Below are 278,094 nucleotides of genomic sequence, written 5' to 3'. Positions count from 1 at the left end.
CTTCTTTCTTTCTCTTTCTTCTCTGCTCCTTTTTTAAGGTGTCCACTCTACTAAAGCCCATATAGCATCAGTGTTTCATTAAGGGCAGTGTGAGCAGCTGAGCTGAGACAGAAAGACGGTGCTCATTGTTCCACCTCCCCGTCACCGCCCACCTCCACACCTCTAAGATTTCTATTTACTTTTCTGTCATTACAAATCTCCACCTCTAGAGGGCAGCAACCAGTGAACCACTTCCTCCTAAATGTTGATTCATAGTAGATAATGATCTGAGGTCAGTTTCTCTGTTTTTGATCTGGTGGGTAAAGGTGGTCATTAGAGAGCAGCTCAGTGATTCTGTTTCAGGCTAAAGGATGTTCTACCAGATCTTTTATCAGAGCCCCGTTTCAGTTGCATCACTGGAACTGAAGTCTGAACAACTGTATTGAATAATGAATACGTTGAATACATATCCGTCTGTAGGTCATTACAGAGTGTTAGAGCTCCCCCTACAGGCCAATATGGAATACTTCCACTGCATGTTGTAGGTCAGTGGTTTTGGTCCAAGACCAACTACACTGCACAGTTTCATCTGTGCTCTACTTCCAAACAGATTCATGAGCATTTCATGAGTACCTCAGGAGCTGGACTAATTGCACTGATTTGTGTCAGATGGCTATTATTCAACTTCTGACCAATGACACAAATCAGTCAATTAGCTGCACTGTCAGTACAATCAAAACAGTTTTAAGATGTTTCACATGCAAAATGTGTGTTCAGTATTTTTGGCACAGACAGCTAATCAAATAAAATGTTCCATTCATTTAAAATTATGACATGGTCACAAATCCTGGTTCAGACTCTAATCTCAGCAAGTCTTGTCATGTTATGTCAAGTTGTGAAATTACATGCTGTAATAGATACAATTTTTATACTCTGAACCATGTAAATGCTCCCTCTTAGTTGTGGTCACATTGTTCCTTACACTGTAATAAGGTGACTGGAAAACAGTGTTATTCAAAACTCCTTCTCTAGATGGCAGTGTAGATCTAAGGTTTATGGGATGTAGCTGTGTAAAGGTGACAGTGCTGTCCAAGGTGCTGTTAAAAGATCCTGTTTTCCATCAGTTAATCAATTTGATCAAAATGATTTGTTTCATTCAGTAATAGTTCTTAGTGTCTGTGATAACCATGTAGTAACATATTAACAATACATGTAACAATAGTGTTACCACTGGTGATATATTCACTGTTACAGACTCATGTATTTACACATGTGTATCTACTTCAGTTGTATCCTCAACTATTATGTAAATAATTAATAATAATTATGTTGTATTATTCTACCCTAAAAGCTGGTCTGGATATAAATAAATGTCCAGTGGGTCCTCATTAAAAAAGAGAACACATGGAAATCATGTAGGTGAAATTTTATGGAGGAGCTTTTTCTTTTGAATTCATCGGCAACATAAATTTACACAGTGAAAATCCCCAATTTAACCAGCAGGCAGAACAGCGCCATCTTCATGTCAGTTTACAAACTGCAGACAGAGACAATCACACCAGTGATAATCAAACCCTGCTGTCACTTAAAGTGTCAGAACAGCTCAGACAGCAGGTGAAACAGCAACATCAGTGTAGCTGAAGTTTTGAACAGTTTTTTCTGACATTTTTCCAGGTTTGAAGAAGAAAATGTGTCCCGGTTACAGTGATTATTGGGCAGGTTTTGCTGCTGAATTCAACTCTTACATTTACTCGCTCTCTCACTATCTGAGGTCTAAAAGACTTAATTTCTGCTCACATAGTAATAGATGACATTTGGGATTCCCTCAAATTTCATGGCCAAGTCAGTGAAAGCTTGTTAAAAAACATACTGAAACGGGCAGTAGATCAGTCACTCTGATGATGTTGATTCTATCAGCTGGGTAACACTGTACTGAGATCAGCACTGATAAACACACCAGTGATCATTACTGCTTCATACAGTAGCAGGAGAAGAGGAGGAGCTGGATAAAGTCCTACATCATTACATGCATAATATCAATAAACTTTAACATTAGACATGTAAAACAGAAACATAATATTTTCACTGATAGTACAGAAACATCTCAGACACTCTTTCTGCAGCAAAGAACGTCACATACATCCTACAAGAGGAAACACAGTGCAACAGTTAAATGTGTTAATCACATGGTTATCAGCTCAGTGCTGTTTCTGTTCTCACTATTCATCATTTGGACATTGGAGATGAGCCTCGTTACAGAACGGTAACATTGTTTGTTTCTTTAATTCCGAGTATTGTTAGTAGTTTATCAAACATATTGTAGCTTAAAGTACACTGTACTCTGTTAAAAATCATTTTTATTTAACTTTGCTCTCATTATACATGTACAGGGTATAGTATAACGAAACATTTGGGCCACTTCTCTGGTGCATGAAAATTATGAAAGGACAAGTTCACTTGTACTAGAGGGACAACAAACACTATATATACACAATAAGGGCAATACAGGTAGAAGAAATGCAGAATAAAGACACAGAATTTGTGAATGGAGCACAGACAGTGTGTACAACAGATGTGCAAACTGTGCAAAATATGTGGAGCATTCTTAGAAGTAGATCCAGTTTGTTAAATACACAGTAAACTAAGTAATACATGTTTGTTAAATATACAGTAAACAAAGTAATAAAGTGTTTATCGCATATATATATACATAGAAACTTGTTGAAATTGGTGACTTTGTCTCCAATATGGTCTGATATCTCATCCACAATGGTAGCAGGTAGAACAGGAAGTGTCTGTGGTGTGTGGGGTCTGAGGAGATACTGCTGGCTTTCCTCAAATTTCTTTGATTGTGAATGTCCGGTATGGGTGGGAGGACAGCTACTGTGATGGGCAGTTTTCACCACCCTTTGTAGGGCCTTCCTTTCCACAGCAGTGGAGCTGCCATACCAGACTGTGATGCAGCTCTTTAGAATGCTCTCCACTGTGGACCTGTAGAAGTTGCAGAGGAGCTGATGTGGCATGTTGACTCTCCTCAGCCTCCTGATGAAATGATGGTGTTGTTTAGCTTTTCTGATGAGGTGTGATGTGTTGAGTGACAGGGTGAGACCCTCCATGGTCCCTTCAATGCTCAGAGCTGTGTGCACTTTGCTCTACTTCCTGAAATTAACAATCATCTAGTTGGTTTTTCTTGCATGGAAGGAAGAGACTGTTGTTGTTGCACCACTCTGTGAGAAGTTTCACCTCCTCTCTCTACTCCTCCATGTTCTTATTAATGAGGTCCACTACTGTTGTATCATCAGCTGGTTGGCACTTGTTTTAGAACCCATCCTGGGATGCCATTGGGTCTGGTCGCTTTGCATGTGTGCACTCTTAACAGAGCTCTCCTCACCTCATCTGTAGACAGTGTGAGTACCTTCTCTTCTACAGAATGATCGGAGGCTTCACTGGTCAGCTAAGCTCAGTTCATTTTCAAGCAAGAAGATAGAAAAGGAGGTGGGCTCAGTTTGGAGGGAGGCATCTGTGGCTGATGAGCAGCTAAATTTGCTCTTATAGTCATTCACTGCCTGTATTTCCTGACACATGCAGAGAGTTGTTGACAAAGTCAGCTTACATATTTGTGCTATATGCATTCTTGGCAACCCTGATGGCAGCTTTCAGATTTTGTCTGGCTGCTCTCAGATCTTTCATGTTACCATATCTGAGGGCTGCATCATATGCATTTAACAAAAGAGTGGACTTCCCTGTTTATCTAGGGTTTTTGGTTTGTCAGAGTGCAAATGCTCTTTGTTTGGACTAAATCTTCCACACATTTCCTGATGAATACAAAGAAACATGTGACATACTCATTCACATCTTCCTGAGAGCCTGTGGTGGCGGATGTACTTAAAACCTGTTTCAGGCAATGCTGGTATGTTATAACACTGTGATACTTTCAATTCTCTTGGTACATAAAACAGGCAGCATCATTTAGCCCTTTTAGCAGAATTGCAGAGTCTGGCATGCTGCAGTGGAGCCAGGTTTCAAAAAACATGAAAATGTAGTTATTTTCCAGGAAGCAAACATTTGCCAGTAGTAGGCTGGGCCCTCTGGTCAGCTTGATTCGAGGAAAAACTATGACTGACTCCAGGCATTCAGCTTGAACATTGAGTAGTGCAGTGCAGTCCAGTTGTAGGTTAAGTGTTTAAACTTTGCATTAATTGCACTAACAAAGCACATTTCCTGCTGTAGCAAAGACGATCACATGCATCCTGTGAGATGAAACACCATTTTAACCAGCCTGATTTTTTTTATTAAGTGCAGCAGCTTAAATGTGTTAACCACATTAGTTTAACATCTCAGTGCTGCCTCTGTTCTCTTTATCATTTGTACAGTAACAATGAGCCTTGTTACAGAACAGTAAGATGTTTTCTTTAGTTTTGAAAATTTTAGCTCTTTATGAGAAAGAATATAGCACAGGCTAGGCATTTATGAGTTTAGTATTTGGGCATGTGTACTGAAATTTCTGAAAATTGTTTCAACCGACAATGTTTCAGAAAATCTCAACACATATTAAAGAACTACAGTTTAACTTATTTTTTCTAAATTAAGTTATATTAGTGCATGAGGAAATAAATAGGAAGCTTTAATCCTTCACTGTGAGGGGAGAATAACTCCAAATGAAGACAGTGATCCATGTTTTCCAATATAGGCTTTGTCCTGGTCTTAAATTCTCAGAGATGTCTAAGCAACACCTATTGCTAAACCAGTCATGTTAATTATATAGTAAGTTTTTGTTCTTTGCAGTCAGGTTACCATAAGACATAGTAACTGATAAACAATTATTGATTAGTTACAACACAGACATTGTTGTGTCGGCATTAAAAGCATTTCATTTCTAAAGGAAGTTGGATGAAGATCTGGAAACATTTCATCTAATAATGTCTTTAACTAAAAATACCTTCCAGGCTGCTGTGATGAGGTCATTGAGAATGGCTCCTCCTCTTCCTCTGATCTTTCTACTCATGATCGTTGGTGAGTCAGTGTTTGTTGGTTTGTGGTTTCTCTCAGAATCAGCTCAGTGTTGTAGAGAAGCTGCTGGAGTTAGAGAGGAGAGAAGTGAAGCTGTAAGCTACAGTAACTCTGACTGTCTTATGGGCTCCAGACTCTGTAATCAGCTCTTTCATGCATCATATGTTTCAGGAGCTTTTGGAGCAGAGTGGAGTGTGAAGTACAACCAACAGGAAATATGTGCTTTAAAAGGATCCACAGTTTTTATGAACGGAACTTATACTCATCCAGAGCGTCTTACAGTGACAGAGACTTTTTGGGACATAGATCTAGTTCAGGGTGTGGAGCCGACTGATTTGTCTGAAGACCCAGATTATTCAGGCAGAGTTGAGTGTTTAACTGATGAACAGAAACACTTCTCCCTCAAACTGAGTGATGTAATGAAGAAGGATGAACATCAGTACTGTTTCAGAATCATAACAAATGAAGAAAAAGAAAAATGGGCAGCTACACCTGGAGTTCAGCTCAGAGTTACAGGTGAGTTAATCATCCCATTGTCCAGCTATAAGACACAGCTCTGGTTTCAGAGTAATGTTTCTTATTCATGACTGCTCTGAATATTCATGTTGTTTTATCATCACTGATTTTATTAATCTGCTCTAATGATGTTCAGCTTCTGTTCTGATTCACTCCTACAACATTTTCTCTGTTCTTACACCTGATTCAGTTTATCTGCTTATTTTCCTTTCAACCACATCCATGTCAAATCATGGAAAGCATTAATTTGTTACATATATAAACACTCACAAAATGTTATGATCCAACTCATGTCTGGTAGAAGTGTGCAGAAATCTGGGTGTAATATTTAAAAGGCCTGATTTGGATTACTGTTTATAACATCAATACAATATATTTTTTACATATACAATGATATAAACAAATCCTTCATCTACAGTGGTGCTTGAAACTTTTTATATTTCTGCATAAATTTGAACTAAAAGTGCCTCAGACCTTCACACAAGTCCTAAAAGCAGAAAAAGAGAATCAAATTAAACAAATGAGACAAACATATTATACTTGGTCATTTACTTATTGAGGAAAATGATTCAATACTACAGATCTGTGAGAGAGAGAAGTCTGTCATCCTTTGCTTTCAGTATCTGGTGTGACACCCTTGTGCAGCAATAACTGCAGTTAAACATTTCCGGTAACTGTTGATTAGTCCTGCAAATCAGATTGGTGGAATTTTAGCCATCTGTGCAAAACAGCTTCAACTGTGTTATGTAGGTGGGTTTCCTCCCACGAACTAATTCTTCAGGTCCTCCCCCATCATTTCTATAGGATTAAGGTCAGGAATTTAACTTGGTCATTCCAAAACATTATTTTTATTCTGCTTTAAACATTCTTTGGTAGAGTTTCAGCTCACAAACAGATGTCCTGATATTTTCCTTTAGAATTTGCTGGTACAATTCAGAGTTCGTTGTTCCAGTAATGATGGAAAGCTGTCCTGGCCCAAATGCAGCAAGATAGGATAAGGTTGTTATGCTGAAATGCAGTGTTTTCCTTTCTCCAAACAATAAATGCTTCTCAATTTTAGTCTCATTCATCTACAAAACATTGTTCCAGTAGCCTTCTGACTTGTGCATATGATCTTTAGCAAACTGCAGATGGGAAGAAATGTTCTTTTTGGAGAGCAGTGACTTTCTCCTTGCAACCCTGCCATGCACACCACTGTTGCTCAGTGTTCTTTTGATGGTGGACTCATAAACATTAACATTAGCCTCTATGAGACAAGTCTTTAGCTGCTTAGAAGTCACCCTGGGTTCCTTTGTGACCTTGTAGACTATGACATGCCATGCACTCCTGGGGAGCGTAACAGTGACCTTGAACTCCCTCCATTTGTACATAATCTGTCTGACTGTGGATTGATGGAGACTCTTTAGAGATGGTTTTGAAACTTTTTCCAGACTGATGACCATCAGCAACTCTTCTTCTGAGGTCCTCAGAAATCTATTTGTGCCATGATATGCTTCCACAAATGTGTTTTGAGGATCAGACTGTGATAGATCTCTGTTCTTTAAATAAAACAGGGTGGTCACTCACATCTGATAGCCATTCCATTGATTGAAAACACCTGACTTTAATTTTACTTTCAAATTATCTGTTAATCCTAAAGATTCACACACTTTTGCCACTCACAGATCTGTAATATTAGATTTTTGTCCTCAAAAATTAAATAATCAAGTCTGATATTTTTGAAGATTTCGGTCAAACTTATGCAGAAATATAGAAAAGGGTTCACAAATTGTCAAGCACCACTATACTACAGTAGAAGCTCTTATATTACACTGTTGTCACTCAGTGTTTTATAAAACATAATCACACTCCAAAATCAAATCACTTTTCCATCTGAAAAATGGTTATATTTTGTTGATTTCACATTATATTTGTTTCAACTGTTGTGAACTTAAGACTATCAGTATATTCAATCTTTGACCAGTAGGGGGAACAGTGGACCTGAGGCTCAAACCTAAATTCAGCTATGATCCATGATCTGCTGAAGATTTTGTTTTATTGGCTCGCTATCAAAACATCTACAGAAATTTGGGCACATGTTATGAAGATTGCATATTTATGAGGCAAATTGGTGGTGTTGCCTGTTGCAAATGATATCTAAATAAGGTACTCACTTGTTTACTTGCACTGAAGCTGATTTATCAATTGCACCCAAATCACTATTTTTTTTTCATCTGCCTACAACAGTTTCCTGAATGAGAAGTACAGAGGATCATACATCATTCAGGACTAATAAATCTGCCCTTGTTTATACACTCATTTCTAACTATGAAAAATAAAGTCCACTGTCTTTACAGCTTTTCTCTTCTAATCTGATGGTCCTCTTATTGTCTTAGAGCTCCATGTAGAAACTCCTGAAGAAGTGACAGAGGGAGAAACAGCAGATCTGACATGTAAAACCACCTGCAATCTGACTGACCCAACATTCATCTGGTACAAAAATGGACGTCCTTTAACCACAAAGACCATCAAGAACAACCAGCTCCACCTGCAGACAGTCAGCAGTGAGGATGCAGGCAGTTATAGCTGTGCTGTAAGAGGACATCAACTTAACTCTACTGCTCACAACCTCAGAGTCAGATGTAAGTCATGCCATTTTTTTCCCAAAGCAAACCAAAGTAGAACTTATCAAATGTATCCGAGCTTTTTTGGGGCTTGGTTAACTGTTTGTTGTCTTATTTGATTGGAGCATTTGTAGAACCTAAGCATAATATTCAACTTTGTAAATAATGTTTCAGATTTATGCAAACCTGTATAACAAACAAATTAACTGATTATTTAATTATGTTTAGATCCCCCAAAGAATGTCTCAGTGTCCATCAGTCCCTCTGGTGAAATAGTGGAGGGCAGTTCAGTGACTCTGACCTGCAGCAGTGATGCAAACCCACCTGTGAAGAACTACACCTGGTTTAAGGGATCAACATCAGTAGAAGAAGGAAAATCCCACAACATTCCCAAAATCAGATCTGAGGACAGTGGAGAATACACATGCCAGAGTCGTAATGAACATGGAGAGAGAAACTCCAACGCTGTGCAGATTAATGTTACATGTAAGTTAATGTTTAAGCATTAACCCCTTAAAATCTTTATTACTCAGACTTATTAAAGCAATAAGCCACGAGAGGCCATGCATTTTCCTGCAATTTTATCATGGGTAAAGGTGTTCTGAGGCACAACGTGAAGTGGAGTGCCTAAAACTCCCTTCCATGGGATAAAATGTTGTAGAACGGTGACCAACATAAAGTGATAAAATACACAGTTTAGGTAGTTCCTTTAGAGTATGATATTGTTTCCAAGCAAACATAGACTGCTGAATAAGGAGAACGTCGGTCACCCATCACTGTTTATTGCAGTCATTTCATCATTTTTTATTATTATTTTTTCTTTTTTTTACTTTTTTATATAACAATGAACATATGATCACAGCACAGTTTAGTAGAAAAACGTTCACTTTGTAAGTACATTTTGGTCTTGAAATTAGCACCCCGAGTCTTATTTAGCACCAATCCAGCAGCAGCCGTCTTCTTGTGCTGGGGCTGAATCTCAAATGGCTCCCTACATAGTGCACGATGTAAGGATTTAAATACTGGATTCCTCGCCCCAGTGGTGCAAATAATTGCTAAGAAATAGTCATTTGGGACTCAGCCACATCCATACTCAATAAATGATGCACTATTTGGCTGTAGAGGCTTGAAGCACACTATTTAGGAAATACAGAGCCATTTGGGATTCAGCCTGGGTTTGACACTACTTCTGACTGAAACACAAACATTTGCAGTGTGCAATCCATTCTAGTGATATCTATGTTCATACTGCTATTTTACAGTTCATTATACAGAAAGTACTTTAATCTAAGCCTGTGATAGTAATGATGGAGATGTTTAGGGTGTTGTCTATCTTTTTTCTTTTAGCCTGTTAGCTAGCTGACCAGCCTAAATCTAGTTAGAAACTTAAGTTGTGAGCACCTCAGTTTAAACAAACAATGGATTCCTAGTTCATTAGTATATTTGCTGCTCTATGCAAGCAGCATTAGAGTCAGAGCTTAGACCATTAGCAACATTAGAGTTTTTTCCAGGCCTTAGTAATATACAATATGTATAGTGATATACAATTCATTGCTGTGAGGCAGACATAGGTGTGCGTATATCATGGGTTTTACAACGGCTCCAAATACAGCTCAGCAAATCAGATTTTAGGACCAGAGCTATCCGTTTTGTAATATACAGTAAATACACAGCCAATCTGGTTGAGCTACTCTCATGTAACAGAAGTGTGTAATAAAACTTTGGGCCTGGTGGTGGACCCTGGCCATTTAAGAGGTAAACTTGAATGTAGCTGAAACTTAGTGAACATTAAGATCTTATATCTTTTAAAATTTTAATCTGTTGTAGATCCTCCAAAGAGTGTCTCAGTGTCCATCAGTCCCTCTGGTGAAATAGTGGAGGGCAGTTCAGTGACTCTGACCTGCAGCAGTGATGCAAACCCACCTGTGAAGAACTACACCTGGTTTAAGGGATCAACATCAGTAGGCAAAGAAAAAAATTACAGCATTCCCAACATCAGATCTGAGGACAGTGGAGAATACACATGCCAGAGTCGGAATGATAATGGACAGAGGAACTCCACTGCTGTGCAGATTAATGTTACATGTAAGTCAATGTTTAAGCATTAACCCCTTAAAATCTTTATTATTCAGGCTTATTAAAGCAATAAGCCACGAGAGGCCAGGCATGTTACTGCAAGTTTATCATGGCTAAAGGTGTTCTTAGGCACAATGTGGAGTGCCTAAAACTCCCTTCCATGTGATTAAAATGTAATAGAATTGTGGCCAACATAAAGTGATAAAATACACAGTTTTTTTCAGAAAATAACTTAAGGAAAATTTAGTTCCTTTAGAGTACGATATTGTTTCCAAGCAAACATAGACTGCTGAATAAGGAGAACGTCGGTCACCCATCACTATTTTTTGCAGTCATTTCATCATGTTTTATTTTTTTTTTACTTTTTTATATAACAATGAACATAAGATAACAGCACAGTTTAGTAGAAAAACTTGCACTTTATAAGTACATTTGTCACCAAATTAGCACCCCGAGTCTTATTTAGCACCAATCCAGCGGATTAGGGATCAACATCAGTAGGAAAAGGAAAAACCTACAGCATTCCCAACATCAGATCTTAGTAAACACTAAAATATTATTTCTTTTAATTTTTTTTCTTTTGTTGAAGATCATCCAAAGAGTGTATCAGTTTCCATCAGTCCCTCCGCTGCTTTTAGATTACCTGGGGCTTTAATTCATTCTGAATAAATTTATAATTACAAATTTTGCATTAATATGTAAGATTAAAATGGATTAAATATTTAAATGTATATTCAAAGGTTCTTCATTTACAGCTAAGGGCATATTTTCTACTGATGTGTTGATAATCATCTCAATAAAACATTAAATGAAAGCTTCTTAGGCAAATCTAATGAAATTCAATGTTTACTTAAATGGTAACCTTTACTTCACAGTAAAGAGTCAGTTTATCTCACTCTTCACTTAAGGTCACAGCACAGTGTTATGAGGTGTAATACACAAAGAAAAGTGCTCTGGAAATGCTTATTTTTTATTATTTATGATTTTTAAAGAACATCCAGTTATTTAGCTAGTTATTACATTCAGAAGTTTGTTTACAGCTATTTTCTTGATAAGGTATGATAAGATCACAATAATAGAAACATAGAATGATGTGCACAAGATTTTGATGGATTATTCACTTAACAAAGGCTCATGTCAAAAAACACAAAACCATAAGCAGAGTCAAAAACAGTTCAAAGTACTAATAAAACCATGACAGATTTAACAACCTAACAGAAATACCAAAGAGAATTCACAAGGGCAAAGTGCAAGAGTTCAGATGTAAATCCAAGTCAACCATAAATCCAGTTAATGAGGGGATACAAGGCTCAGCACACAGACACACTGGCAGTACTCTGCAGAGAGCATATGATGGTGTGGGTCATGATAAAGTGAGGGAGATGAGCTGCAGGTGAATGAGATCAAGGCATTACTAGGAAACAGTTCGGAACTCAGGTGAGGCTGACCTCTAGTGTCAAGAGTGGATATTACAGCTGACATACACAAACAAAGGTTCTGTAGAAAATGTTTATTTCATGCTAGGTATTGTTTAACATCAGCAGAGCTGAACTCAGCACTGTGACCAGTTTAACAGTGTTAGAAAAAACATTTCGATTTACAATGAAATTTCAGAGGCAGAACTTTAGGCTCTGTTTTGTTTTTTAGGCTTCATTAAGTGCTTTATCTTAGACTTTTGCTTGTCTGTTGTAGATCCTCCAAAGAATGTCTCTGTGTCCATCAGTCCCTCTGGTGAAATAGTGGAGGGCAGTTCAGTGACTCTGACCTGCAGCAGTGATGCAAACCCACCTGTGAAGAACTACACCTGGTTTAAGGGATCAACATCAGTAGGCAAAGAAAAAAATTACAGCATTCCCAACATCAGATCTGAGGACAGTGGAGAATACACATGCCAGAGTCGGAATGATAATGGAGAGAGAAACTCCACTGCTGTGTATTTAAATGTTTTCTGTATGTTATTGATGATTTATTAGTCTGTGTTTTATTTTTAGGCTCCATTTAGTGCTTTCTGATAGATTTATTTTCCTTTTTGCTTGTCTGTTGTAGATCCTCCAAAGAGTGTCTCAGTCTTCATCAGTCCCTCTGGTGAAATAGTGGAGGGCAGCTCAGTGAATCTGACCTGCAGCAGTGATGCAAACCCACCTGTGAAGAACTACACCTGGTTTAAGGGATCAACATCAGTAGGCAAAGAAAAAAATTACAGCATTCCCAACATCAGATCTGAGGACAGTGGAGAATACACATGCCAGAGTCGGAATGATAATGGACAGAGAAACTCCACTGCTGTACAGATTAATGTTACATGTAAGTTAATGTTTAAGTATTAACCCCTTAAAATCTTTATTATTCAGGCTTATTAAAGCAATAAGCCACGAGAGGCCAGGCATGTTACTGCAATTTTATCATGGGTAAAGGTGTTCTTAGGCACAATGTGGAGTGCCTAAAACTCCCTTCCATGTGATTAAAATGTAATAGAATGGTGGCCAACATAACATGATCAAATACACAGTTTTTTTCAGAAAATAACTTAAGGAAAATGTAGTTCCTTTAGAGTACGATATTGTTTCCAAGCTAACATGGACCACTGAATAAGGAGAACATCGGTCACCCATCACTGTTTATTGCAGTCATTTCATCAATTTTTATTTTTTTTTTACTTTTTATATAACAATGAACATATTATCATATGATAACAGGACAGTTTAGTAGAAAAACTTGCACTTTATCGGTACTTTTTGTCACCAAATTAGCACCCCGATTCTTATTTAGCACCAATCCAGCGGATTAGGGATCAACATCAGTGGGAAAAGGAAAAACCTACAGCATTCCCAACATCAGAGCTTAGTAAACACTAAAATATTATTTCTTTTCATTGTTTTTCTTTTGTTGAAGATCCTCCAAAGAGTGTATCAGTTTCCATCACTCGCTCCACAGCCTTTAGATTACCTGGGGCTTTAATTCATTCTGAATAAATTTATAATTACAAATTTTGCATTAATTTGTAAGATTAAAATGGATTAAATATTTAAATGTATATTCAAAGGTTCTTCATTTATAGCTAAGGGCATATTTTCTACTGATGTGTTGATAATCATCTCAATAAAACATTAAATGAAAGCTTCTTAGGCAAATCTAATGAAATTCAATGTTTACTTAAATGGTAACCTTTACTTCACAATAAAGAGTCAGTTTATCTCACTCTTCACTTAAGGGCACAGCACAGTGTTATGAGGTATAATACACAAAGAAAAGTGCTCTGGAAACACTTATTTTTTATTATTTAGGATTTTTAAATGAACATCCAGTTATTTAGCTAGTTATTATATTCAGAAGTTTGTTTGCAGCTAGGTTCTTGATAAGGTATGATAAGATCACAATAATAGAAACATAGAATGATGTGCACAAGATTTTGATGGATTATTCACTTAACAAAGGCCTCCAAATGTCAAAAATCACAAAACCAAAATAAGCAGAGTCAAAAACAGTTCAAAGTACTAATAAAACCATGATAGATTTAACAACCTAACAGAAATACCAAAGAGAATTCAAAAGGGCAAAGTGCAAGAGTTCAGATGTAAATCCAAGTCAACCATAAATCCAGTTAATGAGGAGATACAAGGCTCAGCACACAGACACACTGGCAGTACTCTGCAGAGAGCATATGATGGTGTGGGCCTGATAAAGTGAGGGAGATGAGCTGTAGGTGAATGAGATCAAGGCATTACTAGGAAACAGTTCGGAACTCAGGTGAGGCTGACCTCTAGTGTCAAGAGTGGATATTACAGCTGACATACACAAACAAAGGTTCAGTAGAAAATGTTTTTTTTATGCTAGGTATTGTTTAACATCAGCAGAGCTGAACTCAGCACTGTGACCAGTTTAACAGTGTTAGAAAAAACATTTCGATTTACAATGAAATTTCAGAGGCAGAACTTTAGGCTCTGTTTTGTTTTTTAGGCTTCATTAAGTGCTTTCTCTTAGACTTTTGCTTGTCTGTTGTAGATCCTCCAAAGAATGTCTCAGTGTCCATCAGTCCCTCTGGTGAAATAGTGGAGGGCAGTTCAGTGAACCTGACCTGCAGCAGTGATGCAAACCCACCTGTGAAGAACTACACCTGGTTTAAGGGATCAACATCAGTAGGCAAAGAAAAAAATTACAGCATTCCCAACATCAGATCTGAGGACAGTGGAGAATACACATGCCAGAGTCGGAATGATCATGGAGAGAGAAGATCCACTGCTGTGCAGATTAATGTTACATGTGAGTTGATGTTAAAGTATTAACAAGCTTAGCAGAAACTTAGTAAACACTAAAATATTATTTCTTTTCATTGTTTTTCTTTTGTTGAAGATCATCCAAAGAGTGTATCAGTTTCCATCACTCGCTCCAAAGCCTTTAGATTACCTGGGGCTTTAATTAATTCTTAATAAATTCATAATTACAAATTTTGCATTAATATGTAAGATTAAAATGGATTAAATATTTAAATATGTATATTCGAAGGTTCTTCATTTACAGAAGTACCAAAGAGAATTCAAAAGGGCAAAGTGCAAGAGTTCAGATGTAAATACAAGTAAACCATAAATCCAGTTAATGAGGGGATACAAGGCTCAGCACACAGACACACTGGCAGTACTCTGCAGAGAGCATAAATATTTAAATGTATATTTGAAGGTTCTTCATTTACAGCTAAGGGCTAATTTTCTAATGATATCTTGATAATCATCTCAATAAAACACTATTGTGCTGTCAACTGGTGTCAACCAGAGGAGGATGGGTGCCCCTTTTGAGTCTGGTTCCTCTTGAGGTTTCTTCCTCCTTTTAAGGGAGTTTTTCCTTGCCACTTTCGCCAAGGCTTGCTCACTGGGGGCGTGGACCCGGATTCTCTGTAAAGCTGCTATGTGACAACATCTGTTGTAAAAGGCGCTATATAAATAAATTTGACTTGACTTGACTAAACAAATGCTTGTTAAGCAAATCTAATGAAATACAGTGTTTACTTAAACGGTAACCTTTACTTCACAATAAAGAGTCGATTTATCTCAGTGCTCTGTTAAGCGCAGAGCACAGTGTTATGAGGCATAATACACAAAGACAAGTGCTCTGGAATGCTTTTTTTTAATTAATTATTATTATTATTATTATTATTATTATTAACATCTAGTAATTTAACCAGTTATTATATTGAGAAGTTTGCTTACAGCTATTTTCTTGATAAAGTATGATAAGAGCACAATAATAGAGAGCTAGAATGATGTGCACAAAATTTTGATGGATTATTCACTTAACAATCTCCAAATGTCAAAACACACAAAACCATGAGCAGAGTCAAAACGTTCAAAGTACTAATAAAACCATGAAAGCTTTCAAAACAGAAATACCAAAGAGAATTCAAAAGGGCGAAGTCTTTCTCTTAGACTTTTTTTTTTTTTTGCTTGTCTGTTGTAGATCCTCCAAAGAACATCTCAGTGTCCATCAGTCCCTCTGGTGATATAGTGGAGGGCAGTTCAGTGACTCTGACCTGCAGCAGTGATGCAAACCCACCTGTGAAGATCTACACCTGGTTTAAGGGATCAACATCAGTAGGAGAAGGAAAAACCTACAGCATTCCCAACATCAGATCTGAGGACAGTGGAGAATACACATGCCAGGGTCGGAATGAACATGGAGAGAGAAACTCCACTGCTGTGCAGATTAATGTTGCATGTGAGTTAAAGTATTAAGAAACTTAGTATACATTAAGATCTTATATCTTTTAAATTTTTTATCTGTTGTAGATTCTCCAAAGAATGTCTCAGTGTCCATCAGTCCTTCTGGTGAAATAGTGGAGGGCAGTTCAGTGAATCTGACCTGCAGCAGTGATGCAAACCCACCTGTGAAGATCTACACCTGGTTTAAAGAAGGTGGAACCTCACCTGTAGGCTCTGGACAGAATTACAGCATCATCAACATCACTGCTGACCACACTGGACTGTACTACTGTGAAGCTCAGAATGACCTTGCAGCTCTGAATGGAACTGTGATGGTCACTGTTAAGAGTAGGTGGTGTTTTTTAGTGTCCTCTTTTAAAACAATGTCAGACTAAAGTGATGGTGAAAATGATCTTCTCTGCAGGTCAGAGTTTGTCTGTAGTTTGGATTGCAGTGGGAGGAGGAAGCTTTCTCCTTATTACTGCCTTAATCTGCATCTGCAGGTCAGTAAATAATAAAAAAAAAATCCCACAGTATGAATAAACAACTTCTTTGCATATGTAGCAATGTATTAACAGATAACAATGATTTTGCCCTTAGAGTAATTAGAACACATTCATTGTTTTGTCCTGTTTTCACAGAATGAAGAAAAGAGCAGCTGGAACTAATCACAGTGAGCCAAAACAGGTACATAAATATTCATTACATTTAGCAGACACTCTTATCCAGACTACCTTACAAAGGCATTTTTATACACTTAGAGAATGTATCCTAGCAAGTACAATAGAGTCCAAATGACTCTTGAGCTCAGACATTGCCAGTAACAATAGCCAGTGCTGATACCTAGAAAGAAAACTACAGAATTAAGACACAGCTTTAGTGTAGTACAATAAAATACAGGAAACTTAGCCACAATCCAAATGACCACAATTCATGTCCACTAGTAGGTGACAGTTTTACTTGCAGGCTGTATTTGTTTATGATTTGAGAACCACAGAAAAGAACATATTCAAAAGAGTATGTGTCAAATAGGAGACTTTTCTGTCAGATTTTCAGAACATTAGACATTTAAACTGTTCTCCATGAACTCTTCACTCTCAGGATGATGTCCTCTACACCACCATCACACACAGCACATCCAGACCTGTACAGGCTGTTGCTTCTGCTGACTCTGGAGCTGATGATGGTCTGTATGCTACAGTCAGTATTCAGAATGATGAAGTGACCAGCACTGACCAGCAGGGGGAGCCGCAATATGCCAGTGTTACATTCCACCACCACACTGCTGCCACTGGGTGAGTTTCACTGAGCAGTTATATAAAGCTGCCCAGACAAACTTTGTTTAAGAAGAGAGAAAAGGCTTAGAAACTCATTCTGTTTCTGTTATCACCTTCATTGGATTTCCAATGTTACATTAGCACCAGGCTACTACTAGTGTGCAGTGTGCATTCCATTTCCCAAACATTCACTCACTACGTTGTTCAACCCTAGAGTAGGAACACTCAGAACTGTTTGATAAAATCTATCTGAGTGTAATAAGCAACATCAGTATAACTAAAGAGGAGTTAAGAGATTGCTGGTGGAATTCATTTAGACATTCACATATTATCCATATGGTAAAATCTAGACATGCATATCGTGTGCCCACATGATAACACTAACAGACTTAGACAGCACTCATGGCTTTAGATCATCTGGGGCTTTAATTCATTGTTAATGAATTTATAATAACAAGTTTTGCATTAATATGTAAGATTAAAATGGATTCAGTATTTAAATGTATATTCTAAAATTCTTCATTTACAGCTAAGGGCTTATTTTCTACTAATGTTTTGGTAATCATCTCAATAAAACACTAAACAAATGCTTGTTTAGCAAATCTAATGAATGTTTACTTAAACGGTAACCTTCACAATAAAGGGCCAGTTTATCTCAGTGCTCAGTTAAGGGCAGAGCACAGTGTTATGAGGCATAATACACAAAGAAAAGTGCTCTGGAAATGCCTATTTTTAAAATGTATTTATTATTATTGTAATTATTTTTAATGAACACTCAGTTATTTAGCCAGTTATTCTATTCAGAAGTTTGTTTACAGCTATGTTCTTGATAAGGTATGATAAGAACACAATAATAGAGAGCTAGAATGATGTGCACAAGACTTTGAGGGATTATTCACTTAACAAAGGCTCTCCAAATGTCACAAAACACAAAACCATAAGCAGAGTCAAAAAACAGTTCAAAATGCTAATAAAACCATGAAAGCTTTCAACAGAAATACCAAAGAGACTTCAAAAGGGCAAAGTCAGATGTAAATCCAAGTCAACCATAAATCCAGTAAATGAGGGAATACATGGCTCAGCACACAGACACACTGGCAGTACTCTGCAGAGAGCATATGATGGTGTGGGTCTTATAAAGTGAGGTAGATGAGCTGTAGGTGAATGAGATCAAGGCATTACTAGGAAACAGAACTCAGGTGAGGCTGACCTCTGGTGTGAAGGGCGGATATTATACCTGACATACACAAATAAAGGTGCTGTAGAAAATGTTTATTTCATGCTAGTTATAGTTTAATATTAGCAGAGCTGAATTCAGCACTGTGACCAGTTTAACAGTGTTAGAAAAAGCATTTAGATTTTCAGTGAAATTTCAGAGGCAGATCTTTGTTTCAGGTGCAGCTGCTGTTTTGTCAGAAAAAAGGTCTCTGGACTGTTTGAATAATTCAGTTCTCATCTCAGCATCATCTGCTGGATAAACACTGTGTTTGTGTTGTTAAATAAATGTAGTGTAGTGGAGAACATGTTTATTATAGATGTGAAAGAGTGAAGTTGTGGTTTGTTCTGATAAACTAATTTTGAACTTGTTTTTTATAGGTTTTAAAATTTAAAGTAAAGTTTTAAAGTTTGTTTTTTTTTAAAGTTTAATTTTGTAGGTCACCAACTCAGAATGTCGAAGATCTCTCAGTGATTTACAGCACAGTAAGAAAAGATTAGATCTGCTGAGAACTGCTATACAGAGAGAGAGGACTCCATGAAGAGTTGAGCTGTTCTTTGTGTGCATGAAACTGAACTGTTAGTAGTGAAGAGGATTAAAGCTTTACAGTTTAACATTTAATTGTTTTCACATTTTTTTCACTTTTTTGACACATTTTTTGGATTAGATATATTGGAAACTCATATCTTTATTTGTCTCCATTTATCTTTTTGTTAGCATTTTTAAAACTTTATCTGTGTCTTTTTTTATCTGTGTCATTGCAGTAAACAAAGTTTTATTTAGTAATCTTTTTATTGTTGTTTTTTACTTTCTTGACAGAAATATATTTCTCTGGGGATTTATTATATTTTATTTTGACTATTTTAGAGATATGAGCTCAGACTTTGTGTTATTCAAAGTCCAAATTTATGGGAATTTGGTATGATTATTTGATTTCTCTGAATAAAGACTTCTTTATTAATTAAACTCTCACGTGTAGCAGTTCATAGATTTCCATTTTGTGAACACTATCATGTTAATTTCATCAGTTTACAAAGACTGAATTCATTAGTAACTCGACAGCAGTCCCTGGTGTTACACTGAGATTAATGGGATACCAAGTTGTGTAATATACATTTAAATTATCCCAACAGAGCACAGTGTGTGAGCTGCAAATGTGCTGTATGCAATGTTTTTAATAAGAGTAAAAACATATAATGTAAAATATCAGTCTAACACACTATGTACTAACCCAGACGGAAGGACTCTAGAGGCCTAAAACCATAAATCAGAGTACCAGACACTTTTCAATGAGTTCTAACTAGATTTTTCAGTTCTTTTCTTACACACCTTTTCAGCCTTTTTTTAGCTGCTGCTGGTCATCCTTCCCTCTTCTTTTCTTCTCTTTCCTCTCCCTCCTTTTAAACGGTGCCCACTCTGCCAAAGCCCAACCAGTGTCAGTGTCTTATTAATGGCAGTCTGAGCACCTGAGCTGAGAGAGAAAGATGGAGCTCACTGCTCCGCCTCCCCATCACCGCCCACTTCCCATCTTGGTCACTTCCTCATGTGGCAGAAACCCACGGCTAACCCGCTGTCTCTTTCATTTGGATTAGTGACCAGCCAAACACTTCCTCCTAAATGTTGATCCTGAGTAGAAGATGATCTGAGGTCAGTTCCTCTGTTTCTGATCTAGTGGGTAAAGGTGGTCATTAGAGAGCAGCTCAGTGATTCTGGTTCAAGCTAAACAATGTTCTACCAGATCTTTTATCAGAGCCTCATTTCAGTCAGCAGTTCTGCAAGATGCATCACTGGAACTGAAGTCTGGACAAACTTATTGAATAATGAGAGTTTAAACTGCAGGTCAGTGAACAGGGGCAGAAGGCTAAAGGTTAAATTCCCTCTCTGTGTCTGTTTCTCTCTACATATGAGTCTGTAGGTGATTACAGAGAGTTAGAGCTCCCCCTACAGGCCAAACAGTGGTACTCTTCTCTGTTCTCTGTTGGAAGATTTGCGCTGTATATTACAGATCAGTGGTTTTGGTCCAGACCTGAGGACCAGCTGCCCTGTTCATTTTCATTTGTTCTCTGTCCACAGTGCACCTGATTTAGCTCATAAAGAGCTTCATAATTACCTGAGGAGCAGGAATGACTGTGTTGATTTGTGTCAGGCTGCTACTGCTGGACTTCCAAAGAAAATATAGAAAGACTATTTTCACTTTTATGGACCTGCATATTTCTTCTTACGTATTTCTGTTTATCTTATCAGTTATGTATCTCTGCATCTACTCTTCTTTTAATTTGTACGTAGCACTGAATGTTATTGTATTGTAAAATGTAATAAAAGAGAATAAAATCAATCAATCAGTGTCTTATGTGAAGTACACTGGTGTAGATTATTAAAAATAATATAATGCAGTATTAGCAATAATAGGAGGCTGACTTGGTGCCACAGTCAGAACAATGATACAGATCAAAATACTCTACACATTTGAAATAAAAAGTATGGACACAAAAACTGACTCTGACTCTTATCTAAAATAATCTTATCGTGTAATCTTTCTTGCAACAAGTTGTGAAATGTAGATGTGTAGTTACACAGTGTAATTTCCTGCTTAAATATACATTATTTTTATTCTATGAACCACTTAAACACTCTCTGTTCATCAGTTACTTAGTTGTGGTCACATTGTTTCTTACACCATAATAAGGTCACTGTAAAATAGTGTTACTCAAAACTCTTCCCCTAGATGTCTGTATAGGTCTAAGGTTTGTGGTATGTAGTTGTGTCAAGGTGAAAGTGCTGTCCGAGTTGCTGTTCTCAGATTCTTTTACAGTCAGTAAATCTATTTGTTTCATTCAGCAAAATTTCCTTCGAGTCTCTTTAATAATCATGTAATTACACATTAACAATACATGCAATGACAGTGTACCTACTGGTGATGTATTCACTGTTGATGGATTACAGCACTACATCTTAAGTAAATACACAGGGGTATCAACTTCAGATGTATCATCATAGATGCAGCAGCAAATTCTCTCTAAAGTAATTTCACATGTGAAAAAGAGTGAGAATAATTTCATTTCCATGAACTTCTCTTTTTCTATTTGTAACAGAAGTGTGTAATTCTAAGAGGAGATGGTAAGCTTCCTAACATTTAGCTAGATGTAGTAAACTTGTGTTCTAGCTCAGCAAACTAATCAAATGTTGAACCATTCTGTATTTTGATGGTATTAACTCAGAAACAGCACAAATCTTGAAAAGTAATGATTTATAATAAATGTACATGATTCATGTAAATAATGCATAGTAATTATGCCACATTGTACTACCCCAAAAGCAATGTCTGGATGACCAATAGTGGAACCTGGTGCATGTGAAGAGAATAATAAGAATAACTTTTCAAATGTAAGCATATCTGTATGAGTAGCTGATAAACAATTTTCCTATTGGACTTATATGAAATGCTGAGATCTAAAAAACATTCTGATATGTATGTTGTGTATCAGCTCTCATACTCAGTATGTTAAGCTCAGAATGTGTCAGCTGGCAGCTTTGTGTTCTCTCACCACATTCGCATGCTGAATGGAGCTGTTTAAAGCCAAACACTCATATTTACATTTCTGTATGTTTCGCTGATAAAGGCTGTAATAATATTCAGATTTCTAATATTATTCCATAAACCAAAAAGTAACTTTCTGCAGATGTAACAGACACTATTGTTTTATCAGGATTAACTTTAGCTGACACAGGAATTAATGTGTAAGAAACATAAAATTATCAAATGAAACACCACTTGAATTAAAAATAATCATATGATGTAAAGAATAAAAACCAAGAAGTGGGTCTATCCTCATTATAAAATAGATGATATGTGGAAATGTTGTAGGTAAAATGTTACAGATTGAAAGTGTTAAAAGGTGTTTTTTGCTCAAATTCCTCAGCATCATAAATTCACACAGTGAAAATCCCCAGTTTCACCCAGCAGACAGAACAGCGCCCTCTTCAGGTCAGTTCACAAACTACAGAGACAGTCACACCAGTGATGATCAAACTCTGCTGTCACTTAAAGTGTCAGAACAGCACAGACAGCATGTGAAACAGTAACATCAGATACATGAGATTAATAAATATCAAGTGTAGCTGAAGTTTTGAACAGTTTATCTGACATTTTTCCATGTTTTAAAAGGGAAAATGTGTCAGGCTCAAGTTTTGCTGCTGATGTCAACACTCAAATTCACTCGATCCCTCACCATCTAAGGCCTCATCTGAAAGACTTCACTTCTGCTAATATAGTAATGACACATTAAGATGACATCTAGAATCCCCCATATTGCATGGCCAAATCAACCAGAACTCATCAAAAAATGTATTGAAACATGCTGCAGATCCCTCACTCTATTCTTCAGATGATCTGATGATGTTTATTCTATCAGCTGAGTAACACTGTACTGAGATCAGCACTGATAAACACACCAGTGATCATTACTGCTTCATAGAGTAGCAGGAGAAGAGAAGGATCTGGGTAAAGTCCTACATCATTACATGTGTAACATAAAATAACTTTAATGAAATTCAAACACATCCTGGTTTTTTAATAGTTCAGACTTTGCAGAAGTTTAAAATAAAGCACATCTCATACGTTAGAAAATCACATGCATCCTGTAAAAGGAAACATAATTTAACCAAACTGGACATTTCCATTATATGCAACAGTTTACAGTTAAATATGTTAACCACGTCTAGTTGAACATCTCAGTTCTGTTTCTGTACTCACCCTTTATCATTTGGACATTGGAGATGAGCCTCATTACAGAACAGTGAGATGTTTTCTTTTGTTGACAATAAGCAGCTTGTGGGAAAGAATGTAGCCTACTTTACATGTATTTACACATATAAGTTTGTAATGTGTGCAGAATGTGGTTTTGCATTGTTGAAATATGCATGGGCATCCCTGGAAAAGACAACCTCTTCAAGGCAGCATGTTCCTTTAAAATTTGTATGTACCTTTTAGCATTAATGGTGCTATCACAGAAGTGTAAGTTACCTTTCCCATGGGCAGTGACACAACCCCACACCATGACAGACCCTGACTTTTGGACTTGTTGCTGATAACAGTCTGGATGGCACTGTTTGTCTTTGGATGAGAGCACATTGTGTCCATTTCTTTGTGTGCTGGTCCATCACTGTATGCTGGTCCATCATTGTGTGCTGGTCCATCCTAGATGCCTCAGAGCCCAGAGAAGTCGGCAGCATTTCTGGATATGGTTAACATGAGGCTTCCATTTGGCACAGTAAAGTTTAATTGCTATTTGTGGATGTAACTACTTATTGTAGTGCTTTACAAATGTTTCCCAAAGCAATACTGAGCCCATGTGTGTTTGTTTTTTTGTTGTTTTTTTTGCTAATAGATGAATGACAGTTTTTGATGCAGTGGCAATTGAAGGATCAGAGAGCACAGTTATTTAGCTTAAGCTTGTACCATTCACCATGATGCACTCAAATTCCTTCAGATTCCTTGAATATTTTAATCACATTATGTTATGCATAGTAGAGTGTAAATTATCCAAATCTCTTTCTATCTTTCTTTGAAGAACATTGTTTTTAATCATGTCAATTATTTCTTCATGCATTTGTTGGTCCATATTTGCTCTTAAGGCACTATGCCTTTCCTGGATGCTGCTTTTGTGGCAAATCAAGATTGTCATCACCTGTTGGCATCACCTGTTTCAAATCACATCATTATTTACCTATTTCACATCATTACTAGCCCTAAACATGCTGCAGGTGTAAATGGAAGGATTAGCTGTATATTTACAAATGAAATGAAGTTGACCAGACAAAACATGAAATATTTTGTGCCTATATTCTCTGCAGTGAAATACAAAACAAAGTGAATTTTAGAAATCATTGCTTGCTTTTTTATTTGCATTATCTATTATTCTGTTTTGGAGTTGTAAAAAACAAATACAATGTAAATACAATGCAAATTAACGGTGTTAGGGAGTAGTGAATGACATGTAATTAAACTAGAAGTTTAAATACATTTTCCAGTAGGTTGCTGGTATTTTAATTACATTCATATTTGTATAGTGATTAAAGTAGTTAAATTATTGTTTGCCATTTTCTGTGTATTTAACTACTGAAGTAAAAATTCTTTTACTGACATACAAAGCTCTAAACAGCCTCGCCCCTTAATACCGGAGATAACTTATCTCTTATTGTGAACCATAATGCCTATGGTTTACTACATGTGCATCACATGCTGGCTTACTATTAGTCACTTGCTGGTTTACTATTAGTACCTAGAATTAATAGAGTTACATCAGGGCCTAGAGCCTTTTCATACAAAGCATGTTGGCTCTGGAATAATCTTCCTGTTAATGTTCAGGACTCAGACACAGCTTCAGTCTTTAAGTCTAGGCTAAAAACTTACTTGTTTAGTCAAGCTTTTGGTAATTAGTTTTTATTTTTCCCCACTAGATAAAAGGGTTTATGGACAAAGAGCATTATAGCAAACTGGGAGTGTTGGTGCAGTCCTCCCGTTGCTTTCACACGTTCACTCAGGTTTGTTGAAGGTGGAGCATTGTTGAGCACCTTGTTGGACAGTGGTGACACTGTTTTTCACAGACCTGTTTCTCATTATTACTCTGATAGGCTTCTATAATCAATCATCAGTTTTGTTTATTTTTTATTTATTATTATTTTTAAAAATATTTTATACTTATGTCAAAACCCTTTTCTCTGTTCATATTGCTCGTGTGTTATTGTTTTGCTATCCAATGTTGACCAGAGGAGGATGAGTTCCCCTTTCGAGTCTTGGTTCCTCTCAAGGTTTCTTCTTCTTGCTGTTAGGGAGTTTTTTACATGCCACTGTAACTTTTGGCTTGCTCATAAGGGCTTGGACCCATATTTTTCTTTGACTTGACTTGACTTGAAACTACAAACAATTTTGGATCATAAAAGGAAAGGAATGTTTGTTTTTATTTTCATTTTACCATTGCTTCACTTGAACCCCCCTTGACCAGCACCGCCTGTTTTTTCTTTTATTCTGACCGCTGTGAAGGCATGCCCAGGCAATGCGATTGTCAGGCAGCCAAAAGTGTGGGCATTACTCAGTGTTAACACAGTGTATTGTCATGGATAATCCACCTCACAGTCTGGTTCAGCCTGAAACTGAGGAAGAATCATTGTGGCCTTACATGAGCAATATAGACATATATGATGCTGACCAGCTCCAATCGGAAAAGCTAAAAATCAACACAATTTTACTACAAAGACATCCAACCCTAATCTGAGAGCACATATAAAGGTGAGTGTATTAACATTGACTTTGCTTGGCAATTTAGTGAACTTTAGATAAGTTAGTCACATTGTAATGTTACACACAAGCAAGTGATTGAATTCAGTTAAAGTTTATGCTAGTCTATTAAAATAAAGTTTTCATAAACTTCAACACCAGTGTCACAGCCAGTGCTGCGTGTGAGCTGATTTTTAACAAATGTAACCACCTGTTGGATAAGAACTTTGAGAGGCTGCTCATGTGTTGAATAAATGAGAGATGTGTAGGTCCATAGCTTAGATAGGTCTGTTGTAAAGACTGTTTCACTTGTTAAGGCACTTCCTACAAAAACTCAATTTGAGTGGCATTTATTGTTGTTTTGTGATTTTTTTGATCTTATAATATTTTGTTGTAATTTCAACAAATACATTGTCAATTTTATCTTTTTTTTTTTCCAAAGTAGCTTGAACTACTTTTTCAAAGTAGCTTGAGTTCACCAAACAAGCTTTCTCCATTGAGTATTGATAGCCTGTAAAGCCGTCCTTCCAAAGTAGCTTCCCAACACTGCAAATTAAATAATTTAATTCCTTAAGGAACAAAATGGGATGTTTTAATCCTATAAAACATGTCTTCATAATATAATATATTTTATTCTTCACTGTCAAGTTACCAAATCAAACAATTATGAAAAAATTGCAACTTGATTCAGTTAAACACATAATAATTATTGTATCAGCATTAAAATCAATTCACTTCTTAAGGAAGTTAGATGAAGGTCTGGAAACATTTTATTTAAAGTTTTCATTAACTAAAAAATGTATCCTACAGGCTGCTGTGATGAGATCACTGAGATTGGCTCATCTTCTTCCTCTGATCTTTCTGCTCATGATTGTTGGTGAGTCAGTGTTTGTTGTGGTTTGTGGTTTATCTCAGAATCAGTTCAGTGTTGTAGAGGAGCTGCTGGAGTTAGAGAGGAGAGAAGTGAAGCTGTAAGCTACAGTAAGTCTGACTGTCTTATGGGCTCCAGACTCTGTAATCAGCTCTTTCATGCATCTTATTCTGATGCTTTGCACTATTAAAAGTGACACTGCTTCAACACAAATTGTGGGGCTTTATTTTCCAGCTGTTGTCGGCCACAGCCATTCCATACATAAGTAAAGCTTTTCTCTTTCCTTATAGCTCTGTCTCTCTTCTTTCTCACTTTGCTCACAAACACATATACACACACCCTTGTGGAGATTCCTAGCTCTGCCTTTCACAATAAGGGTCCATAACAAAATTAACTAAGAAACTAACATACAAAAACATTTCTGAAACACTCTACACTACCCTCCCCCCCTTACAAAAGTATTCATCCTTGAGGAACCACAAAGTCTGTCCCTTCTCCTAGGGCATACTCTGCTAGGGGGACACTTGTACTGACTGGAGCTGAGGGCATGCATATGAAGTGGGGTTAGGAATCAAAGGGGCACTCTAGGCTCCAGGATTTGCCTGTCTTGGCAGGTTGACCCACATGGCTGCTCAGGTGGTATTGAATGGGAATGGGACTGTTCCTCTGTGCTGCCCTTCTGCGGTCTTATGCAGCCTCTATAAGGGGTCAGCCTAACATGGCAAAGTACCTCTTTGCACCTCAGCATCTCAGCCACCCTCTGTTTTCTCCACTGTCCATTACATCATTGATGCCGAAGAGGGCACTACTTATGTGTGCAAACCCAGGCTCTCGAGTATCCACCGCTACCTGCTGCAAGAAGCTTCACTTGTCCCTTCTACAAGCCCAGCATTCCCTTCCTAAGGTCGAGCACTATCCTATATAGGCATGAGGCAGAACTTGTGCACTTGACTCAGGCCCCCACAATGACTGGGAGCCACTTCTTCCCTCTCTTCCCTCTCACATCTCCTCGGCTGCTAGTGATGGGCTTGAGTTGGAACCTTGTCACTTCCTAGTTGTCGCATGTCAATGAGGGCAGCAAGCTGTTTCCCATCTATGCTTCACTTGACCCTGCAGTGGCAGCTAATCTCCCTGGCTGTGGCGTCAATGTTGAGGTTCATTCTCTTGGGCGACTCAGGTTTGCGGCATTGACGTGGATAAAGGGGCCTGTCGTGTCCCACTCACTGTGATCTCGGCATGTTTCCTGCTGACTTCACCCCACAGTGATTACGTCCAGCACCAGTGGCTCTGTTATACTGGCTGTATGGCTGTGGTTGTGGCTAACCCTTGGATAGGTTCTGTCAGCTCCTCCAACCATGCTGGCTTTATTTACACACTGTACACCTTCACAGCTCTGACTGTGGGACTGGTGACATCTGTGCCCTGTGAAGCTGCTGACCACACAATCTGTCTCTCCAGTGCCAACTCTAGAGCTTCAGGCAAGTGGGTAGGCCAGTTCTGTGTGGATGTGCAGCTCAGTTGGAGACAGTGCCATGATGAACTGGTCTTGGGCTATCTCACTCTTACAGAAGGTGGCATGTGAGCATAAGCCAGTCTAGTTAAAGTTTCAGTGTTATTGGGTAGAGCTCTCAATGGTTCACCTGCTTGTCATCAGCAATTGCACAGTTCAGACCAAAGTAGCTCAGGCTGGAAACACTGCCCAAGAAACCCCCGGAGCACCCTGACCAATGCACTGTAATGTCTGATCTCTCTCTACAATCTAGCAATAGCAGGAGAACTAATGCATCATCAATTAAATTAAGCATCAGACTGGTCACTGTTCAAGTTGCGCATGGAAATCCTCACAGTCTGCTCTACTGAGTATTTTGGAGCCTTAACGCTTGCTACTAAATGCAGCTTCTGGGCACAGCCCACCATGGTGGCTACCATCTGAGCATGAGGATGCCTTCAGCCCCGGCTCTTCCTTCACCACCATTGCTCTGTCATGGCAGTTATGGGTGGTACGACTCCCCCTCAGAGCCTGTGATATTCTTGAAGATGCATGCATTGCTGATGTACCCCTCTACTGTCTCACAGAGTGCACCATCACCTCTTAGAGTTGTTTGGCTTACTCCAGCAGCTAATAGACAACACATCAGAATATCTCCCAATGGTGGAAACCTTTATTTTTGGACACCAAATGTACCCCTAACCAATATTAAAAAAGACACAGCTTTCACAGAAGGGCTTTTTTGCTGTATCTTCCAAATGTTGTCAACCACAACCACAGGGTACCTAAGCAAAACTTTTCTCTTTTCTAACAACTCCATCTCTCCTCTTTCCCTCCCTCTGCTCACACATAAATAAACACACTCTCAGGGCAGTTCTTTGCCCCCACCCTCTACAATAAGAGTCCATAGCAAAATAAACTAAGAGAGTAAATGCTGGTGAAAACATAACCTAAAACTGATGATCACAAACATTTCTTAAACATGTTACAATATGTTTCAGGAGCTTTTGGAACAGAGTGGAGTGTGAAGTACAACCAACAGGAAATATGTGCTTTAAAAGGATCCACAGTGTTTATGAATGGAACTTATACTAGCCCAGAACATCTTACAGTGACAGAGACATTTTGGACCATAGACCCAGTTCAAAAGCCTGATCTGTCTGAAGACCCAGTTTACTCAGGCAGAGTCGACTATTTCACTGATAAACAGAAACACTTCTCCCTCAAACTGAGTGATGTAATGAAAAAGGATGAACATCAGTACTATTTCAGAATCATGACAAAGATAGAAAAAGAAAAATGGGTGGGTGCACCTGGAGTTCAGCTCAGAGTTACAGGTGAGTTAATCATCCCATTGTCCAGCTATAAGACACAGCTCTGGTTTCAGAGTAATGTTTCTTATTAATGACTGCTCTGAATATTCATGTTGTTTTTTCATCACTGATTTTATTGATCTGCTCTAATGATGTTCAGCTTCTGTTCTGATTCACTCCTACATCATTTTATCTGTTCTTACACCTGGTTCAGTATATCAGCTCATTTTTTTTATCCTATTGCTGTCAATTCATGAAAATCATTTAAGTATTAACTAATTATTCAGGAACTATTATGAATAAAACACATATCATCTTTGCTGGAACAAAACCTCATATTTTTAGAATGGTAACTTTACAGGAGAAGACAAAATCTATTGCTATTGCTCTGTTCATCATGAGCATATATTGCAAATCAAAAGCTTTAAGGTTTTAAATTATTAAAAGGAAAAAGGGGCCCTCTTTTGTCCCTCTTTTGATGGTTCTCTCATTGGCTGTTATTCATCAAATTTGCATATGTTCAAATGCACATCTGGTAGAAACATATATACATTTGAATATAATATCTTAACATCCTGATTTTTCATGAAAATAAATCAATGTTATTGTCAATAATATAAATAGTTTCTGCAATAAAAATATAGTACTAATAACTTTGCAATTGTTTCCATGCACTGAAGCAGATTTATCAGTTGCGCTCAAATCAGTACTAATTTTGTCAGTGTATAACAGTTTCCTGAATGAGAAAGAGAGTAGATCGGACATCTTTTAGGGTGGTTAAATCTGAACTTCTTTCTACACTAAATTCTAACTTAAAAATTAGGGTCATTGACTTTATGGCTTTTCTGTCCTAATCTGATGGTTGTATTATTGTCTTAGAACTCCATGTAGAAACTCCTGAAGAAGTGACAGAGGGAGAAACAGCAGATCTGACATGTAAAACCACCTGCAGTCTGACTGACCCAACATTCATCTGGTACAAAAATGGACGTCCTTTAACCACAAAGACTATCAAGAACAACCAGCTCCACCTGCAGACAGTCAGCAGTGAGGATGCAGGCAGTTATAGCTGTGCTGTAAGAGGATATCAACATCTCAACTCTACTGCTCACAACCTCAGAGTCAGATGTGAGTGTAGATCATACAGTTCACTGCTCTACATAATGTAAATACAGTGATATTAGCAGGACAAAAAGATAACATATGTCTTGGTAGCATCATGTCAAAGTAATTTGAACAAATTCATATCTGTCTCCAGATTCTCAAAGAAAGCTAATTTAATTCTTGTCTGTTGTAGATCCTCCAAAGAATGTCTCAGTGTCCATCAGTCCCTCTGGTGAAATAGTGGAGGGCAGTTCAGTGACTCTGACCTGCAGCAGTGATGCAAACCCACCTGTGAAAATCTACACCTGGTTGAAGGGATCAACATCAGTAGGAGAAGGAAAAACCTACAGCATTCCCAACATCAGATCTGAGGACAGTGGAGAATACACATGCCAGAGTCGTAATGAACATGGAGAGAGAAACTCCACTACTGTGCAGTTAAATGTTCTGTGTAAGCTTTTTGTGATTGTTTTAAACTGTGCTAGATGATACGAGGAAAATGCAGAAATCTAAGTAGTAATAAGTACTAAGTAAGTACTAAGTAGTAAGATATGAATCGGTCACTGGGGCAGTACCCCTCTTTTAACTGGGGTGGTACCCTCAAGGGTGCATCTCAGTACCTTTAATCAGGGAACATGCATGTACCAGAATCCATTGAAATCATATTTTCCAAGTTGTATTGACTCCACACACCCCATCTCATCACCAGGCTTTTTATTTTATTGCTCTGTTTTAAAACATTAGGCTATGAAAAGGTACAAATAAGTAGTTTTCACCTAGAAAAACTTATTTAAGGTGCACATTATCTTAAAACCACTGTTGTTCCTTTGAGGGTACATTTACATTTTTTTGTACTTTGAAGAACGAAAAATTTACTTCTACAGGAACTTTATTTCTAATAATATGTTTATATAGTGGCATTGGCCTTGGGATGGGCCAAGTGACACTGGCTGGGAAGCTCAGGGGAACCCCAAAGAACACATATGGATGCAAAGCTGTGCTTTTATATATAAAATAATTGAAATCAAAACCAAATATTAAACTAAAAATGCAGCCTGCAATGGCTACTCACAACTCAAGTCCAAACAGAGTGCTCTCCAGCATTCTCTTCTCAAGATCCTCTCTTTCAATTGTTTGGAGATCCTCCGTTTTTAAAGTGTCCTGGCTCCTCCCTAAATCTGTCCCAGCTGTCTGTGATCAGTAGAGGAGCCTTACACATTTGGCCTGGGGCTCTAGCAGCATAGACACAAATATATATATATATATATATATATATATATATATATGTATGTATATATATATATATATATATATATATATATATATATATATATATATAGTGTCACTATTTAATTTAGTGAATGATTAAAGTGACATTATATGACAATTGTAAAGATTTTATTTTAAAATAACAGATTCAAAAACATTTTGATGGTACACTGACTTATAGTAGGGAGGATGGCATCACTGTCATTGCCACTCTGGGCCTGGAATGCCTGCTATGGCACTATGTAATGTTGGAGGAGTGGGTACGAGCCCTCTCACGAGAACTGCTTTAACACTTTACAGCACCACCTCACACACCAACAAATATGGGTCAAGATAGCTGTAGTGATCTGTCTCATGGCTATCAGGAAAATAACAATAATCCAACAGCAGTACATCATTTGTTACAACCTCCTGCCATGGGGAGAAAATAACCCATTCTAGAGTCTAGGGTTTAAGAGATTACAGAAAGAAAAGAAAAAAAAAGCAGCACAACAAAATCAGATTAAAACTAAAAAGTTATCTTTTCTTTTTCTCTTGGCAGAAAAGTTGCATTTTATTCAAAGTTTACAGGGACATATATTAACCACAGAGTCACTAGACCAGGAGATATTGCATGAGAGAGGGTTAAGGCCAAAATGACAAACAGAAACTCTAACCCATGAAGCTTCCTTCCTTCAAACAAAACAAAAGAAAAACAAAATACAAACTACTTCACTGACTCCCTAGGTAGTAAAAACAGAAGAAAAGGAGATCAAAAGTAAATGGCATCCACTCCTACAGCACTTGTAAAAATTAGTTGATATTAATGTAAACATAAAGTTACATGCTAGATTTACAAGACAGTGGCAACATGATATATATATATATATATATATATATATATATATATATATATATATATATATATATATATATATATATGTTTTTTTATTTTCTTTTTTCATACTAGGCTTCCCTTACTGTTGTGGAGTGTAATATATATATATATATTATATATATATATATATATCATATATTTTCTTTTTTTTTGGTTGCTTTTAGATCCTCCAAAGAGTGTCTCAGTGTCTGTCAGTCCATCTGGTGAAATAGTGGAGGGAAGTTCAGTGACTCTGAACTGCAGCGGTGATGCAAACCCACCTGTGAAGATCTACACATGGTTTAAAGGATCAACATCAGTAGGAGAAGGAAAAACCTACAGCATTCCCAACATCAGATCTGAGCACAGTGGAGAATACACATGCCAGAGTCGTAATGATCATGGAAAGGGAAGATCAACTGCGGTGGGAATAACTGTTATGTGTAAGTTAATGATTATTTTTTTATGCTGCATTGGATGATTTCCTGGAACTCCATGTTTTCAAAGCTAATTTACTTTTATTCTTGTCTGTTATAGATCCTCCAAAGAGTGTCTCAGTATCCATCAGTCCCTCTGGTGAAATAGTGGAGGGCAGTTCAGTGACTCTGAACTGCAGCGGTGATGCAAACCCACCTGTGAAGATCTACACATGGTTTAAAGGATCAACATCAGTAGGAGAAGGAAAAACCTACAGCATTCCCAACATCAGATCTGAGGACAGTGGAGAATACACATGCCAGAGTCGTAATGATCATGGAAAGGGAAGATCAACTGCTGTGGGAATAACTGTTATGTGTAAGTTAATGATTATTTTTTATGCTGCATTGGATGATTTCCTGGAACTCCATGTTTTCAAAGCTAATTTACTTTTATTCTTGTCTGTTATAGATCCTCCAAAGAATGTCTCACTGTCCATCAGTCCCTCTGGTGAAATAGTGGAGGGCAGTTCAGTGACTCTGACCTGCAGCAGTGATGCAAACCCACCTGTGAAGATCTACACCTGGTTTAATGGATCAGCGTCAGTAGGAGAAGGAGAAACCTACAGCATTCCCAACATCAGATCTGAGGACAGTGGAGAATACACATGCCAGAGTCATAATAAATATGGAGAGAGAAGATCCACTGCTGTGCATTTAAATGTTTTGTGTAAGCTTCTTGTGATTGTCTGACAATAATGAGGTAAACTGGAAATTACCAAAAAAAAACAAAACAAAACAAAAAAAACCTAAATATATGTCTCTTGTAGATCCTCCAAAGAACGTCTCAGTGTCCATCAGTCCCTCTGGTGAAATAGCAGTGGGCAGTTCAGTGACTCTGACCTGCAGCAGTGATGCAAACCCACCTGTAAAGATCTACACCTGGTTTAAAGAAGGTGGAACCTCACCTGTAGGATCTGGACAAAATTACAACATCATCTATGTCTCTTCTGAAGACACTGGACTGTATTACTGTAAAGCTCAGAATGACCATGGAGCTCATAGCTCAGTTGGAGTGCATGTCTCTTTAAAAGGTGAGTGACAAAATCAGAAGATGTAGTTTGAAGTATTTTCTCTTTTCTCGATTATATTATGTTGTTTATTCATTCATTTGTTGCTTCATTCATTCATTCATTCATTCATTTATTTAGTACATGCTTCAGATTAAATTAGCCTTACAACTCAGTGCTTTGCATGTTTCCTGTGCATATATCTCTCAACAGATCACTCCATGATTCCATATGTAGCTGTTGCAATTGGACTTTTTATTATTGCAGTTCTTCTCGCTGTAGTTTTGTGGAGGAGGTAAGAATATTAATGAAAGAAAGCCTGAAGAAAAATAAGTTTAATTACTATGTGAAATGTATTTAATTGTACTTTCCAGTAACAAGCATTTGACATGCTAATGTTCTACTATTTTTCATAAAGTTTATATACCAAGGCTAAATGTTCATATTTGTATCATAAATGTTAATGTTTATTGATTCTTTTACTGACTTTTCTGAGAGCAGGAAAAAGAGGCAGGATGGAACTACGGGCCAGCAAAACTATGCGGTGAGCTCTAGATATCAGGATCCTTTAATCTTGTTTAAATCTGAAAGTGTGTGGAATGTGGTAGTTCACATCAAAATGTACAGTAAAGTTGTTTGATGTTCATCAGTTTATCTGCTCACATTCTCTAATCTTCTGTTCTGCAGAATGTGAATCAAACAGGCCGTAACACACCTCCTCCTGGTGATGACACATCCAGTGTTCCTGAGAAGGCGACTGATGCTGTAAGTTCCAGACATTAACCCTTAAACCCCTAAACTTTTATTACCCATTTCAATAACCCAAGAATAGCTCAACCAGTTTCCCTGTAATTACTGACTGATAAGCCTTTGTATGTAATAAGCCAGGGATGTGAAAGGGTTGAGGTCTTATTGTACTTTTATAATCCATTCACAATTTGTCTGGAGACACTAGATAGCAGGTAAAAACACAGGTCTCACACCGGGTCCTTACAGTAAGTGACATGTAGTTACATAGTAATTACAATGTTGCTACAATTTAATTACAGATTACTGGTAAAATACAATAATGCACACCTACATGCATGCTAATGCAAAGTGTTTACACACTAATACATCCTACATACACATTATATACAAACTCACATACAATACAACATACACACACACACACACACACACAGGTTCTTAAGTTAAAATGTCTGTAATATGCACTAACACATCTACCTGTGTGACTGTTTTCTATAGACTTTGATGAAGCAACAATGAGACTGGCACCATAAATATTGACAACACCAAAACTGCACCAATAAGCCAATGGACAACCGCAGCTGAGAGACAGAGAGACAGAGAGACAGACAAGCGAGAGAGAAATTATTATTTTTAAGCTCAAAACATTTTTTTTTTTTAAATGCACACTCTTGATCTTTTTTAATGTTTCTTTCTTATTTGTATTATTTATACTTTTTTACACATAAAGTTGCGTTTTTAATCCCCTAATGTGAACATACTTGTATGTCAAACCACTGATCACCTTTTGTTTCCACTCTAAAAAGAGGGTCTCTTTGGAACGATGCCAAAGAAGAACCAAAGCCAAAAGTGTTTCTTTCATGGTCCAACGAACCCATTCTGGCACCTCAGTTTTGAAAATGTATGATGTACATAATCCTAAAGGCTTATTTATAATATGGTACAACATCAAGTCTTATGAAGCTGTTTAAGGCCAAAGTTCTACATTTCTGTATGTTTCTATAACAAATAAATAATAAATAATAAATGCTATGAAACAATACACAGGTGTCTGTGAAGTTTATTTTTAGTCATCAAGGTCAATGAATTGACTAATAGTAGTAAGTGAAGGTGACTGGATGTGTAACTTAACCCTGAAGATGTTTCTCCTGAGAGGTGTGAATGTATTAGCGGTTATGAAACTGCCAGGAGTAAAGATGATACTATAGTATTCACCCATATATTGTGGTATTCCCAATTCCAGTCCTGGAGACCACATTCTCTGCACATGTTTGTGTTTCCCCTACTGTAACACACCTCACACAGCCAACCAGGAGGTTGTTAATTAGATAAGGAGTCAAATCAGGTGTGCTAGGTGAGAAAAATTGGTGTTAGATAACTCACAAATAGTGTCACTATTTAATTTAGTGAATGATTAAAGTGACATTATATGACAATTGTAAAGATTTTATTTTAAAATAACAGATTCAAAAACATTTTGATGGTACACTGACTTATAGTAGGGAGGATGGCATCACTGTCATTGCCACTCTGGGCCTGGAATGCCTGCTATGGCACTATGTAATGTTGGAGGAGTGGGTACGAGCCCTCTCACGAGAACTGCTTTAACACTTTACAGCACCACCTCACACACCAACAAATATGGGTCAAGATAGCTGTAGTGATCTGTCTCATGGCTATCAGGAAAATAACAATAATCCAACAGCAGTACATCATTTGTTACAACCTCCTGCCATGGGGAGAAAATAACCCATTCTAGAGTCTAGGGTTTAAGAGATTACAGAAAGAAAAGAAAAAAAAAGCAGCACAACAAAATCAGATTAAAACTAAAAAGTTATCTTTTCTTTTTCTCTTGGCAGAAAAGTTGCATTTTATTCAAAGTTTACAGGGACATATATTAACCACAGAGTCACTAGACCAGGAGATATTGCATGAGAGAGGGTTAAGGCCAAAATGACAAACAGAAACTCTAACCCATGAAGCTTCCTTCCTTCAAACAAAACAAAAGAAAAACAAAATACAAACTACTTCACTGACTCCCTAGGTAGTAAAAACAGAAGAAAAGGAGATCAAAAGTAAATGGCATCCACCCCTACAGCACTTGTAAAAATTAGTTGATATTAATGTAAACATAAAGTTACATGCTAGATTTACAAGACTGTGGCAACATGATATATATATATATATATATATATATATATATATATATATATATATATATATATTTGTTTTTTTTTTTCTTTTTTCATACTAGGCTTCCCTTACTGTTGTGGAGCGTAATATATATATATATATATATATATATATATATATATATATATATATATATATATATATACAAAGTAGCATAATGTCAGATTTGGAATATAACTGTATAGCTGCTTTAACTGTAATATCAGGATCACATTTTGCCTTTGTGCTGGCGTTAGCAATATGTAACAAAAATCATAAACTAAAATAAAACTTCAACATAAATTAAAGCACAATTTATATTGAATGTTTGTAATAACTATGTTGTTACACATTAACAACAGAAGGAACAACAATGTGACGACTGTTGATGTGATTGTTATGCAAGTTCAGTGAAATTACTGATTGATAATTCAAACTTTGCTAGAGAGATCATAAAGTATGACACATTTCCTAATCAATAGCATAAAAGCAACTTTAAAAGATATGTGCTCTTGTGTAAATGCCATCAAATTACAGGATAGTTTAAAATTTGGCTGTCATGCCACAACACAATTGTACTACTACAGCTAGATAAATGAGAGGAAAGTTGGTGTTTCCTGTGCAAATGTAGTTTAAGTGCTCTGCTATGCCTTGTGTTTTTGCCTGGTCTTGTGTGTTTTTGTATTCATCCCAGATTCCATCCTGTAACTTCACCCTTTCTGCTCCCAGACCCTGCTGTGATCCATTCCATGGTTTCATCTTCTCGCACTTGCTTAAAGAGGCCCTGATTGCTTGGTCAGGAGGAGGCTTCCTCACTGTATTGCTGTTGTCTTTTGTGTACATTTTGTAACCCTTGATTCCTTGCCTGTTTTGCTTGTTACTGACCCTGCTTGTTTTTGACTTTGATTTAGCCTGTCCCCTAATAACCCCTAAATATATATATTTGTAAATAGTCAGTGTGAACCGGCTGTAGGGAGTGGCTGCCATTTTGTTTGCGAATGGGTTTGTCTGTGTGTATGGTTAGTCAGGGAGGTAGGTTAGTGTACTGTCTTTTATTTCATTTGTTTGTATGTAGGGTAGGTAGATTATGTCAAAGTTAGTGTGGGTTTGTTTGTTATTTTGGCCTGGGCCATTCCTGACATTGTTGCCAGTGTGAGAATCCACTGTTTGTACTCATATCAGTCGCATAATACAGAACTTAATAGTTACATCTGGTGTTTCGTCTCCTCACCCACATCACATTTAATAATCACTCTGTTCATATTGTTATGGCCTGACCTTGACCAGGTTGTAACAGCTCTCATAATGTAGGTAATTATACATTTCCTGATACAGTCAAAGTCAAAAGTAATTACCCTCACCCTATAAATATGCTGTTACACCTATCAAGATACACTTGTGTATTTACAAAATCTATACTAGTGTAATCCATCTGCAATCCATCTGCAATGCTGAATACACCACTAGTAGCTACAGTCTTAAATGTGATGTTAATGTGTAACTACACATGTATTATAGACAGTAAATGTAAAGTTAGAACAAGTGATGTTTTTCTACAGAGTATATGCACAGTTAAAGTCTTATCAAGTGGACAAGTGAATAAAAGTGATGCATGCCTTTCCCAATGTGCTCAATGAGAGTAAAACAATGTTACTGTAGGGATCACCATTTCTAAATGTACACTAAGACATAAACAAACAAACATACCAACAAACAAACAAACAAACAAATAAATGAATGAACAACAAATAAATGAATGAACCACAAATAAATAAATAAATAAATAAATAAAACAGTTAACAAGCTGCAAACAGAGAAAGTCACTGGAGTGATTGAAAATAGCAAAACAGTCTTTATCCAGACTTTTGAATGGGACAACAAGTAATGTAACAACAACAACAAAAACAATAAAAACAACAACAACAACAATAATAATGATAACAATTATTATTATTATTATTATTATTATTATTATTATTATTATTATTTGTGTTTACTGTTTTTTGTTTTTTGTTTTCAATGGGAATAAATAAAGTATAACTTCATTTGCTGAATGTGAAGTGGTTTCTTCATGTTTCAGTGCTCTGTTTCTAAGGAACAGGAATACCACAGGCATGAGATCATTTACAGCCAGGCAACATCTGAAATGATCCTAACCTCATATTTCACAACAACACTGAGTGTCAGAGATCTGGTTTTAGAACTGATAAAATTACTTTCTCCCAAAACTTTAGTAGAACCTATTTTATGAATGAACATCAAAAATATTCAGTAAGAGTAATGTTTAGTAATAGAAACACTGTATGTTTGCATTATTGAGTCATCACCATTCAAATGAAACAGGGGAAGGAACGACTGCCCATGATATGCAGTAGCAAGATAAGAACTGAAACTGGGTGGTCCTGCATGCTGGAACAGATTTCCACAGAAAACCACACAACTTTAAAATCACAAAAAACTTTAATCCCTTAAAATCTCAATCTTTATACACACAGTATACTTCAGTGGACATTGGTGGAGCTGTACTGAGGTTATAGAATTAAGCTTTCTACAAGATGTTGGAGAGTGTCTGTGGGAATTTTAGCCCATTCATCCAGAAGAGCATTTGTGAGGTCAGACTGATGTTGGACGAGAGGGTCTGGCTCACAATCTCTGTTCTAGTTAGTCCCAACGGTTTTTAATGGGTTTGATATCAGGGCTCCGTGAGGGCCTGTCAAGTTCTTCCACACCAAACTCACCCAGCCATGACTTTATGGAGCTTCTTTGTGCACTGGGCTTCAGTCATGCTGGAACAGAAAAGATTCTTCCCTAAACTGTTCCCACAAATTTGGAAGCGTACAGTTGTCTAAAATGTCTTGGTTTGCTGAAGCATTAAGATTTCCCTTCACTGGAACTAAGGGTTTTAGGCCAACCCCTGAAAAACAGCCCCATATCATCATCCCACCTCCACCAACCTTTACAGTTGACATAATGCAGTCAGGCAGGCAATGTTCTATTGGCATTCACAAAACCCAGAATCATCCATCAGACTGTCAGATAGTGAAGTGTGATTCAGTGCTCCAGAGTCCAGTGTACCAAAAGTATGTTAAAAAACCTTAAAGTGTTATTAAAGAAATATTTAAATGTTCATATTTGTTGAAGAAAGCATTCTCTAGTTATATATATATATATATATATATATATATATATATATATATATATATATATATATGTATTAAAAGATTATGTAATTATTTAATAATATTATTTCAGAAGGGTTAATTAGCATATGATGGCCATAGTGCTTAAAAATCAACATACTTTTGATAATTATTGTGAAAATAATATGTTATGCATATTACGCAAATTAGCAAAAAATCTAAGTAGACATAGGTAAATGATCCAAATTGCAAATTAGTTTGTCCTAAACCAAAGACTTAGGAAACAATTATAATTTAGTCTGGTTAATTCTGGTTTAGAAGTTCCAAGGTCAAAGGGGTTTGCCTGCACAAGAGCCCCCTCCTTTAGGCTAACTGAGCTCATGTCATGCACTTGAGCAGCAGGAAGAACTACTACCTGCTGACCAAGTTTCATGTCCCCACGACTTACAGTTTGGTCGATTGTTTAAGGCTAGAATCAGAATAATAATAATAACACTTTAAACAATTCAAACAGGATTCTATGTGGTTGGACCCTGAAAAAGGCAGACATGCATTTGTTTAGTTCCCAAAGGTCATTGGGCCCTCTCTAAGGGCCTAAAAGTCCCTGAAGGCTCCCCTCCACTACAGTATTATCCTAGCCAGAACACACTACAAAATCACACCATCATACCCATCTGAAAAAAGAACACATTTTCTTCATTTCAGACTGTGTTCTTTTCAATAATTTAATATTGTTCTGTTTAATCATGTAGACATTTTAACAATATACAGATTTTTAAGCTTCAAACTGTAGAGGGAGCAGTGTAACTCCTGCTTGACCCCAAAATGCCCCTATAGCTCATGTGGCTGCTGCATAATTATTTTTGTTTAATTGGACCACTATCAAAATGCCTGCATGAGTTAGCAGGTGCTTTATAATAAATGATATGTATATGTGAGTAGTATTGGTTTTGTCATATAGGAAAAATAATGACCAAATCTGTGGTGGTTTATATGAGACTTTGAAAAATAAAATTTACTTTCTTCACAACATTTCTTGGATCTGATCGTCCTGATACTGTCTTAGAGCTCCATGTGGAAACTCCTGAAGAAGTGACAGAGGGAGAAACAGCAGATCTGACATGTAAAACCACCTGCAGTCTGACTGACCCAACATTCATCTGGTACAAAAATGGACATCCTTTAACCACAAAGACCATCAAGAACAACCAGCTCCACCTGCAGACACTCAGCAGTGAGGATGCAGGCAGTTATAGCTGTGCTGTAAGAGGATATCAGCGTCTCCACTCTACTGCTCACAACCTCAAAGTGAGTTTTTTTGTTTGTTTTTTTTGTTTGTTTGTTGAATACTTGTTAATAATTAACATATCTGTAGATCATCTACTTTAAGTGTGACAAAATTATTTTGCAGATCAATGGAGGATGCTTTTTTCACAAAGAAGGTATGCTATCCTGGAAGTATTTGTCATGGTAGTGGTATGGTGGCCCTAATAGTGTTGCTTGAATTTTACACATCAAGACCACTGCTGATTGGTGAACAGTCCAACATCTGAAAATTATTCAAAAAACTGTTCAGTTATAAGAGCTAGAGGACAGCTAACACATTGATTTCATTTTACATTAATAAGCTCTAATCTCTGACTTCATGATGGGTGATTCTGAGTGACGAATGTTTTCTGATTAAGCATCATGTTATAATGTGAGAAGGAGTTGACTTCCTCAGTCCCCAGATGCTTACAGAGTTGTAAGGGTTCAGCCGCCCCCCCCTGCTGCCAGCAGAGGGCGACGGTGGCAGGGTGTCCAGCCTGGGCCGTCTGCTGCCAGCAGAGGGCGACGGTGGCCGGGTGTCCAGCCTGCGCCGCCAGCTGCCAGCAGAGGGCGGCGGTGGCACAGGGCCATAACTTCAGGGAACTCCAATTCCCAGAAGTCCGCGGGCTGATTAGGCCCAACGCGACACACCTGCGGACTCCTCTACGTAAGGTCAAGGCAAACAGTAGTATTTGTCACACCTTTGTAGAGGTACTTAGTGTCAGAAAAGAAAAGAAAAGAAAAGAACAGAAAAGAAAAGAAGAGAAAAGAAAAGAAACTGCCCCCCCCAAAAAAAAAAAATAGAAAAGAGGGCAGAGAAAAGAAATTGTCCAAAAACTGAAAAGAAAAGAGGGCTGAGAAAAGAAACTGTCCCAAAGCTACTTAAAGGGAAAAAAAAAATAAAGATCTTGAGCTACAATCGGCTCAGAGAAAATAGAAGAGACAACTGAAACAAAGTCTGCCTTCCCTTCGTTCTTGGAGTGGAAGAGTTTTTTCTGTTATCTGTCGTTTCACCTTTCTAGTTCAGCCTTCGTTTGAGCACACTGCTCTCAGCGTCTCTTTTGTCTGCCGTTCGTCATTTTCCCGCCTTTTCTTTTTTTCCCTTCTTTAAGGTGTTTTGCCAGCAGTCAACTGTCCTCATCAGTGGTGCTTTGGCACAGTGGTAACACCACGGAGCGCTGATCAGTACATTGCCGGTTCGAACCTGGCTTTGGGTCACCTCATCCACATGTTTCAAACTCACAACCCAGTGCCCCAATAAACTCATTTATCCATTTTTCTCTCTGTTTCCATTTCTGCACTTGGGTCCGCCTCCCTGCCATCCCGTAACAAGATTGTTGTTTAAAGAAGAGATGATACAGTGGTAAACATGCCCCCATCCCAACTTTTGGAACGTGTCGTTGGCATCAAATAAAATGCAATTTCTCAGTTTCAAAATCTGATATGTTGTCTTTGTACTATTTTCCTTTAAAAATATGGTTAACATGACTTGCATATCATTGCATTCTATTTTTATTTATATTCTGCACAGTGTCCGAACTTTTTAGAAGTGGGGTTTTAATAAAGCATCAATAAAAGTTAGCAAAACCTAAAAAGTGTTGCAAATCCTTTACTGTCGTGGGCTTGGGCCAATTCACCACAGCTTCAATCTTGTGATCATCCATGAACTAATGGAAGAACTAATGAAAGAACCTAAAAAGGCCACCGACGTATTGTTCTGTAGAAGACATTTTCAGAACAGAGCAGGCATGACTAACATGAGTAACAAGGCCAGGGGAATAAATTAGAATGTCGTCAATGTATGCATGTCACACAGTACATCATTAATGAAAGCCTTAAATATGGATGGAGCATTGGAAAGGCTGTATGGCATTACTAAATATTAGTTTTTCCCCCTAGTGGTAAAAACAGTTTTCCTTTCATCACCCTTTCTGATTTGCATTAGGTTATATGCACTCCTTAAATCTAATTTTGTAAAATATTGAGCCCCTCTTAGTTGCTCAAGAGCTATACTATATTTCCAAAAGTATTTACTCACCCATCCAAATCATTGAATTCAGGTGTTTCAATCACTTCCATGGCCACAGGTGTATAAAACAAGAGATTTTGGACAATTTCATGCTCTCAACTTTGTGGGAACAGTTTGGGGATGGCCCCTTCCTGTTCCAACATGACCGCGCACCAGTGCACAAAGCAAGGTCCATAAAGACATGGATGAGCCAATGTGGTGTGGAAGAACTTGACTGGCCTGCACAGAGTCCTGACCTCAACCCGATAGCACACCTTTGGGATGAATTAGAGCGGAGACTGCAAGCCAGGCCTTCTTGTCCAACATCAGCGTCTGACCTCACAAATGTGCTTCTGGAAGGATGGTCAAAAATTCCCATAAACCTGCTCCTAACCCTTGTGAAAAGCTTTCCCAGAAGAGTTGAAGCTGTTACAGCTGCAAAGGGTGGGCTGACATCATATTAAACCCTTTGGATTGAGAATGGGATGTCACTCAAGTTCATACGCATGTGAAGGCAGACGAGCAAATACGTTTGGCAATATAGTGTACATGAGAGGAAGTGGATATGCATTTTTTTTTTTTTTTAGTGATTTGATTAAGGCTTCTGTAATCTATGCTTGGGCGAAGACCTCCATCCTTCTTCTTCACAAAAAAGAAACCAAAAGCCACAGGTGAGGTTCATGGTCTAATAAAGCCTCACTCTAACGCTTCCTGTCTGTAGGTACCCATGGCTCACTCCTCCTCCTGTGTTAGGGGATATACTCTCTAAAAGGTCTCTGTATTCTGCAGGAATGTCAAGTGGTCTCTCATTATTTGGGATTGCTATGCAAATTGATCTGAAGAGATTGAAGGGAGTGTGATACAATGCTGGTAACAATAATCTACCCAAGCCAAGAGACACCCAATGTAACAATTCTGAAAAATTTAATGACAAAAATGGAAATATACTCATGGTGAAGGGCACCAGTACTCAATGCTACAGGCTCAGTCTGTAAATGTAAAGGAATCTGTAACTCCTCCACCAGCTTGCCATGAAATAAAACTCGCTTCTGCTTTGGAGTCAATTAAGCCTGGAATGAAAGAAAACCCATGATGGCAATATACAGTAACTGGTAGAAGAAAGGACTTCAGACCAACCTCTTTATGGAAATACTGACCATGTGGCTCCTCCACACGCTTTCCAGGGGTTGGTGCCTGAGGTCTGTGCGGATGGGCGCAATAGTCATGTAGAACATGACCAGCACCACCACAATACAAGCACAGACTGCCTTGTAAATAACAAAGCCTCTCCTGTGGTGACAGGCACGATAAATCACACTGCATAGGTTCTTCTCGGTTGTTGGGAGAGCAGATCTTGTGTTTCTTTGGGGAACCATAGTCTGCAGTTTAACACTCACACAACGGGTGAGTTGGTCCAAGCGAATGGATAGAGTGATAAACTGATCAAGATTCAACTCTTCATCTCTACAGGCCAATTCAGTTAGAATGTTGGGATTGAGACCTTGGCAAATATGACTAGCAAAGTTGGCTCATTCTACTCACTACTAGCCGCCAGTATCTGAAATTCTAGTGTGTAGTCTGACACAGAACAATTACTTTGTATTTTAGTGAGAAGTTCTCCAGTAACTTTACCCCTATATGGATGACAAAAGACTATACAGAAGCAAGAGGTCACCATAATCAGGGTTAGTCACCCCTTAATTACAATATCAGTAGAAAGCCATCATTTAAAAGAAAAGACAGCATGACCTGCTGGTGACCTTTCAAAAAGCAGGTCAAGATCTCACTCTGTTCTTCAGATGATCAGCTGGGTAACACTGTACTGAAATCAATGCTGATAAACACACCAGTGATCATTACTGCTTCATAAATTAGCAAGAAAAAGAAATGGAACTGAATAAAGTCCTGCATGTTGGAACAGCTGGTGATTTCCACAAGACACATCACAAACACCTTGAATGTTACACATGAAAACAAAAGAAAATATCAGAGTTTCACTAATAGCTAACATGCAGAAGTTTCAAGTAAAGCTAATTTCTTGCTGCAGCTAAGATCACATGCATCCTGTAAGAGGAAGGAGCGTATTAATGAGCCTTTACTCTGCATGCGAGCCTACAGTTTAAGTGTTAACCACATCTTATACCACACCTAAAATTAATACTTCAGTGCTGCCTGTGTTCTTGCCATTTGTGAGAACCACTTCAATGCTGACACTAACACTGAACGGTAAGATCATTTCTTCAGGTTACATTTTTATTCATCATTTCAATCATAAACATAGTAAGAGATTTTTTTTTTTTTTTAGAAATGTGAATTAAGTAAATGGTTTTAAAATCAAAGCCCTTTCAGTCAGGCTGGTTTATTTTTAGTTACAAAGTTTCCTTTGTACATCTTGATCCATTAACAAGCCCTTATTGAGTCTGATCAAATATATCCATTCCTCTATAAAAAAACGTTCCTGTAATATAGTCTAGGCTGGCGGTGAATGTAACGGGGATTTCCTCATTTTTAGTGAGTGCATAATGTGGCACTCTTCACTGACATATGTTGTTTTTTGGCCTTTGTAACAGTGTGATTTAATATGGCGTCTGATGGCATGCTGCTCACAGCCAACAGGCTTGCCGTGTAGAAGCTGTACGCTGTCATTATTTATACCACCGATTTTAATAACTCTGTAACTCATTTTTGTGCTTAAAGGTGCAGTGTGTAAGATTTAGTACACTATATGTACAAAAGTATTGGGACATCTTCACACTTACACTTACAGGAGCTTTATGACACCCCATTCTAAATCCATAGGCATTAATATGAAGTTGGTACCCCTTTGTAGTTATAACAGCTTCCACTCTTCTGGGAAGCTTTCCATGAGATTTTGGAGAGTGTCTGTGGGAATTGTAGCCTATTCATTCAGGAGAGCACTTGTGAGGTCAGACAATGCCATACTGGACGAGAGGGCCTGGCTAACAATCTCCATTCTGGTTCATCCCAAAGGTGTTCAGTGGGGTTGAGGTCAGGGCTCTGTGTGGGCTAGTCAAGTTCTTCCACACCAAACTCACTCAGCCAGGCCTTCATGGACCTTGCTTTGTGCACTGGAGCTCAGTCATGCTGGAACAGAAAAGGGCCTCAAACCACAAAGTTAGGAGTGTATAAGTGTCTAAAATGTATTGGTCTGCTGAAGCATTAAAATTCCCTTCACTGGAACTAGTAAGTAGTAAGTAAGTAAAGTTTATTTATATAGCGCTTTTTACAACAGGTGTTGTCACAAAGCAGCTTTACAAGGAAATGAGCATTAAAAAAAAAGAAATCCGGGTCCAAGCCCCCATGAGCGTCGCCAGTGGCAACAGTGGCAAGGAAAAACTCCCTAAGAGAAACAGGAAGAAACCTTGAGAGGAACCAAGACTCAGAAGGGGAACCCATCCTCCTCTGGTTGAGACCGGATAGTAAACATTGTTATTATAAAGTATTATAGTACAAAACAGGGTAAAAGGTGGAACAAACAATTAATTTGAATAGTTTAGTTCATGCAGCAGCAGCAGCAGCAGCAGCAGTGGGGTCAGGTTGTGGGGGTGAGGTTTGCACGGCGAGCAGTGGCACCCGGTCAAGGCAGAAGAGGCAGCAGCATCAGATGCACAGGATGGGCAGCTGTTCAACTCAGCAAAGGAAAGAAAGGAAAAACACACAGTCAGTTCTGCAATGGGTGATTGATTAATTGAATTAGTTTAAATGATTGATGGGGCCCTATAAGCCAACCCCTGCAAAACAACCCCATAGCATTATCACAGTCAGGCAGCTAATGTTCTCCTGGCATTCGCCAAAACCAGACTCATTCATCACACTGCCTTTTAGAAGTCAGTTCGTGAAATGTCTTCTTTCCTAGATAGTTTATGATCAACTGTGAGTGATATCATGAAGAAAACGGTTGGAAGGGTTTAGGAAACACAGGACTCTGGAGCAGTGGAAACATATTATGTGGAGTGATGAATCACACCTCTCTATCTGGTCATCTGATGGACAAGTCTAGGTTTGGTGAATGCAAAGAGAACATTACCTGCCTGACTACAATGTGCCAACTGTAGAGTTTGGTGGAGGAGGGATAATGCTATGAAGGTTCTTTTTCAGGGGTTGGCCTAGAACCCTTAGTTCCAGTGAAGGGAAATCTTAATACTTATGCAGACCAAGACATTTTGGACAATTGTCCAGCTATTTGGAACACTCTGGGGAAGGCCCTTTTCTGTTCCAGCATGACTGAGCCCCAGGGCACAAAGCAAGGTCCATAAAGTCATGGCTGGGTGAGTTTGGTGTTTAAGAACTTGACTGGCCCACACAGAGCCCTAACCCCATCAATTACCCTTAGGATAAACTAGAACGAGGATTGTTAGCCAGGTCTTCTTGCCCAACATCAGTGTCTGACCTCATATATGCTCTTCTGAATCAATGAGCAAAATTTCCTACAGACACTCTCCAAAATCGTGTAGAAAGCTTCCCAGAAGAGTGAAAGATGTTATATGTGCAAAGAGGAGAGTCCATCATAACGCCTATGGATTTAGAATGTGATTCATAAAACCTCCTGTAGCACTAATACACTAATAACCAGCCCCACCCCCTATAACATGATAACCCCTGTTTTTTTAATTTACACTAGATGGTCATTCTTTGGTCTAGAGAATACAATGTCCAGTATGTCCATAAACATTCTGAAACATTGACTTGTCAGACTAGATGTCCACTGTGCATCAGTCCATTTTAAATGAGCTTTAGCCCAGAGAAATAAGTAGTATTTCTGGTTGCATGTGAACATATGATTTCTTTTGTGCATAGAACAGTCTTAATTCACATTTGTAGATACAGCGATAGTGTTATCAATAACAGTTTGTCAGAACGTTCCAGAGCCCAGGTGATATCTATCACAGAAACAAGCTGGTTTTTAATGCAGTGCCATCTGTGGGATAAAAGGTCATAGACCGAACATTTCTTCTGCCCCAACATTTTATAAATGGGTTTGTATTAATGAACATGTTGGAGCCTCTTGTGTTTTCATACTTTTTCCCCTCTTTATGTTAAAGTGTGGCCAATAACATATGCTTTAATTGTGAAATGTGGAAAATGAACAAGAAAGTAATACATAAGACAGCTTCCAGCATTCTACCATTTCATGTTATATGTGCTGGATAGACATAGAACAATGTTAAGGCCAAAATTAGACCACCAGCAATAATATTAAATACACCATTTAAAATATGTACATACAGGCCACTCCAATAATTACAGCTCAAAATACAACACTGAATAATAAATAATAATAAATTAAAGAAATACATAAAAATCAATCAATATTCAAAATCAGTATTCAGCTCCAAGAATTTTTAGCTCTCCATACCTATGATGGCAGTAACTTCAGGCTTCTGCAGATGGAATCGCACAAGGATGATCGGGCTGTAAATACCTGCACGGTGTGCAACAGTATTCATAGATTGAGAAGACGTGGTCCAGTGCAGTGAATGTCTCGTTTGATATGTGGAAAATGGTTTGCAAAGCAGATGTTAATGATTGGCAAAAAGAACACTATGCAGGGAACTGCATATCATAAACATATGGAGCAAAGTGGCGTGTAAGATACCTTTGCTCACTTCTGCTCAAAAACGGTACGGTGTTACAGTGGGCAAAGAGACACAAAAACTTTTCATGACTGGAAACTTGTTATTTGGTCAAATTAATCTTGTTTCTGCCTGTATGTGAATGATAGTAGGCATTGTGTTCATCGTAGAACTCAGAAAGCCTTCAATGATGACTGCATTCAAGGTGTGGTTCCAGCTGGAGGAGCACACATAAATAGATCCTTTGGTTGAGGTGACATTAAATTTGAACTACAGTACCTACATTGAGCATAATATAGCAGTCTGTGGTGGTCATGCTTGGTGGCTGAACCCACACAATGATGGACGTGGTGATGATGGAACCGCACCATCAGCTCCTGGGGCAGGTTGAACTTCCTCAGCTGATGCAGGAAGTACATGCCATGCTGGATGGAGCTGATGTTACTGTCCCACTTCAGGTCCCTGTTGATTGTTGTGCCAGGAACTTGCATGATTTTACTGCCATTACAGTTCTGTCCAGGATAGTGAGTGCTGGCAGGGTGGAGGGTTCCTCCTGAAGTCCACTGTCATCTCCGCTGTTTTCACTGTTTTCATTGTATTCAGCACAAGGTTGTTGTAGCTGCTCCAAAGGACCACCTGATCAACCACCTGTCTGTAAGCAGACTTGTCACCATCTTGAATGAGACCAATGACTGTAGTGTCATCTGCATACTTCAAGATTTTAACTGAGAGGTCCGTGGAGGTACAGTCATACATGTACAGTGAGAAGAGCAATGGTGAGAGTACACAACCCTGTGGGGCACACATATTGATGTGTTTAAGCAGAACTTTCCCAACCTCACCTGCTGCTCTCTGCCAGTGAGGAAGTTGGTGATCCACTGGCAGGTGGGGTTGGCACACTAGCTGTCCTGGGATGATTGTATTAAAGGCTGAGCTGAAGTCCAAGAACAGAATTCTTGCATAAGTTCTTGGGTGGTCAATCTGTTGGAGAATAAGTTGGAGTCCCATTTTCACTGCATCATCCACTGACCTGTTTGCCCGGTATGCAAACTGCATGGGGGGCTAGCAGAAAATCTTTGATGTTTTTCAGATGAGAGAGCGCCAGTCTCTTCAAGAATTCATTACTACAGAGGCAACAGATTTGTAGTCATTCAATCCTGTGACTGTTGCTTTTTCAGGAACTGGTATTATGGTGGAGCATTTGAAAGAGGAAGGTAGGACACACAGCTCCAGTGATTGTTGAAGAGCGCTTTAAAGACTGGTGCGAGCTGGTCAGTGCAGGCTCTCAGACAGGAGGGTGATACACCATTTGGTTCTAGTGCTTTCCTCACTTGTTTCCTGAAGAGTCGATGCATATCCTTCTTGCAGATCTTCAGGGCAGACTGAATAGGTGGCTGATTGACAGGAAGGTTTGAATCCATGCTGAATGGGAGTGTCCTTTTTGTAGCTGGTGATGTTCTGCAGGGATGTCCAGATGGTTGATGGCTTGTTTGTGGATGTCATACTAAGTAAATCATATCTTAAACACTAACAACATCACACATCTGTTGCTGCTGAGAAACTTCTCAGCATGATAAAGCTGCAATAGAAAGTCAATAAAGTCAAGTACCTCTTGGAAGAGGAAGTTGTAGCTTACAGTTAAACATGCAGAGAATATTTGGTTTAATATTTTAATCTCTGTTCTCACAATATGCCATTTGGATGCTGGTGATAATATACTATTTCTTTAGTTCTAAATAATTTTAGTGCACCATTAGACAGAATACAGTCAGTATGAAGTGTGTTCATACAGTTTTTGGAATTTGTGTTTTGAGTGCTGACAAATTTGTCAAAACAAGTTCTAGATTTATTACAAAACAGTACACTTTTGAGATATAAAAATATGACTATAATTCAAGTACTGCCACAATGACCTTTAATGATTGGATTGATATTGTAGATTTTAATGTGATGACATCACTCAGAATGGCTCTTCCTCTGATCTTCCTGCTCATTTTCATGGGTGAGTCATTATAGTTTATATTAATTGTTTATTATATTAATCTCTGTTTTATACATATAATGTGACAAAACATTAATTTGTTCATGTCTAGAACTACACCATGCTAATTATGTTGACAGTGTTTGCTAATTTCTCTTCTGTTCAAACCTCCCTCACTCTGCTGCAACACTTTCAGAGCTGTTCTCACTTTGTGGTTTCTCACAGAATCAGCTCAGTGTTGTAGAGTAGCTGCTGGAGTTAGAGAGGAGAGAAGTGAAGCTGTAAACTACAGTAAATCTGACTGTCTTATGGGCTCCAGAATCTGTAATCAGCTCTTTAATCCATTGTATGTTTCAGGAGTTTCTGGAAAAGAGTGGAGTGTGAAGTACAACCAACAGGAAATACATGCTGTAAAAGGATCCACAGTGTTTTTGAATGGAAGTTATACTCATCCAGAAGGTCTTACAGTGACTGAGACTTTCTGGACATTAGACCCATATCTGAAGCCTGATCTGAGTAAAGACCCAGATTACTTGGGGAGAATTGAGTATTTTACTGATGTACAGAAACACTTCTCCCTCAAACTGAGTGATGTAATGGAGAAAGATGAACGAGTGTACTACTTCAGAGTCATAACAAATGTAGATAAAGACAAATGGGTAGGTCAACCTGGAGTTCGTCTCAAAATTGAAGGTAAGTTAAAGACTATTTCATAAGTGAGACAGCTCTTAATCTCAATCTAGCCAGAATGTCTTCAGGGTGAAGTACTGCTGTGATATGCTTATGCTGCTTTGTTTCAAAGATTTGGTTAACTAATTTTCAAATTTTAAATTTTAACACATTTAATATAAGGATTAATCTTAGGTCCTGTGTGTGTGTGTATATATACAGTCTGACTGACCCAACATTCATCTGGTACAAAAATGGACATCCTTTAACCACAAAGACCATCAAGAACAACCAGCTCCACCTGCAGACACTCAGCAGTGAGGATGCAGGCAGTTATAGCTGTGCTGTAGAAGGACATCAGTATCTCCACTCTACTGCTCAGAACCTCAGAGTCAGATGTGAGTGTAGTTCATATTCTTCAGATATACTGTGCACACAGTACATTTTGCAGTTATATTAGGAAAAAACAATAATGAATAAAAAAGATTAATAAATACAAAACAATAAAATTAATAAACATCTAGGTAACATGTCATAATCATTTTAAAAATATCATGTCCTTAGATCTTCCAAAGAATGTCTCAGTGTCCATCAGTCCCTCTGGTGAAATAACGGAGGGCAGTTCCATGATTCTGACCTGCAGCAGTGATGGATACCCACCTGTGAAGATCTACACCTGGTTTAAGGGATCAACATCAGCAGGAGAAGGAAAAACCTACAGCATTCCCAACATCAGATCTAAGGACAGTGGAGAATACACATGCCAGAGTCGGAATGATCATGGAGAGAGAAACTCCACCGCTGTGCAGATTAATGTTCTATGTATGTTGATGATTTTTAAGGTTTCATTAAGTTATGGCCTGACACCCACTTTCCTCAAAACTGTATTTTGTTGTTTTTTGTTTTTTTTTTGCTATAGATCTTCCAAAGAATGTCTCAGTGTCCATCAGTCCCTCTGGTGAAATAGTGGAGGGCAGTTCAGTGACTCTGACCTGCAGCAGTGATGGATACCCACCTGTGAAGAACTACACCTGGTTTAAGGGATCAACATCAGTAGGAGAAGGAAAAACCTACAGCATTCCCAACATCAGATCTGATGACAGTGGAGAATACACATGCCAGAGTCGGAATGATCATGGAGAGAGAAGATCCAATGCTGTGCAGATTAATGTTCTATGTATGTTGATGGTTTTTAAGGTGCAAATAGATGATTTTTTGACACACAGTATCATCACAATTCTTTTGTGTTATCTGCTGTAGATCCTCCAAAGAATATTTCAGCATCCATCAGTCCCTCTGGTGAAATAGTGGAGGGCAGTTCAGTGATTCTGACCTGCAGCAGTGATGCAAACCCACCTGTGAAGAACTACACCTGGTTTAAAGAAGGTGGAACCTCACCTGTAGGATCTGGACAGACGTACAGCATCATCATCACTGCTGACCACACTGGACTGTACTACTGTGAAGCTCAGAATGACCATGGAGTTCAGAAATCAGCTCCAGTGCCAGTCATTTTAAATGGTGAGGTACACGACTACATGTAATTGTGTTTGAATTTGTTCAATTTTCTGTGTCTTCTGATTGATAAGTAATCATAAAGTCATTTCTCTATGTTTTACAAATTATGACAGTTTTATGCATATGTTTCTGGTTATATATGTGCTTTTTAGAGTATTATTGTTTCTTAGCAGGTTATTCAGTAACTCTCTATTCAGCTGCTGGTGTCGGACTTTGTGGGGTTGCAGTTTTTCTTGCTGTATTTTTCTGGAGAAGGTTAGAATCATTATACTGAGACAATTAAGTTAAATACAGTTATATTATATTATGTCCTCACAACATCTGGTGCACTCCAAATTGTTATCTATAAAGAACACACATTCAGAGTCTCCATACTGTTTGAATAAATGTTGATTTATTTATTGTTTGTGAGCAGGAGAAAGAGGCAGACCAGAAATATGAAAGAACGAGTGGTGAGTTCTTACTGTATTCTAAATATCAGTCAGTCAGTGGTGGGTCCTGTTGCCTTTGGCCAAAAACTGACCAATTTCTGACATGTTCTCTCACTTTCTGTTCTGAAGAACACAGGCCATAGTGCCAAGGCTCCTGATGACGACTCTGATAGTGCTGACATCTACGCAAATATAACAGTGAGTTGCAAACAGTAAACACTTATTACAGTGTTATTACACCACATTTCTACTTCATTTTAGTGAATGCTGAAAGCAAATAATGACAGATCTCACTCCTTTCAGATGAAGTGAATTATTTATCTACCCTTCATGCTTTTACTGATCACTTTACACAAAGATTAATCATCGACCTTGAGTGTTTTATTCAGATTTCACTACAGTTTCATTCTTGATATGTATTCATAGATTTCACTACTAGATTTTAATTGTTTCACAAAAGATTAACGAGGTTTTTTTCACTCTGTGAAGAAACAACATTCCAGTCAATCACTGCTGGATATAAACACTACTGAATGAAGTAACATAACAGAAAATTCAGGATGTCCACACTAAACATATTCATCAGATAAAATGTAAACAAACTATGAATGTATCAGCCAACAGCTTAAAGTGGAATTTCAGTGCAATTCAGGCTGTTTCCTTGGATAAAAATGAACAATTCCTGACCTGTTCTCTAACCCTCTGTTCTGCAGAACACAGGCCTCAAAGCCCCGCCTCCTGAAGATGACTCATCCAGTGCTGATGTCTATGAGAGTATACAAGTGAGTCCCAAACATTAAAGTCTTCTTACACTGTAATTGCACCACAATTCAACTACATTTTATAGAAGGGAGAACCTTGAAAGCAATTAATGACACAGGTCTTGGTACTTTAAGATGAAGTGAATGATTTATCTTCTCATCATTCTTTCACTGATCACTGGAAATTGTAATGATTAATGGTCAACCTTGAGTGTGTTATTGTGATTTGTATCAGTTTTATTCTTAATTAGTTTTGACAAACACAGATTAATGAACATTTATTTACACTCTGTGAAGAAAAATAGTTCTGATCTCATCTGCATATAAAGGCCACTACGTAAAATTTCGCAAGAGCAAAACATTCAAAATGAGTGTGCAGTTTAATGTCAATGTTGTCATTAAAATATGACCCATTGCTCTCTGTTCTCAGGGCACAGGCCTTGGTGCTCCATCTGCTGATGATGACTCATTTAGTGTTGATGACTATGAGAATATCCCGTAAGTCTTATTACATTGTTGTTACACTATAATCCAACTACACTTTTAGACAAACAAGTAATGACAAGGATCTAGTACTTTTTTAATGTTTTCTCTGTTCTTCATTGTTTTTCTGATCACTGGAAATGACAATTCAAATACAGATATTTCTAATAATGTTTCTGTATTAGTATGACTGTAGACTAGGCTGAGTAGATCAGCACAGCAGTCCCAAAATCTGACAATACATTTGATTAGATTAGATTAGATTTGATTAGATTAGATTAGATTCAACTTTATTATCATGGTGCATGGTGCAAGTACAGAGCCAATGAAATACAGTTAGCATCTAAACAGAAGTACATATACAGAAGTACAGTATTATTTGCATATGAAATGCAGAAGGAGGGTAGAGTGGAAAATATGTAAATATGCAAGTATAAATATAATATACGTAAATACAGAGGGAATGGAAAGAATGCACATGTAGGTTGCATGTAATGTGAGAGCAGCATATGTAAAAGATAAGTATGCAGAGTAAACTTGTACATTAACTGTCGGTGCAAATATGAATAGTGCAGTAATACTAGGATATAAAGTACAATAACAGTGCAGTGAGTGCAAAGACGCGGTTAAAATGGTGGTGTGGAGTTCAGCAAGGTCACAGCCTCAGGGAAGAAGCTGGTGTGAGAGCAGAGGCTTCTGTAATGCCTGCCAGATGGGAGGAGGGTAAAAAGTCCATGGCTAGGAAGAGAAACATCCTTAAAGATGTTACTTGCCCTGCCCAGGCAGAGCTTATAGTAAATGTTCTCAGTGGAGGGTAACTGGGTACCTGTGATGTGCTGGGCATTTTTCAGCACCCACTGGAGCTCTTTGCAGTCAGATACAGAGCAGTTGCCGAAACACACTGAGATGCAGTTTGTGAGTTTGCTCTCAATGGTACAGCGGTAAAAGTTCATCAGTATCCTGGGACACAGGTGAGCTTTCTTGAGGCTCTGTAGGAAGTAAAGTCACTGTGCCTTTTTGACCATGATGGAGGAGTTTAGGAACGAGGTGAGATCATCAGAGATGTGGATACCAAGGAACCTGAAGCCTGTGTGTCTGGCTCCCACCCCTCTTAAAGTCCACTATGATCTCCTTGGTTTTCTGGGTGTTGAGCGCCAGGTTGTTATCATCACACCATGCCATCAGGTGCTGCACCTCGTCCCTGTATCCCATGTCATTGTCACTTCTGATCAGACCTATCACTGTGGTGTTATCCGTGAACTTGATTATGGAGTTGAAGCCATAAACAGAAACAAAGTCATGGGTGAACAGGGAGGGAGAACAGACGAGGGCTGAGCACACAGCCTTGTGGCATGCCAGTGTTCAGGGTGATGGGGAGGAGAAGAGAGAGTCTAACTTAACAGACTGCGGTCTGTTGGTCAGCATGTCCAGAATCCAATTGCACAGAGATGTACTGATACCAAGCTGGCTAAGCTTTAAGATCAGTTTGCAGGGGATCACTGTGTAAAATGCTGAACGGATATCAATAAACAGCATTCTGACACAGTCCAGGTGGGTCAGTACAGTGTGGAACGCTGTAGAAATGGTGTTCTCCATTGACCTGTTGTGACAGTAGGCAAACTGGTGTGGGTCCATTGTAACAGGCAGACAGAACTTGAAAAAAGAATGTCTTTCAAAGCATTTGGAGATGATGGAGGTGTTTGCGACAGGGTGGACATCATTCAGAGCTGAAGCAGTCGATGCTTTGGCACAATGATGGTGGTCTTGAAGCTAGTTGTGAGAACTGCCTGGGCCAGGGACACACTGTAAATGTCAGTGAAGACCCCAGTTAGCTGTTTAGCACAGGCTCTTAGCACACAGCCAGGTACTCCATCGGGTCCAGCTGCCTTTCGTGCATTCACCTTGCTCAGAGTGTGACAGACATCTGCGGTGGAGAGTGTAAGTGGCTGGTCAATCTGTTTTGGAGAAGGCCACCTTATTTCCCCTGTCAAAGCAAGCATAGAAGTGAGCTAATCTGTCTCAAGTTTATTACTGTGATTACACAAATTACAGCTTAATTTTTATTGTTAGATTTTAAGACAACTGTGCCACAAAAATAGATTAAAAACAATGTTTATTTACACTTTGCCAAGAAACATGTGGCTGATATAGAACCGCTGTATATTAATAATACTAAGTGAAGTATTGCCTTGTAAAAACATGATGGTGTGTATACTGGAAATGTCAAGTCTGCTCATCAAGACAAACTAGAAATTACAAACTTGTTATCTAAAAGCTTGAGAGAACTTGTGACTTATTTAACATGTGTTTTAATACATTTTAAAGCAGTATCTGTAGTTTCTCCCATCAGGCTAGCAATATCTTTATATACATTGAAGGAAAGTTCATACAGCTCACTATTCTCAACCTCATGGATTAGAACACCAGCATTACGCAATGAAATGTGACGAGATGTCAAGAGCAGAAATGGTGTGTCGGTCAAAATGTGTAATTAATAAATTTGTAAAAAGATTGTAATAAACTTTTAATAATGCAATAAAATTTGTAATAAAATTGGAGCTGTTAACACACTTTTTAAAGGTTGGTCATCATTAAGAGCTGCATTACAAGTGAATTACAGGTGGATACCTTAATCAGATTATTGAAATATGTTGGCGCTCATATAATGCTTCACATTGTGAGATTGCAAGTTGTGAGATAATAATTGTGTAATAATGTAATGTTGATACAGCATTGTGTGTATTTGTTATAAATGAACATGTTTCTGTGCTCTGCTCCAACAAATTGTATTCTCTATCACCTGCAGCATCACTGAGACCATCACCATCAATATCAACCACAACTCTACCAACAATCCAATGGATGACCACATCTGAGAGATTACTTATTGAATAATGCCTTTTTTCCTATGAAATTTTAATATAAATCTTTTGTTACAGTCCTCATAGTGTGCTTCATGGCCTTCATTACATTTCAGTAAATATTTATAAATAAGGAAACTTTTCCTGATTTGTGTTAAACTTACTGGACTTGAGGTTTAATCTTGAATAAGCCTCTCTAGTTTTGAGACAAAACTTGCTCAGCAACATCACTCATTAAATGTCATCAGACGATTTGCAGTCCTTCTAAATTGATTTTCTGTATATTTTAAAGCTTTTCTCTTGTAATTGTTCTTTTTATTCACAGTTATAAGCCTTCATTTTGTTTTGTTCTTACATTTTATTTGTACTCTTTGATTATGTCTATTTTATCTATTTTACAATTGTAATGTGATCATGGATCATAAATAAACTTATGTCAAAATATTGTCCTTCTTCTTCTTCTTCTTTTTATTATTATTATTATTATTATTATTATTATTATTATTATTATCATTAGCATTGCTAGTATGACTACATGTGAATGTATGTGTTGATTCCCAGTTTCTCAGAGCAGAGAAACAGCGCCCTCTGCCTTTCCATTCACAAACTGTCGCACTAGTGATGTCAAACCTCACAGCCACTTAAAGTGACAGTGCAAACACTAATCCTACCTTTGTGTAGGACTAATAGAAAATATCACCTAAATAAATATCAATAATTGATTTAATTTGTAATAATTGATTCATATATTATAATTTGTCTCTTAATTTCTTTATCAATAAATGTATATTTTTAGCTATTGAACTTTAATTAGTAGCAAAATCCAAAGATCAGCATCTGTTGTGTTTTTAGCTACAGAAGAAATACTATAATTTACAGCAAGTCAAAATTTAAATCCAAAATACGTCCATATTCCAAAATGGGAATCTAAGTTTGCTTACTTCCTGACCTGCTTTTAGAACTTAGATCATTTTGAATGTCTTTTGGGGGTGGAAAAAAGCATTCAGTGTAGCAAATCTTTGTTATCAGACATCAGAATTTGGTTCTTTGTTTAACTACTTGCTCCCAGGAATAGAACTAAAACTCCTGAGATGGTGGCTTATTAGATCTTGGAGGCTCTTGTAAGAGATCAGAGCTTGTTGAAGTGTTACATGTGATATATACATATGGCCATAAATACAAAAAGAAAAAGCTTAGCAGAAAATCATCAAATCATTGGCTGTATGATATTCACTATGTGGTCAAAAGTATGTGGACATCCCCCCAATTATAAAGGTGTTTCAGACACCCATTGCTAATATCTATATAAACATTGCTTTAATGTGTGCTAATAAGACAACCATGCAGTCAGTATAGACACACACTGGCACTAGAATGCGTCGTAATGAAACACTCAGTGACTTTAAACATGGCACTGTCATTGGATGCTCCCTTGGCCACAAATCGGTTTCTGAAATTTCTACTCAGCTACATCTGCTCTACCAACTGCTTGTGCTATTATTGTGAAGCAGGAAGCGTCTACAGCAGCTTAGCCATGAAGCATAGACCATGCAAACTCAGAGAACGGGGCCAACGAGTGTTGAAGTGCATCGTCTGTAAAAATGGCCCATCACCTGTCACATCCAGTGGTGGACAGTAACTAAGTAAATGTAATTCGTTACTGTACTTAAGTAGTTTTTTCGTATATCTGTACTTTACTGAAGTGTTCACTCCACTACATTTCAAAGTGAAATATCTTTTTTTAACTTTTTACTCCACTACATTAAGTGAAATCTGTCATTCCTTTTGGTTAATGTGTGAATTAAAAAAAAATAACGTCAAAACGAAAGAAGTGTAAAGCAAGAACACCAATCAGGGCACAGTGCACACTTTGTGTTGAGCGTGTTTTCACCTGTTGGTCATACTGAACCAGTGCAAGCACACGATTCAATGGCAGTGCAGCAGCATAAGTGCCTACACCAACATAAATGATGGAACTAACCTAACTTTGTGTAAATAGACCACAATATAGAAATATGTACACATATACAGTTGTGACTGTGTGCCCTTTTTTCTGAATTTATACAAACACTTTCATTTTATAGTAAAATTCATAGTGTTAAAATCACAATGTAAACATCTTTTGACTCCCTGAGAGTTACCTTAACAATCATCAGTGTTACAATGTCCTTAGAGTTGGAATTATTTGTCAGAGTTAACAAACCAAGAGCAGTTTCAACTCCTTGCAATGTATTCTGTCTCACAAGCTCCGCCTCCAACTTTTGCACTCCTTAGAGTTCGTAAGGCGCTATATTTTTTGCCATTCATCGATTTCAACAGGTGTGCCTATTTTGCTCCTACTCTTGAATTTGAAAGGTACTAACATAAACACATTTTAATACACATTTTTTCTTTTGTTTATTTCTAAACTTATTTCAACTACACAGTAAAAATAAGTGTTACTTAACACCTACAGAGTTTAATTTAACTCCATTTCAGATAACATTTGGTCCCACTCGAAAACAGTGTTAAAGTAATTCTATGGACAGTGTCAAACTTTTAGAGTAAATTCTACTAAAAATGGTGTTGAAATTAACACGTGAAAAAATATTTAACACTGTGGTTTACTCACACTTTTCAGAGTTAATTTAACTCAAAAAAAAAATGTCACTCTTATGTGTAATTGTATTTAACCCTGATGCAGTTGCATTTAATGATATTTTTTGTTCCCACAATGTTATTTTTAAATCTCAATTGCATCATACAGTGTTACTGAATTATTGTAATGTAATTACTGTCAAAAGCAAACAAATACAATAACACAAGATGACAGTACCTGTATTTATTGTAAAGGTAATAACACTGAACAAACAAGAACAAAAATCCTCCTGCCCATACTCATCTTGCCTATAATGGTGAGATCAATACATCAATGTCAAATGATAAATCATGTGCTTACCAGAGAAAGCAATACGGGACAACAAATAAAGCTGTGTCATTCGTTCCATAGGACATTTGTATGTCAAAAGGCCTATGATAATGCAGGTTGTCAACATGAAAGAAAACAACCATGTTTTGACCTGGTCACTTCATATGCATGGAAATGCTCTTGAAAAGCTACAGTAACTAAAGCATAGTGAGCAGCAACAGTTTTCCATGTATTATCAAAACAGAATCAATCTGTAAAATAGGCATTCAGATTCAACTTTGCCACAGATGACCAGATGTTGGCGGTAAATAAACCCATGATATTTAGCCCAACACACCTTCATAACTAGGTGCTACTGGGCACCTGCATTGCTATAGCAATTCCAGAACCTCCTTTAACCATGTTCAAAGACACCATGTTCCCTGGACCAATGTCTAAGCAACTAAAAGTTGCTGAAGATCGCCAATTGTATGCCATATGATTCTGATTTTGTCAATGTTTTGGTAATATTTTTTAATTATTTTAGTTGTTTTAAATTGTTTGCCTTCATACCACACCAACTAGTGAAGTACAGGTCCAATTTTCTGGATGCAGCGGGGAAACAACTGCTTGAACAGTTTATGGTGTTCCACAATCAAGTGCTTTAAATAAACACACAGACCTTGGGATAACATGGGAGAGAATATAATATTATATAGATAACTATCTGAAGTAATAAAAGAAGTAGGTCCCAGTGTTGGTCAGTAGAAGTTACCAAATGTCCAAAGATAAAAGGAACATTCCTCAGTAGGCACCATGACTGAATTGCATTCAGTCCCAGATTATTAGATCCTTCACTTAAACTCACAGCCACAGGTCTATTGTTTCTCACCATGAATCCATAATCAAAATTTTGTATTCTTAAATGGAATTCTCCTAATGTCACACGTGTTTCCTTTAAATACTTAAATATTAACTTCAATTCGTACTGGGCCACCCTTTCTAACACATGCATCACATCAACTGAAGTTCTCAGTTGTGTGAAAAATACTGCAATGAGTTTAATAAACATGAACGAAGAGATGGATTCCTAATCATTTCTTGACAGTGAGCTATGTGCAACACTGTCTTGGAACAATCTTCAGAGAATTCTGTCTGAAAGTCATCTTTTTCTGCTAAACAAAACCTACAGCAGTACCTTGCGCTGAAAGACTCTACCAGACTAAACAAACTATGTAAAGCCAGATTATCACCAGTAACCTGTACTACACTGCCACGTACACGACCACCATATAAAGGAATCTCAACACCATCACTCTCCAACACTTTAATATCTCAAACAACAGGAGCAAGAGTTTAACTAAAACCATACCGTTTAAGATCTTGAACATGAAATAAGGCACACAGGTGTATATTAGCCAAACAAGAATTCCATTTTGGAGAGAAGTTCCTTAAAGTAAAATATATAGCACCCAATTTATGAATACTTTGCTTGGAACCCAGAGGGTTTGCAACCTCAATCATCATAGAACATCTGGATCTGCATAGTGTGCCTTTCTGTTGAGAACAGAGGGTGACTCTTAATAAAATATCCATCACAAATATCTCTGAGTCTTGAATTGCTGGTACCTGTGCTTTGCAACATTTCTGCAACATTGACTTTTAAATATTGACTGCAATGAAGAAAGAATTGGAACATACATTAATTTGTCTTGAACTACTACCTGATCATAAGTTCCAGTCTTTTTGTTTCGTCTTGTGTCAAATATTGAGCCAATTACACATTCAAATGGTTCTACCGTTTCACACTTGTCTGTTAAAAATTTTGATTGCTTGTATTAAGAATTTAAAACAGTGAAAGGATTTTCCAACTCCTCAAAACATTCTTCAACCTTCCTGCACATTTTGGTTTGTCTTTCATCACAAAACACATGCTTAATGACAGTTTCTTTAGCATGCTGATGAATATCTTGGACAATATCCTCCATGGACATCACAACATAATTCACTACACTTTGACCTACACCTGCTGCCTTTAGATCAGCAATTACAGACGCACAAATATTTACAATGTCTGGCAAAGACAGCTCTGACTCAGATGCATTTTCAGCTGATACTTCGACATGTGTGACATTACAAGTATTGAGGGTACTCTGAGGATTTGAAAAATCACCATCTTCTACAGAATCCAGGGAACTGCTTACATGGTACTTGTTAAGATGCTTTCTTAAACCAGAAAAGCTACGAAAAGAACGTGAACACCCCACTTGACCACATTTAAGATGAAGTGTCCTCCCTGTACAGAGTCCATGAATTACCTTAAGTTGCTTGATATTTACTCACAGACATAAGCCTTTCATGGCCTAACAATAGAAGTTTAGCTTGGAAAAACATTGCTTCTCTGCAGCATTGTACTCAAAGGCTGAACTACGGCAACTCTAAAGGTACAAACTTAAGGCAAACTGCTATAAAAAAATAACCACTAGAGGTCACTGTTGGGTAACAGACAGCACACTCCCTGCCTGGTATTACGAATTATACCACTATGTCCTTTTTAGGAGCAGCACAACTTCAGATATGGGCCTGGAATACACTTTGGGTGTGCCTTGACTGACGACTTTTATGTCCACCTTGCGAACCCTTTTGTCTTGGCTGGGAATAGCGTTCACCACCACTCCGGTGGGCCATTCATTTCTCTTGACTTGATTATCTTTGAGAAGAACAATGTCTCCTACTTGCAAGTTAGGCCGATCCACCTGCCACTTTCTTCTCGGCTGGAGCGTCTCCAAGTACTCTTGCTTCCATCGTTTCCAGAATGAGTCTGCAAGGATCTGCACTTGTTTCCACTGAGGTCAAACTCTCCTGGAGGTGCAGAGACTGGCTCTAGCTTTCGAGTTAGAAGCATAGCTGGAGTGAGAACTGCTGGCATGTCTGGATCTGTGGAGATGGGTGTCAGAGGTCTTGAATTCATTATTGCCATGACTTCTGACATAAGAGTGACAAGGACCTCATGTGACAGGTGAAGGGAACCTTCTTTGAGCAGCATGGCGTCCAGGATCCGTCGAGCAACTCCTTTCATTCTCTCCCACACTCCACCCATGTGCAATGAGTGAGGTGGGTTAAAAATCCAAGTGAAGCCTTGGTCTTTGAGGTAAGCTGTGAACTCAGGATCCTTTGAATTCATCTTAAGCTCTTTGCTCGCACCAATGAAGTTGGTCCCACGATCGGAAGGAAAGAGCCTGATAGGTCCTCGGATAGAAGTGAACCTCCTTAATGCGTTTATGAAGCTTGAAGTGGACAATGACTCGATAACTTCAATATGCACTGCTCTCGTTCCCAAACAGGTGAATAGGATAGCCCAGCGTTTACTCTCTACTAGGCCTCCTCTAGTTTGTCAGGAGCTGACGGTCCACGGTCTAAACACAGCCATGCCGACATTTGTGAATGGAGGATCTGGGGTAATTCTGTCTGGAGGTAAGTCAAACATTCTTTGCTCCTGCTATTTTCCTCTTAACCTTATGCAGACAACACACTTGTGTATGATGCTTGACACAAGCCTTTTACTTCCAGTAATCCAAAGCCCTGCGGATCTGACAGCTCCTTCAGTGAAATGTCTGCCCTGGTGAGAAACTTGTTCGTGATAGTGTCTGACAAGTAGAGTAGCGACGTGGTGATTTTTGGGAATGATTAGTGGATGTTTATCTTCCCAGGACATTTCAGCAAAAGAAGACCATCCTCCAATTCTCAACAGACTGTCGTCATCCAGGATGGGGTTCAGCTTTCTTAAACTGCTGTGCTTTGATACTGCTTCCCTTTTGGAAAGACACTTTATCTCTTCTTCGAAGTATTCTTGCTGTATGCTTCTGATTATCATTGTCTTTGCTTGTGTTAGCTCATCTGTAGTACTTGCCTTGGTGTTAGGGCTTTTTGAGTAGGATCTGGCTCTATCAGCAAGCTTGGCTACAGCTTGTTCATGTATGAGGCCCTTCCAGCTTGAGAAATGATCAAATCTGTGTGAGCCGAGCTGACCTTCTGATGTTTTGGTCATGAAAGTGGTAACCTCTTGACGTACCTCAGCATCTGTGTCTGGCTCAACAAGATCGAAGGTCTCTGGCTGCAGGGTGTCATCTATGCCATCTTTACACAGGAATGCTAGACAGGAAATCCAGGTGGAATGCTTAAAGAGAGCGGCAGGTATAGGGCGTGTGCCAATGTCAGCAGGATTTTGTTCTGTGCTGATGTAGTGCCACTGTTCTGGATTAGTATTCTTCCTGATTTGGGCGACTCTGTTTGCCACATACACATAGAATCATCTAGATGTGTTGCGTATATAGCCCAAGACAATTCTGCTGTCAGCGTAAAATTTCACTCTCTGAATCTCAATGCCTAATTCGTCTGTAATCAAGCCTGCCCTCTGAACTGCTAAGACTGCAGCACAAAGCTCGAGGCGAGGGACAGTGTGGGCCGGGTATGGAGCCAGCTTGGATTTTCCCATGACAAACCCAACATGACTGTGTCCCTCCATGTTGACTGCCCTGAGGTAAGCCATGGCCGAAATGGCCATAGTGGATGCGTCTGAGAAAACACAGAGTTCTCTGTGTTGTGCAGATAGCAGTGAAATTGAGACACAGGACCTTGGGACCTGCAAATGTTCAAGCTCCAAGAGTGAGTCTGTCCATGTCGTCCAAAGTGTCTCCTTTTCAGGTGGTAAAGGAGAATCCCAGTCTTGTTTTTTGCTGGATAATTCTCTTACTAGAGCCTTCCCTTGTATGGTTATAGGCGCTACAAACCCCAAAGGATCATACAGGCCATTTACTGTAGACAGAATATTCCTTCTAGTGAATGCCTTCTCTTTTTGATTCATAGAGAAGGTAAAGCTGTCTGTCTGCAGGTTCCAAATGAGCCCTAGGCTACGCTGTGGACGTAAGGGGTCTACTCCTAATTCTAGGTCTTCCATCACAACATGACTGTTGGAGATCTTATGCAGTCAAATATTTGACTCTGCTAACATTTCTCTTGTGTTTTTCAGCACAGCGATTGCTTCATCCACAGAAGGAAATGAGGCAAGTCCATCATCCACATAGAAATTCCTCATGATGAATTGCTTAGCCTTTGTCCCATATTCTTTCTCTCCCTGTAGAGCAGCTCTCCTTAAGCCATATATGGATACGACAGGAGAGGGGCTGTTCCCGAACACATGAACCTTCATGCGCTATTCTGTGACTTTCTTTTCAGGATCATTGTTCATATCTGGTCCGCTGAGAAGGACGTCATTAAGGGAGATACCATCATGCTTCGCACTAGAGTCGAACACCACCTGTATCTGTCCCAGCTTGTGGGGGTGATAGACACTGAAAAAAGGTATGATTTTTGTAATTTTTATATGAGATAATGTTCATCTAATTTGATTTATAAGCTGCTTGTCACTAGTGGTTCTCACTTTGGTTTTGTCCTCAGGGTTGGATGGTCCAACCCAACATGCAATGCTTAGGGATAGAGCAGAAATGTGAACCATGTGGGTATGTTTAAGGACTAGTATGAGAACCACTACCATAGATGATTTTTATTCCCTGGTCTAGCACACTTAAATTCTTGAAAGCTGTGAAAATTAGCAGAAGTGTTCAATCAGGTGTGCTAGAGGGGCAACCTGAGATCGTATATAATTGGGTGGCTTTTTGGCAAGAGTCATTAAAAAGCTTGAGTCTGCTTTTTAAGACATTCTCTCTGTCAACAGAGATCGCTCCTCAGCTGATCTGTCATCATGTGACTCAGATGACACAGTCATCCGGCCACCTAATAAATGACAGAGAGTAGATTGTGAAGCTGCACGTGTAAGTAGCTCTGTCAGGATTAAAAATCTGTTTTTGATGCACTGATTGTTAGTGACTTTAATATGCAGTGTTTCTCCATAGTTATTTTTAGGATGGTTTCAGAACTTTTATTCATGTACACAGAAATGATGACCAGTTTTTGATGTAAACACGTGTGCATTAGGGAGAACTGCATGTTTTATCCTCTTTCAAGCTGAGTCAAAGTATGCATCATTAGCAAGTCTTTGGCTACGTAAGAGTTTGTCTTACACTATGGCAAATGTGAAGTCTACATAAATTTGATTCAGGATACTTCAGGGGAGAACCATGGCTACATATTGTTTTCCACCCATACTTTCTACCCCATTGACCATTTTATCAGGTATACCTTCCTTTTTACATCTACTTTACAGTTAAACCATCACAGACTGTTGCCTCTCTGTTGCTGCACAATATATTAGCCCTTCTCTATCCTGTTTGTGAACAGAAAGGGACAACCATAGGACCACTGCTGACCAGATATTGGATGGTTTGGGTGATTTGCTTAGTGGACTTTTCTCAGCACAGCCCAGTAACATACAGAAGTCCCATTATTATGTCATTGTCACTTCTCTGCTGAGAATGGAACTGGTGATGTTGTAAATTGTACAAAAACAGGTGGACTACAGTAAATAATTGTAAACCTATAAACACGTATTGCAGTTGTATCTGATAATGGTCAGTGAATCCAGGTAGAGGGAAGGTAAAATGGATACAGTGGCAGATCAGTGTATTTTGCAATGCAATGCAATGCACAAATGTCTGGCTTCTGTATGATTTTTAGATTTATTGACTATGCTAAATAATTGCATTTCTAAGTATGATTAATGTTGACATTTTGACTGGCAAAATTTATTTTCTTTGTAGCTGATTGAAAACATACTGTTGAAGAAACCTGGAGGGGATAGGGTAATTAAAGAATACACATGGACCAAGACTTTGACTGACACAACCAGAAGACAAATGGTCAATATATTAACTGCAGAAATAATGGAGACTCATGGGTAGGTTGTTCCTATGAATTTTTATTTGGTAATATAATTGATAATTGGATTAAACTGGAAACTTAAAATTTGTTTCTGATTAAACGTTTCTAACTTGGGACCTTTTATAAGTTGTTATAAGATGTTTAGTTGGTTCACCTAGTTTTCACTGGACTGTTTCAAGGACATCACCACCAAGACATGTGAGAGAGCTGTATGCCAAAGGAATTGTTTCTCTCTTTCCATACTTGAAGGACCCTTATTCCAAAAATGGATATGTAAGTATGAATGGAGTTGAATTTTGTAACTGTGTAATTCCAGTAGCACAAATACAAGTTGAACTTTCATTTTCTTCAATGAACTTTTGGGCTGTAGAGTTTACTTTCTCTGTATTCCACTGTAAAAGGAGCATTACTATGACCCGGAAAGTGGATCTGGTTACCTGGCTTGGTGTCTCAAGACGATCCAAAGAAAAGCATCCACTGAGAGCCCAAAACCAGCAAGCAGTTCATGTGGTGGAGGTCCAGATTCACAACGATCACTTTCATCCAGTTATGAGCCTGCTCTGAGTGAAGATCAGATCAGAGAGGCAATATCTCTGATGAAGTATTCCTCTGATGAAGCTGTAGTCAATCAGAAGATGAAACTCATGTTCAGCTACCACCAGAAGATGGTCCATGACCCTCAGAAATCCTCTGATGTGCTCTCTGTGTTTCCTCGCTTTACAGATGTAAAGGGCCTGGTAGGAATTGTTCACATATTGGTTGGTAGCATAGCTTTCATAAGACTACAATGTCTGGCCTTTTAAGTAATGGTTCTTTTTGCAGATTGAGCAAGACTTTGTGTTGCTGTTTGGAGAGAGTACTGCTGCAAAGTTTCTGGAAAGATGGCCAACTTCATTCAAAGACAAAGTCATCCAGCAGAGCAAGGGTCTCTCTCATTTGAGTGAAGTGCAAGAGTTGATTGAAGCTGCAGAGATGACTCTGGGAGAAAACCAGGATGAAATGGATCTGTTCGGCATGCTTCACATGTATGTATCTTCATAAAACTAGTTTGTAGTCAGTGGTGAGAAGTGTGTTCAGGCCATGCAAAATGTTTTGCTACTAGCGTATCTAATTTTGATATATTATACTGTTTTCACAGTAATTAGTATTATTTGTTTTTTGCTTGTATCTTCCTCAGTTCTGCCATACTTTCTCACTACTGGATTGTGTATGTTGCTTAAGGATGGGACAGTGACCTTGCTTCACTCATACTGCTGCTTCATTTACTTCCACCTTCTGCACAAGGCTGAAAAAAGCCAGGCAAGATGTCAGCTACCCAAGCCACAGCGTATTGTGTTTAGAAAGGTTTGTATTACTTTTTTGGTTTGTTTGTTTTTTTCTTTCAGTAATTTTATCTCGTGGGGCACTTGCAGCATTGCTGAAGTTTATTTATTTGCATATTTATCTATTGCTTTAACCAATTTGTTTCAAGGAAAGGTACCTTGAGCAGTTAATAAGGTCCTGGGTGATGGTATTTATTTATTTATATTTATATATATTTATTTATTATTTATTTATTTATTTTACTTATTTATTTATTTTAGACAGGAACCAGCATCCAAGAACATCTTGACTCCATCAGTGAAAGCTGCCAGCCCTACCTTCTTGCAGTTGGTACAACAAGAAGTCACATTCATGCGTTCTACATCATAGTGGACAAGATTGCAATTCAATGTAAGGCAGCTGGTTCTTTTTATGCTTTTGATGAATTGTTTAAAGCACATTTCCTTTTTGGTACTGCCTACAGTGAGAACCTGCATAGCATGTACACATTTATTCAGACAACAATTTATAACATAGACATTGGGAAAGTCAAGGAAAGCTCAAGAGTGGCTGAGTTGAGGGCTAGATTTGTACATTAAATGCAGATTTTGTAAGGGCATGCTGAGACGATTTGTTTCATATGTCAGTCAAATCACCATTAAAATGCCAATTTGCTTGTTAGACACTTCAAGGTAATTCATGGACTATGCCTTGGTAAAACACTTAGATTGAAATGTGGGGAAGTAGGATGTTTCCGTGTGTCAGGTACATTTTCTGTTTTTAGAAAACATGTAAAAAGAGCACATGAAGATGAAAATGCAAGTGTGTTTAATGAGGAAATGGCTACTGAAGGGGGACAAGGTGGTATTGATATTGTGCAGGAGTATTTTGATGACTTGACTCCAAACACCCTTTCTGTTCCAGAAGTGTCTAACAAGAATGTTCTGGATATGTGTGCCTCAGCTGTTGCGCAGGTCCAGGCTGCAGGAGTTGGACAGGGCATAGTAAATAGTTTGGTTTGTTCTCTGGAAGAAGTTGTGCATGAAATACAAAATCAAGGTAAAGAGACAGCTCTCAAACACTTGCCTTCAGAAGATACAGAATGTGTCAGTCAAGTCAAGAAGTCTTTAAGTGAAATTGAAAATCCTTTCACACAATTAAATTCTGAGGCAAAGCGAAGCAATTATTTTTCTGAGAAATGGAGCATTGTTAGTCCTGTGGAGAAAGTACTTGGTGTCAGATTTGATAAAAGGAGAAACAAAACCACAGGAACGTATGACCAGGTTATTGTAAATGACAAGTTTCTTGGAAACAATGCAGTCTATATTTAAACATCCAAATGTCAGTGATATGTTAAGGCCAACATATTTACCTAGTGATTCCGTATATAGTGATTTAAAGGATGCATTGTACTGGAAGAGCCATCCTCTTTTTTGTAAAGAAAGACATGTTTTGCAGATTCAATTTTATGATTATTTTGAAACTGCAAAATTATTTTGAAAAGGCATCCATAAATTAGGGGCTATATATTTTACTTTAAGCAACTTTTCCCCAAAGTACAATTCTTGTTTGGTCAACATACATTTGTGTGCGCTTTTCCATTCTCAGGATGTTAAGACATATGGGTTTAGTTCAATTTTGGAACCCCTTGTGAGAGATCTTAAATTGCTTGAAAGTGAAGGTATTGATGTCCCAGTTTTGGGTGGGCATGTACATGGAACTTGTGTTCAAGTAACAGGTGATAATCTAGGTCTCCACAGCTTATTTGGCTTCGTTCAGTCATTTAGTGGAAAACACTGTTGTCACTTTTGCCTCACAGACAGGGATAATTTTCAGACTGTATTTTCTGAAGACGAAAGAGTATTTTTGAGAACTACAGGGCTGCACTCTTAACACTGTTGGTCCATAAAGTGCGATCCTGACCAGTCAAATGTGTATGGTGTAAAAAGTGACTGTTTACTAAATTCTCTTCAGTACTTCCACACCATTGATAATGTTTCAGTGGATGTTATGCATGATATACTGGAAGGGGTTGCATAGTTTGAGGTAAAGCTTGTGTTGAAGTATATTGCTGAAAACTTTCTTTCTTATGAAGAGATTAATTGGTAGAATACAGTCTTTCAACTATGGATATGTGGAAAGGAGAAACCAGCCCCTTGCAATGAAATTAGATGATGGGAGCAATGATTTGCTTAAGTTTTTTTTTAAGAGACAACAGAAAAGCTTCAAAAATATAAGATTGAGCTTGGCAAGGAAACACCAGCATCACATGTTGTAGAACTGCAAATATTTTAGCCAGAAGAAGTTGATGTTTTGTCCAGGAAAATAAACGTTATGGTCTAATTTCACTGCAGGCAGAGCTCTATCTCTCAAATTGAATGTGTCGCTCAACACCAGTGTGCTATCAGTCAAATGGGTAAAGTACCATGGTGATGAATATCGTCCTGACTTAGTTGTTTGTACTGATGTTGTTCAAGAAATTCCGGTTTTCCCGAAAATAGACTGTACTGTAGTGCGAGATCAGCAAATATTTGTAGTTGCTACAACGCTTGAGACCTTATGTTTTAAGGAGCATTTTCATGCATTTCAGGTTGCTTTCCCCAAAAAAGAGTTCTGTGTTATTGATGTCAAGGAGCTTGTGTACAAGTTTGATGTACAAATGGCTGATAAAATGGATGATTACAGCTGGTTTGTTGTACCATACTGCCATTTTCTATGATTTACGTATTTGAATCAGTGGCATCTGGCTCAGTCACAGACAGCAATTTGTTTTACATGTTCATTTTTGTATATATATATATATATATATATATATATATATATATATATATATATATTGTTTTGTTTTGTTTTTTTTGTTTTTGTTTTTTGTTTTTTTTTGTTTTAATTATTTTCTTACAATTTGTTCATGTTATTTACAATTGTTTTTTTAACATATTGCCGTTAATTGTGGCCTTTGACGGTGCAGTTCAGCAAAATGTCTGGCAATTTGGATGAAAGAAAAGTTAAAATAAAGCTTTTGTGATGAACTTTAATACCTGCTGCATGTTTCTTCTGTGTTCCTCAGATACGGGCTTATAGTTTTGGGAAAAGTAACAGTGTGTTAGATAACAGTGAATCAGAAAAATACAAGAGTAAATTAAAATTAACACTGGGTACTAAATGTAATATAACACTGTCTAGAGTTGTAAAAATAAAGTATTATTTTGAATTAAAACTTTGAGAGTTATCCTACCGGTAGAGTAAAAATTAGTTATCACTGACGAGTGTTACACAGAGTTAATATACGACTCCTGAAGATGTTGAATTTAATCTCAAATTTTAACTCTTGCGGTAGAGTTATTTTTACACTGTAGCGAGTGGGACCATATGTTATCTGAGACAGTGTTAAATTCAACTCTATAAGCGTTAATTTAACACTTCAATTTTACTGTGTTGTAAAGGAAAACTCATTTGTGAACCTGTGTTTAAATTATTGTGTTCAAATTTAATTAATGACATTCTATTAAATGACTGGTGTACCAAGAGTGACACTGGAGTATTTTCACCTAAAATGAGTTAATGAAGCAAGACTCTTGTTACAAAAGTGATAATAGGACAATAGTCATAATTAATCTTTTAGTACTTTTACTTTTGATACTTAAGTACATTTGAAGGCGAATACTTTTGTACTTTTACTCAAGTGGAGGTCTAAAGGGAGGAACTTCTACTTTTACTGGAGTATTATTTTAGCTTGGGTATCTACTTTAATGCAAGTACATGATTTGTGTACGTCCACCACTGCTTTTAAAATAGTAACAGATTAAAGTGCTAAACGATCTTTTCATCAGGTCAGATTTTTTCTGCAGGTTGGATTGCAGCAGGAGGAGGAAGCTTTGCCCCCATTGACATCCTAATATGCATCCACGGGTCAGTACAATGTAGCAAAAAACTTCACTGTGACAAAATGACTTATTTAGGTTAGTAACATTTGGAAAAACAGATCAAACATGGTTTTGACTAAAAGAGCCGCTGGAAGTGATCACAGTGACACAAAATAGGTAAGTTGGCTACAACCAAAATGACTACAAAAAGCAATTCTGTCCACTAGCAGCTAGCAGTTTCCATTGTTTCTTATTTAAGAATCACAGAAAAGAGCATTCAAACTCTTTTTAAGTGTTTGTTTGTTAGGAGTCTTTTCTGCCTCATTTTCAGAACATTAGACATTTTTCCATGAATGCTTCACAGCAGATCTAGACCTGTACAGGATGCTGCTTCTACTGACACTGGAGCTGCTGATGTTCTGTATGATACAGTCAGAATTCAGAATGACCAGCACTGACCAGCAGGGGGAGCCCCAATGTTACATTCCACCACTGCACTGCTGCCACTGGTTGAGTTTCACTGAGCTTTTATATAAAGCTTCCCAGACAAACTCTGTTTAATAATCAGAAATTGAAGGCTTAGACACACATGCTGGTCAGTTGTGTAAGCACCTTCATGGGATTCAATGTCATATCAGCACTCCTTTAAGGCTGTTTAAATCTTACAGCAGGTCCATTCAGCACTACTTGAGAAAAGCATATTGTGCTCCCTGGGCCTTAAATTAAAGTCTGATCAGGAAAAATATGTCACAATTTATTTTGGTAGTCCACTGTACATGATTTATGGATGCTTAGTGTGTCTTTAAGTAACATCAGACTAAATATTTCTTAAATATAACTGAATTTGAAGTGTGATAGATTCCATTAAATCAGCCATAACATTAAACCTAACCCCCACCTAACTAAAACCCTAAACATACACCTACTCCTCAACCTAACCATAATGTTGTTGATAATCATTTGGGTATCACCAGAATACTTGTTAATAATTAAAATATCTGTAGATCATCTACTTAAAGTGTGACAAAATTATTTTGCAGATCAATGGAGGATGTTTTTTTTTACAAAGAAGGTATGCTATCCTGGAAGTCTTTGTCACAGAAGTTGACAGGAATTTATACACTTATTATACATCACTTACTTACACAGGGTAAGTGTTTGTAAGAAAGCTCTGTCATTATTGTTCAGTTTCTGGGACTGCTTTTGACCTGACAGTAATTGATCAGTACAGTAAAGACACTAACATGTTAGTGGTATGGTGGCCCTAATAATGTTGCTTGAATTTTACACATCAAGACCACTGCTGGTTGGAGATCAGTCCAAAGATCCATCCAAAAATTATTCAAAAAACTGTTCAGTTATAAGAGCTAGAGGACAGCTAACACATTAATTTTATTTTACATTAATAGGCTCTAACCTCTGACTTCATGATGGGTGATTGTAAGTGATGAATGTGTTCTGATTAAGCATCATGTTATAATGTGAGAAGGAGTTGACTTCCTCAGTCCCCAGTTGGTTACAGAGTGTTGCTAAAAGAAGAGGCAAATGTGCATATATTTAAAAAAAAAAACAAAAAAAAAACAAAAATTTCTCAGTTTCAAAATTTGATATGTTGTCTTTGTACTATTTTCCTTTAAAGATATGGTTTACATGACTTGCAGATCATTGCATTCTATTTTTATTTACATTCTGCACAGTGTCCAAACTTTTTGGGAATGGGGTTGTAATAAAGCATCAATAAAAGTTAGCAAAACCTAAAAAGTGTTGCAAATCCTTTATTGTCGTGGGCTTGGGCCAATTCACCACAGCTTCAATCTTGTGATCATCCACCAGAAAAACATTAGAACTAATGACTTAAAAAAAAGGCCACCCACTGTAAGTAATATTCACACTTTTTAACTCTTGTCATACATATTGTTCTGTAGAAGACATTTTCAGGACAGAGCAGACATGACTAACATGAGTAACAAGGCCAGGGGAGTAAATTAGAATACTGTCAATGTATGCATGTCACACAGTACATCATTAATGAAAGCCTTAAATATGGATGGAGCATTGGAAAGGCTGAATGGCATTACTAAATATTCGTAGTGCCCCCTAGTGGCAACAAAAGTTTTCCTTTCGTCATTCTTTCTGATTTGCATTAGGTTATATGCACTCCTTAAATCAAATTTTGTAAAATATTGATCACCTCTTAGTTGCTCAAGAGCTACATGAGAGGAAGTGGATATGTGTGTTTTTTCTCTTTTTTTATGCTTGTGTGAAGACCTCCATCCTTTTTTTCACAAAAAAGAAACCAAAAGCCACAGGTGAGGTTCATGGTCTAATAAAGCCTCACTGTAACGCTTCCTGTCTGTAGGTACCCATGGCTCACTCCTCCTCGTGTGTTAGGGGATATACTCTCTATAAGGTCTCTGTATTCTGCAAGAATGTCAAGTGGTCTCTCATTATTTGGGCTTCCTATGCAAGTTGATCTAAGAGAGATTGAAGGGAGTGTGATACAATGCTGGTAACAATAATCTGCCAAGTGGCAGTAATTCATGATTGGATAAAATACATGAATTTGTGTTTTTCAAGCCAAGAGACACCCAAGCTAACAGAGAATTCTGAAGAATTAATGACAAAATGGAAATATGCTCATGGTGGAGGGCACCAGCACTCAATGGTGCAGGTTCATGTTTTGTTATGAAGTCAGCTCCTACTGGCTCCCCATCCAATGAGATGATGTGTAAAGGGGTCTTCAGGGGCTCCACAGGAATCTACCCCACCAGCTTGGCATGAATAAAACTTGCTTCTGCTTTGCAGTTAAGTCAAGTCAAATTTATTTGTATAGCGCTTTTTACAACTGATGTTGTCACAAAGCAGCTTCACAGAAATCCATTTAGGACAAAGTTTTAACATGAAATGTAAATCCTCCAGGGGCAACAGTGGCAAGGAAAAACTCCCTCAGAGCTGGGGAAGAAACCTTGGCAGGAACCAAGGCTCACAAGGGGGGACCCATCCTCCTCTGGTCAAACTACCTACAAAATTATTATACTACTAATATTAATAGTAGTAGTAGTAGTAATAGTTAGGAGTCCACTTCAGTGTAGGGTGGGCAGCCAGTCCAAGGCAGGTTGCGGTAGCTGGGCAAGTGGCGTTGACTGGGGTGTGGGCAACTGGTCTGAAGCGGGTAGCCAGAGAGCTCGACAGACAAACATCCATCAGTGTCCGGCCGGACAGGTGGGCAGTCGTTTTCTCGGAAAAAAGGTAGGGAGATGGAGTTAGTTTTGTTCTGTAGTTAGTTTTGTTCTGTTGGAGTCAATTAAGCCTGGAATGAAAGAAAACCTGTGATGGCAATATACAGCAACTGGTAGAAGAAAGGACTTCAGACCAACCCCTTGTGGCTCCTCCACATTCTTTCCAGGGGTTGGTGCCTGAGGTCTGTGCAGATGGGGCCAATAGTCTTGTAGAACATGACCAGCACCGCCACAATACAAGCACAGACCACCTTGTAAATAACAAAACCTCTCCTGTGGTGACAGGCACGATAAATCACACTGCATAGGTTCTTCTTAGTTGTTGGGAGAGCAGGTCTTGTGTTTTCTTTGGGGAACTGTAGTCTGCAGTTTGTCACTCACTCGACAGGTCTGGCAGTCATGGGTGAGTTGGTCCAAGCGAATGGATAGAGTGATAAACTGATCAAGATTCAACTCTTCATCTCTACAGGCCAATTCAGTTAGAATGTTAGGATTGAGACCTTGGCAAATATGACTAGCAAAGTTGGCTAATTTAAACCACTACTAGCCGCCAGTATGTGAAATTCTAGTGTGTAGTCTGACACAGATCAATTACTTTGATGTATTGTAGTGAGACGTTCTCCAGTAACTTTACCCCTATATGGATCACAAAAGACTATACAGAAGCAAGAGGTCACCATAATCAGGGTTAGTCACCCCTTAATTACAATATCAGTAGAAAGTCATCTTCATTCTAAAGAAAAGACAGCATGACCTGCTGATGACCTTTCAAAAAGCAGGTCAAGATCTCACTTTGTTCTTCAGATGATCTGCTGGGTAACACTGTACTGAGATCAGCACTGATAAACCCACCAGTGATCATTACTGCTTCATAAAGTAGCAGAAGAAGAAGTGGAACTTAATAAAGTCCTGCATGTTGGAACAGCTGGTGATTTCCACAAGACACGTCACAAACACCTTGAATGTTACACATGAAAACAAAAGAAAATATCAGAGTTTTACTAATAGCTAACATGCAGAAGTTTCAAGTAAAGCTAATTTCTTGCTGCAGCTAAGATCACATGCATCCTGAAAGAGGAAGGAGCATATTAATGAGCCTTTACTATGCATGCGAGCCTGCAGTTTAAGTGTTAACCACATCTTATACCACACCTAAAAATTAATACCTCAGTGCTGCCTGTGTTCTTGCCATTTGTGAGAACCACTTCAATGCTGATGATGAGCCTTAACACTGAACAGTAAGATCATTTCTTCAGATTACATTTTTATTTACCATTAGAATCACAAACATAGTAATATATATTTTTTTAGAAATGTGAATTCAGTACTAGTAAAAGGTTTTAGATTCAAAGCCATTTCAGGCAGGCCAGATTTTTCTTAGTTACAAAGATTCCTTTGTCTGTCTTGATCCATTAACAAGCCCTTATTGAGTCTGATCAAATATTTCCATTCCCCTATATAAAACATTTATGTAATATAGTCTAGACTGACACTGAATGTAACAGGGATTCCCTCATTTTTAGTGAGTGCATAATGTAGCACTCTGTTCCAACATATATTTTGTTTTTTTTTGCCCTTTGTAACAGTGTGATTAATATGGCGTCTGATGGTATGCTGCTCACAGCCAATGACTGCAAAGAGGCTTGCCGTGTAGAAGCTGTACGCTGTCACTATTTATACCAATTTTAATAACTCTGTAACTCATTTTTGTGCTTAAAGGTGCAGTGTGTAATATTTAGTACAATATATGGACAAAAGTTTTGGGACATCTTCACACTTACACTTACAGGAGCTTTATGACACCCCATTCTAAATCCATAGGCATTAATATGGAGTTGGTACGCCTTTGCAGTTATAACAACTTCCACTCTTCTGGGAAGCTTTCTATGAGATTTTGGTGAGTGTCTGTGGGATTTGTATCCTATTCATTCAGGAGAGCACTTGTGAGGTCAGACACTGATGCTTGACGAGAGAGCCTGGCTCACAATCTCCATTCTGGTTCATCCCAAAGGTGTCCAGTGGGGTTGAGGTCAGGGCTGTGTGTGGGCTAGTCAAGTTCTTCCACACCAAACTCACCCAGCCAGGCCTTTACGGACCTTGCTTTGTGCACTGGGTCTCAGTCATGCTGGTGTAGCGAACACTGGCTGAAACTCTACCTCCGGCAGAGTGTTTACCCAAAAGTTAAGGGCCTTTTGGCTCCAGCAAGTCTGGGAGTGAGGCGTAAAGCTGTCGGCTTAATACCCCAACCCCAGACTCAGTCAGATTTACGGCTGAATCAAGAGGCTGCACCCCTCTCCTTTGACCTGGAGAAAAACAGGACACCTTCCTCTGGAATGTGGCACATGGCTCTCCAAAGTACTGTGGACCACTTTTTATCTTAAGTAACAGAAAGTATATTTCTAAGGTGTTTGTCCATTCCAAACTACAACCATTCGTTAGAACTCTTTTTAACTAAACTAGACATACCAAAACGGAATTTGTACGACTTTGGACGGCAAAATTCCAACTTTCTAAATTCCCTAGGGATCTCAAGCATGGACCACAAGGGATCTCAAGCATGGACCACAAGCATGAAACCACAAATTACCACATCACCACCATAAGGACTTGTGCTTATAAAAAAGCAAGAAAACTTTGTGCTTTGTCTGCTTGATTCTGCTTGATGATTCGTGCTTTGTCTTCTTGGTTATCAAATTTTCCATGATCTGTAAGTAATACTACTTGTGATATTAATCTTGTTGTTGGGTAGTACCTAAATATTACCTGTATATCGTTAAGAAATACGTAGAGTATAACTTTGATCACAGTCAGACCCAACCATTTAATTGCTATGAGTTTAGACCATTGACCAAGATGTATCCTGAATGTGGTTTTCTTTTCTTTCTTCCTTTGTTCCTTTCCTTTTATTGTTGACTTTATTTTTTTCATGCATTGGGTCATGTTCAGAGATGATAGGCAAATAGTACTATATGTATTGTGTATCAGGTAACAAGGGTTAAACTCTCTCTTAGAAACATGCCTGAATATCTAAATTGTTCATTCCTTGATTTTGAAAGTTAAACCAATTGGATGATATAAAAATGTTCTTTTTCTTTGTTTAAACTAGCTGAAACAAAGGAGGCAGTGATTTTGGGGAAGGCATTCCTCAAACTATGCACAACCAATCAGAGAACCTTATATGAAGAGAACCTATCAGCACTCTGGCACCACCTCCGAAGGGTAGGGCCTCCAGACGAGCAAAACCAGAGTGCACCGCAAAACTTAGGGAGTTCCTGCGTTCGCAACAATTTTCTAAGTTTGTGCTGGCCTAGGTCAGAAAGACAGGTCAGAAGTATTAGGACGCTAAATTTTCAGATCTGAAACCTTTGTTTGTTTGTAACTTGCCTTTTCGTCTACACACCTTAAGTTTGAACCACCCTCAGAGAAGGAAGGTGGATATTTCTTGTTGGGCCAGGGAGGATATATCCTTAACTTTCGATTCTGCTAAAGAGAGGTAGTTAGTTAAATTGGTACCACCAGCCTCAGAACCCTGATTGCAACCTGAACCTCGCCAGCGGAGTGGGAGCAGTTTGGATGCCACGGAGACCCAGCATCGCACCCAGAGCCACGCACTGATCTGTGAACAGATCGACCCTCGAAAGGCCGCCCAAGCTCCACCGTCAGATGGCCACAAGACGCCTCCGCCCAATCACTGACGGAAAGGTGCGTGCCCGCACGGAGATGCAGCATCCACGGCCAGCTAGGAGAGGAACCACCGTGTGAGCTCCAGCCTTCGATCGAGTCTGTCCTGAGATGACCCCTCCTGAAATCAGCCCCGACTCCCACGTAAGCTGGAACCATCAATTTGCAGTCAGGGCCCTGACGCCAATTTATTTAATAAGAGAACTTTTATAGGTACATCCAGCCATATAGTTCTTCCCGTCCAGGTTTAGGTTAATTCTCTAGAGGCTCTCCCAAGCAACTCCCCAGACCACACTGCCTCATACCATTTAGCCGTGAATCACTCTAACTTACTCGAGCTATTTTGTCTTTCATTACTATCACTTTGTTTTGTTTTGTTTTCTTGTTTTATTTTCTATTGTTTATCATTGAATGTAGTCCAAAAGTAGTTTGATATTTAGCCAATAAATTCCCTTTTCTGAAGCATCCTTGGTGCGAGCGTCTCTCTCTCTTGCTCTGGTCTGTAGACTTCAAATAAATCTGGGTTACCTCACACCCTCACATAAGGTTCTAGCAATAATAATATTAAAATTGCAAAACCCGTTACACTGGAACAGAAAAGGGCCTTCCTCAAACCACAAAGTTAAAAGTACACAACTGTCCAAAAAGTCTTGCTCTGCTGAAGCATTAAGATTTCCCTTCACTGGAACTAAGGGCCCTATAGGCCAACCCCTGCAAAACAACCCCATAGCATTATTGCAGTCAGGCAGGTAATGTTCTCCTGGCATTCGCCAAAACCAGACTTGTACATCATACTGCCTTTGCAACAAGTCAGTTCATGAAATGTCTTCTTTCCTAGATATTTCATGATCAACTGTGAGTGATATTATTAAAACATGGAGGGGTTTGGGAACCACAGGACTCTGGAGCAGTGGAATCATTCTGTGGAGTGATGAATTCACGTCATCTGATGGATGTGTCTGGGTTTGGTGAAGGCAAGGAGATTGTTACCTGCCTGACTGCAATGTGCCAACTGTAAAGTTTGGTGGGGGAGGGATAATGCTATGGTGTTGTTTTTCAGGGTTTCATCTAGTTCCAGTGAAGGGAAATCCTAATGCTTAAGCAGACTAAAACATTTGGACAATTGTCCAGCTTTTTTGGAAGAGTTTGAGGAAGGCCATTTTCTTTTCCAGCATGACTGAGCCCCAGGGCACAAAACAAGGTCCATAAAGTCATGGCTGGGCGAGTTTGGTGTGGAATAACTTAACTGGCCCACACAGAGCCCTGACCTCAACCCCATCAAACACCGTTTAGGATGAACTATTTTGAGCCAGGCCCTCTTGTTCAAAATCAGTGTCTGAACTCATATATGCTCTTCTGGATCAATGACCAAATTTCAGACGCACAGACCCACTCCAAAATCTTCTAGAAAGCTTCCCAGAAGAGTGAAAGCTGTTATATGCGCAAAGAGGAGAGTCCATCATAATGCCTATGGATTTAGAATGTGATTCATAAAACCTCCTGTAGAATGTTGTCCATATAGTGCATGTTTTTACAAAATGTGTTGTGTTAATGAAGCCTTTACAGACGTGCAAGTTACCCACTAATACAGTAATAACCCTACACCCCACCCCCCATACCATGATAACCCCTGGTTTTTGAAATTTATGCTAGATGATCATTCTTTGGTCTATGGAACACAATGTCTAGTATTTCCATAAACAGTCTGAAACATTGACTTGTCAGACTAGATTTCCACTGTGCATCATTCCATTTTAGATGAGCTTTAGCCCAGAGAAGTCAGCAGCATTTCTGGATACATGTGGATATATGACTGCTGTGCATAGAACAGTCTTAATTTGCATTTGTAGATACAGCAATGAACAGTGTTTATTGATATCAGTTTGTCAGAATGTTCCACAGCCCAGGTGATATCTATTACAGAAATATGCTGGTTAATTCAGTGCCATCTGTGGGATAAAAGGTCATAGACATTCATTTTGTTTTCTGACCTTTTGCTCTGTGTGCAGAGACTTCTCTGGATTCCCTGAACCTGCTGATGATATTATGCACTTTATAGGATGAAACATTCCTTGCCATCTTTGGCTGGGGAACATTATTTTTATACTGTTGGAAGTTTTGCTGATCTATTTTTGGCAAAGTGGCGAGCCTTGACCCATCCTTGCTCATAAAGAAATTTCCTGGATGCTACTCAGACTATTGCCAGCTTGATTAGAATATGTTTCAGAATGAGTGCATATTTACAAAAAACAATGAAGGTGGAAACACTACATATGTTGTGTTAGTACTGGTTTTGTTTAAATACCATTGATTTGTAAATCACAACTTTCAGTTTTTTATTTGCATTTTCTCTTCTGCCCCAACATTTTTGCAAATGGGTTTGTATTAATGAACATGTTGGAGCCTCTTGTGTTTTCATACTTTTTTCCCTCTCTTTGTTATGATTCAGTAGCCAGTCTAAGGTAAAGTGGGACAAATGACATATGGTTTAATTGTGAAATGCGGAAAATGAACAAGAAAGTACCATACAAGACAGCTTCCAGCATTCTACTATTATATGTTATATGTGCTGGATAGACATACAACAATATTAAGGCCAAAATTAGACCACCAGCATTAAGATTATGTACACCATTTACAATAGTATATAAAGGTAATAAGAATTGCTGAACACTTGGAGTCCACTCCAATAATTACAGCTCAAAATATGACACTGAATAATAATTAATAATAAATAAAAAAATAATGCATAAAAATAATAAAATTCAGTATTCAGCTCCAAGTATTCTAAGCTCTCCAAACAAAAATCAGTCACCTTGCGTATTTAATTGGTATTAACTTCAGTCTCCTGCTGATGGCATTGCATGAGGATATTTGAGCTATAAATACCTGCAGGGTGTGCAATGTGATTCATAGATTGAGACGAGGTGGTACAGTGTAGTGAATATCTTGTTTGATGTGTGGAAAATGGTTTGCAAAGCAGATGTTAATGATTGGCAAAAAGAACACTCCACAGGGAACTGCACACCATAAACATATGGAGCAAAGTGGCACATAAGAGGCCTTTGCTCACTTCTGCTGAAAAAAACAGTTACAGTCTGATGGTGGGCAAAGAGACACAAAAAGTGGACTCTTAATGACTGGAAACGTGTTATCTGGTCAGATGAATCTACTTTCTGCCTGTATGTGAATGATGCTGGATGTTGTGTTTATCGTAGATCTCGGGAAGCCTTCAATAAGGACTGCATCCAGGTGTGGTTCCATCTGGAGAAGCTCTGTGATGTTCTGGGGTGTTTTAATTATACAGAAAAGGGTCCTCTGGTTGAGGTGACGGTAAATTTGAATCACAGTGCTGACACTGAGCTGCTGGTCAACCAGGTTTTGCCTTTTGCTCATCATCTTCCCAAGGAACATAAAATTCTCACGTTCGCAGGGCTGCCAATGTGACTTATTGGCATGATTAACATTCAGGAGCGTTAACACATCTGGATTGGCCCACAAAATTCCTAGATTTGAATGCTCTTGAAAACCTGTGGACAATGAGGAAGATGCCAGGGAACGCATCCACAAAATCTGGCTGAACAATGCAATTCTTTAACGCAAGAGTGGCAGAACACTGATATCACCTAGATTCATAAGCTTGTCCAGTCCATGGCAAATCAAATCACAGCTGTTATTTGTACTTGTGGATGTATTACATGTTATTAGGTACGTTTCAGTCACAGGTAAAATTTATTTATTTATTTATTTATTTATGTATTTTTCTGGTGAGCTTACATAGGTTTCCAGGACAATCTGGGGAAAAAAAAGGTAAATATCCTGCACAATTTGCAAAGTGTGTCATATTTAAAAGAATGAGGATGGATAAACACTCACAACATCACACATCTGCTGCTGCTGAGAAACTTTCAGAAAGCAAGTCCAGACCTCAAAATGATAAAGTTGCAATAGAAGGTCAAGAAGGTCAAGCACGAGGAGGTTAGCATTTATAAGAGCCTGGGACTTTTTACTGGGTAGCTTACAGTTAAACATGCTGAGAATATTCGGTTAGTACTTCAATCTCTGTTCTCACAATATGCCATTTGGATGCTGGTGATAATGTACTATTTCTTTAGTTCTGAAGAATTTTAATGCACCATTAGACAGAATACAGACAGTATAAAGTGTGTTCATACAGTTTTTGGAATTTGTGTTTTGAGTGCTGGTAAATGTTTGTCAAAGCAATTTCTAGATTTATTACAAAACAGTATAATTTTGAGATATAAATATACGACTATAATTTAAGTACTGCCACAATGACCTTTATGATTGGATTGATATTGTAGGTACTAATGTGATGACATCACTCAGAATGGCTCTTCCTCTGATCTTCCTGCTCATAATTGGGGGTGAGTCAATAGATTCTACTGTAACATCTGCACTACAACAGCGTATTGTTTATGATATACATGAATCTTTATTTTATATAATGTGACAGAACTTGAATATGTTCATGTCTAGTACTGCACCATGCTAAATACATTGACAGTGTCTGCAAATTTCTGCTTCTGTCCAACACACTGTATTCTCATCACCTGCAGCATCACTGAGACCATCACCATCAATATTAACCACAATTCTACCAACAATCCAATGGATGACCACATCTGAGAGATTACTTATTGAATAATGCCTTTTTTCCCATGAAATTTTGATATAAATCTTTTGTTACAGTCCTCATAGTGTGCTTCATGGGCTTCTTTACATTTCAATAAATATGTATAAAAAAGGAAAATACTTTCTCCTTTTTTTTCCTGATTTGTCCAGTTTAATCTTGAATAAGCCTCTCTAGTTTTAAGACAAAACTTGCTCAGCAACATTAAATGTCATCAGACGATTTGCAGTCCTTCTAAATGAAAAACAATATTAGTATTTTTAATTTTCCCTATATTTTAAATCTTTTATCTTGTAATTTTACTTCTATTCAGAGTTTTAAGCCTTCTTTTTGTTTTGTTCTTACATTGTACTCTTTGATGTTGTCTATTTTTGATAAATTTTACAATTGTAATGTGATCTTGGGTCATAAATAAACTTGTGTCAAAATATTGTCTTCTTTTTCTTCTTCTTCTGCTTCTTCTTCTTGTTGTTGTTATTATTATTATTATTATTATTATTATTATTATTATTATTAGCATTGCTATTATGACTACATGTGAATGTATCTGTTGACTTCCACAATAAAGATTCCCAGTTTCCCAGAGCAGAGAAACAGCGCCCTCCTCCTCTCAATTCACAAACTGCAGACAAATTCATTGTAGCAAATCTTTGTTATCAGACATCAGAATTTGGTTCTCTTTTTAACTACTTGCTCCCAGAAACTTAGACTGAAATGGAGCTAAAAATCGTAAGATGGTGGCTTGGTAAACCTTGCAGGCTCTCGTAAGAGATCAGAGCTATTACATGAAGTATTACATGTGAAACAGGTTAGCTGCAAAAATCATTGGCTGTATGATATACACTATGTGGCCAATAGTATTTGGACATAATCCTCCTAATTGTTAAGGTGTTTCAGCCACACACATTTGTAACAGCTGTATAAACATTGCTTTAGTATGTGTCAAGAAGACAACCATGCAGTCTGCATAGACAAACACTGGCAGTAGAAAGCATCATAATGAAGAGCTCAGTGACCTTAAACATGGCACTGTTATTGGATGCTCCCTTGGCCACAAATCAGTTTCTGAAATTTCTGCTCAGCCACATCCACTCTGACCATCTGCATGTGCTATTATTGTGAAGCAGGAAGCATCTAGGAGCAACAGCAGCTCATCCACAAAACAGTAGACCACACAAACTCACAGAGCAGGGCTGACAAGTGTTGAAGTGCATAGTGCATAAAAAATGGCCTCTCCTCTGTCACATCACTCACTGAGTTCCAAACTGCTTTTGGAAGCGACCTCAGTACACAAACTTCTTCTTATTATTATCGTTGTTATTATTGCTTCAACACACTGGAGATATGGTGAAGTTCTGTAGAAGCACATTGTTTCATTGAAGGTTTGGTTAATGTCTACACTATGTTTGGTGTTGAGAGTTTCTCATTTGAGCATATTTCCATTCTTTCTCTCTGCTTCAAGGCTTTCAAAGCTCTTCATACTTTGTGGTTTCTCTCAGATTTAGCTCAGTGTTGTAGAGTAGCTGCTGGAGTTGGAGAGGAGAGAAGTGAAGCTGTAAGCTACAGTAACTCTGACTGTCTTATGGGCTCCAGACTCTTTAATCAGCTTCAGGAACAGAGTGGAGTGTGAAGTACAACCAACAGGAAATATGTGCTTCAAAAGGATCCACAGTGTTTATGAATGGTACTTACTCACAAAAAAAGTCTTACAGTGAATAAGACATTTGGTTCATAGACCCAGTTAAAGGCGTGGAGCCGGCTGGTCTGTATACAGATCCAGATTATTCAGGCAGAGTCAAGTATTTAACTGGTGAACAGAATCACTTCTCCCTCAAACTGAGTGAGGTATTGAAGGAGGGTGTACATGAGTACTGCTGCAGAATTGGCTGGGTTAAGTTTTCATTAATATTTTTTAATAACTGCTCTGTGATGTCCTGCTGTGCTAAAACATGGAAAACATCCAAATCTGCAGGACTGATTTCCCCCAATGATATAACTCAAAATAATACCACAGTGAAACAAAGAGGATACAAGTAGACATAAAACAAGCACAGGATGTCATGTATTACTCATCAGCATGAGGGGTACTTACTGGCATTCCTTGTGTATGCAGTATTGTGAACATGCAGCATGTTAACTTCTGCTTTTCTCTAGCATTCCAACCACAATCACATCTCAGCTTTTTCTCTGTGGTTTCAGCTAAAACTGATGATGAGTGTTAGAAATGAAAAGTGTTGAAAGCAAACATGCTGCAAGTGGGAAATCAGCCAGTATTTCACAGAATCTTAACCTCTATATGTGTGTATAATTGTGTAATATTTTAAGCACTGAAAAACCAAATACTCAGCAAGTTTTAAATTGAATGGTAAACAAGAATACAAAAAGGTAATGAGCTTGTATAAGGCATCACACAGCTGGCACAGGGAGTCACACTGACCATATGTGGCTCATTAAAGTAGCAAGCTAGTAAATATAGTGGGCTACAAAATATTCTAGATTATTAATAACAGGTATACGTCATTTTACAAGCAGTCATTTTATTGAGAGCAATACATTTTCAAAGTCAAAATAAATTATTTTCCTGCTGATATTTTACAGACAATGAAGAGCTGACAAAATGTAGCTTCGTAAGTAATGAAGCTTTCTCTGAAACTTCAAAACAAAACATCCGAAAATGTGTTCTGTGAAGCTTAATGTAGTAGCTAATGAGAAAACTGTGAAAAACAGGATTTTTCCTTCTATCACCCACTTGTTTTGGTCTGAGATGTGAAACCTCACATGTGTTAACAATGTAAATGAGACAAAACTTTCTCCTCATATGTTGGGGATCAAATTCTGGTACACTGAATTTTATTACTTATTTTGGGATTCAGACTCTGGTAAACGGAATCTGATTGGTGGGTGTTGGGATTTACACGCTGGTAGACTGAATCTGATTTGTTGGTGTTAGTGTTAGGCTCTGGTAGACTGAATCTGATTGGTTGGTGTTGGGATTCATGCTTTGGTAGACTGAATCTGATTGACTGGTGTTGGGATTCATGCTTTGGTAGATTGAATCTGATTGGCTGGTTTTGGGATTTGTGCACTTGTAGACTGAATCTGCTTGGCTGGTGTTGGGATTCATGCTCTGGTAGACTGAATCAGACTGGCTGGTGTTGTGATCTAGTCTTTGCTGGACTGAATCTGATTGGCTGGTTTTGGGGTTCATGATCTGGTAGACTGAATCTGTCTGGTCGGTATCTCTGTTTAGATTCTGATAGACTGAGTCTGGTTGGCTGGTGTTGGGATGTACATTCAGCTTGGCTAATTTTGACTTTTTTGTGTTTGGGTTTACACTCTGGTAGACTGGATCTGATTGGTTGCTGCTGGGTGTTACACTCTTTAAAAGTATATCAGATTGTTGGATATTGGTGTTAACACTCTGATAAACTGAATCTGATAGGCTGGTGTTGGGATTCCCACTCTGGTAGAGCGGATTGATTATTATGGAGTAGTCATTTTCAGGTGGATGGTTTTCATTGTTGGTTCTCTCCTATACAGAGAAAAACAATATAAATTCCAGAGCAGTGATGACAGAATCTTCAAAATAAAAGAATCATGTGTCATTCACTACCTCTAGTCTTCTGGAATCCCTCTGTGGTATTATCGAGCTAGGGGCATCTGAAGAGGTAATAGGAAACAAAAACACTGTATTTTAGTTTGTTTTTATTGGTTATGTTTAATTATCTTGGTGTGTGTGTGTGTGTGTGTGTGCGTGTGTGTGTGTGTGTGTGTGTGTGTGTGTGTGTGTAAATGTATGCGTATGACCTGATAATGTATTTAAATTCTTCCATCGTGTGCAGAACAGCACTAGAACAATGAGAGAGATTCCAGAGACCAGCAGTGAAACATACACATACAGAGTGATGAAACCTGGAATCAAAGATTCAATTCAATTAAACATTAACCACCTCTGCAGGGCACTTTAAAAGAATAAAAGCAAATAAGACACCAAGGATATAAAATATTTAAAAAAAAAGAAAACATTTAAAGTAGTTCAGTATCTGTGCTGTCAGGGAACAAAAATAAAATAAAATAAAATATATAATAATAAACAAAATTTTAAAGAATAAAAAAAACTCAATTTTTGTTTTTTTCATATTCTTGCATAATTTGAAAAGTCCAATTATCCTTTGCCTTGTGTTAAAATTTCATAATAAACAGACCAACAGAAGTGGTCCAAAACAATGGGAAAAATTGTGTCACATTAGCTGCGTAACATGTTAAGAATTTTAAAATTATTATTAATAATTAATTAATTAATATATTTTTTTTCCAATTTTTCAACAAAATGTTTGGGATATACAGTGATAATAGGTTAATAAAATAGAAAAACAAAAGGAAAGAGGGAAAGAACTGGAATTAGCTTGTAAGATATCTTTTCTGCTGCAGTGCTGAAACATCATTTTACAGGAAGCAGTGACCCTCTTTGTTGAGGTTAGTCAAGGTTTAATACCAACATTTATAATCATAAACGTGTAACACTGAGAAAAAAAATATATATTGAGGGTGGGGGAAAAATCGTTTTTTAAATTGTAATTTATAACGGAATGTTGACGGAATGCAAAAGGTGCTTGGAACTTGGAACTTGGAAGTGCAGCGCCCGGACAGTCTGTGGCGGTCAGGAGTCGACAACTCAAATGATAAGAAGAGCCATTTTGTTCTTTCAACAAAAAATCAAACCACCTTGGGAGCCACAACATTTTATGTCCAGTATGTGTAAGTGTGTGATGATGTCTTATTATAGGTTAAAAAATATAAACGTATAAAATGTAGACTTACTTTGCTCTGCTTTAAGCTTTAGCTGTAGCTGCTTTCCTCCCATCTCTGCCAGAAAACTTTTCCTCAAAAGTAGATCAGTTTCTTGTAAAATGTCTCTCAACATTCAACTGTTTTATGAGGCTGAAGTCGCTTCTCATTTGCCAGCTTCTTGAATTTTCCCGTTCCACCTTAAATTCTGACTGAGGCGCCAAATGTAAATGTGGCAGCATTTAAGGTGGAACGAGAAAATTAGAAAGAGAAGCGACTTCATCTTCGCAACTTTTTAGTGTTTGACAGTCTCTCTTTGCAGATTTAATGTACCAGGAAACCAACTGTGCTGCTTATAAATGCAAATAAGTCCATTCATCTCGATGTTCATCTTAAATCTCCTCTTTTGCCTTTTTGTTAGCTACTAGCTAGACGAGACTGCATTGCTATGTGACCTACAGTCTGCACGCTGGTTCTGAGAACCAAGTCTTTCCTGCTATGTTGCACACGTCCCGTCTCGAAAATGCTTTATTATTTTATCGTACATGAGTGGCAGTCTGCGTCTCGTGCTCCAAACAAGAGCAGTGAATGAGAGCCTCCTAGTTCACTTACCACATCACTTCCATTTGTTTTATTAATAAAAGATATTGGAAGTAACTTCATTACAGATACTTTGCTTTAAAAGTATCAAGTCCTCACACAGTGAGAAAATAGAAATCCTGTATAGAAAAAAAGATGCATCAAGATGCATCTTCAAGAAGCATATATTAATTACATGAACCTGTCAAAAACTGTCATGTATCACATTTCTGTTTGTAAATGTTTCTCTATTGTTTACATCTCATGTTGATAGTCTTCAGAAGCAAAGATATAAAAAAGATATAAAAGATATAAATATAAAAAAAATACTTAAGATGAGATAGAGAGGAAAGAAATACTGTTTATATTATCTGAACTTTTTTGTACCTGAAGAAGGAGGCAGTTGTGTGGAATCCACTGAGGTACTAACAGAAATTGTTGGAGTAGGATGGGAGACATTGCTGTCATCAGATGTTTCTGAAAGATGAAAAAAAACAAAAACAGAACTTTAATTAATTTATACTTTCTAGCCTAAATAAAAAATAACCTCGTTATGTAAATAAATCTTTTTTTTTATTCTGAGTAAGATTCTCATAGGTTTCCTAGATGGCAGACCTTTCTGAAGCTTATCTTTCAAAGCTACCAGAGCTTATGTGCATACACAGTGTCATCAAACACATGCTAGTAGTATCAACAAGCAAAATAATTTCTAAAAAATACAGTGCATAAAATATACATGTGAAAACATCAGTACGGGCCCAGCATGTGCTGCTGGCTGCCAGCAGAGGGTGATGGTGGCGAGGTGCCACAAGTTCTGGGAACTCCAATTCCCAGAAGCCATCAGGCTGATTGGGCCCAACCTGGCACGCCTGTGGACTGTTCTACTTAAGGCTGTGGCAAACAGCAGCCCTTTGTCACTCTTTTGTAGAGGAGTGACTGGTATGGTACTTAGCCCAGGTGAGTATTTAAACAAAAAAAAAGAGAAAAGAGGGCTGAAAAAAACAAGAGAGAAATTACTCCAGAAATACTTAAAAGACAGAAAGAAGGCTTGAACAAGAAATGGTTACAAGCCATACAAAAGCATTTGCTCCACAAAGAGCAAACAGACAAAACATAAAGCTGACCTTCCTCTCATAATCACAGAGGAAGTGTCTTTTTTCTGATTATCTTTTATTTCACTTTTTCTATCTCAGCCCTTGAGCATGCTGCTTTCAGCATGTTTTTCCCATTTTTGCCTGGGCTTCCACAGCAATAACTCCTCAGACTGCCAGTCCGTTCATCTGCGGTCCAAGCCTGGCTCTGAGCTGCCTCAACCCCAACATGCACAATCACTCAATTTACACTCCATCACCTCATTTAATTCTTTTAAGACCCTTTCTCATGGGCTTTCCTCTCTGCACTTCGGTCCACCTCCCTGCTGAACTAGCCCAAGTTCACTGAGGTCCAGTCCTCTAGTTGCAGTTTCGGGATGGTTTTATGGTATTCAATGTGGAAACAGTCAGGAAACTACCAAACCAGAAAGGCTGATTTTCAGCTGACCTCAGATCAGATGTGGCTTGGCCATAAGACTTACCTGACCACTATGTTTATCTCCGTAGAAAGCTACAAGTTCTGTATTTGGATATGATAGACAGTAGATGAGAACTAGCATATTGATCGCAAAGTATCATGTAATGCAAGTAAGAAATAATCGGGAACATTATTATGATGGCTGTATTCATAATGAACTCTTAACTGTCTAAGTAGCCTGTCTTCCCGCTTTGGTAAAGATGAATTTTGTAATGTATAATGTGATTTTTAATGTATGCTTTTTCAGTAATTACTGAGGACAGTCAGTTTCATATCAGCATGATTAGATGATTCCTGAAGAGTGTTTGCCAAATTCCCAATGCTTTTATTCACAATGATAGCCATGCAGTCAGCTTTCACTTGCTTTAAAAAAAAAAATAAATAAAATTAAAAAAAAAAAATTGCATACTAAATGTTAATTTTGTGGCAGTTGCCACTTGGGCCCAACAGCCTTACGAGCACAGAAGCTTGTCAATACAGATTTCCATTAGAAGAATGTCATTGGTTGTGTGTGCACCCCTGTAAAAGGGACAACTCATGTTTGTGTTTGTTTTTAGTTTGACTTGTACACCTCAATCAAAACTCACTTTTGTTGAAGTCACATTGACATCCTACTTCTTCAGCAGTTTATATAGGCTGAAGACTGCTCTGATATATAACAGTGACTTCTAAAATATGAACTCATTTGCATACAATTAATGAGGCCTTCTGTGTTACCTTAAACTCTACTGAAGTACCAAATAGTATGAAGTGACACAAACGGAATAACATGTATATCACTAATTAGAGCATCACTTTTTTCTTGTTCCTTAAAATGTAAGTCTGTTGTACACAATTTCATAGGTTTAGCCTTCAGAGGCTTGGCCTACAGACAGGGTGCTGGCACAGCATTATTGGCAAATGACTGGACTAGAAGGTCATTTGTGTCCCTTTCCACTTCTTTTTTTCCCATGCCCTTTACACTTGAGCAATTTCTGTTCACTTTGCACTTCCTTCATCTCAGAGGGTTCATTCAAGAATGCATACATTATTGATGAGCATTGTTTATCTGAAATTTAATCAACTGGTTTGGCTACATTCTAGCACTGTTATTCAAGAATGTATTAATATCAGAGATTTATTTATTATACTTCCAGTGCCTGTGTCTACTTCAGCTTTACACACAATGTCTCTTGACTTATGCATATACATTCTTCATCAGAAACCAACATCAACATGTTTAAAAGTATTCAACACAAATTAATAACATGAATTAATAACATTTGTTTCAAAGCTGTTGGCAGTTACAGCTTTGAGAACTTTATAGTGAGAAGTAATTGACTTTTTACAGTATTGTGGTTCAGTTTTGGTCTATTCCTCTTGGTAAACCATCTTCAATTCCCCAAAGTTACAAAGTTCTCTCAGTTAGACTTGCAATTACAAAAACTCAATCTTTAGCTTGCAGATTAGCTATATAGGATCGGTGAGTCATGAGATTCCCTGTCAGTTTTGTTTTTTAAACCCATCTTTGTAGTACAAAGTCAAGACACATTTAAATTTGAAGTGGATGAATGTTCTTGAAGTACAATAAACAACAAAAGGTGTTCTGATATTTCCTCTCACTGTATATAAATAAACCTGCAATGCTTTTCTTATAGTTAAGAAAATTCTCATTAATGTTCTATTTGTTCCATTGTTAAATGAATAAGTGTGTATACTGAAACAGTTCTGATCTGTGAAATCAGCAACTTGACTACATTATATGTGTCTTTGTTTTAGCAATGAAGCACATTAATACATTGTGTGCATTTACAGACCGAGATAAAGAACACATACCTGTAGTTGAGAGAGGAGGCAGGTATGTGGTTTGTGTCTCCACTGTTGATGGAGGAGATTATGTGAGAGACAACAGAAGAGTTTGAGGAGAACAGAGGAAAATGGAATTGATGTGGTGTAAAATTAAATTTGAATATTATTTTCTTCTTACTGGAGACACAATAAAACAATCTTAAATGCAGCATAATTTATTTTGTGCTTTGATAGTCTGCTTTGAGAGTGTAGAGGTGCTGAAATCAGTCTTGACTTACCCAGTTTAACCAATAATAGAATCTCTGTGTAAAGATCAGGAAGTGCTTTGGTCCTCTGTATCCCACACCAGTATGTTCCTCCATCCTCTGTTCTCAGATCAGTGATGGTGATGGTGAAGACTCTGTCTGCTGTGTCATCATCCAGAGAGAATCTCTGATCTTCAGCAGATCCAGACTGAACAGGAATGTCTTTAGTTCCTCATATAGCAGAACATTCTCCTCTGCAGAGATACTTTATGTTGGTCTCATATCCAGAATCATAGGGGCATTTAATCTGGACTGACTGTCCTCTGTGTCCAGTTACAGTAGTTACAGCACTGATTCCAGCTGTAAAAAAAAGACTTGTTGTATTAGAGATTAATGAATGCCTGAGGACTAAGACCTTACTCAGCTGGTAAAGAGATACAAGATGAAAAGTAACCCTGTAAAGTCTTTGTAAAAGATTTTGGTTTAACAAGCCTGAGATTATGAATAACTACAAAAACTACAGAAACATCTTACTGAGATAATAACAGCAGTAATGATGAAAACAAGAGGAGAAAATGTTCAGTTGCTTCTTTGGCACTGAACTAAACCACTGTTGTATGTTATTGAGTTTGTAATATCTAATCTCAATTTAACAAAATTTAACAGAAAAACTGAAAGCTAAAACTCACCAGATGTGAAGACGATCAAGATGATGATTGAGATAGTCATGTTTAAATTGAAATTAAACTCTCATACAGGTCAGTTTACACATGACAAACTTCCTTATAAATGAAAGTAAAGTATGAGTTTATCACGAGAGCTTTCAGCACTTCCTCATTTCACAGAAACTTAAAGGGAAATTCCATCAATTTGTAAATTTTCTGCATAATTAAACGGTTAAGATTGAAAAAGTTATTCAGAGTGTTGGTTCTAGAAAAACCTACCAAGTCAGAATGTCAAAGGCATAATTTTGCCATCATTAACATTGTACAGACATTGTAGGATCGATGGAATTTCCCTTTAAAGACCTAGCCCTGACCTGTCTCTCTCTCTCTCTCTCTGTCTCTCTCTCTCTCTCCGTCTCTCTCTCTCTCTCTCTTTCTCTGGTCAGATGTACTCGTACATTAGCATGTGCATATTTCACCAACAATCAGTTTCATCTTTGGAGTATCTGTACGATCAAACTCAAATCTGGTAAAAGTACATATAAATTTGAGTAAACTGGATAAAAATGCTTTATTTGTGGTTAACTAGCCAAAACTATTATCAAGATCATGTAATATATTTGTGATGTTTTTGGTTTTGTACTACTGACACTGGCCAAAAATAAACAAAATGATACACATCTAGTGCAGAAACCTCATACACTGTAATACTTTTGTGTTTGTATATTTCCCTAATATATTATATTTAATCACATCACTGTGCCATCTAAAAAAAAGAACTTAAAGAATTTATTTGTACACTATTTTTTTTTCCCCAGTGGTGATAACTTTAACACTAAGTTTGGTCAGTATGGGAGCTGACCCCTTAAACTTAAACTCCGCCTTTGAGTGTAGCCATTGGCTCACAAGCTGCTAAATGCTCTGGCTCCCAAATTAAAGTGCATGCTGAAATTAATGGTTATATTCTCATATTTACAGAGTAAAAAAAGTAAAATATTCTTAATTTCTAGTCTTAAGCTCCCCAACTTCCTGCTTAAACTAATTAAATTACTGCTTTTAAGAGTGATGAATTGGAAACAAAGCTGTATCTTACTTTTTATTTCACAAAATCCTGGATAAGTGCAACTACTCCAAAATGAGTGATATACAAAAACAGTGGGTTCTGGCAGATCCCCTTGGACAAAGTACTAAATCCACAGCCATTATAACCCCATTGATCGGTACTTTTTTCATCACCTTCTATTCTTGGCACCACTAGTGCACCTGAGGCTGTCCCGTGAGACATGAATAACTTCCTGAAAGACCTTGAAGGTATAGCAGCTTACATGGATGACGTAAATGTATGTGAAAGACACCTGGGGACCATGAAATGTGCCTTTAAAGAGTACTGAACACAATTCAGAATACAGGGTTAAAGCTCAATGTAGAGAAATATCTTTTAAGACAAACATGGCTCCAATTCCTAGATCACATCATTGATGAACAGGGCATCAGAACAGACAAGAGAAACATAAGAGATGCCATAAGAAATATCCTGGTGCCACAGAACTGAAACCAGCCTTGGACATGGTGCATGGTGCTTAAGTTGCTTCTTACCCAGTCTGGCAGATGTGACATGCCCACCTGACCTATTGATGGCAGATACAATATGTGGGGTCCAGTACAAGAGCAGGCTTTTGCAAATGTCAAGTAAATAATATCTGAAGCACTTGACATGTGCAAAGACCAGAAATGCACAAATTGAAGGAGTGCTGGGCAGTGGTCTGGACATGTGTAAAGGTTGCAAAATATCTGTACAGCTTGGATGGTTTTACAGTCCAAACTGACCATGAGCCATTGGCTCCAGTCATCATCTTCAAGGACATTGATGCAGTGCCACTTATGTCAGCGGCTACTAGTGGGCTTGAAGGGATTCAGTGCAAAGACCAAGTATGTTCCAGGTAGGCTCATTGTAGTTGACACACTTCCAAGGCATCCTTCTATGGCCTTGCAATTGTAGCCCTAAAAAAATTCACGAATACCTTGGCACTTTTTAGGTTCTTTTCTTCATGAAGTTAAAAAGCACACAAAGAATGACCCTGAGATATGCACTGTAAAACAAGTACTTACAGAAGGTATGGCTGAAATATGTACCACAGGTGCCTGAAAGCTTCAACGCATATTATGTTTTAAAGCAGTCACTTTCAACCTCCCATGACCTGTTAATTTTTGGGAACCAAATAGTAATTCCCAGAAACTTAAGCTCAGAAGTCATTTAGTGACTTCACAAAGGTCACATGGGGATTGTCAAGTGTCGTGAATGTGCCAAGCAGAGAGTTTGGTGGTCAGGCACTGGCAAAGACATCCTGCAGTGCATTCAGAACTGTGCATATTGTCAGACAACTACACCTGCACAAAAGAAACAACCATTCATGATGACTACCTTATCAAACAGACCCTGGAAGAGAGTCAAGTACTTAATTCATAGTGGTTGAATCCCATTCCTTCTCTTCTAGCTTACAAAACTACTTCCATCCAAAACACAGGTTAAAGTCTAGTACAATTAATGCTTGGATGCCAGCTGAGGACATCTATTCCTACCCTAGAGGAGAAGCAGATTCCAAGGTGGCTAAATTTCACCCATATCAAAGCAACAGATAACAGAGCAAAGGCCAACTATAAATGCTACTATGATGCTCACGATTGCAGTAGCTCACTGTCTATGATAAAGCCTGGAGACTCTATTGCAGTGAAACTTGATAGCAAGAAAGGGTGGAACTCTTATGCCACATTTTTGGAGAAGTACATCACCCCAGATCATATCTTGTGCGCACAGAGAGGGGTGTTTTTCACAGGAACTGGAGGCATCTGCATTTTTGGATCCTTTGAATCCGCAGCCTGTGCCAGTGGAGAGGGAAGAAATGGACATGGGAGAACACCTCTAAACACCTAGTATCCTCTAAAAGCCCTTGCAACAGACAGCACCAAGTACTTGCTGAACCTGCTGCAGTTGTCACCACATCAAAAGGCAGAGTCATCAAGCAACCGTCTTACCTGAGAGACTTTGTAGTCAGTGCATGGACAGCCACATGAGGCAGAACAACCCTCGGCATCTATGCGGGGAAATGGTAGTCTACCTGGGTACCCTAGATTTAGGTTGGTGTTAATGTTCTATGTTCTTGAGTAAAGCAACTTCTTCTTTTAAAAGAAAATCAGCAAATGTCAGTTGTTTTTGTTATAGAATGGGCTTAAGAAAGTAGAGAACAAATAGCTTGTTATTTATGTTGTCTTTTGTAGAAGTCCCTGTGCTTGAACTTGTAACTCAAAATACAGTGAGATGCAATGTAAAGAGTTACTTTGAAGCACTAGTCAATATTACAGAGCATGCTCCAACCCAGTATGCTACTTCAGTTCTCTCATCAAAACTATTATAAAAGGAATACTGGCCATTCCGACTACTCAGTGACAGTACACTGTTCACACACTTGTGGTCCCGTAGTACTGAACTTTGCATGCACCCATTTCTCAATTTTGCATTTAAATGACAGGCTCACAAATGTCCCAGTGCCTTTGAAATTGATGGTCAATCTACTGCCGCTTACCCTCTTACCCTTTCACACAGAGACAGCCTCATAAATTAAGACGTCAAACCTTGAAGTCTTTTACGGCAGCAGTACAGGTATCAACCTGACTCCCCAGTGGCATAATGTATCAGATAGAAGAGATTAATAACAATCAGGATTTGATAAACTAATTGACATACTTAAAATGTACATATCTATCATTATAATAGTAAATTTGTGTCTGCATGTCCCTGTGGTCTGTTTTGTAGTGACAAGCGTAGCTGCTGTGGTTTATCTCATAGCTACAGAGGAAATGACATCGTCTTCAGCTACTACTTTTAGAATTGAGATCATGATGATAGCAGTCTGATGACTTTCTTTGTCTGGCTCTGTTACTTTGACAAACACATTTGCTTATAGTTACTGACTATCAAATGAGGCCTTGTCTTTTGAACACAGTGTGAATGGCTGTGGTTTGCTGAAAAATTGCAGAATTGTTACAAATGCTAAGAAATTTTTTATTTAAATAAATACATAAATAAATATTCATTCATTCATTCATTCATTCTTTTCACAGTATAAGGTTAGGGTATAAGATTAGTCACTCTTTTTTGAGAGTATCTGTAGAAAAACATCATTTCAGATCTCATACAGATGATCAGATGATATTTATTCTATCAGCTGGGTAAAACCTCACTAAGATCAGCACCGATGGTGGAATTGGAAAAAGTCCTGCATGCTGGAACAGACAGTGATCTCCATGAAATACATCACAACAAACTTACACATGGAAAAAATATCTAATATTGAAAAACATCATGCATTTACATGTACATAGCGTTGGATAGTTTCAAGCGAAGTTTATCTCTTGTTGCAGCTAAGAAGGTCACATGCATCCTGTAGCAGGAAGGAGCGTGGTTTGGCCTGGGTATTTTTATTGCACATAAGAACTTAGTCAAGTGGTGGCCACGTCTAATTCATGCTTCAGTGCTGCCTGTGTTCTTAGCATTTGTCATTTGGATGCTGATGATAAGCTTCAACACTGGATGGTAAGATAATTTCTTTAAAAATGTATTCAATTACAGATTAGTGATCACCTGCTGTGCAGCCGACACTGAGCCTCACGCAGATGGTCATTCATCACTCCATTTAGGAAACAGGCCAAATATAAGTGAATCAATTCATGGAAACATTTCAAACATTAAAGCCTTATTGAAGTTGCTTTAGTATCAGCAGAGAAGGCCCAGTAATATAAGTGCAGGTTTTGATGGGCCAATTCGTTAAGAAGATAGGATTTCTGTAATTTCCTCAAATTACCCCAAATAGCTCGGATCAAATCTTCATCACATGGACGTTTACATCAGCATGTTATGTAATTTGTAGATGCTCCTTCAGGTCTTTACAGCTTTTTTGAGTTTGATTTATATTTAGACCAACTGTAGAAAATAAGACTTTAAAAAGTTTACTTTAAGTTTGGTGCTGCAGGATCTGGCGATACGTAAAATGCTGCAGATCTTAGCTTTGACAATCAAAATAAAAGACTGTGAACTGTTGTTGGGTAGGGCGATTCTTCAGAAACGTCTCCTGGCAGTAAGAGCCCCTTACTTCTTCTTAAAAATGAAAACATAAAAAATGTACACAATTCATGTGAATCAAAACATGAATATAATCTTATAACTGTAATCTGACTACTGTAATTTTTTCTGTAAATGTTGAAGCATACAGTGACTTTGTAGCCATTGTATGTATTCTGTTCTACCCAGCTCTGTTGTTAGGCTTGGGCATTCAGGCCTTCTTTTGGTGTATGACACACATACACTCGCCCATTTGTGGAGAATGTGGTGAAGGATGACTCAGCTCACTTTTTTTTTTTTTTCTTCTGTTATTGAAGAGTCAAACTGATCTTTGCCTTATTAAAGCATATTACAGTATATGGACAAAAGTATTGGGACACCAACACATTACATTTACAGGGGCTTTTTTGACATCTTATTCTAAATCCATTATTATAAAGGCATTATTATGGGGTTGGTCCCCCTTTGCAGCTATAACAGCTTCCACTCTTCTGGGAAGCTTTCTGCAAGATTTTGGAGAGTGTCGGAAGTTTTGTCCATTCATCCAGAAGAGCATTTGTGAGGTCAGACACTGATGTTGGTGTGAGGTTTATCCCATTCTTGTTCATCCAAAAGATGTTGGATGGGGGTGAGTTCAGGGCTCTGTGTGGGTCAGTCAAGTTCTTCCACACCAAACTCACCAAACCATGCCTTTATTGACCTTGCTTTGTTCACTGGGGCACTTGCAGGACCAGAAAAAGGCCTTCCCCAAACTGTCCACACATAGGTGGAGGCATACAACTGTCCAAAATATTTTGGCCTGCTGAAGTATTAAGATTTCCCTTCACTGGAACTAAGGGATCTAGGCCAACCCCTGAAAAACAATCCCATGGCATCATTCCTTCTCCACCAAACTGTACAGATCGTGAAATATCTAGGGAGGACGAAATCTCATGAACTGACTTGTTGCAATAGTGACATCCTATTATAGTACCAGCCTCACGCTCTTTAGAATGACCCATTCTTTCACAGTAGTGTGGAAAGGTGACTGCATGGTTACATGCTTGATTTTATACATCTGTGGCAATTCGACTGAAATGCCTGATTTCAGTGATTAAGAGGGTTATCCCAGTACTTATTGTCCAAATAGTGTATGTCCATTTAATACAAGTAAACCACTTTCTTTTCTTTTCTTGTTTGTTTTATTTTGTTTCATGTGTTGCTGATTAACTGAATCTGACAGGATGTGTAACTGACAGGATGTGTGATGTGTGCCCTCCACAAAAAAACTGACACTTATGTTAAACATAAATGAACATCATCAAACTGGCTTAAAAAGAGATAAAAAAAGGTAATCCTTTTGAAATTTAATCAAAATATCAAAACTTTAATCTTTGTTCTCACCATTTGGACGATGAGCCTGGAAGTGTTTTTTTTGCTTCAGAATTTTAAGTTTCAATGCAGCATTCAATAGAATAGTGTGTGTGTGTGTGTGTGTGTGTGTGTGTGTGTGTGTGTGTGTGTGTACTGTTTATGGAACTGTGTGTTGAGCACTGGTGTTTGCCAAAGCAATTTTGAGCTTCATTTACAATATAGTACTAATGTGATTACATGCTTATCTTTTAAATACTGCCAAGAATGAAGTTCTGTTCACATCATATTATAGGCATTAATGTCATCAATCAGAATGTGTCTTCTGATCTTTCTGCTCATGATTGCAGGTGAGTCATTAGATACTAATATAATAATTTCTAAAACAGCATATTGCTTTTTACATCAGTCTCTGTCTTATAAGTATAAGGTGAATAAACATTAATCACTTCATCGCAAGAACTACACAAGATTCATTACATTGATAATTATTGGTTCTCTCCAGAATCTGTATTCAGCTCTTTCATGCATCATATGTTTCAGGAGCTTTTGGAACAGAGTGGAGTGTGAAGTACAACCAACAGGAAATATGTGCTTTAAAAGGATCCACAGTCTTTATGAATGGAACTTATACTCACCCAGACAATCTGACAGTGACAAAGACTTTCTGGACTATAGATCCATGTATGATTCTTGATCTGAGTAAAGACTCAGTTTACTCAGGCAGAGTCGAGTATTTCACTGATATACACAAACACTTCTCCCTCAGACTGAGTGACGTAAAGAAGAAGGATGAACATCAGTTCTGCTTCAGAATCGACACAAATGAAGGACAAAATGCTAAGACCAAATATGTTCACCTCAATATTAAAATATATATATATATATATATAGTCTTTTTGAGAGCAGAAGGAAGAGGCAGACCAGAAATATGAATGAACCAGACTACATGGTGAGCTCCTACTGTATTCTGTATATCAGTCAGTCAGTGAGGAGTCCTTTAAGCCTCCTGTTGCCCTTTACCAAAATAATAAAAAAAAAAAAAAGATGTTTTGACCTGTTCTTCAAAGCAAGGTTTAGAAACAGTTAAATGAACACACTGACATACATAAAAAAAATCTATACATATTTATTCCAGTACTAATGTTTTGCTGAGCAAATAAGTGCTTCTTGACCAGATGAATAGCATCCTGCAGCAATGTTTTATGCTTTTTAGAAAGGTTTTAGGGACAGTAGCATTTTTAGTGTTCATAAAACACAAACTTTAGAATAGATACAAATAGCATTAATATATTAAGTAGGATTTTATATGTCATGTTGGACAAACAGACTCTAAAGCCCAACCAATCAGATTCAGTCTACCAGAGTCTAAACCCCAACACCAAACAATCAGACTCTCCTTTTTATTGTTTTTTAAACTAATTTAATGTTCTTATGTAGAATATATTTGCATGATACATGTCAAATTGGCAGCACTGCTAATTACTTTTACGAAACCTTTCAGTTATCATTCTTGTCTCTTTCTGTTCATGTTTGTAGATTTTGTCAGTTTTGAAATTAGAAAATCAATGGGAAGCTTAGCAGTTTCTTTAGAGTTTGTTTTGTTTTGTCTTCTGTTTTTTTGAAGCAACTTTCATGTTATGGTGATCTTAAAAGTTTTCTTTCTTTTATTCTGAATGTTAAAATTAAGCACAATTAAGCACTTCCTGTTTTTTTTTGTTTTTTTTTGTATACATGAAGAATAACACAATCGTTTGAACCCTGTTGAAGGTGCAAAGGCTGAAATGCGTGTGGAACTCTCCAGTCATCACATCTTGCAGGTTTCACTCTTTTCTGCAGTTTCTTGCTTTAACCAATTATGCACCTTGTTGGACAGTAAAGTTGTGCCAGATCTTTCCAAGATATGATTTAGGCACAGGTGTGCATGACTCCAGTTGTGGAGGGCTGGTGTCCAGTGGTGTTTGGTGATTTAGCTGCTCCAACACACTTGATTACATTATCTGTTAATTTCCAGGTTAAGTTGGTGTGTAAGGAAACCTCTAAACTGTGCTGGAAACCTGCCCTCCAGGACCAGTTTCTTACACCCCTGATTTAGCAGTTTAATGTTCACATGCTTTGCTAAGTAAAGATTTCAGACAAAATGTGCCCCCTTTTGCGACTGTTACTAGAACAACACAAAAGAAAGAAATACACAGTTAACAACATGCCGTCATAGAAATTGAGTGTCTGGAATCACTGGCTGCAGGTTGTTACAGGATAGGGTTAGATTTCTTTACATTTGATATTTTACTCTGGCATCATCTTTTGAGCCAAATGCTGATACAAATCAGTACTAATGCAGTATTTACTAAAAACAAAACACAGATTCATACTTCATACTCCATTTCTAGAGGGCAGAACGAAATATTCAATTTCCTTCTGCCCCCTAGAGGTGGTGATTTGTGAAGGCAAAAAAGTATAGATCAAATCCATAGAAATCTTAAAGCTTTATTACTTCACACATTTACCATCCAGGCTGTGTTGGATGTAAAGCTGTACATTTTCTAATTAGTGAAGCTCATTGTTGATTGTCTCATTGCTCAAAAGTCACTGTGTGTTCAGAACATTGATCACTCAGGTAATGAACTCTTTACTCTCTCTAATGTTAATACAGCAGCCACCACCTTTGCCCAGAGGACTGTAGAAACTGCAGAGTTCAGTTCCACTGTACAACACCTGATACAGTCTTCTGTAGAGCTTCAATGTGCTTCACCTTTATTTTTTGACATTTTGGGCACTGTGAACTTGATTATTTTTACTCACAGTATAAAACAGTGCAGTGTTGGATATAACTTATAATTTGATGGTGAAGGGTTTGTTTGTTAAAATAATTTATGGACAATTTATGGAACATAATTATACATTACTATTTAATGCTTTGTTCTATAATAAAGAGCAGAATTCAGTAGTTTTACTTAGAAGTTGTGTTTATAAGAATATACATAATTTATTTAAATAAAATGAAGACAATCAAATTTAGTTAAAATTACACTTCAAGGAATTTTTACAAAATATACTTAAGAAGATAGCTTATACGTAATGAGCAAGTTATGGGTCAAATAGCATAATATTATCTTTACTTCTGGCAGTTTCATACCAACTAAACATTTACACTACTCAGGAGAAACATCTTCAAAGTGGCAATGCAATATTGAATATGTATAAATGTATAATTAGAGTGACAGTGCATAGTAATATAAGTGAAGAGATGTAATGTCCAGTTGGTGCCCAATGAGCCTGTTGTACAGTGCAATCACTGTTGGTGCAAACGATCTCCTGTACTGTTCCTTGCTACAGCAGAACTGAATGAGTCTGTTGCTGATGGTGCACCGCTGACTGACCAGTAGGTCATGGAGGGGTGTGATGTACTGTTCAGGAGAGCAGTGAGTTTATTAAGAGACATCCTTTCAACCACCACCTCAAAATCGTCCAGTGAGCAGCTCAAGACAGAGCCTTCTTGATAAATTTGTTGAGCTTATTTGCATCTCTACCTCTGATGCCTCTGTTGCAAAGAAGACAGCACCCACAACAACAGACTGGTAGGAGAAAATCAACATACTGGTGCACACATTAAAGGACCTGAGCCTTCTCAGAAAGTAGAGACTGCTCATCCCCTTCCTGTACACAGCCTCTGTGTTGGCCCTCCAGTCCAGTTTGTTGTCAAGCAGGACACCCAGGTATTTGTAGGTGTCTATCAACTCGACATTCTGACCCACAATGGTAATGGGACTGTTTGTGGTCCTCTTCCTCCTGAAGTCCACCACTATCTCCTTGGTCTTGATGTTTCCTTGTACACCACTCAACAAACCTTTCCACAAGGTTTCTGTATTCTCCTTTCTGCCAATCCCTAATGGACCCAAGTCATTAGACAATCTCTGAAGGTGGCAGAAGTCCGAGCTGTATTGGAAGTCCATCATGTACAGGGTGAAGAGGAAGGGGGAGAGTGCAGTTCCCTGAGGTGCTGCAATGCTGCTGACCAGATGATCTGACAAACAGATTCCCAACCACACATACTTCCAGACAGGTAGTCCAAGACTCATGCAGTCATGGACTTGTCCACCTGCATTTTCTCATCTGCATCTTCTCCCCCAGCACGGGAAGTTGGATGGTATTAGGTGTATGGGATGGTATGGGAATGTGACTTCTGCAGTAGATAGATAACATCATCGTCCATGCCAACCTGCTGTTGGTAAGTAAACTGCAGCGGTCCAGGAAAGAGCTGACCTGAGGTCTGAGATGTGACAACACTGGTCTCTCCAAGACTATTATGTTGTTGGATGTAGGGGCCCCTGGTCTGTAGTAAATGAAAGAGGACATAGATGACTTCTTTGGAACAGGAACCAGACAGGATGTTTTCCGCAGAACTGGCACATGCCCTGGTTGAAGGTTCTGGTTGAAGAGATGCTGAAGAATCCTACAAAGCTTAGAGGAACAAACCTTCAGGACTCTTGGGCTGATCTCATCTGGTCCAGCTGTCTTCAGACAATGGCTTTGAAGTGGAAGGGTGTGAATAGGGGTGTGAAAGAGGTGTAGGTGGAGGGAGAGTGTGTGGAGGGGTACTGCTGCTGATGGAGGGAGATGTGCTGAAACTGTTGAAGAATATTATCAGCTCTTTTGCTAGGTCCAAACTGCCTCCAACAATTTGTTGCTTTGTCTTAAAGCCAGTGATCTTCTTCATACCAGCCCACACTTCCGTTGCATTGTTTTGCAGAAGTCTTCCCTCCAGCTTCCTTTTGTAGGCCTCCTTGCACTCCCTCAGTTTCACCTTCAGCTCTTTGTACACTCCTTAGTAATTCCTTATTTCTTAAACCTAAAAGCCTGCTTCTTCAACAATTCCCTTAGGTCCTTGGTGATCCATGTTTTTTTAACAGTGCACCCATCTGGCTGGAACAATAGTGTCTGCAATAGTGCAGAATTTGATGTAATCAGTAATGCAGTCTGTCATCCAGTCTGTGGTCTTAAAGGAGACCTGCAGAGCTTCCTCAGCTTCTGGTGACCACCTCTTGATTGACCTCTTTGTCACCAGTTGTCTTAAGACCACATGCTGGTATGTGGGAGTTGTTCATATCTCCATTGTTCAGATCATAAAAGAATTACGAATCACTGAGCTGCTCTCTAACAACCAACTTTATCCATTAGATCAGAAACAGAGAAACTGACCTCAAATCATCTTCTGCTCAGGATGAACATTTAAGAGGAAGTGGTTGACTGATTTCTAATCTAAAAGAAAGAGAGAAAAGGTTTCTGTCACCTGATAAAGTGACAAAGACTAATGGTGAGAGTTAACAACATGAATCACAGAATGTGAGTGTGTGGAAACTCTGGCTAGATTAGCTACATGATTTGAGCATTTATTTCTTTATTTTTTAATCTGATATTAAATCCAGTATCTTCTCCTGATTTCGGGGTATCGATGCTGATACTCCATGTCTACTAAAGTGTTTGCAATGTTTAATTCAATTTCCATGTTTTCAGTGTGATTCTGCCCTCTAGAGGTGGAGATTTGTAATGACAGAAAAGTAAAGATCACATCCATAGAAATCTTAGAGGTGTGGAGGTGGGCAGTGACGGGGAGGTGGAGCAGTGAACTCCCTCTTTCTCTCTCAGCTCAGGTGCTCATGCTGCCCTTAATGAGACACTGACACTGTTTGGGCTTTGGCAGAGTGGGCACCTTTATAAGGAGGGGGAGGAAACAGAAGAAAAGAAGGGGGGCAACAAGCAGCAGCTTTAGTTTTGTGTTCTGAGTGAAAATTAAAGGAAAATCCTTGCTGTAACTGACCTGCCGCCCTTTAGCGTCCCTCTTCCTCCTGGGTTAGTACATGGTGTGTTACACTGATATTTTACATTGAAATGTTACAACACTTAACACTTAAATTAATTCAGACATTGTAAACTGATGAAATTAACCTGATAGTGTTTACAAAATGGAAATCAATGAACTGCTACAAATGTCAGTTTAATTAATTAAGAACACTTTATTCACATATATCAAAAAATTCAACATTCAAATCTTGTCAAAGTAAGACTTCAAATAACACAAAATAGTGAAAGTAAAAATAAATAAATCCCCAGAGAAACATATTTCTGTGAAAAAAAAAAATTCCTATTAAAGAACAACAATAAAAAATACTGAATACATAACTGCATTAGTTTAAGATATAAAAATGAAGTTATAAAAATAATAAAGATAATTGGAGAGAAAGATTTGTTTCAAATACATGTAATCCAAATGAAAATATGACATTTACTAAAAGTGAAAAAATAAAAAATAATAAACTGTAAAGCTTTACTATAGACATAAACAAAGAACAGTTCAACACTTCAAGAGTCCATTCATACTAATACTCTCTCTCTCTCTTTCTCTCTCGCTCTCTCTCTGTATAGCAGTTCTCAGCAGATCTAATCTTTTCTTATTGTGCTGTAAATCACTGAGGGATCTTCCTCATTCTGAGTTGGTGACCTACAAAACAAAAGTTAAAACTTTAAATTTGAACACATAAAAGCAGAAGTTCAAAATATCTTTTTAAGAGAAAACCACAACTTCACACTTTCCCATCTTTAATAAACATGTTCCCCACTACACTACATTTATTTAACAACACAATCACAGTGTTTATCCAGCAGATGATGCTGAGATGAGAACTGAATTATTCAAACAGTCCAGAGACCTTTTTCTGACAAAACAGCAGCTGCACCTAAAACAAAGTTCTGCCTCTGAAATCTCACTGTAAATCTTAATGCTTCTTCTAACGCTGTTAAACTGGTCACAGTGCTGAGTTCAGCTCTGCTGATATTAAACAACAACTAGCATGAAATAAACATTTTCTACAGCACCTTTATTTGTGTGTAACTCATCATAATCGTGTGCATCATTCTAGGTTTCTATTATTATGGTCTTATCAAACTTCATCAAGAAAAGAGCTGTAGAAAAATTAACAAGCTAAGAACTGGCTACTAAAGTGAGTTAAACATTTCCAGAGCACTTTTCTTTGTGTACCATGCATCATAATATTGTGCTCAACCCTTAACTAAGCACTGTGATAAACTGACACCTTACTGTAAAGTGAAGGGTAAGTTTCAATTTTTAGCTTAATTTAATGAAATCTGATGAACAAAATTATTTTAGTGTTTTCTTATGATTATCAGTACTTCAATAGAAAATTGCCAATTTGTTGTAAATCAAGACCCTTTAAACATACGTTTCAATATTTTATCAATTATAAGCTAAACAGATTATTCTAAAACAATCTTCAGAACAATGTAAATACAAACTTGTGATTGGCAAATGAAAGCTCCAAGCAACCTAAAGGCATGAGCACTGCCTAATTTGGTTAATGTTATCATGTGGGCACACAATATGCAAGTCTAAAGTTTGCCATACGAATTATATGTGAATGCCCACCTTCATTTCACCAGCTTTTTCTGTTAAATTTTCTATAGTTTTACTAATGTTACTCATCACACTCAGAGAGATTTTATCAAATAGTCCTGAACGGTTCTACTTTAAGGTAGAAATGCAATGCACACTGCACACTGTAACATTGAAAATCCCATAAAGGTGCTTACAGAAAATAGCATTTGTTTCAAAGTCTTAAATTCCTCTTTTCTTAAGCAAAGTTTCTCAGAGCACCTTTAAATTAAAGCTCAGTGAAACTCACCCAGTGGCAGCAGTGTGGTGGTGGAATGTAACACTGGCATATTGGGGCTCCCCCTGCTGGTCAGTGCTGGTCACTTCATCATTCTGAACCCCGACTGTAGCATATAGAACATCATCAGCTCCAGAGTCAGCAGAGTCAGCAGCCTGTACAGGTCTGGATGTGCTGCGTGTAACAGTGGTGTAGAGGATGTCATCCTGAGAGGGAAGCATTCACGGAGAACAGTTTAAATGTCTAATGTACTGAAAATGTGGCAGAAAAGACTATTATTTTAAAAACACTTTTATGGCATCAAATTCAATTAAATATTAGCAAGCTGTTCTCGCACACGAAAAAGCAGTACCTGCGGAAGAAAATGTGCTTGTGTATGAGGAATATTAGCCTGACCCTCAGATGTTTTCTCTGCTCACTAATGAGCTTCAGCACACGCAAGAGTTTAATTAATTTTTGACAGTGGTGGGCGGGTCACGACATACGATTTGGCACTACTGATTTTGGGACTGTGTTGTGATTGGCTGGCTGTCAGTAGCCATGTTTACATGCAGCCTAATAATCTGTTAATAATATGACTAATAGCTCAATAGAATATGAGTGTCTGCTAAATGTCATGAATATAAATGTACCTGTTTTGGCTCACTGTGATCAGTTCCAGCTGCTCTTTTCTTCATTCTGTGAAAACAGGACAAAACAATGAATATGGTCAAAATATTTTTTTTATCTGTAAATGCATTGCTACAAACTGTAGGAAATGTTTGATACTATTTACTGACCTGTAGATGCAGATTAAGGCAGTAATAAGGATAAAACTTCCTCCTCCCACTGCAATCCAGACTGCAGACAAACTCTGACCTGCAGAAAAAATCATTTTCACCATCACTTTAATATGTCATTCCTATTAAAATGGAAACTGAAACACAGTATTTGTCTTATTATTCACCACCTACTCTTAACAGTGACCATCACAGATCCATTCAGAGCTCCATGTTCATTCTGAGCTACACAGTAGTACAGTCCAGTGTGGTCAGCAGTGATGCTGATGATGCTGTAATTCTGTCCAGATCCTACAGGTGAGGTTCCACCTTTTTTAAACCATGTGTAGATCTTCACAGGTGGGTTTGCATCACTGCTACAGTTGAGAGTCACAGAACTGCCCTCCAGTATGTCTCCAGAGGGACTGATGGACACTGAGACACTCTTTGGAGGATCTACAACAGATGAAAATTTCAAAAGAAATAATATTTTAGTGTTTACTGAGTTTCAGTTGCCTTTAATTTAATACCTCAACATTAACTCACATGTAACATTAATCTGCACAGCAGTGGATCTTCTCTCTCCATGATCATTCCGACTCTGGCATGTGTATTCTCCACTGTCCTCAGATCTGATGTTGGGAATGCTGTAGGTTTTTTCTTTTCCTACTGATGTTGATCCCTTAAACCAGGTGTAGATCTTCACAGGTGGGTTTGCATCACTGTTGCAGGTCAGAGTCACTGAACTGCCCTCCACTATTTCACGAGAGGCACTGATGGACACCGAGACATTCTTTGGAGGATCTACAGCGGATGAACAATTGAAAAGAAATAAAATCCTTATATTTGCTAAGATTCAGTTGAATTTAAGTTAACCTCTTAAATGTCCTTGGCCCATCACTTCTGTTACATGAGAAGTCCCAGTAGTTACTGAATAATACTGATGGACACTGAGACATTCTTTGGAGGATCTACACAAAATGTAATTATTAGTAAATTTCTATGTATATTGGTTTTCATATTTCTAAATCTGAAACATTTATTACATAGTTGAATATGTTGCATAAGTTATGCAAATGCTGCAATTAAATAAAATGTCAAACAGTTAATCAATCCCTGAAAGCCAGGATAATTTTGAGTCTTATTTTGATTTATTTTGAGAAAAAATGATACAACTCACATCTGACTCTGAGGTTGTGAGCCGTAGAGTTATGTTGATATCCTCTTACAGCACAGCTATAACTGCCTGCATCCTCACTGCTGACTGTCTGCAGGTGGAGCTGGTTGTTCTTGATGGTCTTTGTGGTTAAAGGACGTCCATTTTTGTACCAGACGAATGTTGGGTCAATCAGACTGCAGGTGGTTTTACATGACAGATCTGCTGTTTCTCCCTCTGTCACTTCTTCAGGAGTTTCCATGTGGAGCTCTAAGACAATGAGATGAACATCAGATTTGGAGAAAAAATGTCTGAACCTTTGTCATCAAAGTTAGAGTTTATATCTGAGTGCAGATATAAATAAACTGAATGATATTTGATCTTCTCTGCTTCTGATTCAGGGAAATTTTGTACAACATAACAGGGAGTGATTTGCATGCAATTGATAAATCAGCTTCAGTGCATGGAAACAAGTGAGTACCTTATTTACATACCATTTCCAACAAGTATCACCACAACTAGCCCTCATAAATATATGACTTAAATGAAGTGTGTCCTGCATGTGTAATGATAGTGAGTCAATATAACATTTAGCAGCTCATGAGCCATAAGTGAGTCTCTCACGAGTCTTTGATCGAGTAGCAAAGCCATATATATATATATATATATATATATATATATATATATATATATATATATGTAGTCTCAAAATTACAACGATTGTGTAACGTGATATAAAACACTGGCTGTTTAATTTAGGTGATATGTGTGATGCAGTGTATGAGTTTCTACTGTACTATATTGGCAGTGTTTCATATTTTATGGAGGAAATTAAGTTTTAGTATTAAAAACAAAAAGGCTTTAAATAGTATGTATGTATGTAGAATGTATAGATAAACAATTTGTTTACATCAGTGTACATTTAAAAAAATAATAATTGTTCTATGTTAAGGACTGCTGTGTGGGATTATTATTTATTTATTTATTTGCTTTTTGTTTTTCTGTTATTTTGTTATTGCTGAAATGATTGATGTAAGTGTCAATAATTTTGATTATTTAATCAAACCAGGCCAGTAACCCATATTACACTCAAATTTTCATTCAGTTCTACTTGATGAAAGTCTGGTTGTACATATACAGAAAAGATAACTGATGAATAACACAACTGTTGGTGAAAATTGATTGCACTCATTATCAGATGTGATGTTACACAACTTTGATGAATAAAGGCAAGAAAAACGAGAAAAGCATCAAAACAAACAAATAAGTAAAATGTTTATAATATAGTAATCTAGTCTGGAACATACTGATGCATTTTATTTACATTTTTTGTTTTCAATTACTTTAATAATTTAAAAGTACCATTTGTATTGTGTGATATTTTCATGATGGACAAAGAAACAGAAGTAGATTTTAAATGAACTAAATCAAAGTTAAGAATGTTTATCTCTTCTATAAAGTTATTCATTTGGAGACACAAGGTTTTGTTTCAACAGCAACAATTTGTGTGTTTTTTTCTAACATTTGCTGAATAATTGCTGAATAATTGTTCTTTAAATCAGTAATCAAATAGTAATGTGGTAATTTCAAAAGATTGATATGCTCTATGATATGACATGGATAAGATCTGGTGACATTCTATTTTGAGTGGTCTTTTTTAGATTAAACAACACTCAACAAACTCTCAGTAAAAAGTCAAAAATATATGAGGGTTAGAATTAGATTTTGAGTTGAAGTTAAGGTTAGGGCTAGGATTAGGGCCAGGGTGAGGGTTAGGTTTTGGGTAAGGTTGGTGAGGTTAGGTTTGTGTAATGGAAGCAACATATTAACAATACATCTACTTAATGTAAGTAATGTATCAACATAACAACTACAAGATATTTACTTTAGTGTATTCAGATGCTTTACTACTTCTATTTCACTGATATGCTGTTAATGTGTTTATTAATCATATACAAAGGACCACTCCAAACAAAGTGCTACCAAAGGTCTAAAAGAAAATGAGCAGATAACCTGAATCAGGTGTAAGAACAGATAAAATGATGAAGGAGTGAATCAGAACAGAAGCTGAACATCATTAGAGCAGATTAATAAAATCATTGATGAAAAAACAACATGAATATTCAGAGCAGTCATGAATAAGAAACATTACTCTGAAACCAGAGCTGTGTCTTATAGCTGGACAATGGGATGATTAACTCGCCTGTAACTCTGAGCTGAACTCCAGGTATAGCTGCCCATTTTTCTTTTTCTATCTTTGTTATGATTCTGAAGCAGAACTGATGTTCATCCTTCTTCATTACATCACTCAGTTTGAGGGAGAAGTGTTTCTGTTCATCAGTTAAACACTCAACTCTGCCTGAATAATCTGGGTCTTTACTCAGATCAGTCAGCTCCAAACCCTGAACTGGGTCTATGAACCAAAAAGTCTCTGTCACTGTAAGACCTTCTGGGTGAGTATAAGTTCCATTCATAAACACTGTGGATCCGTTTAAAGCACATATTTCCTGTTGGTTGTACTTCACACTCCACTCTGTTCCAAAAGCTCCTGAAACATATGATGCATGAAAGAGCTGATTACAGAGTCTGGAGCCCATAAGACAGTCAGAGTTACTGTAGCTTACAGCTTCACTTCTCTCCTCTCGAACTCCAGCAGCTCCTCTACAACACTGAGCTGATTCTGAGAGAAACCACAATCCACAACAAACACTGACTCACCAACAATCATGAGCAGAAAGATCAGAGGAAGAGGAGGAGCCATTCTCAATGACCTCATCACAGCAGCCTGGAGGACATTTTTAGTTAATGACAGTTTAATGTTTCCAGATCTTCATCTAAAGTCCTGAAGAAGTCTAAAACATTTAAAGGCTAACACTGTAATGAAGTCTGTGTTTAATTTAATCAGTTCTTCATAACTGTATGTTATAATAGCCTCATTATGAAAACAAAAACTTACTTACATTTTGAAAACAGCTATTAAAATGACATTTCTGAGTAATTATGACCAGCAAGTTCACAAGGGAAGGTCTATACTGAGCATCATGGGTCACCTTCATTCTGAGCTATTCTCCCCCACAGTGTAGATTTAAGGCATCTCATTTTGTTTCTCAGGCAATAACAAGACTTGATAAGAATTTTATTTACAATATATTTGTTTTTATGTTATTTCTTAAGCATCATGTGATCATATATGTTATCCAGGCTTTTCCCCAAAACAATCGCACATGAGACAATAAAATTTAACTGAACTTCCTCGGAACTGAAATGGTAGAAACATCAATCTAAACATAAATAACAAAATAGGTACTGTAGACCATGTTTCTACTAATCTATAACCAACATTCTGAACTAAAGAAAAACATCTTACCGTTCTGTAACGAGACTCATTTCCATCGTCCAAATGATAAATGTTGAGAACAGAGACAGAACTGAGATGTAAAACTTGGTGTGGTTAACACATTTAACTGTAAACTACTGCGCTTCTTCCTCTCTTAGATTGCACGTGACCATCTCAGCTGCAGCAAGAGATCTTGTCTTAAACTTCTGCAAAGTCTAAATTACCTCTTAGTGACACTGTGACCTCTTTCTGTTTTAGATGTCTATTAAAGTTTGTGAATATTAGACATGTAATGCTGTAGGACTTTATCCAGCTCCTCCTCTTCTCCTGCTACTGTATGAAGCAGTAATTGTCACTGGTGTGTTTATCAGTGCTGATCTCAGTACAGTGTTACCCAGCTGATAGAATAAACATCATCAGATCATCTGAAGAACAGAGTGACTGATCTGCTGAACTCTAGTATCTTTGTGAACATGCCCTCTTAACTTGGTCATGGACTGTACGCTGTGGCAGAATCTCAGAAGTCGTCTTAAAGGCCATGTAATTACTACATCATCACAAGTGATTTTTTTTTTAAATGACAGATGAGGGATCAAGTGAACACGACTGTTTACTTCAGTAAATGTTGGCCAAATATCACTGTAACCTGAGGTATTTCACTCTTCACCCCCATAAATACTAACAAAGCTGGTCATGAATAACAAAAATCAAACAGAACTAAATGAAAAAAATAATTTTATTTCTTCAGCCACTAACAGTTTCTCCATTCAGGAGTCTGTTTAGTGTCTGTACTGTCACGTTAAGACACAATAGGGTTTGACATGGTCTCTGGACTGTCTGTCTGCAGTTGTGAGTTAACAGGAAGAGGGCGCTGTTTTGTCTGCTGTGTGAAAGAAGTAAAATTGTAATGAATGTAGATTAAAAAAATAAAAGAAATAAAAACACATGGAAATTCATGGGACATTTCAAGTGTTTCTTCTCTCTCTCTCTCTCTCTCTCTCTATATATATATATATATATATATATATATATATATATATATATATATATACACATACATTTTTATTTTTTTAAGTGGGTTCCAATTCAATACAAAAATACAAATGCAACAGCTAAAGGGATCCTCATAAATAGCCCAAATATAAATAGAATCATTTTGCAAGGTTGTTCCAAAAGTGAAACATATGATGCATGAAAGAGCTGATTACAGAGTCTGGAGCCCCTAAGACAGTCAGAGTTACTGTAGCTTACAGCTTCACTTCTCTCCTCTCTAACTCCAGCAGCTCCTCTACAACACTGAGCTGATTCTGAGAGAAACCACAAAGCCACAACAAACACTGACTCACCGACAATCATGAGCAGAAAGATCAGAGGAAGAGGAGGAGCCATTCTGAGTGACATCACAGTGAAATACAGCAGAGTTTCAGTGAACTTTCAAAATAAGATATGAATTTACAGCTTAAAGTCACTGAGAGAGCAGAAAGATGGGGAGAGACAAAGAGAGACACATAAACAGGCACTTAAAAGACGTTTTTGTCAAATGGCATTTTTTAAACCACTAACATGATTTTTATTATCATGGATGTATCTAATTAACCATTTACTGAGGAATATTTTCCACATATTATTTTACACAGCAGAAGATATTCAATAAACATGTGCATATTAAAAAAATAACTCCTCCTTTCCTCTCTGTACTGAGTGTTATCTACACCGTGAGAACAGGAAGTGAAGACTGAAGAAACGTCTCTGAGGTTTTAAGCAGTTTGAGTAAATGTAGTTTATTTTAGATTTTCTTCTTCTGCTTTTGCTCCCTTGTTCTCTTCTTGTGCAACAGCTGGTCAGTCTAAAACTAACTGTCTTTCAGCTCAGTCAGTACATTTGGGACTTTATGTCCTAATCAGCTTGCTGCAGGCTGTGCAGTGAAGCCAAATACTCTAGTATTGGTAATTAATAATAATGCAGTTGCTAGTAGCCGGTTTATAGTGTATAAACTAGCTTATTCAGTTATATAACCAGTTTGCTTATTACTTAATTGATGAACTTACTTACATTTTGAAAACAGCTATTAAACTGACATTTCTGAATAATTATGACCAGCAAGTTCACAAGAGAAGGTCTTTATTGAGCATCATGGATCACCACCTTCATTCAGAGCTATTCTCCCCCACAGTGTAGATTTAAGGTGTCTCATTTTGTTTCTCAGGCAATAACAAGACCTGATAATGAATTTTATTTACAATATATTAGTTTTGTCTTATTTGTTAAGCATCATGTGAACATATACAGTATGTTGACCAGACCTACCGCAAAACAATCCCACATGAGACAATAAAATTTAACTGAACTTCTTCAAAAATGTGTACTGTAGACAATGTTTCTACTAAACTATAACCAACATTCTGAACTAAAGAAAAACATCTAAATGTTATCTACACTCTGAGAACAGCAAGTGAAGACAAAAGAACCATCTCTGAGGTTTTAAGCTGTTTGAGTAAATGTGTTTATTTTACATTTTGTTCTTCTGCTTTTTTGCTTCCTGGTTCTCTTCTTGTGCAACAGCTGGTCAGTCTAAAACTAACTGTCTTTCAGCTCAGTCAGTACAGACTTTATGTCCTAATCAGCTTGCTGTAGGCTGTGCAGTGAAGCCATATAATCTAGTATTGGTAATTAATAATAATGCAGTCATTGGTTTACAAACTAGCTTATTCATTTTTTATAACCAGTTTGCTTATTACTTGTCTAACACAGTAATTACTGTTACAGTAAATACTGCAAGGCAATATAAAACATTGTAATCCTTCCTACTGCATGTGTGTCAATCTCCATTTATTCTGGTGAGGAAATCATAGTGAGGTGAATTAAGATGCTCTGCTGAATTGTTGAAATGTTTACAATTTCTATAATATCCTAATGATGGACTTTTTATTAATCACTTATGCAGACAAACTCTCTCAATATTTTTACCTTTATCTACAAAATCTAGTTTCAAATGATAAAATAATGGTTCTGCAGTGGTAAAGTGTTGGTGTAGGCAGGGGTAGAGCTACACCTCCAAAAGTGTTGGTGCAAAAGAAAAAATAAGACAGTTGTCTGAGTGACAAAAATGTGAGGTTTTATGATATTGCAACTTTTTTTTATTTGCTTCAGTTAGTTTTCACTTCAACAGCTTAAGGGACCAAATGCTGTGGTTTTATGAGTTTTTTGGAGGTGGTTATGATTTACTTTCCTGTTCAGAGAATGTGATATTACATTGAAATTTGGTGTGAATATGTACGTATCATCTTTTTACTCCAAATATTTTTGTAATATTAATGCTCAAAATGAATGTAAACTGAAACACATTAACACATTAGCTAAATATTATTGGAACACAGCCTTTTGTCACCTTTTTCATGTTTTCTGCCCCTCCCCCACTCTCTCAGCTCAGAAGTATGCGTGGACCTCATGGTGAGCTTTTCGCCTCATTTTTCTAAGTGTGACTGCATTTTGAGTCAATTTTTAGAGAATTTAGCTGTAAATTTCTGATTATCACCACTAAACTCAGAGTCTGAGTCAGTGAGGACTGTTTGAGACACAAGGAGAAGTGGGGCACCACCTCAGTGACAGTTTAGGGCCTCTTTCCCTGACAGTGTACCTGGGGCTGTATTACAGAAACTTCCTTGTTGTCTTAAGCTCCGACAGGTAAAGATAAGATTTTTCAGAAATTCATACTACAGAAGCAAATCTTATCAAATCTTATCTTGATTTAGGAATCTTATCTTACAGCATCTTATCTTGTCTCAGGTTAAGAAATCATGACTTATTCGATCGACACTATAATGAACTGTCATGTCTCTCTTAACAACAGACCACATGTGCACAGCTGAAACGTAGACTCATAATCAAAGTAATCAAGCTAGTTAACCAGGCAGCCAACTACTGATACTGAAAATAAATAAAAAATAAAACTAAAGCACAATAAACTGAAAGTTAAGAATATTGTGACAGTGCTTTGCGTTGTTTATCAGAGTCGCCGCTCCACAGTTTCAGTTTCATTTCCCAAACACTTTCGCCGAGCGTGCTAACATTATTCCTCCTAATAAACAGACACACATTCAGCTCTGTCTCCTCACTATTCACCACCATCACTGTGATATATTATCATCAACATTAACATACGTAAGTAATTAGAGGGGTGTGGTGGAGATCGAGTCTGCAGTGTCTGGGGTTTTTAAAATGCTGTTAGAAAAGGTAAAATCACAGTTTTCAGTTTAGATAAATGGAAAACATAAAAAGCAGATGGTTGAAGCAGAAGGTAAGACGCTCTGGGGTTGTCCCCCAGTTTAGCCACTCTGTTTTTGTGCAGGGTTCACCATATTGAGGGCTATTCCAAAATAATTAGAAAGGTTTAAAATGGATTATAAACCCCTTTGACAGTGAGAAAACACACACACTTTCTAAGCCGCTCATTTATCTGGGTCGCAGGGGGAGCTGCAGCCTATCCCAGCAGTCATTGGGCAGAAGGCAGTAAACACCTTGGACAGGTCACCTGTCCATTGCAGGTCAACAGAAATGAAACATGTTAGTCATGGAGGACACAGGTTACACTTATCAGTTCAAATACTATTTTTGCTTATACACAAGTTTTGGTTGTGTGCAGTAAATAATACAGTCCATTTTATTTTTAAATTTATGTGTGTATGAATGAAAGATATTTACCATTTTTCAAAAAAAAAAAACTTTATTACACACTTTCTGTGATTTTGTCAAAAGACTTTGTGAGTAAAAATGCCTTGTGCACAAATGTGCTGTGCTTCCATAGTGTGTTACACTTTGGTGACGTCAGCAATAGGCAGACATGTAGGGTGAGAGACCTTGAGGTCAGTAGGTTTAAAAACATGTTTTTGGGACAGAATTGTGTGATGTACAAGTAAACATGCACTATAACTGATAAAGTTGCTATAGATCATATCAGTATTTTAACTCACACCCAAATATCTTCTTCTCCACCATATTATACATTAAAAAAAAAAAAAAAAGCTGATAAAATCTAAAGCAATTATCTAACAATTTGGCATAATAAGCAAAAGGATACCAAAATGAAATCCCCTGTACAGTTTTAGATTGTCTGCAGTGAGTTATAAGTAAATACAGAGAAGCCACCTCTGCAGTTTTTGTCTTAGCAGGAATTTATTGAGGGTCATTGTGTCTCGAACATTAAATCGTGACCGGCTGGGACGACTAAATCAGATACATGTGTATTTACCTAAGTTACATTAGTTACAGTGAATGCATCACCAGTAGGTATGTTGATGATGTTTTGTTAATGGGCAACTACATGGTTATTAAAGACACTGTAAGAACCTTTGATGAATGAACAAATCAGATTAATTCTATTGATTTACTAACAAACAGAATCATAGAACAGCACCTTGGACAGCACTGTCACCTTTACACAGCTACATCCCACAAACCTTAGACCTACACTGCCATCTAGAGGAAGAGTATAGAGTAACACTGTTTTACAGTGACCTTATTACAGTCTAATGAACAATCTGACTACAACTAAGATACTGATGAATGGAGAGTGTTTAAATGGTTCAGAGAACAACTACACATCTAAATTTTACAATTTCACATGGTATGAAAAGACTGGCTGAGATTAGAGTCTGAGCCTGGATTTGTGTCCATGTTTTTATTTTAAATGTAAATGTTTGGACATTTTTATTATTACCTACGTGAGCTAAACCCTGAACATTGTATATTTTATAGGTGACGCTATAGTTTTACCCCAGTGACCACAGTTTTATTTGTACTGACAATTTTAGACAAATACTTCTGTCTATCGATCAGGCTCACTTAGTTTCTTTACTCATCTTGCATTACTAACTGGACTTATTCCTGACATCAGTGTGACTGTGGCAACAGGAAGAACTGGTATTATTGCCAATACTGTGCTGTATTATTTATATCGCAGTGCTCCTTTGTACTTTGTGAGCCATAAACTTGATTGATTGATTGATTGATTGTTTGATCTTTAACTTAATTGTACAATACAAAAAGATTCAGTATGCAGTCTGGACTGAACTGAAACCACTGACCTTGAACACACAGCACAACTATTTCAAAAGAGAACAAACAGAGAAGATCATCACTGTTTGACCTTTAGGGGGAGTTCTAACACTCTGTAATGACCTACAGATTGATTTGTAGGGAGAAGCAGAGAGAAACAGACACAGAGAGGGAATTTAGCCTTTAACCTTCTGCCCCTGTTCACTGACCTGCAGTTTAAACTCTCATTATTCTATAAGGTTGTCCAGACTTCAGTTCCAGTGATGCATCTTAGTGCAGAAGTGCTGACTGAAATGAGTCAGTTAAACACTCGACTCAGCTGAAGCATCAGGATCTTTGGTCCAGTTCATATGTGGGTATCTGAACCAAAAAGCCCTTTTCACTGTAAGACATTCTGGTTGAGTATAAGTTCCATTCATAAACACTGTGGATCCTTTTAAAGCACATATTTCCTGTTGTTTGTACTTCACACTCCACTCTGCTCCAGTATTATAAAGTAGGTTGCTTAGAGATCTTTGAGTATTCATTACCAAAATGGACCAACAGGGAGCACCATCTTCATTTGGGTCTTTTCTCCCACAGTGTGTATATTTAAGGCACCACATTTGTTCCTCAGGCAGTGAAATGACTTGCTTTGCATTGAATTTACACTATGTGTTTTATGTCATCTGTTATGCATTGTGTGTTAAATATGGTAAGAGTTTTCAATATGAGACAACAAGTTGAAAAGCTTTTATTTTTCTCATGTTGTGCTGAAATAATAATATCTCTATCCATTTCCAATCTAAACACATATACACACTCTAATCTTTATGAAAGTACATTTTATAGGTACAGTAACCTACATTCTATCTGATTTCAAACGTCCAAATGATAAATGTAGAGAACACAGACAGAACTGAGATGATAAACATGTGGTTAACACGTTTAACTATGAGCTGCTGCTCTTAACAGAAATGTCCAGCCTAATTTAAATGATGTTTCCTCTTACAGGATGTATGTGACCTTCTTAACTGCAGCAAGAGATGAGCTTTAACTTAAACTTCTGCAATTATCTTTTAATAAAACCACCATTTCTTTCATCCCATGTCTAATATTAAAGTTTATTGATATTAGACATGTTATGATGCATGACTTTATCCACAGTGAGTGATCTGAACACATAGTATTAATGTTAAACACAGCCATGCGATGTCCTCCATGGAGGAATCCTCACTGCCACCTTAAAGGCTGTTCCATCACTATATTAGCACAAGTGAAGTTATTTCGATGAGACCTCAAATGGAAATATTGATTTCAGCAGCAAAAATTGTCCAGAAATTGTTGTATTGATGCATTTCCTTTGGAAACTAGCAAAAAAATGGAAGATAAAGCTGTTTATAATCCACACCAATGAAAGAGTTTAAAATCACAACTTTCAATCTGCTGATATGATTGCATGACTCTGCTGGCTTTATCATTAGCAGGCTAAATGATACAGAGCGAGTGATAAAAAAAAAAATAAAACACTACAACGCTATAGTATAACAAATGAGACAGTTCATATAAATTTACCCTTTAAGTGGGATCTAGATAGATTCACTGTAAATGCAAAGGTTAAATAAGATCATCATTAAACTTTTTTTTTCCCTTTGTAAATTGATCCCGAATATAAATGCAACCATTATACAAGGTCCTTTAGTTTAAAATGTTTTAATATAGAGAAATGTTCAATCATAAGCATACAGAGATGCAGAGCTGAGCTCCACCCAGCATGTCAATGTGGTGAGAGAACACAATGCAGATCACTAACAGCCTCACACTGAGCTTAACATACTGAGTATAAGAGCTGATACACAACATTTATATCAGAATGATTTCAGCTCTTAGCATTTCATACTCTTCATAGAGAAAAGACGCTCTGCACTAAATCAGACAGATATGATTATATTTACAAAGAAAGAAAAACTTTTCACATTTTAGCAGATATTTGGATTTATAAAAATTAAGTAAAATAGCAGGCTTTATTATAACAATTTGGCATTATAAGTAAAAAAAAAAAATATTATATGAAAATAAAATGAAATTTTCTGTAGAGTTTTAGAGTCTCTATATGGAGCTACGCAGAGGAAAAAAAAAAGAACTTCATTAGTTTTACATCTTAGGAACATTTTCTAAATAAAGAAATGACAGAGAAATTCCAATTAATCTCCAAATAATCAGAGCTCCAGAAACACTGAGCTCACAGATATCATAGAGAAACATGAGCATCAAAGAAACAGACAACCTCAGAACAAACATCCACAAACACAGTTCAATACAACATCCTTAATCTTAGTCCTGATCCACCATGTTCACTCACACTGGATCATGATGAAGGGATCTAAAGTAAATCCACTGTATATGGAGTTGATCACCTTCTCTGTTACTGAGTATCACAGTTTAATGTGTAGAACTCACTGCTGGAGTGTCGTACTCAGAACTGGACTGAGGGTCCAGAGCTGTGTACGGGTCATCAGGAGAACTGGACTGAACAGCCTGTGTGAGGGAAAGAGAGAATGAAGCAGAGGAGGAGAAATGAAGAACTCCATTTAGTTTTCTGAGTTAGGAATTCTTTACAGATCTAGAGGGAGGATTTGTGAAGAGACACTTACTGCAAGTGTGTGGTACACATCATCAGAGGACCTGGCTGTGGGCTGAAGAGCTGTGTATGAGTCATCCTTAGCATTAGGGTCAGCGTTCTGGACAGAGGATGGTGAGAGAAGGTGTAGAGAGACTGAAGGAGTTTAGGAGTCATTAAATAAGTTTACTGTAAGAACTTTTACTAAAGTAGAGAAAATAACTTCATCATGATTTACTAATTAAGAACAGAAGCTCTGTATCTTTAAACAGCTCTATCACCTCCACACAGCTGCATCACACAAACCTCAGTCTTATTGACTCAGTCTTATTGAGCCATCTAGTGTAAATGTTTTGTAATTACAGACAAACTTTACTAGATCAAAGGTTTGATGGCAGCACTTTACTGTTCAGGTAATGATGTGATTATAAAATGATAACAAGTTACACTAAACTAAAAATGACATGGTGATTTTGAAATTGTTAAAAATGAAGGAATTGATCTAATAACTAATTGATATTAAGAAATATTTATCAAAAATTAAAAAGAGAATATCATTTTTAGGTTTATTTAGCTTAATACTTAAATATTGCCATATTTTTGCCATATTATTAAAAACTCATGAACAATTTATAAATTATTACTAAGGTGTTCATGAATGCCTGGAGATTTACTGAAGCTCACCTCATTATCTCGCTCTTCCAGGTTTCTGTTTTGTCTTTTGCCCCTAAAGAGAAGAAAATCTGTTTCAATATGTTCACTGACTTTACTCATGCAAATAGAAAATGTATAAACTTAGTTATTTGTAGAGACTGTCTTTCAGAAAATATATATTTGGATAGTAAAACGAATAACAAAACTTCATGGCTGTGTGTGATAAAAAGAACAGTATTAGTAAGGAAACTGAATAAAGAATAATGGAAATAATAAGTAACTAATGTGAATCTCACCTCCTCCAGAAAACTACAGTGAGAAGAGCTGCATTTATACAGAGACTGACTCCAACAACTACATACAGAAACACTGAATACAGGAACACTGAACCACCTGCAGTGACACACACACACACACACACAAACACTGCAATGACAAAATGTAACTAAGGCAACAAATATGAAAAAAAAATGTAATAACTGCATTTGAAGAATATAAGCAATAATAAAACCCTAAAGAAAAATTAGGGATATATTTCTCTTATTATTCACCACCTACTCTTAACAGTGACCATCACAGTTCCATTCTGAGCTCCATGGTCATTTTGAGCTTCACAGTAGTACAGTCCAGTGTGGTCAGCACTGATGCTGATGATGCTGTAACTGTTTCCATATCCTACAGGTGAGGTTCCACCTTCTTTAAACCAGGTGTAGATCTTCACAGGTGGGTATCCATCACTGCTGCAGGTCAGAGTCACTGAACTGCCCTCCGTTATTTCACCAGAGGGACTGATGGACACAGAGACGCTCTTTGGAGGATCTACAGATTAATATAAACTGATTTTTAATGTCAGATTTTTTTTTGTTGTTGTTTTTTCTTTATAATCACAGTTATTACAATAGTGTTTTTTCTTTCACTTGAGGTTCACCAAGAAAGATTTATCACATTATTCCATGTCTGCATCATTTTGAATTGCTTTTAAGGGAAAAGAAACTGTTAAACTCAGATCTGACTCTGAGGTTGTGAGCAGTAGAGTTGAGATGTTGATATCCTCTTACAGCACAGTTATAACTGCCTGCATCCTCACTGCTGACTGTCTGCAGGTGGAGCTGGTTGTTCTTGATGGTCTTTGTGGTTAAAGGACGTCCATTTTTGTACCAGATGAATGTTGGGTCAGTCAGACTGCAGGTGGTTTTACATGCCAGATCTGCTGTTTCTCCCTCTGTCACTTCATAAAGAGTTTCTACATGGAGCTCTAAGACAGTAAGAGGACAATCAGATTAAGAGAGAAAAGCTGTAAAGTCAGTTTTCCTCATATATCAAAGTTGCATATAATGAAGCACATATTTTACTGCCAATTTTCCCACATGATAAAACTCATACTAACTAATTTACATGAAACATGCACTACCATATACAAATGTTTTGATAATGAGTCAATTAATAAGAAAATTATGTAGCAGTTACATGAGCCATAGAGGGAATTTGGGATCTGGCAGGAGTTGCACTGCTCCCCCTACAGGCAAACCTTGAATATCTGTATAGTTTTAAAAACAACATGAAAAGCAATTTCCTAAATATTTGAAAATAATATTATGTGAAGTGAATGAAATGTAGCCATTTTTCAGATGGTAGTGATGGGATGATTTGTGTATTGTGTTCTGCCTGGATACCATTGCAGTGGAGAGGCCCGTCAGTTCCTTTTAGGGCTTCATGGAAGAAATAATGTTTTCTGGCAACTAATACAATCCATTTTATTGCATTTTACCATTTTTTTTTAATAGTATTAACTTCCTGTCTTATTGCTACATATTAGAAATGTTATAGTACTACTCCTGTTTCATCGTGAAGTTCAGTATGTAAACAAAGGAGTACAATTTTTTCAAATGCTGAACTGAAAGTAAGAGGCTCTCAGCTTCTTCTGATAGTAAGATAGTAATATTTTTAGTAAATATATATTAAATATTATTTGCACTAATATCAATATTATGTCCCCGCAAATCATTACAAATAGTTTAATCCTAACAGCAGGAATTAGCATCATAGCTGAAATGTTTTTTCACAATGATTTGATGGAGTTTTGACAATTACGACCAGAGCTGAAAGCCGACCTCTAAGAGTCACAGTTTGACACCTGATCTGCAGTGTATGATGTGGATGCTACTGTTTTAGGTAAACTGTGTTTTGTGTTTTAGAGATGGAGTTATTTAATATATCAGACTGAACTGTTACATTTTCATATTGATCAGTGGATACATAATGAATACATAAATAAATAATAAATAAATACATAAATGGTCTAAAATTGTATGGAAAAAGTTGGTACCTTAAATTCTACCAAAAAAAATTTCTTAGAATCTATAGTGTAGTAGTAACCCTGTCAGTTGATTTGACATGGAGAGGGTCAAACAGGAAACGAGCAGATAAACTGAATCAGGTGTAAGAACAGATAAAATGATTCAGTGAATCAGAACAGAAGCTAAACATCATTAGAGCAGATTAATAAAATCAAAAAGCAGATGATTTAACTCACCTGTAACTCTGAGCTGAACTCCAGGTGTACCCAGCCATCTTTCTTTTTCATTTGTTATGATTCTGAAGCCGAACATATGTTCATCCTTCTTCATTACATCACTCAGTTTGAGGGAGAAGTGTTTCTGTTCATCAGTTAAACACTCAACTCTGCCTGAATAATCTGGGTCTTTACTCAGATCAGTCAGATCCACCTGTGGAACTGGATCTATGCCCCAAAAGGTCTCTGTCACTGTAAGACGTTCTGGGTGAGTATAAGTTCCATTCATAAACACTGTGGATCCTTTTAAAGCACATATTTCCTGTTGGTTGTACTTCACACTCCACTCTGTTCCAAAAGCTCCTAAAACATATGATGCATGAAAGAGCTGATTACAGATTCTGGAGCCCCTAAGACAGTCAGAGTTACTGTAGCTTACAGCTTCACTTCTCTCCTCTCTAACTCCAGCAGCTACTCTACAACACTGAGCTGATTCTGAGAGAAACCATAAAGCCCAACAAACACTTACTCACCAACAGTCATGAGCAGAAAGATCAGAGGAAGAGGAGGAGCCATTCTCAATGACCTCATCACAGCAGCCTGGAGTCCAAAACTTTAAATGCTGACACTGTAATGAAGTCTGTGTTTCATTTAAACAGTTCTTTATTTTTTCATAATTGTATGTTACAGTAACACGACTTGGAGGAACAAACATTTAGTACATTTTGAAAACAGCCGTTAAAGTGACGTTTTAGTATTTATGACCAGCAGTTTCATCACAAGTGAAGGTCTATACTGAGCGACATGTATCACCTTCTTCATTCAGAGCTATTCTTCCACCCAAAATAATTCCACATGAGTTTAATGGATATTATTTGAGATTAAAAGGGTAGAAACATCAATCTAAACATAGATATCCAAATATGTACTGTAGACAATGTTTCTCATAAACTATTAAAATGTTCTGAAATAAAGGAAACTTCTTACCGTTCTGTAACGAGGCTCATCTCCAGAGTCCAAATGATAAATGGTGAGCACAGAGACAGGACTGAGATGATCAACTAGATATGGTTCACACGTTTACGTGTAAACTACTGCGCTCAGTTGAAATATGCAGACTTAATAAAATGCATCTTCCTGTGATAGGATGCATGTGACCTTCTTATCTGCAGTAAGAGATCTTTATCTTAAACGTCTGCAAAGTCTAGATTATCTCTCAGTGACATTGTGACATGTTTTCTTTTCACATGTCTATTGAAGTTCTTTAAAATTACACATATAATGATGTAGGACTTTATCCAGCTCCTCCTTTTCTCTTGCTACTGTATGAAGCAGTAATGATCACAGTATCATTGTGAACACACCCTCTTCACTTAGTCATGCACTGTACACTGGGGCAGAATCCAGAAGCCGTCTTAAAGGCCATGGAATTACTACATTATAACAAATGAAGGTTTTTTTAAATGAGTTAACACTTGAGGAATCAAACACGAGTGTTTATTTCAGCAGGAAACTGTTGCCGAAATATCACTGTAACCTGATTTATTTCCCTTTTCACCCCCATAAACACTAAGAAAGCTGTTTATGAACCACAGCTATAAAACAGAAAGCTTAATACTTCAACACCACAACTTTCACTGTGTTCACACTGAGATCCATGTATAAAACTACTCCATCTCCTAGAACTCACTGATGATACAGCTTCATTACTTCATTCTGCTAGCTTGATAGTTAGTAAACTAAAGGTTAAACAGCCAGTGAGAACAAAAAGATAATTACATTACACCTCAGCTCTAAAGCAAAGATTATAACCAGAAAATAAATACTTTGCGTAATATATGTTACATGTATGCTTTTTTTGCTTCAGCCAATATTCTCTCAAACATCTTTGTTTATTCTAGCCAGTTTCTGTTGAGTCTGTTTAGTGTCTGTACTGTCACTTTAAGAGATGGTAGGGTTTGAAGTTATCACTGGTTCCTGACTGTCTGTCTGCTGTTTGTGAAATAACAGGAAGAGGGCACTGTTTTATCTGCTGTGTGAATTTAGAGACTTAAACTTTATTAATGTCCACAAGCAGTTACACATTTTAATTAGAGTTTAGATATCATAGAACTGTAAAACACTGATGAATTTGACCACAGGAAGAAGAGTTAATGCAAAGACAAATGATAAGGGATCCTGATAAAACAACAAATCATGTATATAATAAAATGAGCCGAACATATAAAGAACTATTTTACAAGGCTGCATATTTTTATATCTTTTATTATAGAGAAATGTTCAATCATAAACATACAGGGATGCAGAGATATGTCAGTGAAAGACTACATATTAATGAGAGAAAAGCAGAATAAAATACAAGTAAAGATTGAGATAAATATACATTGTACAACAATAAACATGTGCAGTTTCCTAAAAGAGCAAATACTTTTGTCTGCATTGGTATCAGAAGTTCAATAATAGCCATCTGACACAGTGCAGTCAGTCCAGCTCCTGAGGTGCTTATGAAGCTGTTCATGAACGTATTTAAGTTTGTTGGAGATTAAAGCACACATTAAACTGCGTAGGGCTGTTGGTCAACAGGTTTGGACCAAAACCACTGACCTACAGCATGCAGCAGAAATATTATATATTGACCTATAGGGGGAGCTCTAACACTCTGTAATGACCCTACAGACTCATATGTAGAGAGAAGCAGAGAGAAACAGACACAGAGAGGGAATTTAACCTTCAATCTTCTGCCCCTGTTCACTGACCTGCAGTTTAAACTCTCATTATTCAATAAGGTCGTCCAGACTTCAGTTCCAGCGATGCATCTTAGTGCAGAACTGCTGACTGAAATGAGGCTCTGATAAAAGATCTGGTAGAACATTTTTTAGCCTGAACCAGATTCACTGAGCTGCTCTCTAATGACCACCTTTACCCACCAGATCAGAAACAGAGAAACTGACCTCTGACCTCATCTTCTACTCAGAATCAACATTTAGGAGGAAGTGGTTGACTGGTCACTAATCTAAAAGAAAAAGACAACAGGTTAGACAGTAAATTGGAAAGCAGTTTACTTGTAACATATTAATATAATAAGATGGCCAGTAAAGTGATGTAATCTGATGTTGATTACATATTCCTGAGTATTTATGAACGTCAGATTTGTGCAAAACAAATTCTGTTAGCATAAGCAAACTGCCTGGGGTCAATCATGGTCTTTCTTTGGATCAAGCTGACCAGAAGGCTCAGCCTACTACTAGCAAAGGTTTGCTCCCTGTAAAATAAACTGAGTTTTCATGTTTTTGGAAACCTATCTCTACTGCAGCGGGCCAGACTCTGCAATTCTGCTACAAGGGCTAACAGCAATCCAAGCAGACTGAACAGCTAAATTCCTAAAAACAAACGGAGGCAGCTTTTGAGAACAATGCCTGATGCAGCAGTGCAGGGACTACTGAATAATTCTGCTCACCCAACCTGAAGGTAAGATGCTACCTGTTTTATGTACTGAGGGAATTGATAGTGTCTCAGTGATACAACATAACAACAGCTCCTGAAAACTAAAGGAGGTATTCTTACAAAGAACATTCACAATCTTCCAAACCAAAAACCCTGAATGAACAGTGAAGTCCAACCTTTGCTTATGCATAAGATGCAGCCTTTAGATCTGGTAACAGGGAAGATCTGAGAGCAGCCAGACCCAGTCTGAAAGCTGCCAACAGGGTTGCCAAGAATGCATGTGGCATGCAAATTTAAACTCACTTCATCAAAAAACTTCATGTCTCAGGAAATCCAGGTAGTGACTCACTACAAGAGCAAATCCAACAGCTCTTCGGCCACAGATGCCTCCATGCAACTGAACTCCCATAATGAAGTGCTTTGAGTGATTGTTTTTGACTCATGTTAAAAAAAAACTGCCTCCCCAGAACCCTGGATGCTCAAAAAGTCAAATGCCATGAGAAAAGATCTACCAAAAACATGATCTCCCTGGCAATTGTACACTGCAATGAACCAACTGGAGGGCAGGAACACTTATGTATGAATGCTATTCACTGATTTGAGCTCAGCATTTGGCAGTTATCACTTCTAGTTATCCCTGGTCTCCAAACTCAAGACCCTTAGAAACAGTTACACTGTCTGCAGCTGGACTCTGTATTTCCTCACCAGCAGAACTCAGTCTGTTATGATGGGTGACCACACTTCTCCCACTCTCACTCTCAGAATTAAAACATCAAATGCTATACGCCCTGTACACCAACCGGCATCGCCAAGCACAACTCCAATGCCATCATTAAATTTGCTGATGATACAACAGTAATGGACCTCATTAATAATAACATGGAGGATTAGAGAGAGCAGGTGAAACTTCCCACAGAGTGGTACACCAACAACAGTCTTTCCTCCAACTTAAGCCAAACCAAAAAGACGTTTGCTGATTTCATGAAGAGGAGCAAAGTGCACACACCTCTGAGCACTGAAGGGACTTGCCACTTCAGCTACTCTGCAACTTCTACAGATCCACCGTGAAGAGCATTCTGAAGAGCTGCATCACAGTCTGGTATAGCAGCTTGACTGTTGCAGAACGGACGGCCCTGCAAAGCGTGGTGGAAATTGCCTATCACTGCAGCTGTCCTCCCACCCCTACAGGGCATTCACATTTACAGCCACTTCCTGTTCCACCTGCTGCCATTGTGGATGAGATATCAGACCATTTGAGACAAAGCCACCAATTTCAACAACAGTTTCTACCCTCAAGCTGTTAAACTGGTCACACTCACAGCACCCAAAAGATCATGAATACAAACACTACTTAACCGCTGTGCACACATCACTGTAATTCTAAACTCTCTCCATGTTACTGCTGACTGCTTCCCTATATATGTGGAATAAACACTTGAACAAACATCTATAACATTGATTACTGAACACTAAAGAATAATTTTCATTATGGATCATTCTCAGCACTGCAGCAACACTGATGTGGTGGTGGTGTGCTAGTGTGTGTTGCGCTGGTCTGAGTGGATCAGAAACAGTAGTGTTGCTGGAGTTTTTAAACACCTCAGTGTCACTGTTGGACTGAGAATAGTCCACCAACCAAAAATATCCAGCCAACAGTGTCATGTGGGCAGCGTCCTGTGACCACTGATGAAGGACTAGATGATGACCAACAAACTGTGCAGCAGAAGATGAGCTAGGAGATGGACTGACAAGGTAGGAGTGTCTAATAGAGTGGACAGTGAGTGGACACAGTGTTTATAAACACTGTGTTTGTTAAATGTAAGCTCATGTCATTTTTGAATATTTATGTACCAGAGACGTAGCTCAAATATCTTTCGTTATACTGTACCCTGTAAATGTGCAATGAGAGTAAAGTTAATGGTAAAACATTTTTACAGTATACTGTAAGCTACAATATTTCTGATAAACTACTAAAGAACTAAAGAAACTGTCTTACTATTCTTTAACAAGTCGCTTCTCTAACAAATAATGAAGAGAAGAGAGACATCACTGAGATGATAGAAATGTGGTTAACGTGTTTTACTGTTGCACTTCCTCTTCTAGCATGCATGTGATATTCCTGATTAATTTAGGTAAAATACTTTCTTAAAATGGAACACTTACAAAAATCATTTGAATCTCATATATAAACTGTGTCATCTGCTTATACAAAAGATAATTTTTAAGTTAACTCTATGGGGAAGAGCTGATGTAAATGCAGAAGCTAATGAGGGTCCTGATAAAACAATAAATCAGTTCTATCTGCAGAAATTAAGCTTTATATATATGGAAGAATTTTAGAAGGCAGCATATTTTTATATTTTTTAATAATAGAGAAATGTACAATCATAAGCATACAGAGATGCAGAGAGCTGACTCCACCCAGCATGTGAATATGGTGAGAGAACGCAATGCAGATCACTAACAGACTCACACTGAGCTTAACATGCTGAGTATAAGAGCTGATACACAACATTAATATCAGAATGATTTCAGCTCTTAGCATTTCATACTCTTCATAGAGAAAAGACGCTCAGCACTAAATCACACAGATATGATTATATTTATAAAAGAAAGGAAAACTTTTCACATTTTAGCAGATATCTGGATTAATGAAAATTTTAAAAAAAGCATGTTAAAGAATGATATAACTCTTTGCCAGTATAAGGGGAAAAAAATCTGTATTTTTATATTTTAGCAGGAACTCAAATAAAGATATTATTGTTCCTTGTACATGAAGAACTGATACTGTCTCAGACATTCAAGTTTGTCTCCAAATAATCAGAGCTCTAGAAACACTGAGCTCACAGATACAGAAACATGAACAACAAAGAAACAGACAACCTCAGAACAAACATCCACAAACACAGTTCAGTACAACATCCTTAATCTTAGTCCTAATCCACCATGTTCACTCACGCTGGATCATGATGAAGGGATCTAAAGTGAATCCACTGTATATGGAGTTGATCACCTTCTCTGTTACTGAGTATCACAGTTTAATGTGTAGAACTCACTGCTAGAGTGTCGTACTCAGGAGAAACTGGACTGAGGGTCCAGAGCTGTGTATGGGTCATCAGGAGAACTGGACTGAACAGCCTGTGTGAGGGAAAGAGAGAATGAAGCAGAGGAGGAGAAATGAAGAACTCCATTTAGTTTTCTGAGTTAGGAATTCTTTACAGATCAAGAGGGAGGATTTGTGAAGAGACACTTACTGCAAGTGTGTGGTACACATCTTTAGAGGACCTGGCTGTGGGCTGAAGAGCTGTGTACGTGTCATCCTTAGCATTAGGGTCAGCGTTCTGTACAGGGAATAGTTAGAGAAGGTGTAGAGAGACTGAAGGAGTTTAGGAATCACTAGTTTAATAATTTACTGTTTGAAACAAATCATCTCGATCATGATTTACTGACTGAAACCAAAAGGTAAGTAGCTCAGAACAGCACCTTGGACAGCACTCACCTTTTCACAGCTCCAGCCTAAAACACTTAGTCCTACACTGCCATCTAGAGGAAGAGTTTAGGTAACACTTTATTTTGCAGTGACCTTTTCTACATGAAAAAAGGAAACTACATTAAACTGTAAACACACTAGAAACACACTTGAGCTCACTGCACTTTTAACAGTCTTACTGTTTCAGTCAGTCCATCAGGGTGGAGCTGCAGAGCTCTTAGCAGAAAAGAGACTATCAGAGAATTTGTAGTGAGGCGAACCGACACTTCATAAAGTCAGATGCTAGAAGGCTCCTGATAAAGTCCAGAATCAATGGAGCTCTATGGGGCTTTTGTGCACAGTTGTAAGTTCTAGATCAGAGGTGCACAACTCCGGTCATGGAGGGTCTAGTGTCCAGCAGAGTTTGGAGGTTTCCCTTCTCAAACATACCCATTTAACCTGGCAATTAGCAGATAAGTGTAATCAGGTGTGTTGGAGCAGGCAAATCACCAAACTGTGCTGGACACCGGCCCTCCAGGACTGGAGTTGTGGGACTTTCTAAAAGTGCCTTATTTACACTCATGACATCAGTGAGTGCAAATCACTTTACTCAGTCATTGAGCTGAGAGAATTCACCATGTTTTTGACTAAATATTCATAAGAATGACACAGCAAATGTACTACAATTATGAAATGTGACCACAAGTTTCCTCCTCCCACTGCAATCCAAACTACAGACAAACTCTGACCTGCAGAAAATAGAATAATTTTCATCACTTTAGAGGCCTTTTTTTGCATAATTTCAGCTCAAGCTACTCTTTGAATTGTTACATTTTCATAATGAACAGAGCATTATAGAAATGTTATAAAATTACATGAAGAAAGTTGTTAATTAATTTAAACCCCAAAACTACAGTGATATATGTGATTTATTTGTGATATTTACTTAATAATTGCTCTTAATGTTCATAAATAAAGTTATCAGAATATATGGTGAAGTAATAACCCAGTCAGATTAAAATTTCCATGGAGAGGTTCAGAAAGAAAATAAGCAGATGGATCAGTCTAAAAACAGATAAAATGATGTAGCAGTGAATCAGAACAGAAGCTGAACATCATTAGAGTAGATCAATAAAATCAGTGATGAAAAAACAACATGAATATTCAGAGCAGTCATGAATAAGAAACATTACTCTGAAACCAGAGCTGTGTCTTATAGCTGGACAATGGGGTGATTAACTCACCTGTAACTCTGAGCTGAACTCCAGGAAAACTCACCCATTTTTCATTATCTATATTGTTATGATTCTGAAGCAGAACTGATGTTCATCCTTCTTCATTACATCACTCAGTTTGAGGGAGAAGAATTTATGTTCATCAGTTAAATACTCAACTCTGCCTGAGTAATCAGGGTCTTTACTCAGATCAGTCAGCTCCACACCCTGAACTGGGTCTATGATCCAAAAAGTCTCTGTCACTGTAAGATGTTCTGGGTGAGTATACGTTCCATTCATAAACACTGTTTCCATGTGAAAAAAATAAAGTTAAACTGAAGTTCTTTAATATTGTCACACATTAACCGTGAACTAATATGCTAGTTAAGGTGCTAACAATGTGCTGATTCCTGAACTAAGTGTAGCCTGGAGTAGTTGTAGTTGTAAATCTTGCAATAAAAATAAAATTACTTAATGAACATTATACAATTCCTTACATGTTACAAGCTTGTACAGAGTTTTATCAAGAGCACAAAGTTTTATCCTGAAAATATTTTTTAAAAATGCATGAAACAAATAATCTCAAGTTCTACACTTAAAAATTATGAAGAAAATGTGTACATTTAACATTTATCATACAGCTTTTGCATTTTAAAGTTATTACTTTATGAAGACAGTGCTAGAGTCAAAATGACATGACAACATTTTAGGTATGAAAAATACAGTGGGGCAAAAAAAGTATTTAGTCAGCCACTGATTGTGAAGTTGTCCTACTTAGAAAGATGAGAGAGGTCTGTAAATTTCATCATAGGTACACTTCAACTATGAGAGACAAAATGAGAAAAAAATAATCACTTTGTAAATCACTTTGTAGGATTTTTAAAGAATTTATTTGTAAATTATGGTGGAATTTCTACGGTTAGCATGAAATGATGTTCCTTGCCCTGCCCAGGCAGCGCTTATAGTAAATGTTCTCAATGGAGGGTAACTGGGTATCTGTGATGTGCTGGGCAGTTTTCACCACCTACTGGTGCTCCTTGCAGTCAGATGTGGAGCAGTTGCCGAACCACACTGAGATGCAGTTTGTGAGTTTGCAATCAATGGTACAGCGGTAAAAGTTCACCAGTATCCCGGGACACAGGTGAGCTTTCTTAACGCTCCGCAGGAAGTAAAGTCACTGTTGTGCCTTTTTGACCATAATAGAGGAGTTTGGGGACCAGGTGAGATCATCAGAGATGTGGATACCAAGGAACTTGAAGCCTGTGTGTCTGGCTCCCACCCCTCCTAAAGTCCACTATGATCTCCTTGGTTTTCTGGGTGTTCAGCGCCAGGTTGTTATCATCACACCATGCTGCCAGGCGCTGCACCTCATCCCTGTAGGCTGTATCATCGTCACGTGTAATCAGACCTATCACCGTGGTGTCATCCGTGAGCTCAATTATAGAGTTAGAGCCTTAAACAATAACACAGTCATGGGTGAACAGGGAGAATAGAAAAGGGCCCAGCACACAGCCTTGTGGCACGCCAGTGTTCAGGGTGATGGGGAGGAGAAAGGTTTGTCTAACTTAACAGACTGAGGTCTGTCAGTCAGGAAGTCCCAAATCCAACTGCACAGATATGAGCTGATACCAAGCCGGCTAAGCTTTAAGATCAGCTTGGAGGGGATCACTGTGTTAAATGTTGAACTGAAGTCAATGAACAGCATTCTGACACAGTCCAGGTGGGTCAGTACAGTGTGGAGTGCAGTAGAAATGGCGTCCTCCGTTGACCTGTTGCAGAGGTAGGCAAACTGGTGTGGGTCCATTGTAACAGGCAGACAGGAGTCTGACAGGGCGGATGTCATTCAGAGCTGAAGCAGTTGAATGCTTTGTCACTGGCACAATGGTGAACATATTGACTTTGACTTTGACACATTGAAAATGTCAAATAAGACCCCAGTTAGCTGATTAGCATGGCCCTCTAAGCACACGGCCAGGTACTCCATCGGGGCCAGCTGCCTTTCGTGCATTCACCATGCTCAGAGTGTGACAGACATCCACGGTGGAGAGTGTAAGTGGCTGGTCATCAGGTGGTCAATCTGTTTTGGAGAAGACTCACTTATTTCCCCTGTCAAAGTGAGCATAGAAGTGTTTGAGCTAATCTGTCTCAAGTTTATTATTGTGATTACAGCACAGATTATACCTTCTTTGTTTTTTTAATTAGATTTTGAGACAACTGTGCCACAAAAACAGATTAAAAACAATGTTTATTTACACTTTGCCAAGAAGGTGTGACATAATAATAATTGTATAATAATGTAATGTTGCTAAGATACAGCACTCTGTGCATTTGTTAGAAATGAACTAAATATGTGTGGGTTCTGCTCCAACACACTGTATTCTCTATCACCTGCAGCATCACTGAAACCATCACCATCAATATCAACCACAACTCTACCAACATTTAAATGGATGACCACACCTGAGAGATTATTTAGAAAAGAGTCCTTCTAAATTAACCACAATATTTGTACTTTTAATTTTCCCTATATTTTAAAGCTTTTATCTTGTAATTTTACTTTTATTCACAGTTATAAGCCTTATTTTTGTTTTGTTCTTACATTGCATTTGTACTCTTTGATATGTCTATTTTTGATCAGTTTTGTAATTGTAATGTGATCTTGGTTCATAAATAAACTTATGCCAAAATACTATCTACTTCTTCTTCTTCTATTATTATTATTATTATTATTATTATTAGCATTAGCATTACGATTATCATTAGGATTATTATTAAGACTACATGTGAATGTATGTGTTGATTTCCACAATAAAGATTCCCAGTTTCTCAGAGGAGAGAAATAGCGCCTCCTCCTGACAATTCACAAACTGCAGACAGAGACAGTCACACTAGTGATGATGTCAAACCTCACAGCCACTTAAAGTGACAGTGCAAATGCTATCTATATCTCTGCACAGGACTATTAGAAAATATCACCTAAATAAATATCAGAATTATATCATATTATATCATAATTGATTAATTTCTTTATCAATAAATGTATGTTTTGGTTAAATCATATTTATTGAACTGTAATCGGTATCTGCAAAATCCAAAGATCAGCTTCTGTTATGTTTTAGCTACAGAAGAAATAACATAATTTACAGAAAGTCAAAATGCAAAATAAGGCCGATTCCATAATAGGAATCTAACTTTGCTTACCTGCTGACCTGCTTTTAGAACCTAGATCATGTTGAATGTCTTCTGGGGTGGAAAAAAACATTCATTGTAGCAAATCTTTGTTATCAGACATCAGAATTTGGTTCTCTGTTTAATTACTTGCTCCCAGAAACTTATTAGGAAATGTCTGAAATGGAGCTAAAACTCTTGAGATGGTGGCTTGGTAGATCTGGGAGGATCTTGTAAGAGACCAGAGCTTGTTGAATTGTTACATGTGATACATACATGTAGCCATAAATATGAAAAGAAAAAGGTTAGCTGCAAAATCAGTGGCTGTATGATATTCACTATGTGGACAAAAGTATGTGGACACTCCTCCTAATTATCAACATGCTTCAGCCACACCCATTAATAACAGCTGTATAAAAATTGCTTTAATGTGTGTCAAGAAGACAACTGTATATAGCCAAACACTGGCAGTAGAATGAGTCATAATGAAGCGGTCAGTGATGTTAAACATGGCACTGTCACAGGATGCTCCATTGGCCACAAATCGGTTTAATTTCTACATTCTGTTTGCTGTTGAGAGTTTTTCATTTGTGCATATTTCCAGCTCATTCTTTCTCTCTGCTTTAAGGCTTGCAAAACTCTTCTCGCTTTGTGGTTTCTCTCAGAATCAGCTCAGTGTTTTAGAGTAGCTGCTGGGGTTAGAGAGGAGAGAAGTGAAGCTGTAAGCTACAGTAACTCTGACTGTCTTATGGGCTCCAGACTCTGTAATCAGCTCTTTCATGCATCATATGTTGGAAAACATTCAAATGTGCAGGACTGATATCCCCCAGTGATATAACGCAAAATAATACCACAGTGAAACAAACAGGATACAAGTAGACATAAAACAAGCACAGGATATCATGTATTACTCAGCATGAGGGTTACTTACTGGCATTCCTCGTGTTCACAGTATTGTGAACATGCAACACTTCTGCTTTTCTCTAGCATTCCAACCACCATCACATATCAGCTTTTTCTCTGTGGTTTCAGCTCAAATTGATGCTGAGTGTTAGAAATGTTGAAAGCAAACATGCTGCAAGTGGAATATCAGCCAGTATTTTGCAGAGTCTTAACCCCTAAATGTATGTGTGTGAAAATGTACTTTTAATTTTGTAATGTTTTAAGCACTGAAAAACCAAATACTCAGCAATTTTTAAATTGAATAGTGAATAAGAATACAACAAAGTAATGAGCTGGTCTAAGGCATCACACAGCAGGGCGTCACACTGACCATATGTGAATATATGTGCATTTGATCTCAGTCTACAGTGAGTTAGTGAAGACTGAGGATGCCTTGTTATTACCAAAAAAAAAGCAAGAAACAGAAGAGAAAGATTAAAAATCTTTTTCTACGCCCTACATTTTCTGGTTTAGTACAGTGAAATAAGAAGGGGCTCATTTGATTTGTTTATTGAATATCTTCTGCTGGTAACAACTGCATAACAGAGGGATGCAATCACACTAGTGCCTAAAATCTTTATTGATCCCCGCTTATAGATGCTGATACAATTTTACATCAGTGATCCAGTCCAATTATGCAGCTCAATAAAGTAGCAAACTAGCAAATATAGTGGATTACAAACTATTCTAGATTAGAAAGAACATTTTTACGTCTTTTTACAAGCAGTCATTTTAGTGAGGGCAATACATTATCAAAGTTAAAATTATTATATTCCTACTGATATTTATAGACAATGAAGAACTGATTAAATTCAGCTTCATAAGTAATGAAGCTTTCTCTAAAATTTAAAACAAACATCTAAAAAATGCGCTATATTATGTTTGCTGCAGTAGCTAACAAGTAAACAGTGAGAAACAGAAGAGCAAACCCACATCTGAGATGTGAAACCTCACATGTGATAAGAATATAAATGAGCAGACTTTCCACATACCTAAAAAAAAAGACTTTCAAGGAATTGCATGAGCATGATGATATTTGATCAAAAATTGAACTGAATATAACAGTTAAACAAGTCATTAGAATGATGTTCTGTGTGTGCATTTCAAAGAAAATCAGTGATTTATGCAACAAGGTAGAACAGGTGACAACTGAGAATTTTGATAGTGAGAAGTTCATTAGTGCTGGGATTTAGATGCTGGTAAACTGAATCTGATTGGTTGGTGTTGGGGTTTATACTCTGGTAGACTGAATCTGATTGGTTGGTGTTGAAGTGCAGAATCTGGTAGACTAAATCTGATTGGTTAGTGTTGGGGTTAGACTCTGGTAGACTGAATCTGATTGGTTGGTGTTAGGGTTAGGCTCTGGTAGACTAAATCTAATTGACAAGTGTTGGGATTCATACTTTGGTAGACTGAATCTGATTGGCTGGTTTTGGGATTTGTGCTCTGGTAGACTGAATCGGATTGGCTGGTGTTGGGATTCATGCTCTGATAGACTGAATCGGACTGGTTGGTGCTGCAATCTAGTCTTTGCTGGACTGAATCTGATTGGTTGGTTTTGGATTTCATGAACAGGTAGACTGAATCTGATTGGTCAGTATCTCGGTTTAGATTCTGATAGACTGAGTCTGGTTGGCTGGTGTTGGGATGTACATTCAGCTTGGCTAATTTTGACTTTTTTGCATTTGGGTTTACACTCTGGTAGACTGGATCTGATTGATTGCTGCTAGGTGTTACACTCTTATAGCATACATCAGATTGTTTTATACTGGTGTTAACACTCTGACAAGCTGAGTCTGATTGGCTGGTGTTGGGTTTTCCACTCTGGTAGACCGGATTGATTATTATGGAGTAGTCATTTTCAGGTGAATGGTTCTCATTGTTGGTTCTGTCCTATACAGAGAAAAACAATATACATTCCAGAGCAGTGATGACAGTATCCTCAATCAAAATAAAGGAGTCATGAACAGTCTTGTGTCATTCACTTACCTCTAGTCTTCTGGAATCCCTCTGTGGTATTATCGAGCTAAGAGAACCTGTAAGGAAAATAGGAAAAGCACAGTATTTTTGTTTGTTTGTTTGCTTATTGTCATTGGTTATGTTTAATGATCTTCCTGTTCGTGTGTGTGTGTGTGTGTGTGTGTGTGTGTGTGTGTATGAGAGAGAGAGAGTATATATGTATTTATGTGACCTGGTAAGGTATTTAAATTCTTCCATCTTGTGCAGAACAGCACTAGAACAATGAGAGCGATTCCAGAGACCAGGAGTGAAACACACACATACAGAGTGATGAAACCTGAAATCAAAGATTCAATTAATTAATCATTATATTAATCACATAAATCACCTATTCAGGGCACTTTAAAGGCTAGAATAAAATCACAGACACCAAGCACATAAAATATTTGGAAAATAAGAAAACATTTAAGGTAGTCCAGTATCCAGTTTAAAAAAAAAAAAAAATCTTAATTTTTAATTTTTATCATATTTTTTCATAGTTTGAAAAGTCCAATTATCTTTTGCCTTGTGTTACAATTTCACGATGAATAGACCTACAGAAGTGGTCCAAAATAATTAGGAAAAAAAAACATTGAAGTTATATTAGCTGCCTAAAAAGTTAAGAATTTTGTTCATTTATGTATTTATTTACATAAACATTTTAGACGTACAGTGACATTAGGTGAATAAAATTTAAAAAAAAAAGAGAGAGAGAGAGAAAGAACTAGAATTTAGCCTGTCAGATATCTCTTCTGCTCCAGTGTTGAAACACCATTCCACAGGAAGCAGTGACTCTTTCTTGAGGTTAGTCAAGGTTTAATACCAACATTTAAACATGTAACACTGTAACCTAGCAATGCTTCTGAATGTCATAGAAATTCGTAATGTAATTTATGTTGTTTGAATGTAATTTCTAGAATGTAGTCTTATAGAAACATATATTATTTACATGAAACCGGTCAAAAGCCATCATGTATCTCATCATCATCTCATCTCAGAGGCTAAAGAAACACAAATGTGCACTTATTAAAATATTTTTCAACATATTTTTGTAAATGTTTCTGTATTGTTTATATGTTATGTTGGTATTCCTCGGGATCAAAGATGTAAATTCAGAGTACTTGAGATGAGACAGAAAGGACAGAAATACTGTTTATATTATCTGAACTTTCTTGTACCTGGGGAAGGAGGTAGCTGTGTGGAATCCACTGAGGTATTAATGGAGAGTGTTGGAGAAGACTGGGAGAGATTTCTGTCATCAGATGTTTCTGAAGGATGGAAAAAACAGAACTTTAATTAATTTATACCTTATTGACTAAATAAAAAATAACCTAGTTAGTAAATAAATCTGTTTTTTATTCTGAGTAAAGTTCTCATAGTTTTCCTTTTTTTTCCTTTTTTTTTCAGGCCAGGTGGTAGACCTTTCACAGCTACCAGAGCTGATGTATATAGTGAGTGGCCCCACTCTGTGGGGCAGCACTAACTTAGGAGAGTCTAAATATACAGTGAAGAACAAACAATGGAGTATTCTCCTACCGAGTCCCGGGTTGGGTGAAGCACTCACACGGAGCGAGGTGTGTTGGCAGCTAATTTGACTTGCTGGTAGGATTAAAGTTTTTAATCTTACTTTTAAATAGTAAGCTAAAGTAAGAGCAATGTTTTACCTTTTAGGTGCTCAAAGAGGCACGGCATAATGGACAGCCTAAGGTAGTTTGTTTGTCTGTTTATTTGGCTAGCAGACCATTGAAGTTTGGATTATTAACATATGTCATGTTATAGGATTTGTGTATGAGAGCAAGTATCAGGCATGAAGTGGGGAAGTGTTTTTAATGGAGGTATGTTTTATGATGGGGCATTTATGTATGTTTGCAATTGTATAGCCTTATATATAGTGATACTGCTATAATAATGGCTCAATATTGCAATTAAGTTGATGAATTGTATATACTCATGATGATATATACACTCATTTGTGTAAACCTGTAAAGCAGATTCAGCCAAGGGCTGCTGACCCGCAACCAGGCATTAGCTGTGAAGTCAACCAGCCACTGTTATTTTTTACCATTTTATTGGGGTTTATACTTCTAAAGGTAGTAATGTCCTTTTTAAACTTTATTAAAGCCACTTCCAAGATAAGGTGTGCAGCTCAACTTGTGTATACACCTTAAGTAAGAGACAGTTAGATGTGTGAGTTTTAGTTACAGGTAGTAAGTCACTGGTGTGGAGTGAATTTGAGTATTGGCCTTGTAGTGTACTAGATTCAGAGATTTGTGGTGTACCCAAGTATTTTTTTATTGCTGTGAATGAACAGCAGTAATCGCTGTGGAGTTGCCACCTTACTCAGATTAACATAAGTGGAGATTATTTCTTTCTTTTTTTACTTGTTGCTGTTTGACTGTTTTAATAAAACCTTTTGATACTAAAATATTGTTGTTATTGATGTAACCTAGCTGGGCTCCCTGTTCTCGGAGTTCTCCTTAACTCTAGGTGTAAACCAAGGGGTGTCATAGTCTCACAGGCCCTATAGAGGGGAGGGTGTTACATGTGCATACAACAAATGCTGGTCCAAAGTAGTATCGTCAAGCAAAATAATTGATAAAACATAGAGTGAATACAATGTACATGTGAAAACAACAACTCTTCTCTGTATATTTATTTAGGTGAGATTGTGATCATGGTTGAAACTAGCCTGAGTTCACTGAGGTATAGTCCTCTGTAGTTGCAGTTCCGGGATGGTTTTATGAGATTCAATGTGGAAACAGTCAGGAAACTACCAAACCAGAGAGGCTGATTCTCACCTGACCTCAGATCAGATGTGGGTTGGCCATAAGACTTACTTGACCACTATGTTTATCTCTGTAGAAAGCTATAAGCTCTGTATTTGAACAGGTGAACAGACACATTATTATTATTATTATTATTATTATTATTATTATATTAATCATTAATATTATTATGGCTGTATTATATCTCATTAACTGTATAGAGAGTAGGCTGTCTTCCCATTAGCTGTAGTTTGACAAAAATGTATTATGATGTATTATTGATGTATGCTTTTACAGTAATAACTGAGGACCATTAGTTTCATATTAGCACAATGAGATGCCTCCTAAAGACTGATTGCCAAATTCACACTGCTCTTATTCACAAAGTCATGCAGTCAGCTGTCTCCTGCTTTTTCTAAAAACAATGTGGATAATTAATGTTAATTTTGTGGCAGCTGCCATTTGGGTCCTCTGCCTCATTAGCATGGAAGCTTGTTTATGCAGTTTTCCATTTGAAGAGGCTCATTGGGTGTGACAATTCATGATGTTTGTCGTTTTGGTTCTTAGTTTGATTTGGGTAAAATCTTTACAATTTAATCACGTTTTTAGAGCATTACTTTTTATTGGTCCCTAAAATGTAAGTCTGTGGTGCACAGTTTCAGAGGTTTGGACTTCAGAGGTTTCAGCCTTCAGATAGTTGCTGGCACAGCATTATTGCCAAACAGTCATTCATCTCCCTTTCCACTTCTTTTTTTCCCATGCCCTTTGGACTTCTGTTTACTTTGCACTTCCTTCACCTCTGAGGGTTCATTCAAGAGTGCACACATTACTGATAAGATTCATTATTTATCTGAAATTTAAGTAACTGGTTTGGCTAAATTCTATCACTGTTATTCAAGAACTGATATCAAAGATTTATTTTTGTATTTATTTATTTATTTAATATACACTTCCAGTGCATGTGTCCACTTCACCTTTACACACATATGTATGCATATGGCTCTTGACTTACGCCTTCTTCAGCAGAAATAAACATCAACAGTGTCTCACAAATTAACATGAATAATTTGTTTCAAAGATGCCATAGCAGTTACAGTGTTGAGAACTTTATGGTGAGAAATAGTTGTGGTTCAATTTTGGTCTCTTCCTCTCAAACCATCTTCAATTCCCCAAGGTTACAAAGGTCCCCTGTTAGACTCGCAATACAAAAAAACTCTAAATTGAAGTCAGCAGATTAGCTATACAGGATTGGCAAATCATGGGATTGGAGTGGAAGATTGAGTAGAGGAGCACCATCAGTGCCTGAGACTAGCATACCAGCAAGCACATCAACAGTTTGAAGTTCAAGCTGAGTGATGTAACCAGACATGCTCATGCCTTTGGCCCAGATCTAACAGAGGAACCAATTTTGTACCTGAGTAAGTGCAGTGTTCAGGACAGGAACAAAATTCAGGATGATTGGGACTCAACTGTTTATCAGATTAAACAGGCCCCAAAAGACAGGGGAGTAGTGTATTCCATCACTCCTGCCCAACAAGAAGGTCCCATCAAGCATGTCCATAGGTTAGAGCCTCATCCTGCAGTGAGTGCTGTACATCAGAGAGGCTCTGAACAAGTTGAACTACAGAATCCTCTGGATCAAGGAAAAGAAATGGACTAATCTAATGAGGTGAAGAGGAATTGGTTCTACTAGTGGTTAAGGCAGGAAGTGCAAACTCACAGTGAGAGTCACTAGACCCCATAGCATTTATTAAACAAGAAAGTGAATTGGAGATAAATCCATTAGTTGAAGAAAGGGAAAGTTCTTTGGCAGAAGAGAGTGAGCCAGAGTTAAAACGCACCACTCAGCAGATTAGCTATGCAGGATTGGCAAATCATGAGATTCCCTGTCAGTTTTGTTCTTTAAACCCATCTTTCTTTAGGGTTATTGATATATATATATATATTATATATATATATATATATATATATATATATATATATATATATATATATATATTTTAATACAAAGCCAGGAGACGTGTTTAAATTGAAGTGGATGTATGTATTTGAGGTGCATTAAATAACAAAAACAGTAGGTGTGCATTTACAGACTGAGATAAAGAACACATACCTGTAGTTGAGAGAGGAGGCAGGTATGTGGTTTGTGTCTCCACTGATGATGGAAGAGAATATGTGGGAGAGACAACAGAAGAATTTAAGGAGAACAGAGAAAAATGAAAATGGTACAGTGTAAAATTAGTCTGAATATGATTATTTTCTTCTGACTGGAGACACAATAAGAAAACAATACATTTAAACTCAACACCATTTACTAATTAATGTTAATTTTGTGGTGGCTCCCACTTGAACCCACGGCCTCATGAAGATAGAAGCTCATTTATGCAGATTTCCTTTCAACGGGGCTCATGGGGGGTGTGTGCCCCTGTAAAAGGGACAGTTCATGATGTTTGTTGTTGTTCTTCTTAGGTTGAGTTGTGTATAAATAACAACACTAAATAAACAGATTTAAACAAACTATTTATGCTTCTAAGAAAATTTGACCTTCAGATACAGCATTGTAAAAAAGTATTTGACCCTTCCCAATTTCTTTTATTTTCGGCATATTTGTCACACTTGAATATTTTAGATCATCAAACTGCTTTTAATATTAGACAAAGATACCCAAGTAAACACCAAATGCTGTTTTTAAATGACGATTTCATTTAGGTAAGGAAAAATGCTGTTCAGCCCTACCTGGCCCTGTGTGAAAAAGTAATTGCCCCCTTAGCTACTACCAACCAGTTAACAAAATTCAATTGACAATTGGGTTCAATTTCATTCACCACCTCCAGGCATGATTATTGTTGGACCAGATGAATCTAAACATCACTTAAGTAGAACCTGTCTGGCAGTGTGAAACAGGCTAGAAGGAACAGTGGTTAACCTTTCCAGGAGTAGCCAGCCTACCAAAATTTCACCAAAAGCACATCAGATCACAAGAGATCATCCATGGTGGTGGTAGTGTAATGGTCTGGGGCTGATTTGCTTCTTCAGAATCTGCAAGACTTGTTATGACGGATGGAACAATAATTTTGCTCTCTATCAGAGAATCCTGAAGGAGGATGTCCGCCCATCAGTTTGTGACCTAAATCTCAAGCACAGTTGAGTTATGCAGCAGGACAATGATCCAAAGCACACAAGCAAGTCCACCTCTGACTGGAGGAAAATTGGAGGAAATGCTGAGGCAAGACCTTGAGCTGGCAGTTTACAATTGTACCAAGAAGACTGGGACAAAATTCCTCCAGTTTCCTCCCACAGTCCAAAGACATGCAGTCAGGCCAACTGGACATGGTTAATTGTCCCTAGGTGTGAGTGTGTATGTCTGTCTGTCTGCCCTGTGATGGATTGGCGACCTGTCCAGGGTGTATCCTGCCTTCCGCCCAATGACAGCTGGGATAGGCTCTAGCACCCCACCGCGAGCCAGAAGGATAAGCGGTTTAGATGATGTATGTATGTAGAACAAGTCGGGTGGGGGGCTATTACTTTTTCACAGTACTGTAGGTGTAGTTGCAGCATGATTACCAAAAGAAAACACAAAATCATTTTGTTGAAGTCACATTAACATCCTACTTCTTCAGCGGGCTGTATAGGCTAAAGACTGCTCTGTTACATAACAGTGACTTTTGAGATATGAACTAATTTGCATACAATTAATGAAGACTTCTGTGTTACCTTAACCTCTACTGATGTACTGAATAATGTGAAATAACACAACACTAAATAAACAGAGTAACATTAATCTAAATATCACTTACAAGTTGATCATTTTTACAGCATTACTTTTTTTCCCTAAAATCTATGTCTTTGGTGGACAATTGCAGAAGTTTGGCCTTCAGACTGGGTGCTGGCACAGCATTATTGCCAAAGAACCTGACTAGAGGGTCATTTGTCTCCCTTTCCACTTCTTTATTTCCCATGCCCTTTACACTTGAGCAATTTCTGTTTGCAGCTCCTTCTTCTCAGATGGTTCATCCAAGAGTGCATACATTATTGAGAAAAGCATTGTTTATCCTAAATTTAATCAATTGGCTTGTCTAAATACTAGCACTGTAATTCAAGAATTGATTAATGTCAGGAATTTATTTATTTATTTATTTATTTATTTACTTACTCACTCAGATGCTTATTTACAGTGTGTATGTCTACTTAAACTTTACACACATAATGTCTTTTGACTTCAGCAGAAACAAACATCAATGGGGTAAAAAATTTTCACCACAAATGAATAACATGAGTACTTTGTTGCAAAGTTGTTGGCAGTTACAGCTTTTTTTTTACAGCATTGTGGTTCAGTTTTGGTCTATTCCTCTTAGCAAAACATCTTCAATTCCCCAAAGTTACAAAGGTCCCTCTGTTAGACTCTTAATTACAAAAAACATGATAAGTTTCAGTCAGCAGATTAGCTATGTAGGATTGATGAGTCACGAAATTGCCTGTTGGTTTTGCTTTTAATACCTTTACTCATTGAGATTTTTACAGAGTACAAAGTACAAAGAAGTACAAAGTCGAGGCGTGTTTAAATTCAAAGTGAATGTATGCACTGGAACTACATTAAACAACAAAAACAAAAATGTCTGAATGTTTACTTTCACTGTATATTATAAATTCTTATAGTTAAGAAAATACACATTAACATCCTATTTGTTCCACTGTTAAATGAGTAAGAATATATACTAACACAATCGTGGCACTTTTTTGTTTAATTCTGTGCAATCAGTAACTGGACTAAAATATATCCCCCTTTGTTTGTTTGTCAATGAAGCTCAACAAGAATTCTTAATCTATTGTGTGCATTTGCAGACTGAGATAAAGAACACATACCTGTAGTTGGGAAAGGAGGCAGGTATGTGGTTTGTGTCTCCACTGATGACAGAGAGACAACAGAAAAGTTTGAGGAGCAAAGGGGACAATGAAATTGATACAGTGTAAAATTAGTTTGCATATTATTATTTTTTCTCCCTTAAGACTGCCTAAAACTCAACACCATTTGTTTTGTTATCAGCATTTCTGCTTAGAGAGTGTAGAAGTGTTGAAATCAGTCTTAACTCACCAGTTTTAACAAGTAATAGAATTTCTGTGTAAACATCAGGACGTAGAGTCCTCTGTATCCCACACCAGTATGTTCCTCCATCTTCTGCTCTCAGATCAGTGATGGTGATGGTGAAGACTCTGTCTGCTGTGTCGTCATCCAGAGAGAATCTCTGATCTTTAGCAGATCCAGACTGAGCACAGATATCTTTAGTTCCCCATACAGAAGAACACTGTCCTCTGCAGAACTACTTTATGTAGGTTTCATATCCGGAATCATAGGGGCATTTAATCTGAACTGAATGTCCTCTGTGTCCAGTTACAGTAGTTACAGCACTGATTCCAGCTGTAAAAGAAGAGATGTTGTGTTAGAGATTAATGAACATCTGAGGTCTGAGATGTTACCATCCAGTAGAGAGATATGAGATGAAAAGTAAGTGGAGATTCTCACTGAAAACCCCGTAAAATCTTTGTAAAAGCTGTTGGTCTAATAAGCCTGAGATTATGAATGACTACAAAAGTGACAAAGAAACATCTTACTGAGATAATATCAGCAGTGATTAAGACAAAGGAGAGAAGGATAAAATGTCCAGTTGCTTCTTTGGCACTGAACTAAACCACTGTTGTATGTTACTGAGTTTATAATATACAGTCTCAATTTAACAAAATTTAACAAAAAACTGAAAAATAAAACTCACCAGATGTGAAGATAATCAAGATGATGATGATCGAGATGAAGGTCATGTTTAAACTGAAATTAAACTCTCGTAGAGGTCAGTTTACACATGACAAACTGTCCTTACAAATGAAACTAAAGTATGAGTACAGTACGAGAGATTTCAGCAGTTCCTCATTTCAGAGAGATGTAAGAAGGGAAATTCCATCAATTTGTTAAAATTTTCTGCATAATTAAATGGTTAAGTGTGAAATAAAGTCATTCACAGTGGTGGTTCTAGAGAAACCTGCAGAGTCAGAATGTCCATGATGTCAAGGGCATCATTTCACCATCACTATCATTGTACAGACATTGTAGGATTTCCCTTTAAAGACCTAGCCCTGACATCTCTCTCTCTCTCTCTCTCTCTCTATCTCTCTCTCTCTCTCTCTCTCTCTCTCTCTCTCTCTCTGTCTCTCTCTCTCTCTGGTCAGATGTACTTGTTCATTAGCATGTGCATATTTCACCAACAGTTTTGTTATTAACCAGTTTCATCTTACGAGTATCTATATGATCAAACTCACATCTGGTAGAAAGTTTCACATCTGGTCAGAAAGTTTCACAACTGGATAAAAATGCTTTATTTGTGGTCAACTAGCCAAAACTATTATCACGATTATCTAGAATACTTTTTGTGCTGTTTTTGTTTTACGCAATCACATCATTCTAAAAAAAGAACATTTATTTTTACATTTTATTTGGTCAGTATGGGAGCAGTTCACTTACCTCTCAACCTCAAACTCTACCTACAAGTGTAGCCATTGGCTCACAAGCCACTAAATGCTGTTGTTCTGGCTCCTAACTGAAAGTGCATTTGATAAAGTGCATCAAATTAAAGTGAGGAGTCAAGCCGAGTTAGAAAGGTCAAACCTGTCAGGTCAGACTTGTCTGTTTGCACAGTTTATCCTGCACAAAAAACATGTTTGTATCAAGTATGATACAGTCCTAGAAATGTTTTTCTGTTCAAACTGGATATATAATTTCTTTTGCATTATATTATAGGTAGAGAAAGATGTGTGGTAAAGGTACAGAAGAATGCAAAATCTATCAGCATAGATAACGAAGCAAAAGCCATTCAGTTTAAATCTTCAGTTAAAACACAGATGGCAAAGATAATGTATATGTCTGTCTGTCTGCCCTGAAATGGACTGGTGACCTTTCCTGGGTGTATCCTGCCTTCCACCCAATGACTGCTGGTATAGGCTCCAGCTCCCCCCGCGAGCCAGAAGGATAAGCAGCTTAGAAGAATAAGAAGAAGACACATGGCACAGATCTCCATAGAGAGTGTCTCTGCCATGTGTCCGAAATGTAAAGTAGAGACAGATAGTCTATTCATTGTTTGTAATCATGTCATAGAATTAAACAATTCTAGGCTAAGATGTCACAGGAACTGTACAAGATTTTCAGAACTGCTGTAAGGGTGGACCCCTTGTGTTTATTGCTTGGGTTATAAAATGATCATATTGCTGACAAGCCTAGAAAACTCTGCAATGTTTTAAAATTGTTTTCAGAAAATGTGTTTTATTACATTGGATAACAGATAAATTACTCTAGCAAGTTGGCACAGATTTGTTTTTGAACATGTAAAACTAGACTACTTGACCTGTCTACTATGTACTTCCATAGTATTTGGGAAAATGTTCTGGTTTATATTGGGTCAGATCTCTCAAGTATTTTAATGAAAGTATTTGGATAATTCACTGTACCACTTTTCTAATATGGTAAAGCTCCAATCAGTATAGAAATCTGAATGTAACCTCCCCTTTTTATGTTGTGCATGTATGATGAATTTTTTAACATTTTCTGCATAATTAAATGGTTAAGATTGAAATAATAAATAATGTGTGTGTGTGGGGGGTGTATATGTGTGTGTGTGTGTGTGTGTGTGTGTTAATTTTAATTAATTAATTTTGAAAAATTAAGTTTTTAAACAGCAGAACCCAACTCCTGACATTAGAGGCGCCAGTGGGAACTTTGGAATCTTTGCCTTACGTTATTTCCCTCAGCAGAACTGTCACAGCATTAAAATGTGCCAACCTTTTATTTTATTTATTTATTTTTTGCTTTATAATTCTTAATTTGAGCTGTGAATACATGCTGTGACAGTTGTTATAAGCAATTTTACTGTTCATCAATATATATTATATGCAAAAATGTCATTTTGTTGCTTCTCATCTTTTGAGGGGTATTTTTTCATCACCTTCCCTTCTTGGCACCACTAGTGCACCTGAGGCTGTCCGGTGAGACATGACTAACTTCCTGAAAGACCTTGATGGCACAGCAGCTTGCATGGATAACATAATTGTATACTTCAGAATACTTTTGAAGTTCAATGAAGAGAAATATCTTTTAAGACAAACACAGCTCCAATTCCTGGTGCCACAGAACACCCTGAATTGAAACCAGTCTTGGACATGGTGCATGGTGCTTAAATTGCTTGTTACCCAGTCTGGCAGATGTGACACACCCACTTGACCTACTGATGGCAGATACATATGTGGGGCCCAGCACAAGAGCAGGCTTTTGCAAATGTCAAGGAAATGATATCTGAAGCACTTGACAGGTGCAAAGACCAGATATGCACAAATTGAAGGAGTGCTGGGCAGTGGTCTGGACATGTGTAAAGGTTGCAAAATATCTGTACAGCTTGGATGGTTTTACAGTCCAAATTGTATGAATGTAGCTTTCTCTGAAATTTCAAAACAAAACATCTGAAAATGTGTTCTATTAAGCTTACTGCAGTAGCTAGTAAGTAAACAGTGAAAAACAGGATTTTTCCTTCTATCACCCACTTGTTTTGATCTGATATGTGAAACCTCACGTGTTAACGATGTAAATGAGGAGACTTTCTCCTCATTTGTTGGGGTTTAGACTCTGGTAAACTGAATCTGATTGGTTGGTGTTGAGGTTTAGGCTCTGGTAGACTGAATCTGATTGACTGGTGTTGGGATTCATGCTTTGGTAGACTGAATCTGGTTGGCTGATTTGGGGATTCATGCACTGGTAGACTGAATCTGATTGGCTGGTTTTGGGATTTGTGCACTGGTAGACTGAATCTAATTGGATGCTGATGGGGTTCATGCTCTGGTAGACTGAATCAGACTGGCTGGTGCTGCGATCTAGTCTTTGCTGGACTGAATCTGGTTGGTTGGTTTTGGGGTTCATGATCTGGTAGACTGAATCTGTCTGGTCAGTATCTCGGTTTAGATTCCGATAGACTGAGTCTGATTGGCCAGTATTGGGATGTACATTCAGCTTGGCTAATTTTGACTTTTTTGTGTTTGGGTTTACACTCTGGTAGACTGGATCTGATTGGTTGCTGCTGCGTGTTACACTCTTAAAGAGTACATCAGATTGTTGGATGCTGGTATTAACACTCTGACAAACTGAGGCTGACTGGCTGGTGTTGGGGTTCCCACTCTGGTAGAGCGGATTGATTATTATGGAGTAGTCATTTTCAAGTGGATGGTTTTCATTGTTGGTTCTATCCTATATAAAGAAACACAATATAAATTCCAGAGCAGCGATGATAGTATCTTCAAAATAAAAGAGTCATGTGTCATTCACGACCTCTAGTCTTCTGGAATCCCTCTGTGGTATTATCGAGCTAGGAGCATCTGAAAAGGTAATAGGAAAAGCATTGGATTTTTTTTGTTTGTTTTTATTGGTTATGTTTAATGATATTTGTGTGTGTGTGTGTGTGTGTCTTTATGATCTGGTAATGTACTTATATTGTTCCATCGTGTGCAGAACAGCACTAGAACAATGAGACCGATTCCAGAGACCAGCAGTGAAACACACACATACAGAGTGATGAAACCTGGAAGCCAAGATTCAATTCAGTTAAACATTAATCACCTCTGCAGGGCACTTTGAAGGAATAAAAGCAAAAAAGACACCAAGGATATAAAATATTTGGAAAATAAAACATTTAATGTGGTTCAGTATCCTTTCTTTCAAGGAACAAAATAAAATAAAATAATATAACAATAAATAAAATGTAAAGAATAAAAAATCTCCATTTTTGTTGTTTTTTTTTTTATATTCTTGCATAATTATCATTTGCCTTGTGTTAAAATTCCATAGTAAACAAACCAACAGAAGTGGTCCAAAACAATGGGAAAAAATGGTGTTACATTAGCTGCCTAACATGTTAAGAATTTTGAAATTATTTTTTTTTCATTTTTTACAAAACATTTTGGATATACAGTCATAATGGGAGAATAAAATAGAAGAACAAAAAGAAAGAGAGAAAGAACTAGATTTAGATTGATTGTAGTAAGTATATACATATATATATACATATATATATATATATATATGTATATATATATATATATATATATATATATATATATATGTATAATGTAGTCTGCAAGAAACATATGTTAATTACATGCAAACAACATTAATTACATTACGTTCCAAATATCTATGAAATCCTAAAGCATTGCATAATTTTTTTCACTAGTCACTGCATCCTGTAAAATGGTGTTTCAGCACCAGAGCAGAAGAGATATCTGACACTCTAATTGTAGTTCTTTCTCTCTTTCTATATACAGTATAGACTATACATATATAGTCTTGAAGAAGCATATATTAATTACATGAACCTGTCAAAAACTGTCATGTATCACATTTCTGTTTGTAAATGTTTCTCTATTGTTTACATCTCATGTTGATACTCTTCAGAAGCAAAGATATAAAAAAGAAATAAAAGATATAAATATAAAATATACTTAAGATGAGATAGAGAGGAAAGAAATACTGTTTATATTATCTGAACTTTTTTGTACCTGAAGAAGGAGGCAGTTGTGTGGAATCCACTGAGGTACTAACAGAAATTGTTGGAGTAGGATGGGAGACATTACTGTCATCAGATGTTTCTGAAAGATGGAAAAAAAAACAGAAGTGTAATTAATTTATACTTTCTAGCCTAAATAAAAAATAACCTAGTTATGTAAATAAATCTGTTTTTTATTCTGAGTAAGATTCTCATAGTTTTCCTAGATTTTTTTATTTATCTGGTAGACTTTTCTGATACCTTTCAAAGCTACCAGAGCTGATGTGCATACACAGTGTCATCAAACACATGCTAGTAGTATCAACAAGCAAAATAATTTATTAAAATTACAATGAATACTATATACATGTGAAAACAACAGCTTGTAAGGGCCCAGTCTGTGCTGCCGGCTGCCAGCAGAGGGCGATGTTAGCGAGGTGCCACAGGAAACTTCAATTCCCAGAAGCCATCGGGCTAATTAGGCCCAACCTGGCACACCTGTGGACTCTTCAACTTAAGGCTGTGGCAAACAGCAGCTCTTTGTCACTCTTTTGTAGAGGAGTGACTGGTATGGTATTTAGCCCAGGTAGGTATTTAAATGAAGAAGAAAAAAAAAAACAAAAAAAAAGAAAACCAAAAAGAAAAGAGAAATTGCTCACAAAATATTTAAAAGCCAAAAAGAAGGCTTAAACAAGAAATGGTTCCAAGTCATACAAGTGTTTGCTCCACAAAGAGCAAACAGGCAAAATACAAAGCTGACCTTCCTCTCATAATCACAGAGGGAGTGTCTTTTGTTTTCTGATAGTTATTTCACTTTTTCTATCTCAGCCTTTGTTTGAGCACGCTGCTTTCAGCTTTTCAGCGTGTCTTTCCCATTTTTGCTTGTGCTTCCACAGGGGTAACTCCTCAGACTGCCAATCAGTACATCGGCAGTTCAAGCCTGGCTCTGAGCCACCTCAACCCCAACATGCAAAATCACTCGATTCACACTCCATCACCTCACTTAATTCTTTTAAGACCCTTTCTCATGGGCTTTTCTCTCTGCACTTGGGTCCACCTCTCTGCTGTCCTGTAACACAGCTCTTACTCTCTCTGTATATTTATTTAAGTGAGATTGTGAGTGTGGTTGAAACTAGCCCAAGTTCACTGAGGTATAGTCCTCTGTAGTTGCAGTTCCAGGATGGTTTTATGAGATTCAATGTGGAAACAGTCAGGAAACTAACAAACCAGAGAGGCTGATTTTCAGCTGACCTCAGATCAGATGTGGCTTGGCCATTAGACTTACTTGACCACTACGTTTTGCTCTGTAGAAAGCTACAAGTTCTGTATTTGGATATGACAGACAATAGATATGAACTAGCATATTGATCGCAAAGTGTCATATAATGGAAGTAAGAAATAATAATTAGGAAAGCCAAATTCCCACCGCTTTTATTCACAACTATAGCCATCCAGTTGGGTGCCACTTGCTTGCGACCCTCAGAATCTTCATTTTGTTGAAGTCACATTAACATCCTACTTCTTCAGCAGGCTGTGTAGGCTGAAGACTGCTCTCATTGATTGATTGATTGATTGATTGATTGATTGATTCATTCATTCATTTATTTATTAATTCATTTACTAATTAATTAATTAAATAATTTATCAATTATACTTCTACTGCCTATGTCTACTTCAGTTTTACACACAATGTCTCTTGACTTATGCCTATGCCTTCTTCATCAGAAACCAACATCAACAAGTTTAATTAATAACATGAATACTTTGTTTCAAAGCTGTTGTTGGCAGTTACAGCTTTTGAGAACTTTTATAGTGAGAAGTAATTAGCTTTTCAAAGTATCGTGGTTCAATTTTGGTCTATTCCTCTTGGTAAACCATCTTCAATTCCCCAAAGTTACAAAGGTCTCTCAGTTAGACTCGCAATTACAAAAACTCAAACTTTAGCCAGCAGATTAGCTATATAGGATCAGTGAGTCATGAGATTCCCTGTCAGTTTTGTTTTTAAACCCATCTTTGTAGTACGAAGTCAAGACACATTTAAATTTGAAGTGGATGAATGTTCTTGAAGTACAATAAAGAGCAAATGGTGTTCTGATATTTCCTCTAACTGTACATAAATAAACCTGCAATGCTTTTCTTCTAGTTAAGAACATTTTAATGTGAATTTTCTATTTGTTCCATTGTTAAATTAGTATACATTACTCATTTAACAATGCAACAAATAGAACATTTCTGGGGGGAAAAAAAAATCTGTGAAATCAGCAACACTAAATTATATCTACCTTTTGTTTCATTTATCAATGAAGCACAACTGGAAACCTTAATACATTGTGCACATTTACATACTGAGATAAAGAACACATACCTGTAGTTGAGAGAGGAGGCAGGCATGTGGTTTGTGTCTCCACTGTTGAAGGAGGAGAATATGTGAAGGACAACAGAAGAGTTTGAGGAGAACAGAGCACAATGAAAATGAGTGTAAAATTAGTTTGAATATGATAATTTTCTTTTTACTGGAGACACAATAAGAACACATTTAAACTCAACACCATTTATTAGTGTTCATTTTGTGGCAGCTGCCACTTGATAGAAGCTCGTTTATGCAGATTTCCATTCAAAAAAGTTAATGTTCAGTTCATGATGTTCTTAGTTTGAGTTGTGCATAAATTACTTTTAGCATTGCATATTTTGAAATGACACCTAAATAAACAGATTTAAACAAACTTATCATTAACCGCCTAATCCAGATAGGGTCACGGAGGCAGCTGGGAGAGCAGAGAATCCCAGATGACCCTGTCCACTGCAACTTCCTCCTGCTCATTTCAGGGGACCCCAAGCCACTCCCAGCCCAAATTGGAAATATAATCCCTTCAGCAGTTTCTAGGACAACCCTGGGGTCTCATCCCAGTAGGCCGTGCCTGGTACACCCCCACCGGGAGGCATTCAGGGGTCATCTGGATCAAGTGGCCGAACCACCTGTCTCCAGACTGGCTCCTCTCAATGCAGAGAAGTAGAGGCTATACTCCAAGCTCTTCCCAGATGACCAAGCTCCTCACCCTATCAAGTATAGTGTAGCCTACCACTCTGTGAAGACAACTCATTTCTGCCGCTTGTATTTGCGATCTCTTTCTTTTGGTCATCACCCACAGCTCATGACCATAGGTGAGAGTTGGGATGTAGACCGGTAAACAGAGAGCTTTGCCTTATGGCTCAGCTCCCTCTTCACCACTACAGTCCGGTAGTACTGCATTAGTGCTGCCGCCTGTCCCAGCCTGCGGCCGATCTCACGATCCCTCTTCCCATCACTCGTGAACACGATCCCAAAATACTCAAACTCCTCGACCTGAGGCAGGTCCTTTTACCCTTACCTGGAGTGGGCATGCCATCCATTTCTGGGCTAGGACCATGGATTCAGACTTGGAGGTGCTGATTCGCATACCAATCGCTTCACACTCAGCTGCAAACCACTCCAGTGAGCACTAGAGGCATCTATGTGATCCAGCCAAAAGAACATCATCTGCAAATAGCAGAGACGCCACCTTCCAGCCTCAACACATAATGCCCTCCTGACCTTGGCTATGCCGTCACACCCTGTCCATGAATATCATGAACAGGAGTTGAAGACAAGGCACAACCTTGACCGAGTCCAACGCTAACACTGAAAAAACCTGATTTAATGCATGAGTATACAAACACTCTCTCACTCTGAGAGTACAGAGGTTGAATGTCCCAGAGTATTAGCCCTGGCACCCCATACTACTGGAGGACCTTCCTCAGGATATCTGGAGGAACACGGTCATAAGCCTTCTCCAAGTTCACAAAACATATGTACACTGGGTTGGAAAACTCCCATGCCCCCTCACAGATTGTTGTGAAAAGATGGTCCATTGCTCCACGGCTAGGACAGAATCTGCATTGTTCATCCTCAATCTTAGGTTCATTATCGGTCTCCTTTCCAGCACTTTGGCATATACTTTCCCAGGAAGGCTGAACAGTGTGATACCCTGGTAGTTTGCCAACACGCTCTGGGCCCCTTTCTTAGAAATAGGGACCACCACCCCGGTCTGTCAGTCCAAGGGTACAGTTCCCCAGGTTCATGTAGTATTGCAGAGGTGTGTCAGCCATGACAGCCCCACAATATCCAGAGCCTTAAGCATTTCCAGACAATCTCATCCACCCCTGGTTCCTTGCCACTGAGGAGCTTGCTAACCACCACAGTGACCTCCACCAGGGAAATGGACATGCCAGAAGCCTCCACAATGGAGGTTTTGAACAGTGTCCATTCAGACTTCTTGTCCCTTACCTCCTCCGGAACATGAGAAAGCTCTTCTCTTCTGTAGGTGAGAGTTAAAATCATTCCAAATGGGGGCCTCTGACAGTCATATCCAGCACATCCTCACTATTCACTTGAACCTACTGGTTCTGACCATCAGTCTGCTCTGCTACGTGATCCAACTGACCACCATATGGTGATCGGTTGACAGTTCAGCACCTCTCTTCACTCGAGTGTGAAGAAACATATGGTTCCATAGCTCTGAAGATCCCTAGACCACAAAAGCCCTTCTGCCACGGCAAGGCCCTGATCCAGGAAGGGTTAAACAAACTAATTATGCTTCAAAGAAGATTTCATCATCTTCAGTTAGTTCTGTGAAAATATTGGTGGTGGTGGTGGTTTGCTTCTGCAGGACCTGGACGACTTATCATAATTAAGGGAACCGTGAATTCTGCTCTCTATCAAAAATCCTAAAGGAGAATATCCGCCTATCAGTTTGTGACCTAAAGCTCAAGTGCAGATGGGTTATGCAGCTGGATAATGATCTGAAGCACACAAGCAAGTCCACCTCTCAATGGCTCAAAACAAACAATATTGAGGTTTTGGAGTAGCCAAGTCAAAGTCCTGACTTGAGTCCCATTGAGATGCCGTGGCAAGACCTTAAACTCGTAGCTCATGCTCAAAAATCCTCTAATATACCTGAATTAGAACAACTCTGCAAAGAGGAGTGGGCAAAACCTCCATCACAGTGATGGTCTCATCACAAGTTATTGCAAACGTTTGATTGCAGTTGTTACTGTGAAGGATGGCACAACCGGTTATTAGGTTTAGGGGACAATTACTTTTTCACACAGGTGATGTATACATGTTTTGAATATATTTTATCTTCAATAAATGGATTGATAATTTTAAAAATGCATTCTGCTTTTAAGCGTGTTTTTATCTTATAAAATTAGTTTGATGATCTGAAACATTTAAATATGACAAATTAGCAACAATAGAAGTCGTCGGGTGAGGGGCAAATACTTTTTCACAGTACTGTAGGTGCAGTTGCAGGACTAAATAGAGTAACACGGTATTGAATATCACTGACAAGTTGATCATGTTTAGAACATTACTTTTTCTTGTTCCTTAAAATGTAAGTCCAATATAATAAAATATTGTGCACAGTTTCAGAGGTTTGGCCTTCAGACAGGGTGCTGGCACAGCATTATTGTGAAATAACTGGACTAGAAGATCCTTTTCCACTTCTTTTTTTCCCATGCCCTTTACATGAGAGCAATTTCTGTTTGCACTTCCTTCATCTCAGAGGGTTCATCCAAGAATGCATACATTATTGAGAAAAGCACTGTTTATCCTAAATTTAATGAACTGCTTTTGCTAAATTTTAGCACTGTGCTTCAAGAACTGATTAATATCAGAGATGACGAGTTATGCGATTCCCTGTTGATTTGTTTTTAAACCTTATTTTATTCTAATTAATGTCTTGAATTTGTACTTAAAAATGTTTAAAAATGATCTACATTACAAAACAAAAACAAGTGTCTGAATATTTACTCACTGTATTTAAATAAATTTGCCATGCCTTGCTTTTAGTTAAGAGGAATCATGTTAATTGTCTTTTTTGTTCCATTGTTCAATGGATAAAAATGTTTCCGTAAACAATTCTGACATGTATAAAAACGACTAAATTGTCTTGGTTTATCAATGAAGCACAACTGGAATTCTTAATCTATTGTGTGCATTTACAGACTGAGATAAAGAACACATACCTGTAGTTGAAGAGGAGGCGGATGTGTGGTTTGTGTCTCCACTGATAAAGGAGGATAATATGTGGAAGAGACAACAGAAGAGTTTGAGGAGAACAGAGGAAAATGGAAATGACGCAGTGTAAAATTAGTTTGAATATTGTTTTCTTCTTACTGGACAATTTTAAATGCATAATTGATTTTATCAGCATTTCTGCTTTGAGGGTGTAGAAGTGCTGAAATCAGTCTCACCGTGTTCAACAAGTAATAGAATCTCTGTGTAAACATCAGGAATTAGAAGAGACCTCTGTATCCCACACCAGTATGTTCCTGCATCCTCTTCTCTCAGATCAGTGATGGTGATGGTGAAGACTCTGGCTGCTGTGTCATCATCCAGAGAGAATCTCTGATCTTTAGCAGATCCAGACTGAACAGGAATGTCTTTAGTTCCCCAAGTAGAACATTCTCCTCTGCAGAGATACTTTATGTAGGTCTCATATCCAGAATCATAGGGGCATTTAATCTGAACTGACTGTCCTCTGTGTCCAGTTACAGTAGTTACAGCACTGATTCCAGCTGTAAAAAAAGGAGTTGTATTAGAGATTAATGAACGCCTGAGGTCTAACTTACGCAGCTGGTAAAGAGATACGAGATGAAAAGTAAGTGGAGATTCTCACTGAAAACCCTGTAAAATCTTTGTAAAAGCTTTTGGTTTAACAAGCCTGAGATTATGAATGACTGACTACAAAAACTACACAAACATCTTACTGAGATAATATCAGCAGTGATGAAGAAAACGAGAGGAGAAAATGTCCAGTTGCTTCTTTGGCACTGAACTAAACCACTGTTGTATGTTACTGAGTTTGTAACACATAATCTCAATTTAACAAAATTTAACACACAAACTGAAAAATAAAACTCACCAGATGAGAAGACGATCATGATGATTATGATAGTCATGTTTAAACTGAAATTAAACTCTCATACAGATTAGTTTACACATGACAAAGTGTCCTTACAAATGAAACAAAACTGAGTTTATCACAAGAGCTTTCAGGACTTCCTCATTTCACAGAAACCTAAAAAGGGAAATTCCATGAATTTTGTTAATTTTCTGCATAATTAAACACTTAAGATTGGAAAAGTCATTCAGAGTGGTGGTTCTAGAAAAAAACCTACCAAGTCAGAATGTTCATGATGTCAAAGGCATCATTTTGCCATCATTAACATTGTACAGACATTGTAGGATCGAGGGAATTTCCCTTTAAAGACCTAGACCTGACATATCTCTCTCTCTCTCTCTCTCTCTCTCTCTCTCTCTCTCTCTCTCTCTCTCTCTCTCTCTCTCTCTCTCTGGTCAGATGTACTCACAAATTAGTGTGTGCATATTTCACCAACAGTTTTCTTATCAGTTTCATCTTTGGAGTATCTGTACGATCAAACTCAAATCTGGTAGAAGTCCATGTAGATTTGATTATAAAATGCTGTTTGTGGTTAACTAGCCAAAACTATCAAGATCATGTAATATTTGTGTGTGTGTGTGTGTGTGTGTGTGTGTGTGTGTGTGTGTGTGTGTGTGTGTGTTTTTTAACTATTGACACTGGCCAAAAATAAACAAAATGATACACATCTAGTGCACAAACCTCTCATACACTGTAATAACATTGTTTGTATATTACCTTAATATCATATTTAATCATCACTCTCCCTAAAAGAACTTTGACATTTTTTCTAGTGGTGATAATTTTAACACTAAGTTTGTTCAGTATGGGAACTGACCTCACAAACTGAAACTCCGCCTTTGAGTGTAGCCATTGGCTCACAAGCCACTAAATGCTGTTGCTCTGTCTCCCAAACTAGTGCATCAAATAAAAGTGTGGAGTCAAGCTGAGTTAGAAAGGTTAATGTTATATTCTCTGTGTTGGAAATTAAGAAAAATCATATTTACAGAGTAAAAAAAAACCTGGTCAGGCCTTTACCAAGCTGGCTCAGATTTTCTTAAATCTGGCATAAGATCTTAGATTGTGAGAACTGCAACTATTTCAAATTAAGTGTAGTACAAAAAAAGCTCACTTTTTCGTCTTCCGTCCAGCTCCTATCCAGCTACTTGTCTTCCATCCAGCTCCAATTTTTTTGTTGGACCTGAACCAAGCAGTAAAGAGTGGAAAGTACATTTCTGCCCAGTGTGGATGACATTTTGCCCTAGGTGGCAGGCTCAAGGTTCCTTGCACTGCTGAATGCTGCCAGTAGGTTCTGGCAGATCCCCTTGGACAAAATATACTAAGCCCACAAACATTTTAATCCCATTAAGAGGTACTTTTTTTACTCACCTTCCATTCTTGGCACCACGTGTGCACCTGAGATTTTCTGGTGAGACATTGAATAACTTCCTGAAAGACCTTGAAGATGGATGACATGAATGTATGTGGCGAGACACCTGAGGAGCATGGAAAAGTGCCTTTAGAGAGTACTGAAGACACTTCAGAATGCTGGGTTAAAACTCAATGAAGAGAAATCCCTTTAAAGACAAACACACCTCCAATTCTTGAGGTGAAGGAGTGCTGGGCAGTGGTCTGGACATGTGTAAAGGCTGCAAAATATCTGTACAGCTTGGATGGTTTTTCAGTCCAAACTGACCACAAGTCATTGGTTCCAGTCGTCATCATCTTCAAGGACATTGATGCAGTGCCACTTGAAGAGATTCAGTGCAATCGCCAAGTATGTTCTAGGTAAGTAGCTCATTGCAGTTGAAAGACTTTCAAGGCATTCTTCTATGGCCTAGCACCTGACAGCTGAAATGACTGATGAAACTGCAGCCTTAGAAAACGCCACACATGTAGCTTGGCACACCTTTGGCTCTTGTCTTGATGAAGTCAAAGAGCACATAAAGAATGACCCTGAGATATGCACTGTAAAATCATATGTACACAAGAGCTGGCTGAAGTATGTATCACAGGTGCCTGAAAGCCTCAACACACATGTGCTAAAGCAGTCACTTTCAACCTCTCATGACCTGTTAGCTTAAAGGAGCTGAATAGTCATTCCCAGGAAACTTAAGGGCAGAGGTCATTTAGCGACTTCACAAAGGTCACATGGGGATCGTCAAGTGTTATAAATGTGCCAAGCAGAGAGTTCGGTGGCCAGACACTTGCAAAGACATCCTGCAGTGCATTCAGAACAGTGCAAATTGTCAGACAACTACACCTGCACAAAAGCAACCATTCGTGATGACTCCCTAATGAAATAGACCCTGGGAGAGAGTCACTGCTGCTATCTGTGAGGTCAACAAAAGTAATTAATGTTGTTAGCGGTTGACTGTTTTTCCAGGTAAATTGACATTGCCCATCTACCAAATATGTCAGGCCATGCAGTGTGGTCCGATCTCAGCAACGATTGCGAGGTGTGATTGCCCTGACTGATAATCGTCCATAATTCTCAGGACAGCAATTTCAAGATTATGAAGCTGATGATTTCCCGCATGTTACACAGACAGGTGGAGCATTGAGCAATGCAGCAAGCTACTTCAGTTCTCTCATTGAAGCTATTATAAAAGGAATACTGACCATTATGTCCACTCAGTGCCATTACACTGTTTGCACACTTGTGGTCCTGTGGTACTGAACTTTGTATGGATCATGAAAGCCATTTCTAATTTTTGCATTTAAATGACGGGCTCACAAATGTTCCAGTGCCTTTGACATTGATGCTGAATCTACTGCCACTTACCGTCTTACCCTTTCACACAGAGACAGCCTCATAAATTAAGACGTCAAACCTTGAAATCTTTTACAGCAGCAGTACAGGTATCAACCTGACTCCCCAGTGGCATAATGTATCAGATAAAAGAGATTAATAGCAATCAGGATTTGATAAACTAATAGATATGTACATTTTAAGTAATCATTATGAAAGTAAATTTGTGTCTGCATGTCCCTGTGGTCTGCTTTGTAGTGAAAAGTGTAGCTGCTGTGGTTTATCTCGTAGCTACACAGGAAATGGCATCGTCTTCAGACACTAATTTTAGTGTTGATCATGGTGATAGCAGTCTGATGACTTTCTTTTGTCTGGCTCTGTTACCTTGGCAAACACATTTGCTTATAGTTACTGACTATCAAATGAGGCCTTGTCTTTTGAACACAGTGTGTGTTGCTGTGGTTTGCTGAAAAATTGCAGAATTGGTATAAATGCTAAGAATCTTTTTTTTTTTTTTATTTATTTATTTATTTATCTATCTTTTTACAGTATAAGGTTAGGGTATAAGAATAGTCACTCCTTAGTGAGAGTATCTGTAGAAAAACATCATTTCAGATCTCATACAGATGATCAAATGATCATATTTATTCTATCAGCTGGGTAACACTGTACTGAGATCAGCACTGATGGTGGAATTGGAAAATGTCCTGCATGCTGGAACAGACAGTGATCTCCAGGAAATACATCAACAAACTTTAATATTACACATGGAAAAATATCTATTATTGAAAAAAATCATATTTACTTGTACATAGTGTTGGATAGTTTCGAGTGAATCTCTTGTTGCAGCTAAGAAGGTCACATGCATCCTGTAGGAGGAAGGAGCATGGTTTGGCCTGGGTATGTTTATTGTGCATAAGCACTTAGTTAGGTAGTGGCCACACCTAATTAATCCTTCAGTGCTGCCTGTGTTCTCAGCATTTGGATGCTGATGATGAGCCTCAACACTGGACCGTAAGATCATTTCTTTCGATTAGAGCCATTATCATTTACCATTTAGATTTATAAAATATATTTATAAATTTTTAGAAATGTGTGGTCTGTACTAATAACTGGTTTTAGATTAAAAGTTAAAAGCAGATGATGCTGAGATGAGAACTGAATTATTCAAACAGTCCAGAGACCTTTTTTCTGACAAAACAGCAGCTGCACCTAAAACAAGGTTCTGCCTGCTTGTTCCTAAGCAGCAAATAAACTGAGAAGCATTTTGGAGCACTTTTCTTTGTGTATTTTGCATCACAATATTGTGCTCATCCCTACCTTATTGTGAAGTGAAGGTTACCATTTAAGTAAACATGAAATTTCATCAGATTTAACAAATCATGTGTGGTGTGGTGTTTTTTTTTGTTTTTTTTTTCCATTATTATTGAAGAGATCAATAGAAAATCAGTCCTTAACTTTGAAGAAAGACTTTTCAAATATACAATTAAAAAAAGTAGTCCTTTATAAACCAGCATATTATTGTAAACCAAACCTCAAAACAATGTAAAACCAAAACTGTTAGGGGTGAATTAAAGCCTCAGGCAACCTACAGCCATGAGTGGAAATGGAAGGCACACTTCACATGACTGCTAGATTGGTGGTAACGTAACATTGAGAATCCCATAAAGGTGCTTACAGAAAATGACATTTTGTCATTTTGTTAAGGAAATTCCTCTTTCCTTAAATTTGTCGGGCCATCTTTATATAAAAGCTCAGTGAAACTCACCCAGTGGCAGCAGTGTGGAGGTGGACTGTAACATTGGCATATTGGGGCTCCTTTTGCTGGTCAGTGCTGGTCACTTCATCTTGAATCCTGACTGTAGCATACTGAACATCAGCAGCGCCAGAGTCAGCAGAAGCAGCAGCCTGTACAGGTCTGGATCTGCTGTGTGTAACGGTGGTGTAGAGCACATCATCCTGAGAGTGAAGCATCCATGGAGAACAGATTAAATGTCTAATGTTCTGAAAAATCGCTCTGGATAAGAGTGTCTACTAAATGCTATATTGTGATGCACCGTGTGGTCTGAAGAACAACTTTTACATTAATAACATTTAAACTAATGAATATGTACGTTTTTGTGAATTTGTGTCTGCAGGTTCCTGTGGCCTGTTTGTAGTATCAAGCTTGGCTACTGCTGCTGGGGCTCTCATAGCATGTCTGAGGTTACTGAGAGTGCACATTCATGTATGTCATGACTTTAGCCTGGCCAGGTCTAGGTGTGAATGATGTCATTTTCTCTGAAAGCAGGAGATGAACCTCAGCAGCAGTAGCACATATTCTACTTCTAGAACAGAACTCATGATAATTGGAGTCTGATAGGCTGATTAACTTAATGAATCATTGCTGTCTATAGTTACTGACTTTCAAAGGGGATCTTTGTTTTCAGGACATAGTTTATGCTGATAAGTAGGAGCCCAACCCTGTTCCTGTAAATCTACCACCAGTTTAGTTTAATTTCAGTGCACCTGGCTCTGACACCAAGATGCTCCCGGAGGACTGAAACAGGAGCCCTGTGTGGAGCAGGCTCTGGAACCCTGCATGGAGCCAGAGTCAAGCACTGGAGTGGCCCAGGAAGCGTGAACTGAAGCAACTCAAGAAGGAGAAATGGGAGCCTGGGACCCGGAAGTGGTTCCATCCAGAGAGCAGAAACTGGAGCTGTCCAGGGAGGTAAACATGAGATTCAGCTCTGGTAGTAGTTACCTTTCCAGAGGAGGCACGTAGAGGTGCCACCACAAGACAGGAGGACCTGAGAGCCACTACAGGCAAGGTAAGTTGGAGTGGCAGGATAAGGTCAGGTGTCTATTGGCCATTGCTTGTACCCTTGATGGTACCGCCCCAGAGACAAGAGGGCCTCCACACCAGTGACATTTCAATGCCTTTTTTTTTCTTCTGAGAGTGTATAGTATCAGGAGAAAATCATCATTCAAAAGAAAATACAACGTGTCCTGCTGATGACCGTTTAGAAAGCAGGTCCAGATCTCACTCTGTTCTTCAGATCTGATCAAGTTTATTGTCATCAACTTGTTAATACTGTACTGAGATCAGTACTGAAAAACCCACCCGTGATAAATACTAAACACTTCATGCAGTGACAAGAGAAAAGATGGAACTGGATAAATTATGCTGGAACATGCTCTGCACAGAAGACCTTACAAACAGCCTTAATATTAGACATGAAAAACAAAAAAGTCATAGTTTTACTAGTACATAACTTTGCAGGAGTTTTAAGAGAAACTCATCTTTTGCTGCAGCTGAGAAGGTCACATGCTTCCTGTAGGAGGAAGTAGCATGTTATTGAGCCTGGGTATTTTTATTGAACATGAGAACTTATTCTTGAGAAGTGTTAACCACAGGTAACTTAAAATACATCAGTGCTGCCTGTGTTCTCACCATTTCCCATCAAGACGCTGGTGATGAGCCTCGTTAAAGGACGGTAAGATCATTTCTTTATATTACTAAGTTTTAATTTACTATTAGAATCATAAACATAGTTTTATATTTTTAGGAATGTTTATTCAGTGCTAGGAAATGCATTTAGATTCAAAGCCATTTCAGTGAGAGTGGCTTTTTTTTTGGGATACAAATTTTAGCCTTGGTCCATTAGAGGTCTTCATCAAGCCAATATTCAATACATTAATTTTCCTACATAAAACATTTAAGTAAGATATTCTAGGATGACAGTTAATTCCACAGGCAAATCACTTCATTTTAGTGTGGGCATAATATCACTGAACATGTAGTTTGGAGAACTGCTACTCAGTGACATCTTCTGGGTTTGTCCAGTTCTACTGCGTGTTCCTGAGAGAGTCTAAATGAACGGCTTCCTGTTGTGGTTCTGTGCAAAATTATAGTTTGTGGATGTCTAATCATTTTTTTCCAGAAAATGCATTTAACACATTATTGAATATTATATGTAATTTCAGTGCAACATTTTTGAGTGCTCTAACAGAGTCTTATGTGTGTTCTTGACGTCAGTGAGAATGAACTGCTTTAGTCAGCCAATATGATGATCACCTTGCCAGCCGATCAGCACTCAGTAGCAGGAAAGCCAATCAATCAGCACTCAGTAGGAATAATGCCAACCAAACAGGATTAATTGTGTATCTTCAGTCACCCCTCTTCAATGAGGACTCTCAATGAGGATTTTGTCATGTTTTTGATATGATGAGAGTAATAGGAAGTGGCCAGGCTCTCCTTACTCTGATGATGAGGCACTCTGTGCTGATATTTTAATTACATGTTAAAGTGTGATCAGTATTGCTTTTGTTTTTTATTGCTGAAGAAGAATTTCATCACTGTAGTGAATCTTTTGATGAGAATGAACTTCATTCCTTTTTTATTAACTCTATGTCTTCAAGACTGAACTCTCTGCCTCTCTTCCTCTTGAGCTTGTTGGCCCCTTTTAAATCCTGTGCCTCATCAGTAAGTAGGCAGGGCTGCACACAGTTTGCATGACAAGCTGCTGTTTGCACTGCTCAATGGAATGTACCTTTTTGTGACTGCAATATGCATCCACAATATGCCTGAATTTAACATTTCACTTACTAAAAGCATAAGCAAGTAATCCAGCTTGAAAAATGACCAAAACCAACTTTTTTCCCTGATGTTTTATCTGTGTCTTTAGAAGGGTCTTTGGGGTCTTAACATGATCAGTGGTGTGTTTGTTGGGTTTCAGAGAGCAGGAAGGGAGTTTGGCAGTAGTGATGTATTTCAGGTCACGTCATTACAATCACTTCACCCAATAACATCCTCATTCTGAAAGTCCAGTTTACCCACAGAATGCCCACTTTTTATTTATTTGTAAATTAATTTATTTTATTTTACAGGACAGTTTCTGACTAGTATTTCATAGGTAAATATGTACCACTTACAAGCGATTTTCTGGTACACTGTCATGCTTCCTGGTTCTCAGTCAGACACTCATTCCATCAAGGACTCCATTTTCCAGAATCCCTCTGTCAGTCATGAGACTTCTTCAACCAATCACAAACCACTTAGCAGTACACAGTCATCTGAATTCTAATCACCACCACCACCTGTTGAACTCTGTTTGTACACTAGTCTGTTTGGTTCATGACTTTTGCAAAGTATTGCCATCGTTTAGTCAGTGCATACCAAACCTTGCTCATCTCCCTTTGAATAAATCTTCTGGGTTAATTTTTATCCACGAGTGTCTGATTCACAAACCCAATGTTACATTGTCGCATTTTCAAGAAATATGTTTCGTGTTAATTCCAGGTTTTGTGTTCTGCAGTAATTATGTATGGGTTTATTCTGCTAAGGACTTTTATTCTGAAGGGCGTGACTAGCCTGCTGACTCTGTTTATGCGTTAGAACAGGATGAACTGGGAGTCAGAGCTAGTGTGCAGACCTAGATGTCATGATCTTGTTCTGGCCTGCCCTTCTGCTGTTTTAAGACAATACAGTAAGCATAATTTCTCAAGATATTGTACTATTTTGTTTGCATTTTCTGTTAACTTATGTCTAAAATAAAATGGATATAAAGTAGTTATTGCATTAAGTTCAAAATCCAAAGGTTGTGCATGATTAATGAAACCTTGCTGCACCACACACAGTGCCCACTTTTCTGTTCTTGGCTGACAGAATTGAAAACTGATATATGGTTTTCTGCTGCTCTAGAGTCTGAGATGCTTTTCTGCTCACCACAACTGTACAAAGTGTTTATCTGAGTTACTCAAGCCTTCCTGTCAGCTTAACCTGACAGGCCATTCTCTGCTGACCTCTCTCACCAACAAGGTGTGTCTGCAAAACGTTCCCTCATTTTTTATTTTTTATTTATTTATTTTTTTCTTTATTGCACCATTCTGAATAAACTCTAGAGCAGAGGTGCACAACTCCAGACCTGAAGGGCAGGTGTTCAGCAAAGTTTAGTGATTTACCCACTCAAACACACTTGATTACACTTGTCTGTTTGAGTAGGGAAACCTCCAAACCATGCTGGACACTGCCCCACCCAAGACCAGAGATGTGCACCCCTGCTCTAGAGACTGTTGTGTATGAAAATCCCAGGAGATCAGCAGTTATAGAAATACTCAAACCAGCCTGTCTGGCACCATCAATCACGCTATGCTCAAAATCACTTAGATGACATTTTCCCATTCTGGTGGTTGATGTAAGCAGTACCTGAAGCTGCTGACCTGTATCTGCATAGTTTTATACACTGTTGCCACAATTCAGCATTTGGGTGTTGGTGATGAGTCTAAGTACTGAACAGATATCGTTGCTTTAGTTCTGAAGAGTTTTAGTCTGTTTTAGTTAGACAGAGTACAGTGTATTTATTTACACAGTGTTTGGAAAAAACAGTGTTTTCAGGGCTGATAGATGTTTGTTACAGTGATTTCTAGCTTGATAACAATACAGTACATGAAAATATTTCAAGTGCTGCATTGAATTAAAATTGTACAATTCAAATTACAGGCATTAATGTGATGACATCACCCAGAATGGCTCTTCTTCTGATCTTTCTGCTCATGATTACAGGTGAGTTATCAGATACTAATATAATAATCTCTACAACAGCAAATTGTTTTTTGCATCAATCTTTGACTTATAGGTATAAGGTGACTAAACATGAATTAGTCCATGGCAAGAACTACACAAGATTCATTACATTGATAATTAGTGCTTCTCTTTAGTCCCCTCCCTCTCTCTCCTGCAACACCTTCAGAGCTCTTCTCACTTTTTGGTTTCTCTCAGAATCAGCTCAGTGTTGTAGAGGAGCTGCTGGAGTTAGAGAGGAGAGAAGTGAAGCTGTAAGCTACAGTAACTCTGACTGTCTTATGGGCTCCAGACTCTGTAATCAGCTCTTTCATGCATCATATGTTTCAGGAGCTTTTGGAACAGAGTGGAGTGTGAAGTACAACCAACAGGAAATATGTGCTTTAAAAGGATCCACAGTGTTTATGAATGGAACTTATACTCACCCAGAAGGTCTTACAGTTACAGAGACTTTTTGGTTCATAGATCTAGTTCCAGGGGTGGGTCTGACTGATCTGAGTAAAAACCCAGATTATTCAGGCAGAGTTGAGTATTTAGCTGATGAACAGAAACCTTTCTCCCTCAAACTGAGTGATGTAATGAAGAAGGATGAACATCAGTTCTGCTTCAGAATCATAACAAATGTAAATAAAGAAAAATGGCAGGGTAAACCTGGAGTTCAGCTCAGAGTTACAGGTGAGTTAAATCATCAGGTTTTTTATTATTATTATTATTATTATTATTATTATTATTACTACACACACACTTAATTTACATTTTTAGTCCTGATTTAGTCCTGGACTCTTTACTCTGCATTTTCTTTTTTTTTTATGTACATACTTATTTTCTTTTGGCCTCTATCATACATTTTAAGGTCAGTTGATTGGGTATTATTATGGGATTGAAGAGCTGAAAGACAATGAAGACCAATGGCAACCACTTCATATATTTTAATCCCTTTATTTCTCAGTGACAGTATGAAAGAACTTGAAAATCTAAGCTTTTGTGATGACTGACTGACTGACTGAGTTTTTTTGTATGCTTTCTTTCCTGATTGAATGTTTCTCCATTTAGACCTCTCTGTGGAATCATCTGCAGAAGCACGGAAATAGTTGAGAGCACAAGTGTACCTGACTAACTGCAGCTTTTTGTTCCTGACCTGATGTTTTTCTCGTTGTCTTAGAGCTCCATGTGGAAACTCCTGAAGAAGTGACAGAGGGAGAAACAGCAGATCTGACATGTAAAACCACCTGCAGTCTGACTGACCCAACATTCATCTGGTACAAAAATGGACGTCCTTTAACCACAAAGACCATCAAGAACAACCAGCTCCACCTGCAGACAGTCAGCAGTGAGGATGCAGGCAGTTATAGCTGTGCTGTAAGAGGATATCAACATCTCCAATCTACTGCTCACAACCTCAGAGTCAGATGTGAGTTTAGTTCATATTCTTCAATTTATGCCACAGATGTTCAGAGATGTATGAATCAAGATGCTTCATGTGAGTCGAGTCTTGAGCCTTTAGTAAAGAATTTCAGTCTTGTTATCAGCTGCACTTTTCAGGTTTGATCCAGCTTTAAATATTGAGTCTTTCATTACAGGAAAACCCTTCAGTCTAAAGAGCAGACATGAAGCATTGCACACAATAAATAGGGTGCTTAAAATAAAGATTATAAAACAACGTAACGTGGTTGATTATGCTGTATATTATAAGTGTGCTTGCTGTCTAGCTTAATAGCTAATCCAGCTAAAAAAAAGAGTAAATGTTAAAAGAATTTGATCTGAAACTTACTGAAATTTTGCTAGACTATTTGCTGACTGATTGTTTTGTTATAATGAAAGATAAATTTGAAACTGTGCTGAACCTGATGTTGCCGTGAGCTGCAAACTAATTGTTTTTATTTTTTCAGATTTTTGTCTCTGGGCCTGTAGTCACAACCACTTAAGATCACTTATCAACATATAAACAAATAATAATAAAAACAAGTGCCAATATGAAGAAAATAAAAATAGCTTTTGACATCATGACAGTGACTACTGTTACCAAGGTACTAATATAAATTCACTACAGTACCCATAATGCAATACCTTCAAACCTCAACTGTAGCTGTGCCAAATTGAAACAAAATCACGCATGTAAGGTTGGAACCAAACAATTTTGTTTATTTGCTTAAAGATCAGTGTTCCTAGTTCAATTAGTTTTGTTCACGCTTTATCTATTTAGCTGTAATTTGGCAAGTTTTAAGTTTGAAGTCTAAGTCGAGTCACCAGTCAGTTACACTGGTGAATTTTCTATATTTCTGCATAAATGTGATCTAAAACATCAGAATTTCAAGTCCTAGAATTAGATGAAGAGAACCAAATGAAACAAATAAGAAATATATCAGACTTGGTCATTTTATTTTTTGAGGAAATACCTGTGAGTGGCAAAAGTATGTGAACCTTTGCTTTCAGTATCTGGTGTGACCCCCTTTTGCAGCAATAACTGCAGTTAACATTACCGGTAACTGTTGATCAATCCTGCGCATCAGATTGGTGGAATTTTAGCCCTCTGTACAAAACAGCTTCAATTCTGTTATGTTGGTGGGTTTCCTCACATGAACCTCTGCTTCAGCTCCTTCCACAACATTTCTATAGGATTAAGGTCAGGACTTTGACTTGGCCATTCCAAAACATTAACTTTTACTCTTCTTTAACCATTCTTTGGTACCAAGATTTGTGTGCTTAGGGTCGTTGTCTTGCTGCATGACCCACATCCTCTTGAGTTTCATCTCATGGACAGATGTCTGGACATTTTCCTTTAGAATTTGCGGGTATAATTCAGAGTTCATTTTTCCATCAATGATGGCAAGCTGTCCTGGCCCAGATGCAGCAAAACTGGCCCAAACCATGATACTAACACCACCGTGTTTCACAGATGGGATAAGGTTTTTTGTGCTGGAATGCAGTGTTTTCCTTTCTCCAAACATTTAAACCAAAAGGATCTATTTTGGTCTCATCCATCCACAAAACATTCCATTAGCATTCTGGCTTGTCCATGTGATCTTTAGCAAACTGCAGATGGGAAGCAATGTTCTTTTTGGAGAGCATCAGCTTCTCCTTTCAACCCTGCCATGCACACCATTGTTCCATTTTCCTGATGGTGAACTCCTGAACTCCTGGCCTTTAGTTGCTTAGAAGTTACCTTGGGTTCCTTTGTGATCTTGCAGACTATTACACGTCTTGCTCTTGGTGTGTTCTCTGTTGGTCATCCACTCCCGGGAAGCATAACAGTGGTCTTGAATTTCCTCCAATTGAACACAATCTGTCTGAATAATCTCCTTTGTTTGAGCCATGATACACTTCCACACACGTGTTGTGAAGATCAGACCATAATAGATCCTTGTTCTTTAAATAAAACAGGGTGGTCATTCACACTTGATTGCCATCCCATTGATCGAAAACATCTGACTCTAATTTCAGCTTCAAATTATTTTCTAATCCTAAAGATTCACATACTTTTCACACTCACAGATATGAAATATTGAATAGTTTTCTCAATATATAAATGACCAAGTCTACTATTTTTGTCTTGTTTGTTTAATTTGGTTCTCTTTATCTACTACTGAGACTTGTGTGAAAATCTGATGCAGTTTTAAGTCAAATTTAGGCAGAAATACAGAAAACTCTACAGGGTTCAAGCATCACTGTAAGTGTGTTTTTTGAGATGTTGGTCAGTTGCGCACATGTCCAGTTCATGAGTCAGTCAAGTGCACATTTGAGTAGAAACACAAGTGAGTTAATTCCGAATGGGAGTCAGTTAAGTTTACACCTGTTTACGTTCAAGTTGTGAGTCTGTTAAGGACAAGCCTGATTTGAGAGTCAATTATGTACTTGTTTGAGTGAAGTCGAGAGTCAACAAGTGTACGTGTGATGTTGAGTCACAAGTGAGTCAAGGACCATCTCTGCTTTATGGTGTAAAAAGTAAACAAGATAATGAATGTCTGAATAACATACAGTCACTGTAATTTTTTTTTTAAATGTGTCTTCCAAATCCTCCAAAGAGCGTCTCGGTGTCCATCAGTCCCTCTGGTGAAATAGTGGAGGGCAGTTCAGTGACTCTGACCTGCAGCAGTGATGGAAACCCACCTGTGAAGAACTACACCTGGTTTAAGGAATTAACATCAGTAGGAAATAGAAAAACCTACAGCATTCCTAACATCAGATCTGAGGACAGTGGAGAATACATATGCCAGAGTCAGAATGATCATGGAGAGAGAAGATCCACTGCTGTACAGATTAATGTTCTGTGTATGTTGATGATGATTTCTAAGGTTCCATTAAGTGATTTCCAGACACTCACTTTCCTCAAAGATCTTTTTTCTTGTCTGCTGTAGATCCTCCAAAGAATGTCTCAGTGTCCATCAGCTCCTCTGGAGATGTGCTGGTGGGTTTTTCAGTGAATCTTACCTGCAGCAGTGATGCAAACCCACCTGTGGAGAACCACATGTGGTTTAAAGAAGGTGGGACCTCACCTGTAGGATCTGGACACAGTTACAGTCCTCTACAGAGTGGATCTTACTACTGCAAGGCTCAGAATCAACATGGAGCTCAGAGATCAGATCTGGTGCTAGTCGATTTAAATGGTGATGCACGCAACTCCATGAATTTGTATTTGAATATGTTTCAGTTTCTGTATCACATGATTAACAATTAATTATTCAAGTCATTTTTGTGCAGTTTCTGATTATGTATGAGTTCTTTAGAGTATGCCATTTTCAACAGGACACTCAGTGATTCTGTATTCACCTGCTGGAGTCGGACTTTGTGAGGTTGCAGTTTTTCTGACTGTTTTTTTCTGGATGAGGTGAGAAAATTATGCAGAGATAATTAAGTTAAATACTGTTGATATTATTATATAACTAATTTTTTGGTTGAAAAAATCATCCCATTATATAAATTATTAATATGAAAACACTAATCTTCATTATTTTATGAAGCCTCTGGAAGAACTTTTTTTTTTTTATCGGTAAAAATCTGGTGCACACATCCTTTCAGAAAGTGTGTTATACATATATATAATTTTTTGCTTGTTTTTATTTATTTATTTATTTATTTATTTATTTATTTTTTGGTGAGCAGGAGGAAGAGGCAGAGCAGAAATATGGATGACCCAGACTATGTGGTGAGTTCATTTTTTAATTCTACATATCAGTCAGTCAGCAGTTTGCCATTTAACCCTCCTGGTTCCCTTGGCTAAACAGACCCATTTATGACCCGGTTCTCTAACTCTCTGTTCTGCAGAACACAGGACTCAGAGTCAAGCCTCCTGATGACGACTCTTGCAGTGTTAATGTCTATGAGAACATGACAGTGAGTCAATAACATTTTTTATAAAATGATTACATTGTTATTACACTACACACCAACTATATTTTATAGGATGAAGAAAATAAAGATTTCAGTCCTTTTTTTTGGTTGATCTAATCACCATTTTATTACTGGTCACTAGAAATATAGATAATTTTAATATATATTATACACATTACTGTACATACTATACAGTATTATAACTATTAAGACAATACTAGCTATAATTATGTGAGAGGGAGTGCTGTACTGTGAGATATTGGTTATATGATGAATCTTTGAGCATTTTATTGAGGTTATACTAGTTTCATGTTTGATTTTTATTAATAGTTTTTTATTAATAGATTTTTAAAAGTTTATCACGAAACATTAATTTACACTGCATGAATAAAATAGCCCTGATCTAGTGCTGCTGAGCATAAAGACTACTGGAAGCATATTCATCAGACAAAATGTAAACAAACCATAAACCTGTCAGTGAACAGCTTCAGAGAACCAGTTACATATTTTACATGTGTAACACATTTTAAAGCAATATGATAAACTCAAACATGGTACCACTGACTAAACCTTCCAGCAGGCTAACAATGGCCTTATAAACATTAGAGGAAAGATCAAACAGCTCACTGTTCTCCACCTCATGGTTCAGTTTATCCTCATTAGTTCTTTGGCAAGTTTATCTGTGTTTTGATCAAAGACAACATACTTTACTGCAGCATTTAAGGTGGAACATCACTGTAATGTAAGTTGTTGCCCTTGGCCAAAAAAAATTATTTGTATCTGACCCGTTCTCTGATTCTCTGTTCTGCAGAAAGAAGTTTTTAGAGGTCCGGCTCCTGATGACGACTCATCCAGTGCTCAAGACTACGAGAATATAACAGTGAGTTCCAGATATTTAGTTGTAATTACAAAACAATCCAACTACATTTTAGAGAATGAAGTGATGACACAGATCTCACTCCTTTAAGAAGTGAATTGTTTATATACTCTTCATTCTTTCACTGGTCCATAAACATGATGAGGATTTTTCGTCCACCTTCAGTGTTTCATTGAGATTTAAAAACAGTTTCATTCTTGATATTTATAAATAGACTATTACACAAAAAAATGGATTAATAAGAAAGTTTATTTTTATTCTGTGAAGAAACAAAACTCTGATCCAGCACTGCTGCATATAAACACTACTGAATGAAGTATCATAACACAAAGTGTTCAGGATGTTTACACTGGAAACATGTTCATCAGACAAAACATAAACTATGAACGTATCAGCCAACAGCTTAAGTAAATACATTTTATATTTAATAAGTGATTTACACATTTTAAATCAATATCAGGAACTGACAGCAGATTATGTTATGTTATCACTGCCTAAAACTTCCAGCAGGCTAACAATGTCCTTATGAACCTTGGAGTCATACAGCTCACTGTTCTCCACCTCATGGATTAATTTCTCCTCATACGTTTTTGGCCAGTTTATCTGTATTTTGATTAAAGGTAGCAGGCTTAACTGCAGTATTTAAGGTGGAATATCAGCGCAGTGCAGTCCTGGTGTCCTTAGCTGAAATATGACCCATATCTGACCTGTTTTTAACTCTCTTTTCTCAGAACACAGGTCTCAATGCTCCTCCTCCTGATGATGACTCATCCAGTACTGATGACTATGTGAATATAACAGACGACTATGAGAATGTAACAGTGAGTCCCAAACAATAGCATCTTATTACACTGTAATTACACCACAATCCATCTACACTGTTAGAGAAAGGAGAAACAAGTAATGATACAGATTTTAGTACTTTAAGATGAAGTTGATGATTTATCTACTCACCATTCTTTTATTGATCACTGATAAGAATTAAAAGAGGCATATTTATGACACTAGTTCTACATTAGTATAGAACCTGGATGACGGCAGCCAACACTCCCAAACACAGTACCTTCCCAAACTGCTTTCACATAACCTGAAACATTAACATCACAGACTTGAAAAGGCAACTGAAAACCTTTAATTAGTGTTTTAGGAACTAAATCAACCTGGTTAAGCTTGTGCAAAGCATCATGGGAACAGAAGCATGCTCTAACACTACAATATTGCCATAAAAATTTGCATGAAAAGAGACTTTGAAATTTTTTAACATGAAGTTCAGAAATTTTAAATATGTGTTCCAGTTTGTCCACCTGTTTCTTTAAAGCCAGTGAGCACTCGAGCTGGTAATGATCTCCATAAATTTGTGAAAAAGCCTCTGATAAGCAGATCAAATCCACCTAAAAGTGGTCCAAACATGAACTTTAATGAAGAGATAAGACCTAAAAACTCATTTTGTACGAAGGCAGTAACATGATCAATGTCATAAATCTTTCTTAAGTTTGAATATTGACCTAAAAATGGTAAATAAAGTGCAGAATCTTCAATATTTTTTACTTGTCTTCATTTTTCTTTCTTTTAATTTTTTCAAACTTCTAAATCTTCCTGTTTATTTCCAGGCTTAAAATGAAAATCATCCAAGATTTTCCATGTGGTCTTTTGGACCACAAAAGCACAAGATTCTCTTCCTGTAAGATGAAACTTACCAATCATTAAAATATCATCATACTGTATTCATTCCTTCAGCTTGAGGTCACTTATTTCACTGTTATCCACAGTTTTATTCACAGTTCCTCTAGTTTTGTTCATATATTGTGATTTTACTTTGTGACATTTTGCTTTATTTTGTCATTTTACAGTTGTAATTTTGGGTCATAAATGAATAAAATTTATATTGAATGTTTTTATTAAATGTATATTTTCCTCTTATTATTGTTATTTTATTATTATTTCTATGACTGATATGCGACTGTACGTGTCGATTTGCACAATAAATATCCAGTTTCTCAGAGGAGAGCACCCTCCTCCTGTCAGTTCACAAACTGCAGACAGACACCAGTGATGACGTCAAAACTCACTGACTCTTAAAGTGGCAGTAAAGACACTTATTATACCTCTGAATAGAAAATATTAAAGAAATATTTGGTAACATTTGAAAAAAGGGTAACACTTTATATTAAGGGTCGCAAATCAATCATTAATTATATAATGATCAACTATTACTTTCCCATTGTTTAGTTATTAGTTAACTCTTCATTAAGCATTAGCTATTACTTAGTAATTGATTAAGCACTTATCAATTAGTAATTAAGTACACTTAGGTCATAAGTTAGTTTGTCGTTAGTTTATGGCTTACTTACTCATTATCTGTGTACTAACTGCTGCTTATTACACTGTTAATTAACTAATAAGTATTTTTCTTCATATAAAGAAGTAACGTGATAACTTGCACTTATGTGTTAATCCCGCTAATTATCTGTTAATTAACTTTCCATCACCTCCATATATTCAGTTGCTTCACTTTTCTCACTTTGGTTCTTGTTCATTAAAGATGCTTATGGTCACATCTGACCATAAGATGAGCGCACACAAATTCATGGACGGTTTTGTTATTCATCACGTTCATCTTGGCATATCTGTACTCATATCTGGTAGGAGTGCATGTAAATTTGGGCATAAATGCTGGATATGTGGCTAATTAACCAAAACTATTATCAACATAATCTGTAATTGCAAAAATAAGAACAACAATAGAAAATATCAATAATACTAATTTGTGTGCAGGACAGTCCAGTACAGAAGTGGATGTACTTATTTTACATGCACATTGATATAAACAAGTGCTGCAACTATTTCATGTTCCATTTAAAGACACATTACACTGTGCTTTTGTTTCATACTGCTGACTCACAAACACAGCTTCGTCATGCACTGCAGTAATACAGCGTTTATTTTAGGGAATTAACTACACTAAACAATCACTCTACTATGTTAACAACACTCAGCATTTTGTTTTATTTCACGTTTTATTTTTTCCAGTTGTTTTCATTTTAATACTATTAAGTTTGGTCAGCAGGGGAGGAGTGCACTCACTGCTGGACATCAAACTCCACCCATGAGCACGGCCATTAGCTTTCATGCCAAACACTGCCGTTTTATTGGCTGGCTACTGAAACATCTGCATGAATTAGTGTGTGCTTCATGTAAATGATATGTAAATGAGGTGCTGGTAGGCTGGTTTCATGCACTGAAGCTGATTTATCATTTATGCTCAAATCTCCACTTGTTTCCACATCATGCAAAATTGTTATGAATCAGACGCAGAGCAGTTCATACCTTATAAAAGGCAAAAAAAAACGTGTTCTTTTTTTACGTAACTTTGATGATTGATGATATTAATTACTTCTTAAATTCCACTTAATCAACCATTCATTGCGTCTTAAATTCCTCTTACTTAACCATTAATTACTGCTTTTGTGTCCCTCCAAGTAAAGTGACAACACAAAAGCAGTAATTAATGGTTAAGTAAGAGGAATTTAAGAAGTAATTAATGGTCAAAATATAAAGATCTAATGGCCATGGGCCCTTTTCACAAAGAGTTGCGATTCTGTCCGGATTAAGCATTAGCAGTGAACTATAATGCTCAAACACTGAGCTACAACAGACATATGTTAGTTTTCGTGCACTATCATGACAAAAGGAAGTGAATGGAAGCACTGATTTAACTGTAAACACAGCTAAGATGCTGCGTGTGGTGTAGCCCTGCTTACTGCTCCTGCAGCTGCTCACATCAAGCAGTGTCTCTGTAGTTGTACAACATGCCAGCGATTTCTGTAATATTTCTGTTTTCAAAAGAAATTAAAGTTCTTCTGTGTCGTATGAATTTGGCAGACGTTGTTTAACTGTAGCTAGGTTAGCTAGCAACGCTAGAAGCCATTTCTAACTGTAGCTGTGTTCCCAAAATAAGGAAGCTAGTTAGATTTCATTCTGACATCACGTCTGCAGTAGCTATATGGAGAGGAAGTGAGTTTTACCCTGCTAATGCTTAAACCGGAAGTAATCACGAATCTTGTGAAAAGGGCCCATTAATCATCAAAGTTACGTAAAAAAAATAACACCCTTTTTTTGTCTTTTATAAGGTATGAACTGCTCTGCGTCTGATTCATAACAATTTTTGTACGATGTGGAAACAAGTGGAGATTTGAGCATAAATGATAAATCAGCTTCAGTGCATGAAACCAGCCTACCAGCACCTCATTTACAATCATTTACATGAAGCACACACTAATTCATGCAGATGTTTCAGTAGCCAGCCAATAAAACGGCAGTGTTTGGCATGAAAACTAATGGCCGTGCTCATGGGTGGAGTTTGATGTCCAGCAGTGAGTGCACTCCTCCCCTGTTGAACAAACTTACTAGTATTAAAATGAAAACAACTGGAAAAAATAAAATGTGAAATAAAACAAAATACTCAGTGTTGTTAACATAGTAGAGTGATTGTTTAGTGTAGTTAATTCCCTAAAATAAACGCTGTATTATTGCAGTGTATGACCGAAGCTGTGTTTGTGAGTCAGCAGTATGAAACAAAAGCACAGTGTAATGTGTCTTTAAATGGAACATGAAATAGTTGCAGCACTTGTTTATATCAATGTGCATGTAAAATAAGTACATCCACTTTTGTACTGGACTGTCATGCACACAAATTAGTATTATTGAAATTTTCTATTGTTCTTATTTTTGCAATTACAGATTATGCTGATAATAGTTTTGGTTAATTAGCCACATATCCAGCATTTATGCCCAAATTTGCATGCACTCCTACCAGATATGAGTACAGATATGCCAAGATGAACGTGATGAATAACAAAACCGTCCATGAATTTGTGTGCGCTCATCTTACGGTCAGATGTGACCATAAGCATCTTTAATGAACAAGAACCAAAGTGAGAAAAGTGAAGCAACTGAATATATGGAGGTGATGGAAAGTTAATTAACAGATAATTAGCAGGATTAACACATAAGTGCTAGTAAGTTATCACGTTACTTCTTTATATGAAGAAAAATACTTATTAGTTAATTAACAATGTCATAACCAGCAGTTAGTACACAGATAATGAGTAAGTAAGCCATAAACTAACGACAAACTAACTTATGACCTAACAGTGTACTTAATTACTAATTAATAAGTGCTTAATCAATTACTAAGTAATAGCTAATGCTTAATGAAGAGTTAACTAATAACTAAATAATGGGAAACTAATAGTAAATTAGTAATGTAAAGTGTTACCGAAAAATGTAAATAAATTTACATTTTGCTAATAAAAACAGAAAGCAATGATGTGAAAATCATTCAAACAATTAAATATCTTTAATTCAAATAGGACAAAGAAAGCATATCAAATGTTGAAACTGAGAAATTGTTTTGTTCTATAATATACATACCCATGTTGAAGTTGATACCAGCAGCACATTTCAAAAAAGCTGTGATGGGGACGTGTTTAATGCAGTGCTGCCAGAGGGCCTGAAGTTCATGACCAGCCAGTATTGGTTTTCGGCCTTGTCCTTTACAAACAGAGATTTCTCTGGATTCTCTAAGTCTTGTGTTCTGTACATGATCTTTGCTCTTTTATGTTGAGAAACATTTTTCTTGAATTGTTGCATTATTTATGTGTGCAGTCTTTCACACAGTGGTGAACTCCTCCCCATTTTTGCTTCTGAAAGACTCCGCCTCTCTGAGATGCTCTTTTATACCCAATCATGTTACTGACCTGTTGTCAATTAACCACCAGGTGTTTTTCAGCGTTACACAACTTTACCAGGCCTTTGTTACTGTCTTTACTTTTTTTATATATATATATATATATATATATATATATATATATATATATATACATTTTAACTTATTATTTTTGAGTTGATAATAAATCATTAAAACATTATTTTATTTACATTAATAGGGAAATGATATCCAGTTCTCAGAGCATAACATCTGCTTAATCAACATATCAGCTTAATCAACATATCAGACTAATTATTTTAAATCATTATAGGATGTTATATTTTGGTTATTACTCCAAAATAATGAAGTAGTTCCACTAAGGTTACATGGTCTTGGCGGTTATGTTGTTATTGAAATCAATAAAGACGTTGGAGGAGAAAAAAAAAATGCTTTTCTTCTTTGTTTCTTACCCATAATGTGTTTAAATGGTCAGGTGCAGTATGAAGTTCAGACACAGTTACAGGCTGTAATTACAGTGAAACTAAATGTTTTTGCAGCTGTCAAATCCGAACTCACTTTTCTCCATTTTGTTTCTCAGTTACTGTATCTAATATCAGGTGAAAAAACCAGTTCATCAGAATAATCAAATGTATTTATCTTAACTTTCGGTTTATTAACATGTAGAAAAATTGTGCAAATTTTGAAGATTGTATTAATAACTTATCTTACTATTTCATAACAACCTAAAAATGTGCATTTTTTGTAAAGTACAAACCCTTACTATAAAATGACCATGTTATTACCCAATTATTACTGATCTGTAAAGTAATTTTTCTGCTTTCTAGGTAAAAGTTTTCAGGATTGATAATATACTAAACTTGTTTATTTAGCTACTAATCAGACTTGATGGAAACATTCAATCACTATTTGACATGTAGGAGGAGCTCTAACACTCTCTAATCAACCTATAGTCTCATGTAGAGAGAGACAGAGAGAGATTCATGCCCAGCTTCATGCCCCCCCCCCTTCTCTCTCAGTCCAACAACACTGAAAAGAAGATAATTAATTTGGACCTCAAATTGGCGAGTCTTGCATGTGAACATTCAAATGGAGGAGGAGGATATGCTGAGGAAGTAGAGGCCAGAATGAGAGTTGAGGATGGAGAAGCTAATGTTGTTTATTATTATTATTATTATTATTATTATTATTATTAACTGCCCTCCAGATTAAATTCCCACCATATATAGATTAAATTTCTATCACATGCACTTTGATGTTTGATCTGTGTTGGTACATCAGTGAGTTCACAAGCGTTTTCTTTTCCAGCAGCAGGTTTGTGAATGTCTGTGTTATCAGTCAGGCTTTGCTGCCAAAAAGATGATTTATCCTGATTCAGAATCAGTTTTGTACACATTCATAATGACTCTAACTGTTAGATTAGAAACAGTTAAACTGATCTCAGATCATTTTCTACCCACAGTGACGACTGCATTAAGGAGGAAGTGGCTGACTGGTTACTAAGATGGTGTTAAATTCTGTGGTTTCCAAGATGGGTCAGAGAGGGGGGTGGACTGCAAATGAGAGAAAATGAGAACGAGAAAAAGAGAGAGAGAGAGAGAGACAGAGAGAGAGAGACAGAGAGAGGGGGGGGTTGGGTCTCTGTCACTTGAGGAAGTCTTGAAAGCTCTCATGATAACTTTAAGCATCATGTACATTGTTTGCTTTGTCAGGTGTAAACTGATCTGTTAGATATTTGAATCATGACCATCATCTGGATCATCATCTTCATTCTGACGCCTGGTGAGTTTTTCCTCTCACATCTGTGTTGAGTTTAAGATGATCTTTACAAACTCAGAGACACACAGTGTGTCAGATCAGTGATTGATAAAGAACAGAATATTTCCTCTTTCTCTCACTCATATTTATCACTGTTACTGTCTTAGTGAGACGTTTCTGTGTAGAGTTTTAGTCACTCGTCTCAGTCTCAGAGTTTGTTTATTACTCCTTTATACAACACGTCTTCTTTTACAGCTGGAATCAGTGCTGTAATTACTGTAGCTGGACACAGAGGACATTCAGTATGAGACCTATATAAAGTATCTCTGCAGAGGAGAATGTTCTACTCTGCATTGGGGAACCAAAGACATTCCTGCTCAGTCTGGATCTGCTGAAGATCAGAGATTCTCTCTGGATGACCACACAGCAGACAGAGTCTTCACCATCACCATCACTGATCTGAGAACAGAGGATGAAGGAACATACTGGTGTGGGATACAGAGAACTAAAGCGCTTACTGATCTTTACACAGAGATTCTATTACTGGTTAAACCTGGTGAGTGACAGTCAGTTCAGACTGATATCAGTGTTTAATAAACAGAGAAACAAATATGATACATTGTCCTGTGTGTTCAGTGAGATATTAGTGCCAAAGGGAGAATTAATTTTATGTTGTCTCTATTTCTTTTCTTCAGGTGACATAACTGCTGTCTCTCACTCCACATATTCTCCTCCATCAGTGCAGACACAATCCACACCTCTCTCCAGTTTTCCATCCCCAGGTACGAGCTCTTTCTCTCAGTCTGTTTCTATATTTGCATATCCATCATGTCATTCATCAAACCATTACCTGTTGATCTATTATAACATCTGCACTACAACAACTGAAGCTTTATTCATCCTCAAAAATAGTGTTTGTGTTAAATCTCTCTAAATTGTTTCAGTATAATAATCTTTTTAAAAAGGGTGATTTGAATCAAGGCACCTGGTCTGAGCTTACAGTTCTGCTCTCTCAGATTTTTAAAGAAAAGAAAAACAAAACAACTATTCAGTTTTTACATATGTACAAAATTAAATAAGTATGAATTTTAAACTGCAAACCGTGCCATGTTTAACATTAGGCACATTAATTAACTAGCACAGTCTATGCAGTTATATTCACATTCTTCATTAGAGGTTAAATTAGTATCATATATCGTGTATCGTATCATGTAAATGACTACATCATGGATGTGAAATGATTCATTATAGAGAAACTTACATACTCAGATTTTAAAACCTAACCCTGGCCTTAGTCCTAACCCTAACCTTTACCTCAGCCCAAAATCTAGTCCTAACCCTCACGCTGGCCCTGTTCCTAACACTCACCCTGGCCCTAAATCTCACTCTAAACTTTACCTCAACCCAAAACCTTATCCTAAATCACACCCTGGCCCTAGTCCTAACCCTGACTTTAGCCAAACCCTAATCCAGTGAAGCTCCAGGTACAGGATGGCATCAGTGTGTCTAACAGCTTGTTGAGGATGTTGAGACAGTCTGTATTAAACCTGTTACCTGTTCAGTTCCTCTCAGGTTAACCATCTACAAATATAAACTTGGACTCCAAACAAAGTGAAAAACAGCTGAATTATGAAATAAGTTGTTGATGCTACTGAGATTCTGCTGAGTTCTAATTTTATCTAAAAAGGACCACTCAACATAAAGTGTCACCGTAAATCTGAACATTTTCAACATTTATTATGTGCATTCTGTTTTATTTATGTTTTTTATGTTAAATCAGTCAAAAATTGTGTGCTAAAATGTGTGTAGAGGATGTTTTAACTTATTTTCACTTAGGAAATCAACACATTATTTGATCAAAGCACCAAAACTTTTGCATATGACTGTACCTCTCTGCTATTAATGGATTTTAAAATATATATAACGATTATATGTAATATATTTCTGCAAGAGACCTTTTAGAGGCTTTAAACTCTTTAGACATCTGGTTCCTATCACCACCACTGTGAACAGCTCTGATTCTGTCAGTTATTCTTAAACAGAACATTTCACACCAAATCACTTTGTCCTTGTTCCACAGAAAGTTCTGCTGACAGTGTTCCACTCTTCCACTCCACTCCACCCCTCACCATCGGTACATCTGTATCTCCGGCTACAAGTAGGTTCAGATCCCATAAAACTCTACTAATATCATCTTTTTTTTCTACCCATACTTTGAGATATGCTACTGAAAAAATACAGTGATGTAATTTAAAGTTGTAGCTTGTATCATTTTTTCAGATTTCTGTAAAGACATTGATGTGAAAGTTTTCCTTTCTTTTATTTTGAATGTGGGAGTTAGTTAAGAGCTGAAAGTTGTTCATTACAGATAAGTAACCTGCCTATTGGTTGACTCTGTAACTTCCTTTGCCCTGATTGGAAGATGGGTGTTTCAGCCATGTTATGTTTAAATTGAACTATTACATGGCATCACAGAAATTGAGTTGTCATTGGCCTGGACAGGGTTTGGTCTGCCATTGGTTTCAGACTTTGTTATGGCAGACTTTATAGTGATTGAGATTGGGCAGTGTTGTGACTTTGGGGTTGTAGCACTGCTTTGTCCCTCAGATGTGCTAGTCTCTGGCTGGTGAAACACAGGTATGGGTTATAACCTCTTTTCCAGTGGCTGCTTTTAGAGGACTTTGGGAGTTTTGCGTCATATATTAACTCCAGCTGTATATTTTCCATTCAGCTTTCGACTAGTTCACCATCACTGTCAATAGAGTCATAGCCCCACATTGTGTGGTGAGAGTTAGTCTCCAATCACAACAGCATGCTCCTTTCTGCATTTGGATGGTAGGTCGGGCCATACAAAAAGGGGCTGGCAGGTGGTTTGTACAGGGAGGTGATGGAAAGCATGCAGAACATGATGGTCTCCACGTTTGTGTCTGAGCTGTGGGTATGAATGTCACTGACATCCAGCTGGGGCTTCGCGAATACGAATGATCCATATATTGGATGACGGATTTCAGTTACCAGTTTCATGCCTGGTAATTTTGGCCATTTGCTCATTGGGCCCAAACGGGTATCCTGCATACAGACGATGTCTGATCCATTGCAGTGGCTAGCTAGCACATCGGCCTTTGTTATGGTGTATCCTTCAATGTTAACTGAGGGCACACAATATGCACATTTAAAGTCTGGCATATGAACAACATGTTACTGTCTGCATTAATTTCACCAGAACTTCTCTTAATGTCTCTTTACTTTCAGTCCTGAATGGTTAATGTCTCTTTACTTTCAGTCCTGAATGGTTCTACTTTAAGGTCTGAACAACCTAGTGAGTGAATGTTGGGAAATTGAATGCACGCTGCACACGACTGCTAGACTGGTGCTAATGTCACATTGGAAATCCCATAAAGGTGCTTACAGAAAATAGCATTTGTTTCAAAACCTTGAATTCCTCTTTGCTTAAGCAAGCGGCAGCTTTACATAAAATCTCCATGATACTCACCCAGTGGCAGCAATGTTGTGGTGGAATGTAACACTAACATAGCTCTGCTGGTCAGTACTGGTCACTACATCATTCGAATACCTGACTGTAGCATGGTAAACATCAGCAGCTCCAGACTTTGATTTTACCTATTAATAAAACCCTTATTTCTTTTCAATTTATGTCTAATATTAAAGTATTCTACTTGTATGTAGACCTTATTAATATAAAGAAAATGGCCAGTTAAGCGGTGCATGTTGATTACACATTTCTGAGTATTTATTAGCTGCAGGTTTTTTGCAAAGCAAGGCTGTTGAATTAAGCAAACTACACTCTGTCTATGAAAGACAAACTTTAAAGGATATTGTAACTAGTGCATAGTTTTGCACTTAATCTACACCTGGACTCCGTTGTGATACCAACTGTTCAAGCTGGAGGTCTGGAGTCACTCATGGTCTTTCCTTGGATCAAGCTGACCAGAAGGCCCAGCCTACTACTGGCAAATGTTTTTTTTTCCCTGGAAAATAAACAGATTTTTCATGTTTTTGGAAACCTGGCTCCACTGCAGCATGCCAGACTCTGCAATTCTGCTAGAAGGACTAACACAATTCCAAGCAGACTGAACAGCTAAATTCCTAAAAACAATGTCTGGTGCAGCAGTGCAGAGACTTGTGAATAATTCTGCTCACCTGACCTGAAGTTCCTGATGGTAAGATGCTGCCCGTTTTTATGTACTGAGGGAATTGACCGTGTCTTAGCGATACAACATAATGGCAGCTCCTGAAATGGTTTAACCCCTTAACAATCAAGGTTTATTTCATACAATGGCTTATTATCCAGTAACTACAGGGACTTTAATGCAAACTAAAGGAGGTATTCTTAGGTTATAGAAGTGTGAAATAGGCATGTCTATGGCTTCTAAAGGAGTTAAAAGTACATCAGCAATCACAGGCTTTCAGGTAGATGGCAAATTTATTTAACAGTCTTCTCTGGATTTGTCAAGAAATGTGTCAATGATACGATGAAACAATGATTCTTTGTCCAAACAAAGAACATTCACACAAAACACTGGATGAAGTCCACTCTTTGCTTAATGCATATGATGCAGCCTTCATGTCTGGTAAAATGGAAGATCTGAGAGCAGCCAGACACAAACTGAAAGCTGCCATCAGGGTTGCCAAGTATGTATATAGCGTTCAAATTAAGCCTACATTGTATACCCGCTTTAAGATCAACTGAACTCAGCTGACCAGTGGAGCCTCCGATCCTTCTGCTGAAGAGATGGTACTAACAGTGTCTACAGATGAGGTGAGGAGTGCTGTAAGCTGTTTAAAGTGCACTCATGCCTAGCCGTCAAACCCGATGGAATCCCTGGATGGGACCTAAAAGCTTGTTATCAACCAGCTGGCTGTCACTATCACAGACATTTTCAGTCTCTCTCAGGCACAATAAGTACTGATCCCACCTGCTTCAAAACCACAATCATCATACCTTTTCCAAAGAAAACTAATATCACATTATATTATCACTGCATTCAGCACAGTTATCCTTCCTAGACTGGTCTCCAAGCTCAAGACCCTTAGAAACAGACCCTTAGAAAGCCTACTGATGAATTCTGGACCACAGTCTTTTAGAATGCACTTCTCTCACTCTTACTCTCAGCATTAAAACATTAAGGCTGTGTCTTATCAGACATGGTCTACACCCTGTTCACCAACTTGCATCTTCAAGCACAACTCCAACACAATTATGAAGTTTGCTGATGATACAACAGTAGTGGACCTCATTAAAAAGAACATGGAGGAGTAGAGAGAGGAGGTGAAACTTCTAACAGAGTGGTGCACCAACAACAGTCTCTCGAAAGTAATCAAAACCAAATAGATAATTTTTGAAAAAAGTGACATTAAACTTTACTTTCATATATATATATATATATATATATATATATATATATATATATAATCTTTTTTTTATGAGAGTAAATTTGAATGTCACTGTTTTTTTACAGTGCACAGTATACTGTAAGCTATATTAATATTGATAAACTACTAACAATTTTCTGAAATAAAGAACATTTCTTACCGTTCTGTAATGAGTATTTATCCAAAGGATGCATAGGGAGAACAGAGACAGCACTGAGATGATAGACATGTGATTAATGTGTTTTACTGTTGCACTGCACTTCCTCTCATAGGATAAATGTGATGTTCTTAGCTGCAGAAAGAGTGTCTGAGATGTGTCTGTAATATCAGTGAAAATATGTCTTTCTGTTTTACATAATATTATACATGTAATGACATTAGACTTTATCCAGTTCCTCCTCTTCTCCTGCTACTGTATGAAGCAGTAATGATCACTGTTGTGTTTATCAGTGCTGATCTCAGTACAGTGTTACCCAGCTGATAGAATAAACATCAGATCATCTGAAAAACAGAGTGAGTGAATCTGCTGCACATTTCTATACCATCTTTAAAAATTTTATCAATACCAATTTAACAATGCTTACTATTTCAAAACCACAACTTTCAGTTTACTATGTTCACATTTGAGACTAATGTATAAAACTACTCCATCTGTTATAACTGACTGATGACACAGCTTCATTACTTTACTCTGCTAGCTTCATAATAAGTAAACTAAAGGCTACACAGATCGAGAGAACAAAATAATTTACAAATTACTACACAGTTCAAAGAATAATCTTATTAGCAAACAAAAAAATATTTACAATTTATTTATCCACATTTTTACTACACTTTTCTATAAGATCTGATCATTCGCTATTCCTCTTTTACAGTTTCTCCATTCAGGAGTCTGTTTAGTATCTGTACTGTTGCTTTACAAGACAGTTGGGTCATCACTGGTCTCTGGACTGTCTGTCTGCAGTTTGTGAGTTAACAGGAAGAGGACACTGTTTTTTGTCTGCTGTGTGAAATTAGGGACTTGAATTGTTTTGATGTTCACATACAGCTACACATTTTTATTAGAGTTAAGAAAACATAGACATAAAAAACTGAAGAAGTTAAGTAAAACACTTTAAAAACACTTTCAGAAAACATCTAACACTCATATATAAACTGTGGCATCTGCTTATAAACAAAGTTCATGTTTTTTTAATGGGCTCTGTGGGGAATAACTCGCGTAAATGCAAAAACTAATGAGGATCCTGATGGAACAATAAATCAGTTCTATCTGCAGAAAATGAGCGTAATATATATATATATATATATATATATATATATATATATATATATGAAACCATTTTACAAGGCTGCATATTATTATGTATATATATTATATTAAACAGAAATTACAATCAGGAACATACAGAGATGCAGAGCTGAGCTCCACCCAGCATGTGAATGTGGTGAGAGAACACAATGCAGATCACTAACAGCCTCACACTGAGCTTAACATACCAACATTTATATCAGAATGATTTCAGCTCTTAGCATTTTATACTCTTCATAGAGAAAAGACGCTCTGCACTAAATACACAGATATGATTATATTTACAAAGAAAGGAAAACTTTTCACATTGTAGCTGATATTTGGATTTACAGAAGTTATGAAAAAGCTGGTAAAATAGCAGGTTTTATTATAACAGTTTGGCATTAAAAGAAAAAAAAATATTGTATGAAAATAAAATTAAATTCTTTGTAGAGTTTTAGAGTCTCTACATGGAGCTATGAGTAAATACAGAGGAAAAAAGAAGAACTTCATTAATTTTACATCTTAGGAAGTCTGAGATTAAAAGATAAAATAAAAAAAAAATCATTTTCTAAATAAAGTAATTCAAATTAAATAAAGAAATTCAAATTAATCTCCAAATAATCAGAGCTCCAGAAACACTGAGCTCACAGATATCATAGAGAAACATGAACAACAAAGAAACAGACAACGTCAAAACAAACATCCACAAACACAGTTCAATACAACATCCTTAATCTTAGTCCTAATCCACCATGTTCACTCACACTGGATCATGATGAAGGGATCTAAAGTGAATCCACTGTATATGGAGTTGATCACCTTCTCTGTTACTGAGTACTGGACTGAGGGTCCAGAGCTGTGTACGGGTCATCAGGAGAACTGGACTGAACAGCCTGTGTGAGGGAAAGAGAGAATGAAGCAGAGGAGGAGAAATGAAGAACTCCATTTAGTTTTCTGAGTTAGGAATTCTTTACAGATCTAGAGGGAGGATTTGTGAAGAGACACTCACTGCAAGTGTGTGGTACATATCAGAGGACCTGGCTGTGGGCTGAAGAGCTGTGTATGAGTCATCCTCAGCATTAGGGTCAGCGTTCTGGACAGAGGATGGTTAGAAAAGGTGTAGAGAGACTGAAGGAGTTTAGTGATCATTAAGTAAATTTACTGTAAAATGCATCCTACAAACCTCAATATTATTGAGTCAGTCTTATTGAGCCATCTAGCATAAATGTTTTGTAATTACAGACATAATTTACTAGATCAAAGGTTTGATGGTAGCAGTTGATGGTGCAGTCGTAAGTGGGTAATGATATGAAAATGAAATGGTTACACTAAACTAAATGTGACATGTTAATTTTCAAATTGCTAATAAATAATAAATAAATAATTGATGTGGTAACTAATTGGTTAAAAAGTTTTTTTTTTTTCTAGGATTTTAGGTTTTAGGGTGTTTGTGTGTGTGTGTGTGTGGTGTGTGTGTGTGTGTGTGTGTGTGTGTGTTTGGAAATTGCTCAATATTATACAAATTAAATAAAGAACAATGGAAAGAATAAGTAACTAATATGAATCTCACCTCCTCCAGAGAACTACAGTGAGCAGAGCTTCAACAACTACATACAGAATCACTGAATACAGAAACACTGAACCACCTGCAGTGAGACACACACACACACACACACATAAACACAATCTGCAGTGTCATAATATAATTGAGATATTGAAAAAAACAATGATTTTAATAACTACATTTGAAGAATATAAACTATTGCAAAACACTAAAGAATTAGGAATATATTTCTCTTATTATTCACCACCGACTCTTAACAGTGACCATCACAGGTCCATTCTGAACTCCATTCTGAGCTTCACAATAGTACAGTCCAGTGTGGTCTGTATGATGCTGTAACTCTGTCCAGATCCTACAGGTGAGGTTCCACCTTCTTTAAACGAGGTGTAGATCTTCATAGGTGGGTTTGCATCGCTGCTGCAGGTCAGAGTCACTGAACTGCCCTCCACTATTTCACCAGAAGGACTGATGGACACTGAGATGCTCTTTGGAGGATCTATACACACAAATGATTTGATTTCTTTATTCAAACAATCATCACAATATCACAATCTTCTATTTCGGTGAATAGTGCTATGTAATTCATTTCATTTTGAATTGCTTTTAAGGAAAATAAATAAATACACAGGTAAACTCACATCTGACTCTGAGGTTGTGAGCAGTCGAGTGGAGGTGTTGATATCCTCTTACAGCACAACTATAACTGCCTGCATCCTCACTGCTGACTGTCTGCAGGTGGAGCTGGTTGTTCTTGATGCTCTTTGTGGTTAAAGGATGTCCATTTTTGTACCAGATGAATGTTGGGTCAGTCAGACTGCAGGTGGTTTTACATGTCATATCTGCTGTTTCTCCCTCTGTCACTTCTTCAGGAGTTTCTACATGGAGCTCTAAGACAATAAGAGGACCATCAGATTAAGAGAGAAAAGCTGTAAAGACAGTGAACCTCATTCATCAAAGTTACAAACAAGTGCAGAAATGATTGCAGATTAAACTAAACTGAATGATTTTTTACCTTCTCTTCTTCTGATTCAGGAAACTATTGTACAACAAAGTAGTGATTTGGACGCAACTGATGAATCAATTTCAGTGCAGTGAAACAAGTGAGCATCTTATTTACATATCATTTGCAACAGGTAACGCCCTAATGTGCCCTCAAAAATATAGAATTGACATAAAGTTCACACTAATTGATGCAGATATTTTGAGAGTGAACTAAAAAATCACAAATTATTCAGCAGATCATGAACCACAGGGGGACTTTGGAGTTGAGTATCAGGTCCACCGCTCACCTTTGTACATCTTTATAGTGTTAAAATTACAACAGTTTATAATACTAAAGTGTGAAATTAACTAAATGTAGCTCTTTTTAGGATAATTGTGTAATGTGATTAACTTTATAAAAACTGGCTACTTCAGTGACAATATTCCAGTCTTAAACAAGAGTTTATACTGCACAACATTAGCTATGTTTTGTATTTTATGGTGTAGATTTTATGGTTATTTGCTATATTAGCATTATAAAGCACACGTTTTTAAATGAAATGTAAATACACATTTCTTTACATCAGTGTACACTTAAAAAGGTACATTCACTGTAGTACAAGGACTTATGTGTGAAAAAATATTAGTATTATAGTTATTGTGTTCTTGTTGCTGTCATATATATATATATATATATATATATATACAGGGTAACTAAAAAATTGATTCTGAAAAACGATAAGTACTTTAATTAATACTTAAGGTTTTATCTTTTCCTATAAATTTACTGTTTTGGATATACTTTTTTTAACCAACCAACAACAAAATATGTTTGTTATTTATACAACTTGCTCAATCAATTTGTTCTTAATATCAATAACTAAGTGATAAGCCTGTAGTTTTAAAGGATTCATGTTTTTCCTGAAATGAGCAGATAAACTGATTTAGGTGTAAGAACAGATAAAATGATGTAGGAGTGAATCAGAACAGAAGCTGAACATCATTAGAGCAGATTAATAAAATCAGTGATGATAAAACAACATGAATATTCAGAGCAGTCATGAATAAGATACATGACTCTGAAACCAGAGCTGTGACTTATAACTGGACAATGGGAGGATTAACTCACCTGTAACTCTGAGCTGAACTCCAGGACAACCTGTCCATTTTTCTTTTTCTTCATTTTTTCTGATTCTGAAGCAGAACTGATGTTCATCCTTCTTCATTACATCACTCAGTTTGAGGGAGAAGTGTTTCTGTTCATCAGTGAAATACTCGACTCTGCCTGAATAATCTGGGTCTTTACTCAGATCATGAACATTATCTGGGTCTATAGTCCAAAAAGTCTTTGTCACTGTGAGACCTTCTGGGTGAGTATAAGTTCCATTCATAAACACTGTGGATCCTTTTAAAGCACATATTTCCTGTTGGTTGTACTTCACACTCCACTCTGTTCCAAAAACTCCTGAAACATATGATGCATGAAAGAGCTGATTACAGAGTCTGGAGCCCATAAGACAGTCAGAGTTACTGTAGCTTACAGCTTCACTTCTCTCCTCTCTAACTCCAGCAGCTCCTCTACAACACTGAGCTGATTCTGAGAGAAACCACAAAGCCCAACAAACACTGACTCACCGACAGTCATGAGCAGAAAGATCAGAGGAAGAGGAGGCGCCATTATCAATGACCTCATCACAGCAGCCTGGAGGACATTTTTAAAGTAATGACAGTTAAATGAAATGTTTCCAGATCTTCATCTAAAGTCCTGAAGAAGTCTAAAACATTTAAAGGCTGACACTGTAATGAAGTCTGTGTTTAATTTAATCAGTTCTTCATAACTGTATGTTATAATAGCCTCATTATGAAAACAAAAACTTACTTACATTTTGAAAACAGCTATTAAACTGACCATGTTTCTACTAATCTATAACCAACATTCTGAACTAAAGAAAAACATCTTACCGTTCTGTAAAGAGACTCATCGCCATCGTCCAAATGATAAATGTTGAGAACAGAGACAGAACTGAGATGTAAAACTTGGTGTGGTTAACACGTTTAACTGTAAGCTACTGTGCTTCTTCCTCTCTTAGATTGCACGTGACCATCTCAGCTGCAGCAAGAGATCTTTGTCTTAAACTTCTGCAAAGTCTAAATTATCTCTTAGTGACACTGTGACCTCTTTCTGTTTTAGATGTCTATTAAAGTTTTATAATATTAGACATGTAATGCTGTAGGACTTTATCCAGCTCCTCCTCTTCTCCTGCTACTGTATGAAGCAGTAATTGTCACTGGTGTGTTTATCAGTGCTGATCTCAGTACAGTGTTACCCAGCTGTTAGAATAAACATCATCAGATCATCTGAAGAACAGAGTGAATGATCTGCTACACTCTAGTATCTAGTATAGTAAATGCCATGTAATTACTACATTACCACAAGTGATTTATTTATTTATTTATTTATTTATTTATTTACTTACTTATTTATTTATTTTATGAGATGACAGATGAGGGATCAAGTGAACACGAGTGTTTACTTCAGCAGTAAATGTTGGCCAAATATCATTGTAACCTGATGTATTTCCCTCTTCACCCCCATAAATACTAACAAAGCTGGTCATGAATAACAAAAATCAAACAGAACTAAATGAAAAAATAATTTTATTTTTTCAGCCACTCACAGTTTCTCCATTCAGGAGTCTGTTTAGTGTCTGTACTGTCACTTTAAGACACAGTAGGGTTTGACATCATCACTGGTCTCTGGACTGTCTGTCTGCAGTTGTGAGTTAACAGGAAGAGGGCTTATATTTGTACATTTAGGACTTTATGTCCTAATCAGCTTGCTGCAGGCTGTGCAGTGAAGCCAAATACTCTAGTATTGGTAATTAATAATAATGCAGTTGTTAGTAGCGGGTTTTTAGTTTATAAACTAGCTTATTCAGTTATATAACCAGTTTGCTTATTACTTAATTGATGAACTTACTTACATTTTGAAAACAGCTATTAAACTGACATTTCTGAATCATTATGACCAGCAAGTTCACAAGAGAAGGTCTTTATTAAGCATCATGGATCACCACCTTCATTGAGAGCTATTCTCTCCACAGTGTAGATTTTAGGCGTCTCATTTTGTTCCTCAGGCAATAAGAAGACTTGATATGAATTTTATTTACAATATATTAGTTTTGTCTTATTTGTTAAGCATCATGTGAACATATACCGTATGTTCACCAGACTTACCCCAAAACAATCCCACATGAGACAATAAAATTTAACTGAACTTCTTCAAAAATGTGTACTGTAGGCAATGTTTCTACTAAACTATAACCAACATTCTGAACTAAAGAAAAACATCTAAATGTTATCTACACTCTGAGAACAGCAAGTGAAGACAAAAGAACCATCTCTGAGGTTTTAAGCTGTTTGAAAAAAAGTGTTTCTTTTACATTTTGTTCTTCTGCTTTTTTGCTCCCTTGTTCTCTTCTTGTGCAACAGCTGGTCAGTCTAAAACCAACTGTCTTTCAGCTCAGTCAGTACAGACATTATGTCCTAATCAGCTTGCTGTAGGCTGTGCAGTGAAGCCATATAATCTAGTATGGTAATTAATAATAATGCAGTCATTGGTTTACAAACTAGCTTATTCATTTTTTATAACCAGTTTGCTTATTACTTGTCTAACACAGTAATTACTGTTACAGTAAATACTGCAAGGCAATATAAAACATTCACACATGCAGTAGGAAGAATTACAATCTCCATTTATTCTGGTGAGGAAATCATAGTGAGGTGAATTAAGATGCTCTGCTGGATTGTTTAAATGTTTACAATTTCCGTAATATCCTAATGATGGACTTTATATTAATCACTTATGCAGACAAACTCTCTTAATATTTTTACCTTTATCTACAAAATCTAGAGGTGTAGAGCTATACCTCCAAAAGTGTTGGTGCAAAAAAACAAAACAAAAAGAAAACAAACAAAAAAAATAAAAATAAGACAGTTGTCTGAGTGACAAAAATGTGAGGTTTTATGATATTGCAACTTTTTTTATTTGCTTCAGTTAGTTTTCACTTCAACAGCTTAAGGGACCAAAATTTGGTGTGAATATGTAGGTACATACGAATATGTACCTTTTGTCACTTTTTTTCATGTTTTCTGCCCCTCCCCCACTCTCTCAGCTAAGAAGCATGCGTGGACCTCATGGTGAACTTTTCGCCTCATTTTTCTAAGTGTGACTGCATTTTGATTCAATCTTAAGTGAATTTAGCTGTAAATTTCTGATTATCATCACTAAACTGAGAGTCTGAGTCAGTGAGGACTGTTTGAGACACAAGGAGAAGTGGGGCACCACCTCAGTGACAGTTTAGGGCCTCTTATCCTGACAGTGTACCTGGGGCCATATTACAGAAACTTCCTTGTTGTCTTAAGCTCCGACAGGTAAAGATAAGATTTTTCAGAAATTCATACTACAGAAGCAAATCTTATCAAATCTTATCTTAATTTAGGAATCTTATCTTACAGCATCTCATCTTATCTCAGGTTAAGAAATCATGACTTATTCGATCGAACACTACAATGAACTGTCATGTCTCTCTTAACAACAGACCACATGTGCACAGCTGAAACGTAAACTCATAATCAAAGTAATCAAGCTAGTTAACCAGGCAGCCAACTACTGACACTGAAAATAAATAAAAAATTAAATTAAAGCACAATAAACTGAAAGTTAAGAATATTGTGACAGTGCTTTGTGCTGTTTATCAGAGTCGCCGGTCCACAGTTTCAGTTTCATTTCCCAAACGCTTTCGCCGAGTGCGCTAACATTATTCCTCCTAATAAACAGACACACGTTCAGCTCTGTCTCCTCACTATTCACCACCATCACTGTGATATATTATCATCACCATTAACATACAAAAGTAATTAGAGGGTGTGGTGGAGATCGAGTCTGCAGTGTCTGGGGTTTTCAAAATGATGTTAGAAAAGGTAAAAGCACAGTTTTCAGTTTAGATAAATGAAAAAAAAACAAAAAAAAACAGATGGTTGAAGCAGAAGGTAAGACACTCTGGGGTTGTCCCCCAGTTTAGCCACTCTGTTTTTGTGGAGGGTTCACCATATTGAGGGCTATTCCAAAATAATTAGAAAGGTTTAAAATGGATTATACAACCCTTTGACAGTGAGGAAACACACACACTTTCTAAGCTCCACCATATTATACATAAAAAAAGAAAAAAGCTGATAAAATCTAAAGCAATTATCTAACAATTTGGCATTATAAGCAAAAGGATACCAAAATGAAATCCCCTGTACAGTTTTAGATTGTCTACAGTTTTTGTCTTAGCAGGAATTTATTGAAGGTCATTGTGTCTCGAACATTAAATCGTGACCGGCTGGGATGACTAAATCAGATACATGTGTATTTACCTAAGTTACATTAGTTAATCTTTTACAGTGAATGCATCACCAGTAGGTATGTTGATGATGATTTGTTAATGGGAAACTACATGGTTATTAAAGACACTGTAAGAACCTTTGATGAATGAACAAATTAGATTAATTCTATCGATTTACTAACAAACAGAATCATAGAACAGCACCTTGGACAGCACTTTCACCTTTACACAGCTACATCCAAACCTTAGACCTACACTGCCATCTAGAGGAAGAGTATAGAGTAACACTGTTTTACAGTGACCTTATTACAGTCTAATGAACAATCTGACTACAACTAAGATACTGATGAATGGAGAGTGTTTAAATGGTTCAGAGAACAACTACACATCTAAATTTGACAATTTCACATGGTATGAAAAGACTGGCTGAGATTAGAGTCTGAGCCTGGATTTGTGTCCATGTTTTTATTTTAAATGTAAATGTTTGGACATTTTTATTATTACCTATGTGAGCTAAACCCTGAACATTGTATATTTTATAGGTGACACTATAGTTTTACCCCAGTGACCACAGTTTTATTTGTACTGACAATTTTAGACAAATACTTCTGCCTAACGATCAGGCTCCCTTAGTTTCTCTACTCATCTTGCATTACTAACTGGACTTATTCCTGACATCAGTGTGACTGTGGCAACAGGAAGGACTGGTATTATTGCCAATACTGTGCTGTATTATTTATATCGCAGTGCTCCTTTGTACTTTGTGAGCCATAAACTTGATTGATTGATTGATTGATTGATTGATTGATTGACCTTTAACTTAATTGTACAATACAAAAAGATTCAGTATGCAGTCTGGACTCAACTGAAACCACTGACCTTGAACACACAGCACAACTATTTCAAAAGAGAACAAACCGAGAAGATCATCACTGTTTGACCTTTAGGGGGAGCTCTAACACTCTGTAATGACCTACAGATTGATTTGTAGGGAGAAGTAGAGAGAAACAGACACAGAGAGGGAATTTAGCCTTTAACCTTCTACCCCTGTTCACTGACCTGCAGTTTAAACTCTCATTATTCTATAAGGTCGTCCAGACTTCAGTTCCAGTGATGCATCTTAGTGCAGAAGTGCTGACTGAAATGAGTCAGTTAAACACTCGACTCAGCTGAAGCATCAGGATCTTTGGTCTAGTTCATATGTGGGTATCTGAACCAAAAAGGCCTTTTCACTGTAAGACATTCTGGTTGAGTATAAGTTCCATTCATAAACACTGTGGATCCTTTTAAAGCACATATTTCCTGTTGTTTGTACTTCACACTCCACTCTGCTCCAGTATTATAAAGTAGGTTGCTTAGAGATCTTTGAGTATTCATTACCAAAATGGACCAACAGGGAGCACCGTCTTCATTTGGGTCTTTTCTCCCACACTGTGTATATTTAAGGCACCACATTTGTTCCTCAGGCAGTGAAATGACTTGCTTTGCATTGAATTTACACTATGTGTTTTATGTTCTCCAGGCTTCCCTGGTAAGAGTTTTTAATATGAGACAAAAAAGTTGAAAAGCTTTTATTTTTCTCATGTTGTGCTGAAATTATAATATCTCTATCCATTTCCAATCTAAACAAATATACACACTCTAATCTTTATGAAAGTACATTTTATAGGTACAGTAACCTACATTCTATCTGATTTCAAACGTCCAAATGATAAATGTAGAGAACACAGACAGAACTGAGATGATAAACATGTGGTTAACACGTTTAACTATGAGCTGCTGCTCTTACCAGAAATGTCCAGCCTAATTTAAATGATGTTTCCTCTTACAGGATGTATGTGACCTTCTTAACTGCAGCAAGAGATGAGCTTTAACTTAAACTTCTGCAACTATCTTTTAATAAAACCACCATTTCTTTTATCCCATGTCTAATATTAAAGTTTATTGATATTAGACATGTTATGATGCGTGACTTTATCCAGAGTGAGTGATCTGAACACATAGTATTAATGTTAAACACAGCCATGCGATGTCCTCCATGGAGGAATCCTCACTGCCACCTTAAAGGCTGTTCCATCACTAAATTAGCACAAATTAAGTTATTTCGATGAGACCTCAGATGGAAATATCGATTTCAGCAGCAAAAATTGTCCAGAAATTGTTGTATTGATGCATTTCCTTTGTATTGATGCATTTCCTTTGCATTTCCTAGCCAAAAAATGGAAGATAAAGCTATTTATAATCCACACCAATGAAAGAGTTTAAAATCACAACTTTCAATCTGCTGATATGATTGCATGACTCTGCTGGCTTTATCATTAGCAGGCTAAATGATACACAGCGAGTGATAAAAAAAAAAATAAAACACTACAACGCTATAGTATAACAAATGAGACAGTTCATATAAATTTACACTTGCAATGCAAAGGTTAAATGAGATCATCATAAAACTTGTTTTCCCTTTGTAAATTGATCCCAAATATAAATGCAACCATTATACAAGGTCCTTTAGTTTAAAATCTTTTATTATAGAGAAATGTTCAATCATAAGCATACAGAGATGCAGAGCTGAGCTCCACCCAGCATGTGAATGTGGTGAGAGAACACAATGCAGATCACTAACAGCCTCACACTGAACTTAACATACTGAGTATAAGAGCTGATACACAACATTTATATCAGAATGATATCAGCTCTTAGCATTTCATACTCTTCATAGAGAAAAGACGCTCAGCACTAAATCATACAGATATGATTACATTTACAAAGAAAGAAAAACTTTTCACATTTTAGCAGATATTTGGATTTACAAAAATTAAATAAAATAGCAAGCTTTATTATAACAATTTGGCATTATAAGCAAAAAAAAATATATATTATATGAAAATAAAATGAAATTCTCTGTAGAGTTTTAGAGTCTCTATATGGAGCTACGCAGAGGAAAAAAAGAACTTCATTAGTTTTACATCTTAGGAACATTTTCTAAATAAAGAAATGACAGAGAAATTCCAATTAATCTCCAAATAATCAGAGCTCCAGAAACACTGAGCTCACAGATATCATAGAGAAACATGAACAACAAAGAAACAGACAACCTCAGAACAAACACCCACAAACACAGTTCAATACAACATCCTTAATCTTAGTCCTAATCCACCATGTTCACTCACACTGGATCATGATGAAGGGATCTAAAGTGAATCCACTGTATATGGAGTTGATAACCTTCTCTGTTACTGAGTATCACAGTTTAATGTGTAGAACTCACTGCTGGAGTGTCGTACTCAGAACTGGACTGAGGGTCCAGAGCTGTGTACGGGTCATCAGGAGAACTGGACTGAACAGCCTGTGTGAGGGAAAGAGAGAATGAGGCAGAGGAGGAGAAATGAAGAACTCCATTTAGTTTTCTGAGTTAGGAATTCTTTACAGATCTAGAGGGAGGATTTGTGAAGAGACACTTACTGCAAGTGTGTGGTACACACCATCAGAGGACCTGGCTGTGGGCTGAAGAGCTGTGTATGAGTCGTCCTTAGCATTAGGGTCAGCGTTCTGGACAGAGGATGGTTAGAGAAGGTGTAGAGAGACTGAAGGAGTTTAGGAGTCATTAAATAAGTTTACTGTAAGAACTTTTACTAAAGTAGAAAAAATAACTTCATCATGATTTACTAATTAAGAACAGAAGCTCTGTAGCTTTAAACAGCACCATTACCTCCTCACAGCTGCATCACACAAACCTCAGTCTTATTGACTCAGTCTTATTGAGCCATCTAGTGTAAATGTTTTGTAATTACAGACAAACTTTACTAGATCAAAGGTTTGATGGCAGCACTTTACTGTTCAGGTAATGATGTGATTATAAAATGATAACAAGTTACACTAAACTAAAAATGACATGGTAATTTTGAAATTGTTAAAAATGAAGAAATTGATCTAATAACTAATCGATATTAAGAAATATTTATCAAAAAATAAAAAGAGAATATAATTTCTAGGTTTATTTAGCTTAGTACTTAAATATTACCATATTTTTGCCATATTATTAAAAACTCATGAACAATTTATAAATTATTACTAAGGTGTTCATGAATGCCTGGTGATTTACTGAAGCTCACCTCATTATTTTGCTCTTCCAGGTTTCTGTTTTGTCTTTTGCCCCTAAAGAGAAGAAAATCTGTTTCAATATGTTCACTGACTTTACTCATGCAAATAGAAAATGTATAAACTTAGTTATTTTTAAAGACTGTATTTCAGAAAATATATATTTGGATAGTAAAATGAATAACAAAACTTCATGGCTGTGTGTGATAAAAAGAACAGTATTAGTAAGTAAACTGAATAAAGAATAATGTAAATAATAAGTTACTAATGTGAATCTCACCTCATCCAGAAAACTACAGTGAGCAGAGCTGCATTTCCACAGAGACTGACTCCAACAACTACATACAGAAACACTGAATACAGAAACACTGAACCACCTGCAGTGACACACACACACACACACACACACACACACACACACACACAGACACACAAACACTGCAATGACAAAATGTAACTAAGGCAACAAATATGAAAAAAAAATTGTAATAGCTGCATTTGAAGAATATAAGCAATAATAAAACCCTAAAGAAAAATTAGGGATATACTTTTATTATTCACCACCTACTCTTAACAGTGACCATCACAGTTCCATTCTGAGCTCCATGGTCATTCTGAGCTTCACAGTAGTACAGTCCAGTGTGGTCAGCACTGATGCTGATGATGCTGTAACTGTGTCCAGATCCTACAGGTGAGGTTCCACCTTCTTTAAACCAGGTGTAGATCTTCACAGGTGGGTATCCATCACTGCTGCAGGTCAGAGTCACTGAACTGCCCTCCGTTATTTCACCAGAGGGACTGATGGACACAGAGACGCTCTTTGGAGGATCTACAGATTAATATAAACTGATTTTTAATGTCAGATTTTATTTTTTTTTGTTGTTATTTTTTTATAATCACAGTTATTACAATAGTGTTTTTTCTTTCACTTGAGGTTCACCAAGAAAGATTTATCACATTATTCCATTTCTGCATCATTTTGAATTGCTTTTTTAAAAAGAAACTGTTAAACTCACATCTGACTCTGAGGTTGTGAGCAGTAGAGTTGAGATGTTGATATCCTCTTACAGCACAGCTATAACTGCCTGTATCCTCACTGCTGACTGTCTGCAGGTGGAGCTGGTTGTTCTTGATGGTCTTTGTGGTTAAAGGACGTCCATTTTTGTACCAGATGAATGTTGGGTCAGGCAGACTGCAGGTGGTTTTACATGCGAGATCTGCTGTTTCTCCCTCTGTCACTTCATAAAGAGTTTCTACATGGAGCTCTAAGACAGTAAGAGGACAATCAGATTAAGAGAGAAAAGCTGTAAAGTCAGTTTTCCTCATATATCAAAGTTGCATATAATGAAGCACATATTTTACTGCCAATTTTCCCACATGATAAAACTCACACTAACTAATTTACATGAAACATGCACTACCATATACAAATGTTTTGATAATGAGTCAATTAATAAGAAAATTATGTAGCAGTTACATGAGCCATAGAGGGAATTTGGGATCTGGCAGGAGTTGCACTGCTCCCCCTACAGGCAAACCTTGAATATCTGTATAGTTTTAAAAACAACATGAAAAGCAATTTCCTAAATATTTGAAAATAATATTATGTGAAGTGAATGAAATGTAACCTTTTTTCAGACGGTAGTGATGGGATGATTTGTGTACTGTGTTCTGCCTGGATACCATTGCAGTGGAGAGGCCCGCCAGTTCCTTTTAGGGCTTCATAGAAGAACTAATGTTTTCTGGCAACTAATACAATCCATTTTATTGCATTTTACCAATTTTTTTAATAGTATTAACTTCCTGTCTTATTGCTACATATTAGAAATGTTATAGTACTACTCCTGTTTCATCGTGAAGTTCAGGATGTAAACAAAGGAGTACAATTTTTTCAAATGCTAAACTGAAAAGAAAGAGGCTCTCAGCTTCTGCTGATAGTAAGATAGTAAATATATTTTTTAGTAAATATATATATTAAATATTATTTGCACTAATATCAATATTATGTCCCCGCAAATCACTACAAAAAGTTTAATGCTAACAGCAGGAGTTAGCATCATAGCTGACGTGTTTTTTCACAATGATTTGATGGAGTTTTGACAATTACGACCAGAGCTGAAGGCCGACCTCTAAGAGTCACAGTCTGACACCTGAACTGCAGTGTATGATGTGGATGCTACTGTTTTAGGTAAGCTGTTTTTTGTGTTTTAGAGATGGAGTTATTTAATATATCAGACTGAACTGTTACGTTTTCATATTGATCAGTGGATACATAATGAATACATGAATAAATAATAAATAAATATATAAATGGTCTAAAATTGTATGGAAAAAGTTGATACATTAAATTCTACCAAAACAAAAAAAACAAAAAAAAACAAAAAAAAATGAATGAAATTCTTAGAATCTATAGTGTAGTAATAACCCTGTCAGTTGAAGAAGTTCATATTATCCATAATTTGACATGGTGAGGGTCAAACAGGAAATGAGCAGATAAACTGAATCAGGTGTAAGAACCGATAAAATGATGTAAGAGTGAATCAGAACAGGAGCTGAACATCATTAGAGCAGATCAATAAAATCAAAAAAGCAGATGATTTAACTCACCTGTAACTCTGAGCTGAACTCCAGGTTTACCCAGCCATCTTTCTTTTTGTACATTTGTTATGATTCTGAAGCAGAACTGATGTTCATCCTTCTTCATTACATCATTCAGTTTGAGGGAGAAGTGTTTCTGTTCATCAGTGAAATATTCAACTCTGCCTGAATAATCTGGGTTTTTACTCAGATCAGTTGGATTGACCCATGGAACTGGTTCTATGAACCAGAAAGTCTCTGTCACTGTAAGACCTTCTGGGTGAGTATAAGTTCCATTCATAAACACTGTGGATCCTTTTAAAGCACATATTTCCCGTTGGTTGAACTTCACACTCCACTTTGTTCCAAAAGCTCCTGAAACATATGATGCATGAAAGAGCTGATTACAGAGTCTGGAGCCCATAGGACAGTCAGAGTTACTGTAGCTTACAGCTTCACTTCTCTCCTCTCCAACTCCAGCAGCTACTCTACAACACTGAGCTGATTCTGAGAGAAACCACAAAGCCCAACAAACACTGACTCACCGACAATCATGAGCAGAAAGATCAGAGGAAGAGGAGGAGCCATTCTGAGTGATCTCATCACAGCAACCTGGAGGATATTTTTAGTTAATGGCAGTTAAATTAAATGTTTCCAGATCTTCATCTAAAGTCCTGAAGAAGTCCAAAACTTTAAATGCTGACACTGTAATGAAGTCTGTGTTTCATTTAAACAGTTCTTCATTTTTTTTCATAATTGTATGTTACAGTAACCCAACTTGGAGGAACAAACATTTAGTACATTTTGAAAACAGCCATTAAAGTGACGTTTTAGTATTTATGACCAGCAGTTTCTTCACAAGTGAAGGTCTATACTGAGGGACATGTATCACCTTCTTTATTCAGAGCTATTCTTCCTCCCAAAATAATTCCACATGAGTTTAATCGATATTATTTGAGATTAAAAGGGTAGAAACATCAATCTAAACATAGATATCCAAATATGTCCTGTAGATAATGTTTCTCATAAACTATTAAAATGTTCTGAACTAAAGAAAACATCTTACCGTTCTGTAATGAGACTCATCTCCATCGTCCAAATGATAAATGGTGAGCACAGAGACAGAACTGAGATGATCAACTAGATGTGGTTCACACATTTACGTGTAAACTACTGCGCTCAGTTGAAATATGCAGACTTAATAAAATGGATCTTCCTGTGATAGGATGCATGTGACCTTCTTATCTGCAGTAAGAGATCTTTATCTTAAACGTCTGCAAAGTCTAGATTATCTCTTAGTGACACTGTGACGTTTTCTTTTCACATGTCTATTGAAGTTCTTTAAAAGTACACATATAATGATGTAGGACTTTATCCAGCTCCTTCTCTTCTCCTGCTACTGTATGAAGCAGTAATGATCACAGTATCATTGTGAACACACCCTCTTAACTTAGTCATGCACTGTACACTGGGGCAGAATCTCAGAAGCCATCTTAAAGGCCATGGAATTACTACATTATAACAAATGAAGGTTTTTTAAATTGAGTTGACACTTGAGGAATCAAACACGAGTGTTTATTTCAGCAGTAAACTGTTGCCAAAATATCACTGTAACCTGATTTATTTCCCTTTTCACCCCCATAAACACTAATAAAGCTGTATGTAAACCACAGCTATAAAACAGAAAGCTTAATATTTCAACACCACAACTTTCACTTTGTTCAAACTGAGATCCATGTATAAAACTACTCCATCTCCTAGAACTCACTGATGATACAGCTTCATTACTTCATTCTGCTAGCTTGATAGTTAGTAAACTAAAGGTTAAACAGCCAGTGAGAACAAAAAGATAATTACATTACACCTCTGCTCTGAAGCAAAGATTTTTACCAGTTTCTCCATTCAGGAGTCTGTTTAGTGTCTGTACTGTCACTTTAAGAGATGGTAGGGTTTGATGTCATCACTAGTCTCTGGATTGTCTGTTTGTGAGATAACAGGAAGAGGGTGCTGTTTTATCTGCTATGTGAAATTAGAGACTTAAACTGTATTGATGTCCACAAGCAGTTACACATTTTCATTCAGCTGTAAAACACTGATGAATTTGACCACAGGAAGAAGAGTTAATGCAAAGACAAATGCTAAGGGATCCTGATAAAACAACAAATCATGTATATAATAAAATGAGCCAAACATATAAAGAACTATTTTACAAGGCTGCATATTTTTATATCTTTTATTAAAGAAAAATGTCATAAACATGCAGAGGTGCAGAGATATGCAAGCTAAAGACTACATATTAATGAGAGAAAAGCAGATTAAAATACAAGCAAAGATTGAGATAAATATACATTGTACAACAATAAACATGTGCAGTTTCCTAAGAGAGCAAATAGTTTTGTCTGCATTGGTATCAGAAGCTCAATAATAGCCTTCTGACACAAATCAGTGCAGTGAGTCCAGCTCCTGAGGTGCTTATGAAGCTGTTCATGAACATGTTTACGTGTGTTGGAGATTAAAGCACACATGAAACTGTGCAGAGTTGGTCAACAGGTTTGGACCCCAACCACTGACCTACAACATGAAGCAGAAATATTTCATATTGACCTGTAGGGGGTGCTCTAACACTCTGTAATGACCCTACAGAGAAGCAGAGAGAAACAGACACAGAGAGGAAATTTACTCCTTTAACCTTCTGCCCCTGGTCAATGACCTGCAGTTTAAACTCTCATTATTCAATAAGTTTGTCCAGACTTCAGTTCCAGTGATGCATCTTAGTGTAGAACTGCTGACTGAAATGAGGCTCTGATTAAAGATCTGGTAGGACATTGTTTAGCCCGAAACAGAATCACTGAGCTGCTCTCTAATGACCACCTTTACCCACCAGATCAGAAACAGAGAAACAGACCTCAGATCATCTTCTACTCAGGATCAACATCAGGAGGACGTGGTTCACTGTTTGCTGCCCTCTAGAGGTGGAGATTTGTAATGACAGAAAAGAAAAGATCACATCCATAGAAATCTTAGAGGTGTGGAAGTGGGCAGTGATCGGGAGGCGGAGCAGTGAGCTCCCTCTTTCTCTCTCAGCTCAGGCTCTCATACTGACCTTAATGGGACACTGACGCTGGTTGGGCTTTGACAGAGTGGGCACCTTTTAAATGGTGGAAGAGGAAAGAGAAGAATAGCAGAGGGAGGGACGACCAGCAGTAGCCGAAAGAAGGACTGGAAAGTTGTTGTGTGAGAGAGTACAAGGAAAATGCTTACTGTAATTGTCAGAGTCCTTCATCTTCTAGGTTTAGCACATAGTGAGTTACACTGATATTTTACATTGTATGTTTTTACTCAAATAAATAAATAAGTAAATAAATAAATAAAACATTACTTAAAGCACCTTTGCAGGTCACACTCAGTTGTCTGTTGGTATCATTTGGTGTACATTACACAACTTGATATCTCATTGGTCTCAGTGTAACACCATGAACTGCTGTCAACAGTTACTAATGAATTCAGACATTGTAAACTTATTAAATTAATCTGAGAGTGTGTACAAAATGGAAATCAATAAACTGCTACAAATGAGTTTAATTGTTAAAGAAGCCTTTATTCACAGAAATCAAACAATAAAGAACAACAATAAAAAGATTGGTAAATAAAACACTGCTTAGTGCATGAGTAAAACATACAGATGGAGTTTTTAAAAATGATAAAGGTAATTGGAGTCACATGAAGATTTGGGTTTCAAATATATCTAAACCAAATAATGATATATATTACTACTAAATAATGAAATAATTCTAATCTCTAAACCATTAAACCTCTATACTACTGACAGTTTAGTTTTATGCATAGTAACAACAAAGAACAGCTCAACACTTCAGGAGTCCATCTATACCAATGGTCTCTCTCTCTCTCTCTCTCTCTCTCTCTCTCTCTCTCTCTCTCTCTCTGTCTCTCTCTCTCTCTCTCTGTATAGCATTTCTCAGCAGATCTAATCTTTTCTTACTGTGCTGTAAATCACTGAGGGATGTTCCACATTCTGAATTGGTGACCAACAAAACAAAGAAGGTGAAACTTTAACTTTTAGCACCTAAAAAAAACAGAAGTTCAAAATAAGTGAAATAAATCCCCCGGCAACCGAAAGGCATGACGACATGCACATCTAATGTTTACCTTTTAAATACCATGTGATATACCTGTACTTCACGAGCATTTCTCTTAACTTCTCTTTACTTTAACTGATGTTGATTATCACAGATTTTATCATGCAGTCTTAACAGTGACCATCACAGTTCCAAACTCAATACCCTTAGAAACAGTAACAAAAAAGTCTACAGCTGGAATCTGCATTTCCTCAACAGCAAACCACAGTCTTTTAGAATGGGTGACCACATTTCTCCCACTCTCACTATCAGCATTAAAACATCAAGGCTGTGTCTGATCACACCTGCTGTGCACCCTGTACACCAACCTGCATCGCCAAGCACAACTCCAGCACCATGATCACGTTTGCTAACAATACAACAGTAGTGGACCTCATTAATAAGAACATGGAGGAGTAGAGAGAGGAGGTGAAACTTCTCACAGAGTGGTGCAGTGATTTACCCTCATAAATTACAGTGTGAGGGTAAATCACTCTTATTTCTGGAGGGAATAAATATTCTCTTTAAATCTGAAGCACAGCCAGAATCAGGACCCAAACCTGGATGATGGTGGCCAACACTCCCAAACACAGTACCTTCCCAAACTGCTTTCACATAACCTGAAACATTAATATCACAAACTTGAAAAGGCAACTGAAAACCTTTACTCAGTGTTTTAGGAACTAAATACAACCTGGTTAAGCTTGTGCAAAGCATCATGGGAACAAAAGCATGCTCTAACACTACAATATTGGCATAAAAATGTGCATAAAAAGAGACTCTGAAATTCTAACATGAAGTTCAGAAACTGTTAATATGTGGTCCAGTTTGTCCACCTGTTTCTTTAAAGCCAGTGAGCACTCGAGCTGGTAATGAACTCCATAAATTTGTGAAAAAGCCTCTGATAAGCAGATCAAATCCACCTAAAAGTGGTCCAAACATGAACTTTAATGAAGAGATAAGACCTAAAAACTTGTTTTGTACGAAGGCCGTAACATGGTCAATGTCATAAATCTTTCTTTAGTTTGAATATTGACCTAAAAATAGTGCAGAATCTTCACTATTTTTTTACTTGTCTTCACTTTTCTTTCTTTTAATTTTTTCAAACTTCTAAATCTTCCCGTTTATTTTCAGGCTTAAAATGAAAATCATCCCAGATTTTCCATGTGGTCTTTTCTCAACAAGATTCTCTTCTTTTAAGATGGAACTTACATCATATGCTTCGCTCAGTAATGTCACTCATTAAAATGTCATCAAACTGTATCCATTCCTTCTATGTATTCTATATTTTAAACTTGTGATCTCTTATTTAACTGTTATCCACAGTTTTATTCACAGTTCCTCTAGTTTTGTTCTTACATTGTGATTTTTACTTTCTGACATTTTGTCTTATTTTATCATTTTACAGTTGTAATTTTGGGTCATAAATGAATAAAAGTTATATATTAAATGTTTTTATTAAATGTATATTTTCTTATTATTATTTTTATTTTATTATTATTCCTATGACTACATGTGACTGTATGTGTCAATTTGTACAATAAATATCCAGTTTCTCAGAGGAGAGAAACGGCGCCCTCCTCCTTTCAATTCACAAACTGCAGACAGAGACACCAGTGATGACGTCAAACCTCACAGACTCCTAAAGTGGTAGTAAAAACACTTATTATACCTCTGAATAGAAAATATTAAAGAAATATCTGGTAACATTTGAAAAATGTAAATAAATTTAAAATTTGCAAATAAAAACAGAAAGCAATGATGTGAAAATCATTTAAACTTTTAAATTTAAACAATTAAATATTTTTAATTAAAATAGCACAAAGAAAGCATATCAAATGTTGAAACTGAGAAATTGTTTTGTTTTATAATATACATACCCATATTGAATTTGATACCAGCAGCACATTTCAAAAAAGCTGTGATGGGGACGTGTTTAATGCAGTGCTGCCAGAGGGCCTGAAGTTCATGACCAGCCAGTATTGGTTTTCGGTCTTGTCCTTTACAAACAGAGATTTCTCTGGATTCTCTAAGTCTTGTGTTCTGTACATGATCTTTGCTCTTTTATGTTGAGAAACATTATCCTTGAATTGTTGCCCTATTTATCTGTGCAGTCTTTCACAGAGTGGTGAACTCCTCCCCATTTTTACTTCTAAAAGACTCAGCCTCTCTGAGATGCTCTTTTATACCCAATCATGTTACTGACCTGTTGCCAATTAACCACCAGGTGTTTTTCAGCATTACACAACTTTACCAGGCTTTTGTTACTCTGTCTCTACTTTTTTTAATTTTATTTTTTATATACATTTTAACTTATTATTTTTGAGTTGATAATAAATCATTAAAACATTAATTTATTTACATTAATAGGAATTATATCCAGCTCTTAGAGCATAACATCTGCTTATTCAACATATCAGCTTAATCAACATATCACTCCAATTCTTTTAAATCATTATAGGATGTTATGATATTTGGGTTATTACTCCAAAATAATGAAGTTCCACTAAGGTTACATGGTCTTAGCAGTTATTTTGTTATTGAAATCAATAAAGACGTTGGGGGAAAACTTCCTTCTTTGTTTCTTACGCATAATGTGTTTAAATGGTCAGGTGCAGTGTGATGTTCAGACACAGTTACAGGCTGCAATTACAGTGAAACTAAATGTTTTTGCAGCTGTCAAATCCAAACTTACTTTTCTCCATCTTGTTTCTCAGTTACTGTATCTCACATCAGGTGAAAATACCAGTTCATCAGAATAATCTGGATTGCTGCACTGAAATGATGACTAAATTACTGCATTATATTCACTTATAATTGTTCTATTATATTTACATGCATGCCCACCTACAGACAGTGTAGTTATACAGGAACAGATGAGATAAATATACTGAGATACACACAATCAACACAATCAGTTAATCACACACTGTTACTCTTATAGAAACCACAGACCTGACACAAACATCATAGGACATTCGTATTTATCTTACCATTTGGTTTATTAACATGTAGAAAATTAGCACATTATTTTATGACATTTTTTTTACTAACTAGTTACAATTATCTTATTATTTTGTAACAACCTAAAAATTAGCATTTTTTGTAAAGTACAGCCCCTTACTATAATATCACCATGTTATTACCCAATTATTACTGATCTGTAAAGTAATGCTGCGTTTCTGCTTTGTAGGTAAAAGTTTTCAGCATTTCAGCATACAGCAATACACTAAACTGGTTAATTTAGCTGCTAATCAGACTTGATGGAAACATTCAATCAGACTGATGCAGAGTAAACTGTGCAAACAGAAGATCATCACTGTTTGACATGTGTGTGGGGTTCTAACACTCTCTAATCAACCTACAGAGTCTCATGTAGAGAGAGACAGAGAGAGATTCATGCCCAGCTCCCTGGCCCTCTTCTCTCTCAGTCTACCCACTATGTTTATGTGGAGGGTTCATCTTATTGAGGGCTGTTCCAGAATAATAAGAAAGGAGTGGAATTGAATTATAAAATCATCTGATAGGAAGAAAATACTCATGTAGATTTACTACAACATTCAACAGAAGTGCAAAATGTTTAACATGATGAAACAGCATCAAACACACATCAGCTCCACTCACTGTTTAGTCAAATATGACTTCTGTTTATGTGCAAAAGGTTTGGGGCATTTTTCTCACAAGGCCGTTTCACAAATTCACAGAATATGTGAAATAATGAAAGATGAAAGATATCTACCATTTTGGTGAGAAAAAAGCTCCAAGCCTTGTAAACATATCCAAAAACAATGTTTGAATAGATATAGTGAGGTGGAACGAACCTTTGCATGCTGTTTTATCCACCTTTCTAATCATGTTGTGCTTCCACAGTGTGTTACACTTTGGTGAGGTCAGCCAAATGCAGACATGTAGGGTGAGAGACCTCGAGGTCAGCAGGTTTAAAAGCTTTTGAGACAGATTTGTGTGACATACAGACTGTGCATGTACTGTAACTGGTGAAATATCTAGAGATCATATCTGTATTGTAACTCACATCTGAATATCTTCTTCTCCACCATGTTGACCTGAGAGCTGTAAACAAACCCATCCACTCTGACTGGTCCTAGACTTCATCTCAAGGAATTGTGGGAATGCAGGTGAGGAACAATCAGACTGGATGGGTTTGTTTACAGCTGCCAGACAAATGTGGTGGAGATAAGAATCACATGAGGACTGTATATCACAGGTGTGCTAGTTGAGACAGAGCTAATATTGATGTTTATTGTTTTATTGTGTAGTCTGGTAGCACTTTACTAGAACCCTGCTACATAACACTGACATAACCATCCATAAACATGTCATTGAAGATGCTGTCATTATTTGTCATATTTGTCATACAGATTCTGTTCAGTATAACATTTTATGACATTGTTATGTTAATTCTGGTAATTGTCATGACAGATACCATAATGTTTGATGTTATGACAGTTTATGTCACATGCTGATTTTAGCTAAGTGTACTCTAGACAGCCTTTATGACATCTGAACATAATCTACCCTGATAGTCGGTCTCAGAGCAGCTCTCCCAGTTCAGGAAACAAACATGCATGAACACACACTCAAAACAAACAAACCAAGAACTAAACTACAGCCTAACATCACAGAGTGTTCACATCCAACAACACTGAAAAGATGATAAATAATTTAGACCTCAAATTGACGAGTCTTGCACGTGAACATTCAAATGGAGGAGGAGGAGGATTGGCTGAGGAAGTAGAGGCCAGAATGAGAGTTGAGGACGGACAAGCTAATGTTATTTTTTTATTTTTTTTCTTGTTATTCACGGCCCTTCAGATTAAATTCCAACCATATATAGATTTAATTTCTACCACGTGCACTTTGATGTTTGATCTGTGTCGGTGCATCAGTTAGTTCACAAGTGTTTTCTTTTCCAGCAGCAGGTTTGTGAATGTCTGTGTTATCAGTCAGGCTTTGCTGCAAAAAGATGATTTATTCTGATTCAGAATCAGTTTTGTACACATTCATAACGACTTTAACTGTTAGATTAGAAACAGTAAAACTGATCTCAGATCATTTTCTACCCACAAGGACAAATGCATTAAGGAGGAAGTGGCTGACTGGTTACTAAGATGGTGTTAAATTCTGTGGTTTCCAAGACGGGCCAGAGAGGAGGGTGGACTACAAATGAAAGAAAATGAGAGCAAGAGTGAGAGTGAGAGAGAGAGAGAGAGAGAGGGAGAGAGGGAGGGAGGGAGGGGAGGGAGGGAGGGAGGGAGATGGTTGGGCCTCTGTCACTTCAGGAAGTCTTAAAGCTCTCATGATAAAGATAAGCATCATGTACATTGTTTGCTTTGTCATTTTTAAACTGACCTGTTAGATATTTGAATCATGACCATCATCTGGATCATCATCTTCATTCTGACACCTGGTGAGTTTTTCCTCTCACATCTGTGAGTGACAGTCAGTTCAGACTGATATCAGTGGTTCATAAACAGAGAAACAAATACAATACATTTTCCTGTGTGGCCAGTGAGATATTGATACTAAGAGGTGAATTAAATTTGTTATCTCTAAATATTTTCTTTAGATGTCCCTACTACTGTCGCTCAATCCACATATTCTCCTCCATCAGTGCAGACACAATCTACACATCTCTCCAGTTTTCCATCCACAGGTATGAGCTCTTTGTCTCAGTCTGTTTTCTCACTTGTATATTCATCAGATCATCCATCCAACCAAACTATTATTCCCTGTTGATATATTATAACTTTTGTACAATGAACTAAGATTAATTCATCCCCACAGATTAACGGAAGGTCTCATTACATTTACATTTATGGCATTTGGCAGACGCTCTTATCCAGAGTGACTTACAGTGTGATCATTTTACACAGGTAGGCGAAGGTAGTGTTAGGAGTCTTGCCCAAGGACTCTTATTGGTATAGTGTAGGGTGCTTGCCTAGGTGGGGACTGAACCCCAGTCTACAGCGTAGAAGGCAGAGGTTTTACCCACTACACCACACCAATCATTTAAAAAAAAACACACACATTTTGTATCTCACTGAATTGTTTTAGTGTAATAACAATAAAACATGATAATTGAATCAAGACACATTTTCTGCTCTCACACATTTCTACCTACTTAAACCTATTCAATTATTAGGTATTACATGCAAAAGTGACAGACTGACACTGTCACTTTTTTTTATGTTTTTTCTTCACTACAGGTTAAAGTAATACAGAAGAGTTTATTTACTCTATATAAATGACTTCATTACATGTTACAAAACACAGACCACTGCACAAGGTCACTGCTGGTGCTCATGTATAGCTGAGGTTTTATCTTTTCAAATCAACTGTGAAATTATACCATTTTTTTCTACATTTCTGTATAATTCAATCAAGAAGAAAGTCAGAGTGGTTTGGTGTGAAATGGTTTATTATACAGAAACTTACAGACTGATTCCTTCAGAGTGGTGATGAGAGAAACCAGGGATTGCAAGGTGTACAAATATAGACATTTTAATAACTATACAAAAACATTTGTGTCTCCTTCTGTTGTGCTGATGACATTTCTGTAAGGTGGCTTTTACAGGCCTTAAACTCTACAGGCGTCTGGTTCCTAAAATCAGTCTGACTTTGTTTGATCTTAATGATGAGAGCCTGATTAATGAATGAAATAACTAAAGTTTAGAGTGTCTCTGTTTTCTATTCCACAGGAAGTTCTGCTGACAGTGTTTTCTTCCACTCCACTCCATCACTCTCGATCAATACATATGTGGATTCCAGGCTCACTCAACTGCCTCCTTCTCCTGATACAAGTAGGTTTATAAAACTCTACTGATCTCATCTGGGTCTTTTTTCTACCCACCCTGTGAGATTTATTTCTACCCCTTTATTCTTGGCTTCTGCAGAACACAATCATGTTAGAGACTTGCCAACACAAGAATCTTTACTGGCAGCATTTTTATGAATGTTCATAGTTTATGAACAAATAAAATTAGTCAAATGGTTCTTTAATCAGAGGAATACTGAGAATATTTAACTCAGCCAGCCTGTCCATGTGGGGCTGATGTAGGTTTTAACTGGGTTGTGTGTGTTTTACCTGAGCCTGAGCTTGTAGAGGGTTATGAACATGAGCTAACAGTTAGGCTACAGTCATGGACCTCATTGGGGTCACAGTGGTTGGCCCAGTTAAGCTTCCCATTCTTATCCATGTGAGGGTCTCACATGGGCCCTATTTGCAATAATTGATTGATTCATTGTTGTTTCTGGTAGATGATAATGTCCTGTATGTTTTTTTTTCATAAAATTATGAATATAACACAAATATGGCAGAACTTAAACCTGATTATAATGTATAGTCTACTAATGTCTCTGCTTTTCCAGCCTGATTCCAACTGGCTGAGTTTTCCTGCAGTTAGTTGTCTAACATTGTTTTTCTTAGCTGTAAGTAAGTATATGTTTTAATAATTTATATTTTGTTGATGCAAGGAGCTCAATTAAATTACATTTAATTAAAATCAGGTTCATTTGGAGTTTTAATACAAATATATAAAGAATATGCTGTGCAATATGCAATTTGTCAGATAGCCAGAGAGTTATTTGCTTAATAATTCACTGAAAATTGCAACATACAAAAAAAGTTATTTGGATGCATTTTATCAGCTTTGACAGCTCATTTTAAAGCTAGGATTGTCCAAAGTAGCTTTAAGCTCAGTGTGGATAAGTGACTGTAAACCCATTGTTGGAAAATACCATTTTTTTGCAGCAAAGGCTGCATATAAAGTGTTATCTGTATTTATCAAGTCATATTATTTGTATGTGCCACAATTATATATTTATGAAACAAAAAGGTGAAATTAATCAAAATACTGGCTCTGAGATATTTAATCAACTTTAAAAAAATCTAAAAATATTGCTACTTGCAGATACCTTACTGAATGTTGTAACTTATCACAATAATCACACTTTAAAGTTGACAGTTTTTTTTTCTGTTTTTCCTTTTTTTATAAAATCTGAAACAGAAGAGTTGTAGTTTACTACACTGTTATTAAGATGGAAATATCACAAGATTACTTCTGTATTTTTAGTGAAGTGCACTAATGAAACTACACTGACTTGACATTCTGTGTTTGATTATGCTGTGATTGAAAAGTGATGCCTGTTGACAAATACACATTGTGGAAGGGTTGGTGCCATTTAAAGATAATCTAAAGATCAGAAATTTGCATGTTGGCCAATGTAATTCATGTGATCACATATCTGGGGCCCAGGTTTATGGCCCATTTTGCCCATAAGAGCTCCACTTGCAGCCAATTTTGGCTCCATTAGTGGCCCACATGGGTTAATATGCACAAGGTTTCATATGAATTAATCATTGTGGGGCCCAACTGGGTTGCCTAAAGGGGTCCTAACTGCCAGCCTACTGTTAACCCCTGAGGGAGACCCAGATGGACATGTTGGCTGGGAATGCTTTAGGAGGGTCAGCTAAATATCTATAATCTTGGCACTTGAACTCTGTTTAATCTCTGATTCCAGGTTTCATGATTCTGTATATCTGTGTTTCACTGCTGGTCTCAGGAATCGCACTTGGTGTTTTGGTCTTATTCTGTAAATGCAGAAAGCCTCAAGGTACATTAGCCAGTTTCTCATCTGCCACATTTGAGTACAATGTTCCCTATTTTACATGCTCTGCTATTATGCTCTCTTTGTCATGAAACATGTAGGCAATGTTATTTCAGTATTGATGATTTCCATGATATACTCAGAAAATAATATTGTGATGTATTTTAGCCCTTTCCTATACAAAAAATAAGCAAACAACAACAACGACAATGTCAACAACAAAACTATTATTTATTGATTTTTCATTTAGAGGTTCAAAGCTCAATTACAACTCAAAGAGATGCCGAAAGAAACGCGGTAAGTCAAAAGTGAATATTTGAAATACATATAATATGTGATCATTATACTGGTAATGATATTTGGTAAATTTTATAGGATGTAATTGATTATGAAAATGACGCACCTGGAAATCAACAATCCATGACAACGAACCCAGTCTACCAGAGCCTAAACTCCAACACCAATCTATCAGATTCAGTCTATCAGAGCCCCAACCCCAACACCAACCTATCAGATTCAGTTTATCAGAGCCTAAACTCCAATGCCAACCTATCAGATTCAGTCTATCAGAGTCTAAACCCCAACACCAACCAATCAGATTCAGTTTAGCAGAGCCTAAACCCCAACACCAACCAATCAGATTCAGTCTAGAAGAGCCTAAACTCCAACACCAACCTATCAGATTCAGCCTATCACAGCCTAAACCCAACACCAACCAATCAGATTCAGTCTACCAGAGTCTAAACCCCAACACCAACCAATCAGATTCAGCCTGCCAAAGCCTGAACCCCAACACCAACCAATTCAATCCAGTCTTTCAGAGCCTAAAACCCAACAGCAACCAATCAGCTTCAGTCTACCAGAGACTAAACACCAACACCAACCGATCAGATTCAGTCTAGCAGAGTCTAACCCACCCAAAAAATATCAAGCCTTAATCTCAAGCCTGGTTTAATCTGGATGTGATAAATCCAAGTTAAAGCTTGTATCATTTTATCATTTTTTTGTGAGGACATGAGTACATCACTGCCATTCTCAGGCCGGAAATTAAGCTATGTCTTTCTTGTTTTTCCCACCAAGTTTAACATGTTTGAGGTTCCTATTTCTAAAATACTTGTGTCCTAAATGTCAGTTTGGCAGTGTGGCATAATTTGTATAATATTACTTTCACTGAACATGCCTGTTATCTTTTATTTCTATGTTTATTCATTTTGTACATTTTGTCTGCTTTTGAAGTACGAAATCACAGTAAATTTCTCAGCAGTCTAATGTTCACTGTGGTGAGTAAAGATTTCCAATAAAACATGCAGCATTCTTAATTTTGAAGAAATACACAGTTAACAACATGACATTACAGAAAGTGAGTGTGGATAGATTTTATCAGACTCGTTTGCTCTTTTTATCCAGTATGAACATCAGCATAATCTTCTTATATTAGGTCCAGTGCTGATATTAATACTGATACTCCATCTCTACTAAAATCACAACATAGATTCATACTTTTTTGCAGCCTTTCATTCATATTCCAAATTATTCTTATTCCAGGTTGTGTTGGATGTAAAGCTGTACATGTTCTAATTAATGAAACTCATTGTTGATTTTCTCATTGTTCAGAGGCTGCTGTGTGTTCAGAACACTGATCACTCGGATTAATGAACTCTAACTCTCCACTCTCTCTAATGCTAATGCAGCAGTCACCACCTTCACCCAGAGCACTGCAGAACCTGCAAAGCTCAGTTCCACTGTACAACATCTGGTAGAGTCTTCTGTAGAGAATCAATGACCTTTAGCATTATTTTTACATCCTCTGACATTTTCAATTTGATTATTTTTACTCACATAAAAAAAAAAAACAAACATGAGGCACATTTGCATGTCTCTTTGCTCTGTTGGGATTTTGGTGTACATTCAATTTGATAATGTTTACAAAATGGAAGTAAATTAACTGCTACATTATTTTAAGCAAAATTATCTGTATTCACAGAAATCTTTGGACAGGACAATGTCTTCAGAGTTCATATCTCAAAAGTCAAATTAGGATTTAATACTTATGCAGAAAAAAAGTTACCAATAAGCCACAGTGACAAGAAACGTTACTAAAAAAAGACACCGCATACTGCATAATTTAAGAAAAGATAAAACAGATAAATGGAGATGAATGGAGATTTGGGTTTCAAATACATCTAATCCAACTAATGATTTGATATTTATTAAAAGTGAAAAAAAAGAAACAATATTAAACTGTAAAGCTTTAATCCTCTTTACTACTGACAATTTCATGCACAGTGACAACAAAGAATAGCTCAACGCTTCAAGAGTTCATCCATACCAATTCTCTCTCTCTCTCTCTCTCTCTCTCTCTCTCTCTCTGTATAGCAGTTCTCAGCAGATCCAATCTTTTCTTACTGTGTTGTAAATCACTGAGGAATCTTCCACATTCTGAGTTGGTGACCTACAAAACAAAGAAATTGGAACTTTAACATTTAACCTCTAAGTAACAGAAGATCAAAATACGTTTATAAGAACAAACCACAGCTTCACACTTTCCCATCTTTAATAAACATGTTCTCCACTACACTACATTTATTTAACAACACAAACACATTTTTTGTCCAGCAGATGATGCTGAGATGAGACCTGAATTATTCAAACAGTTCAGAGACCTTTTGCTGACAAAACAGCAGCTGCACCTGAAACAAAGTTCTGCCTCTGAAATTTCACTGTAAATCTAAATGCTTTTTCTAACACTGTTAAACTGGTCACAGTGCTGAGTTCAGCTGATATTAAACCATAGCTAGCAAGAAATAAACACAATACCTTTGTACATATTTTATCATAATATTATGCTACATCATTTTAGTTTAGAATTATCATCCCTTTATCATGTCTTCTCAAGAAAATAGCTGTAAACAAGTGTATCAAGCTAATAACTGGATAATCTAACTGGTAACTAAAGTTAAACATTTCTAATATAAGATTTCATTAACCAAGCAAGGGAAAATTTGGGAACTGGAATGCACACTGCACACTACTGCAAGATTGGTGCTAATGCAACACGGGAAACCTCATAAATGTGCATAAGAGAAATATTTTGTTTCTAAGCCTTAATTTTTTTTTCTTTTCCAAAAAAAGTTTCTCTGGGCAGCTTTATATAAAAGCTCAGTAGAACTCACCCAGTGGCAGCAGTTCGGTGGAGGAATGTAAGACTGGCATATTGGGGCTCCTCCTGCTGGTCAGTGCTGGTCACATCATCATTCTGAATCCCGACTGTTGCATTAAGAACATCAGCAGCTCCAGAGTCAGCAGAAGCAGCAGCCTCTACAGGACTGTGTGTAACAGTGCTGTAGAGGACATCATCCTGAGAGTGAAGCATTCATGGAGAACAGTTTAAATGTCTAATGTTCTAAAAATGTGGCAGAAAAGTCTCTTATCTCACAAACACTTTCTTGAAGTGTTCAATTTTTTATTTTTATTTTTTTCCTATGGTTCTCAAATGTTAAATTAATACAGACTGCAAGTGAAACTGTCACCTACTAGTGACCTTATATTATATAAGGTCATTCGGATTGTGGCCAACTTACCTGAATTGTATTATATAGTACTAATATTATTTTATGAGTTCAGTCCATGCCTTCACCATGGTGGTAGTATGAGGGAAGACTAATTGAGGGAGAGAGGGCGAGAATTCTGAGAACCTGGGCTGGAGTTCTAGGAAGCTTCTACCTGTATTTAGAAGGCCAGCCACCAAACCCCCCCCACCCCCCAATATCTGTAGTGGGACTGATGTAGGATTGAGGAACATGGAGGAAATGGGGTGGTGGTGGGGATTGCGAACATTTGTCACAGGAACCAAAGATGAGGATGTGAATTTATAAGTTATAACAAAACTACATTTTGGGAGTTCAGACTATGCCTTTAACATGTGGTGGATGACTGGATTTCTGGGCAGCTTCTGCCTGTAGCTAGAAGACTAGACCCCAAAAACTCCAGGATGAACTCAGAAATTGTTGAGGTCTAGGACTGAATGATCTCCATGTGATGAGAAGGACAGATGTTTTTCAAGAGCTGATCTGAAATGACAAAAACTGTAGCAAATTGGGTAGAAAAAGGAAAGATTTGAGGCATAGTAAGATTACACAGGTCTACTTTGATTTACTTTGGGAATAATAAAAATGATATGACTTACATCTGACTCTGAGGTTGTGAGCAGTAGAGTGGAGATGTTGATATCCTCTTACAGCACAGCTATAACTGCCTGCATCCTCACTGCTGACTGGCTGCAGGTGGAGCTGGTTGTTCTTGATGGTCTTTGTGGTTAAAGGATGTCCGTTTTTGTACCAGATGAATGTTGGGTCAGTCAGACTGCAGGTGGTTTTACATGTCAGATCTGCTGTTTCTCCCTCTGTCACTTCTTCAGGAGTTTCTACATGGATCTCTAAGACAATAAGAGGACCATCAGATCAGGAGAGAAAAGCTGTAAAGACAGTTAACCTTATTCATCGAAGTTAGAAACGAGTGTAGAAACGAGTGCAGGTTTAACTAAACTGAATGAAGTTTGATGTTCTCTGCTTCTGATTCAGGAAACTGCTGTACACACACAAAACAAGCAGTGATTTGTGCACAATTGATAATCATCTTCAGTGCAGTGAAACAAGAGAGTCCTTTATTCATAAATAATTTGCAACAGGCCATGCCCCATTAGGCTCTCAGAAACAAATAACTTACATGAAAGGTAAAAATTCCTGCAGATTTTTTTGAAAGTGAGCTAATAAAAAAATAATATTCAGCAGCTCATGAGCCATTGGTAGTGTTTAGGATTAAGTATCAGGACAATTGCTCCCCCTACTGGCCAAAGACTAAATATCTTTATATTTGTTATGATTAAAAGAAGTGAAAAAGTGAGCTTTTTTTTCAGATAGTAAAGTGATGTGATTAGTTAGTGTGATAAATTTGATAAAACACTGGCTGCTTGAGTGATATTGCAGTAAAAGAGCTTCTACTGTACTAAACTAGTAGTACTATATATATATATATATATATATATATATATATATATATATATATATAGTATGCTTTACTACATTAGCCATGTTTTGTATTTTGTGAAAGACATTATTTTGTACATTAATAGTATAAAGCTAAATACAGTGGTGTGAAAAAACGTTAGCCCCCTTCCTGATTACTTTTTCACACAGGGCCCTGTAGGTTCGGATTTATTTTTCCCTTAATAATAAAGACCATCATTTATAAACTGCATTTTGTGTTTTGTTTGTGTTATCTTTGTCTAATATTTAAATTTGTTTGGTGATTTGAAACATTTAAGTGTGATAAACATGCAAAAGAATAAGAAATCAGGAAGGGGCAAACACTTTTTCACACCACTGTATCTTAAATGGAATGTATATATAAAGCATTTTTTAAATAAGTGCACACAAAATTATTAATGTTATTGAAAATAATTGCTCTTAATGTTCAAAACTGAATGATTGTTCTTAAAATCAGTGACTAAAGAATAAGCCTATAATCTTAAAAGATTAATAATTATTCTTTGATTTGACAGTGATAGTATCAAAAAGAAATTGAGCAGACAAACTGAATCAGGTGAAAGAACAGATAAAATGATCTAGGAGTGAATCAGAATAGAAGCTGAACATCATTAGAGCAGATTAATAAAATCAGTGATGAAAAAATAACATGGATATTCAGAGCAGTCATGAATAAGAAACATTAGTCTGAAACCAGAACTGTGTCTTATAGCTGGACAATGGGATGATTAACTCACCTGTAACTCTGAGCTGAACTCCAGGTAAACCCACCCATTTTTCATATTCTACATTTGTTTTGATTCTGAAGTAGTACTGATGCTCATCCTTCTTCATTACATCACTCAGTTTGAGGGAGAAGTGTTTCTGTTCATCAGTTAAATTATCGACTCTGCCTGAATAATCTGGGTCTTTACTCAGATCAGGCTTCTTATCTAGGTCTACAGTCCAGAAAGTCTCTTTCACTGTAAGATGTTCTGGGTGAGTATAAGTTCCATTCATAAACACTGTGGATCCTTTTAAAGCACATATTTCCTGTTGGTTGTACTTCACACTCCACTCTGTTCCAAAAGCTCCTGAAACATATGATGCATGAAAGAGCTGATTACAGAGTCTGGAGCCCATACGACAGTCAGAGTTACTGTAGCTTACAGCTTCACTTCTCTCCTCTCTAACTCCAGCAGCTACTCTACAACACTGAGCTGATTCTGAGAGAAACCACAAACCACAACAAACACTGACTCACCAACAGTCATGAGCAGAAACATGAAATGAAGAGGAGGAGCCATTCTCAATGATCTCATGACAGCAGCCTGGAGGATATTTTACATAATGACATTTATGAACAAAATGTTTCCAGATCTTCATCCAAATTCCTTAAGAAGTGCAAAACTTTAAATGCTGACACTTTAATGAAGTCTGTGTCTTATTGAATCAGTTATATTTTTCTTCATAACTTTAAGTTATGGTAACTTGACTCTGAAGAACAAAAACTTACTACGTTTTAAAAACAGCCTTTAAAGCGAGTATTTATTCCCAGCAGGTTCTTCACAGTTGTAGGTCTATACTGAGCATCTTCTGCTATTCTGCCCGCACAGTGTAGATATAAGGCACCACATTTTGTTCTTCAGGTGATAACAGGACATGAAATGCATTTTGTTTGTCGAATATTTGTTTTTTTTTTATTATTATTTCTTAAGCATCATATGAACACACATGATGCTTATGAAATTCCCCAAAATGTTTTCCCCAAAACAATTCTTCATGAAACAATAAAGTTAAATGAAACTTCCTTGAAACTGGAACAATAGAAACATCAATCTACACACAGATACCCAAATATGTACTATAGACAATGTTTCTCATACACTATGAAAATATGCTGAAGTAAAGAAAACATCTTACAGTTCTTTAACAAGGCTCATCTTCAACGTCCAAATGATAAATGGTGAGAACAGAAACAGAACTGAGATGTAAAACTAGGTGTGTTTAACATGTTTAACTGTAAGCTACTGCGCTCAGTTGAAATATACAGACTTAATTTGCATCTTTCTGTCATAGGATGCATGTGACATTCTTAGCTGCAGTAAGAGATCTTTATCTTAACCTTCTATAAGGTATAAATTATCTTTCAGTGACACTGTGACCTCTTTTTGTTTTACATGTCTATTAAAGTTCTTTAAAATTACATAAAATGATATAGGACTTTATCCAGTTCCTCCTCTTCTCCTGCTACTGTATGAAGCAGTAATGATCACTGGTCTGTTTATCAGGGCTGATCTCAGTACAGTGTTACCCACTTGAAAGAATAAACATCATCAGATCATCTGAAGAACAGAGTGAGTTAATCTGCTGCACGTTCCAGTATCATTGTGAACACACTATCTTAAGTTGGTCATGCACTGTAGGCTGGATGAATCTCAAAAGGCCATGTTATTACTACATTATCAGAAATTATTATTATTTTTTAAATGAGATGACAGATGAGGAATCAAGTGAACATGAGTGTTTACTTCAGCAGTAAACTGTTGCCTAAATGTCACTGTAACCTAATGTATTTCCCTTTTTACCACATAAATACTAACAAAACTGTTTATAAGCCACAGCAATAAAAGAGAATTCTTAATATTGAACACCACAACTTTCACTTTGCTGTAGTTACACTGAGATTTATGTATAAAACTACTCCATCTGTAATAATTGCCTGATGATGCCCACAGAGGGCGTTGGCGCGAGGTGCCATACGTTCTAGGAACTCCAATTCCCAGAATCCTTTGGGCTGATTAGGCCCAACCTGACACACCTGTGGACTCCTCTACTTAAGGCTGTGACAAACAGCAGCCCTTTGTCACACTTTTGTTGAGGGGTGACCGGTATGGTATGCAGCCCAGGTGGGCATTTAAACAAAAAGAAAAGGAAAGAAGGCTGGAAAAAATAAAAAAAGAGAGAAATTAACCCAAAACTACGTAAAAACCAAAAGAAGGCTTAAACAAGAAACAGTTCTAAGCTGTACAGAAGTTTTCCAAAGGGGTTTGATCCTCAAAGAGCAAACAGGTGAAGCATAGTCTGAAGTTTGCCTTCCTCTCATAACGTGAATAAAGTCTGGAGTAGCTCAGTTACTGCTGTGGACACTGATCATAACAAGCTATTTGACTTAGGTTAATGTCTTACCTGACAGTCTCACAAGCACCCGACGTGTCCGCTTCACTGGAGCTTCATAACCGAGCCATTTCTCTGGGAAAGGATGTTCTGGTGTTGGTTTCTCCTCCACAAAATGGTAAGAGCAGACATGTGGAGGTTTTAAACGTAGCGACTTTGGCCACAGACGCAGGTCCTCTTCTTTGGAAGGTGGTGGAGGTGAGTTATATGGTACCCCATAACACTCTGACTGTTTGTTGTTGTGTTCGTAACACTGCTGTTCAAGCAAAATATGCCTCTTCTTCCAGTTATTGTGACGCCCTCTAACTGAGCATATTACACTACTCATAATCTCTTATCTCTGTGGTCTAATGATAATCAATGGAACAGCAGTCGCAGGGGAAGTTCTAACACAAAGTAAACAAAGATGGCCCCACCTCTGTTGTCATGGAAAATAGGGTGAATAAGAGAGTAATTGTGAGAGGTTTCCATTGTGACATCATTTGTATCAATTCGAATTTTCAGAACGTTCTGCCACTCATTCCTTTGGGGGGAAAAAAGCCTTTTAATGACTGCTGTGCAGAAACTGTAATAAAACATCAAGGCTGTGTCTGATCACACATGCTGTATACCCTGTACACCAACCTGCATCTCCAAGCACAACTCCAACTCCATCATGAAGTTTGCTGATGATACAACAGTAGTGGACCTCATGAATAATAACATGGAGGAGTAGAGAGAGGAGGTGAAACTTCTCACAGAGTGGTGCACCAACAACAGTCTCTCCTTCAATTTAAGCAAAACCAAATAGATGATTGTTGATTTCAGGAAGGGGAGCAGAGTCTGAACGTTTTGGATTTATTGCTTATTTATTGTTTTTGTACTCATTGTGTGTGTGAGTGTGTGTGTGTGTGTGTGTGTGTGTGTGTGTGTGTGTGTGTGTGTTTATCCCAATAGTATCCCAACTCGTGTCCTTGGCTTAATGTTTATTTACCATAGAAGTAGCCCAAGCATGTTGTTATACTGTACCCTGTATACTGTATAATGAGAGTAAAATTGAATGTAACTGATTTTTACAGGGTACAGTGTACTGTAAGCTATGATGTTATTGATAAAGTACTGATGAACAATATTCTGAAATAAAGAAAATATCTCACTGTTCTGTAATGAGTCTCCAATGTCCAAACGATGAATAGTGAGAACAGAGACAGCAGAGATGATAAACATGTGGTTAACGCATTTTATTGTTGCACTTTGCTTCCTCTTATAGGATACATGTGACGTTCTTAGCAGCAGAAAGAGTGTCTGAGATGTTTCTGTACTATCAGTGAAAATTTAAAAAAAAATAATAATAATAAAAGTAATGATCACTGGTGTGTTTATCAGTGCTGATCTCAGTACAGTGTTACCCAGCTGATAGAATAAACACCATCAGTTCATCTGAACAACAGAGTTAATGATCTGCTGCACATCGTAATACCGTTATTTACAAGTTCTCACTGAAGTGACTATGCAGTGTCTTTTTGATTGAGGGATCAAACCAATATAAGTGTCAACATTAACAGCAACTTGATGCATTTCCATTTTCAACTCCTCCAAAAATGCAAAGAAACTGTTTATAAGCCAAACCAATAACATGGAATGTTTTATATATCAACACCCCAACTTTCAGTTTATGTTCACACTGAGATTCATATATGAAACTACTCCATATGTTATAACTGACTGATGATACAGCTCCAGTACTTTTACTCTGCTAGCCTGATTGTTAATAAACTGACGGTTACACAACTTGAGAAAACAAAAAATACACACAATACTCCACAGATCTAAAGAAAAGCTTTTTAGTAATGAAAGCAATTATTCACAAAATGTGTGAAAATAGGAGCTTAATCTGTTTCAATGTTCAGGTTCAGGCACACACAATTTTATTATAGTTAAGAGAAAATAGAGATTTGAAATGCTGATGAATTCAAATAAAACACTTTTTTTAAAAGAACATTTGCTAAAAATACTTAACTTGTATGTAAACTTTGTCTTCTGCTTATATAAGAGATCATTTTCAATTGTTTCTATGGGAGAAGCTTAAGCACATGCAAAAGCTAATAAGGATGCTGGTAAATCAATAAATCAGTTACATCTGCAAAAATGAGTAATTAATACAGAACCCTTTTACAAGGCTTCATATTTTAATATATCATCATAAACATACAGAGATGCAGAGCTGAGCTCCACCCAGCATGTGAATGTGGTGAGAGAACACAATGCAGATCACTAACAGCCTCACACTGAGCTTAACATACTGAGTATAAGAGCTGAAACACAACATTTATATCAGGATGATTTTCAGCTCTTAGCATTTCATACTCGTCAGAAAGAAAAGACGCTCTGCACTGAATCATACAGATATGTTCATATTTACAAAGAAAGAATCAATCATTTTACAGATATTTTAACAGATATTTTGATATAAAAATTAAAGATATTCAAATATGCATCTTTAACAGTTTGGCATTATAAAGCAAAGAAAAAAGTACTAAAATGAAATTCTCTGTAGAGTTTAGTCTCTCAATGGAGTTAAAGTAAGTACAAAGAAGCAAAAGAACTTCTGTATTTTTACACCTTAGCAGGAACTCTGAGTTTAAAAGCTAAAATAAAGGGATCATCATATCTTCTTGAAGTGACAGACTCAGACAATCAAGTTTATCTCCAAATAAACACAAAGCTCCAGAAACACTGAGCTCACAGATATCATAGAGAAACATGAACAACAAAGAGACAGACAACCTTAGAACAAACATCCACAAACACAGTTCAATACACCTTCCTTAATCTTAATCAACATCTTAATCTTATGTTCACTCAGACTGGATCATGATGAAGGGATTAACACTAGTTTAATAACTTTATTGGAAGAACTTTAACTGAACAAAACAAATCATCTCGATCATGATTTACTGATAGAAAACAAAAGGTAAGTAGCTCAGAACAGCACCTTGGACAGCACTCTCACCTTTTCACAGCTGCATCATAAAACACTCAGTTCTATTCTGCCATCTAGAGGAAGAGTCTTAGGTAACACTTTATTTTGCAGTACCTTTTTTACATGAATAATGCAACTAAAATTTAGTATCTGTTGAACAGAGAGCAGTTAAGTGGTTCACAATATATCCATCTTAAAATGTACTAATAACTGCTTTCAAACATAAATCCAGAATCTCAGTTTCTAAAATGCATTGGTCTCCATAGTTTTATGCCAAAAATCTACCAATCTACAGATTAAAAAAAGCAAACAGCTCTTCAGCATTGCTCCAAACATGTTTGGATGCCATAATGCAGCAATACTGCTTACATAGTTCTGGTACTGAAAGCTATTTTTTTTTTTTTTCCACAGACTGATAAATCTTAAAAAAAAAATCTGGGTAAAAGTATACATATACCAAGAAATCTGATTACTGGACTGAAATCGTTTCTCTCTTTATTGGATTAGTTAATCAGATTTCTAGACATTATGCCAATTTAAGAAACTGAAGTATGCTGTTTACAACACCATTTGAATAATCAAATAACTGCACAAATCCCTTTCTGATCAAATTATTGTGTTCATGTAAACACATTGATTTTCCAATAAAAGTTCACTTCAACAACATTTCCTTTTCTTTAAAACCCAACACTGCATGAAGAGCTATTAATGCCACATGGGAAAAAAAACAGTCACATCTGTAAATAACAGAAATGCAATGCAAACATGACAAAATTCCATAGTGATAGAATACCTGCTTAAAAAAGAAACACAACATGTACTATTGTTTTTCACAAAGCTTGACCTCATTACTGAGAAGTATAAACATTTGCTTTTTAAAACAATGCTAAATTTGTCACAGTGGAATACAATCCACCTTAAAATGTACTGGCGGCACATCACTGCTTTCCACACTGCAATATTTCAAATGGACTTTCCTCACTGAAAAACATTTCACTTTTCCATAACTCACATGCAAAATCAGTGCCAAAATAAAAAACAAAAACTAAAAACCTTACACTAATTTGACATTGTTTGAATTACTGCAAGATATTGAAAGCAATAGCACTGCCTTAATTACATTTCAGGATAGACATGAATATAATCCAAAATAAATCCAGAACCTCAGTTTCTGAAATCCAAATTTTCGTACACTATTTTTAGTAAAGATATGAACTGACAACACAATATACTGGACATTGTGTTCATGTTGACACAATGTGAATATCACCACGGAAAAACTGTCATGTCTCCACTGCATTTCACATTTTCACTGTAGTGAATGCTCATCATTTCAGCAGGAACTGCTCTCCATGGTTTAATGCCTAAAATCTACAAATCTGCAGATTTAAAAGACCAAATGCCAAGATGACATCAAATGCACTCTGCAGACTTGTTTTCTAAATCTAATTCAAGAAAGGCTTCAACTTCAATAGCCTTAGCTTCAGACTGAAGGAGTACACTAGGAGAAACTACAGAACCAGGCAAAAGGCTTGGGGTGCAGGCTCCTATTATACTGTTGTGCTGTGTTGTTTCAGGGTATGTAGAACCAGAGGAACATACAGGAATAGGACAACATTGGCCAGGTGTAGATACTCCTGTGATATTTTTTTTTCTCCAACTGACACAATGCAACCAGAACTCGAGGATTCAAGAGGAACTTTAGAACCCTGCATAGATGTAGAAGCTTCCATCATAGCATCTTCTTGAAATGTATCAGCAGAAGAACGATTGAGATCAATGATTAAATCCTCACTGTCAATGATCAGCTCATGTACAGATTCTTCCAGTAACAGCTCTTCAAGCATGTCTCTATTAGAGAGTGCGCTTGCTTTCTTCATTTGATGCAGACATGACACCACAGCTTTGTGCAAAATCTTAAAATCAACTTGAGTAATGCTCTGCTTTACTTTACCAATTCCACTTGCTGTTTTTTTCATATTCAGAGTTGTTTTCGACTGCAGTTACTGCATCTGTGAAACATACCCTTTATGTTTATTCAAACATAAAGGGTAAGCCATTCAAATGGCTTTGCTTGCATATTCTACATCTCCACTTTAGATGAATGCCTGCTGCAGTTATTTTGACCTTTAACTGCTGTTGTTGCAGGCAAGAGGCTGACTCGCTCGTAATTAGACATAAGTTCCAAATCCTGCATTTTGGTAATTGTGCTCAATCGTGTTGTTGTAAGTAGCACTTCTCCACTGACAAGCCTTGTTGACACGTCTGTTATCACATATGACCCCCCATCTTCTACTTCATTTAGCTGATTGTTCCATACTTGTAACTTCAACCCACCACTGTTATCATTGATTGCTACCAACAGCGTCTTGTTGTCTTCCTCACAGACATTTACAACCTGCCTGCTGTTGCTACATCTGTCACTTTGACATGGATACTGCGGATCTAAAATAAAACAAACAAAACTTCAGTTTATTCTTAATTTAAAAATACAAATAACATTTTATAAAGGACATTTAAGCCTCATACGTAAAACACAAAAATCAACTCTAACAATACTTACTATGTTATGTGCAGGCATAGCTTTTACTTGAGCCAGTGTAATGTTTCCGTGCACAGAAGTTCACAGCAATCACTTGTACATATGTGCCACTGTGACAAACGGCATCGAAATCGGATGACTGTCTAAAACCTGCCAAATGTACAGGAACATATAAATTAGCTCCTACACTTACTTAAAAAAAAATCATTCTATACTGGAAAAAAATAAATCAAAAACCTAAACACCGCTAGAACCAAAAAGGATTTTTCCACCCTTTTTAATTGGTTCTACATGTACCCAACTACAACATATTCTCCAATCTGAAAAACCCTTTCATGGAGCAAAAAACCCATTAAACATGTAAGGCATTTCTGAATGTTCAAACATCTATATAGAACTTTTTTTTTCCTCCTTTAAGAACCATAATTTTTAACTATGCAAATAAAAATGTAAAACAAGACCACATAGCTAAAACATCAACCATGAAACTTAAAACAATATAACAGCCTCTTTCACACATGTGAAAAATGTTTACATGTTAACAGCTCTGCTCACCACAGAACAAACTCAGCTCCTAGTAAACCACCAGTAGACATTTACATGACACCAATAGAAATCAAAACCCCTGGTCAAGCCAGTCTTCAAAAAACCAGAATACTTCAATCAAACTTCTTCCTTGTAATCCAGATAATGTCTTGTATGTTTCAACTTAACCAAATATGCTACAAAATCCAAATTGTACAACTCTCATGTTTCTCTTTTGCTTCCTCTTATTTTCCCCCTCTATCAGCCACCAACATGTTAACACCCACACTACCTAACATTAATCCTTAAATATAAATGGCATATAATGTATTTTATTTCTTAAAATACAGAATACAAATTTAACGCACCATCAGATTTTTACATGACAACAAAATGTATAAAAAACACCATCACCTTTAGATACGCCAACTCACAAATCAACACAGACTTCTTAAATGTTTCTTTCACAGCTCTCATTCAATCTTACACAAAAGGATTTGCCATGCTCATAAAACTGAAAATCCTTCCATAAAACACACAACTAGAAAAAAATTCAATGGCAATCCATCAAGATAGAAATACAAAATAAAACCTAGATACAACCAGGATTCATGTACCTTCTGTTCATTTGATTCACTTCAAAATCCAGTACTGAAAAACGAAAAAATGGGTCGATTCACATTTTTGGCTCTGTTACTGTCAGTGGAAGAAAATGAACAAATTAGTCTGTAAAACTGTAAAATTAAGTTATTTCTTGCTTTTCAACAAATAATCAAAAAACAGCACTGACCCACATTCGTTTTTCAAGACTAGATTTTAAACTGAAAATCAAATGAACAGAAAGTACACAGTCCGTGTATTTCAAAATAAAAATCAAATAACTGTCTACCATGAACCAGAGAGAGCGGAGGTCACCTTCATTGCTAACGAGCTGCCCTGTATGAGCCTTTTCTGCTGATGAAAATAAAGAACACTTCTCTAGCAGAATGACTGTCTCTCCTGAGTCGCTACAATCTCACCAAAAGACCACAATACTGGTATACACTATGACTGAAAGCACAATGTAATCTAGTATCTATATGCCCGTGTGAGTTCGGCAGAACACCGACATAATACTTATTGAACTTCAACGTATCAGCAGCTGATCTGTGGAGCTCGAAGCCCCCGTCAAATAGTGATAGTTCTGTTTCTACCCTATATCGTTTCTCTCTTATATAATTTGTACAGGTCAAATATAAAAACACTTATACAAAAGTAGTATAGCCGACCAGATACACCAGAACCACAGGCTTGATTTCTGTAATTTCTGAGCTTCCACACCTGCACTCTGCACATTTATTTCCACTTATGATGAGAAATTCTAAATTTGTATAATTAGACTACAATCCCTTTATTTCATTGCTGGTTGTTGTATTTTACGATTAGTTTGTGAAACTGTAAAATGAAGCTATTTCTTGATAATTCCACTGACAATATCAGAACCACAAATGAAAATTGACCCATTTGCCATTAGCCAAACAAGAAATAGAAACAACCAGTACAAATAATAAAATATGATTTTCAAATTCAGTCATATAAGCTTTATCTTCGCATAACTAAAAAGAACTACCATCATGCAACACAAGTTAATGACCACTACATATCAAAGATACGAACTTTGTACATCACTAAATATAACAAGAAACTCAATACCAAAATTAAACAAATACTCTTTCAAATCATACGTTATCCCTTTACATACAGATGTAAAGCATTTCTGAAACTTGAGAAAGCAATTGTAATGCTCACAAATGGCACGCAGCCACATGGCAATGCCACAAAAGCCCACCTTGCACACATACACATTGAGGTTTTACAAAAACCTTATATAGGTTATACCACATGCAAGCATTTACGAAAATGACTGTTTAATTTACTCACTTTGACCTTTCCTCATTTAACAAGCTTCACCGGAGTTTTTGCCTCAGCTGCACGTTGAAAGTTGGGCCTAATAGTAGACATCTTGTAACACATGACGTTGTGAATCTCCTCATTGGAAGTTTGAATTACTGCTTTGAAAAGCGTTCTCCCGTTTTTTGTGACTTGTGGTGAAGAAATTCTGGACAAATATCCAGAAATGTCTGCGGTTTCTACCGATTTCGTTGGTGTCAAATCCAATTTTACATGTTTTTCTGGTTCAAATCACTTCTCCTACCTACAGCACACTATTTGCATCTTGAGCAAAGGATTGTTGGAAAACACAATATATACACACTGTCAATCCCCGGATGATGCTTGAGCATTGAAAAGCTTTAAACCTTTTTAAACAATTCATTAGTTATATAAGATAAGCTCATAAAATCAAAACCCCTGAACTCTCATCACCTCTCAGAGCATAACACACATGCATCTATAATTTTGGACTGCACTAAATTGCATTTAAATAAAATGTCACACCAATAAAATAAATAAATTCTGAAAATTTAGGTAACTTTTTCATTAAAATGCTCTCAATTTAAACCACTGTACTATTCTTAAATTAAAAATAGATAAATATTCTAAATTAGTTTACACACATTTACACCAAACAAAATCTAGACCTTCAAAAACCACATCCTTCACACTACACACCCAAAAAGTGAAAGCTTCATATCAACAGGTGCTAAACAAAAACTTGAGAGCTAAAAAACGTAAGTCCTAGAGACATGAACTTGGTCAGTAGGTGGTAGTCCCTCTCATTACTCAGGCGCGCGACATGAGCCCAATCGGCCTAAAGGGGGCGCTTTTGTGCAACACAATGCTTTGACCCTATAACTCCTTTCACAGATTTTTGACACACAAGACACACATTTTTTCCTGGTTTCTTGGATCCAACAAAACAACTTTGCAATTTGGACCATTTAGCTCCACCTACTTAGATTTTGAGCTAATTTGCATAATATGTGAAACCTACTTTTGCGAACTAGTCCTACAGTTTTCACCCAATCCTTTTTTTTTTCGTGTCAAAAAGTTAAGAGCCTGCACCTCAATAATTATGCAGCGCATTTTTAATTTTGTAAACAATATGGCTGCCATATGCAAATTAATCATTAATAATTAATTAATAATTAAAATTATTATTTATTTAATTGAAAAATCTATAATTCAAGAATCCTTAAGCCAAAAAAATTGAAAATTGACAGGTTTAATCCTAAGGAGATTCTGAGGAAGCCTATCAATTGTTGTGTGCATAGGTCATTAGGGCGCTGTAAATGCTATATAGCTGTTTCTCAGCATCTGTACATCCGATCAAGTTGAAACTTTGCACATAGCATCTTTTCCAAAGACTATTAGTGAATCTTTAAGGACAGGTCACCATAAAAACACTTTGGAAACACAACAAAGACAGAAATTTTGCCATTACTCATGTATTTTTGACATATGTTGATGATCTTTTGCATGTTCTACAAACCTTTTTGTAGATCAGTAAAGTGAAATGTAAACATATATTAGGTTTAAAGCCCACTTCTCATTGTTCATGACAAATCAAGCCTGTTGATAAACTCTGACTTCTTTTCAGCCTCTCTGCCTAGAAGGCCCAAACTGCTTTAGGCCTTATTAGGCCTAGTTGGCTCAAAGTGCATGAGAGCTTCTTGTGCTTATGCATGCTTGGACCCCCTCATTGCTGCTTGTGGCTGTATTTGTTTTTTGTACTCATTGTGTATATAGAGGATTTGTTATCCCAACAGTATGAAATCGTATCCTTAGCTTAATGTTTATGCACCATTGAAGTAGCCCAAGCATGTTGTATTACACTGTACCCTGTATATGTACAATGAGAGTAAAATTGACTAACTGATTTTACAGGGTACGGTGTGCGGTAAGCTATGATGTCAAACTACTAACAACATTCTGAAATAAAGAAAATATCTCACTGTTCTGTAACAAGTCTCATCTCCAATTTCCAAACGATGAATAGTGAGAACAGAGACAGCACTGAGATGATAAACATGTGGTTAATGCATTTTACTGTTGCACTGTACTTCCTCTCATAGGATACATGTGACATTCTTAGCTGCAAAAAGAGTGTCTGAGATTTGTCTGTACTATCTGAAAATATGATGTTTCTGTTTTACATGTCTAATATTAAAGCTTATTGATATCAGACATGTAATGATGTAGGACTTTATTCTGTTCCTCCTCTTCTCCTGTTACTGTATGAAGCAGTAATGATCACTGGAGTGTTTATCAGTGCTGATCTCAGTACAGTGTTACCCAGCTGATAGAATAAACATCATCAGATCATGTAAAGAACAGAGTGAGTTAATCTGCTGCACATCGTAATACCTTTTTTTTATCTTTTTTTTTTCTCCTTGAAATGACCATGCAGTGTCCTTTTGGTTGAGGGATCAAGTCAAAAAGTGTCAACATAAACAGGAAAAATTATTCAGAAATCATAGCAAATTGATGCATTTCCCGTTTCAAACCCTCCAAAAATGCAAAGAAATTGTTTATAAGCCAAAGCATAACATAGAATGCTTAACATATCAACAGCACACCTTTCAGTTCATTATGTTCACACAGAGATTCATGTAGAAAACTACTCCATCTGTTATAACTGTCTGATGATGCAGCTTCACTACTGTACTCTGCTAGCTTAATAGTTAATAAACTGAAGGTTACACAACTTGACAAAACAAAAATACACACAATACTCCTCAGATCTAAAGAAAAGCTTTTTAGCAACCAAAGCAATTATTCACAAAAAATGTGTTTCATGTACATTTTTTCGCTTTTCGTCTCTCACACATCTGATATTTCTCTATTTCCATTTTACCAGCTTCTCCATTCAGGAGTCTGTTTAGTGTCTATAGTGTCACTTCAAGAGATAGTAGTGTTTGACATCATCACTGGTCTCTGGACTGTCTGTTTGCAGTTTGTGAGTTAACAGGAAGAGGGCGCTGTTTTGTCTGCTGTGTGAAAATAGGAGCTTAATCTGTTTCAATGTTCACATTCAGGCACACACAATTGTATTATAGTTAAGAGAAAACACAGAGATGTGAAATGCTGATGAATTTAAGTAAAACATTATTCTATCAAATAAAACAATTTTCAGTTGTTTCTATGGGGAGAAGCTTATTGCAATTGGATCCTGATGAATCAATAAATCAGTTACATCTGTGGAAAATGATTCTAATAAGTATAGAACTCTTTTACAAGGCTTCATATTTTAATATTTATTATAGAGAAATGTACACAAACATACAGAGATGCAGAGCTGAGTTCCACCCAGCATATGAATGTAGTGAGAGAACACAATGCAGAAAAAAGAGACTCTGCACTAAAAATCATAGATATATGTTTATATTTACAGAGTAAGAGAAGCTTTTTACATTTTTAACATTTAATGAAATTAAGAAATTCTGTACCAAATGGAAGTTCATATGAACCAGTTTGGTAGGATAATGACTTTTAAAGCTAAAATAAAAAATCTTGTACATGAAGAAATGACACAGACTTGAATATTTAAGTGTATCTCCAAATAAAGACTGAGCTCCAGAATAACTGAGCTCATAGATATCATAGAGGAACATGAACAACAAAGAAACAGACAACCTCAGAACAAACATCCACAAACACAGTTCAGTACAACATCCTTAATCTTAGTCCTAATCCACCATGTTCACTCACACTGGATCATGATGAAGGGATCTAAAGTGAATCCACTGTATATGGAGTTGATCACCTTCTCTGTTACTGAGTATCACAGTTTAATGTGTAGAACTCACTGCTGGAGTGTCGGACTCAGGACAACTGGACTGAGGGTCCAGAACTGTGTACGGGTCATCAGGAGAACTGGACTGAGGGTCCAGAGCTGTGTACAGGTCATCAGGAGAACTGGACTGAACAGCCTGTGTGAGGGAAAGAAAGAATGAAGCAGAGGAGGAGAAATGAAGAACTCCATTTAATGCATTGAATGTAATTCTATGTTGAAACCTGCACCAAAAGAATTTCCTTGGACTGAATACAGATTTTGATTCTGAAAAGCAGCAAAACTTCCCTAATAAAATCTGACACATTGTCTTTTTTAAACCTGGAAAAATGTCAGATAAATATGTTCAAAATTTCAGCTACACTTGATATTTATTAATCACATGTATCTGATGTTACTGTTTCACCTGAGCTGTCTGAGGTGTTCTGACCCTTTCAGTGACAGCAGGGTTTGATCATCACTGGTGTGACTGTCTCTGTCTGCAGTTTGTGAACTGATATGAAGAGGGCGCTGTTCTGTCTGCTGGTTTAATTAGGGATTTTCACTGTGTGAATTTATGATGCTGATTGATTTAAGTGAAAAAGCTCTTTTGACAGATTCAATCTGTAAAATTTCACTTACAGGATTTCCATGTGTTCTCTTTTATAATGAGGACCCACTTATACATTTATTTATATCCAGACAGGCTTCTGGAGTAAAATAATACAAAATAATTATTATTCATTATTTATATAATAGTTGAAGACACAACTAAAGTAGATACCCATGTAATGTGTAACCACATGGTTATTACAGACACTCTAAGAACTTTTACTAAATGAAACTAATCATCTTAATTCTACTGACTTACTGACTGAAACAGAATCTTAGAAGAGCACCTTGGACAGCACTGTCACCTTTACACAGCTACATCCCACAAACCTTAGACCCACACTGCCATCTAGAGGAAGAGTATAGAGTAACACTTTTACAGTGACCTTATTACAATGTAAGAAACAGTGTGACTACAACTAAGATACTGATGAACAGTAGCATGAAGCTACATTGTGTAACTGCACATCTAAATTTCTTAACATGACACAGCTGGTTGAGATGAAAGTCTAGACCAGGATTTGTGGCCATATTTTTATTTTATGGATTTTTTTTTTCTTTTCATTTTATTAGCTGTCTGTGCCAAAACCTTCAACAGTTTTTATTGTACTGACAGTGCAGCTCCATGGACTGATTTGTGTCATTGTTCTGACTGTGGCACCAAGTCAGGCTGCTATTATTGCTAATACTGCATTATATTATTTGTTTCCCAGTGCTCCTTCATAGTTTATGTGAGTTAGGGACTACAAATAAATGAAAAAAAGAGGCAGATACAGATACAAATAAAGGTTGAGATAAATATACATTTTATAACAATGAACATGTGCAGGTTCCTAAAAGTGCAAATAGTTTTGTCTGCATTGGTATCAGAAGTTCAATAATAGCCTTCTGACACAAATCAGTGCAGTAAGTCCAGCTCCTGAGGTGCTTATGAAGTTGTTTATAGATGTGTTTAAGTGTGCTGGGAAGTAGAGCACACATGAAACTGTGCAGGGCAGTTGGTCAACATCTTTAGACCAAAACCACTGACCTACAACATGCAGCAGAAATATTCCATATTGGCCTGTAGGGGGAGCTCTAACACTCTGTAATGACCCTACAGACTCATATGTAGAGAGAAACAGACACAGAGAGGGAATTTAACCTTTAACCTTCTGCCCCTGTAAGATCTAGTACAACATTTCATTAGCTTTGTGCTAAGTACCCAACCCACAGCACCAGTGACAGCCAGCTCTTGTGGTTGTCATCCTCTTCCCACCATCTTTTGCAGCCTTTGTTGGCATGCAGGATAAATGCACTGCTGCTCCTCTTTGATCCGTATCTGTAGGTTGGACACCTGGAACAAGCTTGAAACAGAGTCACTATCCTTCACTGTAATAACCAAATTTACCCATTAAATGAGAAACAGAACTCAGATCATCAAATAAAAAATGAACTCAGATCATCTTCTACTCAGGATGGAACATTTAGGAGGAAGTGGTTGACTGGTTTGTGGCATAATTGAAAGCGGCTACATGTTGGGGTGGGGTGAGGGGTCTCTGAGACTCAAGATAGTGATTGACTCTTACTTGGCCATCATCTATAAGGACACTGTTTTGTGTAAACTGACCCATCAGCTGTTTAAACATGACCATCATCTTGATCCTCATCAAACTGGTGAGTTTAAACTCTCACATCTGCGTTTAGTTTAAGGTGATTAATCACAAAAAACAGCAACCTGAAACAGTGGGTTAGATCACGGCCAGATGAAGAACAGAATATGTTCTCTTATTCTCATACATATTCATTACTCAGCATTAAGTACTATCTCAGTATAATGTTTCTATGTGGCCTTTCAGTCATTCATAATCTACAGTAAAGAATATTATTTTTAAGATTAACCTCTTAACCTCTGAAAAAGCATTGTTACAGTATTTTATATGAGAATAACCATTGTGTCCTCCTTAGCTGACTTATCCAGTATCTCTTTGCTGGTTAAGTAAGGAGATACAGGATTGTGTATTTCTTTTCCTGGAATCAGTGCTGTAACATTAAATGGACACAGAGGGAAGTCAGTTCAGATGTAATGCCCCTGCAGGTCTGAACATGGAAAATATACATATATCTGCTGAAGTGAAAAGTTCTCTTCGTTGAATAAAGGCATTCCTGTTCAGTCTGGATCTGATACTGAAGATCAGAGATTCCCTCTGGATGATGATGCAGCAGACAGAATCTTCTCCATCACCATCACTGATCTGAGACCAGAGGATGGAGGAACATACTGGTGTGGAATACAGAGGACTAAACCGCTTTCTGATGTTAGGGACTCATTTTTTAATGTTTTGATCAGTGAGATGTAAATGCAGAAAAGTGTTTTTTTTGTTATGCGGTCTTTAATTATTTTGATCTGATTCCTCAAGCTTTACTGCTGCCTCCACACATGTTCACCTTCAGTGCAGTCATACAGGTATGTACTCTCTGTGTCAGTCTGTATTCTTACTCACTTAAATAAGATTATCCTTCAATCAATGCTTGTTGAGACGATTGGCTGTATTTTATTTTTTTTGTTTGTTTGTTTGTTTTACAGGATTTATCATATAATCAGTGGTATGTACTTCTTAGTTACCTCAATATATTCTTGATTTTTTGTTATCAAAAGTATTTATTAATTTATTGATTTATTTTTGACATATCAACATCGAAACAAGAACAAGCATTAAGAAACAAGAAACAGTCAAGCCAAAATAAATGGGGTGGGGTGGAATTACAAAAAGTGATGGCAATCAGAAGTACATTCATCAGGCCAGAAGAAGAGATTGCTGACATTTCAGCTTCTATGCTGATTCATATTGCAAAATGACTGGCAGGCTTCAACATTTGTAGGTCATGCTTGGTTGAGTTATGTTGTTGTTCAGGCAAGGTTCACAATTTTATGTAAATTTAACATCCACAATGACTGCTTATGAATCCTGGGTGTCGTCCAAGTCTATAAAACTGTTCTATTAACAGAAGTAAAGTAAGGCAAATAAAGTCATGCTGTTGTAACACATGCAGAAAGTCATGCTGAAATAAACATGAACATCTCTGAAAAAGACGTCATCTAGAAGGCAGCATATGCTGCTCCAAAATGTGTCCAGTGGTAATGATGCCTTCATAGATGTGCAGGTTACCCACTAATACACCCCCATACCATGATAGACCCTGGCTTTTGAACTTCATAACAATCTTTTCATGATCCTTGCTAAAGAATGTTGTTCTTAAACTCATTTGACCCATTCTTGCTCATAAAGGACTAGAGATTTCCTGGACGTTCTTTTTATACCCAAGCATGATTGTATCACTTGTTTATTATTATCACTTGTTAAATTATTATTTTTATTTTATTTTTATTTTTTTTTATTGAATGATCATTAGTAAAATGTCTGCTAAAGCAACTGCATGCACTTATATTAATATTTATGCTGTTTCAAAGCTTTGGCTGAAAAAATGTTAATGTCTTGTATTTTAATCAAATTCTATGCCAAAAATCATGAAATGTGACTCCAATATTTACTGTTTCAGGTGCTGCACCAAACACTAAAAACACCAGCAAAATGTCTTTGGTGCCAAGGTAGCAGGTCACTTATGATGCTGATTAAGTGATCTACTTGTGCTGCTTCACACTGCCATATATCACTGATAAATCCTCTGCTGTTCCCTCTTCCAACCTGAAAGAAAAGCCAAAGAAAAGCCAAACAAAATGCAAAAGTACAAAATTCAGCTCTATACAATAAAACATACTCATAGAGAAAGCATGAAGCACAATAGATCAGGATCTGACAACTCCAGCTCTGGATGGTAGAGGAGTAGATTAATGCTTGTCCTGCTTCAGTAAATGAAGACTTTTATAATGAGATAAATGGTCAGAGTGTCAAAGAAGAAAAGGTAATAATAAGAAGACAGTAAAATGTGCAGCGAATCACACAGGACAGGCTTAGATTCCAAAACAATATTAAATGTATTACACTGAATTTTACTCAAACTTGATTTGGCAGCACTCACAATTTTTTGAGCCACATGAATGACTTCATCACTTAATTAGGAGAGTCAATCTAGCACATATTATAGCAGTACACAAAATTGTATGAAAACCCCCACTGATCACAATAAAAATATATATTTTCTGTTCTCTTATAATGGCAGATATTGGCAAATTAATCAAAGCTGTGAAACTTCAGTGTAAAGTTCCCAAGAACTTATTTCATCAGAAGACAAAATTGATGAAAATGGCATTTAACGGTTTCGTATTGTCTTATCCATTATATTTGTAATGCTTTGGATTTAAGAAAAGTGTATTATAAATGAAATTTTAATTATTTTATTGTTATTAATATCAATAAGGTATGAGATTAAGTCAAAACTCACTGGGAGCAGACAGCAGAGTGATGGAACTGAACACTGGCATAAATGATGTCATCGCATGATTTTTTTGTGCCAACAGTGTTATGATGAAACTTGACGCTGGCACATTCCACATGATCACCAGTGTGGGAGACAGAAGTCTGGGCATTTAAAGGCACTTGAGGTGAGACACTGCTACACAGGATGTCGTCTTGATTTACTGGATCAAGTGAAACATCAACTGCAGTGGCTCTAGATGGGTCATGGCTGTTTATGTCCTGTCAAAAAATCACAGTCTTCACTGGTCTCAATTTATGGCAGTCCCTTTTTTATGCTTTTAGATTGTAGGTAGTTTGTTTTGTACTTTAAGCTCCACTTTTTTTCCAAGAAAGAACAAATATTTAGTCATTTCTCAAAGTGTTCATTGAGTTAAATAGGCTTACAGGCCTGTCCATATGATACGATTACACGAGTCAGTCAAACAGTCTTCAATGCATGTGCAAGGAATGTATTGCCATCTATGGGTAAAAAGCAAATAAGACATTTTAAATCTGTTTACCTTGTTACAGCCATCTTTTTGCTTGCATCTGAAACTGGGGCAAAGAAAATCAAAACATTTTGTTAACCAAAAGTAGTAATCTGGTATGTGTTAAAATTTCGTCATCTTTTTGCCAATTTTTTGCACTTTAGATATTACCACAAATTTCCTCCACATACCATATCCATAAAAGGACAAAGAGAAAAAGTCCCCCACAAGCTGTCAACCCAATAATAGCATATTTTATATTGATAAGATGTCCTGAAATGAAAAAAGAAAAAAAAAATCAACATGATTTTCCCACTCAAGCTAAAAACACATGACTGTTAATATGCCATTAAGCTAAATCAATGAAAACTACGACAAAGACAAAAGGTTTTGTTTGTTATGGCCTTTAGGGTGCATTAGTATGCATGTTTCTTGTCTGTTTCTCTTAGAGGACCTGACTGGCTGCAGCAGGGAGCTCTCCAGCTATATAACTGTGAGAACAGCGTGGAGTTGGTCGCCTTTTTAAAATTTAAGATCTTTTTGATTTTATTCTTAGACTTCTGAGGTCATCAATTACATGTTGTGTTTTTATACATACCCGGCTCCAAAATTGAAACTACAGGAGACTTCTGAGACCCAACTGAATTCTGAGCTTCACAGTAAAATCCTCCTTTTCCATCTATGGTGATGTTGATGATGCTGTAATTCTGTCCAGATCCTACAGGTGAGGTTTCACCTTCTTTAAACCAGGTGTAGATCTTCACTGGTGGGTTTGCATCACTGCTGCAGGTCAGAGTCACTGAACTGCCCTCCACTATTTCACCAGATGGACTGATGGACACTGAGACACTCCGTGGGGCATCTAGTATCAAAATTATGAGTTATATATTTTAAGCCTGCACAATATATTAAACACCTGAAATCTGTGTTTATATGTAAACAAACACAAGCATATCAATTGTCTGGACAGCATTTCCAGTTAGTGGATTTGGATATTTATTACACATCAGTACACATACAGCCGTATAATCTCTATAAACATATACAGTCGAGTGAGTGTAATGAATTTCAACAACACACCAGTACATTTCAGACAAGTTATTTTATTCATTTTCTGACCTACATTTGTGTGAGCAACCTAAGGGCTATTTCGACACATGTCTACAAGCTTTATAAGGTTTAATGCTGCAGGCCACATAAACTCTCAGAATGGGTCTGCAGACTGTTGAAATGTGTACCTGAGTCACTGTAAGAATCTTTTGGCTCTGGATAATATATTCACTTCAGAATTCCAAATGATCTCTAGAAACAGCTTCCAAGCATCGACTACAGTGGCGTAAAGCTCACTGCCCTTGGGTTCTAAAGCACTGGAAAGACTCTGGAGCAAGAGTGCACATCTCTGGTCCTGTATAGCTGATGTCCAGTTTAGTAACTTCCATGCTTAAATTCACCTGATTCAACTCATCTGTTAACTGCCAGATTTAGTAGTTGTGTTTGAGTAGGGGAACTTTGTTGGACACTGGCCCTCCAGGACCTCCAGAGAACAAGTCAATGGCATTCTGAACAGTTCTGTCATTCTAGTGGGCCCTTTCTATTACAGTGAAGTACAAAGTGGAAGAACCTCACTGACTTGCCAAAAACCCTGACCTCAACCCCACCAAATACCTTCAGGATGTTGATTGAAGTGCTGTTTGTGAACTAAACCAAACTGCCCACCATTGCTGCCTGACCTCATATGTATGTGTGTGTTTCATAGATCATTGGGTTCATACTCACAGAAAACATTTAGTAGCACCATGTCAGACTCAGAACCTCCTGGAAGAGGTAAACATCTGTACCCCCCACTGTGACCAGGGTTGACGTCCCTGATTTCATATGTTTGTCCTGTTCCATGTCCGATGATTTTCATTTTGTGTCGTTTTCTGAGTCCCTCATAATGTCCATCTGTCTTATACCAAATGTAGTTCTCCACAGGTGAGCTGGCATCACTGCTGCAGGTTAGAGTTACTGAACTGCCCTCTACAATTTCACCAGAAGGACTGATGGACACTGAGGTTTTTCCAGCGTGCTGCTGTAATGATGCTGCCATAGGATTTGTTGATTCAATCACAATCATGAGCAAAAAGGTCACAGGAAGAGGAACCATTCTAGTTGACATCTTTGTAGTTGCCTGCAAGATTAGTAGAGTAGCTGCTTAGGGATCATTTTGAAAAATAAATGTTACAGTTTCACAGTTGTTTGCATCTATTAATTAAAAACCAACACCACCCCTACTCCAGAATTCCCAGTGTTCGGCTGCATGGAGGGACAGATTTTACAGTGGCTTCTAACCTGGCTTAGCAAATCAGACTTTTGTTGTTAGATGTTCTGTTGATTCTATTACTTATAAAACCCTTTTTCTCCTTAATTGTTATGGAGGAACAATGAAGTCAGTTGTATTTATTTAGTAACTAGAACAAAGTTACCTATTTATATTTAAGCGATTGCTCTGTGAGTAGTTGGACACATGTTCATGAATGTGCTTAAAAGTGGAAAAATGTTTTAAATATGTGTTCATGATGAGTAGTCCTGAGGAGATGGTACCACAAACACATTTTTTGACCAAAATGTGTTTTAAAAGACACTCTCTCTTGTGAAACTCCACCCACGTTGTGACTCACTGACCCTTCTGCACTCTTAAAAATGATTGGGTTTTAACTTAAAGTAAGTAACCTGCATTAAAATTCTGAGTTCACTCAACTTAAATAATAACAGCATGTAAAACACATATTATTGTTCTGTTAACTTGCTATTAGAAGTTCAGTTCACTCAAGATTTTAAGGTAACCAAGTTAAAACAGTCAATAGTAAGCAGTCTGACCACGGAAATTAAAAATGGTCATATATGATCCTACATCCAACCAAATTAGCAATATGCTGATGTTGTAACATAAAACAGTGCCTGCACTGGGATGAAAATAGAGCCCTATATGTGCAGAGTTTGGTGCCTTTTCAAGGGACTGAGCCATCAAATCTATTCACATGTGTCTGATGTTGTGGCAAGAGCTGGAGCTGCGCTTGGTTTAGCTATTGGCCCCTGTGGCCTCAGCGATCTTAGGGTGTTGGCAGAAGAGTCGCCATTTGCCAGCGTAAAATGGCTAAAGAAATGGCTTGAAATAGCTTGGTAATACAAACAGGACATACAATATATGTAATGTGCTTTGTCATGGGCCTGTATGTGAGATAGCACCTAAAAGTGTCTCAGTAAAAAACATAAATTATAAATTATTACATAAAAATAAATTGTTAAATGTGCTTTTCATGAGTTATTTTTGCACATAACAGGACAGACTGTCTGTTTATGAAACAGAGTTGAAAACAGGCCTGGACTGCAAGGTGATTTCCTGGTGGTCTAGCCTGTTAGTTGGTCTAGATTGTGAGGCCAAATGCAACGATGAGCTATACCAGAGCGCAGTGCAGCCACAACTATTCAAATGTCAAAACTCCCCGCCCCTCCACTGTATCTCTTTATATAGTCTGTTGTATGATTGGTCTAAAACTACTCTTTAATCCCTTAAATGGCCTAAAACTACTCTTTAACCCCTTGGGCCACCAGTGAGCCCAAAGTATTATTACACACTTCTTTAACATACATAGACAGAAGTACTGAGTGTGTTCAAAATAACTAATTCAGCAAGGGAGCAATGAGGATACAAAGAAAAAATAAATAAAATCAGACACCAGTATTCACACAACTATGTAGAGTTAGCTAAGTACTCCAACAGACTCTGAGCTGTACTGTTTCAGATTCTTTATAGATAAAAGATTTCATTATTGTTTGTAGGTTTGGCATTTATTTACAATAATTACTCCTTCTAATTATCGAGTTCAGGTGATGTAGCCCCACCAACTGCTAACAGGTCTATAAAATCAAGCACACAGCCATCCACCTCCATAAACACTGGCAGTAGAATGGGTCGTACTGAAGAGCTCAGTCACTGTAAACGTGGCACTGTGATGGGATGCCACCTTTGCCACAAGTCAGTTTGTGCTTCCTCTTAACTGCATGCATTACCATATATACGTTAGACACACACACACACACACACACACACACATAAAGAAACAAACTAATAAAACTATAATAACATTGTCAGAGTTGGCTTCAAAATCAGAATCAAAAATTCACAAAATTCACAATCAGTGTGACACAAACCACACCTTGAACCCTACACTGTAAAAACGGCAAATTAAACGAAGCAAATACTTCATGTTGTGACTTTGTACAATTGAACGGGTTTTATTCAACTCAAATAAATATGCTGAAGGAACTGTCAGCCAATGGATGTATTTATTTCCCTTGGAGAAAAAAAAAACAAAAAAACAAAAAAAAAAACAGGTAATTTGCTTTTCTACCACATTAAGTAATTTTCTACACATGCACACATATTCAGAGGATATTTAAAATATGCACATTAAACAGAATCATTCTTACTGAGCTGAACTGAGTCAACAGTGTGGTGACAGAATACAGCAGCTCTGAAGTGCTTTGAAAATAACTGCACTCACATTTAAAGACTGTCTGACCTGCATGTTTATTCCTGTTTATAATCAGCTTATTCACTCTTAGAACTTTCTTTTGTTATAAAAAGACTGACTTGGTTTTGCATTTGCAGTGTGATTCTTTATAACCCTCTGTAGTGGAACATGTTTCTGTTGATCAGTTATAGAAGCGCTCGTTTGCAGCTTTGTGGTTTAAACCACCGAGTGAGAAGAGCTATGTTTGGCCAGTGAGTGGGCAGAGAGCTGATAGAAGGTAGAACAGTTTCCAACACTGCAATTGTTAAGACGTGTGATACTGACTTTGTTGAATTAGTGCTACATGTGGACAAAATATGCAATGTAAAATAAATTATTGGATGTTGCAATGATGATATACAACATGGTGAAAAAACTGGTTTGAGAACCATGGATTTACATGAATGATTGAGCTGTGGTTCAAATATATGTTTGAGCACAATTGAAAATTTCATTGTAATCTCAGTCAACACCCCCCAACCCAACATATTTTTGTGTGTGTGTGTGTGTGTGTGTGTGTGTGTGTGTGTGTGTGTTTGGCCACAAAATTGCTTATGTTATCTGGAACTTTTCATGTTTAATTGCAATGGAGATGAAAACAATGATTAATCATGCAGCTCTAATCTGATGGAGAATTCAAGTGGGACATTTAAATATCATCTATCATCACGACACTCAGTGCAGCTATAAAAAGGTTTCTCATAAGAACAAAAGGAGAAAAATCAGACAATCAACACTCTAAATGAGACACAGCCTGGTTCATAATAATAACTTATTTAAAAGATGAGGGGGGTGTGGCTATATTGTCACTGTAAAAAGGTATTTATATTCTTTTGTTTTGAGGGTTTTGGGGCCTATAAGTCTGCCTAATTATTGATTTTATTTCCTGTCCAATATTTGGCAAGAAAACACAGTTTTGAACAGTTGTACACACATAAAATCATAACATTTATTAAAACAATAAATGTTTATGTGCTTCAGGAAAGTGAGTAATACATTTAATAATACATTTAAATATTTCTATAGAAATTATTTATATCTAAATTTCATGTTAGGCACACACATATACACACACACACACACACACACACACACACATAAAGAAATGCATTGTAATATAAATTATGAGATATGGCTTTAAATAAATCAGAATTTGCCTACACTTGAGCTTACAACTTAAAAATGACAACTTAAAAAGAAAATTTACTTCATGTTGTGACCAGCAATTGAACTGGTTTTATTCATCTCAAATAAATATTCGGAAGAAACTGGTGGTCAATGAAAGCGTTTATTTTCCCTTTATTTCATTTATTCACCAGCTAATTTGCTTTTTACCACATTAATTTATTTTCCACAAATGCACACATATTCAGCAGATATTTAAAAGATGTACATTAAAGAGAGCCCTTCTCACTGAGCTAAGAGTCGATAACGTGGTGACAGAACACAGCAGATCTGAAATGCTCTCTGACTGTCCTCAGACGTTTGTTGTAGAAAGTACTTTGAAAGTAACTGCACTCACTCTTAAAGACTGTCTGACCCGCATGTTTATTCCTGGGTATAATCTGTTTATTAATTGTTAGGACTTTTGTTATAAAAAGACTGACTTGTTTTCCATTTGCAGTGTGATTCTTTATAACCCTCTGTAGTGGAACATGTTTCTGTTGATCAGTTATAGAAGCGCTCGTTTGCAGCTTTGTGGCTCAAACCACTGAGTGAGAAGAGCTATGTTTGGCCAGTGAGTGGGCAGAGAGCTGATAGAAGCTAGAACATTGCATGTTTACAACACTGCATAAATTAAGATGTGTGATATTCAGTTTGTCTGAATTAGTGTTACATATGGACCAAATAAGCAAAGTGCAATGAACATATATAATGAGACACAGCCTGGTTCATAATAATAAATAAGAAGATGAAGGGTGTGGCTATATTGTCACTGTAAAAAAGTGTTTGAATTATTTTGTTTTAATTGACGGTTTATTGGCCTATAAGTGTTCATAATTATTATTGTTTTTATTCCTTGTCCAGCATATGACTAGAAAACACAGTTTTGAACAGTTGTACACATATAAAATGATATTTTTATTAAAACAATAAATGTTTGTATTTCATTAGTGGCTTGAAAGGGTGCAGCTGCATTTGTAAAACATTTTGGATTTACATTTAATCATAATTTAATTTAAGCATGTAATTTAAAATAATTGAAACTAAAATTCATAATACATTTAAACATTTCTATGTAAACTTATTTATATATAAACTTCATTTGAAGTATTAAGTAAATCATTTTGACAAGTTTAAATTTAAAGATTAGAGTTTGGGACACATTCATTACCCAATAATTGATTTTACCATCATCCTATTTTATTTATTTATTTTTTTTTCACTACTCTTTCCAGCTACAGTTTGAACTAGTTCAGCCTACATGCAGTAGTGAAATGGTGCCGGGAACGGTGGGTGCACCGTGCCTTTTTACGGACTGCAACCCCAACATGTGTGCATCCATCCACCCGCTGTGAACCCACACAGAGTATTATTATTATATTAGTGCTATTATTGACTGTACAGAACTACACAGAAATTTGGACACTCTTAGTCGAGTATGAAGGTGGTCATGATCAAATCAAAGTTGAGTCCAAAATACACACATGTTTCTCTGGTCTTGTTTCAGTGTGTATTTGGAAAACCAGTCTCCTTAGATGAGGGTTCACTCTGTACACCTGCCCATACACACCACTAACTACACTACTGTCTACAAACACACACACACACATTTGTTCAAAGGAAGCAAATAAAGCTTTATGATGTGACTGACCACTGAGCAATACAAACAGACACACAAACAAACAAATAAACACAAGCATGAGAGGAGCTAATCTTACTTACTTATTTATTTATTTATTTTGTCTCAAACAGTGTCCAAATTCAACTGTTAGGTAAAAAGTGTATGTGTCTGAGAAAAGAGCAACACATACTGAGCCAGTAGGAATTCACTAAGGACTGTTTACCACCAAAACAGATGAAAATCATGAACATGACATGAAAAAATATATATCAAAAGAGTCTTTCTTACCTGGATGTGTCTCATCAACACAGTGGTAACAGCAATGAAGTCAGAAGGAACAGCTTAGAGGTTGAAGTGTGTGGTCAATCACACTCTGATCTTCTACCCAGCTTGATGTAGGTTGGGCTGAGAAACCAACTGAACTTATACTTAAAAGATTACTGACCTGCTGCTTTTATCAGGCTTATTACATGTTTAGTTGTATAGCTTGTTTTTTGTTGTAAATAAATAAACAAACAGATAGAAAGAAAAGGAACATTTTACACTTATTTATTTATTTTTTTTTAACATATCTAATAAAATATTTTTGATCAGTTACACTGTCACTCATTTGCAGGTCTGCAGCTTAAACCACATAGAGATAAGTGCTGTGTGAGTTCAGTCAGTGAGTGAAGTTATCATGCTGCATGTTGACAACACTACATATATGAAGAGCTCCAGTGACTGTTATGGTGAGGATTTATACAGTAAGAGACAGAAATGGATCTGAATGAATAAATCAGTTCACACTGTGGATATTAATATTCTTATAACAGCTACACACACAAACACTGTTAGACATGCTGGAGTATTGCTGATGTATTCTAGCTTGGGGTGTGTTGACTTTATTTCATTTGGATGGGGAAATTCTATGAATTAATATTTTAACATGGTCAGCATTAAATGGAAGCTAGCTATGAATTTAAGTTAATGATTTAAATGAAATTGCTAATTTTCAGAAAGGCATATGTCTAAACTTGCAGGCCCAAATTGCAACGGGTGGGGTGTGTGTGTGTGTGTGTGTGTGTGTGTGTTTGTAAATGGGCACCTTTGAAGGCTACCTTGGTAAGAAAATGTATAATACTGTCTTCATATATAATAATGTAATTCAGTCTTAAAATTGTCTTCCCTCTTTATTTTTGCTTAAGCAAACAATATAGTTCAGGCCTAATATAACACAAAGTCTGCATGTCACTGGGCCCAACTGTACAAAGCTGTCTTTTTATTTCTGTTAAGGCCACTCGTAATCTAAAACACATCAACTAAAATCAAGTTGCCGCTCACTTAAAGAAGTATCCACAACTTTTTTTTAATGATTACCTGACATGAAACAACAGTGAGTGGATGGAATGACTCGAGTCGAAGAAGGAGCTTACAGCGGTCCCTCTTGATGCCTCTCCAAAAGGCCCATTTCACTAGAAGAGCTTCGATTTAACAGAAGCCACAAGCGTTGCTGCTGCACCGAACAGGCATTTGCTGCTCTGCTTGCAAACCACAAACACCATTTTGCTCATGCAGTACTTCACAATCTGACAGTCGACTCGGACGAGTGTGAGTGTCCCAAACTCAGAAAGAGCTGCACAGCTGCCTGACTTTGATAAACTGACCACAGATGAAGACACTGAAGTCAATTCATTCTGCTTAGCTTTGCAAATTGTTCAGCCAGACTACTGCACTGTTTTCTTTCTAGTGTGGGGGAAATGAAGAATTTGCTGCGATGTCTGTTACAGTTTCACTTTTGAGTCAAAAATAAAAATAGACTAAACACAGGTCATTTTTAGCTTCTCTGAACAGCGCATTCTGAAAAGGCTGCAATGACTCATGCTTCCTCTTGTTAAGTACAGTACCTCAGTTTGTGTTTAATTAAGCAATATAGCATTTAATTAACACATACTACAAAGTCCAGAGGGCATTATGGTGGAAGGTACATGGGCCTAGAAATGAATATTAAAATATCTGAGCCAAAATGAGCTTCAATTGCAACAATTGTGCCTTAGACCTCAGTAAAACCAGGTCTTTCGCAGGTCTAAGATATACCTTAATTAAACCTGAGATACAGCACTACCTTGTGGCAAATATGCAAATTTTGAATGTGCTTTAATTTAAGCTGAAAGTGTGTTTTAAACTGCAGCTTCCAAAGACACAGCAACAGAGTTAACCCATGTGACTCATTCAGGTTTAAACTTTGGTTAAAACTCAAGGTTGAAGGTGCTGAAAGACTGCAGCATGTTTTTATTTCTCAACTTAATTACTGTAATTCTCTACCAACCAACACATGACCCTTAAGTACACTATATGGACAAACAGGTATGTGGACACCTGATCATCACACACAATTAGCATTCACAATAAAGTAATCAGTAATTAGAACCATTTTAACAACTTAAGAAAAGTAAAACATTTTATTCTGCAAAACAGTTAAAAACAGAACTGATCATTATATATATATATATATATATATATATATATATATATATATATATATATATATTATATATATATATATATATATAAACCTGTGGTGTGGACACTTAAGCACACAGCATCTTCACTGTCTCAGTAAAAACGGTGCTGAATGTTGTTTCATTTCCAAATGTCTCAAATCATTTGTCTCACACATGTTCTGTACATCTCTGAGTGTCAGACTGAGATTAATAAATATTACCATCATTCACTCTGTCAGAAACAGCTATTTTCAGTGGATTTCTCAGCTTGGTTGAAGGTTGTCTGATGCAGCTGGCAAGAACACTGCAGGCAGGGCTAATAGGCTGCTGTGCTAAAGAACAGAATTAGGCTAAAGACTGACATTAACTCAGACTGTAACAGACTACACAGCAGGAGATTGGTGATTAACAGAAGCCTGGCTCAGCCATTCAGCTAAAAAGGAAACAGTTAGTGTGCTTTTGACTTCTTGTATATTGTGTTATCTGGCTTATCCGTGGTAAACTAGAGAAACAAATACTTCAGAAATAATTCCAACTGGTATTTCACCCAACATCATTCCTTCCCATAAAATACAAATTTTGTCCTGAGCATTTTTACTACATTTCCACTACTTGGCAACTCACACCACTGATGATTTACTCACTTTATTGATGTTCCATAGTGTACATGAATGTCATAAATTGTGTAAACATACTGGTATTCCCTATTGCCAAGATGATACTGTGTATGATTTCCAGTTTCAGCACTGATACAGATATGGCATCATTATAGGTGCAAGCTTAGTTAATTAGCTATAATTGTAGCTTCACTTTAATTTATGCTTAGTCATTTTTGTATTAGTTATTAATTGTATAGAAGCCCTGAAGGGTAAGATGGAAAAAAAAAAAATAAAGTGCATTCCAGAGTCCAGCATTTCTACAATTCATTTATCAGAAATACAAAGAATGTTACACCAGTTTTGATCAACAGGGCAGTCAAATATAAGGGCACAGCATAAAAATGAAAAAAAAAAAAATATCTGCCCTGATTTTGACCAGTCATTACAAAGTGTATGGCCTACTTTCTGATAAATGAAACTGTAGAATTGCTGGACTCCGGAATGCACTTTCTTATTTTTTCCATCTTAGCAATTCCCAGAACCCATTGCTGCCTCATGTGACTGAGGATTCCATCAAACCAACCTAACAGCGATCATCTTCTCCGGACTTCTAAATATACTCACACCTGTTCCTCATTACATGCCTTGTTAGTTTAGTATATAAGCCCAGGCTTTAGTTTAGCTTATTGTGAAGCATCTCACTATGATCATACTGAACGTTCTCTCCTTGCCTTTGTTGATGACATGTATGACCTGTTTATCCGTATTGACCTTGATTTTTGCCTTGCCCTTTTGTCTTGGTGTGGATCTCTGGTTTTTCGACTGTGTTTTTGGATCATCCTTTTGTTATTAAAGATCTTAATTGCAGCCTCGTCTGCGAGGGTCTGTTTCCGTCTGCCACCGTTACACAATGATAAACTTTAAGGTCTTTAAACAATGAAGTTCTTTAGATTGCTGCTTAAATATGTAGCAAAACGATATTTGTTTCAGAGAAAAATATTTTATTGTAAAGCACAGAGGTAGAAACTCTGAAGTCTGCGTTTGTTTTTCTCTCACTGGTGTCACTCTGCATATTTATGCTTTAGCTGCTCCACTTCAACTCAGTAAGGGGTTGTTCATGATAACTTCCGGGTTATCACACTTTATTTGTGTTCTTTTTTTACATCAGTAATGGTAGGTAACTGTCTGGCTAACTAATTTGATTATTTTGATTGCATGTCTACGCTTCAGCTTTGCACGTGGTTGCTAGGTAATAGACATGTTGGTTGTTGACTTCAATTGGGTAAGTTAATATTTCCTAACAGGAGATGAGATAAGATGCTGTAAGATAAGATACGATTCCTAAATTAGGATAAGATTCGCTTTTGTAATACTCATTTGTGAAAAATCCCATCTTGACCTGTCAGATCTTAACTTAACTCTTTGACAAAAATTTCTGTAATGCAGCTCCTGGTCCTAAGTGAGCTTTCTGAAAGGAATAAGAGCAGAGGACAGTGTTGAGTAATCTTCTGTTAAGATGAAGACGTTTCTCTCACAGAAAGCAGAAGCTATGAACTAAAAAAAAACACCACGATTCTTTCAACTAACGCAAAAGAGAGAAGAGAACAGGAAATCTGTGACAGATTCATGCAGTACCAGCATGACGTTAGAGCTGCTGGACAAAACAGCTCCAGCTTTTAACATTTACACTCACACTTCATCACTGCTCTGTGTTCTAATATGATACCTTTACCCTGAACAGTTAGAGCCTCTGCACTGACAGCAGGTCTGATTGGAAGGAGAGACAATCCACATTCAGAAAGAGGAAGACAAACTCTGTGTTTGTGTAAAAGCGACATCTTCAGAGATTACAGACTGATCATCTGTTCTTTGGGTTTTACTGTATCATGGTAAGTTACTCTTATACACAGTGCTTGTTGATATCTTGCATGTATGTACTGATGTAATCATCTGCTACTGGTGCTTATGAAGTCATTTCTCATGATGGAGACCACAGTTAGTCAATTAAGAATTTTTCACATCAAGAATGGACACATTTTAATGGAGTTGAACCTTGACTCACGGTATTTTTGTATGTCATTGTTGGAATTCAGATGCTGCTTCTGCTCAGAGCTCCTCTCATTATGAACAAACTAACAAATTACAAGGAGCCCACTGACCTCAACCAGGGTTCTGAAGGTGATTTGGCATGACAACTTGGTCAGTCTAGTTTTGGTCCATCTGTACAACACAGGAAATTAACGCTGATCTGATTACATTAAAATTGAAACACCACAGTCTGTTGTGAAAGACAGCATTGATATGTGTATTTACTCTCGCAGCTTCACTATAAAAATGTTTTATTTTAAAGATGTGTAGGTGTCTGCAGGCGCAATACGGCTTCCTCTTTACATCTGTGTCATTTGTATGTACTGTTTGTATTGTTTGTGGCATGTTTTGATGTTCCTCTCTGGCCGAGTTTCACACTGTATCGAATGAGACTTCTGCCATGGCTCAGATGCTTCCCAGGCTGGCTGTCAGAGTTATGTTATGCTGCAGCTACAAGGGTTCCCAGGTCGGCAGTCTGAGTGACTCTACACCACAGCTATAAGTCTTCCTGGACCAGAGAAATGGGGAGAATTTTTAACACGGTTTAACAATGTCTGAAGAACTAAACAACTTTGTAAAGTCGATGTATGAGTCTTCTTTTTGTGGCAGTATAATTCTTACATAGTTAAGTGTTTATCATGGAGTACATTTTAAATAAAAGCAACTAAAAAAGGATTTATTTCTATTTTTTACAGATGTTATTCATGTTCACTCTCCAGTTGTTGCTTTTTTTTCAACTGAGAGTTCTAGGTGAGAAATTGCTGTTTCATTCTTTTATCCTTATAATAATAATAATAATAATAATAATAATAATAAAACATCCACTCTCTGCAATATTTTGCATTAAAATGTTCTTCATGTTCCTGTAATGAATTCTTATACTCATCATATCTTTCAGGGGCTTTTGGTCAAGACTGGATTGTGAAATACAGCCAACCTCAAATATGTGCTTTAAAAGGATCCACAGTGTTTATGTACAGTGAATTCAAATATCCATCTCATCTTAAAGTGGTAAAGAAGTTTTGGACAATAAATCCAGGCAAAAATGCTGAACCAACTGACCTGACTAAAGATCCAGAATATTCAGGCAGGACTGATTATTATGACAATGAAAAACAAATTTCATCTCTCAGACTGGAATGTGACAGAGAGGGACGAGCACATGTACTGCCTTAGAATCACAACAAACATAAAAGAACAAAGATTTGTATTTTATCCTGGAGTGACCCTCAACGTCACAGGTCAGTTATATCACAACATTGAAGTTCAAATAATGATACAAATAAATAATGTCTGTAAATTTAAATGGTCAGTAATCTGATAATTGTCCTGGACAATTCATGATAGTTGTTTGTTTCCCATTTGTTGCTTATTTTTTTTTTGTAAACCATATCAGAAATTACAATTATTTGACCACAGTGTTTTTTATGCTTGTATTTTTGTCTTCTCTTTCTTTCTTGCAGATTGTTCTTCTGTTTCATTGTAATGTTTCTCTCATGATGTTCTTTTTCCTCCATCCTCTCAGGCCTCAGAGTGGAGAGTCCTGAACGTGTTTCAGAGGGAAATACGACACGTCTAACCTGTAAGACCACCTGCACTCTGACAGACAGACCAACATACATCTGGTATAAAAACGGACACCGTGTTGGAACAAATGATGAAGAAAACAACACCCTCACCCTGCAGCCGACTAGAATAGAGGACACAGGCAGTTACAGCTGTGCTGTGAGAGGATATGAACATCTTCCTTCTCCTGCTGTCTCACTCAGTGTCAGATGTGAGTACATGCTGTCAGCTTGTCAGGTTTACAGCATATAAGTACAGTAGCTTTGGTTTATGGGCTGATTTTTATTTGTCTCAACATTTTTTCACAACACTGTCAATCTTCTGTTTTGAAATTCTACTGCCTTATTGAATAATATATGGCATTATTATTATTTTTTATTTATTTTGTTTACAGAACGTGTATACTAACGATATACTAAAATATTAATTTCAGACACTGTTAATTACCGATAATAGTAATAATAATAATGATAATAATAAGAAGAATTAAATTTTTTAGATCCTCCAAATAGTGTCTCAGTGTCCATCAGTCCCTCTGGTGAAATAATGGAGGGCAGTTCAGTGACTCTGACCTGCAGCAGTGATGGATACCCACCTGTGGACGAGTACAGCTGGTTTAAGAAGAAACAGTTTCTTGGAACGGGCAAAGATTACATCATCTCTAAGATCAGCTCTGAGGATGGTGGAGAGTACAAGTGCAAGTCCAGCAATGCAGAGGGTCAGCAGTACTCTGCTGGTATAACTCTGAATGTTGTAGGTAAGGTGAAGTGAAATGAAAGTTAAATCACTGATTTTCAGATGCTGTCAAAATGCATTAAAATATTTTAATGCTGGTGTTTATGAAGAAGATTCACTTTAAAAACAGACCTTTTTATAAATATACTTCATTACTGTAATAAACTCTATTTCAGCTGTCCCCTCTGTGGTTCCAAATGTAGCTGTTGCAGCTGTTCTTTGTGGGCTTGCAGCTCTTCTCACTGTGCTTATCTGGTAAGAGTCTGAGTCCATCTCAAAAGCTTTGAAAATAATACGGAGCTTTTTCTCTGGATAAATACTTACTGTTTTGTGAAAACAGGTGCAGGAGACAGAAGAATAGAACAGATGAACATGACTATCAGGTGAGAAGATACCAAACTCCAGATATCAGTCTGTCTGTAGCCAATAGTAATCCAGGAGGAACGTTTATGTCAATACTACTTCCTGCCTCTAGATGGCAGTGCAGGATTAGGGCATATGAAATTTAACTGCACCCCTTACAGGTAAACAGTTAGAGCACTGTCCGAGGTGCTGGTTCTGATTTGCACATTAAAACATGTCCTACAACAGAGACTGTATTTATCGTTACATTCAAATGTTTATGATTTAATATGTTTGACAGTAAGGAATCACATTTCAATCTGTCCGTGTTTTTTACTCCTCTGCACAGAATGTTGACTCCAATGCACAGAACGACACATACACAGCTCTTCAGCCCACAGCCAGGTCCTCTGATGATGTGTACCACACACTTGCAGTAAGTTTCTTCAAACCAAAGGTCCACTTGTGTGCTGGTCATTTTTCAAGTGGTATTTTTAGGCCGTGGTCAGGATAAAGTTCTTACAGTAAAGTTATTAAACTAGTGATGATTCTTGAACTCATTCAATCTACTCTCTACACCTTCTCTCACCATGCCCTGTCCAGAACGCTGATCCTAATGCTGAGGACGACACGTACACAGCTCTTCAGCCCACAGCCAGGTCCTCTGATGATGTGTACCACACACTTGCAGTAAGTTTCTTCAAACCAAAGGTCCAATTGTGTGCTGGTCATTTTTCAAGTGGTATTTTTAGGCCGTGGTCAGGATAAAGTTCTTACAGTAAAGTTATTAAACTAGTGATGATTCTTAAACTCCTTCAGTCTCTCTACACCTTCTCCAACCATCCTCTGTCCAGAACACTGACCCTAATGCTAAGGACGACACGTACACAGCTCTTCAGCCCACAGCCAGGTCCTCTGATGATGTGTACCACACACTTGCAGTAAGTGTCTCTTCACAAATCCTCCCTCTAGATCTGTAAAGAATTCCTAACTCAGAAAACTAAATGGAGTTCTTCATTTCTCCTCCTCTGCTTCATTCTCTCTTTCCCTCACACAGGCTGTTCAGTCCAGTTCTCCTGATGACCCATACACAGCTCTGGACCCTCAGTCCAGTTCTCCTGGGTACGACACTCTAGCAGTGAGTTCTACAGGTTAAAGCCATTTAAACACTGCTAGAGACAGAAGAAAAAGCTTATACAGTTTACGAGTGATGATCTTCATTCAAAGAGAATCTTATACAAGCTTCTCTTTTCAATTTGTACATTGTAGACTACTGTAGCTCATTATATTACACACTTCTTACTGAATTGAGAAATCCATATATTAATTTAGACAAAGTTACTGAAACCCTGATTTAAAGGAGAAATAATTGTACAAAACACAGTTTTTTACTACATTGTTATTTAAGATGTGTATTACATCTAAATTAAAATGTGTTAATATTACAATGAGTAATTAATATTAATTAAACCTATACATTAGCTAAAGGTAGCCATTAAGTACATACATTTGTGAAAAAGCTAGTGTAATATTAGATTATCTTGATGTCTTGTTTAATATATATATTTTTTTAAGATATAAAGTGATATAGTGATATATTTTTGTCATTTGATGATACTTAACTTGTCAAAATGTTATTATTATTATTATTTTTTTTTGATAGTTCACATCAATGAAACTTCATTACACAAACCCAATTCCAAAACAGTTGGCTTATTAGGTGAAATGAAATAAAACCAGAAAGCAGTGAATTATAAATGTACCTTGACTTCGTACTTTGTACAAATGTGTTTTGAATATGTTGTAACTATATGTTAATTCTGAAATGGAGGCCTGTGAACACATTTCAAAAGGTTTGATTTTTAAGACTAGGAACATTTTGAAAGGCCAAAAAAAGATCTTAAATAGGTTTTGCAATCATGCTTGGATATAAGCATCCGGGAAACACTGAGTCCTTTGTGAGTGATGATGGGCTGAGGCTTGCCACTTTGCCATAAAATGCATCAGCAAAAAGTAGAGTTCATAAAAAACATAGAGTTCATAGAGTTCAAAAGCCATCATTTGTCAGAGCATGGGGGGGTATTAGTGGGTAACTTGTACAACTGTGAAAGCACTGCAATATTAATGCTGAGCACATTTTGGGAAACCATATGATGCCTTTTAGATGTCGTCTTTTTCTTTTTGGCGTCAATGAATATTTCAAAATGACGATGCAAAGAAACATTCTGCAGATGTTACAACTGCATAGCTGTGTAATCATAGATTGTGGGTGCTACCCTGACCTGACTGCAGTCCAGAACTATGCCCTACAAAATATATGTGTCTTATTAGACTCAAAATACAACAAGAAAGGATCTGTATGTTTGTACAGCTGAAGACCTTATACAACAGAATATGACACTTTCAAAACTGAATTAGGACAACTGAAACAATTATTGTTTTTGAAAGGAAAGGTGATGTAGTAATAATAATAATGATGATTAATAATAATAATAAAAGGTTCACAAAGGAAAGCATCAAATATTGCATTTGTTTTCAGTTGAATACAGATCAAACTTATTATAAAATAATAATAATTGTGAGTCCAAAGATTTTAGCTGTCATATGCTAAATATACTGAAACAAATGTGTGTAAAAATTCATTGGACATGTACTGTAATTTAGCAGAATTTTCCATTAAATGACAGATTTTTATGTTAATATTACTGTTTTTTTGTTTGTTTGTTTTTACAGTGTATGGCAAAACATACTTTTATGTGATTTGTACTACATTACACTGCAAAATTGTCTGTTTTTATTGCTCTGAACAAAAACAAAAAAACAACAATGTTCTAATGGATTATAATGAACTGAGCATATGATAAGGGTTGCAGTACACAAGCTCAAGCCAGTAACTGTATTAAGTGTGATTTAATGTTAAAATTTGACATAAAAATCTGTAAACATTTCACTACTATAAATCAGTTTGTTTTGTTTGTTTTAATAGACTAAAAAGTTATTGTTAAAAAGTTACATCATTATAGTTCATGATGGTGGTTAAATATGCACTATTTCCAGCAGAGGGCACCATCAGTCACACATGGAGCGGACTGTTTAACTACGTTTACTAAAAGGGAAAATGTGCTCTCTTCCAGACAGTTGTTAGTAATACTGAATCCCTAGTTCTGCTGAGTTGTCTGATCTTCGGGGAACAAAGGCATGAGAAGGAGATCCTAATGCATGGCTACCACTTAGTAAGGCATGGGAATAAGATGATTAAGCCTTGTCCACAGCTTAATAAGGCATGATCTTGTTCCCATACCTTACTAAGTCAAGGCCATGCATTAAACAACTCTCAGTTTTGTTTTTTTTTTTCCTTCATTTCTTCATTTTCACTCCACCCTGCATGAGTTTAATCTTTGTTTGATTAAAATATATAAATGATAATGAGTCAGACGTTTATTGGTTCAAGTGTCCTTTTTGATCCCCTCAAACTGCTCAGAGTGCTGCCTCTAGGATTCTCTGCAGTGTGGCTTATAAAAAAAAGAAAGAAACATTTAAAGAAAGAGGAACGTTTGAGGTTTACAGGATATTTCTTTTATGAACAGTATTTCTTCTTTGCATAAAACTCAAGCATGATCCCATTCATATTTATTTTGTGTCCACCAGAGTGTTCAGGAACTCTTAATTGGTCATCCATGACTTTAGACATCCAAGATCATTGACTAGAACTGGGTTCTGTGGTCAGATGGATCTTAGTTTCCTGTCCTATGGATTAATGTCAAATAAACCTTTAAATATTTACACTTTGATTTCAGTTCAGTATAATTTTTTAAACATTTACACTTTGTAACTAATTGCTGTTATGTACAAAGTACTAAATGCAGGGGTGCCAATACTTGTAGTTTTGTTAAAGAAAATAATTTACTGATAAACATTTTTGTTTCCGTAAACTACATTTACTTCAATTAAAGATTAGATTATGCTCATGATTTCAATTGTAAATGCACTTATTGCAAACAACAAATCAATATCACAAAGTTATTAGTCACCTTTTGTTTCATACTAACTGATGCACAACAGAATCTACTCTTTTTATATCAGGTTTGGTCAGGCAGCTCCTGTCATAGGTTTCTGAGATGGTCTGAGTTTGGGGTTTTTATGTGGGTGTTGAGGTTTACTTGATGAATGAAGACCTTGATATAACTCTCTGGAAGAGAACTTGAGCTCACACTTAAGTTGAGTTCACATTACTTTACACACTGCAGCGTTCACTTCCTCAACCAAACCACATGGCGAGTTTCTGACGTTTAACCTAGTGATGCTAATCTTTAAGTGCCTTTACTTCACCACCACCTCAAACTGCTGAACTTCACTGTAGCTGTGAGGTGTGTTGAGCTTCCAGAGAGAAAGTCTAAATATTACTGGCAGCAATGAAGATTCTTCAGTTTTTTATTTGTGTCGTTCTCTTGGGTAAGTTACACTTTTTTACAAGAATCTCACTGCATTTTATGCAAAACAGTAGAAAAATATGACAGATGGAGATGAATATTGATTTTGTGCATTGACACCCATTTGACAGCAATGAGATACAAAACATCTGGGCTTAAAATTCACGGATATGAAAGGGGCTCAGTCTCAATTACATGCTCTCATAATTGGGCTGGCAGTAACAAGAAGTACTTCTGCAAAGACCCGTGTAAAACAGATGAGGATATTCTAATTGACTCCATCAAGAAATCTTCGGGTAGATATCAGCTAAAGGATTCTGGGACGGGAAACTTCACTGTGCAAATTGCTCGACTGAGTAAGGAAGATGCTGGGAAATACTGGTGTGGAGTGGACAGAGTTTTTGGTGATACTTATAAGGAAGTGATCCTTACAGTCCTTGAAGGTAAGATTTTAACATCACAGAGATAATCTGGATAAAAACAACAAAGCTACAATTTTGGTTACCACGGCCATTAATGAACACAATTCTTCTTTCCTGTTCTCTCTCTCTCTCTCTCTCTCTCTCTCACACATTCTCACACAGCACTGCAGATATACTCTCTCCACCACATACCCTCCACCACCGAGCTCGAGCACTCACATTCCAACTACAGTTACTTCTCTAGGAAACATTTTAGCATCTAATGCCACGTTTGCTGCAGGTACTCGCACAAAAACCTCCACTTTATCTTCTGTCTCCATGGTTACAGAGTACAGAGTGATAAGTGTGGTTGACTGACACTCTCGACTGACTCAGTGGCAGCTCTACTGCGGTTTTACGTCAGGAAGCTGTGGCTCAGCTAGCTGAAAGTTAGAGGGGGGTTGGGCATCAGGCTTGTAGAGGAGATATTTACTGTACCTGTTGCTCTAAATTACAGATGAACCAAAAATAAAATAATTTTAATACATTCATACAGTGAACCATGTCTGTGTTGATTTTGAGGTATGTTTTGGATCATTGTCCTGCTGAAAGATCCAGACTATGGGCCAGTTTAATCTTCCCAGCTGAGGGAGTCAGGTTTTGATTTTATTTCTGCTGGTACTTGATGGCGTCTGTGATATCACAATAAAAACAGTCTCACAATATCACAGATCCACCACCATACATCACAGTAGGAATGAGATACATTTCTTTTTTTTCTTTTCTTATTTCTTCATTTTAACTTGAAGGGAGTTACACTGAAAGGGAGTGTTTGATTGTAGTTTGGGAGATGTTGTGACCCCAAAACCTCACTAATGACTGTAATTTCCCCATCGGTCATCTTTTCAGATTCTTTTTCCACTCAAACCATTGTCCACACTGTTGTGTTGGGTAAGTATAGACATATGTCTCCTTCCCAGTAGATTCTTAATGTCTCCAGTCATTTTAAACTTCTTAATTTTGTCCTTTTGTCCTACATCATTGCTGTTTTCTCTGTTTTTTTCTCCCAGTGATGGATGACTGAGAGAATTTGGCCAGTGAGGTAATCATGTCTATTCCCTAGTCAAACCAGAAGTTGTAACTGACTAGGAACATATTTAAGTTAGATTTCACTTTTAAAAATTTATTGTGCCAATAATTGTAGTACCGATAGATTTAGGGAAGGAAAAAAAAAACACTCCTCACATTTCTGCAAATATTTTATTATATCTCTTCATGGGACAACACTATAGAAATAAAACGTGGATATAACTTAAAGTAGTCAGTGTACAGCTTGTATAGCAGTGTAGATTTAACTCAACACACAGCCATTAATTTCTAAATAGCTGGCAACACAAGAGAGTACACCTCACAGGGAACATGTCCAAATTGTGCCCAATTGTGTCGTTGTCCCTCCCTGGTGTCATGTGACTCATTAGAGTTACAAGATTCCAGGTGTGAATGGGGAGCAGGGCTGTTAAATTTGGTGTTTTGGGTACAATTCGTTCATACTGGCCACTGGATATTGAACATGGCACCTCATGGCAAAGAACTCTCTGAGGATGTGAGAAATAGAATTGTTGCTCTCCACAAAGATGGCCTAGGCTGTAAGAAGATTACTATCACCCTGAAACTGAGCTATAGCACTGTGGCCAAGGTCATACAACAGTTTTCCAGAACAGGTTCCACTCCGAACAGGCCTCGCCAGAGTCAACCAAAGAAGTTGAGTCCACGTCTTCAGCGTCATATCCAGAGGTTGGCTTCAAAAAATAAACAGATGAGTGCTGCCAGCATTGCTGCAGAGGTTGAAGAAGAGGGAGGTCAGCCTGTCAGTGCTTAGACAATACGCCGCACAATGCATCAACTCGGTCTGCATGGCCATCGTCCCAGAAGGAAGCCTCTCCTGAAGCTGATGCACAAGAAAGCCTGAAGGCAAGCAGTCCAAGAACATGGATTACTGGAACGATGTCCTGTGGTCTGACGAGACCAAGATACACTTGTTTGGTTCAGATGGTGTCCAGCATGTGTGGCAGCGCCCTGGTCTCTTGCCTACAGTCAAGCATGGTGGTGGTAGCATCATGGTCTGGGGCTGCATGAGTGATGCTGGCACTGGGGAGCTGCGGTTAATTGAGGGAAACATGAATTAGAACATGTACTGTGACATTCTTGAAGCAGAGCATGATCCCCTCCCTTCAGAAACTGCGCTGTGTGGCAGTTTTCCAACACAATAACGAGCCCAAACACACCTCCAAGATGACAACTGCCTTGCTGAAGGTAAAGGTGATGGACTGGCCAGGTATGTCTCCAGACCTAAACCCAATTGAGCACCTGTGGGGCATCCTCGAGCGGAAGGAGGAGGAGCACAAGGTGTCTAACATCCACCAGCTCCGTGATTTCATCATGGAGGAGTGGAAGAGGATTTCAGTAGCAACCTGTGCAGCTCTGGTGAATTCCAAGCCAAAGAGGGTTAAAGCAGTGCTTTTTTTTTCTAGACAAGATTATTTTTATTATATCTTAAACAAAAGTTTGATTTTTGCTAATATTTTGAAATAAAGATCAAAAGTCATTCTTAGAGTTCACTGTAGAATGAATAGAGGTGTTATGAATAGTGGATTCATAGGATGTTACCAGACTTTTAATTACTATGATTACTAATGACTACTGACATTAAAGAAACCCCATCATATCTACCTGTAGATCCTCCAAAGAGTGTCTCAGTGTCCATCAGTCCCTCTGGTGAGAGAGTGGAGGGCAGCAGTGATACAAACCCACCTGTGAAGATCTACACCTGGTTTAAAGAAGGTGGAACCTCACCTGTAGGATCTGGACAAAGTTACAGCATCAGCATCACTGCTGACCACACTGGACTGTACTACCGTGAAGCTCAGAATGAACACAGAGCTCAGAGTGGAACTGTGATGATCACTGTTAAGAGTAGGTGGTGAATGATAACAGACATGCTGTTTTTCTGTGTCCACATTTAAAATAATGACAGATGAAATTGATATAAATGATCTTTTCTGCTGCAGGTCAGAGTTTGTCTGCTGTTTGGATTGCAGTGGGAGGAGGAAGCTTTCTTCTTATTACTGTCTTAATCTGCACATACAGGTCAGTAAATCATAGCAAAGATCCCCCAGTGTGAGAAAATGACTTGTTTGGGTCTATAAAAAAGCTAAAAGATAAAAGATAAAAAAGGGATTTTGAACTTAAAATGTATTCCTTGTTTTTTGCTGTTTTTACAGAATGAAGAAAAGAGACACTGGAACTGATCACAGTGAGACAAACCAGGTAGGCTGGCCACAAACAAAATGACCATGTAATTTATTTTGTCCACTAGTAGGTGGAACTTTTTATTGAAGGCTATATTTGTTTCTTATTTGGGAATCACAGGAAATAGCTTTAATACTCAGAACACTACAAGAAAGTGTTTAGCTGTTTAAGTATTTTCTACCACAGAGACATTTAAACTGTTCTCCATGAATGCTTCACTCTCAGGATGATGTCCTCTACACCACTGTTACACACAGCAGATCCAGACCTGCACAGGCTGCTGCTTCTGCTGACTCTGGAGCTGCTGATGTTCAGTATGATACAGTCAGGATTCAGAATGATGAAGTGACCAGCACTGTCCAGCAGGGGGAGCCCTAATATGACAGCGTTACATTCCACCACCACACTGCTGCCACTGGGTGAGTTTAACTGAGTGTTCATATGAAGCCGCCCAGAGAAACTTTGCTTAAGAAAAGAGGAATTTAAGGCTTAGAAGTTAACAGAGTTAGAAGAGTTAACAGAGCTCTTGTTTAAAGCTGCCTAGAAAACTTTCTTTAACAAAGACAAATTTACACACACATGCTTATTTCTGTAAACACCTTTATGGGATTTCCAATGCTAACATCACTTTTTCAAAGCTAACAATGCTGTGCCATTTTCACAAAATTTAATTCACCTGGCTGTTTAGACCTGTTTGGTAAAAGTTATCTAAGAGTGATAAGCAGCATCAGTTTATGCAAGATTTACCTAAGATTACAAGGTTAAAATTCTAGTGAAGGACATGTAGACCCTCACATTTTATTTATAGACCCTCTTTTATACTTGCGACTTCTGAGTGCTTGCAGACGTGCATTAACCTAATTACACAGCAATCATGGTTTTAGGTTCTCTGGGGCTTTAGTTCAGTCCTGATGATGTTGGACCTCAAAGTTTTGGAGAAGTATTTATAATAAGCTGTTAGACTGTGATGGTTTGGAATCAAAGTGTTAGGGCTAAATATAAATGAATAAATAAATGGTAACACATTATTTGGAGTAGTCTTTGTAGATGATTAATAAACTCTTAACAGATTATCAGTAACACATCAATAACATATCAGTGAAGTAGCAGTAGTGAAGCATCTGAACACAATGAAGTAAATATCTTATAGATGTTCTGTTGATACATTACTTACATTAAGTAGATGTTTTGTTAATATGTTACTTCCATCATGCAAAACCTAACCTTACCCAACCTAACCTAAAACCTAATCCTAACCCTGGCCCTAATCCTAGTCCTAAACCTAACCTTAACCTCAACCCAAAACCTAATCATAACCCTCGTATGTTTTTGACATGTTACTGTTGAGAGTCAGTTGAGTGTTTGTTTCATCTAAAATGACCACTCCAGTGTCACCATAATTAATTAATTAATTAATGGTGATAATGCTGTGCATGCTTTATTTCACTTGCTGTGTATACATCTCTAGATTCTAAATACTATACACAAAGCCTATATAAAGCTTTAACAAACCAGTAACTCTAAATAACTGGCTGTTCATTATTAATGTACTAATCAATACCCAGAGTGAGTTAACCCCTTCTTAGATTTAAATTTTAAATATAAATCTAAAGTTTTCACTTTAGAACAGAGTTCAGTTTGTGTTTATTTACAACAACTTTTTGATATTTTTATTCATAATAATAACCTTTAGAATAAGGATTTAATTTTTCTCAATGTTCATTTCAGAGTTGAAATTCTTAACTCACTCTAGCTTACTATGAATGATGCTCACAACATGTTGATGTATGATACACATATAAAGTTTAGAAAACATTCATTTCACTGCAGCTAATGTTTAATATCAGCAAAGCTTAAATCAGCAAAAAAGTATCGCCAATAACATTTGTGTTTATTTTGTAATTTGAGTGGGAAAACCTTTTTAGCACTGAGCTGCTGTTTTGCTTGAATAGAGTTTCTGACCTGTTTAAATAATTTTAAGTTCAAAACTGTGTTTCTTTTAAAGATGTATATGTGTGAAATAGAGTTCTAATAAACTTTGTGATTGTTTTGCTCTTCTGATTTTTAGATATTAAAGTTTCACTTTCTTTGTTTTGTAGGTGACCAACTGAGAAAGTAGAGGAGCCCACTGTGCAGTCAGTGTATGTATGGAGTGGATTCTTCAAGAGACTTTTACTTTGGCGATGATGTTATTGGCTTCGTGTCACAGTTCAGGAAGTATATTAGCAGAAAATGAGGGGAGAGCCTCATGGTGTTCCATGTATCATAATCCTTGTTCATCTGTTATATTTCATGCTTTGCAGATGCACTGCCGGTATGTTAGTTTGTCAACATAAATCTTAATTCATATTTTGTTTGTATTAGTAACATTAGACGGTATTTCATGGAGTGTTAATGGCATGTTCCAGCTCTTAGTGTATCAAGATGTATGCAGTAATCCATTGTCTCCAGTTAAAATTCATGTTTATTTAAACAACGGAAGGCATAAAATAGCATGGCAGTGGATTAGTGTCTTAAATATCATTGTATAGCAATTTGTGTTCTCACGTTAGTACTCATACCCTGGTGATGTATTTTCTTGTAGTTTTACCCTACTTCCAGTCAACCATTAAAAGAGACGAACTGGGCTTCCTCTTCAGCGTGGTGATTGGGGGAGGAGTTGTCTATCTGCTCACTTATGCAGCGCGTATAAGGGTGGCCGAATAGTAAAAACGGCAACATTTTAACCAGCTGATATATAACAGAGGAGGTTAGTGTCCTCACTACAGTACAGTGCGGAGGAGATACATGCAAAATAACCAGGCTTCTATGACATTATGGAAAAACAGAAGCCGGGATCCCAGAGGAGTCTCATCACGCGGTCTTGTTGGTCAGCAACTTCAGAATGCTCTCGTGGCTCCCCTGCCAGTTCCGCTGCTGCCATGGCTTTTGCAGAGGCAGAAGAGGCCAAAGCTAAAGTACAATATGCAGAAAAAGAAATGCAGATTAAGATGCAAAAAGCCTGCTTGGATGCAGAGAGAATATGCTTAGATGCGCAACTTGATGTCCTAAACGCCGAACAAACAGCAGCAGCTGCTGTTGCAAAGGCCGAAGCATTGGCGACGGCTCGTGCATGGCAAAGAATCAAGCTATGAGCTAAAAAGTGATGCAGCACTCGGTTCTTATGATTCTGTTCAGTGAACTAAGGATTACATTCTAAAGCAGACCCGACTACGTGCTGGCGCACAGGCAGATCCAGTTACGATATCAGGAGAGCAACTGCCAGCTCAGCATCTGTATTATATGAAAATACCAAGGCCAACCCTGATGTTGACACACATTTCCCCCATGCACACACAGTCACTGCAGAGGAACGAGTTACCTACTTTAATGCTAATGCTGTCAAGTCATTAAAAATCACAGAACGTTTAGGCTTCAATGAACAAAGTCACAATGCTTATTCAGGCCATGGCAGGCCACCCAAGAATCATAACCCCTCATCTGCAAATACTCACCGCCATGATGTAGTGCCGCCAGCAGGTCCAGCACCATTGCCTCAAACTTATCCACACGTCAGCTCATGCCCACCTTCGCCTATAAAACATTCTCAGGTCCTTGACAACATCCTGCAGGCTCACTATAGGGGCAATCAGAATATTTCAGATCTTGTTAGGTTAATGGCACGCAGAGAAGTAATAGCTACAGGCCTATTGCAGTTTGACGATCGGCCAAAATATTATATAGCTTGGAAAGCATCATTTCTAAACACCACTGCAGGTCTCAACCTTTCTGCTAAAGAAGAGATAGATCTCTTAGTTAAGTGGTTGGGTGTGGAGTCAAGAGGACAAGCGAAGCGAATGAGAACTGTACATGTCTACGGCCCGAAAAGGGACGGATGATATGGCAGTGGCTGGACAAATGCTTTGGAGCTCCAGAAGTCACTGAGAGCGCGCTACTCAAAAGAGTTGATAGTTTCCCAAAGATTTCGAACAAAGACTGGAAGAAACTGAGAGAACTGGGAGACCTGCTGACAGAACTTCAAGCAGCAAAATCAGAGGGAACGCTTCCTGGCCTTGCCTGCTTAGATACAGTATGGGGTGTATCCAGCGTAGTACAAAAACTGCCCTTTAATCTGCAAGAGAGATGGATGATGCTGGGCTACATGTTTAAACAACAGCATGGAGTCTCCCTTCCTCCATTTTCTGTTCTCGTCAGTTTCATATCGGATCAAGCCAAGATGAGTAATGACCCTAGTTTCCTTCTACTTCCATGTTCAGACTCCACAAAATCAGAATACCCCAGAATCGCAAACAGAACATCTGTTTCAGTCCACAAGATGGACATCTCTCTGGATAAAAAAGCAAATGAAGGTGCGCAGAAGGCTAACATTGATCAAGCAAAACTTTGTCCTATTCATAAGAACCCACACCCCTTACATAAATGTTGTGCATTTAGAGAGAAGTCTTTGGAAGACAGGAAAGCTTTCCTGAAACAGAATGCCTTGTGAAGTGCAATGAGTTTGGTAGTGAATGGCATCACTCGGCCCTACACCCTGGACCTACTCCTGCGTCTGTGAAGGCTCTCACCCCTACTGGAGATCAAGGCGGGGAGATAAGTGATTCTTCTAAAGAAGAAGCATCAACCAACTGCACTGAAGTCTGCGGGGATAATCTGAATGGTAAATTATGTTCAAAGATTTCCCTAGTGAAAATATTCCCAACCGTTCACCAAGAAGAATCAATCAAAGTGTACGCTGTCATTGATGACCAGAGTAATTGTTCTTTGGTAAGATCAGAGTTCTTTGATGTTTTCAAGTTAGACAATCAGAGTTCTCCTTACCTTCTGAAAACTTGTGCAGGTGTAACAGAGATGAGTGGGAGACATGCTTATGGCTTTCAAGTGAGTTCCATAGACGGTAATGTCACTCTCTCACTTCCAACTTTGATAGACTGTAACGACATCCCTAACAACCGATCGGAGATCCCCACACCACAAGCTGCATTACATTACTCACACTTACGGCCTATAGCAAGCTGTTGTTGGGTGAACTCAGTGGCGCAACTGAATCACTATTAAAATGGTGCTACATAATGGAGAAAATAAAAACTACACATCAGCTACAGAGTCGGCTCGAGCTTGGCTGCTATGCAGGGGACACAGCAATGAGTCGGCACTGGCACATCGGAATCGGCCCGGGCACGGATACTGGCGAGGCTCTGTAATTAACGTGTCGGCGAAAAAATACGGGATTTTCCACCTGTAATCAGGAGATCAGATTACACCCGTATTGAGGAGAGCAGATTCCACCTGAATTCAGGAGAGCAGATGACACCCGTATTGAGCTCCAAGCCATCACCAACGTTTCACCGCGGATTCAAAACATGTTTGGTGAGTAAATTATTGGTTTATTTGACAGAGCAGTTGTTTTTCAATCGGATATTTATTCAAACCTAATCCTAGAATTTGTAAATGCTGAACTTTCTATATGTCAAAACGAAAATAAGGACCACTTGCTAAAGTTAAGTTAGCTAGCTAACGTTAGCTAGGTTAGCTAGCCACCATGTAAAATTTTGGTAGGCTGGCGAGTCTCCTCTTTTAGATGACTGTTTGCTCTCTCACTAATCCGGGAAAGGCACGTTTAAGTGGGACAGTGTCGAATGTCTGGTGTAATAAACTGTTGTGTAAACTTGTTAGAGTTGCTAACCTAGCTAGGTTAGCTAAGTGGCCTAGCATAGCAACGTACGCGCGAGCTTAGGCTACATTAGTATCTCTGCTGGACGACCGGTTCATTCCGGCTAACCTGCGCTGACCCATGATGAATACGAGTTCAAATATGAACGGGAGATGTCGAGTGACTGGTGTTGGACTGACAGAAAATCAGACGTGAGCTTGCTAACTACGCTCTGTGATGAGTGGGGCTGTTAGTTTGGTCGCCAGCAGGCTAAAGGGCTCACACACAACAGAGCAGATTTGATGCTTCTCTCACACGAGTTGAGAGAATAAAAACGGCAATCGGAGGGAGAGACGTCGAGTGACTGCTATAGTTAAAACAGTCACGTTAGGTTAATAAGGTCAACTGAGCTGCGATTTGGTAACTAGCTCTCAAGTGATTTTACATGCGAGCTAACCTAGGTTATATCAGGCTAAAGTTAGTAAAATCTGTTCTTTCTTCTCTTTATGTCACTATTTTAAGGCTTAATCATATCTTATCTGACTTACACATTTCGTACATCTACCACTAACATTTCTCAGGTATGGAAGCAATTTTTATTTACTTATTTATCTTTCTCTGGCATGTTGCTGGTTTGTTTACACTAACGTATTATTCACAGTTGTAATCGTCTAAAATGAAAATGTGTGTCTTTTAAGTGTTGTAAACTTACTATTTACTAGCATGTCTGTGTTTCTCATGACTGACTATTGATTGACTGTAATAACCTTTGTGAAAGAACAGTTTGTGACATTTTTAATGTTTTCTCTTGGGGGCATATATCTGCTTCCATTCTATACAAACAAACTTAAAGTCCTATTTCAGGGTGTCTTTTTCTGCTACTTATAGGCCCCCTACTCCCTCCTCACATCGGCAGCTTCAGGAGCCTTTTCACCAGGGATGAACAAAGTACAAAATTTCTGAACTTGAGTAAAAGTAGAAATTTTCTTTATGAGTGTAAAAATAAAAGTATTCTATTTGTCTTTGCTTACAGAGGTTCTTGCTTTTAAAGTCATGCATCAAAACAATACTATTGGTTATTTTTCAATTTTATTTATTTACAAAAGTCATTATACCTCAAGATTATGGTAAAATAAGAATTCTTTCTCATATACACACAAAGGAATTGTGGACATGAGCAATATTAACTAGCAAAGTGAAAAATATAAACATGAACTAAAAAAGTTCCACTTTGATTTCAGGTTGACTTTAAATGTACACTGTATTTCCAAAAGTATTCACTTACCCATCCAAATCATTGAATTCAGGTGTTCCAATCACTTCCATGGCACAGGTGTATAAAACCAAGCACCTAGGCATGCAGATGGTTTCTACAAACATTTATGAAAGAATGGGTCGCTCTAAGGAGCTCAGTGAATTCCAGTGTGGTACCATGATAGGACGCCACCTGTGCAACAAAGTCCAGTTGTGAAATTTCCTCACTACTAAATATTGCACAGTCAACTGTCAGTGGTATTATAACAAAATGGAAGCGATTGGGAACGACAGCAACTCAGCCACGAAGTGATAGGCCACGTAAAATGACAGAGTGAGGTCAGCGGATGCTGAGGCGCATAGTGTGCAGAGGTCGCCAACTTTCTGCAGAGTCAATCGCTACAGACCTCCAAACTTCATGTGGCCTTCAGATTAGCTAAAAAAACAGCATAGAGAGCTTCATGGAATGGGTTTCCATGGCCGAGCAGCTGTATCCAAGCCTTACATCACCAAGCACAATGCAAAGCATCGAATGCGGTGGTGTAAAGCACCGCCACTGGACTCTAGAGCAGTGGAGACGTGTTCTCTGGGGTGATGAATCACGCTTCTTGTCTGGCAATCCGATGGACGAGTCTGGGTTTGGCGGTTGCCAGGAGAACGGTACTTGTCTGACTGCATTGTGCCAAGTGTAAAGTTTGGTGGAGGGGGATTATGGTGTGGGGTTATTTTTCAGGAGTTGGGCTCGGCCCCTTAGTTCCAGTGAAAGGAACTCTTAATGCTTCAGCAGGCCAAGAGATTTTGGACAATTTCATGCTCCCAACTTTGTGGGAACAGTTTGGGGACAGCCCCTTCCTGTTCCAACATGACTGCGCACCAGTGCACAAAGCAAGGTCCATAAAGACATGGATGGGCGAGTTTGGTATGGAAGAACTTGACTGGCCTGCGCAGAGTCCTGACCTCAACCCGATAGAACACCTTTGGGATGAATTAGAGCGGAGACTGCGAGCCGGGCCTTCTCGTCCAACATCAGTGTCTTACCTCACAAATGCACTTCTGGAAGAATGGTCAAAAATTCCCATAAACACACTCCTAACCCTTGTGGAAAGCCTTCCCAGAAGAGTTGAAGCTGTTGTAGCTGCAAAGGGTGGGCCGACATCATATTCAACCCTATGGATTAAGAATGGGATGTCACTCAAGTTCATATGCGTTTGAAGGCAGACGAGCGAATACTTTTGGAAATATAGTGTACTTTATCAAAGCATTATAAGTAGAAGCAGTACAGAGAGTGATTGCAGTTATATAATTTTGGTAAATACTTTTTCTTAATGAGTCCTGTGTGTCTGCAGACATTAGAGTTAACTGTTCATGTCTGTAGCCACATGGGTCTCCTTAACAGAAAGTATTTATGAAAATGACATTTTCTATGGTGGCCTACAGTGTTTAAACTTCGGATACTTACGTACTCAACTCAGTTGCAGATGTTGCCTGAATACCTTTACACAAGTAGTATTCAACCCAGATCATTTCTGCTTTTACTCACAGTTACTAACACCTGTCTTACACAACAACTAAGACGTGTACTTTGTCCACCTTGCTTCTTGCTGACCACCTACTCCAGAATAAGCTAGAAAAAATATCTCTAAGGTATGAAAGCAACCTGTTTATTAGATTTGAGAGGCTTGAATGCTTATACAAATGCAGTTAACTAACATAAATGTGCTTGTATCTATTTCAGTTGTTGAAGCTTGTCTTTTAAACCTTTAACAAATGTTTATCTTTTTATAGCCATCCTCTGCTGCTTCTGGTTCTCGACTGATCAGGAATTGTCCCAGGTAGTTTACTGTGTAGTATCTTTATGGGACTGCTCTTTGTAATATTAGTACATATTATGCTAAATATTTTATTACGTATTTTAGCACAAGGCATTGCCAGTATTATGTATTTTAAGATATTTGGCTTACCTGCTTTGCTTTTCTTATTTTGCGAAACTGTTGTATGAAAGCCATAGAACTTTGAAGGTTATGTGCTATTGTGAAAGACATAGTACACTGTTATTCACAGTAACCTGCTCTGTCTTGTATTGTTTTGCATCTTGTATTTCCTTTGCTTTTTCTTGTCATTTTGTGTTGTTTCTTGTCAATTTATTTTGATACTGTTTGCTATTTACTCAGGACTCTTTATCATTCTGTTTTGTATGGAGTGTTTGTTACTAATTTTGCTCACTTATTTCTTCATTTTACATGCAGTCATGAGGAATCCATCTTTACAAACTGCAAGTGACAAAGTAATTGACCAGAGACCACATCTGTTAAGAGCTGAGTGTATTTAGCAGGTAGGATTCAGATGTTCATTTACTTGCTATCTCTCCCTCACCTATACATACTGTACATATATGCTTACTGGCCATTTTTGCGGTGCTCCTAACTTTCAGACTATAGTCCGTCTGTCTCTCTGTATACATTGTTACCCCCGTTTTTCCCTTTTTTACCGCAGGGCCACCACAGAGCAGTATTAGTAATAGATCATTCTCAGCACTGCAGTAACACGTCATGGTGGTGGTGTGTGCTGTGCTGGTCTGAGTGGATCAGACACAGCAGTGAGGTGATTAAAACATTGCTGTATCTGATACACTAGTACCAGTACCACACGTCACTGCAGTCCTGCGAATGAACCAATAATACCTGCTTTGTGGTGGTCTGGGTGAGTCCTGATCATTGATAAATGATGTCAAAGGGGGCTAAAAAAGTATGCAGAGAAAAAGATCAGCTACAATTTGCAATTGCAGAACTACAAAGTGCACATATATATTTAATGGACCTGAGTCAATAGAAAAAGTAAATAAATACAGGGCAGCCTTACCAAATAAAGTGGCCAGGAAGTGTATACATAGTGATGTAATTTAATTGGTATTTTTTTGGAAAAACACAATTGTAACTATTTACATATGTACCAGCTATTCCACTCAATTTGTCTGAATTGTGTGCGAGATTTACATACTTTGTTTAGGCATGATACAGTATGTAGTGGCTTCGTATATAATAATACATATATTACTTTTTTAGAACAGTGACAGATTATTGATTGACCAGCTGTGTTCTTCTAAGCCGCTTATCCTTCTGGGTCTTGGGGGGAGCTGTAGCCTATACCCGCAGTCATGGGCCCTTTTCACAAGATATAACTCCATATAACTACTGCAGAAGCAATGACAAAATGTTTTAGTAGTGAACTATAATGCTCAAACATTGAGCTACAACAGCTATATGTTAGTTTTCCTGCGCTGTTGTGATAAACAGTGAGAATAAGAAGTGGACTGAAGCACTGATTTAACTTTAAACACAGCTAAAATGCTGTATGTGTGGGTTAGCCTTGTTTTTACTGCAGTCTGCTGCAGCTGCTCACATCAAGCAGTCTCTGTGTCTTTGTACAACATGCCAGCGATTTCTGTAATATTTTCTTTTCAAAAGAAAGAAGAACTTTTATATGTAGCATGAATGTTATAGACTCTGTTTATATTAAGCTAGCTAGGCCGACTAGAAGCTATTGATAACCAAACTAGATAGCCTGGCTAACATAAAGCAGCTTTCTGCTTTTTCAGATGTCACTGCATAACTGTGATGCTAACATACAAGTTAGCTAGGAGTGGCATTTTTGATTGAGCAGTGAAAAGTGGATGTTTTCCGAAGTACTGCTTCAAAAATTGCCATGAAACTATAAGAATAATGCTGTTTGGCAGATCACTAACATATGAAGCTGGTGCTCCTTAAACTGCTAAAGGCAAGCTAGCTAATTAGCGACTGTAGCCTGCTAGTCTACCATAAGCTAAAAGAGAGTTTAAACGATGTCTGTCAAGTAGACTTTACATATAAAAGTTTTGGTTTGCGTTTATGTCAGAAGTCGCTGCATCCTGTAGCTAAAGGTGTCACAGAACCTGCTCCACGTTAGCCGGCTGGTGCCAGCAGCTAATGAAAGCTAGCTTCCTTGTTTGGGAACACAGTTACAGTTAGAAATGGCTTCTAGCATAGCTAGCTTGCTACAGCTAAACAACGTCTACCAAATTCATACTACACAGAAGAACTTTTATTTCTTTTGAAAACAGAACTATTATAGAAATCGCCAGCTGCAGCAGCAGTAAGCAGGGCTACATCACATACACAGCATTTTAGCTGTGTTTAAAGTTAAATCAGTGCTTCCGTTCACTTCTTATCCTCACTTTTTGTCATGATATTGCACAAAAACTAACGTATGTCAGTTGTAGCTCAGTATTGGAGCATTATAGTTTAGTACTATAACATTTTGTAATCACCTCTGCAGTAGTTGTATGGAGCAGAAGTTAGTTTCACCCTGCTACCACTTAAACTGGAAGTAATCGCAACCATTGGATAGAAGGCAGGATACACCCTGGACAGGTCACCAGTCCATCGCAGGGCACGTTGAGCGAACAAGAGAAATCTATGTATGTATACTAAGATATAACATTTGGCTGCTTGGGTGTTTCTAGGTTGTTGCTAAGGTGAACTAGATGGTTACCAGATAGTGCCAGGTGGTCATTCGAGTGGATTAGTTGGTTACTAAGGTGTCTGATTGACTGGAGACATCTGCACATTTAAGCTATAAGTTGACAGAGGTGAAACAAATGCTGATGATGGCTTATTGTTGAAATGTGTCCTTTTCTACCTTTCACACCCAAACTTTATCAATTATAAACGTGACCGGCAACGCTGTATTCCAGAATTTGGGTTTCTCCTATACATACTTTGGAGCTCAGTTTAACAACAGAAGGCCTTGTGTTTATCTTTATGTAGGCGTCATGCTAACTTTTGCTTTGTTTCTGTTTTCTATCTACAGAGCGGGTCGTGTCTGTCTGTAGTGAACACCTGATGGACAGTATGTGAGTTGTCATACAGAACTGGCGACAGTGCACACTTTAAGTCCCAGTCATCATTCAACATCATGTCCATGTGAGACTCCCATGTTGAGCACCTTCTTCGGTCAAGTCTGGACTCAGTGACTCATTGTTCTTGATCAACCAGGGCAAGTGGCTATTTTTTATGTTTATTTATTTTATGTTTATTCATTCCACCATGGATTATCTTGTATATATATATGGACACATGCTGTTTTCTCAACACTGCTTTGTGAGTATCCTGGCCAAGTTATTTCTTAAAACTTTCTTAAGGTTTATCAAAATAGTCTGTAACTTTATGTAATTTATGTATTATTTGTTGTTTCCTTTGTAATTTATCATTAGCAGTTATTCACTGTTAAATCTGTGCCCACTAATTGTAATTCCTTATCTGTTGTACCGTATATTTTGCAGTGAAATTCTGACAACCACAGCTGCTGGTAATTTACTGTAAAGTTGAAATTTGCAATAAAATACTGTAATGTGTCATATGGTTGTAGTGTTTATCACTGATAGACTGTAATTATGTTAACAGTATATCTGTTGTTTTTAATGTAATTTACTGTATACAGATTTACAGAATATGCTGTTTTTCACAGTAATTAACCGTAAACAAACAACAGTTTTCAACAGTGAAATTTATAGTTGCAACAAAAGCATACCGTAACGTCTTATACATTGTCACTTTATTTTTTACGGTGAAATTCTGGCAACCACAGCTGCCAGTATTTTACCGTAAATTTTATGGTGTTTTTTTTGGTTTTTTTTTAAAGGAGCAGACATCATATTGGAGATGATGTCTTCAAGGGAACAGAACAGTATTTTACCGTAAATTTTATGTTTGTTTTTTTTTGTTTGTTTTTTTTTTTTCTTTTTAAAGTGTAACACTTACCAAGTGAAGGAGAGAGTCTGTAAACTGAAGGACTCAGGAGTGTGC

General features: G+C 37.3%; 8 protein-coding genes, 4 long non-coding RNA genes and 1 pseudogene across 14 annotated transcripts; 3 read left to right on the top strand and 10 right to left on the bottom strand.

Annotated features, from left to right (window-relative positions):
- The first annotated feature begins 4,949 nt into the window (after positions 1-4,949).
- LOC118797739 (B-cell receptor CD22-like) lies at positions 4,950-37,803 on the top strand. Its single transcript, XM_036557006.1, has 11 exons — positions 4,950-4,992; positions 5,161-5,505; positions 7,881-8,126; positions 8,337-8,594; positions 14,187-14,444; positions 15,633-15,890; positions 15,962-16,209; positions 16,976-17,169; positions 34,533-34,575; positions 34,719-34,796; positions 37,648-37,803. The coding sequence occupies exons 1-11, from the start codon at positions 4,950-4,952 to the stop codon at positions 37,801-37,803; spliced, it is 2,127 nt and encodes a 708-aa protein (XP_036412899.1).
- LOC118798418 lies at positions 11,552-12,355 on the top strand. Its single transcript, XR_005006007.1, has 3 exons — positions 11,552-11,621; positions 11,877-12,134; positions 12,231-12,355. It is a non-coding gene; the product is annotated as an uncharacterized LOC118798418 (long non-coding RNA).
- Positions 37,804-86,996: 49,193 nt separating the features above from the next.
- LOC118797738 lies at positions 86,997-104,349 on the bottom strand. The gene is made up of 7 exons (XM_036557005.1): positions 103,869-104,349; positions 93,173-93,370; positions 92,922-92,963; positions 89,925-90,014; positions 87,978-88,082; positions 87,784-87,830; positions 86,997-87,702 (listed from the first exon to the last, which is right to left on the bottom strand). The coding sequence occupies exons 1-7, from the start codon at positions 104,347-104,349 to the stop codon at positions 87,082-87,084; spliced, it is 1,584 nt and encodes a 527-aa protein (XP_036412898.1). The 3' UTR covers positions 86,997-87,081.
- Positions 104,350-106,467: 2,118 nt separating this feature from the next.
- LOC118798050 (B-cell receptor CD22-like) lies at positions 106,468-113,334 on the bottom strand. 3 transcript variants are annotated; one of them, XM_036557371.1, is made up of 9 exons: positions 113,237-113,334; positions 112,588-112,654; positions 109,894-110,139; positions 109,260-109,517; positions 108,909-109,169; positions 108,735-108,813; positions 108,588-108,633; positions 107,968-108,161; positions 106,468-106,769 (listed from the first exon to the last, which is right to left on the bottom strand). In XM_036557371.1, exons 2-9 carry the CDS (start codon positions 112,643-112,645, stop codon positions 106,709-106,711), a joined length of 1,203 nt encoding a protein of 400 aa, XP_036413264.1. In that variant the 5' UTR covers positions 112,646-112,654; positions 113,237-113,334; the 3' UTR covers positions 106,468-106,708. The 3 variants fall into 3 exon arrangements, with proteins under 3 accessions (XP_036413264.1, XP_036413265.1, XP_036413263.1); XM_036557372.1 differs by lacking the exon at positions 112,588-112,654 and having other exon boundaries at positions 113,237-113,313; XM_036557370.1 differs by lacking the exons at positions 112,588-112,654; positions 113,237-113,334 and adding an exon at positions 112,073-112,254.
- Positions 113,335-114,453: 1,119 nt separating this feature from the next.
- On the bottom strand, positions 114,454-125,618 carry LOC118797737 (hemicentin-2-like). The gene is made up of 7 exons (XM_036557004.1): positions 125,559-125,618; positions 125,047-125,388; positions 123,520-123,768; positions 123,072-123,332; positions 121,894-122,015; positions 121,700-121,777; positions 114,454-114,513 (listed from the first exon to the last, which is right to left on the bottom strand). Exons 1-7 carry the CDS (start codon positions 125,614-125,616, stop codon positions 114,454-114,456), a joined length of 1,170 nt encoding a protein of 389 aa, XP_036412897.1. The 5' UTR covers positions 125,617-125,618.
- Positions 125,619-134,990: 9,372 nt separating this feature from the next.
- LOC118798053 lies at positions 134,991-137,313 on the bottom strand. The gene is made up of 3 exons (XR_005005975.1): positions 137,252-137,313; positions 136,354-136,395; positions 134,991-135,258 (listed from the first exon to the last, which is right to left on the bottom strand). It is a non-coding gene; the product is annotated as an uncharacterized LOC118798053 (long non-coding RNA).
- Positions 137,314-137,635: 322 nt separating this feature from the next.
- Positions 137,636-147,839, bottom strand: LOC118797736 (annotated as a pseudogene).
- A 3,706-nt stretch (positions 147,840-151,545) lies between these two features.
- On the bottom strand, positions 151,546-154,994 carry LOC118798051. Its single transcript, XR_005005973.1, has 3 exons — positions 154,959-154,994; positions 152,607-152,696; positions 151,546-151,630 (listed from the first exon to the last, which is right to left on the bottom strand). It is a non-coding gene; the product is annotated as an uncharacterized LOC118798051 (long non-coding RNA).
- Positions 154,995-168,814: 13,820 nt separating this feature from the next.
- On the top strand, positions 168,815-187,841 carry LOC118797735. Its single transcript, XM_036557003.1, has 14 exons — positions 168,815-168,851; positions 169,068-169,544; positions 170,032-170,280; positions 173,225-173,350; positions 173,613-173,694; positions 173,970-174,012; positions 174,132-174,200; positions 175,009-175,077; positions 175,806-175,895; positions 182,843-183,116; positions 183,256-183,342; positions 184,641-184,702; positions 185,400-185,498; positions 187,725-187,841. The coding sequence occupies exons 1-14, from the start codon at positions 168,815-168,817 to the stop codon at positions 187,839-187,841; spliced, it is 1,881 nt and encodes a 626-aa protein (XP_036412896.1).
- Positions 187,842-189,713: 1,872 nt separating this feature from the next.
- On the bottom strand, positions 189,714-190,930 carry LOC118798052. Its single transcript, XR_005005974.1, has 3 exons — positions 190,816-190,930; positions 190,255-190,338; positions 189,714-190,138 (listed from the first exon to the last, which is right to left on the bottom strand). It is a non-coding gene; the product is annotated as an uncharacterized LOC118798052 (long non-coding RNA).
- Positions 190,931-191,075: 145 nt separating this feature from the next.
- On the bottom strand, positions 191,076-193,468 carry LOC118797734. The gene is made up of 4 exons (XM_036557002.1): positions 193,426-193,468; positions 192,920-193,255; positions 191,529-191,696; positions 191,076-191,161 (listed from the first exon to the last, which is right to left on the bottom strand). The coding sequence occupies exons 1-4, from the start codon at positions 193,466-193,468 to the stop codon at positions 191,076-191,078; spliced, it is 633 nt and encodes a 210-aa protein (XP_036412895.1).
- An 8,367-nt stretch (positions 193,469-201,835) lies between these two features.
- LOC118797733 (B-cell receptor CD22-like) lies at positions 201,836-205,025 on the bottom strand. Its single transcript, XM_036557001.1, has 5 exons — positions 204,922-205,025; positions 204,401-204,467; positions 203,886-204,230; positions 202,295-202,543; positions 201,836-202,107 (listed from the first exon to the last, which is right to left on the bottom strand). The coding sequence occupies exons 1-5, from the start codon at positions 205,012-205,014 to the stop codon at positions 201,836-201,838; spliced, it is 1,026 nt and encodes a 341-aa protein (XP_036412894.1). The 5' UTR covers positions 205,015-205,025.
- A 1,448-nt stretch (positions 205,026-206,473) lies between these two features.
- On the bottom strand, positions 206,474-225,148 carry LOC118797732. The gene is made up of 5 exons (XM_036556999.1): positions 224,833-225,148; positions 222,402-222,737; positions 221,029-221,054; positions 219,793-219,977; positions 206,474-206,492 (listed from the first exon to the last, which is right to left on the bottom strand). Exons 1-5 carry the CDS (start codon positions 225,146-225,148, stop codon positions 206,474-206,476), a joined length of 882 nt encoding a protein of 293 aa, XP_036412892.1.
- Positions 225,149-278,094: the final 52,946 nt, after the last annotated feature.

The sequence above is a fragment of the Colossoma macropomum genome, unplaced genomic scaffold (assembly GCF_904425465.1).
Source record: "Colossoma macropomum unplaced genomic scaffold, Colossoma_macropomum, whole genome shotgun sequence".
Taxonomy (NCBI): domain Eukaryota; kingdom Metazoa; phylum Chordata; class Actinopteri; order Characiformes; family Serrasalmidae; genus Colossoma; species Colossoma macropomum.
Note: the sequence above shows the minus strand (reverse complement) of the source record. Positions and strands in the feature narration are given on the sequence as shown.

Coding starts and splice junctions, on each gene's coding strand:
- LOC118798050 (XM_036557370.1), bottom strand. CDS start 112,169: ATGAAGAAGGATGAACATCAGTTCTGCTTCAGAATCATAACAAAGATA. Junction 109,170..109,259: donor TGTGCAGATTAATGTTACAT/GTGAGTTAATGT, acceptor CATCTGTTGTAG/ATCCTCCAAAGAGTGTCTCA. Junction 108,162..108,587: donor ATCACAGTGAGCCAAAACAG/GTACATTTATAT, acceptor CTTCCCTCTCAG/GATGACATCCTCTACACCAC.
- LOC118797734 (XM_036557002.1), bottom strand. CDS start 193,468: ATGGCGCCTCCTCTTCCTCTGATCTTTCTGCTCATGACTGTCG. Junction 191,697..192,919: donor AGTTCAGCTCAGAGTTACAG/GTGAGTTAATCC, acceptor TTATTGTCTTAG/AGCTCCATGTAGAAACTCCT. Junction 191,162..191,528: donor CCACCTGCAGACAGTCAGCA/GTGAGGATGCAG, acceptor CCTCACCTGTAG/GATCTGGACAGAGTTACAGC.
- LOC118797733 (XM_036557001.1), bottom strand. CDS start 205,014: ATGTGTGAACCACATCTAGTTGATCATCTCAGTTCTGTCTCTGTGCTC. Junction 204,231..204,400: donor CTTTCTGCTCATGATTGTCG/GTGAGTCAGTGT, acceptor CATATGTTTCAG/GAGCTTTTGGAACAAAGTGG. Junction 202,108..202,294: donor TCACAACCTCAGAGTCAGAT/GTGAGTTTAACA, acceptor ATTAATCTGTAG/ATCCTCCAAAGAGCGTCTCT.
- LOC118797732 (XM_036556999.1), bottom strand. CDS start 225,148: ATGAGTAGTGTAATATGCTCAGTTAGAGGGCGTCACAATAACTGGAAG. Junction 221,055..222,401: donor AGTTCAGCTCAGAGTTACAG/GTGAGTTAATCA, acceptor TTATTGTCTTAG/AGATCCATGTAGAAACTCCT. Junction 219,978..221,028: donor ATGTAGAAACTCCTGAAGAA/GTGACAGAGGGA, acceptor CTTCACTCTCAG/GATGATGTCCTCTACAGCAC.
- LOC118797737 (XM_036557004.1), bottom strand. CDS start 125,616: ATGAGGTCATTGAGAATGGCTCCTCCTCTTCCTCTGATCTTTCTGCTC. Junction 123,333..123,519: donor TCACAACCTCAGAGTCAGAT/CTGAGTTTAACA, acceptor ATTAATCTGTAG/ATCCTCCAAAGAGCGTCTCT. Junction 114,514..121,699: donor CTGAGTACGACACTCCAGCA/GTGAGTTCTACA, acceptor GGTTTCTCTCAG/AATCAGCTCAGTGTTGTAGA.
- LOC118797735 (XM_036557003.1), top strand. CDS start 168,815: ATGGCTCTTCTTCTGATCTTTCTGCTCATGATTACAG. Junction 170,281..173,224: donor TCACAACCTCAGAGTCAGAT/GTGAGTTTAGTT, acceptor TGTCTGCTGTAG/ATCCTCCAAAGAATGTCTCA. Junction 183,343..184,640: donor CTCCAGTTTTCCATCCCCAG/GTACGAGCTCTT, acceptor CTTGTTCCACAG/AAAGTTCTGCTGACAGTGTT.
- LOC118797739 (XM_036557006.1), top strand. CDS start 4,950: ATGGCTCCTCCTCTTCCTCTGATCTTTCTACTCATGATCGTTG. Junction 4,993..5,160: donor CTTTCTACTCATGATCGTTG/GTGAGTCAGTGT, acceptor CATATGTTTCAG/GAGCTTTTGGAGCAGAGTGG. Junction 15,891..15,961: donor TGTGCAGATTAATGTTGCAT/GTGAGTTAAAGT, acceptor TATCTGTTGTAG/ATTCTCCAAAGAATGTCTCA.
- LOC118797738 (XM_036557005.1), bottom strand. CDS start 104,349: ATGAGTCTTGGACTACCTGTCTGGAAGTATGTGTGGTTGGGAATCTGT. Junction 87,831..87,977: donor GAATTTAAATACATTATCAG/GTCATACGCATA, acceptor TTACCTCTTCAG/ATGCCCCTAGCTCGATAATA. Junction 87,703..87,783: donor GGGATTCCAGAAGACTAGAG/GTAGTGAATGAC, acceptor TTCTCTGTATAG/GAGAGAACCAACAATGAAAA.